Source organism: Pomacea canaliculata, linkage group LG6 (genome assembly GCF_003073045.1).
Source record: "Pomacea canaliculata isolate SZHN2017 linkage group LG6, ASM307304v1, whole genome shotgun sequence".
Lineage (NCBI taxonomy): Eukaryota > Metazoa > Mollusca > Gastropoda > Architaenioglossa > Ampullariidae > Pomacea > Pomacea canaliculata.
Window position 1 is genome coordinate 14,303,698 of NC_037595.1, and position 210,234 is coordinate 14,513,931.

The following is a 210,234-nucleotide window of genomic DNA, read 5'->3' on the forward strand; positions in this document are numbered from 1 at the left end:
TGAAGTTACTTGTGTATGTAGTTAATGTCGACAACCCCACCCAGCACTCAAGCAAGAGGTAGGTACACTCAAACATATTATTTACTTGTGGTAATATTTTATTGGATTTTATTGAGAAGATGGAGAACTTCACCTCGTCTGTCAGGATTTTATTTCCTCGTTTGGACCTGACGGGAAAGTCGAGGTGCAGCATTGTAGACACCTCAAGTGTAACATTGTAATAAGTCCAGTGTACTTAGCAATGAACTATAGACAGGGATGACAAGTTTATAGCAGAAGTTTATAGTCTATAAATAGAAGTGTGACATTATAGATTAGTCGGGACAATCGAGAACAGGCGACACTAACAGAATTTCCCACTCTCTCTCTCACACACACTTACGCACACACACAGCACATTTAAATCCACTCCTTCACTTACAATTTACAACACACGGGCAATCACTCTCCTGAACCTCCACAGTTTTCGAGAAACGAGCTCTCATGAGAGTTGTATAAATAGCGCTCAGTCCGTCCCCGGTCACAGAGACACCAACTGTCATCACCAGCTGACCTTCCACACATCAACAAGAATCAAGATGAAAGCTGTTCTTGCCTGTCTCTTAGTCTGCTGCTGTAGCCTGCCTCTCCGCCACGCGACTAATGTGACAGCGAGTATGTATCCACAGTCAGATCACATATCATTCACCTACAGTGTCGTTACAAAAGTAAAGTAGGCGTGGCTAGCTTTACAAACTGTACCCGGAGGGACTTTAATAATTGGAAAAATAGTGTTCACGACAAAATATATATATAATGCTTGTGAGTAATTAAAAACCATAAAATCTGACATTATTGATTGATTGCCTTTTTTGAGATTGCAGTTGCAATCAGAGTTGTTTATTTGATATTCAAAAGGTGAATAAGTCTGGAGTTTCCTAGTTGAGGTTTTCATGTTCCAGCCTTGCCGCACAGCAGCCAGCCAGCCTTTCGCCAAGATGTAAGAATATTTCTTTTCATTGGAATAATTTCTAACTACACAACGATCTTATTAATCTCATCGCTTTCCATATTTATGACCGCTGGTCTTTATATGGTTGTCATCATAGCCAGTGGTAATCTGTAAATGATGTGCTGTCATCATACTCATCTGTGAATCAGCTACATAACTAAGTGCTCTCTTCATTCAAATGCAAGTGAGATTTACCCATGTGATCAAGGAGAATATTAGTTATAGTATTGTTTCACGACAGGTAACATGTCTTTAAAAACCAATAAAGCAAGCTAGAGACCTGTGCGTTAAAGCAAACCAAAATCATGCTCTGACATGTTTGTTATCTTCTCTTCAAAAGGCGAGACAGGAGAATTTTCTGCCTCTCCAAACACAAACGGCGCGATGTACAACCCCGAGTACCAGGAGAAGCGAGACTACGTGTCCATACTGTTCAAACAATCATTCTACTCCCTACCCTGGGTGTCAGTCAGCTTCTCGTCACTCGATGTTGACCGCTCGGAGAACATGCGCGTGCACGTGATCACCACCAACGTCGGGCTGCACGGCTTCACGGCCTTACGTCAACCAGTGGTCCGGCGCCGTCGTGCACCTGGCCAAGGTGTCGTGGATCGCCTGCGACCTCTGAGTGTCGCAAGGCCCGTGTATAGAGCACGGTAACTCTCGACAGTTTCAACGATCTCGACCCTCGTCAATCACCATTGACATTCTAATAATTGTCTCACTAATTGTATTACATACAAAAGACACTAATTATAAATCATCAAGAGCTCGAGGGGGAAGAAATGAAAAACAAAAATTAACCATGATGAGTTATGTAAATAAAACAACAATAATGCTATTGAATGTTTGTGTACTAACACATTTACTTATTTGTATCTGCTTTTTCGTAAGACAAGTGCAAGCGCAGTGTTCAGTTTTATTTAATTTTTCAAGAAATCGGGGATGATTAACATTTCAAAAGATAATCTCCTCTCCAGATAATCCAGCCTCCATAGTCTTAATGAGTTTGAGACTTGAAGAGATTACTTTTCTGTGATCAGATAGAAATGATCTGTCTCCGTGTCTGTCTACAAGAATGATGCCGCCGCACAGATTCCTGGGAGGTAACTGTCTAAATCCCTTCGCCGAACTGTCGTTAACTCCCTTTACAAAATAATAAATTGGAAGTGCTATATGGCGAATCCAGTCTTTCATGCCAAAGAAATGGGCAGTTGTTGGTTGTTTTTTTTTCTTCCTACTGTCCTCCGTGTAAGCAAAGGGTTTCTTCTTCTAGTGTAATATCGTGTAATGCCGGAGGCTGATTTCTGTCACCAAATAATTTTCTGGTTTCTGGGTCTGTTTGCGTGTTCAAAAGCCTGCAGCCCTCAGATGGATCTCTCAAAAAGACAATCTTACAAATAAAGACAATCTCACAAATAAAGACAATCTTACAAAAAAAGACAATCTCACAAATAAAGACAACCTCACAAACACACGGTCTCTCTTACACTGTGTGTGGTGTGTATGCAAGCGCGCGTGCGTGTGAGTGACTGAATGGAAACAAAAAGTTAAACGAATTTCAAGAAACAAGTTGTTTAATTGCCTAGCAAGCACCCACATGTTAAAATTAGCATGAAACAAACAATAACAACCATGGAAGACAATCAAATATAACGGCCGCATACTTATGTATCGTGATTGTATCGTGTCAGTATCGATATTCTGTATCAATACTTCTTAGTGTCACAATCAAAAGGTCTTGAAGCTTCTTTTTATTCCGAATTCGCAGATTTATGTGCTGACGATATTTTTTCTTAAAAAGTTTTTTTTTTTAATGAAAAAAAAACAGATTGTAAAAGTCCTGCGGCCTGTTTTATCCCTTCCTTAAACTCACTAAGTGTGATCACCAGCCAGCATCGTATTCAACATCGATAATGTCGCCAGTGACGACTAATCCTTTCCCATCAATGATGATTTTATCTACAGCTGCCTGATGAAGAGAAGAACAAATTTCGGGCACTGGGTGACAAACAGATGAGAGGAGGAGTGACAGGTGAGGCATAAACAGAGGAGAAAATCGGAACAACAGGTGTGACAGGTGACACAGCATCTCACCTCGTGACAAGTCAGAAGCAGTAAGAGTTTACCTCGCCTAGGAAGAAGCACACTAAGAAGCGGAGGACATCTTTGGGGACTATGTCTCTAGGTCTCATGTAGACAATCACACGGTTGCTTACACTCAGGGTAGTCCCGGCGGCGTGCTCTCTAGATACCACGGAGGTCGCGGTGGCACCGCTGCTCTCTTGGAAACCAGACATCACCATGGTGATATTACATGTAACACGTTTACCGAGTGGAGGCTGGCAGTTTGCAACGTCTGCGGTGTTCAGCTCATGAACCTAATGAAAACAAACCACCTACCTATTTGTGACGACCGCCCCTGTACTAGCTTCTTTGAGAGCAGCTTCAATTTTCCCAGGTGAGTATTTAGAATTTAGTGACCAGCAGCCACGTGCTTTCAGTTACCTGCCCGCTTTGGTCATGTGACCAGCAGAACGCCCCACAAAACATCTTTGATGATGGCAGGCAGAGAAATAATAAGATGACGGCGGAGCAAAGGTCACTGTAGAAACTCTGTCAGCAGCTGCTTACCTGCTGTACATAACGGATTGCTAGGTCCGAAACTAAGCTAAGACCACGTCTCCATGTAGATATGTCAGTGTGTTTTATATATATATACCTTGCTATTTATAAACTTTGCACCTTTGTGTGTAAAAAAATAAAGCTTCATAAGACAGATTTGTTTTGTAAACAACAAATTCAAGTTCTCCTGTTCATGCTGATACTCAATGACTCATCGCATGTGATGCAGCTGCAGGCTTTCTCTTCGTCCGCGTTTTGTGATGACTGCAGCTCCTCCAGCTGTTCACAAGACTTCTGACTGAACATTGTCTACAATAAAACATTATCAAGCTGTCAGCAGCACACGCAACTGTAGACTCGTTCAGCACTCGTGAACCGCCTCCAGAAAGACACAGCTGCACACAGCTGCACCCAGTTACAGCCCAGCGCTACAGTTCATACAGTGTTACAGCCCACACGTTACAAGACACACGACAGCTGCCCCCAGGCCAGGTAGTCTCTCTCGTGTCCCACGCTCCACTTCCACAGGCGCACGTTTCGTCTCAAAAGTTCTGCGTACGAGAAGTCTCCTCCACAGAGCTCGGCGTGTGTGAAGGCCAAAGATGTGATGGAGGTCGGAGACCCGGCAGCCATTTTGTTGGCATCTGGTGACGCGCAGGGCGATGTTACCTTCAGATCCAAGTCCGTGGCAGACCCGTACTGACTGTCAACTTCCTCTTCGTTAGAAATGTCATCTGCACCAACAGGGGAGACCATCTTTACTATTACTATAAGAGTTGAGAGAGAGAGATGAACTACATATTAACAGTGAAGCATGAAGTAGATACTAATTAATATAATTAATACTGGAACATTGCGCGGAGACTAAAGTAGTAAACAATGTTCAGAAAAATATTTATTATATTGCATTAGTAAGAGAAAATGGAGACTTGCCGATACTTGATGTGGAGGTGACCTGAGGCGAACGAAGGACCGTTACGCATTCGTTCAGATGCTGCTGCTGACACGGTAGCTTCCACTGACCTCCTACTTCCGCTTCTCGCAAAAACATCGGTCTGCGCATGCGCTGGGAACTGACCCGCTCGCGCTGCACGCGACGAGTCTCCGAGGCCTGACTTGCTGCAGCGCACGTGCTTCAGGCGGCGAATGTTCTGGCTGATGTGGAGGAGCTGCTTCAGAAGCTGGACATCTTGCTGCCGCATAGCCACCTACACACACACACACAAACAAACAAACACACACACAAACAAACACACACACACACACGTACGCACATTCAGACAGTCAACATGAATATCAAAAATCTGGGATTGCTCTTGTCCTGGGTAGTTATTAATTAATTTACACGTTCATCTGTAGTCTACTTGATGCATACACAAGACTATTGTCTCCACCTAACATTTTCTCGTCTGTCGTGCAACGAACTCCTTATCTGACGTCATACACTAACTACCGTTACTGACAAACTTGTCTGACCATGGATTGTGTGGTCATCACCCTCACCCTACACACGGAGCCAGCGTGCTCCCCCTACACACGTGACACTAGTATACAAACATCGCCTTACTGAAAATAGAGAGAAATATTTCAGGTTAATATAGTTCTTCTACCCAGTGACCTATGACCCCTCTCACACACACACACACGCTACCTGTCCTAGTCTCCATCACTATCTGTAGACGGCGCTGTCTACGCCAGGCTATCTCTATCTCAGATAGACTACTCAGAGATTATTCCCACTCAGCTGTTTAACTGTCGAGGGTCTCAACTCAGTTTTCACCGAGCAAAGTTCGCAAGGAGCGAAAGACAACTTTGTGCAACCTTCGCGCGGCATCCCAAGGGCTCAAACATTTGAGCAGATGACTGAGCACACATAACTGACACAAGCATCAGCTCCCATCCAGCGATTCCCGGTCCTTCCTATGCTTTGGCTATTCTCGTAGGATTCCCTGTTATTCGGTTTTCCCCACACACAGGGTAAACAGGAACAGTCACGAGCGTCACGCACTCAGGCGCCAGCGCGAGAAGGAAGTTCTCACGAGGCTTGACAAACAAACAATAAGCTTTTTGGTCTGGCAGTAAGTAGGTCAAATGCCATCGTTGACTTTGTGGATTAAACATTCCACTGTCTCTCAGGATCATAACAGAGAGAGAGAGACAGAGAGATTCTAATCAACACCTCACTCATTGCCATAGAAGGTACATTGCTCAATGTCATAGAAGTACCTCCCGCTACTAGACAGGTGAGTTTAATTCCCCGAGCATTCCCCGAGTATTCCCTTCTTGTTTACTATGTTTGTCTATCTGTGCATGCCTGAGTTTGAGAACGTAAGTGGATAGGGGTGTGTGTATGGGAATATGTGTGTGGGGTATAACGATATTTGAGTGTCTGTTGGTGGGTGTGTGTAAGGATGGAGGAGAAGCTTATGTGTATGTGTATGTGTGTATGTGTATGTTTATGGATGTGTGTCTGGGGGAGGTGTATGTGAGTATTTACGTATGTGGGTATGATGAGGGAGAGGGTGTGAAAGACTGATACTAGCTATTTCTCTCATCATCAGCTTGTCTGGAGCGCGAGGTGCGCACGCGCAGACTTCTCACCCCCTCCCCAAGGAATAAAATCACGTGACCGTCAGTCGCGCTATTTTTGTCTCTGACCGACAAACGTTTTTATGTTGATTTTGTATGCAGTCAACTCACCCACCACAATTTTTTTAAACATACATAAATGTACAAAAAATCTTGACAAATGAGGGGCGGGAATATTTCCTCGCCGGTGCACGCTCTCTTTTACTTTCAGCCATCCCATAATTTGTTACAGGAACAGCAATGCCGTGACAGACGACAACTGAAATAAAATGCGCCGTGGTCAGCTGAATCCTCGTCTCCGAGCCTCGCTTCTATCCTATTCTGTTGCTGAATAAGACAGACAGATGATTTGCATGTAGGTAACTTCACCTGTCGTTGCTTTCGTCACATGCTATGCGTTAAAACTCTGTCAAGGTCCGAGTCATTTAAATAATTTCTCTTGTATGTAAGTTGGTTGATGTAGCGGTCTGCATGGACGACAACTAGTGTTGGGCAAAAGAAAAAAAAAAAAAAATTTGCTGGTGGAGGAACAAAGAGTTGCGTGTTTTAACGACAATAAACATGGAGTGGGAACTGATGGCTCGTGCACTGCCCGACACAGCCACGGGCACGATGACGACTACAACAACGCCCGTCTGTTGTCGTGTCCACATTCTAGGATACAGTCGAGACCTCGACCATCCACGTCTGTCTGGAAACTTTGTGACAAGGGCATGGAGGAGATGCATTTAGTTTACTTTCACTGATAAATGTATCAAGTCTTGCCACTTCATTTCTGGCTTGTATATTTTTGGTGAAAAAAAAAAAAATTTGCTCAGACACATTTTTGTCCCATCATGCATTTTTAATTTTGAAGCCAAATTTATAAACCGTTGCTATGAGGACGAGAACAAAAACCGAAGCGTGGACATGGTATGAGAGAGTCGGCAGAGAAAATGTGTTATACTTATATACAAACATGAAATGCTAACACAAAGACATGCCATACTACAATCAGAATAATAAAATATTTATTTACAGAGCATCTTACACCACCATCAAGGATGGTTACATGAAGTCGCACGAGCACACACTGGTTAGTAGACAGAAAATGAGTCTCACAAATTCATTCATCGTCATTCACATCATAACTACTCTCTCTGTCTCTCTCTCTCACACACACACATCACTATGTTGAAGTAACCAAAACTTATATTTGACGCCCAGGTAGAGAACGAATAGACATTTGCTGCAGAAATATGGGGTCTGAAAGAAGACCAAAGAAAACTTCCCCCAGAATATTTCGAACAAGATGACTAGAAGGATAGATATCCCTTCCATATAACAATAGGTATAAAATGCATCAAATGCTGGTTGAAATCAGTTAAATTATCTGGGAACAGACTAAACAGACAGGCATACAAGATGTCCCGTGGACATAGTGAGAACGGCCAACACAACTGGATGTCTAATGAAACATTTGGAATTGTATGGCTACACCAGAGAACAGAGGACCAACAACCATATTTTTAGCAGAATTCAAGGACCGGCTTATATCATGTTTTTTTTTTTTAACGACATTCACTCTTAGAAAACGGTAGCAACTATTCCTGGTTCCAGCATTTAAAATGTATTTGAACCCGAAAAGTACCTTGGAACTGTCACCAATAGATGGCAGAGGACAGCAGGAGCTATTGAGACTGATAGAGTGAGTGGACAGCAACCAGAAAGATGGTTTGCAAGTAATGACCAATACGAGACCTGCCCATCATGTAAAAGTGATCAAGAAGACAAATATCACTTTCTATTTAAATGCCCAGTACCTGCAGATGTCATCTCATTTTTATCTCTCACCTGATGCCACCTTAGTTAATATCTTGTCTGGCAAAGGTGACAGCGATATTCAGCTAGCAGAATTTATAAGCAAAAGCCATTGAAAATTAGAAAAACAATAAGCAGATTACTTGTTTACACAAATAAAGTCACTGTGGGATTTCTGTTGGAGTGTATGGAGCAGCTGTTTATTTGTGTTTTCACGGCTAAAGCGTTCGTGGGACTGATGTTCCCGTCGGGGTCTGGACTGTTTGGCATTTCTCTGTTTTCACGATTGAAGTGTGTGGGGTGTGTGCGTGCATTTTATGCATTCAAGACTGAAAGTGTTTGAGCGGTGTGAAAACGGTGTATGGGATTTTGTCTTTTACATCTGCTGTGAGTGTGAAGTGTGTGATTTATGTGTTTTACGACTGAGATGTGTAGACTGTGTGTACTTTATGTGTTTTATATGCGTGCTCGTACTCTGTGTGTGTGTGTGAGAGAGAGAGAAACAAAGTGAGATTTATATTCTTCACTATTTAAGTGTGTGGACTTATTCCAGGTAGGAGTGTTAGCGGGCGTCCATTCACCCTAGTGTGTGGACTGTGTGTGGACTGTGTGTGGACTGTGTGTGGACTGTGTGTGGACTGTGTGTGGACTTCACATGCCACCGCACATTACAGTTTACAGCATTTTCCACTGTCCAGCTCAACAAGACCTGCACTTGTTGTGCCCTTCATCGGGTGAAGAGGTAAACTATCATCACCTAATTTTTTTTTAGGTCAATGGGGATGGAGGTGACCAGTTTTTGCGAGGTCGGTTCCTCTCTCTCTCGCTGCTTTTTATTTCTCCAACTCTTTATGAAGTCAGGTGCCCATTCCCGACAATACATCCGTATAATCAGGAGACACGCTGAAAACTCATCAATAACTTGGTATTTAGGATACACCACATCACACGTACAAACACATGGACCTGTAGGAGTCCATCATGGAAGTAAACACGAGAACCTGGCATCTAGCACTCGGCGCACAACTCATACAGACACTGGAACTGAAGGACGCCCTATGCACGAAAACACGATAATGAACACAACTTTATAACCTACACGTGGGCCAGACAGTTTACAGACTTACTTTAGGTGGCATGACAACCTGTTAGTTGACTGAAAGCCGAGTAATTAAACAGCATTAATTAATTAAGCAATCTGAACTCTGAATGACTGAACAGTGAGCTTCATGTATTTGCAATGTGTTTTCCGAGTTCACCAGCAGCCCTGTGCTTGTAGCCAAACAAGATGACAATTCAAATGAAGTCCTCATCTATTAGTTAAAACTGAAGTGGGATTCTCACTTACCAGTTCTGCTTTCAGAGTTTCGAGGGCTTTATCAATTCTTTCCGAGGCTGTCTCTTCGGAGCAAAGATCATCTCTGCTTCCCCCGGTGGTGGTGGTGGCATCTCTCGGGGGATGTGTCCATGTTGTGTCCTCTGGCTGGTCCATCACCACTGGTCACAGGGTACTGGTGGGGATAGAAGATAGGTATGTTGCTGTCGTCACTGCTGTGGACAGACTATGAGAGTGTCACTGTCTAGCAACAGCAGAATGATTGTGGACGGACGTGTCCGGACAGTTGTTGTCGGTGCTGCTGTCGGTAGATGCTGCTGTCACCGCTGCAGTGAGCAGACAGAGTGTTTCCCTGTCGTCTGCTTCCCTTAATGTATTCACACGCGGAAATCCACGCCAGCCACAGGTCGCCCTCCGGACTGGCCGCTGACCACTGACGTCACAGCTCGCTCCCTACCTGCGCAACACGCCGAGACTTGTGACGAGGTCCCAGCTCGCCAGGTGGATTATAAACACCCTGCCTGGCGACCCTCAACCGCCGCTGGTTTGATTTCCTGGCTGGTCGCACGAGCACTAGTTGACACTAGGAGAGGGAGAGGGGCGAGGAGGGAGAGGGTTAAAGGATCGCCTCGCCAAAAGTCATCAAATTTTTTTTTCCATTGCCCACGTATTGTTTACGTCAAAATGTCAACATGTCCCGGCGCCACTGCTTCACAGGAAGCGCTCTCTTCTGTCGGAAACAATGCGAAGAGAAAAAAGCACGCATGCACGCGCACGAAAAGCGACACAAAAGCGGCGCGGCGGCTGTCAATCCGTCTGGAGACCACACCGTCTTCACTGGTCCACAAACTCGGCCATGTCGCCAACACTTGCTGCATTATTCAAAACTGCCTCCCAGGATGACGAGAGCGGAGTGGAGAAGAACAAGGTGAGGAGGTGAGGGACGACAAGACTTGCTGGTGAGGCAGCAGCGCAGTCCTGCATGTCCCAGTGGCCACCGCGCGGCGACGCAGACCGTCGGTCTTGTTTCGCTTTCCGCTTACCGCGTGCCGCGCGCCGACGACTTTCGCTTTCCGCGTTTCGTTTACGCAGCTGCCGATCCAGTGGATGACGAGAGCAGCTGGTCGAACGATTTGCTCATCTGATCGCCAGATGGCGGCGATCCAAACGCCGGGGTGCGAGAAGAGAATGGTGATGGTGCGAGGGGAGGAGAGATGAGGGGGACGGGTATGTGGGTTGAAGACGAGAAAAAAAAAGAGCTAAACAAATAAAATTTGGCTCTTAAAAGTCTTTTTGTTTATTCCTTGCTGATTACGAAATAACCGTCGTCAGGGTACTCACCACTAGACTGTACAAGTCTACAAACAACCAGAGCAGGCCAAGAGAATGTATGTCGACGAAGAACAACATTGCAAAAGTCTTAAAAGGGAGACAACTTTTATTACAGCTGCCCTAACAATTAAAGATTAAGGCGCAGTCTCTCATCACCACCAAGAGCGATGACTGAGGACGGGATATCGTTAATGATAACACGCGGACCCGATTAAAAATCTGAATCAGCAGCAATAGCAGGGGGCGATAAGTCTGGGAGAGAGGAACACGTCGCAATGAGGTGCAGCGCCCTCTGTGTTTTATCAGCCAGACTAAGGTGGGTCGTCAGATAGCAGACATCGCTAATCCTCCTCAAGAACCGTGGACGTGCGGGTAGGCCGGGTGCCTAACTACGGGCACACGGTGACAAGGGTGGCCGCGGGAGGTTGGCCTGACAGCGGGTGCAGAGGGCGACCGGGTACTTCCCACAAGAAGGGGGATCAGTGTTATCTCAAGCTGTGTCACAACTGTTTGAGAAATCCCCCGCAGACTCGGTTCGCGTCTGTTTTGATGAAAATGCACTCAGACGCACTTGGGTGTATAGACAGGACATTAGGGGCTTGAGACAGGTTGCATTTGTATCCTTGGGGTGCACACAGGGGCATGACGGATATAAAGCGCGATATATCTACATCGTTGGAGGCAACACGTCCATGTCCTCAACCTTTGCTCTGGTCTTGATACCAACACCTGTCCGTGATGACCTTTGTCTCCGACATGATGTGAAAATACATCCGCGCTGACCACAGCTTTGGCGCGTGGCATGTAGACAAACATCAACATCAACATCAACATCAACAGCTGTGGTGTGTAGTTTTCGATGAGAAAAGGACCTCCTGGACTTAGGTACCAGCCATTAGTAGCCTGCATCAGGCAGTATCAGGCAGGACATCTAGTCCGAGACTAGACTACAAATACTGTGTCACTGGGACAAAGCCGCAAGAAACAGGAGTTTTCACAGGTGAAGTACGAATATAGGAAAGTTTTCACTGGTAAAGTATGAATATAGGAACACTCCCTCAACCCCTTGATCCCGCAGTGTTCTGTTAGTAACATGGCCCCTCTTTCATGCATTAAACCCAAGGCATAATTTGAAAGCAACTTTGAAACAATATTTGATATTTAAAGCGTGGAGTGACCCCACACAATCCTACATACTACACGGTTCTACACCACACAGATACCTCACACAATCCTACATACTACACCACACAGATACCTCACACAATCACACACATACACGACAACACCGACACTTTACAGATCGTTGTGGGTGTTGGTGGTCAAAGGATGGACGTGTGTAGATGGACTGCTGTCTGTCTGCCAAGACCAACGCTTAGCCTCTTGTGAAGTGATCCGCTGCTAGTCTCGGCGAGCCTAAACAAAGAATGTGACTAAACCGGAAGCTTTCTCGTCTAATGCCTCGTTTTAGCAGTTAACGGTAGAAAATCGTCTGCCAGCAGTCCAGTAATACAAGTTCGTGGTCAAAGTGTATTCACTTCAGCGTCCATTGTTTGCCTGACAGTCGGTAAGCTGTAGTCTAACTCTAGTTTCAAAAACACGGCCGTTTCGTGCAGGAAATGGAGTTTTACAGTCAGCCGGCGCCTGCACAGCACCCCCTGGTGACCAAGTGAAGATTTTGTCCATTTTCGTGTTTCGAGCTCTTTTTGAAATATTAAAGGCACCTGTCGAAAATTATGTGCTCTTCTAATTTTGTAAAAGAGACATTGACAGAGATGTTGAAGTGCTACTGGGATACGCCCGGAAGTCGCGTTTTCCCGGCGAATGTTTCAAACTGCAATGGTCTGGGACCTTCAGTATACTGAATACAACATACTTCATAACGCATACTATATGTTTCATACAAACATTGCATACTGCGTACAGCAGACTGGAGCATCTTCTGTTCCTCGAGCGCCAGGTGTGAGCGCGCACCTGAGCTCCGCCTGTCACCACGTGCGATATATGCGTTGACTCCCATCTACGTGTTTGTGCGACATCGGGAAGATGTTTGTTTGTTCGTCTCACACTACGAGCTCGAGTCCTGGAACTTTCAACATACTGGCGTTAGGTGACCCGTGACCCGGATGTACTCTAGTGGTCGAGTCTGAAAGTCTTTTGTGTCTTAAAACCTACACAAACCTCCACTCCGCCCAGGCGACCTCCCCCTCTCCCTCAGACCATAGAATACATGTATATGCGTTGATTGTTCGTCCGAGTGTCTGTGAGAAGTCGCGAAGATTCTGCATTGCCCCCGCGTGAATTACCTCCATTACCCATGGACTGGCGTCTGGGGTAGTCTTGTGTGACGTCATACGATGAAGGTCCACATCCGCCAATAACTGAAAGCTCCAACGACTTCAAACTTGAAAGTGAATATTGGTACAGCAGTGACCACACTATTTGAAACTTTCCTCAGACTGATCTAACATTGACAGTAAGTTTTTCTGAGGACAATATCGACATGAGTGACGAGCAGGTGACGTTTGCTACTTTGCATGTTTGAGTGAAACGCTGAACCCTCGCGTAAACAATCTTTTTTTTTACATGGTGCTCAACTGTGATTATCACGATGATGTATGTGGCCAATTTGGTCGTCAAAGCCATGACAGTTTCATTTAGCTCGGTGTCGAATGGCAACATCCAATCAGCATTGAGCAGTTCTCTCAGTGCCGTGCGCAAACCGGAAAAGGGGGTCGAGCGTATTTGCGTGACTCAGTTGATGGCATTGTTTCCCTGTCAGCCTCCACATGCCACACAATTTCAGCTTCATTGACACGGATAAAGAGCTGGTCGTAAGAACTGTAATAAAAGCATAATTTCTTATTTTTATTTATTTACTATTATTATTAAATTTCTATTTTTGATGGTTTGGTGATCCCATTTAAAGGCAGTAGGCAAAACATTTCACTACATACTTTTTTAAATCTCTGCAATGGTTCGTTCTTGTATATTATTATATATTGCATAGCTTTGTGAGTATTTATTAACGTATATCTTGGAACAGTGCTAATTTTCACACCTAAAAGCTCTTTCCAACGACTGTCCGATCAACCATTCCTGCAACTCGCTTCTTTTACTCTACTTTTCTTGAAGCCTGGCAAATAGGTTCGAGCTTACACTGTAAGCAGTTGTTTATCTCATCGCGGTAAACCTTGTATTCTTTCCCTTTCACACCCACGATGCAATATTAGGATCTCGGTGATTGAAAAGGAGTCATTTATCTATAAACCTGATACGAAATGTCGACCGCTGACCGTTTAGTCTGGCGTTAGCACGAAGTTCTTTCTTCGTATCGCTTGTATTCACAACTGTCGTCTTTCGACTCTTTAGATATTTATTATCGGGAAAGCCGATCACACTCATTTTTTTCCTGCCTTAAAAATTAACAAAAAAAAAAACTTACCGCAGAGACAGTTTCTATGATAAGAGGGCAATCACAGTCATCGCTTCCACTCATTTCCTTATGTTCGTGTGTCTCGGTAAAGGCAGCTGAGTGGCGAACCCTGACCCCTACTTCCGTTTTAGCCACCGACGAGTGTGTACTGGATAATTGACGAAAAGGACTGACTTACTGAGCCCTCGTTTGGCGTGTTGAATCCAAACTGATGTCTGAAGAGGAGATAATTGTACACGGTAGACCAGTATGTACTCGGGATGTAAAAGAAATGCGGCCTTATGTTCCTCAAGGGAGCAACAAGGAACAAACTATTCTAATGTAAAAACAAACCTGTATACTGTTCATCGTATATCCACCTCTAAATCGAAAAAAGTATGCTAATATACAAAGCTTTTCTAACTTCCAGTCATTTTTAAGAAATATATATATATAAATAGAAATATGTGTGACCTACAAAACTTGTCTTACTATATTTCAGTCATTTTGAAAATTAATGCATAAATAATATGAGTTTTGTCTTTACCTCCTTCGCCTGGTCTCTGAGAGAGCATTTCACGACTATTCAATGCTATTTTAGACAATAAGGAGGTGTCATGTGTTATTATGCAAGATATGTGTTTTTATTTTTGGTTACTTGCATATTGTTGTATGTGCGCGCGAGTGTGTGCTGTCATGCTCGCTGCGTGTATGTGAGAGTGAGAGAGAGAGTGAGAGAAATGGGGGAGGGAAAGAAAATATACATCGGCAGGTGGACAGGTGGACAGCTCACGTGTGTTATTTCTCTCTACAAAAGCATTTTGGCGAGCAGCTGCCCAGCTCAAGTATTTCGAAGGTGGCCGTGTCGCCCACAAAGTCGACCTTCCCTTTCTTGTCCTGCCGGCGGGTACGTGCTAGTCAGCCCCAGCCCTCCTCTGGCACACCCTCCACCTCGGGCCTCCCTCTTTCTAAATATGACTGTCGCATCGAAAATATTGACTGTGCTTTTGCAGCAGCCCCATCCAGAAACATGCCAGCACATTCAAGGTCGCGCCCAGGATGCGAAGGGCCGACAACTCGTCCGCTGCGGACTTTGCGCCTAAGCGCAGAGTTCTTTCCCTTGGCGCTCGCTGCGTGTTTTCTCCGCGAAACGCTGGTGGCTTGGCTGGAAGTCAAATGTGGTCAGCAAACTCTCCTTGACCGCGACATTGGGTTCGTAAAACAAATACCGGCAGGTGGCCAAGGAACTTTTTAGGTCTGCTGGCGAAGGTATTTTTGTCACAGGAAGACACAGCCAGTGAAGGAAATGTTTCGCCGCTTTCCTCGTCGTTAGGAACAACTGCACTCCGCCAAGGAACACACCTTCTCAAGGCTTGTGCTCTCACTCTCCCCCCGACCAGGTGTCCTAGTGGCTGCTTTTGCATGGTTCATACCAACAGGCGTTCACTGCACCAACGGCAGAGCCGAAGATGAAGCCCTGATCTGTGCAGTGAACAGTGTCAGCAGCACGTGCAGACTCACAAGTGGTGTTGGTAACAGATGTCCTGTCTGTTCTACAAGCCGCTCACAATAACCAGCTACCTAAACTGACAGGATCACTGAGAAATACCAATACAGTACTTCAGTGGATACCCTCACACTGTGGTATTGACTGACAGAATGGTAAAATTAGGAGCTAAAATCAGGCAGGACGAAAACAAAGTCAGACTAGGCAGAGATAAAGACCATCATCAAGTCTTTGCACAGACCACCCAAGCCACTAGACAGATACCAGGACAGGGCACGACAGACTAAAGCACCACCTTTACCGCAAGCTCCATCTGGTGGCATTCCCAATGTCCTCCTGTGGAGACGCGGAACAGCCCACAGAACAATTCCTACAGGAATGTAGGCTCCTCCAGAAACCGAGGGCGGAGGTCTGGTTGTCACCGATGTCCCTCGGTACCGAGCTCTACGGATCTATGGATGCTTTGCAGATGACTACGGTTTTATCTCGAAAGCTGGTCACACTTGGGTGTGACAATAAAAGCCAAACAAAAACTCCCCCTGCATCTTTCCTTCTTTGCAAACCCCGCTCTCTCTCTCTCTCCATCTGTGTGTGTGTTTATAAATGAGACTGATTACTGGTGGGCAGTGTTCTTGCGCCTCTTGTTACAAGAGAATAACTTTCACATTGCTTGCTGTGCGGGAGAAGGTATCTGTACCGCTGTAGACCTACAGCGATCTTGGTCAGGGACAGATAACTCCTTATAACACATTCTATTATGTGGGCCACCAACAACGAAATGTGGGCGCGAAATGACAAAATGTGCTACAGTATCTGCATTGTCCGTACAAACAATATTTTCTCCATAAAGAGAAATAATTGAGATTTCTCATACAAAAATACCAATATAATATAGATAGTATCATACATATTTTAGACTTGGTTGAATGTTACCAGAAGATTTCATTTTTGACCATTGGGATATATTTATATACTTCTGACAATATTCTATGCCATTTCCGCCCAAGCTTCCTCTTGGCAATAAGAAGTTGTGACACGCCATCCTATTCTCTGTCTGTCTCTCTCAGATTGTTCGAAGGTTTATCTTAACCTAGGGTAAATTCTTATTGCAACTCTGGTTCTGCTCATACTTGGTTTTAGTTCTACTTCACTGCTCTTTCACTAGCTCCATGTTCGAAGTTTCACGCTTCGTTTTCACGACCAAAATTTTCACTTAATTTTATCAAAGGTGAATTAAAACTTTCTTGTGGGAAACAAGAAAAAAAAACGAGTTGATGCTTGTTTTGCCTATGACAAGGAAAGAAGCTGACTCATTTCTACAGGGACACAATTTTCTTCTAAAGTAGCCGACACCTCTTTACCAGTATTTATCATCGTTACTACCAACGTGGCAGTCGCCTTCAGCACGGACGTGCATCATAAAACTGCGCGCTTCACCCGACTAGCGGCTCCTCCACGACTGCTTCTTCAAGCGACGTAACTCTTGTAGACAACGTCTTGTGTATTATTAATAGGTTGCGTCCCCTGAACGATCAAGAACAGCGATCATTATAATATCATTATAATGGAAGTTACTCTTTGCTGAGAACTTTTGGCTTAACATTTTGTAAGTCTGTAAAATTCACGTGTGTCAAATTAATATACGCATATTAATATTAATATGCTTAGAATATGCATACAGTACATATAGAATATAACGTGTCCTAACATTACAGTTCATATACACCACTACTCTAAACTGTTAACTACAGTATTATTACAGTTTACATTAAGTTTAGCGAGTGACACTTAACAGACAAGAGGAGATCTGAAGCTGAAAAAATAAAAAAATGACTGACAATAACAATAATAATAGAAACTGTAACACACACACACACACAAATCTTAGCTACGTACGGGAAAAGGGGGGGGATTGTGTTTTACGCCGTGTCAGCAGCTAAGGCTATATTACGGCAAGCAGCCAGCCCTGTAAACAGATGTCACGTGCAGAGAAAGATCAGCGTGCCCGAGACGAGAAATGAACTCAGGGCAGCCAACCTTCACTGTATTGGTGACAGGCGCTAACCGTTGCGCCACCGGACCGCTCTACGTACGGAAAAGAGCTGACCCCCGACATTCATTACTGTACCGTGGACAAGGCGAACCACTCAACATTCACTGCACTCACAGCCATTAGATGATAACACTCTTTACTTTCTGGGGTTTTTTTTTTCCTCATTACTATGCCTAGTTTGTATGTGTTGTAAAAATTACAAGTGATAATACTGTAATGCGGGCCGATAACCTAAGTAGTAATTTGTTATTCACACTCTCTAGCTCTTAATTTGTTGTTGAACTATGTAGTATATATTATAGTACCCATATAGAGGTACCTAACAGACAACAATACACCATATTATCGTACGATCTGTATATTACACATGTTGCAGTTTAGCTTTATGTACTGTTTTAGAAATGTGCAGCCATTGTGATGTCATCCTCCCTCCTGTTAGGGTCTAAACAATGAAATAGTCTTGTCTTGTTTTGTGATTACCTTCATTATCTATACTTTAATCATGGGGACAATGTTTTCTTCCTTTCAACTTTCCTTCTAACTTAAGAGCGTACTTAATGAGATCAACCTGACTCCTGTCTGCTGATGGGTGAAGTTCTTTTTTGTTTCAATTTTGTAGTGAGAAGTGCTCAAAGTGTAAAGGTTTTTGTCAGGGACAGCATGGACTTGACACGACTTGTCAAATGACATATTATTTACGTGTTTATTTAACTAATAATTATAATGTTCTTTCCTCGACATACCTGATAGCCGGCCGACTTTCATTATTTCCTGAGTGGGAAGTTAACATTAATTTTATTCCACATCGCTTTATCTCCAGCGCCGGGCATTGCAACAAGAACGAAGTACTCAACAAATGGGTTTGTTTTTTTTTTTAGTGAAGGGAAATTCCATGTTTTTTTATTTTTATTTATTTATTCTTGCAGGGTTTTCCGCTTAAGGAATAGACTGCTAAATGTGAAATATAGCTAAATCGTGAGAGGAAGCGGAAGAAAGGAAGAAGATAAATACGCACGCGCACATTTCCTCTCTTAGACACAACCACACACTCATACACACACACATACACTTTCGTTTTCTCTATCACACTCACTTACAGAGAGAGAGGTTGGACTAAATTGTGAACAAAAGTAAAGAAAAAGACAGTAACAAATAAAATTATAAAGAGTGACATGACGACATACAAAGCTCTTCTTGTTCTGCGTACACGTACCTGCACACAAACTGACAGAAGAAATTAAAATGACGGACGATGTTGTGGTCGGTAAACAACAAACCACTTCCTAGGTGCACGACCGCATTAGACTACTGCGCTTAAATCAAATGCAGGAAAGAAAAACTTCTGCAGTTAAAAAAAACATTCCAGTGTTCAGCGATCAGACTCTCCCATCCTCTGTCGTGCAGCTCCTCCTGATGGACCCCTTGAAAGGGAGACCATCGATCATGACGTGGACAGTAATTACCGCCCTTGATCAGGGTAAGGGGAGAGGGCGAGTGACGCGTGCAGCTTGGGCATGCTCTCTTCTCACCTTGACCTCACGCCCTCTCTGGCGCTGGCTGGGAGGCTGTCTGGCTGGCTGGGAGGCTGATGGCCTTCAGACTGAAGGTTAGCTTCGTGTCCAAGTGTCAGCGTGCGTCCGGTAAGAAGGACAGCAAATGTCTACATGTTGTTACATAGACTGGTTTGCTGCTGGAGTGACTGTGTGCTGGTTATACAGGACTGGTTCTCCTGGCAACTCATGGTGAACTAGCTACCAGACCAGTATTCGGCGTGAAAGCAGATATAATGCTATTAAACTCAAAATAATATTCTCCAAAAATTTAAAATAAGTGTTTTATGAATGTACGTAGATATACTTACGTTGTCTAATTATCATTAACGTACGTAGATATACTCACGTTGTCAAAACTTCAGCCAATGGGAGAGCTAGAATATATATATACTGTATATCAATTAAAGTGTCAGCTGGAATCCTATTTCTCAATCACGTGTCCTCGTGAACATCCGTGACGTCAACCGATGTTTGTAGATGTACAGCTGTAGTACGAACAAGAATGGTTGCAGAATTTTATCTTGATGTCTCTGCCCTGTCGTTTGAAAAATAATGAAGGTATAGTACACAGTCAATAATTAACTAGTTGCCGGTCCATGCCACCATGCCATTTTACAACCATACCACTAAGCTGATAAGTAAGTAAGGAAGCAAGTAAGCACTTGGGCATGCGTTCGTTTCTTCTTTTGTCATATTTTTTTTCTTGTGGCGAATGGAGGGTTGATGCTTGTAAATGTTTTCTCTCTGTTGTAAAAAAAAAAAAAAAAAAAAAAAAAACAATGGCTGGTTTTTTTCGTAATGCAATAATACAGTATCACTTCTTTTCTCTGCGATAAGTTGTCAGGTTCTTATGATACTAGGTCGCTTTATTGTCAGTTCGTACAGTTTAAAAAAATAGCCTTCGCTTTCACACCCAGTGTTGTGCGCAAAAATAATTCGTTCATTCCCAGCGCTAACAAGAAGAGAATAGTAATAATAATCATCATCATCATACGTCTTCCTTTTCTACATGCCCCGACAGCTCAGTGGATAGATGAACTGTGTCAGGAAGATGATTAGCAGACAGCAGACACTAGATTAATGAGTGACATATAGACAGAGGCACCGAGGGATTAAAAAAAAAAAACAAATGAGTAGATACTCACCCACGCCTGTGCACCAGAAAGTCTGTGCATCTGCACCAGACGATTGATGAGTTTGCAGGCTGACACCACGTGATGGATGTCGGCCAGTCAGGAAAGGGATTATGACGTCACTAAGCTCACACCGAGAGCACCCGGGAACGAGAGAAACTAATAAAAAAGGTATAAAACTAGCAGAAATGACAAATGTACATGAAAGTGTTGACCCGACTATTCCGTTTGAAATTCCCAAACTCTCTCGCGCGCGCATGTACACACACATATGAAGAGAGAAAGAAAACATAGAGGGCACTTGCACACGTGCAGAGAGAGAAAGAGAATGTGGGAAGAAAAAAGTTAAGTCAAGAGAGCAAAGCAAGTTCATCTAGTGCGATGCAATTAGAAACAGCTTGTCAAAAATAAAACTAATGTTCTCATCATTTGATTTACTTTACATAATCTTATTCTGCACGTGTGGATTATACGGCGACAAAATATATTTTCCCCACACACAATCTTCGTCCATTGGAATAAAATGGACAAGGACACCACAAGAAAGACACAAAGACACAAACATCGTCAGCAACATTTTAAATGCAGGTGCAGATCATCATGGCCACAATCATTTGTTCCACTAAAGCTGCGAAGAAAGACTAAACAGCATAAAAAATTGAAAGGGGGCAAAGTTCAAGTTATGAATCAAGCCCGTGTGGCCTACAGGTGAGAAACCTTACCTTCCCCGGGTTTGTATTAAGCTTGGGTTAGGGTTATGGTGTGGGCTAGGTCTGTGCTTAGCGTTGTGTTCACAGAAAAATTGTATTTGTATTTTAAAGTCAACACACTTACTAAGCCTTGTTTACTTGCTCGTTGGCTAATGATGTAATACATGATGTAATGATGTAATACATTATCGTGCTTTGATTAGCTCAAGCTTTGCTGTGAGACAAATAATTTCGCCTTCATTTGCGGTCGGGAAACACATTGTTCTGACTGTCTGATTGGCTGATGCCTTCTGACGGCATTGAAGGTTGGAAAATAATTCCGCCCGCGAGATCGCTGTCACGTGACTTCATGACGTCACACAGCGCCTGCAACTAGGAGTATATTCACGTCAAACGGTTGGTCATAAATATTGTGACACCGAGCTACATTCACTCACTTTCTGAGCTTGTGAAAGCTCTGTGACATGGGGTTAGCTGACATGACTTGTACCGGGTATTATATTTTTAATCATCAGTCATATTGTTTTATCTTCAGTCCAGCGCGGCATTAGCTGCATGTCACAACTCTAAACATTATTGTGTTCTTTTTATTGTGGGGAAACATACTTCACAAGAGAGAAGTGGGGGAGGGGGTGAACTTGTGAAACAGTGTGAGTCAGCGACAAAAAGAAAGATGAGAGAGAGAGGACAGGTGTGTCAGTGAGACTGTGAGTGAAAATGCGAGAGCGGGAACCTTACCATCTCCCTCCCATGCGAAGACACATTTTGGTCTTTCCCCAACTAAAAGGTGTCAAGGTAAATAACAGGAAACTGTCATGCGTGGCTGACTCCGTCCGTTACCTGTAGTTTCTTGATCCTGTTCCTCGGGTATCCACAGTTCCTACAGCATCACTCTCTCTATATATATATATGTAAACTTTACCAGAAGCCAGTAATCCAGCGGTCGACTGTTACGATCGTTGTCGATATTGTCATTGTTTATCCTGTGGACTCTTACCTTTAAAGAACATTTCACGAACTCTGTAGTAGAGGATTCATACGCAGGTAAAACTTTCTGTTTCCTCCCCTCAAAACACAAGTTGTTACTGTCTCATTACCTCCTCATACAAGAAAAAGCTAATTATATATATATCTTGAAATTGATTTTATAATTGGGACTAGGGATCATATCAGAAAGTAATCGCATGATTTAATGATTTTATTATAAAGAATGGTCTGTATAATTGTGACTACACCAATGGGAGAGTGTGTTTACGCACATCACAGCAGGTGCGCTCTGCGATACTCGTCTGCTCACCTGTACAATACCTTGTCATCGTTCGTCATCGCTCGACGAGCGACATCAGATGATCTCCGAAGAAGCCTCATATCAAACGTCTCCCCACATGCCAACGACATTTAACGGTTTTTCGGAGACATTTATGAGATAGGTGCACGGATAGTCACTTGTTAGAGTTTGAAGTTCCTCGTTTTCTGAATCTTACTTAGATACCTATAGATACTTAGAAGTTTGGAATCATGAAAGCAAGGACTCGAACTGATAGCCACGTTTTGCTATGTAGCAGAAAAAAATGAAACAAAAATTATTATAGACGTGTAAGATTTTAGAATACTAGATAGAGAGATGGACAGAGAGATGTAAACACGGCAAAGTTTTGTTTTCTTTCCTTGCCTACGCGACAGGCAAGAAATTATTTTCTGTCTCCAGTGTTGACACGAAAACAATACCACAGCACGTGCTGAGAGCTCTGACTGTCGTAACCTCGTTTAAAATAAAAAATCTTCATAAATTTAAAAGCTAGTGAGGTGTCAGCCGACAAAGTGACAGAGATGTGCATGTTGTTCTCGGTGGCTTGTCGACTGAAAGCTGTTTGTCGGTTTGCTTTTCAGCTCCAGGAACTGCACGACATTGATAATGAAGTGTCCTGGGTAACGAATTTTCAGTACAACAATTTTTTGTTAAGTCCTGGCAGGTCCCCAAGAGCTTAGAGGGACAACTTGCCTCCTGGCCAATGAACAGCACATCAGTTTGTCTCCTGGCCAGACTCTGCTCAGAAACATGATCCAAATCGACTCTGGACATTGAATTTTATGTACCTATTTTCTGTCAAGTCAGCCCTGGACTGTATGAGAAGCCTGCCTGTGGTTCTCCTCGCTTGTCTCGTCGCTGATAATCGACAGCTCGTCACCGAGTTGTTTATCTCCATGACGGCGATGACGAAGCGCACCTGACGCAGGTGCAGTTCACAAGATGTAGGCAGTTGCTCTTCCTGTCACTTCCTACCTTTGTCCTGCAATCATCTTTCTCGCCCCCGTTGCTGCTGGACCTGTGAACTGTTTGTCACGCTCTGCTGACAGCCAAAACATAAACACTCTCAGCTTCACATCAACCGCGCAAACACCCGTTACCTTCGCAACCGGATGTCAAAGGACTCAACCCCTGACCCCATGACTTCGCGCGCAGTATCCGCCTGACGACACCTGTCTCGTCGAATTCAAGCATTGCGGTTTGTTGTCGCTGTTGAACCCTATTTATTTATAAATTCGGCAATAAACACTCGACAAATAGCCGGTGTGCACCAAAATAAACTGAGTTACCTTTTTTTTCTTCTTCTTTTTTCTTTTCTTGTTTTACTGTTGGCAGCGCGGGGCGCTTTTATATTTCCGTCAAGTCAGTGGGTCATGAGCTTTTGGTGCATCAAACGAGCGTACACCTGCTTCCAACCCTGGAGGTTTAACCTTTGAGAAGAAGGCTTATGGGAAAGGACAACTCTTTGTAGATAACATCTTGAACACCAGCTCTTCACGTGGACTGAACCAGAAAGAAAGCCTCAGCATCGAGCGACATTGAGAGACTATGATGTTTGCTCGGCCTCCAAGTGAAAATAATTCCAACAGAAGTACAATCGAACCTCGCCATTCGAATGTACTTCATTTTGCAAAATAGTTTGAGTAGCGAGAGTCCGACTATCAATGACAACTAATTATTGTGATGGGAATAGTTCATATCTTCTACTACATTAGTATAATATAAAATGAACTTTTGCTTTATAATTAATCGCTGGAGGTGCGTTCTAAATTCTGTGAAACCATTTTTGGTAGCTGTTGCCAAAGGATGGAGAGCAAGCTTGCCTCTCTCTCACTTCACCAAACGTTCAGTCGGCCTTCAAATTATTTTTGTCCAGTCCACGACTGCATCAATTTCCGCACTCTGTCTTTTTCATCTATTCTCGGCTTGTTCTCTACCCTCATCCATTATCGGCCACCGGAGGCGTGACTTGTACACTTCACTCGACACGGTCATGCTCCAGCCGCACAGGTGAAAGGTACTGGCAGAGGGATGTCTACCTGTGTACCTTTGCCACGTGTTCAGAAAAAACTAACACCTGGAGCAAGGACACGCTCAGTGAACAGACTGCGACAGAGTTGCCAAGTACTAACAACTCACAACACTTTTCGACCAGAAGAAATGTTGCAATATTTTAAATATATTACCAAGGTGAGCCATAGAACTACATCCATCACCTGTTCAGAGAGATCTTCTTGGTCGTGATGCTGCTCATTATAAGTTCTCATTATTATTATCATCTCCACAAATTGTTTATTATTATTGAGGACACAAACAGATGGACAGACATCTTGATGTGTTCTAAGTTTAGAACAATGAGCTCCCTCTTTGTTTGTAATCTTTCAAACCTGCCTCCAGTGTTTCGTGGGAGAGCTAGCAGGTGTGGTGAGATGCCCGCCCATACGTCAGCCCGTACAACATCCACCACCGACCATCATTTGCATCGCTGTCAAGCCCTTGCTGGCTGTGGCTGCCATACAGTCCACTCCCTTGACAGCAGACACTATTTTACCCTCTTCGGAGTCATCAGGTGTGAATGGGTAGAAGAAGTAGTTCTGAGGACACCGTCTGTCTTATTGCGTCTCCGCCGTTTGGGAGGAAAGTAGCCGCTGACTGAAAGGAGACTTACTGTGGAGACTAATGTGGAAACATGTGGAAACTGAAGTGGGGATGTGTGGAGACATGTTCTTGAGACTTCTGTAAGGAGGATTTCGTGAGTTTTGTTTCGTTCAGGCTGATGGTATAACGGGAGTATGTTAGACACGGGCAGCTCACTAAACACCTTTGTCCGTGGTTAAGAGGAGCTAACTCTTGAAATATCATTAAGTAAGATTTCGTATTGCTGTGAAATGTTGCAAGATATGAAAGCTTCTGTGTTTCTTTACTAATTGTACAATGTACAGCTCACTTTTACTAATTACTTCCCGACTTATTTATCGATGGACTTGAGAGCGGACGCAGTGTGGGAATTGTTTGAAATGACCATGAACTCTTTGACTGGCGATGCAAAGGTGATTTCTACAGGACAGACGAGTACGAGATCTTTACTCGTACAGGGCAGACATGGCTGAGTGAGCAGATAGTCACTTGTTAGTCTGATGTCTTTGCCAGCCTCGAGAGAAACCTGTCGGGAGCTTGTCGGATGAGAAGCCGGATGTTCTGGGATTGTCTTCTCCCAACCCGTTAATGACGTTTGAGGACTTTCACTTTCCATATCTCCTTTCTTGATTAAAAAAAAAAAATAGCCATCAAGCTATATCACAGAGTAGAACTAAATTTATTTTGGACTGTCGCATTTAGTTCCACCGAGAATGCATAAACAGAGACTTTCTTTTTTTTTTTTTTTTTCTCGCCACTCTCACTCCTTCCCTTGCTGTGAGCGCGGTCAAAGTCCAACATTCTCCGTACTCGTAGTTTTCCAGAAAGCCGACGAAAGACCGATCCTGTGTTGACTGGACGGACGTCCCGCAAAGGGCGGACGTCACTCCCCACGTGACCAGGGCCGTTGGTACAAGACTGATGAGCAAATGGCGTCTACCTGTGCGCGATGCCCTCGGCGGAACGATGGAGCTGTGCTGTGCTGTGCTGGTGATGCTGCAAGTGCTGTGCGGCCCCTGCTGTCAGTCACATCACCTGTAGGATCGTCAGCAGATGACAGACACAGGCACAGCATCTACCGACACCTGATGTCATTAGAGACAGTGGACAATACGCGACACCCCGTGTCTGGAGTAAAACCGGTGAACCTTCCACGATCTTTTGCCCTCTGACTACAGTGAATAAATCTGGAGACTTAGACAAGCAAAGAGTTACTGACTGTTTATAAATCCAAATAAAACGCACTGCCATGTGTCACGCGCCGGTGGAGCACAGCAAGGTCACTAGACAAAGAGAATCGAGCACAGGTTGGCTCTGCCAGTCTGACAGTCTTTTTCCTTTTTCTTTCCGATAATGTAAAACAGTATATAAAATATATCCAAAGAACAAGCAGGATAGCATGCATGCTTAGAACGATCTATAAAACAGAAGTCTGGTGGCTAGCTCACCTTGAACACATCAAAGCCTCATTGGCCATGCTTTTGGGGTTTTTAATTACATATACATCTGTCACACCTATCTCCTAGAAATCTGACGGTCAGCGTGTTGTGTAGTCGATCTTATTATTATTGTGGTGCTGGTGGTGGTGGTGGTGGTGATGATGATGATGATGATGATGATGATGATGATGCCAGCGGTGGAGGTAATACTCGTACAGCCCTAATAGTAACAGCACTAGCAACAGATGCAGAACGGTAAACAGTTATAAATAGCAACAGATGTATAAATAGCAACAGATGTAGAGCGGTCAGCAAACCGTATCTATAAACAGAACAGCTGTAAACGATCTTCACGCTTGGCTTCACTGAGCAGACTGCACAGTTGAGGATAGAGGACGACATCAGTTCCTGTCTGTGACTTCCAGCTTTGTCTCACTACTTACTGAGCAGGAGATGCTGTGTACATAAATGGATCACGGCGCCATAGCCATTCATTTTCTGTCAGCGAGGGCTTTACTGAGTCGCCTCCATCTCCAGGCTGCTGACAACGGAGTAAAATTGAGGGCCCTGATCATGTGTCGTGTCATTAGTGTGCCATGTATTGTGTTACAGAACAGAGGTTAACGGTCTTAACAGCTGAAATTTTAAAGCATCATCCCACATGTCGGCGAGTATGTTATAGACACAGTTAAACATGAGACTTACAGACAGACAGACACACACACACATACAGACAGACACACAGACAGACATACAAGCAGATAGACACACAGGCAGACAAACAGACCTCATATATTAGCGAATATCGTTTGCTGGAATTACTGTGAACTGGATTAGTATATAAAGCTTTGTCCTGATCGTGTTAACTATAAAGTCAATATAAAGTCAATATAAAGTCAATATATTTCAATTGTTGACAACCCCATTCTAAACATTTTATTTACGACAACGTAGTTGCGTTCCTCGCTCCAAGCCGCTGATCCCCGAGGGTCTGGAGGTAAGTCCGTAATACCAGCCATTCACAACGGAAAGCTCCGACAGCGGGACGCGTTCACACAGCTGCAGACGATCATCTGATCGTCAACGACGACTCGGGGTTGGGGAGGGACACGTGCAGAAGCACGCGCTTAAACACACTTTCAGTCAACGTGCAAACACATGCACTATCCCTCCTCCTTGATGCATATTTCAGTGTTTGTTTTTCGAGAATATGATGTGGACGACGGTTCACAAGGTAACTGCTGTGAACGAGTGCTGGCGAGGAGAAAGTGCCAACTGCGTCATTGCACGTTAATGACGGGGTAACGTGAGCACCCGTCAGCCACGTGTCCTAATGACGGGCACATACCTGGGAGCGCATCAGGCGTGTAACGGTAACCGGACAGAACTGGACTAACTCTACCCGGAGACGATGGGCGGGTGGTCTGACTGCCATTCTTGCCTCACATCTCATTCCTTGAGACTCGTCTTCAGCTTCCTCTCGCTCGTCCTTTATGGGATAGAATCGTTCTTGCCACACCTGGAGCTAGCCCTCCCTTTCTTTCAGGTGAGCAAGTGTAGCATTGTGCTTGTTATTAAGCATGGAAACGGGCGAGAACCGTTCTCTTTTGACAACGACAGGAACGGGACTGTCTGGCAAAACTTCTCTCGTTTTATGTCTTCATGTCCACAGGTCGCTCCTAATATGGCGGTTAGTCTTATATTCAGAGCATCTGCTGACTCTAACATTGCTTTTTAATAGTTTTAATTCATTGTTCAATTTGCACTGCAGGCCGTAAAGTATAATTATTGGAAGGATTTGTCAAAAGTACCCGACAGAGACATACAGTTGCTGTTTCTGCTTCTTGCTATCATCAGAAGTTCTTTCTGTGATCTTGCTGTTGAGAGGAGAGTGGAGTTAATGAACTGTCCAGTTCTCGGTGTGAAAGGTTCTTGTCCTCCCTCAGTGCCCCCAGTGTAATCCTTGCTGAAAGCTTGTGAGTCTTGTCCTTGCTCCAAGCTTGAGAATTCCAAAGTGTCTAGTTCAGTACATGGTCACATAAGGCTTGGGGTAGATACATGGTGTACAGAAGGCTTTGAACCAAATGCATGATGTACTAAGGGGGTAGTTTACATGGTGTATTTAACTGTTTGTGTTGTACACGAGGTGTACTGAGGGTCTGTGATGTTGGTAAAGACGAGGTATGTCTGAAGGACATGCCGAGTATTTTCTGCGGTTCTTTCGTGCCGGACAGAGCGGTGAGCTGTGATAGGGATGAATACAGAACAGCGTTCAGGATCGAAAAAGAAGTCGCTAATGAGAGCAAAGTACTGGCGATGTACCCGGGCACTCGGGGCCATGTCAACATCATAATATTCACGCGCATCTCAGGTTAACATGGCGGTCATCTGGGGCCGGAGTCATGAAGCGAGGCAACGGAACGGAAGTCCTGTGACGTCAGTGGAAATGAGTGCAAATACACTTTTGGCGGACGCTGAAGCAGCGTCTGCTAACGGCAGTTGGTTGGTTGGGTGGGTGGATGGGTGGTTCTACCTTGAGGTGATTTTGCACTATGGGGGAAAGGAAGGAGGGAGGAAACTGGAGTACCTGGGGAAAAAACCCGATGTCCAGCCGTGTCACATATAAAGATATATCCCGAGATGAGATCTGAACCTCTCACCGCAGTTGTGACATGCGAGTGGTATAACCTCTACACTACCGGGCGCCCCTTCAGTCAACCGTACTTTGTCCTCTGACCTTTGTGCCCCGGATTGCAGTGTCGGCTAGCCATGGGTGCCAAAGCAGTTTCCGACCGGTGACGAGGGACCTGGTGCACAGTACAAACAAGTAGCGTTTTAGCTGGTTGCTAGGCGTCAGCCATCAAGTTAGCAGCTTGCCATGCACCGTGGCCCTGGCGTCTAACAAGTCACGTGACTCAGGCCCTGCCCTCAAGAGCCTGCAGGTCGCACGCGCTGCACGATGAAAGCAGCAACTGCAGCTTGTCGTCCTTGTGTTGTGTATGAGACGACTAGTGTTCACGCTGACCCAGTCATTACAAGGGGCAGGCTCGGCTGTATTATTGTCACTCGCAAAATTGTGCAATTATATTGTTTTATACAATTTTTTTAACTTAATATGATATATGGATAAAATTTTAAAAAGCAAGATTTAAACGTTCAAAAATAAGCCCCCTAACGGCTGAATTAGTTCTCACTCTTACTTTACTAGCTTTACTTCAGGGAAAAAACACAGTTGCCGGTTTGAAAACATCAACTCGCACAGCATGCAATCAAAAATAACTGTCCTCTCATTCTAGCAGCCTAGTGTTGCTTGGTCTGGAGGAGAGAGGTTCCTGACAGGTTCCACACTAGAGTGACTAGAGTGGACCCCTGGCCTGAGTCACGTGTACAAGCACGTGCTTGTCATTTGATGTGAATAATTCAGCTCGCGATACACACACTGGTATCAAGTTGATACACATCTCTCCTTGGCGATAATCGTTTGAGTCACCTCATCTGCACTCGGTTGATCTTAGTCTCCAGCATTGCACGCCTATCTCTATTGTTTACAGTTTTATTTACGTGTTTATGTTTACTCCTTGCACCTTTATTTTTCCGATGCAGTCCAAAGACCGTAGAATGTGTGTAAAGTGACAGAAAGAAACTGGTTATGTGGTTAAAAAATGTGTTTCTACTATTTACAGTCATTCTCTCTGAAGCTTCAAGCTTCAAGCTCTGACTCAAGCTTAGCTACCTTGTGTCTCAAGCATTTCAAGTCAACAAAAGTCTTGACTAGACACTGCAGTACCTACATTGCAGGTGAACAGAAAAACACATGTCTACAGGTAACCGAGTTACACGAAGATTCATTGAGAGCCGCTTAGTGTGGATTGAGAGGATTAGAGTTCGGTAAAAGCTTGTCGCAAAGGTGAGCGACACGCCTCCAGTCACATAAAAGATTAAAAGGATTAGAGGAGAAGCCGCCCGTGCTATAAATAGCCGCAAACTGAGATGCATTTCAGTCACGTGATGAGAAGCGCTGTAGAACAAAGCCTGTTTAATGAGACGTTACAAAGTGACGTAACGTGATCGTTGTAGAACACGAAGAGGAAGATGGAGGGGGACTTCCAGGACAAAAAGTTTATGATAAGCAACTCTGGGACCTGTGGTCTTGTCCTGCAGGAACGCCATGTTGGCTTCTGTGGGACCTTTGCTCTCAGAAATGATGGCTTGGCTTCATCATAACATTGTTTCCAGGGAAAATTATTTCTAAATAAAATTTTGTCAGTTAATCTACAAAGTTTCCAGTATTGAGGTTTCTAGCATGCTATTCATCTGACAGTGCAGTTGTTGACCAGGTGGGCACATGCGCACTGAAGGGGTTAATGATGTGAGCTAAGAGGAGGATGACAAACTGCATGTGCGCAGGCTGATGACATGGAGGGAGGGGAGGGAGGAAGCGTGCTCACATCCCCAAACAGCTTGTTTATTGGAGGATTAAGGACAAACAACCACCGCTTATAGCATCATGCCGCTAGGAGGCGACAGTACGTTGAATATTCATTGACGCCTGTTGCTCCCTGCCTTCCTCCCCAGACACCTCAGGTGTTTTGTTTCATTCATCATTTTGTCTTCGCCCGTCACGGTGTGAAAGGTACCTGCGATTTTTGCTCGGAAATAGGACATTTCTGTACATCTCTCCCAGGTAGGTGATGATAAATAAAAACTACTTTGATAAGTCTCGGATATGAGATGAGCGAGGTACGTCGGCGAATATCTTAAGCGTGCACACAGGTGTGTATGTGTGTGTGGACGTTTGTCTTCAATGTATGTATGTAAAAAACGTGTTTATACATTCACAGAATGTATAGTAGGGTATATCTGTAGATTCTTGCGTATGTGTGCGCACTCGTGCATGCAGAAAATCCATGCAAAAAAAAATTATCTAGTGTTATTTACTATTTTACGAAGTGAGTGGATAAACGTTGTCTGTCACCCTTCAGTCACTGATCACAGATTGTCATCTCTAGTCATCCGTGAAACGTAACATTGTCTGTAAAACAAAAAAAACTCAGCGGTGCATAAAGCATCTCCGACAATTCTTTCATTTTGACGGTTATACTTTAAACAACGAGGTTTTACCGGTGATTCAGTATTGTGACGTCACAGCACGCCCACACGACACTGAAGACCAACATTCCGCCGGGTGACGTCACAAGACGGATACCAGTGACGTCATAGTAAGGGACTCCTAGATTAACCGAAACATGTTTTTATATCCCCCATGTTGTTTACAACACTCAGTGTCACACTGTGCCTCGTCCAAAGAATTATCTTTTCTTGAAATTTAGCTTCAGCTGCATCTCACTGGTCTGTGACGTCTCTGAGATTTTTTTTTTTTTGAAACACACTATTCCAAGTGATGGTCTCAATACATGACAAAAATAATCTTGACCTTTGCTCTGTTCTGCTCATTTTTTGCTATCTAGGGTATGGTTAATGGGGTGGGTCCGCTGTCTTCCATGAATATGTTGTTTCTTGCCACCTGAGAGGCTGCTGCAGCTTTATTCACAAAACATGGTCACGTGGGAGGGGATGAGATGGGATGAGAGTACAATGAGGAGACGATTACCATGGTGACCATGGTGCTGAACGTTGAACACATAACCCTAAAGTAAAACAACAAATGTCGGCAAAACTTCATTGATGGTATTTTACCGCTCCAAGTCATGTTTAGTTCCGATGCAATTAGGTTAAGAATTTCTCGGCCATACATTTCCCTAAATTATTCAGCTCTTCTTTATTCTTGGACCGTTCATCACGACTGTAATTGACACCCGCTCGCACCGTTGTCAGGAGGTGGGCGCTGCTTGTTATTTATTTGTTTTCCACAACCTGTCTCCTCCATTTTTCTAGCAAGCATACCTTCGCGACCTGGTATGAGTAAGAAGTCCTCGTTACTCTGAGCTGTATTCTATTTGCGATACAAAATATTTGACCAGAAAATGTTGCTCTGTGTGTGGCCAACCACCGCAACCTTGTAAGGACATGACCATCCATACTCTGCCAACGAATAGATCAGGGAAATAAGAGGAGAAGAGATGGAGAGAATGGTAGAAATATGCCGGCCCCACACATTTCAAGTTGTAGTTCGGAACCCACCTCAGTTCAGAGGTCACGTCGGTGTCACGTGTCTGCGGATGTCTTTACGTGACATCAGGATGAAGAGCAGGAGCGGGGTGGAGGAGTCGGTAAACAAGTTTTGCTGTACGTCACCTGCAAGGCAGCTTATTCCTCCTCTTCTTCTCCTTCATCGTCACTTAGGCGTACAAACTTTGACCCTACTCGGGTCTTATGATGAGCGAACTTAAAAATGATCTTCAGTTTGCTGACACATTTAAGGGGAGAACATCGGTGTTTACGAGGAAACTTAAATCCACCAAGTACAAAATTTCTGGATTATCTTTAAACCCAGTAAATACTGACGGACTTACCAGCACGACCCCGATTTGTCGCATTTATGCCGGGCGTGTTTTATTTTCTGTCAAACTATAATTAGAACAACCCCAATGTATGTGTGTGTGATTTGAGTGAGTGTTTGAGTCTGTGACTCACTCCCCTAACCACTTCCTGTCGGTTTATCTTTCTATCCGTTCTCTCCATGTTCCAGACACTGAAGCAAAGATGACGGTTCCCAAGATCAAGGACTTCGTTGACAGCAACGCCAAAGAGTTTCTTTCTGTGTTTGAAGTCATGGCTCACTTCTCGGACGTGTCGGAAGGCGTTCTGGACGTCGGATCCAGCAGCAACGACACCATCAACAGCACGACCACGCCTTTGATGACGACGCTAGCGACGAACCCCGCCTGTCGCAAAAATGAAGCTTTTATGCAGGCTCTACCCTGGGTGCGCATCACCTTCGGGGTGCTGATGGTGCTGGAGAACACGCTCAGCCTGTGGGCGTTGTGGCACGTGCGACGTCTGCAGCGAGCCTTGCAGCGCTTCATGAGCTCCTTGTCGGTCGGGGAACTGCTGACCGGAATCTGGTGTTGCTATGGTTATGGCGCTGAGGTCATCACGGGGTCAGCGGAAGTGACATTCGAATGCCGCATGCGCTTCATCGGGATGACGTATTTGAACTTTGCCTCCATCCTCTCCATCGCCGCCATGTGCCTGGACCGAGCTCTGGCCTTGCAGTGTCCCCTCCGCTACGTGGAGCTGGTCACGCCACCCCGGGTGCGCCTGGTGCTTGCGGTGGTGTGGCTGCTGCCGCTGGCAGTGGTGCTGGCCGCGTATGTGGACGTGGAGGGTTCCTCCCTGGACTGCGACTTCGTGCACATCGCATCTCCCCGCACCTACGTGGTGCTGACGGTTGTTGCGCTTCTTCTTCATCGCTGTCATCATCTCCTCGCAGCTCTTCCTCTTCCGCGCGGCGCACTGCCACATCACCAAGATCTTCCCCACGCTCATCAACTCGCACGTGTCCACTCGCTACTTGCGCATGAACGTGCGCGCGGCGGTGACGACAGCGGTAGTGGTCATCCCCTTCTTGCTGCTGTACTCGCCCGTGGTGGGGGTGCAGGCGTCTGGCCGCCATCCCCGGCGATGAGGAGTGCATGAGTCAGGTGCTGGCCGCCACCTGGCTCTTCGCCTCCGCCCACGGCCTCTTCACACCTGTCATCTTCTGCTGGCGCTTCAAAGAGATCCGCGCCAACCTTCTCCGCCTCTTCTGCCGCTGCCGGCAGCCGGGACCGGAAGTCAACATCTACAACGTGCGCTCGAGCGTGTCGGCAGCGACTGGGAACCTGCTGTAGGCATGCGCACAGCTTAGTTTCCGCTGACCTCTCTGTTGAACGGGAGGTACAGACGTAAGATAAGAACATTACGAAAGAAACTTTGTTCAGACATTTTCTTACCTTCTAGAGACTCGTTAGACACGAGACGGTTAGTAGGAGCGAGACAGATGCAGTAAGTGTAAAACAACTGCCGTCCTGGCGTCAGACAATGATCCTTTCAGATGTAAACAATGATCCTTTAAGATGTAAACAATGATCCTTTCAGATGTAAACAGTGAGATTTTCAGGTGTAAACAGTGAGATTTGTGTAACTTCTCGTAGCCAGGCACATCCCGGCGCCCGCGGACCAAGACAATGGCCTGGTCAGTGAGAAAGACAGCTTGAAGAGGTCTGTGAAATACAGATGAAAGAAGCATCATAAGATAATGATACAGATGAAACATCATCTCCGTAATACAGACTCACCCTTCATCGCAGCAAATGTGTCACAAAACTAATGACTGGGGTGGAGAGAGACTACAAGTATTTATTGATAGAAGATCTCGATGAAGCTGACAGAAAATGTGAGAAGGTGTGACAGACTGTGTGCTACACACTGTAAACTAACAGAAAACCGTTTACAACAGAATATTATATTACACATCAGCTTTTACTGTCGTAAACTGTGTATGTCTGGACATGTGACTGTACCTACTGTGTATAAATTAACTGATAGAATATCACCAACGGCAAGTCCTTAGGTAACTCAGAAAATACGTGTTAATTGTAGTGTAAATCCACTGAGCAAGGCATCGCTACCTGTCTTTCTGATCTACCCTGCAAGAGCACCTGTCCACCCGGATGTTTTTCATTTTTTTTTTTCTTTGACGAAATGTCATTGTCGTTGTCGTCGTCTGTTTTACTTTTTGTATTCGCTTTAGGAATTTTTTGGAACTGTATATTTTATATGTATCTGTTCCCCCTTCTTCCTTCTGTGCACTGAGTTTTGCTCAGCACACACTTGATGTTGCTGTCTGTCACACATCCTAACGGTGAAGCAGACGGGTGCTTGTCTCCCTTTAGGTTACAAATGGACGCTCATCATTTCAGAGAATCTTTGATGTTGAGGTTTCTAGAAAACTTCTCGACAACCACATTTATTTTATTTCAATGTTTTTGTATTCGTTTTTTTTTTTATCCTTCTGAGATAACCGTGATGTGGTTTATTATTGCTTTATTCCTTTTTAATATTGTGAAGCAATCCTTTTGGTTGTCGTTACCAGCTGTCTATCAAACCCTGATAGACAGACAGTTGTGTCTAATCTACTAAATCATGTTCCTCACTGCCATCAACGAGAACCTGGGAAGTGAGCACGTGTTGTGTTTGTGGATTGTCTGAACTTGTGATATTAGTAACGAACGTTTTGTGATATCAGAGTTATCTGCCTTTTTGAAAATTGTGGATTACTTCCCCTTGTGATGCTTGTTGACAGTGTGTTTTCCTAGACAGCATGGCTTCACGATACATTCATGTTGTAGCTGGCTAAGCAAGGATATATGTCTCAGCATGCATATCTGTCATAAAATAACATAATTGTTCTTTCAGGTCACACTAGCCTGGACAGACACGACCTGTACTGTCACATAGTTAATGACCCCTGACCCTTGCACTCCCACGTTACATAGTACACTTCCATGTTACAGACACACACTTTACCTGGGTAACGCCGACTGAAGAGCAAGAAAGACATTTTCTCTCACTTAGCTGCATGCTCCAGTCCACAATCATGTTCTCGCTCTGTTAATATTGTCTGATGTATTGTTGTTGTTGTTGTTGTTGTTGTTGTTGTTGTTGTTGTTGTTGTTGTGTGACTCTGGCTGTGAGTGGGGCGAGTGCTGATTGTTCTGATTAAAGATTCAGAACCTTATGATGCTTTGTTACAGTTGTTGGAGGGATGTGTATGTCGAACAAACCGTGTGGCCGTCTGATGAAGAACAATTTCAATTGTGAAATATTTCGGAAATGCGGTTAAAAGCGTCATATGATTGAGAACGCGCACACGCGCACCTGCAGGAATAACGTACGTGCAGTCTGTGCGTGTGTACCTCGTTGTTTTAATGGGAAAGCTGTTGACTTTATTGGGAGCCCCCCTAGCAATTTTTATATCTTAGATTTTTTACCATCTACTTTTAGCTCTTATTTTATCCCTTTCATTCTAATGTCTCTGATACTCTGCAGTTCGTTTGGTATTGTTTGAAGTTGATTTATATTTTCTTCAGTTAGGTTTCCTTAATTGATACTGATGTTCTGTTTCTTCATCTTAAAAGAAGAATATGTTATAGTACCATCTCTAAACTGCTTTAGGATTTAAAAAAAAAAAAAAAATCGGTCACTAATATTAAAGAGTGTGTGTGTTCCTCCATCTCGTAACCAGCTAAGTGCTGATGAGACTGCTTAAGTTACAAACGTCTTACTTCTGCCACGATGGTTATTACACTGTTACATGTACAGCAATCATGCCATTTATTTCATATAGTCTGCCCTTTCACCTTTATAGTCATGCTGCTCCTCCTAAATAGAAATGCAGTGTGTGTTGGTTACTACGTTGGTGCCAGAGTAGATTAGTGTTGTGTAGAGTAGGTTATGATCAATATTTCGTAAATGTAATACGTGTCATCTTCATGCAATAGCACAAAGAAGTAGTGAAACTGAAATATTTATCAAAACATAAGCAATCGCTGTCATCCATTGCGAAACCGACAGTTGAGCGCTCACGTGAAACTATTCCACTCTCTCTCTCTCTCACACACACTTACACACAAACACGATGTAACGTCACAATGACCAGTATAACTGTCGCTAAACGCCCCATGGATGACCAGTCTTCGTGAACACATTGTAAGATGAAAAGAAACTGAGACAACAATGACTCCTCCTATTCTAGCAGTGAATCCTTTTCACTGAAGATTCAGCATTCAGATGAATACTGTATGTTGGGACCCGCAGGTGGAGGGTTGTACCTATGTGTCAAAAGAAACGACTCTAGCGGATCTTTGGATGACGTCATTGTCTTCGCCAACGGTCTCCTTCTCTGCCGAATTGTCCAAGGTGGGTCTGTGTCCAGGAGCACTCAGAGAAGTTCTTGTTGCTGCTCGTGCTATGGAATTAGACATGTAAGCGTTGGACATCCGCTTGTTGCCGGCGAGCTGAAGACTCGCCCTCAGTTTATCCCTGCGAACGGGGTCAACCACTACTTCTCGAAGCAACGTGACTCGTCTATATCTGTCGTCCACCTCTTCATGAAACACATTGTTGAACATCATGCACTTGAAGCAGATCATGGAATAGAAGTTTTTCTGTATTTCATGGTGACGGACAAAACAGATCGGGAACAGAACGACTCCGCTTAGCGTCCAGGTAATCTCAGACGTTTCCTCAAAATGATACCAGAAGGCCGTGACATGGTTGCTCAAGATCTTGTTCATGTTAGCCATGTTCCTCGGTATTGCAAAGACCAAGAAGAAGATCGAGTATATCAGGAGGGTATAAGAGGCAGCAGAAAAATGTTTATCTTGGAGCTCATAGTCGATGCAGTCTGGACTGACAGGACAAGACCCGCGGAAGTGACGCCACAAGCGGACGGAGCACAGAAAGATCATCATCAGGAACGCCATGCCCTGTATATACCCTCTTGCCTCTGCGGAATAGACAACGATTATCTCGCAATTGTGTCTTGCGATTTGTGTCGTGCCGAAGAAAAAGATGAGGAAGACGGTGATACCCGAAAATAGTTCATTGACTAGCGTGAGAATGAGAAAATATTTGGTGGAGACGAAGACGTACATGAAAGGGCGGCCTGGGAGCACCATCAAGATACTGCACGATAGCATCAACAGCACGTTCCACTGAGCCATGACCTTGAAGAACACTATGCTGATGACGCGGAAATGACAAAGATAGCCACTCTGTTGATGGCTGATGAGGCTGCTGAAGGCGTCATGGATGCGGAACAAACCAATCAGGATAAAGATGGCGGCGTGGAAGATGCAGATGTGGCACAAGGGCATGACGATCTGGCTGGGCTGCCACATGGTCACCACCACGCATATGTTGAGCATCAGCTGCAAGATGCCTAGCAGCAAGTGTGTGATGTCCACCATCATGAGCTGAGCATCGGTTGGGACATAATCAGAGTTGTTCATTGATATTGCTGCGAAGGATGTCTATCCCCCAACATATACATATATACACCAATTCGAATCGTGATGGAAGGTGTCTGATCAGATCAAGCTGAAGCACGATTTTTTTCTTTCTTATCTGGAAGTTCCACCTTCAGTTTCTTCTCTGTGACCCGGACGTTAATTACCCCGTGACGACTGATGCTGATAGAAGACCGTGATCACCGTGTGCAGCAACGAAAGCAGCCAATGGAAAGTGATGAATGCTGAGTGAGTGTCCTTATCCCAAGATCTCTGCTGACTTGTTCTTGGGAGGGAAATATGCGACGTCACGTGTTAGGTCATGGTTCATCCCTGAAGGTGATGGATTTGGGATGGAATGGTGGGGCTGTCGGAGCTTCGCCTGCGTGCACCGTGAGCGCGTGACAAACGCTCACTTGTCTCACCTTGTCCTCCCTGCCCATCGGAGTCTGCTGACGATATTAAAATAGAAACTTAATCAAATATCATAGCAAGCAGCAGAAAAATACATATTTACATTCATAATTGTAGGAAATAGTAGACCTGTGCGCGTCAGATAATTTAGAATTATTTAGTGACAGCCGCAGCACGGACCTGTCATGTCAGCCTGACGGGAGAGGAACTAGTTGGCAGCGTTGTCAAGGTAATTCACTAATAGTCCTGTGCAGTATCATCTCAACAAGTACCATTACACACACACACTCTCTACATTCGTTGTTAATATTATTATTTTATACTGAGCAACTGCACTCCGCTGTCATTCTACTCTTGAAAACATTGCCAAGCTCTCACCTTGTGTTGAGGAGTTGTCTACACGAGATCATTCTTGGTGAAAACATGTCTGGCGCTCTGCCACCAGTGACAATTGACGTCACAGTCAGTACATACTGACGTCATAATGTGCGTCACAAACGTGACACGTCAAAATATTACGTTTTGTTTTAATTAGCAAGTGTTATGACGAAGAAAGGTCAAAGCCATGGAGGTCGCAGGCATTGACAGGTCTGCTGCGTCTGGATTGGAGGAAAATACAGTCGGTTTGTTTGTTTGTTTGTTTGTTTGTTGTTTGTTTGTTTGTACGACTTGGATCAGGCGTAGCCTCAGAACTCTCTTGCTCTCGTGAGTGGTATTTTGTGGAACAAGAACAGTATACTTATCAAACACGAGTGTGAAAAGCCCAGGTGGAGTGTTGTGTTGTTGTCTTCCTCGAATATTTGTTTACTTGTACGCCACTCTGTTGCAATATATATATATTTAGAATCGAGAAAGCATCTCTTGGGTAGGGAGAACACTTAGAGGAGATGAGTATTCTCTCACAGAAACACACACATACGTGGGGTCGACGATATTCCTCAAAACATCACAAGACTACTTTTCATATAATGAATATTTATTTATATATATTATTGTAACAAGTGGTAATACAAAACATTACACATTTTAATGGAGGTAAGAATGGCAGTAAATATCGGTGATTGAGGCGGTCGTGCATAGTGTTCAGCAGAACTCACTATCCTCCGCACGTTTTGTTCAAACATTGATCACAAAATTCAATACATTTTGATTTTGCTGTTGGAATATTACATTTCCAAGAATCAGGGGAAAAAAAGTTTCTTGCGTAAACATCCTTTGCTACCCGTCGTCCTGAATCGATGCGTATAGCGTACCCTCTGTAAATACATCGCGATACGGTGTTGCTACAAGTATGATGGTTGTTTACTGTTGCTCTTACACTCGACTCCTCAACGCCCTATTTGTTGTCTGGTACCACCAAGCTGTACTAAAACTGACTTGTCATTTTGTGATTTAACCTAAACGCTTAGAGGTATGTTTGGCTAATGCTTTTAATTTTAACCAGTCTTTTTGTTTCGAAGCGAGATACTTTCATGCAAGCCCGCCCACCCTGCTACATGCTCACACACACTACGTTACCCACTCTACCCGCCCATCTACTCATGCCCACCCACTTTACAAACTCACCCCTTTTACATGTCCACACCGTCTACATGCCCACTCCTCTACATGCCAACCACGTCTACGTACGTATCTGTGTCTACGAATTGTGTGTGCCTATATTTATGTTACAGAGACAGTAATAGTAAGAAAGAGACGAATGCAAAGTGTAGCACATGTTACTGAAAATAACATTTCGACGTGTACCACATCCATATTTCCACGTGACCCTTTTTCAGAACAACGGGTGCTTCACAAAAACCTGCTTTGAAGACGTTGTAACGGCGGTCAGCGTTCGTCTGAATGCAAACCAACACACGTGTACAAGACAGACTGGTGACAAGACTTCAGACAGAAAGAATTGTGGCCTTACTCCCACCTACAGCCTGACAACTTTCACGGTGACATCTTTAATTAAAATATTCGCCATCATCTCCGCAGAATGAATTCGTCAGATGTCAGCAACGCCCCCTACATCTCCCCTCCTTGCTCACCACCAAGCAGTCTTGCTCGTACTGTATTCATATTGCATTGTCAAACAACTAAAAGCAACAGCAGCATGTCTGTGTGAACACAGACAACAATCATTGGCCGCTGAATACAAGTCCTGCACAATCCTACAAATAATGACAGCAGACACCTTGACAACGCTGCATGCTTGGTTAACAGAGACCCAGGTATTATTGTAATCAAACTGAAATAAAGTATAAGTCAAACATTCCAAGGTAAACAAGTTCGCAAACAGTCAGAGCAAGCAAGCTTTCCTCGCCTCCACGTCAGGCTCTCGTCTGTTTGAGATTCAAGGACCGAGGCAGGTGACTACAGGTGGCAGCTAACAGACTTCAGGTAGACATTAATATAGACTAACGGGCAAACAGATTTCAAGTAGACATACAGTAAGTTGGAATCTTTACACCAAGTGATTTGTCTGACAAAACATAGTTCCAGCTGTAAGTAGGTCATCAGTGAAAGGTCAAACGTTTATCTAATGATGCACGCGCACACACACACTCTGTCTCACACACACACACGTACGCACATTGCAAAGGCTTGCACTGTAGGGGAGATTATTTATAGGGGAGATAACTATTTTTACGAAATATTATTACAGGGAGGTTGCCATCGGTACAAGGGAGACTACCGAGCAAAAGGTCGAAAGAATGAAGGCTGTCGAGTAAGACACAGTGAGACACACACAGACAGACTGACAAACAGACAAACTGATATACGCATCAGCTTCAGAAAAAGCAAACGAGGATGGCGACCACCTGCACAGTACAGGTCATTGTACAGACCTCGACCGACAGCTTCAGAACAAGAAAGAGATATTTTTAACATTTGCAACTGTACATCAGTGACGAGATTACTTGAAACAACAAATACTATATAGAAGTCAACGTATCCCGCTCGACTGTACAGCATCAAAGAGGTTAATGACGATAATCAAAATAACACAATATCAACAATATCATTAACCTGGTAATTTAACATAGGAGTTTTCTTTTTTAAATTTCGTGAGTACAAAGAGTTGAAGTATTGGCAACAGTTTTAATCTAACTAAAAAACAAAAAAAAAACTAAAAAAACCACTTGAGAACCGATAACAGTTTGACATTTGACAAAAGCAGTTTGTCACGAGCGGCAAGTTGACCTCTCACCTTTATACCTGCAATGTATACACTTCCGATGGTTTACAACAGAAAAGGTGATAGTCAAGCCTAGAGGTTAGACCGTTAGAGGATGTATCATTGTCCCGTTGTCTGAACGCACAGTGTGTGGGTGACAGTAGACATCACACAGAAGTGGTGAGTACAGTCTTGTCATGTCACGTGTGTCACGTGTAAAACACTGCACACTCGTCTGACAGACACACAACTGTAACTTTATAGCGTGTAATGCACAATGTAATGCAACGTCCGTTTCCAGACTCAAAGTATTCTAGAGATTTTTTTTTCTAAAGGAAAAAATTTGACTCATCAAGAACTCCATCTTAATAAACTTTTTAGCACAAGAGGCAGAGATTAACAAAGATACATCCACAACCTCGATACTCATGTCTTATCTAGTCTTATACATCTCCGCAATCATATATTTTCCAAGTCTTATATCAAATTTTCTTTCTTATTACCAGGACAGTACTCACACTTTCATTTCAGTTTTAGAACGGACTTTTTTTCTTAAAAGCTTTGTTTACTGTAATCTTTTATTTACTCTTTTCGCCACATTCTACTATTTAAATATTTATGGAAAAAATGTTTGTTTTTGGACTATTTGTCTTATTCGTAATCTTTTTTCGGGGAATTCTTTTGTGAAAATGTGTCAGTTCAGGGTGTTCCTGAATAACATCGCCGATACTCGAGCTGTCATCGGGTGCGAAGACAACTTAGTGAAGGAGTTAAGTACACGCCGCGGTCGACATTCACCGACAAATGTCTGCGTGGATAAATAAAAATACTTCTGATAGCATGCATACACGCTGATGGACACGTATACATGAAAGAGATTAATATGTGGATAGTAGGGTTGATACTAAAGACTTTCCTAATACGAAACCGAAGCTTCCAAGAAAGTATCGGCCGCGTGATGTTCACATTGTTGTTCACAGTAACTGCCAGTAACTGCCAGAACGCGTTTTGTCTGAGTTCAGGAATTCTCCAGCACCTATCAGTAAAATCGAAGATTCTTGATGATCACCAGTTAGAAAATTAGAAAATGCGAGAGATGCTTTTTCCGGACTTTCAGACCTCATAAAGAAAATGATTGACAGGACAGTGAGGGTCAGTAGTTGGGGTGGGGTCAAGGGGTCAGGGGAAGGTTGGGGAAAGTCTATGTCGGTACATAAAGAACGCTGTCCATGAACCCAAGCATTGCACATTCTTGCTTATTACCTGATCGAGTTTCAGTAATTGCTTATAACAAATACTTGTAATTTATTGTTACATAAAATTAAGTACAATGTGAGTGCAGACTACACCACCTTCATTTGTATTTTCCAGCTCTTTCTTCCCATGCAAATAATACAGAATTCTACCGAGTTGTCAGTTATTTTGCAAAAAAAAAATTTGAACGCGGTTAATTAACCAAATACTTTAGCAATTAATTAACAATTAAGTACTCGAATAACATGTTTATCTTATAACAACAACTTATAACAATATCTTACTTCTCCGTCGGCAACAGTCACAGAGCCTTTCTACATTGCAGACCAAAAAGAACATAAAAATATAAATAAAATAAAATCACAAGTTCAATCATTAATGACCCGTTTCAAAAACAGATCTCTGCCCGTGAAATTAAAAAAATTCATCTTGGTTTCATCGACGAGCCAACAAAGGAAGCTCTCATCTTCACAGAGGCTAGTCTGTTGTTGTTTCTAAGATTCCAGAGAATGTTTACATGTAAACTTGAGTGTATAATAATAATCTTGAAATTAATACTCAGTATTTAGTCGACAACGGTAAGAATGACAGTCACATCATAGTATGAACGACAGTCTGAAATACTAAATACAACAATACTTCTAAAATTCAACAATACTTCTAAGTCAGACCCCATGGAAAGACAGCTGTAAAACTCAAAAACAGAAACAGCGCATTATTAATTAAAGATAATGTTAATCAAGACTGTACATTGTAAATTTGACTGGTGTGTACATGATTCAGAGATGAAAATTCAGCTATATGAAAAACTCTGTACAGTTCTTTTTACACTCAAGTAATACTGTTTATGTACATGATGTTGACAATGTAAACACTTCTCTAGCACGCAGTAGTTCGCTCCTGCTAATGAAGAAAAATTTGAGTAACGAAAAATATTGAAGATTGCCTTGAACATACATAATTACTACCAAAATGCAAACAGTTGACATCTTTGGTATAAATGTCGCCCAACACGCGGCGAGAACATATCGGGCGAATGAGCTCAGCTCAGCACCCGTGCAGCCTCCAACAGGTGTTTTGTTTGTTGTTTGTTGTTGTTGTTTCTTTCCCCGATGCCATACAAGCAGTCTGACGATTGAAGCGACATGAAGCAGGGTAGCGACCCCCAAGTAGGATGGCGAGTCAACAAGTGTGAGGACTCCAACAGTTCCAATATTCAAGCTGTCTTTAAATCTTGAGCAGGTCAGCATGGTCTGCCTGGGTTGACATGAGACAAGCTGTGATGCCCACACACCAACACACACACACACACACACACACACACACACACACACACACAGACATGACTTGAATGTCGTGGTTCCCCCTATCAGATGTCAGCACTCACCACCATCCCACAGCAGGGCAGTCACTGTCCGGCTGTGAGGTCAGTGAGGGGAGACACGGCGGTTACCTGGAAACACATTCTGGACAGTGATTTTTCAAAATCGTCCTTGTCCCACCCGATACCTGGCAGGTCAGGGTGCAGTGTCGCCTTGTCACCAAATAGCACATCTTCGGACTTTAATCACCAACACAGTCGCTGTGGTCCGACCGGAGCAGTATACCTGTCTGGAGAATGGACACCAGCGGGTCTAGTCTCCCTCTTCTTTTATGGACGCGCCTGTCGACGTGGAAACATTATCTGCACAAGTGAAATATGTATGTGAGCATGCACACAAAAACATTGACAAGTGCATGTAAAAAGTACACATGTAGAATACTTTAAGTCTAGATTGTGCTATCCCCATTTATTAAATTTAAAAAAGTCAAAATCCCCAAATTTTTGGTCGTTGGAGTGGGAGACAGAACTTTTCGTCAGGCCTTTTTATTACCTGCCAAACCTCTTGGGAGTCTATTCAACAACTGGAAAGGTGCGCTGCGACCTACGGGTATCGAACTCAAGAGCGCCCGACTCCTGGCCGCCAGAGTTCTAACCACCCGGCTACCTGTGTTGTAAGTCTCTAGCAGACCCTTGATTAGGCTGTTAATACATCTTAGACTGCTGTAACTGTACCTCTGTATAACATTACCTGTAAGTCGAGATTACACTGCTTGTAAGTCGATGTTAAGCTACTTTGAATCCAGATGACACTGCATGTAAGTCTACATTACAATGTAAAGTATACTGCTCTGTAACTACAGACTATACTGTCACAGCTACAAACATTTAAAAAGCTATAACTTATCACAGAGTCCCTCAAGACTCCAGGCCAGGAATGTTTCCCAGTGTTCAACTGTATCACAGCGACTGTTCACTCAGCTGCTATTCCTCTTTGAAGACTGAACAACAGCACGGAGAACTCGAGAAACCGATTTAATCAAGATACCTTGCTCTCCGTGCGAACAGTTGTTGATTTGAAGACAAGCAGAAACTTTGAAGTTGTATACGATGGTCTGAGGATTAGGGAGATAACAGGAGGGCAGCACGACACCACCTGCAACAAGGGGCGACAAGAGGAAAGGGACATAACTCCACAGCCACGTGGTCCACAGGTAAACTACTGATGGCTGAAGCACGCCAAGAATGCCAAGATTAACCGACAGCATTGTGTTACACCTGTCGCCATTTCCACAAATGAACCCAGTGAGTTGGGTGGGGAGGACATTGTCACCGGGGGACTACAGCTTCACCCTCCCAACGGTCAGGGACCCGCTACAGTAATTAATCTGTTCTCACTCAATGCGCAGTCGCTCGTTTCACGAGGATTCTAGAATGATCTCGTTGCATAAACAGCAAAAATAACCGGGGATTAAACTACAGTTTACTTGAAACGTGGATACATTTACTTAACTCTGCATTTTATTTTTAGCACTGGTGACACGTGTGATAGGAAGGGTGGCGTCATGGCGACAAAGGTGTGTCATGTGTGGTGCCTGTGTCTGGTGGTAGTGTCAGGTGTGGTGCCTGTGTGTGGTGGTAGTGTCATGTCATGTTGCTGTAAAACACAGAATGCAAACCCCTGTTCCCGTTGGAAGGTAAATGCTCATCATCTGTTACACCTGTCGGCCGAAGGCCAAGAAGGGACGGAACGTCAGCGCGTGGAGGTTGACGTTGTTTACAACAAACGTCAGATTAATCTGCCGTCGGAATTCTGGCCGTTACTCGCGTTACCATGCCTGCACGAGGTCTGCAGTTGATAGCACACGTTGAGATGTCAAAGGTCAGCACAGAGAACAATAAAGGCCGAGAATCACAGACATGAATTCCACTCAGTTCCCACAATGAACAAGTGGACTGGAGATGAAGATGGAGCAAGCTTCTCACGACTTTACAGTGAAAAGACAAACTAAATAAACACACTGAACCAGCTGAGCACAAAGAGTGCTTCAGGCGATTTCTCCGCGTTCACTATGAGAACGAGGCCAAAGTACAAAGTCACTCTCGGTTTGACTATGAACATGGAGACGACGCGAAATCTCGTGTTGACGGAGGTAAAGAAGCTAAAACTTAAGTGGAGATCGAGATCGAGGACCTTTGCCAAAAAAAAAAAAAAAACTAAGAAAATTTATTGCAAGTCTATTGTTGACTTTCAGAATTGTTTCGTGGTTACGGATGTTCAGCTGTTAAATGGTTTCCAAACCCTGACAACCTACAACATCGCGAGAGGCTGAGTTGGTCTCGACAACCAGGAGCAGTCCAGAGACAGACATCTCCATAGTATGACCGTTTCATTGACCTTCTCTTGCTTCCCCAAACACAATCTCGTATTCCACACTATGATCCCCAATCCTCTCTTCATCAGCTCACCATTTGATTCACACAGAGAGAAGCACTCAGTATGTAAACTCATAGTAAGCGCAGGGACAGCGGGATGGGAGAAAGCATTTGTCAACAGGATGTCTCCACCATGGATCTGTATCAGTTGTTTTTATGCTCAGAGAGAGAGGAAGGAATGGGTCAGTAGCCAAGCATGTAATATTTGTCTCACAGGTATGTGTTGTGACCGTGAAATGAGCGTTGGGCGACCCTGACCCTGCGCCCTCCGAGTGAAATGTGTATCACGAGAGTCTGGGCGTGCCCTGTGACCTATGCCCTGTGCCCTGTGTGCAAACTGTACATCCGTGCTGCGACTGTTATTTATTGCCCGGCTGCTAACCTCCTTCCTCGGCTTTGCGAGGTAATATTTTCACACTCACATTCCACCTGTTAATGCATTCGCTGAAAGTTAGCAACACCTGTGCCAAGCTGCTGTCCTCCTGATCTTCTAAAACAAACCTGAACACAAGCGGCTCTATACCCTAGGGTCTAGCCCTATCATTAACCTGCTCTTCGTTACACCATGCGGGACTGTCGACATGTACGTGACATTTTATTTTATTTTTTTATTTTATTTTATTTTTTTTTTTTTTGCCGAAGACGGCCTAAAGTCTGTTACTCACTGTTAGCCTCCAGACGTTCTGAAGCCTTGGTGTCGCCAAGCATGTCGGGAAGAAGACAGTACCCATGCAGCGAAACCCCATGTGGACTGGAGCTGGCGGCACTGGCGCCTTCGTCTGGCAAAGGTGAACCACTCACACCGCTGCACGTGCTGCCGACGTCACCGTTGCCTGGCAGCTCTCGCGTTTCTTCAGCCGTCCCACATGCTTGCCCACACGCCTGCCCACAGCACTCTGCCCCCGATGCCTGCCCACAGCTCTCTTGGATCGTCCCTGAGTCGTGAGCAGCATTGGTGTCCGAAGCCAGACAGGTAAGGGGCACCAATACCGTGTCCCCGTCATCCCTGTGATAGGTAGTGTCCCCCGACTGATGACTGTAAGAAAGCGTTTGAGAGAAAGTGCAATCAGTTGTAACGGATACACCATCCTTCTCCGTTTCTTTCTCTCCTTTCTCTGTATCTGATGTCTGCTCCACGATGTCACGGTCCTTACACGCCCTCGCTGATTCTGTCACCTCTACAGTGACCCCGGCGATTGATGAACCTGTGACGTCATCGCTATCAGAAGCGCCATGTGACCTCCCCTTCTCGTCTGCAGCGTCATCACTGTCGGAAGAGCCATCTGAGCTGTTCTCAACATCAACAGTCTTCTTATCCCTCAAGTGCTGAAATGATTCCACATCCTGCGCGCGCATCTTACTGCCGGTGACTTGTGCACCCGCCTCATCTGCAGGAATAACGTGAGAGTCATCTGCATCATTCCACGGGTGACTATCTGTGGGGACACAGAGCTCAGGCCCAGGGACCGCCCCTCAACGACGTACACTTCACGATAAGTGTCTCCCCCCTCAGCAGTGTCCTCAGCACCTTCAATGAGGTCGAGGTCACCCTCTTGTCCTGAGGTTGGTCGCCACTCGCCGTCGACCTCCTGTGATGACGTCACAACCACCTGTAGGGTGGACACGAAGAGTTCCCCAGAGAGCAAGTCCCCAGCATCACTACCGACAATGTCGTCACCGTCACTTGTAGTCGACCGCCTTCTCTCGCTTCCACTGCCAGACTTTTGCTCACCAGACCTTTCTTCATCCTCGGAGGTCGCGAGCTGCTCTAGCGGCATCGTTGGGAGGGTTTCGCGTGTCTCCTCCTGTCCATCCACAGCTTCACAAGCCGGGGACAGGGAGGCTGGATGATACTGGATGCTGGCGCCGCACGACGATCTGATGCTGAGCGAGGAGTTGTCGCGGTTGTCTGCACTGCTGACCGGCTCGCCAGGTCGTCGGGGGCGCTGTCTTCGTGAAGGTGGGGTGGTTGCCAGGGTGTCCACGCTGCGCGGTTTAGTCAGGTTCACGCGCTTCACCTCGGACATGCGCACTTCCCCTGTGATCCTCCTCAATATGGCCGTGCGAAGACGGGGACCTAACTCAATCTTCTTCAGAGGACTTCCGCTGGCTTCGCCAGTTTCCGGAGACCGCACAGCTTCCTTGGTGCGCGGAGAAAGCCGGATGTATGGTGTCCAGTCAGTCTCTCCCCACGAGGCGGATAGCGACTCAGAAACGTCTGACAGCGAGTCGTTAGGAATGTCCCTCACCTGATCCACCTTCGGAGTTTCTAGGGTGTCATCATCCGGGTATGGACTTTCGGGTAGATCTGGAGGACGACCGTCGGGTTTCTCATCTTTCCGTTTGGTTTGCAGAGACTCATCCACCTTGATGACAGAACTTTCGATAGAGGAGATGATGTCATCACCATGAAAACCTAATGACACGACCTTGTCACCTTCCTGCACTGCGCTGTTTGGACCAATGACAACCTCTGTCTGTCTCGTGACCTCCCCCTGTGGTGACCCCAGCTCGGCCACAATGGCGGGCGACACGTGTACGGCCTCCAACTTCACTGTCTGTGCCACTGTCAACGGTTCCTCTATAGGTTCTGTCGGTTCCTCCTTAAAATCAGAAGGTGGAGCGTGTGAAGACTTCACTGTCTGTGCCACAGTGAACGTTTCCTGGGCAACCTCATTGGGTTTACTGAAAATGGCGGATGATCGAAAGCGGGTGGATTCTTCTGCTGCTGTTAACGGTACAATCAGCTCATCGTCCACTTCTGTCTTTGGTTCTTCTATGATTTTGACCGTCACCTCTATTTCTGTCAGTTTACCCTTCTCTTTAGTTTTCTTTTCTTTGGCCTCTCTTTTCTTTTCTTCTTTCAGTCTTTTCTTTTCGTCCTTAGCCGCCTTAGCTCTGGCTTTCTCTTCCTTCTTCTTCAAGGCCTTCATTTCCTTTTCTCGCGCTCTGAGTTGAGCAGGAGACAGAGGTGTAGGAGTTGTTTCAGTTGTCTCACCCACGTGCTCTTTCATTTTCTGTGGTCCGATTTCTGGATGCGAACCGTGAAGTCCAACTGTTGCCTGCGGCAGGATGTTCTCTTGGACCTCCTGCAACTCTGTTGTTTGGCCTGGGGTGTCCACCTGGACATGAAATTTCATCGGTGATACCTCTGTTCGTAGTGAAGTATCTACAAGTTCTTTCTGTGAGGTTGTTGCTGTGTGTGGTACGATGTCTGCCTCTGACTTGTGCACTTCTCTTTTTTCTTCTAGAACGTCTAACCTCTGGGGCAGGTGAGTTTTCTCTACAGTTATCACAGTCACTTGCTTCACCTTTTGTTTGGCTTCACAGGTGACATCACACAACATCGTTTTCGCTTCTTCTTGATTGGTTTCACCAGCGACAGAGGGCAAAGAAATCTTCTGTTCTTCTTTAGTTTCCATAGCAATGTAACCAGAAGGCAAAGAAATCTGCTTTTCTTGTTTAGTTTCCATAGCAATGTAACCAGAAGGCAAAGAAATCTGCTTTTCTTGTTTAGTTTCTGTAGTAATAGAAGGCAAGGCAACCCTCGGTCCTTCCTGCTTAGCTTCACAAGCAACCAAAGGCAAGGAAATTCTTTGCTCTTCTTTTTCAGTTTCTATAGCAACAAAAGGTAAGGAAATCTTCCTCTCTTCTTCTTTAGTTTCCATAGCAACAAAAGGTAAGCTCACTTTCGGTTCCTCTTGTTTATGTTCACCACCGGCAAAAGGCAACGAAATTTTCTCATCTTCTTTAGTTTCCATAGTAATAAAAGGCAAGGTAACTCTCGGTCCTTCCTGTTTGGGTTCATCAACAACGAAAGGCAACGAAATTTTCTGCTTTTCATCTTTAGTTTCCGTAGCAACCAAAGAGAATGAAATCTGCTGCTCGTCTTCTTTAGTGTCCATATCAATAAAAGGCAAAGTTATCATTGGTTCTTCTTGTCGAGGTTCACGGGCAACCGAAGGCAAGGAAATCTTCTGGTGTCCTTTTTCAGTTTCCTTAGCAACAAAAGACAAAGGAACCTTCTGCTCTTCTGCTTTAGTTTCCATAGCAATGTAACCAGAAGGCAAAGAAATCTTCTGCTTTTCACCTTTAGTATCTATTGTAATAAATGGCAAGGTAATCCTCGGTCCTTCCTGTTTGGGTTCATCAACAACCAAAGGCAAGGAAACTTTATGCTCTTCTTTTTCAGTTTCCATAGCAACAGAAGGCAAGGTAACCATCGGTTCTTCTTTCTGATGGTCATCAACGACAAAAGGCAAGGCAAATGTTTCTCTAGTTTCGACAGCGATGAAAGGTAAGGTACCCATTGCTCCCGCTTTTTCAATTTCACCGGTGATAGAAGGCAAGGCAGCCTCTAGTTCCTCCACTTTAGTTTCACCGGCGATAAAAGGCAAAGTAAATGTCGGCCCTTGTTGCTTCTTACTTTCACCAGAGACCAAAAGAAAATCTGTATTCTGGTCTTTTTTCGTGTCGATGGAGACTAAAGGCAAGGTTATTATCTCCGAGTCTTGTTTAACTTCGTCAGCGATGAAAGGCAAGAACATGTTCTGCTCTTCTTTAGTTTCATCTGCGATGAAATGCGCTGTTATCTGCTGCTCTTCTTCTTTACTCTGGGCAGCGATAAAAGGCAGTGTCACCTGTTCTTTAATTTCGCCGGCGATGAAATGCGAGGAGATCTGCTCGTCTTTCATTTTGCCAGCTTTAGCTTCACCAGTGATGACAGGTAAGGTAACATTCTCCGGCACTTGCTGGGTGTCACTGTAAGACCAGGTGAGCTGTTCCTCGTCTTGTTTAGTTTCTACGCACCACGGAGAGGTGATAAACCCTCCTCTCTCTTGCCAGTCCTCGCCGTTTTCGTCTGTTTCGAAACCAACGACGACTTTCTCAATGTCTTCGTGATGCGATTTCCAGACACTGGCCTGCAAGCTTTGTTCATTGCCGTCCTTCGTGATTTATTTCTTTCATAGGAAATCCAAGAATTCCTTCGTACTTCAAACTCGGAGTTTTTCCCACATTCTCCTGGCTGACTTCAGTTTCTACAAGCAGTCCAGGAGCCGCAAGTCCCTGGCACTCAACGATCTCCACAGCACATGGCAGCTCTTGACCTCCTGATAGGTCAGCAAAGGTCTTATGTTCTTCATCTGTTGGTATCCTCACAGTCCGGACATCTGTCGGTGTTGGATGATCTCTGTCGGTGCCAGGCAGTGCTGGCGTGTCACGTGACAAGCTCGTCACAGACAGTTCTCCACCCGTGACACCCGTGGTCTCACCAGAAGCTTCTGTGTGTTGGCGGGTGTTGCTGTACTCACGGTCAGTCCACTGTCGGTGAGCTGACGGGTACTCACCACCACAACACTGTCTGACTTGCGTTTCTCGGCCTTTGCCTTCACAGTCCTTTCTTTCTTCTTTGGTGTTTTGCTCTTCTGGTGGTTGTCTTTCTTTTTCTTCACCTTGACATCCGCTTCGTGCTTACTTTTCTCCTTCTCATCTGAAAATAAGGACTTTCAAGTACAGAGGAGAGAATGTATAATAACTGCAGTATTGCTATTCTCCCTTCCTCTCCCCTCTCGCTCTTTTTCGCTTTCGCTCGCCATCACGGTCACTCATAAACATGTACACAGAGAGGAACATCTACACAGATAAACATGTACACAAAGAGGAACATCTACACAGATAAACATGTACACAAAGAGGAACATCTACACAGATAAACATGTACACAAAGAGGAACATCTACACAGATAAACATGTACACAGAGAGGAAACGTGTCTCGTGTCCATGTTTACACTAGGCAGTCACGTGTCAGCGCGCGCTGGTGTGACAAGCTGTGTAATCAGTCACCTGAGTGTCTGTGATGACATTGTAATCGAGAAATGCTTACAAACCTATCAGTAGAAACCAATAAATATTTACCGTTTGAAGACAGCGAAACTGTGTCAACTGTCTGGTCATGTTCTGTTTCTTCTGTTATATCATCTACACCTTGCTTGAAAATACCTGCAACAGGTATACAATAACATAACATATTACATACATTGTCATGGCGACACCTGTATGCTACCTGTGTAGCAGATGACAAACAGTTAATTTGTAGACCAGTTCGGGAAAATGTCTTAATGGAGCACACATGTGAAGTAGGCAGGTGAGGCCACACAGGTAATGTCACAGAAGCTGGTGTCAAGTCTGATGCTGATGAATGCCGGAAGTTACAGCTGCGTGCAAGCAAGTGTATTTTTGTAAAAGTATTTTGTCTTCTTCCTAACATTTTATGAATTGAAATTACTTTCTGATGGTGTAAATGTTTCGATGTTTTACTGCAAACACCTGTCTACCTGTCAAATGTACATCGTGTACCCACCATGAGAACGTCGGGTTTTGATGGTTCCATCCTCCTCGTCGCTGTCTGGTGCGCGGAGTGCTGGCGGGCATGAAATGGGCCGCACGCCGTTCGCTTCTTTGTTCAACTTCCGGCGGCGCTTGCCTGAGGCGTTCTTCTTCAGGCTGAAGCCGAAACGCTTTTTCTTTTCTTTCTTTTTATCTGGAAATATTTGATATATTTTGGGATATTATTTATTGTTTAAAAAAAATCATCATACTTCTGCGCTTGCAAAGGTGTAAATAAAATATGTAGTGCACGCAGAACGTGTGTGTTCTTGTAACATGGTCATGCTTATGTCCTGTTTGTACAGCAGGACCACTCACGTGCTCTTGTTCTCATGACATCATCACTCACACCTTGTGTTCTCGTGACCTGACCACTCACACCTCGTGACCTCAGTGACATGCCGCGCCTACCTGGTGACGAGGTGCTGCTGTCAGGTGTCGGAAGAGCAGCAGCATCTGCCCCGTTGCCTTCATCGTCTTTATGGACGGTAGCCACCAGCTTCACAGATCCTTTGTTATCTCTTCTGATGTCGCCGTTCTCCGCATCGTACACTGGCAGCTCACTGTCCCTCTGTCCGGGAGTGTACGACCCCCTTCTGGAAACACCTACACACACAAGAACACACACACTGTAACTCTCAGAATGCTTCGTGACATGTTACAACACTACAATCAGCAGCCACCTCCAGCCATCAAACTCATGTTTTACCCAAACATCCTCATCATTGTCTAGGATGAGCGAGTGAATCGACAACGAACTGCGGCCTGAGTTGGGCGGCAACTAGTTTTTATTTCTACTTCATCCGAGAGCGACAAAACAGTTTTAAGCCACAAATATTTGTTACATTTTCTGAAACAGATTGAAACATTAAATTAGAATAAAAAATATGTTTACCTTGACCCATGGTCTTTACCCTCAATTGGTGATGAGGCTAAGTCATAAAATCTGCAACAAAAAATATGTTTGATAAATCTCAGACATTTCGCCTGTTTCTTGTGTGGGAGATCACTACCTACTACATTAACATTCGTGACTCATTTCTGTCTTCTTTCCTTTGACTATAGTTTGGGTTTGGCGCCCACAGCACAAGGTAGCTTTACTCCAAGCTCTGAAGCCAGAACACCTACCCACGAGGTAGTGGAATACCTTGTGAAACCCACTTGTGCATCCACTGTAACAAACCTTAGCTCACTGGAATACACAGGCTGACGAGAGGGGGGGACAGGGTTGGTGTACCCGGGCCCGCGGCTGTCAAGGGGGCCGGCCTTGGTCAGTGGATTTTTTTCTTCTTCTCTTCTCCTTTCTTTTTCTTTAAGAAAGGTCTAAGGACAGAACACCCAAGCATTACACATGCAGAAGTTGAGTTTGAGTGTAGATTATTGAGATTCGAATTGAACATACATTATATACTGGAAAATAATTACGATTACAAGTACAAGGGCCCGGAGAGGTCTGTCCCGTGGCCCGGGCTGGCTCTCGGCGGCCCTGGGAATACACACTGACACACTGTGACACCCATTCACTGACACATTGTGACACCCATTCACTGACACACTGTGACACCCATTGACTGACACACTGACACCCATTAACAGACACACTGTGACACCCATTGACTGACACATTGTGACACCCATTAACAGACACACCGTGACACCCATTGACTGACACACTGTGACACCCATTGACTGACACACTGTGACACCCATTAACAGACACACTGTGACACCAATTGACTGACACATTGTGACACCCATTCACAGACACACTGTCACCTCCTGTCACTCAGGCATGTTGCAACGATGTGAATGGAGCAATCGTCAAATATTTGGTAGAATATATTCTTAGTGGTGTTCATGGTTGTGTGCTAAGAGATGTATTGTGTCTGTAACGAGTACAATGACTACGTCATACGTTGTAATAATAGTGTTACAATGCACAGCGCATGGTGTTACTATAAGTAGTACATACTCATGACAAGAACTCTCACACGCGAATGTCTACGTTAGGTAGTCACAATAGTCACATCGACTGTCAATGAAGACATTATAACCAAATGTAGGTTACAAGCCACAACGGCCATTGTCAGTAAGACACTCATCGAGTAGGTTATTGGGTTACGAAAGAGTCGTCAATAAAACATTCACACTTTGGCTCAGTGTAGGTTACTACCCACGAAGTAGTGTCACTAGAACATCTATATAGATATATCATGTTACAAATGTCGACTACAACCCATCTTGTCACTACAACATCCACCATGTTTCCACCTGTAGGATGGAAGCTATGACGCGACTCGGCACGTGTCACACTCCATCGTGTGCTTCACCTTTGTGTGATACTGTGGTGTGAACGGCAGGCAGGTAGGTATAGGCTCTCTTACCTCCGTGTCGCTGATGTCCTGGGCGCACCCCGCCACCTCATCATACCCGACCACCCGTGCGGCTCACGTACCCAAAGACATTTTCTCTACAGCCATCAGGAACAGCCGCAGGTGACGTGACACGCTGCTGTGACATCACACGACAAGGACGCGAACCTTTCTCACCGCTGGCTGCCACCCAGGGTAGTCGGCGCCTCTACTTACTGCTAACTGCTGCCACTTTTTATTTTTTTCACTTCCCCTTGGTTGATCTCATTGCTTTCTCCAGTCATCTACTACAAGCAGCTCCTCCCTACCCCTCAAGCCACCTGCCATCTGACCCACATATCTACTACCTTCCCACACTACCACACCTACCCGCCTCCTCCTGAAAGTACGCCGGGTACTTGCCCCACATGGACTCCAAGACTTGCACTAGCAGAGTACCAGCAGCTGACACGTGTATAACACTACAAACATCTGGCAGCTCTCAAGGCAATCAAAACCTTTCTTCACTGGCCACATCCTGGCTAGAGTCTGGCTTCAGGACACAGTCAATGTTATCCACCGTTTGACCACGTGACTGTCGCAGGAGACCAATGGTTTTGAGGCAAACGTTCAGAACACTGGAACTTGGAAAGTCCGCCCTCCCTGAATCCAGCTGTGGAAACTGTTGGAACAGATAAAGTCTTCCCAGTCATCCGCCTTTTTTTTCCGAGCACTGACTGACGCCGGTACCCGAAGCCCGTGTGTACCAGCTGACGGTGCCTCGTCCTCGGCAAACCCTTTGTTCGCTCTCACTGTGAAGTTTGAATGAGTCAGCCAAGCTTATCTTTCTGCTCTGTGGTCGTCACGGCTGGCCGACCATCCATTGATCACAGCCACAAGGTCAGCTCTGGCCGCCACACCCTTCCCCATCCACCCATGTCTAACCCAACCGTTCCTTTACCACAATTTCCACATCCTTACTTTTGCCTTCAACACAATCACTCGGGGGAGGTAGTGTTTGCCACCTTCTTTCATACACACCAACCACCACCACCACCACACCACCACCATCACCACGACCACCACCACCAACCCCTATTTCGCTTTTTTTTAAAAATCATCCTTTGACTGGCACTGTCGTTATCCGCTTCTCTCGTGTACACACAGCATCCCAAACTGCGCCAAATGACAGAAGAGTGCATCTGTTTATCTTCAGATATAAACTGAAACCGTACACCAGTGAAACTGAATAGTTATCCTCCCGAGAACAGGAGGACATTGTGAGCATGCAGTCCTGGCCCAGGGTGTACGGTGGCCCGACTGACAAGACAAACAGCGGGAGGTGCGCGTGGGTCGTGTTACTGCCTTCCCTTTAGAAACTCCGGCATCTACAAATACTTCCAGCCTACATTCCCTCAGGCCCCCAATTCACATGCAGACATTGTTATCGGTCCTCGGTGTTTACCAACTTAATATCTTCCATCTAGTCGTCGTTCCCGTATCGCCGCGTCTTCCAGGACGACAGTCAGAGCTTCTGGTCACTCGCACAGTGGTCTTTCCCTGGGTTCTACCTCGAACATCGTAGCAATGATTTTTGTTGTTGTTGTTGTTGTTGTTGTTGTTGTTGTTGTTGTTGTTTATTGTTGTTTGTATGCCGCTCATATTTAAGGTAACAAGCAGGAAGGAATGTGAACAAAAAATGTTCAAAGAATATATTCTTTCATTGACTTGGAATTGCACACGCTCCCAACACAATCCTCGCTTACCTGCTTCACAACCTTTGACCTCCCGACCCCCGGCACCCCCTGTCTTTCTCCTCCCCGTCGCCCCAGCTACACAGACGTGACGAGCACTCGAGCTGTCGAGTGATAAAAACATGACAGCTCGTATGATAACACGTGACAGCTCGTGCACCACATCCATCTGCGAATGCATCACACTTATCAACGGACTTCACAGAAACGGCCGATCGCGGGTCACATCACAGGACACCCGAGGTGCGGACTCCAGGGGTGGTGGTGGTGGGTGGCGGGGTGAGAGGTGAGGAAAGGTGGCTACGACATCACGCAGGTGACGTACATGCATCTGTAACGTGACGGCGAGCTAAAGAGTCAGCCATCTTGCGCGTGACGCCTGCGGTTGACAAGGCGGCCATTGTAGTGCACGTGACATTGTTTCCCCCACCCTGGTGCAGTGGGCGTGACGTACCCACATCGCCGGCAGCAAACACTCTGCCAGGTGGCGCATTTTTGCGGTGTTGAGTAGCTGTCAGTACCACTCACCCCCACCACTCGTTATCGTGTCATCGAGTGTTTACTGCGTGAAAACATTTACTGCCTGCGCAGTACACTGGCAGCTCAGGTGTGCCGCTCCCTGCCTGCACCCACTGCGGTAGTCACCTGAGGCCAGGGCCGCTAATCCCTCTCCAGGTGAGCAATCAAGGGAGAGAACAAGTGACGTCTCCTATATCTGGCAGACTCAGGACACGGTCTGTGGTGTTTCTCTCATGTCTGCCTCATAAACACACCAACGGACAATTTATGATTGTTTTGTTGTTTGTCTTCTGCTTCTGTACAGACAAGTTGCAGGAGGAGAGAACTCGTTGTTTACAACACAACTTTATATCACACCAAGCTAGATCGTGGTAAAACTGTGAACAGGTGTGAACGTTTGAAGGGGGGACAGGGAGGCAAAGAAGCAGACTAACCCTGAGTGGGACGAGCGATCCACGAGGGCTTGGAAGGAATTCTAAGAACTCGCGATAGGTTGTCGGTGGACATGGACAGACTGTTCTCACATTTCTTATTGTCTGGGATCGGCTTTCTCCACGGACGTGAGTGTAAATGAAGCTTCAGCTTTAAAACACTCGCCCGGTAGTCGACATATCAGAAGGAAGGGCATAGAAAGGTCAGTGCGAGACCGTGTTGCGACCTTTGTATTGGATGCTCGGGGTGTGGTGTTAACACCCTCTGTACCGCGCCATCTACAGTTTCTACCCGTGGCACCGCATGGCTGTACAGTGTGCTCATTCTCAACTGTCCCTAGCTACATTTGTTCACAACTAAAATATGATTGATTTACAATATATCTCTTCGTCGTCAGACGACAATCAAAATGAAAAAAGAAAAACAACCTTTCATCAGCTGTTTCTACGGGAGGTTGGCAGAGGCTTAGTATCCAGTGAACTCGGCAACCTTCGGGTGGCGAATGATGGCACAGGGATGCACGGTCTATGAAGGGTGCGTGCATTCAAGATGACATTTACCACACGCCACTCTATCGGCCAACTAATGTGCTTCATGGTCCAGTGGCTAAAAGCACTCGATGGTTGAGTTAACCCTTGAACCCTGCCAGCCTCAGCTTAATGTGGCTGTGAGCATGCAGTCAAGATGTTTACAAGTCGAGGCTCCACAAAAATATGTTGCTGCTCACTTTACTTCTTCCACCTGTTAAGGAATATTTCATATCCGGGGTAAACGGTTCAAACCTTCCAGGGAGAGCGGAGACACTCGTAGAACGAAGTCGGGAGGCAAAGCTCCAGAAACGTATTGACGAGGACGTGAAGTCAGCCAAGCGTAGCGGCGGTGATCACAGCGATAAGACCTGGGCACTGACTTGACAAACATCATCCCCCTCACACGCCGCTGACATACAGAAGACAGTTACAATATACCCTGACATCTACACGCCACTCTCAGGTAAAGTTCACTGAACGATGGAGAATGACGACAACCAACACGTGTATGACAGTTCACTGAATGATAAGGCAGGTACACGTCAACGACAACACACCCAGGGTACAGTCATGCATGATAAGACAAGACCTCGGCAAAACTTATGTCAAGCTCTTGCACAAAAAGCTTAACTAAATGTCAGTGAAACAAAATGTTGAAGTACAAAAAAACACAATTGCGCAAAACGTGATTTGTGAACATAAACAAACGTGATATATAAACATAAACAACCGTGATATATGAACATAAGGAACGTCAGCATGTAAACAACATCAGTAGCCCACAAAACTGTTGCAACTGTCGACATAAGAACATCCCACAAACTTGTCGCCATAAGAAAGCTGCGAATTAGCGACCCACCCATGAGGGTCTGGTTACTGTTTCTCTCATTTGTCTTGTCAGGTACTAATTTTTTCTAGAAACTCATCGATTGTCCCTCCACCACACACTCCCGACAAGACAGGGTCTCGACTCGCAGTAAGGACACGCATGCAGGTCACACTTCACTGACTACAGCAAAAGAAAGAAAGATGAAAACTGACACTTACCAAACGTTCTCAACACAAATTTCTCAGGTTCTGATTTCAGATTTCCTTAACAAAAAAAAAAAAAAGATTTTCCTTGTGCAACCATCACAAGCGTCGACAAAATCAAAGGAAGTGAAACTAGATGTTCAACGAGGAAGGTGCGAGAATAAAGTCAACACACCAAGGAAGAGTGTTTACAGAAGGAGGAGAGGTGAAGGGGGCTGGAGGCCTCCGCCTGTACTTTAGACATGACACTACAGTACCTCTTCCCGTCTGCCGCCCTCAAGCACTCGGCGCACCAAGTGAGGTTTCACTGTATAGTCAACGCTTCCTGTGCAGCGGCGACATGCATCACAAACACCACCACCACTCCGACAAGACGTGTGACTACGGGCTACTTCTCTGGCAAACACAGCTTCAGCACAGGATCCCACAACATAATGCGACACCGGAGACCTTTCACCTGTCCTGACATGTCAATACATAACAAAACAGTCTGTTCACAGAGGGTTGTACGTCAGCTCCTTCTTGTTCCGATAAACAAACAACGGTCTTATTATTACGGTGGGTGTTGGTTCTAATACCGGCGTCACCAGATGTATGGTGTTCGCTAAACTAGTTGGGTAGACTGCTGTCACGTGAGCTGAATGTGACTATTGTTTGTGGGTAAACTGAAGTACTGTATTGTTTATATAAACTAGTATCAAGAAGTGTTTCGTTGTTTACAAGTATGTCTGCCGCTGCACTGACGAGGGAAGAGCTGGTTCACAGGCTCTGTGCCACGTGATCAACCAGTTCCTCACGGTGGGTCGCTAGTCTCACCAAGCAACACTCAGCACGTACTCAGCACGTAGTCAGCACGTAGCACGTCCTTCTGACTGCCGTTGGTAGACGTCACAAGACCCTTCTCCCAGGTTAACACACTAGGAATCAAACCAGTGCAGAGCTGTCATTGCCGCTTTCTTACAAGTCACTTTCCTTGCTGCTTTGTTTGTTTTTAAGAACAATTATCTAATTTTTCTGATCATCCGAAAGTATGTTGTAAACAACTGAACCATGAACTAGTTTTTCTATTGGTTCAGCTTCTTATTTCATGTTCCGCAGTGCGCCCTCGTTAGTTCTCGTAAGTCCTGGCTTTGTTAGAGAGTAGACAGTATCATCCTCACACCCAGTGAGGTGTCGTGGCTCTGGTAGACAGCATCATCCTCACATCCAGTCAGCGAGTAAGGATTCATGGCTCTGAGCACTGGACGGGAAGACATTGTCTCGGGGTGTGTGGACGTGTCCCGCCAAGGGATCCGGTAACAGTAAGGAGGTCAACAATATGAAATACATGTACGGTAGTGGTACGTCAGCGTGCATTCGTGTGAGCCAGCGAGCTGTGCCAGCAAGTGAGCCAGAGAGTGAACCAGAGAACCAGTGTGCACAAAATGTGTCATTAACCTAGTTTTGAATTTTGAGTCCGGGTCAAGCGGCCTGAGGAACACGAAACCTGGCCACGTATGCAGGAAATAAAACAGACCTCACTGACACAGGAATGTCACCACTCCCTGCCACTGCCCACAGTGGGATGTCACAGTGAGTCGGGCACGTCTCCTTTTCTTACCCTGACATCCACGAGAGAGAAAACATGTCCTTGCATCCTACAGGAAACATCTGGATGCGATCTACAGTCGCACGTTCAGGAAACTTCCTCTTCCTCCTCCTCCTCTTCCTCCTCCGTTTGGAAATACCAAGTGAGGCCTTAACATTTCTAGGAGACACGATAAAGTTTCAAGAGGCTTTTAACAAATAATCTTGTTGACTATCGAGTACTGACAAAACCCTACAGCTGACCCAGCTGTGGAAACGGTATCTGACTGTAGGGAGGCAGCGAGGGAGGGGAGACAGACACAGCTGTCACAAGGGGAGGCAGGAACATCTCTTACACAGTTGGTCCCAAGATGCATGAGGGACGATGGCAGACACAGCTGTCACTAGGGTCACAACTGACACAAAGATGGCCACGAGATGAGCCTGGAGGTGTCACACAAAGAGACATGGACACAGCTGTCACGAGTGAAGACGGACGCAGCTGTCACGAGTCTGACCCCGAGATACGTCATCGCCTTGAGGTCCCAGCCTTTGACCTCCGTGTTGCCAGCTAAAACATTGTCACCGAGGTATGGAAGTGTGAGGCTCTCACCAATAACATGTCAGTGCCGACAGCTCACCTTTCCAAGGTGTCGAACATACACCTGACACCACACTTCACTTTCTTCTAGAACTCTCCAATCAAGTTCTTGTACGTCACTGCCATGATCATTGGTCAGAGACTAAGGTCACGGCAGGTCGACCACCGACAGCAAAAAAAAAAAAACGGTTACAAAGAATGGAACAGACGATGTGTCAAAGGCTCAGGACAATAATATTGTATTAATATCTATATATATATATCAGCTTCAGCAGCTACCGCCACAGCTTCCTGACCTGACAGGTGCATGAACTATGAACTCGCAGTGGTAGCCTCCTCACCGCCGACCTTGTGACACTGGTAATACCGGTAATACCAATGCGAGCCGGGTGCACTGGGTGTCCTGTACATGTCCCGAGTGTGGGGAAACAGGGAGGGACAGTGTCATGGACGACGGACCACAGAAGTCTTTATAAAATGTCACACACACGACCCCAAACTGCATGATGACATTTAACTCTAGGAATCTATTCCGGGTGTCATGGCAACTCTGTAACCTTGGAACAAAGTGTAATGAGATATGTGAAAAACTGTTTGTGAATAACCCTATAGCTTGGAATGACATTGCTTGTAGGATACCGAGACCAGGAGGTGTGGATGCTGACAGTGTTTTGATCCCAGTAACACCTGGCCTCGCAGGTGATGACACACGGTCCGCCAGGTACTCGCTGGGGACCACGTGATGACAGCTCTTGTCATCCACAGTCGTGCCTGCCTCTGGTGGTAGGAAATCTCTTGTTTTCTCGCCATGGGTCATGTGGTGGGGCGCTGAGTGATTGTGTCACCTCCCTGTTGTCATTGTCACTGGCAGTGGCCAGAGTCTGTCAGCTAACCCTGTGACACACACTAGGGCGGGGACAGACGTGCGGACAGACCCGTCACTAACTAGCTCAGACCTACAGCGAGGGACGAGGAGAACTACGAGAATGTTCATAGAACATGATAACAATAGGCAACGATGAGATGTGCGATGTGACACGTGACTGAGGACTGTACACAGCTGGACCTCCGCTACCATCGCCGCTCAGCATCCTTGAGCAGTATTGTGATAATACACGACAAATATGTAAAGCTATACTCATAGTCTATGCAAGAGAAAACAAGAACGAGACAACATACGACGGACAGAAGAGCAAGCAAACAATACATGAACGAAGGAAGGATAAACAACGGTAATGATGACGAATAAAAGACAAATATCAAAAATAAAGAGTATTATTGATATTCTTGAATAGTATTTTACGAATTTAAATTATTTAATTAATATAAGAAGACCTGGGAACAGTAAAATAATACAAACTAGAGTGATGTAAGAACATCTCAACATCAATGTGGTTTGCAAAGACAGAGAAAACAAAAGCGGGAGGACAAGATCGAGAACTGGGGAGGATTGGTGGTATATGCACCTTGCCTGGGGTAAATCAGGTTTTGAGGGACTGATAACGAAAATGACGACGACGATGATGATGATGATACGAAAATACACATTGAAGCTTAAACAGAATATTACACTCTGGTAACATGACAGCAACACCAGGTGAACACATTGCAGGAAAGCTGAGGTGAAATAAATGAAGATACTGTAAGACAGAGTTCACAGAGAGACTACATGGAGTGAACATCACAATGTCCAGAAGACTTCCATCGAAGACAAGACACACGCCACCAAGACACAGAGAGATACAAAGAGGACCAAGACGACAAACAGTATCACTTTGTTGGTACCACCCAGAGTATCACTTTCCCACCCAGACGCAGGAAAATGCAAATGGACCTCAAGAGATAATTTATTACCTTCCGAGAAATCAACCCAATATCAACGGATGACCAGGTGTGGGAAGAGGCAACAGCCTCGGACAAAGAGAAGAAGAGAAACTCGCCACTTTGCTAGTCTACGACCGGAAGTCCGCCTGGAGGAGACGTGAGACAGTTGTTGTTTGCTGGACTCAGTGTACATACATATATACATACACACAGTCGACTGGAAGTTTACGACAGCGCGAGGTTGGACTTACGGTTTGATGTCGTGAGAAAAGAACATTGGATTGTGAACTGTGAACACTGTGTGAGGCGAGCGACATCGAAGAAAGATATTAAAAAATAAAAAGTTCGGACCTTGCACACGATTACTGTATATGTACTGTTGTACTGCATCTTCCCTTTAAATTACATTCTGTTGTTAGATATGTATATGTATTTTATTGAATTTTGTGAATGAACATGTGTGAGTGTCGTAGCGAAGTGTGTTGAATGAAAGTCAGAAAACAGTTATCCATGGCTCGACCGAGCACTCAACCGTTACAATGACGTCAGCGCCTGAGTGGTCACCATCATCAACCTTCTTCCTCGTACGAGAGGAAAGTGACGTCACGATCCTAACGACAGTTTAAGCAAACACACCTGCCAGAAAAGCTGCTGACAGTCTACAGATTTGCAGGGTCAGAGGTTACAGGTGTGTCCAGACACAGAGATCACGGCGGAAATAAAAACGAAAACTTGTTTTCGTCGACGGATATCAAAGAAAAAGATAATGCGAGCAGAGTGTTGATGGAAGATACGATGATAGAGGGTAGAGGTGTGTACTCGACAACAAGGGGAAGAATGTATAAAGTTACTTACATGTTTCCGTGGGAATACGAGGTTGTGGTGGTGGTGTGGCACCAGTAAACCACTCGCGGCTGCTAGTTGCCTGGCACTGCTGTCTGTCCCACGCACAGTCGGTCCACTGATTCACAAGATGGTTGCGGTTGTCGGCGATGGCAGTCGACACCAGATGTCACTACCAGCAAACGAGCAAGGTATGGACAGTGACAGCAACAGGTGTGGTCGCGATCATTCAGACACGACTGGCACCGTCCTGTCAAGTCTCGGGTGGATGACACCGGCCGATGCTTCCTCACCTGTGTCTGTCTCACCTGGCGCGTGCAGCAGGCGTGGTGTCGGTCGTGTCGCTCCGTCTGCAGAACAAACTCAACTCGTGTCTTGAAGCCCAGGCTGTAGGCGCTGTCAGGACTCGCAGTGATTCATTTCAAACATTTTTGCGCATCAGAGAATAACAGAGAGAGAGGGACGGGAGAAAAAAAAGTCCATCTGTCAAGCACAGTTTGCCCCACGAGGGACCCCAGTACAGAGCGTCGTGTGTCGTGTCCCGCCCTTTTTGCTTGTGTCTCTAACCCCTCCCCCCGGCTTATCTACCCCTGTACCGACATCTCCTCCCTCCCCCTCGGCATTGTCGACCTGACTTGCAATGAGCCCCACAGCGCCCGCTCGCATGAATTAAGGACAAAAATGCGGGCTGGAATGCGGGCAATGTCGCGCCGCTCGCAGTCGCTGTCGTCGGTCACGTGTTACGAGCAACACGGGTGTGGGGAGCGCTGCCGGCCTGGCTGGCTGGCTGGGAGGTTCACGGGTAGAGTAGCGGGACCGGTGTGATGAATGAAGCGGTGACGCGGGTGGATGAGTGGTTCAGGGTGAGAGAGGTGGGGGGGAGTTCGATTTTTTTTTTTTTTTTTTGAACGGGTGTCCCGAGGAAGTCAGGGAAGAGTGGGGATGGAGGAATCTCATAATCAGACACCGTAACACCGCACCCGCAGCGCAGCATGACGGGAATGTCAATGCCACTGACACTAGCAGCGCTTATGTCTGTGTCTGTGGCCATCTTCGCACTAAAATAGCTCAAAAAAAACCTCGGGTGGTTCACCGACTCACGAACGAGGGTCGAAACTAGAGCCACAATCTTTCTGAACCAAACTTCTATGACACGAGATTTCTCTCAGACGCCCATTCAAAGGTGTTCGCGACAACTACTGCCAAGGACTGAAATCGTCAACACCATGCTGGTCAAAGTCGGGTGCACGTGTCAGCAAGTCTGGGTATCCTTGCTGGTGGACCAATATGAGACCCTATCATCGTCAGGAGGATGTTCGTCCACATTCTTGCAACCCGACCCTGTTGGCTGTACACCGATACACGATTGAGAAGCAACTCGAACCACGATGACCGCTGGCTGTATCCATGGTGTCTGCACACGGAACTGGATTAAGTTTTGACAGAAATAGTCCACTTCCTTCATCCGTTTGTTACATATTCAACTAATGTATGCTCAATGCTCAACTCACAAGCACGGGTAGAAAGCCGTTTCAGTCCTACTGTAGCAATGTCAGATACGGAACGGTGAATCCAAGCTTTCGAGAACAAACACCTTGAGGAGGATGCTCTGGCTGTCGACCAAAGGGTAGCTACTCTCGCAGGACACCAAGAACACCTGGCAACAGTCCAAATGTGACCTGTCATAACAGTCGAAAATTGTCCTTCGGGGTATCTTGGAGGGAGGTCAAAGCAGAGGTGGTCAGAGGAAAAATTGTTCTAACAAGCGTGGATGACTGGGTGGGCGGTTCCATGGAGAACCTAATGACCATCGCTGAAGACAGATCAGAGTAGCGGGCCTTGTCAGCCGCTGCGTCTATTTAGTTGTCCTCCCTGACGACTACTTCCGGTGGACCAGTATTACATTTCGTAAAGAATGAAGAAAGACATTGGAAAATGTATCTCTCGTCACCGTGTCCAAGCGGAGCAACAAAAAAGTGCAGTTAACACGTACAGTACTGTGCTAATATTTTTATAATATTGTGATTATCTCAGAGTTGAGCTCCACTTGCTCTGAAAGAAGTTCGTCTTGTGGGCATCATGGCAGCTAGGTTTCTACAGCAAAGAAACATTTCTTATAGGACATATCCCCCAGGGTATCATCAAGGTCGCCATCAAGTACAGTTCTTGTTTTGTCCTGGAGGAGGAGTGGGGTGTGATTGGTGTTTTACTCTGAGTCAGCAACTAAGGCAGCCAGCCCTTCAACAGATGTCACGTGCAGACAATGAACAGTGTGCCCGAGATGAGAGGTGAACCCAGGACAGCCGACCCTCACTGTATTAGTTTTTTCGTCAGACCATTGTTTAGTTTTTGGCAGTTGCACAGTCTCAGACAAGAATATTATGACAGTGTTAACAACATGGTCAACAGGCTTAGACCATGAGCCCAACAAGCTTCCAGAGTCCAGACTATCAAAGTGCTCGTGGCCCGCTAGGTCAGGTTGAAGAGGTCAGACCTCGTGTGGCCCACTTTGTACAGGTGAAAGCCGGTGGTCACGCATGGCTAACGGTGCGAACGTGACCCGTGGAAGAGGTGGTGTGTCCTCTCACTGGGAGACAGGGAGGGACAAAGGGGTGTGTAGGGGGTAGCACCATGCTGAGTGTCAGAGGGACAAGGGTTCGAGCGCTGGTCACGTGACTTCAGTCTGATTGGCTGCGACCGCCACCCGCCCGATGCTGACAGGCTGTCACTGTTTGATCGCATAAAGAAAATTTATTGTATTTTAGACAAGAACCTTGCTTAGTTTTAATGCTCTCCCTTTCATCGTCAAAACGAGGCTTCCACTAAAAGTGCTCGTCACCTCCAGAGAACAACGTTCACCGCAGCGAGAAAAACATTTCTTTAAACAAAACATTTGTTTCTTTCTCTATTTATTCTCTAAGACAGACGAAACATGTAAGTGTGTGTATTGTCCTATAATTAAAATGTATCAATAATATTTGCAGTAATGTACCGAGATAACTAACCCCCCAGTGTGCCACAGTGTTGGAGCCAGATTTTCACTCCCATCCTTCTTTCTGTCCTTATTTTGTGACACTATACGACTTTCCTAAAGTCCTTCTGAAAATTTTGATTGCACCGAGGTACGGAGTGGAAACTGTTGGAAGACAAACATTTAAACGAGTAAACTGCTGACATTTTCATGCCTTTTCTTTTCTTTCCGACTGTCAGTTGGTGAAGATTATTACAGCCTTTTAGTATTGTGGAGTTTATGACTGGCAAGGAATGCATTAAAAAGTAATGGAATTCATCGCAAACCCTTCCTAATTCATCTTAGAGGCTAGCCATTCGTCTAGCGATAACACTTGAGTAAGTAATGTGTCGTTGTGAAGGTTTCTAAAGTTTGTGCTTCACAAGCGACTGGTGTTTGTGAAGATGTGGTAACCCTGGCAACCTACAGACAGACCGATGCAGTAGCCCCCGAAACCTCTTTTTTTACCCTTTCACTTCAGAGAGACAGAGATGTGACGACGACAGTCTCGCACATTGTCGAGGGCCGAGAGGTGAGCTGGGAGTAGGATGTCAGCTTCCTGAAGTAAGATATTTAAATTGTAGATGCAGGTATTTAGGTTAAGGTTAAGGAGAGGTCGTTTATGTTTATTTGTTTGTAGTAGAATCAATAAAGTGATGTTGTGTTATGAATTCTGCTCTTGTGTTATTTCTCCGCTGCTGTCTTCTCGCTCTCTGTCTTTGTAACATAGGCACGTGACTCCCAACCACCTCTACCTCATCGCCAGCTCACAGATTCCAGGAACTTCATGAGCTGACATAGTCTGCAGTCAACGACTGCAGGTTATTTTTATGTGTTGTTATATCGTTGCTGTTGTTGTTGTTGCAGCACAGGGTTGGAATTGGAACAGGCTGACCTCATATTCCCACAACGTGGCTCAGATTGCAGTTAAGTGCAAAGTACGTCTCGGACCCTTAGGTGAACCATTGTTGTGTGTATAAACTGTATATAATCCCTTTAATACATTTGTTCTTATCTCTATATTTTGTTTATATATATTTACGTATCGTCACTCATTGTGCGGATGCACCTTTTTGAATGTCGCAATGAAGTGTTGAATGTTCAGTTATCCATTGTGAGACAGTGTTACAAGTGGTGAGCCTGCCTGTACAGGTGTATACGTCACAACACGTCACACCTGGTGGTCCGTTACACTTAGCTAGTCTACACTTGATGCATGGAGGACAGTAACTGCAGTAAAGCTTACAGTGAGTCGAAGTATCTCCAAAACTACTCAAACGACTTCGTAAACTTATTTTTGAACAGTTTTCAGTCGGCAAGTCTTTGTCACTTCAGTGTCCAAGCTTAAAGTCACAGCAAACCTAATCATGATTGTAGCGGTAGCACCGAGGTTCCCCTTCAGCAACAGTGACTTAGCGACCGGAGGCTACCTGTCTTCCACGCACGTGTTGATGGCGCCACCCACCTGACAGCTCAACGAGATACGAGTGATTCTAAATAAAGAAACAATATGACGCAGAGCAAATAGCGACATGGCTAATAAACTCCACAAAATTTGACAGGGTAATTTGAGAGACTGGGGGTGGAATACCACCCGGTTGATGTCCGATACCCCGGCTACACATAGTATTTTCTGCGTCGACTTGAGGCTGACAGACGTCCGTCCACACGACACGATAACAACCATGATGCATCTCATCTTCACACCTTTTCCTCGTCACGTCTTCTGAACCGTGACACCTGTGAGTTAATAACCCCACGAGGGATTTAAGACCACATTAAAATTACTTATGAAGTGCTTGCCTGACCGACCATGAAACAACAGAATGTTGTCTGAACATAACAGTCAGCGGCGCTCAAGTCAAACTCACGCCTCGTTCTCCAGACCCGCACATGCGCACTCGCTCTCTACCGCGATATGGTTTATGACTTCCGCCTACCCACCCACCCCCAATTTCTACCAGTTCCTCGCAGATTTTACTACCACAAGAGGCCGGGAGTGGAGGGGGTGAGAAGAGGGGTCCACATTGTCATCGACCTTGACTTGGTGTGCAACAGTGCAAGGATGGGGGGTGAGGGGTCAGGGGGATGTGTGTGGTGGGGGAGGCAACGGTTTCTCAGAGGGTGTGGTGGATAATGCATGATAATGGTGGATAATACACCATGCAGCAAAGTCTCCGACATTGTCGACCGAGAGCAACGCAGACGTGAGTGAACTCCAGAGGAAGAGAAGCCAGCAAAGGTAGGTCACGTGCATCGTCGTGTCTTTTATGTGCAGGTGAATAATAAAAGCCACGCTGTCTCTTCCCTGCAGGTGATACTCGCAGTGTCTCTAAAGGCCATCTCACACGAGCGTCAGCGACATGCTGCTGACACCTGTTGGGCGTCAGTCTGGTGTGCGATGTCGTAAGCGCTGACTATTGTCTTATCAGGTGTGCAGGTATATGTGCAGTGTACAGAAGGTGGCACCACTAGACTCTCAGCAAGACACGCTCCACCGCAGTGTCAGACGGTCGTGGAGGGTCAAGTCAGTGAACCTTGACGGGAAGATGTGACGTCATGATGTGGCTCGTGCTTTTGTCTCCAAGCGCCGTTACATAGAGCAAAGAAAAATATTCTTAACCCGACTTCTACCCACAACCGGCAACAAATGCTAACCACGCAGCGGCAGGTTAAGATTAAAGTTATAAAATAAAAACTGCTCCACAATGGGTATCGAACGCCTGTGCTCTAAACACTCGACTATCCGTTACCTTCTGCTAGCTGTGCTGCACACGCTAGTGAGTGGTTAGCTGCAGACACAAAGCTGCTAATTGCTGCACACAGCTGACCTCATTACTGTGTGGGACGAAATTCCCTCTCCCATTGCTCAACATGATTATTCACATAGAAGCGCGGGTCAAAGTTTATACGACAGGTGAAAAGGTGTTCACAGCAGGTATCTAGCAAGTGCAGATCAGGGGAGGGGAGGGGAGGGGAGGGTCCATGACAGGCAGACGTGGCACGTGATTAGGATTCCTTTTCACGAGGAAACAAGGACGAACCCAAGGTAGACTTATCAAAGCTACACTCAAGCACGGGTGGCCGTACAAAATGTCTCGCAAGTCCTCCGTTCACCTGGAATTCTGTGAAGTTCGCCATTAAATAAAATATTGTCAAACAGGACTGATCATGTCTGTGTAGTCACGAAGTCGACCACCAGTAAAAAGGAAACGACTGAAACTAATGATGCAACAGTAACGAGATACGACTGAAACAATGATACAGTCAAGATCCTCCCTCCACGAAGGGAGGAGAGGCGTGGGTATCTCGCCGTTACACAGTGCCACTACACAGCACATCGCCAGCAAACATCTTGTTTATCTTCAGGTCAACCTTCATTTCACTTGACACTTGCCATAAATTTGCTGTACAGCAGCTAAGATGCCTGACATACAAACAACCAACAAGACTTCGAGGACTCCGGAGTAAAAAGATAAATTTCATTCCATTGCTCACTCACATCTGTCCTTAACTTCCCGTCAAAATATTTTATTTCCACAGTACTGTGAACATCAACCACCAAAGCCATATCAGTTATAAACAATAATCTTATTTGATTGCTGTGTGTTTATTTTACCGAAAACAAAGGAAAGTCCAGGCCGCCACACTCGACACTCGGTGCTGCTACGAGCCGCAAGGTGGGAGTGTGGTGGGAGGCACCTGAGACGAGACAGGTAAGCAACACCACCACCTGTGGCCAAGGTATGCGTGGCAGGTAACTCAAGAGGTGCGAGGATCAACGGAGGGTATTGGGGTACTCAAGGTTTTGTGTTTATTACAACCGCTGGACTATTTTTACAGAATATCAACGCAATTAAGTGCAAATATGAGTACGATGAAAGGACTGATTTACAAGTGTAATGAAATCTCACCTGTAAATAACCGCATATTGGAATTTACAAGTTTAGCTTCACGAGTCGGTGAACTCACAAAGTCTGGGGCTGACTAGAACACTTTACATACCTCAGCTCCCTCAAAAACAGTGGACTTGTTAGAAACGTTTGCGTACATATATGTAGATATTACTATGTGGGTGTTTGTATTAGTATGTCGGTATGTGTCCACGTGTTTGTCACCATGTGTGCAAGTGTTTGCGAGTGTGTATAAGTGTGCACGTGTTTGTCACACGGATATGTGAACACTTGATTGCGACTGTGTGCGACCGTGTTTGCGATTTGTGTATACAGGTGTTTGTCGATGTTTATGTATTTATTGTGTGTGTGCGTGCATGCAGGTGTCTGCCAGTCTGATCTAAACAATCCCAAGGTGTTTAATTATATATATGCACAGAATTCATGCCACAACAACTGAATGCCGCTGACCCAGGCCGACTTGTTTACCTGTTGCTCACCTGATATTCCAAAAACTGTGGCCGCGAAATGAAATGTGCGAAGGCATGTCACGTGTCCTCACTTCGTTAACAAGAGGCAAGTAGGTGTAGTACATGCTGGTGTAGCACCGACTGGTGTAGTCGCAGAGACCTCACCTGATGAGTGACATCGCGATCACCCAAACGTATGATCACGTGATACTAGGTGGGACATGGCTTCTTGTCATCAGGACAGCGAAGATGGTCATTAAGGTCCAAGGTGTCGCTCGCGATTCGTGTTTCTGTCTGAATGTGACACTCAGTCACAGGGCTGCGACTCCAGGTGTTCCGGTGTCACCCCACTGATCATCACCTCCCTCAGTCCCGCTGGCAGGTGAAGGCAGTTTCCAAACCAACTCCATCCTGCCAAGCCATGTGACTAGCTAACCCACTGATAATCGCATGTATCACACACTCTGCATTACCTACTAACACCTAGTTGTACATGTACACTACTCTCTCAACACTCTTCGTCTGTGACAACGCGTCCCTTGGGTTCGACATCCTGCCTAGCAACACATAATATATATCTTCTAGTAGTTAATCATTCGAGAGAACACATCGTTTAATTAGCGCTTGTTATATACCTACTCTAGCAACACAGACTGCCGAACACACTTGGTCCCAGACTGAAGGTGTGTGGGTCTCGTGTACTTCCATTGGCCCCCGTACGTCTTCAGCATCATCTGCTGCTAGGGACAAAATGTCTGTCATTCTGTGTGTGTGTGTGAACAGGAATCAGCCAAATCCGGACCACACCTGTAGGTGTCATCTCGCTTGCCAGGTCCACTTATTACCTGATCCCATCTTTCCATTTAATTACACTTCACTGCCCGAGTGATCTTAGCTGTTTGTGTGTGCGCGTGCACTCATCTAGTCGTCGAGGGGACTGACCCATTGCCCAGGGTAACCATATGGTGTAACTACACTTCTTTGAGTACTTACAAAATCCGTTATGACAAGGCAGGTGGAGTAATTACGCCGCCATTAGGTGTCTTAATGGAGTGTTATAGATTCAGTGTTCTGTGTTACTTAAGAAACGTACAAACATGGGTTAAGTAAATCCTAACAGTTATGTTTGCCTGTCTCGCCAGAAAGAATCCATCGCGCAGTATCTGAGTGTAATTAGTCCTGGAGGGATTATAACGAGGTACTCGTGACGTCATCAAACGGTCGCACAACGTCCGTGCGCATACCTACACGCACGTGCGCCACCCCACCTCCCACAAAAAATTGTATGTGCGAGCGCGTGCGGATTTTATTCAAAATGCAAGATTTTTTATTTTACTTTTTTTAACTCTCTAAGGAGTGTCAAGACATTCAACATTTAATGTAAAGCCTGTATAGCAAAATTCTGTCTGTAACATATAGTATATACATATATACACATACTTCTGTGCGGCTTCTAAAGTTACACGTGTACAGCCCACAACAGAAGTCAGTATGAAATGTATCTGGGGAAACAAAAGAATGTGCCGCAGACCTGCCGCGGGAAGACACGCGACTTTAGCATCCGACTGCGATGAATGGGAGGAGGGAAGGAGACGGCCATAGTTGGTGGGGAGGGGAGAGGAGGAGCCGTACCCCTCGCGCCCCCTCCCTGTCCACTAATAAACCTGTCGTGACGACAGCCAGAGCGCGGCAAATGGACCTAGCATACCAGAGCAGGCAGAGAGCATCCCTCACCTGCCTGCCACACATTCTTCACGCTTTGCTGTAGCCGCCATCTCCACGCACGTCACACTTCTCCTCCCTGACTAATGACGCCGCCGGGTGGAGGGCTGCTTGGCTGTGATGTCGCCTGCTTCACGACCCGAGGGCCATCTGGCAATGCCACCTCGACGACAACAGACCCTGTAGTGGCCTCCCCCTGCCTGGGTGCTGACGACACCTGTTTACCCGTCTTCGTTGAGCAAGGTGGCTTGGGGACATGACCACAGTTCAATAAGTTTATCTCATGTTAGCGACATACTGCATGCCTTCCTGTGTCGAGAGACAGCAACTGGTGCTAATGTCCTTCTACATCATGAGGATGGTGGTGGTGGTGGTCCTGATAATTTTAGCAGAGCTGTTTAATATTGTCCCTTAGCACTTTGTGGGTGAGGAACGGTGGCTTGAGTCTCAAAAGCACTGGTGTTGCACTTTTCCAGAATGATCCATACAATTGGGGTGGGGGAACTGGTTTTGAAATAGATCACCAGTCAGATGACTCCCACACCAGAGAGAATTCGTCCATCTTTGTTGAGCGATTGTCATGGTTACATCATGCAATCATACTCCATTCCTTGCAGGTGAGAATTGCACATCGCACTGATCTGATCATGACCCCCATCTGTACATTAAGTAGGTCCGTGCATCTCGCAGGTTTGTGCTCAAATGGAGAATTATGCACCATCGTCGTCTGTTCGCTGTACACAGCCGCTAGATACAAAAAGAAGCGGGAAGTTTTTATTACTCTCTTTACCCTCCCAGCCATGCGGTCTATTGTTTTACATCGAACAATAAATGGAAGCCCGCTGCCAAGGGAGAATCACAAAATGACGGTGAGATCCCCCTGCCAAGTGTTACAACAACTCGGAGATGACGGGTGTGGAGACCTGCTGACACCCACTCAGACGCTAGGTCAGGTGCTTGAGGTTCTTTACGGCATTTCACCTCGAGGTGAGAAAGTGTGACCTTAGTCTATGTTGACCTTACTGTACTTATCTATACTCCCTTCTGGACGTCAACGGTCCTCGCTCCTTCACGTCGCACTCGTCCCAGGACTGCACGAGCAATTGCTGCTCACAACACAGGAATGTTATTGTGTTCAACAGACTGGAGCATCCGCACTTGTTCTTTGTCATCTCGGGCTGTCACGTCAGACCGTTACACTTCATCGAAACGGCCAAAAAAAAAAAAAGACTCCCAGGTCATATCATAACAACATCCAACAATATGAACTAATAAAAGAGGGAAATGTAGTCTGTTTCAAATGTGTGCGGTGCATCCTACAGGCCATTTAAAGAGAGGTTGTGAGTTCAGCTAAAACCTTTAACCTGATGACAAGGTCGCCGAAAGCCAGCGCGGTCCCCTGGGGCAGATGACCTCTCCGGGCCCCTTGTAATTGTAATGACAAATTATTTTCCCAGTATATAATAATATGTTTACAACTGGATTGTCAATATCTACATTTCATTCAGTAACGGAACAGAGACTGCGAACATTAGGACAAATGCACTAGGATCTACATCACTATTTGAGCATACAGTTGTTTACACGTGAGTGGTTAGTAAATGAGGAAAAATGCGGACACTGTCTTTATATCTTTCTCATGCTAACCTCCTCTTTATCCTCCTCCTCCTCTAATCTTCCCGTGAAACCACCATGATAAATCTATAAACCTATCTGAAGGACAGCAGTTTTTAAAAATGTTTTTGCAATAATGGTTGCGATAGTATTACAGGCCAATATGGCATCACTGATTTACCGTGTACACTAATGTAGTTGATTGTTTGGTTATGGAGAAATTGGAAGAAAAGTTTCACCATGTCTTTAAGTAACTACGAAAATAGAAACCTTTGACCTCTCGCTTGGAGGCTGCAGCGCCAGGGGCGGGCCGCGAATTTATTTTTCCTAAAACAAAGTTATGTAGGGGAGCTTACCCGAGCCTTGTGATTGGCCGCTTGCTCATGTGACTTAATCTCCAACCCACATGGCTTTGTATACACACACACGTCACGTGGCCTTCTTTTCCGGTTGTCGTCTGCTCGATGCGAAGACTCCACATACATAACTGTGGATGTTTCTGTGTGGAAATGTCAGTTAACTACACAGTTACGCAACACAATCCTTGCTAGCTTGGCTGCTTGACTAACTGTGATTTTTTTTTCATCAGCCTAAATAAGGACGTGAAATCTCTGCAATTTAGCTGTGAGGAGGTTTAACTGGCTCTTTAATTGTTAGATGCCTGAGGTCTTTTTTTTTCACCTGGAGCATAAAATGTAGTTTATCTTTCTGTTAATTAAAAAAATGGCAAGTTTCTTCGAGAAAAGAAACAAAATTTGCATCCAAATATCTGCATTATTTAACGTGTGATTCAAGAGTTTTTTTTTTTTTAATTTACAGAAGTAATAAAGTTGTTCTCAACCATGTGTACTGTAATACTCTGCCTTGTGACAGTGTCACAAAAGTGTATGCAGCGACATGGGGGAGGGAAGGAGGATGGAGAGAATATCAGTATCGAGTAGCACCAGTATGAATGGACTATAGATAATGCCTTCCCTGGTAGATTGGGTCGTCAGCACAGTCAGTGACATTAGACACATTTTATGTACATTATGTATTAAAATGAAATAAAAGATAGCAACTGCATACAACCACGGACGTGTGTAGTTATACAGAAGACAGCTCTTGTCATCATTAAGATAGGTTACGAGGCAGGAAGGTTATAACAAAAATTACACATAGCATACGAACATAGACTGCCATCCAATGAAACATTTTATTGGAACTTACATTAGACTTCAAATATTACTTATTATTTTGTCATTTTCGGTTGTTGGAGTACAAATCCATGTCAAATTAAATAACTGGCAACTGTCTGAAACACGAGTTGACTAGTTTTTAATTTCTTGAAGGGAAACAATTCATAGTAAAACAATCTCCTAAGAAGACAACAGTTGCTTCCCTTCTCACACTATCCAGTTCACATTTCAGTGTGCGAAACACACGCTTTAGCTGTAAAGATGATTACCGATGAGACCATCGAAACGATGGCCGTTCTGACCTTGCATATAACTGACATAAAACTGTCACTAGAGGAGTTTCTGTAAAATCTTGCTTGTATTAAAAGGTCTAAGGCGAAAAAGTAATGGACAAGGCACACATATATGCATCTTCAGCCTGTGAAAGTTTATACATGTACACACAGATATCAAACGCAATGACAAGAAAGTGCGAGAGATAGTTTCGGCGCTCGTTGTGCAGTTTTGCTCTCAAGGGACTTCGCTAAGGTCACGCCCTGGTGCACACGCCAGCCCACGCGCCGTGCAGCGTCTAGCGCCACTGAGCCAGTGAGTGTCACTCACCGCACTCTAGCTGCTACCAAGTAAAAATATACTCAAATCGGAGCGATTAGCAACAGCACTAAGGATGCCGTGTATTACAGACTTTATTGTACATACAGATACAAGCTTTAATATTAAAAGCAATGACAAGGAGGTGCAAAGAGTGGATGCGGTGTTTGCCACACTGTCTCATCCTCAAAAATCCAATCCACTGCTGTCCGATAATTCGATGCACTGATATAATCTTGATATAGTCGTCAAAATTAAAAGTAAGTTTAGTATTAAATTAAGTTTTTTTTTTCTTCTTTGCAAAGCAGATCGTTGACCAGCCAAACTGTGAGCTTAGATTTCTATATACATGCCACATAAAATTGCATAAAAATTCTACTAAGCAGAGGTGTAAAACTCACGAGTAGACAGTGGAGGTAGAAATAAGTTCTAATCTTTGAAGATTTCCTTTCCGCCACGACGCCAACAGGTCAGAATAATTATAGCATGCATTTCGTGTTGAAGAGGATGTAGCCGTAGGCGAGACCGATCAGCACTTGGGAAGAGGCGACACAAAAATGAGTTTAAAACTGTCAAATATGACAGTGACATATAACTGACCTATCGGTCACCTGTAAACTGTTCAGCAGTGTTGGGTCTTGTGTGCCGGAAGAGTGAAGTAGTGCAATGATATTTGTCACGAAAACTTTTAGGAAGAGATACAATCGACAATAAGTCATGTACGTAAATAAAATGCTGCTTCTAACGACCATTGACTTGATTCGCATGCTGTGGTGCATTTAGTCTGTATTGCTTGGACATTCAGGCCAGCTCGTCCTAATTACAGACGTATTATGAAGTCCCTACCTAGAATGCTGGGGAGAACGTGTTTGAGCAGCACTTATCTCTTCTCCCTTGATGTCTTTCCTTTCCCAATGTTGAAGGAGCCAAGTGCCCATTCAATAGCTGGTGTCAAAATTGAAAGTACGCTGCACCATAGGAGTATCGAACCGATAGCACGCCTTTGCCTCGGATGCTATAACTCCAGAAGGGCTTATGGACTGTTTGGTTTCTCTCTTTCGCTGTGTGCGTAATTTTGTTTTTTAACAGATCTTAGAGCCAATAAATCTCTGCATACGGACATCAACACATAGACACGCGCCTGCAGTAACGCGTCACTTGACAGAGATAAGTTTCGAGAAATGCTATTTCGTCGTCGTGTGAGCATCATTGAGTGTATATGCATGTGGTCCATCATTGACCAAATAATTGACCGTTGACCGAAAAATCATAGAGTGTACATATGAGGGGAAGAGAGATATATTAGATAACGGCTGACCCACAAAAAGTTAAAACTAAATAACGATCGAAAAACCAGAAGCTTTAATTTTTTTCAAAGAGAGTCGATTGATCAGCGTTCACCTTTCGCTGCCCGTCTCTGTTCGAGCAGGCGATGCCGATGTTCTTTTGGTTACTTCAACACGTAACTCATCAAGACAGGCATTCTATCTACATCACTGTCCACTGGCTGTTATCTTTCACTTATCATTACTGGGGAATTGGAACCACACGGGCCCAACTGAAGGGGGCTGCCCAAAACTGGGTCCGCTGGCGAGGTGTTGTTTCGGCCCAAAGAAGCAACAAGGAATAAACTAACTAAAACTATCATTATTGGTCTGCACAGAGAGTGCTATCTATCCTGCTAATGATAAGCGTTATAATTTCAGTTTCCATAATTATTATATAAGAAACGTAAAGGAATTATAAAAGTGGGGAAAAAAACTACGACCAGCCTATACTCGCAGGAAAGGTGAAAAGGTGAAGATATCGTTTTTATGAGAATTTACTATGGCCTCAATGTAAATACGAAACGGCCGGCTAACACAAAACACATTAAATATTTTTTCCTTCGATTTTTATCACCTTTCCCCTCTCCTACCCTCTAAGGTAGGTAACACCCAACGCTGCAGGCTGTCTTTTTAAAGTCGCCTCCCTTGGTGTCCGATGACGTCAATTGGCATGTGTAGATGGGGCGAGGCCTCGCGGACAACTTGGCTTGAATGTATGTAGGAGCGGAGGTGTCGTTGATGTTAGGATACTGGAGTTAAGCACTAGGTTTTATTTCTGCCTAAATAACACAAGGACTAAATTGATTACTTGCGAGGAGTTTAGCTCACAGAATGTATATACACTCAGCTGTAACTTTGCTATAAAGCGCACAAATAAGCAGACGATCGAAATACACTACAGGAACTCTGAGGGGATGCTGAGCTACTTCTCGCGATGTTTTGTGGACATAAAGTCTCTTTAATCGTGTAGAAGTATTTGTGGTTGTGTCGGTGGCATTGATGGCGGTGTGCAGGCGGGAGTTCGCTTTCGAAGGGATACCAATTTTTCTTTTGGTGAGTACATAGATGGTCGTGTAAATAGAGTTGTGTATGTGTGTGACTGAGACTTGGAATATTGTGGAATCTAAATCATCCTGTCCGGAATCTGTTTATCAGTAGAGGTAGGGAAGTGGGGATTGAGGGAAAGAGTTGGTATAAATGTATATGGTTTACAGAAGATCAATCGCAGAAAAAGGAGACATCTCCTGGCCCGATCAAGATGCAAATTCATAAGATTAACATTAACAGATTTATGGCATTAGTCATTTAATACTATATTATTCACAAACAAGCTACAAGTCTTCAAGTATAAACCTTTACTGTTTCATACTGTTCATAAAGGTAAAAAAGACGCATTGCAAAATTAGCTTTTGTCCTCTTAGAACTAATTAGAGCTAGACCCTGCTAAAGTAATATAGCTGGTTGCATTTATTGGCAGCATATGTTTTTACATTCACATTAATACCCTGGTATACATGAATTTCAAGCATCTCCAAAAACTCAGAAAAGCCTGTTAATTGTTCAGAGTTTATGATTTTGCACACATGATCAGTTTATTTTCTCATGGTAAACTGATGATGATGATACAATATCTGTCCATAAAATTATAACTGTATACTAACTATAACTGTATCTTCTTATATCTTGTATCTTCAGTCATGGAATTAAGAATAATATTGAGCAAATGAGTGAATGTATGCATGGATGGATGTTATTTTGAATCCTGGCAAATTTTGTAGCTGTATCTGTTGTAGTTTAAAAGATACAGGTGTTTTTGGCAACAGTATATTTCATTTTTTCCCACAAATTAAACCATTGTCAAACTTTGGGGCTAGAGATATTGAAAAAAAAATTGGACACTAGTCCACCTGGAAGAAAACTGAGTACAAAGTCTTTGCTTCTTTCTCTAGATTTTATCATTTTTGGAGAGGTAATAGTGCATTACTCTGTTTTTTAAGCCCTCAGATATGTTGTTGTAGTGAATTCACATAGGCAGCATTTTTTTTTTTTTAACAATTTGGGGTTATCTTGGAAAGTATTTAAGATAAACTAATACTCCTGAGCTGTTGATTCTGTTTGTCTGAACTAGGAGCAACTTATAGGTGCAAAATAATAATATGTCATTGTTTACTTGTCATAAAAATGGCAAGCTTTCAAAGTTTGGAAACAAATTTTCAAAATTTGATAAAAACACAGCTTTGCACCTTTAGTGTATCTCTGCTTCTAGCAAAGATAGAAACATGATACTTATTTCTTGTGTGACTCAGAACTGAGTGTTTGAAGGAACCAGAAATACTTATTCTTTGTGGGCTCAAAAAGTTTGTGGTGTAAACAGAATGTGTAGAATCTGAGTCTATGAGAATACTTATACAGTAGAAAACTAGTAGACCCCCTAAACTTTCAGTTGCTGGAAATTTGGGGTGTTAAAGATCACACTTTTCTACTTTTCTCTTGCTATATTGCCTTTTCTAACCTGCTATAGAGTCAGGTACCCATTCCTGACAGCTGGGTAAACTGGAGTCAGTTTGCTGAGTCTCATTGGTGTTGAACAGATACACCTCTTGGTTTAGATGTGAGTGCTCAGCTGTGTCCGCTTCCCAACTTCTTTAAGAAGCAATGCTTATTTATTTGATAAAATGCAGGCACATGTGCATGTGGGGGCATGCATACATATACATTATACGCACACAAAGTTTTCTCATTTTCATGTGTTTCTCAATCTGCCTGCTCCATCACTTTCTCATCTCTTCCTCATCTCCCTTTCCTTTGACAAGTCTTAATCTTGTGTAATTTATCCTTCCTGTTTCCACAAATACCTGAGCCTTAAACACAGGTATGGCATTTTTGACAAGCTCTATCAACACTGAAACCTAGACAGTAAAGTACACAACCTTCTTCAAACTGCACAGATACATAGTTCCAAGCTAAACATACCCTTTGCCCCAGATCTTTGTAGGCTTATCCAGGCTTGTGCACAAACCTGTCTCTTTTACAGCCTCTCTGATGTCCAGGTGTTTTTTAAGCACTTTCATATTGGTGTTTTCGTGTAAAAAAACAGTTTGACCAGTAATACAAATAACACCTGCATAATGATCTATCCTTTGTTTCTGATGTGTTTTATAAGTTCAGTCTTGGTTCCATGTGTTTGGGGAAAAAAATCAAAAATTTTGTGCAACAATTTGAAATGAACAGCGTATTTAATAGTGTATTCCAGAAATAGTGTTACCAATACTGTGCTGTGCATCCATATAAATTGTTGTCACCATGACATTGACGCAAAAGACTGTTTAATCATTATTTATTAATTTGTGTTATTACAAGTCAGAAACTATGACGACTGTGCAGACCCAGAAACAAATCTGCCCTTACTTCCATAAACCTGGTGCATTGATGTACTTTTACAGATGACTACCTAGCATGGCCCCCAATAGTGTTGGACAAAACATGCAGAGAATGATCAGTACAGGTCAATCAGAACTAATGAGTATTTCTGCCTAAAATAGAAAGGGAAAGCCTGGTGTTTCTGTGACCTATCGAAAAAAAAGGATAGCTACTTCTATGCTTTGTGTCTACTATCACTTCCTGTACTTTTGGTGCCCTTAGTGTTACATTTCATCAACCAGCCAATTAAAGTTGACTTACTCCAATATGGTGTCACTGGGCATGACAAGGAAATGCTGATAGTTTGGAACCCTGGGGCATTATCATTAAGGTGTGGGGATGTGCCTTCCTTGCCTTGTGGGATAGGCATTGCTTTGCTGATTGATTACAGGTACCTTCAAATGGCCTTTGGTCGGGGTGTGTTACAGCAGTAGATCTATCTATATGGTTTTAAAGACTGTCATGCTTCAAACAGGATGAAGATGATTTTGAGCCATGCCTGACTGAACTACAGGAATTGGACATTCAGAACATGTACAATGTAAATGTACAATGAGGATGGGAAAGAAGATTGTTAATGAGGACATAGAAGGTTTACTTAACTAGTTAACTGTATAAGTTTCATCCTGCTTGACTGTTGCAAGACATGGACACAGCTTTCTGACACAGGAAAAGAATCCAGGCATTTATTATAGCTCAAAGCATGCCAGCTGCTTGAAGAAATAGCTCCATATTTTCTATCTTTAATGTGTGGAACATGGCCATCTGCCCTGGTGGGCTTCCAAGAACTTGCAAAAATAAAACTGTGCTAGCTTGCATTGTTTGGCAATGTGACCCAGCACAGCACATGTTAAGATATTGTAGAGCACTAAAGATAAGGACATGAAGATTCTGCTCCTGTTTCTTCTCTGAGGATATCCTGTCCATGTATTGGATATGACTCAGTACCAATTCATCCAGCCTGTGTGTGTGTAAAAGGTATATTTTTTGGAGCATGTAGGCAGGCATGTGTATGATGCCAGTTTTTGTCATTCCAAAACAAAATCCTTGATCTACTGAATACAGTAATTTTTTCTATCAGCTTTTCTATAGACGTAATGTCTGATATATTATTAATAGTAACATTGGCAGACAAACAATTTCCTAAAAAGAATTAATAAAGATGTTTTGTATTTATGTTGTATTTGTAGCTTTTTGCCTTATTTTGATAGTTTAATAAAGATTATTGCTTCTAATTTATAGTCAAATTTTTATTACAATTTGAATTAATAATATCATTATTAGAGTACTAAAGTGAGGGTGGGAGATAGGAAAAAAGTCATATTACTCATCCCAGTTTTTTAAAAAAAAAAGACTCACTGCTTTTACTATGGACAGATAACAAGTTATCTAGATTTACTTCTCAGCTTTTTCATTTTTCTTGTGACCATCACTTCCTAGAAGATGTTTAATGTAGCACTATAGTACCATGTGAAAGGGCTAGATACATTTGTTAAGATAGTATGAAGTTTATGTTTTTGTCATTGCTATCACAGGCTTTTTACATTATGAAGTTCATGTTTATTTATTACAGTCACATGTACTTGCTAACTGTTACATGTTACATATTTGGTAGAAACTTCATGTTTAGTTATTACAAAAAGAGACTTATTTTGTGCTTTCCTTTACATCACTGTTGGTTTAGCTGTTGATGACATTTACTCTCTCTGTTAAATCTTTAATAGATTTACATATTGGTATATCTAAGTGTCCAAAGGCATGCTTTTGATACCAGTAGTGCAGAAAACTTACCCTAGTTGACTCAGGTGCCAGGAATGGATAACTAACTCCATAGAGGGTTGAGGAAGTTAAGGCAGGGATAGAGAGGTGATGGACACTGCGCTTACTAAAGCTGGCCCCCAGAAAAGTGAGGTCTAACACCTTACTCCCCAAATGACCCTAAGAGGTCAGAGTATGGCCTTTATAGCTTTATATCTAGATGTGCAGTAATAAATTGGAGTTGCTTGTTTTAAGTTTAAACTGTGATGTTTTTTTCAGGTAATTGCATCTCTGGTAACATGTCAGGCTCAGAATCTTACCTCTAACAACGCTACACTGACATCCACAGAGTCTTCTATAACACTGGAATGGACAGTGGACAGCAAAGCTAAAACATACCAGCTTACCTGGCATAGGAATCTGGGCATTTTCTTCTTTGATGAGCTTTTTGTGGGACCTTTCAATGACTCCGTCTGAGATTTACAACTCCACCAAATCTGCAGCCTGGAGCCATCTACACTTTCCTCATTTTCAAAAATGGAAATACAACTGAACATTTAATCTTTCAGAAGGATGTTGCAACAGGTAGAAGAAAAATAAATATGAAAATATTTTACTAACATGCTTCATGACATTTTAAATACTGACTTGCCACATCGATAAACAATTGTTTGTATTTCCTGCCAAGTGTGTGTGAGAGAGAGGTGGGGTGGGGGATTTTTTTTCTATCCTTCTCTTTCATTTTCTGATATTATTATTTAATCGAATTGCACATGTGCGTTCCATGGTCACCTTATGCCATGGCTTCATAAATATCTGCATGTAACTGCCCATAGCTCAAATAAACATTATATTTGTTTAACTTTCACAGTTTTGAATTTCATGATTTTCTGCCGGGTAAAATTTTTTTTTTTTTTTTTTTTTTTGCCATGCATGTTTGAATGAACTTTAAAGGTTAAAATACAACTTAATAATTTTGCAGTGCCTTTGCCCCCAGACAATGTAACTGTTACAAACCGTACACAAATTCTGTTATGTTGTCCTTGGGAACGTGGTTACAACAGTTCAACATCGGTATACTATGAAGTGAGTTTCTATGAAGAGAGACCTTTTGTTAGTTTAGGAAGATGACCACAATGAATGTAGCAAGATTAACAATTTCAGAATGTCTGTCAGCAAATCAAGGTGTCAATACAAACTTCTAAGATACTCCTTAAAAACTTTGCATATCCCTTCTGGCTGTTGAGGCATGTTAATGATTGTGATAACAGTGGTAAGGTTTCATTGTCCAAGACCCGTTTGTTATTGTGTGATACATTGACTTTGTAGAGAAATTCTAATTTTGAAATATGCAAAGTGGTAAATAGAATAGAATGTATAGTTACAGAAATTAAACAGTAAATTGATTGAATTAACAGTACATGTGACAAAACATTTTTAGCATAACCCTGCTTAGTTTTGAATAAGAAATGATCATCAGTCCTATATACAAAGAAAACAAACTGGGGAGTAAGCTTGATATACACAGTGGAAGATTTTCTTGAAATTGAATGGGAACATTACTGTCATTCATAGAGACAAAGAGACAGCAGATGTAAGAGATTTGATGTTAAGTATAAATTTAAACAATTCATTTTTTGTAACAACTGCCATAGGCTACCATAATACCATGTGCAATATTCTCTCTCTCATATTAGAGGCTTATTTGAGCAGAAATAAGATGTCGATGTTAGAATCAAGTCACTGAAGTTAAAGAGTTCGTTTGGTTCTCGTCCTTGATTCTTGTATATGTCTAATTGGTTTAACCATTTAACCTGTGTTTTCTGTTGACTTACACCAGAATTGATGTTATAATGCTAAACCAATGTGGACATAAAAACGATTGTAGAAATGATGGATCTTAAATTTTAATGTTATGGTAGATCCAGTATTCGGAAAACAGTTTCTCACAAAAAGTGGTCAGCAACTCCTCAAATCCTGTTTACAACCTAACTGGCCTCTTACCAGGCCACACTTACGGCGTCACACTCTTTGCTGTGATATGGGACAAACGCAGCAATGCTTCAAGAGTGATTACTGCTGTTACACGTGAGTTCTTATAGTCATGTCTTATGTTTTTTGCTTTTGCTAGGTTAGGAAGAAAGGAAAAGAATACAAGCAACAAAACTATTTTTGGTGGATAAAGGATATTTTATCAACAAGTTTATAAATGTAATTCTTTGTCAGAACATTGTAATGCTAGATTTACAAAAATATTAACAGAGCAGTAAATATTGAGTTAAAAAACATGTGAAAAATATGATGGTGCCAAGTTGCTTTTAATCAAAGGGAATTTTAGAAGCTAAGATCTTTATAAAGAGTTTTCAAAATCAAAGTGGTATGTATTGGAATCCATAATCAATTTGAAAGCTGTTTCAAGCAGGAAACAATTTGCTAATAATAGAAATATGCATATAAAATTGTTAAAAACCTTGATAGAAAATTACTTGTGTGTCTGGTGGTCACTGTCTTGCAATAAAAAAGAGACAATTGTAAGAACAAAAGTTTTTTTTTTTTTTTTTTGTTCAGTGCCTTCTGCACCAGTGAAACTGTCAGCAAAGGCTCTTAACACCACAGCTCTTCAGGTCACGTGGGAGGCTGCACCCAGCAGCTTACAGGTATTGTTGCTATGTGGTGAATTGAGCATGATAAGCTTCAGCTTTGTATGTTCATGAATAAATCTCAAAATAAATAGTCAGTTGTAGCCTTGGAATTAAAGATGCTCTGTGTTTGAATACTTGCCTTTTCTGCTAATATGCACTGAACATATTTTGTTGTCATAATTTAGAGAAATATCTTTGTATATTTGTTGTAAAGTTTTGGCTACATGGGAACATTGCTGGACAACAAATCATCCTCCCTGGAATCAAATTTAACATTGTTTCCATGAAAGCTTATCAGCACCTGTTCCTGCAAATTTTGGTGCCAGGGGCCCTATACTTGAATCATTTATCACATCCTGACTAAGAGCATTGTAACATTCAATCTGTTAGTGTGGTTCAGTGTGTTCTCCATCAAACTAAAACTTATTTAATGAGGTGGTCAAGATTGCTAGCAAGATTATTGGCTTTCCACAAAGACCATTATGTAATCTATACACCAAGCCTGTGAGTTTACAAGCTGTCTGCATTATCACAGCCCCCTCTCACCTGCTACATCACCATTTCCCAATGCATTTGGTAAAAAAGGTTTTATTCATGTACTTCTTTTTTTGCTTTTTTAAATTTTATTGTTTTTTTCAGAGTTCCTTTAGTGTGTCATATGCTAGTGATATTACTGTGAACACAGCAAGCTGCACTGCTTCACCATGTAATTTCATTGTCTCTGGAGAACCTGGTCAGCTGTACATGATCAATGTATATGCAGTGCAGCAAAATTTTCGCAGTAGTCCTGCACAAGTTCAACGAAACACAGGTGCAGTATCTGTACACCAATGTGTGCATGACATAAAAGTTTGTAAGCATTTGTTCTCAGAGTCATTTACAAGAAATAAAGCAATTTGGCTTGCAAAAGGCAAGCATTCAGAAGTTTTCCATTTAGGAATTTTTCTTTCTTTTTTTTTTTTTTTTTGCTAGACTGCAAGTATTTTAGCAGTTTTAACACAGTTCTTAGATTCAGGAGAGAATTTTTAGGGGTATGTTTTTCAGAAGATTTTGGATTTTAGTATAATTTGTAGACGATTGTCAGACTTGAAAGGGTGAGAGTCTTTAATGAGAGCAGAATTTTATGGTCAGTTGATGTGGATATAACAGCTGTCAAAACCTGTTCCTGTATTTTTCACCAGCGCCTTCTTCTCCTTTAAATTTGAATGGTGTACAAGGAGTCTGCAGTCTACAGTTGAAGTGGCAGATGCCTGCTGGAAGTCTGTACTCTAGCTTTCGCCTATATATCACATATGTTACTGAACAACATGAGATGTCAGTCAACATAAGCCGCATTAATAGCACAACAGCCTATAGTTACAATGCCAGTGGACTAATAGGAGGAGTGGGCTACCTTGTCAAGGTACACTCTGTAACAGCTACTGAAGAGAGCATGAGTGGTGCAACAGAGTTATTCTACACCTGTAAGTTCAACCTTTATTTTCTGTTATTTCAGGTTTGTAAGGCTTAACACTTTAGTTTCTGCAAATTTGAAAGTTAGACTACATCTCATTTACATTTGACATAGCAGTTAACTATATTATTTTCTGTAATAAAAGGTAGTAAGTTTTACACTACAGACGTAAATGTGAAGTAGCTTGTTGTTTTATGTTCGGTTTTTGCTTTTTTCAGTTCTTGAAAAATGACTTTGATTTGCATTGTACTTCAGTTGGCTTTAGAAAGTTTACAGGCAAAGAGTGTCAAACGTTATGGTCATAAACCTTAGTTTATAATGGTAATGCAATTTTATCTTTATTGATAATAAAACAGATGTAAATGTCAATTCATCAACAGTGCCTGAACCTGTTAGTGGTCTGTTTGGTGAAGCACTGAACACCACTGCTCTTGGGCTGTCATGGCAAACTCCTCAGAAGTCTGTCTACAATAATCTGCAGCTCAACCTAAGTTCATCAGTAGGAGATGAGAGGATTTTTAACTTATCCAAAGATCAGTCTTCTTTAAATGTGAGTGGTCTAGCTCCAGGTGTGGAGTACACAGTGCAGATGATAGTTGTGGCATTGCGTGTTCACAGCACGCCTACCAGTGGCAGTTCCGAACAAGTAAGTTTAAGAGGATTTCCTTGTGTTCATTTTATGCTCTGGTATGTGGTACCAGTTTTTCTTCTCTCTTTCTTCTCCATTATGTCTAATGTACTTATCCTTAGGTTTAGCTGGAGGGGTTCTTATTCTTGTGTTGGTTGCTGGTTATCACCTCCCTCCCTCGTGAATGGGATTCAGCACTGAGTACACATTTCTAATCAAAATAGCAGGAAATTTTACAAAGTAGAATAAATTTCAGAAGGTTAGAAATGTCCTTATGCCACCCTGTTCTCCCCACAAGAGCTAGATCTTACCCCACAAGAGCTAGATCTTAGTGTAAATGTCTTTACTAGTTAAGGATAGTGTGGGTGTGTTTATTTATCACTTAAGATGGCTTTTTGACACATGTTCATGGTTCCACAGAACCAGATACACCTCAGTTTGTCACCATAGAAACCAAGGAAGATACAGTAATGGCTACAGTGAATGTTTCTGGGAATGGCATGTATGACAGCATTCAGGCAGAACTGTTAGAGACCAAAGAAATGTAAGATTAAAAATAAATGTCAACTAATACAAATGACCAATTCTTGTCTAGCCTTATATCAGTACATAAATATCAAATTTGAGAAAGAAATAAGTGCTTTTCTTCATACGGAGCTCAAAGATTTTGAAAAGTTATTGTTTCTACCTACTTTTATCGTCATGTGCTGATCACCTTATAGAGGACTTAGGAACTTACAATGTCTTTTTCATGGCAGGGTTAATGCAAACTCTAATAGCACTCCATTGATCATAGAGCTGTTGTTTTTTTAATTAGCAGATTTATTATATATCTTAAAATTGTTTCATCTTATGAAAAAATCATATATCATAAAATGTGTTTTTTTAACCATTTTATTTTACTTTGTTCTGACCTGTGCAATGCAGGAAGACAGCGAACACTAAAGGAGAAGTGACCTTCAGCAGATTGGTGCCTGGCATGCAATATACCCTTCTTGCTTTTACAAAAAGTGGCAACCAAAACAGCTCTTCATTACAGCATATCTTCTTCACAAGTACGCTAGAGCAAAGCTTTTTATACTAGTTTAAAAAAAAAACGGTCACAAATGTAGACATTTTACAAATTATTTCATTTTTTTTATTTGTTAAAGAGATCTTTGGAAACAAATGGATCAAGACAGATTGAGCACTTCATCAAAGCAAGCCATGCTTTTATTCTTGTTTAAGTGTTAATGCTTTGACAAAGTTTTACAAGCAGTTGGAAGTAAGCTGAATCATGAATATTCTTAAAATAATTTCTTTTTTACCCACATAATATTTGTGCAATTAATTTTATGATGTTTATTATGTAAGGTAATAAATATGCAGTGTTATCTTCCTGGTAGAATCCATAGTACCTGTTGCTTAAAAATCCTAATGTGCATTTTGCTGCAGAACCGCGGTCACCACGCAGTCTTAGTGTGGTGGTTGTAAGCTCAAGGGTGCTGAACATAAGTTGGGAGGCACCTGATGTTGGGGGTGTTGACAACTACACTGTCACCCTCACACCATCACATGGCACGGAAACACCAAGAGTGCATGTGGTCGTAGGTCTCACCTATTCTTTTGACAAGGCTTTTCCTGGAGAGACCTACAACGTATCTGTGACTGCTAACAAGGGATCAGAAACCAGCATAGCTGTTACTGGACAGAACACAACAAGTGAGCAACTGTTTTGAAGTTTAATAAAAGATAATTCATGATAATCCATACAAATGTGGAAGGGTGGGGGTGCAGTTGTACAGATGGTGTTTTAACAGGAGGAGAACTGATTAGTTTTCTTAAAATTTTGTTGTTATTTTCTTAGAAGCAAATTTCATTAAAAAAATTGCTGACAAAGTTATCATTTTTTTATGATTCATCGCACAACTCAAGCTAGATCACCTGTCTAATGTCCTTTCTGTTTGGCTTGTGTCCTTTTATCTCTTTATATGCACATTCATACATGTGCACATGAAGCAAGTCTTGAAGGGAAATTGTTGCTAATGTACTTAAAGAGGCAAGATGTACAGTGTCTGAAGCCTCATGTTTTCTCTTCGTGGCAGATGGTGGTAAGCAGATGAGTGGCATAAGCTTTGCTGCTCAGCAGGCATGTCATATTTAGATGTTTAGGTGATCATGGCTTAGAACTGGTAAAAAAAAAGCTGTTCATTATTATCAGTCACAGACAAAATAGCTTACAATTCACTCTTTAGTATTATTTGGTTTCAGTTAATCAAGTTAATCAATTAAGCATAAATGGTATTTTAAGAAACGATACATGCGAAGAACAGATAAGTCATATATTAATCATATAGTCAATTAAATATCTATTATTGCATGTGCATGTGTTTCTTATGTATTACTTGCATAACTTTCCTGAGGCAGCATGATGATCTGTGACTGCTTACTTTGAGTGCCTTTTTTTGAGGGAACCAGTGATGACTTGGGAATCATCATTCTTGATTTCTCTTCGAAGGCTAGAGCAGACAATATTTAGCTTACCCATCTGGATAGGTGAAGTTGGGTTTATTGTATGCTGGCATACTCATAGATATAATAAACAAAAGATTTACTATGACTTTTGTATGATTTTATCAGATACAACAAATGATGCTGCAAAGTGGGAAAAGAGATAACTTTGTTGGCTTTAATCTTTTTGAACTTCAACAAATGGGGTTTGTTGGCAAGGATGAGCCAGCAGTTGGCTCTGTTACAGCTAACACTTTATGTATGATGTTAACCACCACCTTAGATGGAATTCTTTTATTTTTGTGTTTTTTCAGCTCCTCTACCACTGACACATATACGTGTGTCACTAAGGAGCACAAGTTTTGTCACTGTCACCTGGGACGCTCCCAGTGGCTCAGTCTTTGATGGTTTTGCTTATGATTTTCCTCGCTTTAATGAGTCCTTGGTGAGACTACCACCTGTTCCATTGTCCAAGATGTTTGAGTCACTTTCAGCAGAGAGCAATTACACTGTGATCTTCTACGTCACAAGTAACAGTGCTGCTGGTCTTGTGCTCTACAGTCTGCCTACAGTTTTCACCTTCTCAACATGTGTGTTGTGGAGCCAGACTTTTTATTTTGACTTTTCTTTATTCAGAGATTTCATCCTTGATTGGGGCTTTGTGGAATTTCATTTTATCTTTTTTTTTGTGCATGATTTTTTTTTTCATTTTCATTTACTTTTAATTTCTTCACTCTTTCATTCTTTCATTAACATTTCATCTTCAGTACAAAAATAACATTTACAGTTTTTTTCTTGCTCTGTTGTTAAATAGTTTTATTTCAGTGTATGCGCAAATGCAGATTTATGAATTGGAAAACAGAGGAAAGGAGACAGGCAAAACTTTTGAAGTTTGATTTTTATCAAACATTTCATTTCATCCTTTTAGTTTTTTCTTTGTGGAGTATTTTTGAGACAGAAGTTTCTTGCAGTCTCATAATCATTTAATTGATAGTAAACCTGTTTACACTGTTTTATGAATGTTGGCACCATAAGACATGGATGAAGATTGTAAAAACCAATTTCTGTCTCACATCACTAATAATTACAGCTTAAACACTGTGAACTTTGAGAGATTAACAATTTTAACACACATATATGTCATTTCACACAAAAATTTTAACCACATCAATATAATTTATCATTCATAACACATAATCCCCAATCGTGTTAGGGTGAAAGAGAGCATGTCTTAAAAAATATATGATAATAACTTTGTTATTAAAAATTATAGTAATAACATTGTTTTTATAAAAATTTAATAACAACATTGTTTTATACCCTTTCCCCCAGGTTACTAGTTGGATTTCATTCTTTCCTTAGTTTTTATACTGTTTTTGTACATTGATTTTAATCTCAGAAAATGAAGAGCAAGGAAATAGTTGACAGACTCTTTGCATACTTTTTCCTATAAGCAGTTTCATTTCTCTGTGTTGCATGCCCAGTAAGTAGTAGTAGAGTATATAAACTCATTTAGCAGCATTAGGTATTAATCTATAACATCTCCTCTTGTTTTTTGTTTTCTTTTCATTATTCATTTTTGATGAAGAGATCTTGTGCAGCTTACTTCTGAAACCTGTTATTTTGTTTTAGATTAATATTATCGATGATGATCACATTATAAATCAGCAGTTACAGGCATAATTTATCTGGTGCTTGCCTGAAAAGTTTCATGTTATGACTAAATATTCGAATGTTAGATCTATAAAATGGTTTTTGCAATGAAATGTGAAATGAAAAATCAAATATATGTGAAGCATCAAAGGGACATGAGAACCCAACTTAAAGCTGCAGTAAGGACAGCTGACTGACTTAATTATATTACCATCTTCAAGCCATTCATTTATGATTTCAGACTGTGTTGTAGATTTAATTTTGATTCTATAGATGAATCTAGTTTTATAAATATTTTATTGTGGTTTAAAAATATTTATGACTTTACATAGTGCTAGTGCAGAAGTCTAGAGACTTGGGACATCATATTTTCCTTATTTTAACTGTCTGCACTAAAAAAAAAAGGTTTTAATGTGTGTGTAAATACATTTTGAGATTAGAGTTCATTAGTTAAAAAAGTAGTTATTGTTTTTGTGATACATGTGACATCTTTATCTCTACCAATCTCTGGCAGATCCAGAATCTGTTGCTGCTCTGCAGAAAGTTGAGGCTACTGCAGAGTCAATAACAGTCAACTGGACAGCACCCACATCAGGCAATTTCAGCAGCTACCAGCTGGGGATCAACCCTACTGATTCTCCTCAGTCTATAATACAAGTGCCGCTGTTAGTAAACACTGCTCACTGTAAAATATGTGTATATTGTTAAGATAGCAATAGAAATAGTTCAAGATTTTAGGGGATAGTTGGTTGGGGGGTAAAAGGGTCAATGATGACAAATTCTCAGAGACTAAGAAACTATCATTTGAATCTTTTTTTTTCCTTTAAAGATTTGATGAGAACATAAATAATATTGCAATATAAATAACTGGGAAAGAAGCATGTCCTTTATTCAAACTTCTGCCATATCAGCTATATGCTTGCACTTGCCCGAAGAGTGGTTAATTTGTGACATTGCACATAACTCCTTCAAAATGGATAAAATTGACATGATTGAACAGTAGTGGTGGAACAATTCAGTGTATTTATACCTGTTAACCTATAATAAAGACAACCATTGGTGAAAAAGCATTTTAAAAAGCATTTTTTCAATCATTTAAGTGATGTGATTTGCAAATTTTATAGTTTTTGTTTCTTGTACTAAATTTAAATAAATAATGGTATAGAATAAATATAAAAATAGCTTATGAGGCAGAAATTATTTTAGTTCCTTAAGTGAAGTATATCATAATGAAACAATCCCTGAAGAAGCTAATAGTTTCTTCCATCATATATATTCAGTTATTTTTGCACAGCATGATGTGTTTTGTAACACAACCCCCAGTTTGCATTACAGTCTGCCAACTGTAGGTGTAAATGTGAAGACATTTGCTTTTGTGGAAGTGAACTGCATAGAAGGAGTTTTGTGAGATAGCTGATCTTACAATGATTTCATTTTTTGCCCCAAAATATATTTAGATATTTAGGGCATAGACGTTTATGGTGTGGTCACTGTTGCAGGCATCGTACTCAGCACACATTTGAAGGTTTGAAGCCAGGCAAGAATTACACAGTTGCTATCAGAACTATTATTGGTCAAACCAACTTTGGTCAAATTGTTCGCCTACAAGCTGTGACCAGTAAGTGGTTGTTTTTTTTTTAATTAGTGCAGTAATTCAAGGGTGAAAGTAAAAAATTAAAAAGGTTGCTTTAAATGTTTGTACAATATTAATGATATCATTTGATACCATTGACTGGCAGTGGTCAAAGTCTTTTTCTCGGACCATATACATGAGTCATCATTTACAAGCAAAAAGACATATTTCAAGTGAAACCTTTCTCCATCATTGCACACAGTGAAGTAATAATACTACTACTACATACTGTAAAAATTGTAATACTTCATTGTATAATTAATTATATGCTTACTTGTACATTGTATTTAAAAAAGTATAAAACTAAAAATTGTGCTTATAATTAATTATTTCATTGATTTATTAATTAATTGTATGCTTATTGTAGTCCTTCAAAAGCGTACTGGTCACAGAATTGCTTAGTGTCTGTGTTGTATTGTTTCCCTGACAGCATCAAGCTCAGCGTACTTTGACTTAGACAATCAGCGTAACAATACTTTGTCACTCACGCACACACAGCACACACACAGAAAACACCTGCACAAAAATCAAATACATGCACACAGGAATGGAAAGTATGAAAAGAAAAGAGTATGCCACCAGCTACTTCCATTGTCAGTAATCAGTATCTTTATTGAAGTCATTCATGTGCTTATTTCTTCTCACAGAGCCACTACCAGTGATGGATCTGAAAGTAAATACAGTTAACTCACAGTCTTTGAATGTTCGGTGGGCTGTCAACGGAACAAGTGAACAGAACAGCTTTACAGTCAGTGTTGCTAATCTTGTAATTAATTCAATAAACTAGTGCATAGAAGTGTTTTCCCATTTCTTTAGAATTGTACGATTGCTTCCATAAATAGAGTTGTTTTCCTCATCCTGTTAAATTTTCTTACTTTAATTTCTTACATATAAAGATGACGTAATTGAAGTGGTTTCTTCTTGTTTTAATTGGTCTTATAGATTATTATAGAATGTTGGATAAGCAGCATTAATCCCATTTGTACAGGTGCTGCAGGAGAAAGATGGTGTCAGTAGAAGTATAAACATTAATGCCAGCAGTGGACAGATAGTATATGAAGTGCCATTGACTCAGCTGCTGGCTGGCTACACGTACAGTGTTACTGTCATTGCTTCTCGGACAATTGATACAGACCTAGAGGACAGCGAGGCAGTGGTCACAGAGGGTACCACAAGTGAGAAGATACAGAATTATTTATCTCAGTCATAACTATTGAAATGTCATTTTCATTAGAGTCTGAGTGTTTCCTGCTGTGTGTTGTGAATCCTTCCAAGAATTACTTAGTGTTTGTTATCCTGCGCCATACTCTTCACAGCACCCTCTTCCTCTTCACAGTTTGTTTTATCAGCATGGTTTTCTTCAGTTTTGTCTATGTATGGGTGTGTTGTTTGTATGCATGGTTGTGCATAAGATAACACTTTATTTATCCCAGAGGGCAGATAAGTGGTGCATTTGATGCTTTCCCTAAAAAGGTATGTTCTTGTGCACAATCTTGTATGTGTATGTATGTAAAACACGTTGAACCCAGCATTGGTGTTTGGAAAAGGCTATTTATAAATGCACATTATTATTATTGAAAGTGTTATCCACTGTACATGATTGCTAGTTGTATTTAGTTTTTGAAAACCTCTTTAAATAACTTAAAATCAGTTATAATTCACACTAATTTAAAACAAGCATTTCCTGAGCTAAAAGATGCTTTTTTACAGTGGAAATCATTTTAGAATGGATAATGAGTATGTTCTTTTACAACTGGGCATACAATATATTTGTGTAGTTTGCTTCAACCTATTAAATCAAGAACTTAAAATCCTTGGAAGTGGTGAAAGGAAGAGAACATAAGACTCTCTAAATAGTTCTTTTGAGTATCGTTTCTTTATGATGTCTATGACACCATCAATTGTACTATTTTGTTCTCACTCGAGTTCATCTTCATCCATGCACTTAGTTCATGTTTGCCTAGGTGTCATCTGTTTGCTGATGCTTGTCTTTCTTGTTGGTTTGTTTGCAGTATTTTGTGTTCTCACACTGGAAAATATGTGTAACCGAGTGGTAAGGTGGGGTTGTATGGTTGCAACAACAGTCCAACACTCAACCAAAAGGCAGGAACTTGTCAGCGGGTGTGCGAACCTTTATTACACGTGCTTGTACAATGGCCACGGCTGCTCGTATCGTCCAGCAGTCAGCGCTGTCTCTGTCTCCGTTCAGCGCACTACGTTCTTGTAGAACGGGCCCCCACAGACTTGCTACTGTAATGTGTTTGGGAAGAAAAGGCCCCGACTAAACATCTACCTCTAACTATATACTAAGCAGACACGTGACTACTCGTCACCTAATCTACCTGTGCCTGACGCTGTCGCTCTAATACTAAGGGAACCACTGCCTACCGCGCTATTCCCGTACCTACTACATCTGCCACCCCCGGCTTTAGTTCTCGCTCCCCTCCTAAGTCACGGCGCCCTGTCAAGTCGTAAAATCGGACAGAAAGGTTTCCCCCATGTCCGCTGTTACTGATCCCCGCCTACCTATAATTACCTGGCACGTCCGGCCTCTACATCCCGCCGACTCTTTCTCCAACAGCGTCCTCCGCTGATTGAGCTTTAGCTAACTATACTAGGGCTGATATACACGCTCGCCTAATATGCTTGCTACGGGGGGGGGGGGGGGCTCCAATATCGAAGTTCTAACTAACGCCTGGTATACCAGCAGCTGGTATTATTTACCTAACAGAGTATAGACTTGCCTTAAAACAAAATATCTGTACTCCAACTAACCACTGAATCTGACCGACTGAATTTAAGGCAGGCATTCCGTCAATCTGTCCCGTGTGTCATAGTCCGGTCATAATAACGTTTCGTAGGCGCAGCCGTGGCAAAGCGAAAAGAAAATGCACAAAAATAGCAATATAAACAAACTAATCAATGGTACAAAATATTACTGGTTATCTGCAGTGTCAATCATCGCCGTGAACTAAAATATGTCCATGGTATTCATGTGTCCCGGAGTAGCGTCACACGAAATAGTTTTCTCACACATACTGAGTTTATGCCTGTCTCGCAGCAAGCCGCTGCAATTTGCTTGTGCTCTGCAGGCACTGTCACTTCTGGAATCACAGTTACTGTCATATCTGGCACCACACAGGCACTGTCACTTCTGGAACCACAGGCATTGTCACATCTGACATCACACACACTGTCATTTCTGGAACCACAGGCACTGTCACTTTTGGTATCACTGTAGTTCTGGCTTGACGGGGTGGGACAGTAGTATCCCAAAACGTTGTTTCTTCGTCACTGTCGTATTCCTGACAGTTCTGTGTCTCCGGCAGTTGACTGTCCTCTAACTCCAGAGACGGCTTCGCTGCTTTGATGTCGTTACTGCGGGCACGTGCAGGGCCGTCAACAAGGGGCCTGACTTGTGTACACAGCACTGTCATTCACTGGCCGGCTGGTGATATTACAGGTACTCCGGCCAATCCGCTCATGGAATCTCTCCGTTGCAGTTCTGCTTGGCTCTGCGTCTTTGTGGTTGTCGCTGTTGTAGTTTGCACCGGCTTGTTTTGAAACTTTTCTCTTGAAATCGGCCGGCGATCACTGCCTCGGCATTTCACTCCTCCGATACCACAGACGAACGTGGCTTCAATGCCCTTTGATGACTGCCTGGGTTCAAATTCCACCAATTCACCTTTGCCGAGGCTGCGAAAGCCCGCCTTGTGAATAACTGAATGGTGGACAAAGACGTCTTGGCCGCCATTATCAGGTGTGATGAATCCCCATCCTCTTGCCACGTTGAACCACCTGCAGAAACCTCGCCTTCTGCCCCCTCCACCATCGCTGTCATGGGGAGGTTCTGACCGCTGGCCGCCCCGCTGTCTTGTCTGCTGTCGTCGCAAATATTTATGTTGTGATGACGATCAGCGCCTCGGAGGGGAAATCACTTTGTTGTGTCGTGTGAAGTCGGTGGCCGCCTCCATCTCCAGCTGTCTGACTCGTGCAGTCAGACGGTGTATCTCATCCTCCCTGTTATTACACATCTCCTCTCTCTCTCTACTCCGTCGGGCCGTCTTAAGGAGATGGCAAAAGAAGACCATGGTCGGCAGCTGTCTGGATGTCTCAACGTCGGACTGGCTGTGTTTAAGTCTTTCACAAAGCGTGTCGCCAGGTGTGTACTGGATATGGCGTCGCTCATCAGGCGATTTGCTTTCGCCTGTAAATTTCTCAGTGTCGCAGCATATTCGATGACGCCTCCTCACTCTGCTGTCGGCGGTTATAAAAACTGGCGATAATGTCTATAACATCTCTCCGCTCGCCGTATGCCTCTCTCAAAATATCCAAATCTTTTCTGGCGTGTTTATCATGTCATGAGGGAACATCAGAACTCGCCGTCTAGCAGGTCCTCCAGTGCGTTCAGAATATAAACACACGCGGCACTCTCAGGCATCGGGCTTAGGGCGAGAGCTATCTCCACTCTCTTTCAAAGTCGTCGACACTTGGCCCTCGGCAAACTTCTGAAGACGGACTAAATGACACGTTCGTACAGCCTCTGCTGTATTGTCACGTCCCTCTGCAGCATTGTGTCACCTGCTGACACATCTGCTCGCAGCGCCAAAGATGTAACCGAGTGGTAAGGTGGGGTTGTATGGTTGCAACAACAGTCCAACACTCAACCAAAAGGCAGGAACTTGTCAGCGGGTGTGGAACCTTTATTACACGTGCTTGTACAATGGCCACGGCTGCTCGTATCGTCAGCAGTCAGCGCTGTCTCTGTCTCGTTCAGCGCACTACGTTCTTGTAGAACGGGCCCCACAGACTTGCTACTGTAATGTGTTTTGGGAAGAAAAGGCCCCGACTAAACACTACCTCTAACTTATATACTAAGCAGACACGTGACTACTCGTCACCTAATCTACCTGTGCCTGACGCTGTCGCTCTAATACTAAGGGAACCACTGCCTACCGCGCTATTCCCGTACCTACTACATCTGCCACCCCCGGCTTTAGTTCTCGCTCCCCTCCTAAGTCACGGCGCCCTGTCAAGTCGTAAAATCGGACAGAAAGGTTTCCCCCACTGTCCGCTGTTACTGATCCCCGCCTACCTATAATTACCTGGCACGTCCGGCCCTCTACATCTGGTTTAAAGATTCTGTTATTATTACTTGCCAAGAAAAGATTGACATCACTGTACAGATTTGTGTACAGTATTAACTGTGTATTGAACTACTTTACTCCTGGCCAGTCAGAAGGGCCAGACTGTTGTTGTTAAACATTAATCCTTTTCCTTAAGTGAATGGCTGTGTTATGAGTACCAAACATTTTTGTATCTGTTTAGCCAACAGGGTTTTGCTAAACTTGTTTTCAGATCCACTGCCAGTGCGGAACCTAATAGTGACAGTCAGTAGTTCAATGATCACCGTGACTTGGGTACCTGGGATTAATAGCAGACAAGACATTTATACCATCAAGTATCGCCCGTTGTTAGAAAAGCCTGATGCTGTGTGGCTGGAACAAACAGCTGTAACCAATGCTACTCAATTCATTGCATTTCCTGGTGAAGAATACCAGCTGAGCGTTATTGCTAAAAGCAAGTTCTATTCCAGTGATCCGACCAATGCTTCAGTTATTGTTGGTGAGAGAGAGATTTAACTGCTTTATTTTTTTATCTCAAGCATTTATTTATATATTTATATGTGTGCATGGACATGTGCAAGTGTGTGTAAGTGGGTTTGTGTGTTGAGTATGTAATTTGTGTCTGTGTGTATTCATATTTCTCTGATGTACACATTCATTCAAATAAACTGTAATTAATCTTGTGATTGTTTAACAGTTCCCTTGAGCCATTATCATCCTTTTATTTATTCAGTTTCTCATGTTTCTACAGCACCTTTGGGTCCTGTGCTTTTATTAAAGAAAGAACAGACTACTACATCCAGCGTAACAGTCACCTGGAATTATGAGTCTTCGTTCACTTTCACCCAGATGTGGTCCCTGAGGTACTACAACACTAGCAGCAAATGGACATCTGACATGGTTAACATAACACGCTCTAATGCTACTACCTACAGCCATGTCCTTTCTGGCTTGATGCCAGGGGTTACATACACAGTGGAGCTTGTGGCTGTTGTAAAGGGGGTGACATCAACTCCAGTGCAGCTGAATGCTACAGCCAGTAAATACTTTTCAGTTTGTCAGTTTTTATTTGTATCTCGAACCAAGTATGCACATCTGTTATTTTTAAACAAGTACACTTTATTTTTGTAAATCACCAAAAAGTACATAATTGAAACCATTAAACAGGTCTAACATTACATATACAACAATATTATCAAAGTGTATTGAAGCTACCTTTTAAACACCTGAGCGCAAGATTTTGCTTGAGATGGATGAGTTTAGCTTATTAGGAATAATAATTCACAAGATTTGATTAACTCCTTTCTCTTCGTGGAATAGAACCTTCATGCACTAATATGAGATAAATCCTTCAAGCATTGACTTACACAAAAGGAGGTGTAATCCATCACACATCTCTCTCCAACACCAATGAGCAACAGTAATGAGCAATAAGTGGTGGAAGCATGTGCTAATTGAAGGCTTGTATTGTTCAGGAAAAAAAATACTGAATCATTGTGCTTGAGTCTTTTTCTTTGTTTCAGTTCATAATTTTCTTTTGTTTAAATTTTTTTCAGAGCCTGTAATCAACACAGTTATGAATGAAATCAAGAAATTCACAACACAGTCACAGTTCGCTGTCCAGTACACTGTAACTTACACTGATGTCTTTGACTTTTTTGAATTCACCCTCCAAAATGAAACAGATACATCTCTAGTTCAGAAGGACAAGCTGAATTCTAACCAAACTGCTGTTTTCTCTGGACTTCAGAGTGGAAGGGTATACACTGTTGAAGCTGTGACCATTAGCAGTAAGGTGCGCAGTGACCCGATATCAATGCAGATTGTTACAGGTGAGAAGAAACTATTGAATATAGTTATAGGAGTCCTACTATGTTAAATGGCTGTTTTGATCATTTCTGAACACATTGTGTAAAAAGTTGAGAAATAGGAAACTTTTGCTTTTTTCCCAGTTCCTGTGGAAGTGGAAGTGAGTTTTGAGAGTAAGGCTGAAACCATCAGCGTGCAGCTGGGCAAACAGAAGGACTTTGCCACTGGATACAGAGTCTTCTGCACCACACCTAGTACTTCCTCCTGTGGCAACTTTGACTGTGGACAGTACACAAAGAAGCATTCTTGTGAGAAACTTACAGGCATATACCAACTACAGTATCACTGTAGTGACTGAATCTCGCAATGGTGATGATATCAAGAGTGTGGAAGCATCGTATACTGTTCAGACACAAGAAGCAGGTGACTTATAGCTTGCTCTGTGGTTGCAAAAACCTGCATGTGTTTTCTGGCAATCATTTAGTTTAATTTTTTTTTTGGTACTCTTAACTTTGCAGGACTTACAAATTACCAACTTTGAAATTAGATAAGTAAGTGGTTGTGTTTCAGGCACTGAAGTTTACAGAATAATTTTGTCCATACCTGCTGTGTATAACTTGAATCACCTGAATAGTTCTTTAATGGTTTTTTTCATTTGAAACCTTTTCCTTTCACTTAAGCTAAATTAACTTTTCTTTCACGTTATTCAACTACCTTCTTCCTATTTTCTTTTAAACATGGCCACAGCATTCAAGCCTTTGTGTTTGCATTGGATTTGTATTACAATGCATTTACACTTACATAATTACAATTCTGCAGCATTTTTCATAATCTTTGCTATGGATAATAGTGGCTGGATTTAACATGATAGTCAATTACTTATTAAGTGCAGGCAGTTAGCTTTAACAGCCATTTTTACTTGTGAAGCCTTGGCATTATCTGGCACCATCAAACCTGACTTACTACTTTTTCTTCTAATGAATATATTTGACTATACTAGTAGCCTTCATAAGTATGAGTTCACATAAAAATATGATAACAATATCTTTCCGTACAATGTGAATTATATCCTATTTAAAATATGATAAATATTTGTGACTTTGTAAATGATTGTTATCTCTAGCTCCCTCAGCTGTGAACTCATTTAAAGCAGTGGAGAATGGGTTTCGGTCTGTGCTGTTGTCATGGATGCCACCTTCACATCTCAATGGACATCTGCGTCAGTATATTGTAGAATACAGTGGATCACATCCCTCTGGTGGACAGGTGTGTGAGCACATGAGTGCATGCCCATGTAGTCAGTCACTTTCATATTCATATATTTATCTGATGCCAAGAGCACTTGCATGTTTAGGAAAATGTTTTTTTTTCACTGGCTCCTTCACAGAAGTGACAAGTGATAATTGTTAACATACTGTGACATAATGAGTAAGAAATTCAGTACAATTTGGTCATACAAATGACTTGAATAAATAATTTGGTCCTATGCATGGCTATAACGATTAATTTTTGTTTAGGATTTGGGAAACAGTCAAGCTTTTCCTGAAACTTCAAGTTTTCTAAGTCTAGACAGTCTTAAAGCAGGGTACACCTATGTTTTCAAGGTAAGAAAAACAAATTGGCAGGTGATTAATTGCTGTTATTCTTAAAAAAATCTTGTCCAGACTGTTTGCTTGTGCAATGTGTGTTTACTGTGTACATGTATGGTTGCATGTTCAACCATGATAGAGGAGAGGGAAAGTTTTAGGACTGTATTGTTGGTGTTTCTGTTATTGTGGCCGGGGGCATTTATAAGATGGTGGCTGAACTTTTTCTAACAATAAATGGCTCTGTTGGTAATATTTGATGTTGATTGCTACTATAGCCCTTGGAGATCGATTTTGGGCCAGGATCAATTCAATGCTTGTTATTGGGACAATATGGTCAGTTATGGGGTTGATTCAGGTTGATTCAGGCAGGACTGGAGTGAGGTGGTTTGGGTCAAATGACCGGTGAAACAATGAACCAGCATTCTTTTTCAAAATTAACTTTAAATTATTTTATTGATTTCTGCAGGAAATTGTAGTAGAGATTAAACCATCAGCCAGAAACAGTGTATTTTAAAATGTACTTTTTTTTCAATACACAACATCAACCAAAAAAGTCATGACAGAGCACAAACTGTTGGTTGTAAGTTGGATTGAGGAGGTAGTCATTATACAGTTGACGTTTATATAGCAAAAATTTTGGGGGTCATAACTGAGAGGGAAGATCTTAATAAGGAGGTTTCACTGTACTCAGTATTTAAAGCTTGAGGCTGTTCTTAGACAACTCTGCTGTTTTTCTGATGCCCATCTCATAAGTATTCCTGTCACCAGAACAACAACACATGGTCACAGGATTTTTGGTTACTGTGCAGCAAAACAATGGAACTCTCTTCCTATCCATATCCACCACCTACCCACTATTGAATCTTTTAAACATGCACTGAAAATGAACCTCTTCTATAAACATCAATCCTAACAACAACCACACAATGCTAGTCCTTTTTCACACCCTTGCCCAAATTTTCGCTTAATGCTATGCTTCCCTGCTGATCGTCCTTTTATAAAATCACTATACTCTCAATCCTTGTTACTCTTTGCGGTTTCTGTATTTAGTTTTTATCATTGATACTGTTGTTTATTCTTCTGTCCTTCATGTGTTGTTTGCATGTTCTTTTGTCCCTCATATATTGTCCGTGTCTCATTCTTGTTCTTAAGCGCTAAGAACATGCTCTTTGGGAGTGTGAGAATGTTTGCATTTATTAGAGCTGATGCTCCTCTTGAAAGACATCGATTAGTGGAGAATAAAGTCATAAATATCTGTACATCAAGTATACATACAATGAGCTTTCAAACTAAAAGCGTACAGGAAGCCAGATGAGACAAAAGTTCAGTAATGTTGAGCGAAATTCAGTTTAGTGAAAACTAGCAAAGCATGTGAGATTGCATACACCTGGCATTTGTGTGCTTATGGGAGAATATGATATTGTGCATGTGCATAATTTTATCTGTGTCCAACTTTGTGTGCAGATACAGGCAGTAACTGTAGCTCCAAGTCCGTCTGTTGAAGTAAAACTAGAATTGTCTACAGATAGTAAGTACATTAAAGGCATCTGAGCATCCAGTTTTCTCCCCTATGATCACACCTTTTGTAAGACCATATAGCTTCACTATATAACTATATTATGCCTGACCAGTTAACCAGATGAGCATGATCCACACAATTTAAAAGGCATTCCTTTCAAGTATACCACAGATCTAAGAACATGAAAGATTTTTATTTCTTGTAGAAATCAAAGTGAAAGATGAAAATTGAACTGGAAGCGCATAAGAGAATGCTTGCATTCAAAGAAAAAAAAAAGAGAAGAGAGGAAGTAACCGAAGAATTACAGGAAATTACATGATTAATCCAAACATTAAAAAAAAATCATCTTTGCGACACAGAGCTTAAACTTCTTTCTCACCCTAACAGCCATGTATGAACCCCCAAAGAATTCTGCTGTCTCATCTCACCCTGACTGTCATGCAGTCCAGCAAATGTAGTTCACTGTATTGCTTTCATGTTGTCATTTTCTTACAGAGCCCTTGTTTAAAGCTGGAATGACAAGGGAGACTGGCAAACCTGTGCCGCCAGCAGAGGGTAGTGCCATGACAGAGAACACCATCTCTGTGCAGTTGAATAATGTCTTCTCCGATGACAATGGACCTGTTGTGGCATATGCAGTCATTGTGTCACTTGACAGCAGTCAGCAGGATAGTCGGCCTGTTTTGCCCAGTTGGAAGGATACTCAGGATGATTCTTCCCATGTAGTTTATCAGGTAGGTAGCTTCTCTTTAGTTTTCTTGCTGTATCCTGTTTTCTCTTGCTGTTTGGTTAATTAATTTGTTTTCTCTATAGCTTGTCAGATGTATGCTATGCTTTGGAGATATACTTGGCAACTCTGCTGTATTTCTGTCACTAAGTGAGCTACCATTTATAACAGATGTTTTTTGTTTTTTTTATTGCCAGGTCATAATGTTTACCTTTTTTTGCTCAAATTCTTATGCATCATCACTATTCCTTTATCAGTGGAAATACTGTTGTCATAAAAATAAGAGTTCAGGAAAGAATAATGTATTTTGTGTTGCTAGTGGAGTTTGTGATTGGGCTTTGTAAAGTTAGATGTGTTAGGCTGGAATGCAGCTAAGTCTTTGACCTGACAGAATGTTGTTTTTGGACTTTGGAAGTTGGAAGCCGCCAACAGATTGATACCACACAAAGACTATCTCTTTAGAAGTTGTGTTAGGACAGTTCAGCTTGTTTCCAAATGAAATTTAAGTGTAAAGGAAAAGGTTTGTAGCAGCACAGTGCGTTGTTCTCATCAGAACTATTTATGTTTCAGGCAACAAGTAACTGCTCTGATCTGTTCCACTCTCATTCTTCATGCGGAAAATCTTCATCTCGTCATGTGCGGGCAGTCTCTGATGTAGACTTTGTGGTTTTCACAGTGGGATCACAGTCAGCTGAAGAATGCAAAGCTTTAAAGTTTTGCAATGGTCCTCTTAAGGCAGGAACAGATTACTACATTAAACTAAGGGCATTTACTGCTGCTGGCTTTACAGACACAGCTTACTCTGCCAAAGTTAAGACAGGTAGGTATCCTATATTAGGGAGAGTATTTCCTGTTAAGACAGATAGCGATACATATATTATACAGGGTGGGCAAAGTATGGCCAGCGGGCCGGATACAGCCCATGGTCGTCTTTGGACTGCCCCATCTACCAAAATATGAAGTTGCTAGAGAGCCTTAGAGGAGGCTGCCTTCAAAGGAAAGGCATATATAATTGTGGAATATTCCTATGATGTTTTATGTTTTGGCAGATTACAAGTAGTTCTTGCTTCCATGCCTAGGTCTTCCTGGAAATTGCAGATTTAGTGTCAGTGATGTTGAATTTGTAGAATTTATACGTGTATGACTACCAATGAGGACTGGCTGACATAAACAAGAGGACTTGCCAATAAATTATTAGTCTAGTCATAAATGTCATCCTTTAAACTTGTTGTAAAGAAAAAATGCACATTGAAAACTCATCCTTTTTTAAAAACTGTTTTATTCAAACTTTTTATGTAGAATAGATTTTTTTTTAAAAGTTGCATGCATTTGGTAGAACATATTCTTGCCTCTTTGGTTTAAAAAATAATATAAATATTATATTAATATTTATCTCAACTTCTTTTGTTTTTCACTCTCAGTTGACTCTGCCAAGAGCTCTGCTGTAACAGTAGCAGTTGTAGTGGTGATCCTCATCCTCGTTACAGTAGTGGTTGCAGTGGTTGTCACATTTTTTGTTGTACGACACAAACGGCGCCCCAAGAAAGCCACCAAGTACAGACCAGCACATTCATCTCGGCCATTCTCAGAGGGAGCTAACCTTAAACGCTTTAGGTATCTGATTTTTTTTAGGGATCTACTCTAATAACAGATTTTGAAGAGAAAATAGCTGAGCTCAGATTTTCAGTTTCGCTTAGTTTTTGTTAATAATGAGCTGCAAATAAGTAAATTTGCAGTATTTCCTTAGACAAAAAGAAGGTGAGATCTCTTTCTGTATTTGTTTCAGTCGCCCAGTGAGGCTGGTAGATTTTCCAGAACATGTGCAAAGAATGGGAGCTGATTCAGACTTCAAGTATGCTGAGGAATATGAGGTTTGTAGCTGTGTCAACTTGGAAAACAAAAGTCGTTCTCATTGCATTGCTGATGAAGAAGCAAGAAAAGGCAGTTTGTGTTTTTATAATCAAAGCAAGTCAAGTAGAAACTTCATTAACAATGTAGTAATGCAGTGATTTATTACAGACCTGAGAAAATTGTGCTACACTTTCAATGATGAAGACTGACTCATTAAAAAATTAAATACTTTGGGCTAAGCTAGTGAAGAAGACAGTTGCTGTGGAAAAATGAGTACACTGGAACCAAGAAACAGGAGACATCAGCAGTATGTGTGTGGGGGGAAGGTTTTTTTTGGTGGTTGGGTAGGTAAACTGCATTCTTGTAACCTACACATCTTTTGGGGTTCTTTATAATGATTGCCTCCTGCCATGAATTCTTCATGCAGCTCTGCAGCTTATTAGCAAAAACATGCCATTAGTAGTAGACTGGTGTCTTGACACCAGTATACCAGTTGATGAACATATGTGCTTGTCTGCTGGGACTAGTGGTTGTGAGGAACAACTGGGTAGATGTAGCAACCAACAAGTCCACTTCTTTGCGTTTGCAAGCCCATTCTTCTTTCCAGCGTCAATCTCCCTCTATGACACAACAGCTTGCACTGCTTCCCTGTTGTCCAAAGTGGTTCTTGCTGTCCCATGAGAGTGTTCTATATGGTCATTGGTTGTGCATTCCATTCATGCTTTCTGGGTTAAGGAGTGGTTGAATATATGTACAAAACTTAGTGAGTTTTAATATTAATTTTTTTTCTTGTTTTGCAGGATCTCAAAGAAGTTGGACGAGACCAACCGTGCTATGCAGCAGAACTCCCTGCCAACCGCCCCAAGAACCGATTCACCAACATCCTGCCTTACGACCATTCGCGGGTCAAGTTGCTACCAACAGATGATGAGGAAGGAAGTGACTATATCAATGCCAATTATATGCCTGTTAGTACTAGCTCACGTAATCTCTGTTAGCTTTTTCACATAATGCCTTTGAGAATTAGCTCACGTAATGACTACGTTTGCTTTGCTTTTATACTTTTTTTTAATATTACAGAATGAGTGGGGGACATCAGTTGTGACTGTAGTAATGATGCTCGTTTGATGAATGTCAAGAATGTGGATTTAAACTGGTGAATATGAATCTTTGTATAGTGTTGTGGATGAAAGGTACTTAATATGAAACAAAACTCTCAACTTGCATGAACGCAATTGCAGGGCTACAATTCCAAGAGAGAATACATTGCGACACAAGGCCCACTGCCGGCCACTCGAGATGACTTCTGGCGTATGGTGTGGGAGCAGAACTCCTGTAACATCGTCATGTTGACACGCTGCATGGAGAAGGGAAGGGTGAGTCAGCCAACAACAGATTTATGTGTGAACATTTTTTTTATCTTTTTGTAAAGTATGTAAATAGAATCATTCATATATTTTAAGTTGCTAGATTTGTAAGTTTACAGCTCTGTCTTCTGTTTCATCAATTGATGGTATAACTATGTATTTCAGAGGACGTATCTAGGTTATTAAGAAGTCTTGATCACACTTTGTATTTTCTGGTTATTGAGAATTTAAGAGTGCCTTTTCTCATGCTTTTGAAGTTTAAAAATATTTTATCTTTTTTCTCCAGATACTGGGAGATTTACTGTAAAGTATATAAAGGCACACATAGTTTACCGTCTTTGTAAACTATTTAGTTTTATTAGTAGTATGCTGGGTTGCTTTGCATTTATTCTGGTCTAGGGAACTTTGAAGACAGTTGGATCTGTAACTTGTATCAGATTGTCATTTTTTTTTTCAAAGGAAAAGAGTGATCATTACTGGCCCACTGACTCCGAGCCAAAATATTATGGGGATCTGCAGGTGGTTGTGCTTCATGAAACACATTTACCAGACTGGACAATAACAGAGTTCAGAGTCTGTCATGTAAGTTTAATGCTTTGGGAATGTTACCTTGGCACATACATTGCTACTCTTGTGTGTAGGAAATTCGCTTTATTTTAGAGGTAGAAAATTGAGAAATGAATAGCCTGTGTAGTATCTATTTTAGAGTCTGCACTGGTCAGGAAAAACTTGAAAAGTATATACATTTTGTAAAATGATTTTCAGTCCCTGGAAAAGGAAATGAAGTTTCAAGAGAGTACTTTTAGACAAGGGATTTGGACTTAATAAAAATAATGTTTGATATTCTTTGAACTGGTATTAAAATGACTCTTTAGAATGGTAACAGTTGATAAGCTTTCAAATCAATCAGTTATAAGTTTTCTTCACCAACCGAGTTATAACTTTTGGGTTAGAATGAGGCACTAGTTTGATGAGGCACTATCATTTCCTACTGCAACTTGTTACACTCCTTGAAGATTGGGAAAAAGAATACAAGGGATGTCTTGAGTCTGCAGACTATTGGTAGTGATTAGGGTTGAAGGATGATGGTATGTCAATGAATAACAAGAAAGAAATCTGTGAATCTAATTTCATTTATGTCTTCTATTACTGTAAGATTATTTTTTCCACTGTCTGTTATATCAGACAGAAACAAAACAATGAAATTGACAAAATTGGCTTCAGAATTAGAAATCCTACTATAATTTCTGAAGAAGCACCAAAATCTCCTTGTTTTACTGAAATCATGGAAGACTGTGCAGATTGGAAGAACGAATTTTATCTTGGGTAAAGTCAGGGATTTGTTTCTCGGATAGCAGTAAAGACCATGCCTTCTCTTATCCATACCCTGAAGATGTTTGTTTACTTTGGTAAGCCATAAATATTAATTGTCTTACAGGGAGATAGCTGCAGACAGATTCGACATTTCCATTACAAAGCTTGGCCAGATTTTGGAGTGCCAAAGCATCATACTTCTCTAATACGATTTGTTCGTACTGTGAGAGACAAACTGATTAAGGATGGTGGCCCAATCGTAACTCATTGCAGGTAACAGCACTTTCTAGCTTTGTAACATTCTGTCCCATAAGTTCACAGAGTTTCTGAAGGAAAGATTTATTATTATTATTTTTTAACATGAAGTTTGTGGGTAGAGTACTGAACCCAGAAAAGGTGTGCCATTTTGACACCCAAGTGATGCAATGAAAATCCCTTGGTCAAGATACAGCTGTTGTGAGTGGGTATCAGACTCCATAGGTGGTTGGCGAAGGTAAGCCAGCAAGGGAGAGGAGATGTGCACCTCCCTCACAAACTGCTGATTCTGAGAAAAGTGGGTCTTTAACACTTTCCTCCCCAACAACTGATGGAGGTTAGATGATGACTTTTACCCACTCTTTTTTTTTTAATAACGTAGGACTCACGAAGTGCATAAAAGTATAACAATTTTTGTTCTTGAAAACAAAAGGTGTATGGTTGTGATATTACTGTAAATGTTGGTTTGACTTCTTTTGTTTTCCCAGTCTGTAATACAGTGTCAATCTAATTTTTAAAAAAAGTTTATCTTAGCATCATAATTATTATAACTTTTGTTTATTTTGACATCTTTGTGTAGGTATTTATCACCATGATTTGTTATAATTTTGTTGTTGTTGATTTGTTAGTGCGGGCGTTGGGAGATCAGGAACATTCATTGTTTTGGATCACGTCCTACAACTTATTAAAGAAAAAGAGGAAGTGGACATATTTAACATTGTTTACAATCTTCGGCGGGAGCGTGTCCTCATGGTGCAGACAGAGGTTAGTATTCAGTATAATTTTCCTGTAATGCATTGAATTCACATAATACATTGAATTTCTTCTTTTCCCAGGTGTGGAAGCTTTCTTGACATTCCATTTCTGCCCCTCTTATGTTTTCAGTACTCTGTGGTGGAAGATGAAATGCTTACTCAATAACTCTGTTTGATAGATAGATTCCAAGCATCTTAGCCATAGATCTTGAGTCAAATACTTGACGTATGTTTTCTTTGTAAATCCAAAACAAACTTTTGGAAAGGGGTTAATAGGTTCCTTTCATACAAATTTTATCAGGAAGGATTATGTAAGTGTTCAGTTTTTTTTTTCCTGAGAGATATAAATACTGCCCTAATGGAAAAGGTTTCATATTCACATCAAAGGTGTGCCTGTCATTAGCAGTAGGTTTTCTCACACCTTAGAACAAGAGGTGGGTAAAATTGTGATGACACGTCATGCCTTTTTTTTTTTAACAAGTGTTAATTGTGCTGACTTTTTTCTCCTACAGCCATTTAGGTCACGCCTTGAATCAGCGGAATACATGACTCTTGTAGGTCACACACATTGCAAAGGGTTACTTTTTTCTCTCTTTTTAACTTTCTTTTATTAAAGATTTGGTTGAAGGTGATTTCTTTGAGAAACTGTAGCTTAGAAACTTTTTGCCTAAAAGTAACTAAAAAAAAACTTTTTTTCTGTTGGTAATCTCCTCTCCCCCCCACACATAAGCATACAGACACACATGTACACTACTGATAATAGGCATATGATTTGCCTCTATGTGTAAATGCTACTGATGATTGGTATTCGTCATGTTGATTTTTTTAAAATGAGTATTAATGTGTATTATGTTTCATAAGTATTACTGATGGGCAGAGCATTTAATATGTGATGTGTTGCCAGTGATTGTCAGTTGACAGACAGATATATCTATAGATGGCATCTTTCTTCATTCAGAAAAGTTGATCTTTGACATTTTTTGTATCTTAAATATCTTTCTTATTTTAAATATCATCTGTATTTGATATGGTGTAATGGTTTTGTTACATTTGTATTTCGTTGTATTATAAGTCAATAGTCCTACTTGTCACTCTTTTCTTTGACTATGGTGGTTGGAAAATGTTGAGTCTTTCTTTAGTTTTAGTCAGTAAATTTTAAGCAAATGCTTTTTTTTTCTTGTTGGAGTCAGATATGTCTCTTATAATTAAGAATTTTTCTTCTTTTTTTGATAGTTGATGACATAATACTTTTTAGCTGTGCCCTGATTTTTTTTTTTAAGTTTAAAAAATGTTTCCCACTTTTATATGCTGGCAACAAGACAAGATTTGTGAGTTATCATTGACGTGATCTGTTGTAGCTGAAAATTTTTTTTCACAATTTTAGGAGACTAAAGAAACTACATTCGATCATGATTTTTTATCAGAGTAATAATTGCTGTATCCAGAGTTTTTAAGATAAACAGCTTTTTTGGCTGAGTTATCTGTGAAGCAATATGATGCTTATTTTTTATGCTTTCTAAATTTGACTCAAGATCTAAGTTGCAAAAGAGCTGCCTATTACATTCCACAATGACGTTACTATTTTTATAGGATTAAGGCTTAGACAGTGATTAGTACTTGTATTTTTAAAATGGCTTCAGTTAATAATCTGTTTTTAGTTTTTTTTTCTCACTAGCTAACTGGTTAAAACATTTTTTTGTTGGCAGAGAAAAAACTGTGTCTTGTCAATGTTGTAACCTCTCATAGGCAGGTACTTAATTCAGATTGATTCTGGGATAAGCGTAAGACATCAGGACTGTAAACTGTCTGCTGTGAAGTTTACTTGGCAATTCTTGGATAAACAAAAGTCTCAAAGGTTTAAATTGACTAAACTGTTTATGCTATGTTTTTTTCTTTTTTCCCCTACCAATACAGCAACAGTATAAGTTTATCCACGAATGCCTAGCATGTGTTTTGGAAGGACGTGAAGATGAGGCCATATACGCCAACATTGGACGAATAAACATTGGCTTTGAAGGTAACTTACTCCAAAGGCTTTGTGTGTGCTTGAAAGCCTGCTGTAGTGCTGGCATTTTGTTTGTTTGTTTTTTTTACTGTTGTTCACAACATGCAGAGCTCTGATTATGAGGTTGTGGTTCACACATGTGAAGAAGAAATTGATGTAAATGGGCAGTTTGATTTTAGAAGGCTTCTAAAGCACTCAATAGCATGCTTGATATTTATCAAACAGCAGTCTAGTATATTTAGATTGTGGTCAGAGGACTGCATTGTCTTCGTCATCAGGAGGTCCATTTATCTCATTGTCCAAGTGGGGCTAAAAATATTGCCTTTTGCTTGCTGAAGATCATTTGCAAGGAAACTTCAGTTTGCTAGTTTTTCTCGGCTGCCACTGTTGCTACCAAACATCTGCTATGATAATATTTTCTGATAATATTTCAAGAAGAAAAGTCTGAGGAAATTTTTCTTTGTGGTAATGATCGTTAGGGATCATACTGAATCATTAATGATCATCAAGGATCATTAGGGATCGTATCATTAGGAATCCACTCAGGGTGAGGCTACAACTGATTATTGCAAACCAGTTAAAGTTGCACTAGGAGACAAAATGCAAATTTATAGAGGTATCAGTGGAACTCTATTTGGTAATTATTATATAATTATAATTTTATTAATAAGAAGAAAAATGAACAGACATCAGCTTTGTGTCTATTCATTGAGCTATCTTTTGTTTCTATATCTGTTGCTGTCACCTTCACTAACATTATTCTGTTCCTCTGTCATTTGATCTGTGATATATTGTGGTGTCACTTTAAGTAGCTGGTGTGTGTGATACTTGAGGTGCTGTTGAAGATGTGAATGGTCTTTTGTATCTCAGTGCCAGGTTAAAGGAGATGGCCACAGACAGGAGTATTTTAACTTGTTTGTATTTTTGTTTGCATGCAAGAGAGGTATGGGAGTTAACTATTAATGTTTGAGTAAGGGAGCCATAAGGGGTTATTGTCAAAAGATCTGTCATTGTTTATGTTGTTCGGGGATGACACAAATTGCAAAGCATCTGATGTGTGATTTTGAGTGTGCATACTTTTGGGCTGCTTGTAAAACATTGAATGAAAGCTGGCATCTTGTCTTACTGAGCGACAGAAAATTTGCTGAGCTACGTCATAAACAGAACCAACTGTTAGACCTTGGCACACCATGCAGCTGGTGTTTGATGTAAGGGGAGGGTAGACATAATCATGGTGTACAGTGGCCCTGACTAGCATCATCATGGAGTCATGCGATCATAGACTTGTGACATCTGCCATAACTGTGTGCACTTGTGAGTACTTGTGTGTTACAGGTGACATGGAGAAAATGTCCTGGTCCTCTGATTTGCTCACAAGACCCTCTCTCCTCCTCCTTGGTAGTGTGATTCCTTTGTGATCTTTCATTTTAGCCCTTCATTCTGCCTGCCTATAGCAAGACACCTTGTTGGCTATAAAACACACATAGCATATTACAATAGAAGTGTTCAGAGACTAACTTGGCATAGAGAGTAAGCTTTGTGAGCTGCTTGATGTGTTGCTTTCACTTGCTCAATGGCAGCTACAATGCTTACATGAAGAGCAATGAGTAGTGGATTGATCCTTTGAGAGTGTGAGCTCGAAGTTTCAACAACAAGGGGCTGAATGAAGATTTTATTGTGGGCATGCACATTGTGTGTATATGTGTGCATGCATGTGGGCATACTGCTACAGTAGTTGTCAGTATTTAGAGGACAAAACAAGAGCAGCTTGATATTGTTAGAAATAAAGTGTCTAGAGCTTTTTTTTGCCGTCTCTATTTGTTTCTCTCCTGTTATCTATTTATCTTCTATTATCTATTTTATTTCCTTGCATACTTCTTTTTGCCTTTATCAATTGTGAAAATGTGTAAAAACAGTATGAAGGTAACCTAGCTTTTCTGTTCCTGTTTGCCTTATTTGGCATGTCTTTTGTGTCAGTTAAGTCAGCCTCAGTCCTGTTGGAAAACAAAATTGAGTGGACATTGACAAGACAGATTTCAGAATTTTGAAGCTTTGAGGTGACACTCAGGCTGCTGACAGAGATATTGTAGGTAGTTGTAATACAGAAGTTATTGGTCCCTGCTTCTATTCATTATTGTGTGTTAAATTTTTTTTAAATCCAGATATGTATAAGAGCAATCGTACTTTTGTGTCTAAAAGTATAATGGATTCTGCTGATGGTGAACAAGCTGGACTCATACGAAATTGATGTAACTTTTTTGTTTGAACATTTTCATCCTGTTTTGCATGTACCTAGGAAAACCCTTCTTGAACAAAACCAGTCGGCTTCTCAGTCCTGCAGAAGGTAAAGTCTGCCAATCTGTGACCCCACAGCCATTGTGGCATCTTTGTTCTGGTCATTGCTAATGTGACATCACTGTTCCAATCACTGCTGTTGTGACATCATTGTTCCGGTTGCTGCTGTTGTCACTTGAGCTGCTTCTCTCTGCTCACAGAGCTCGATGCACCATTGCTGTCCCCAGCTTTGGCAGGCTTCCTATTAATGAGACTTGTCACTTCTTTTTTTCCAGATAACTCCTTTGTATAGGCAGAGGGCTACTTCACTCACCATTCACTGTCACGGACGCTACTCTCCCAAGACCAACACACACACGACGTCCACACGCGTTCTTTCAACAACATGAAACAACGACCTGTCCATGGGCTTCTCATCTTTTACTGAATCACCTGCTGTCTACTTTTCTGTTCTTTTCTTCTTATCTGTTATCTGTTTTGTAAAGCTGGTTCTGGTCAGGTCACAATAACACAAATACTCTCACGAATCTCAGCACCAGGAATGTTCTTCCCCCACCCAGTCACTGAGAGGCAGGTGCGCTGTCACACTAGCAATTACACTAACACACCACTGTACATATTCTCATGGAGACATCAATGCTGGTAGACACTTCCAGACTATTTGGCCTGGACATTAGTAGAAACGTCAACAGAATATTTGACTCTTCGTACACACAACAAGGGAAGAAACTATAGGGCTCCCCGGATCAGTTCGAGCTAGCCAGCCCTCCCTTAGTTGACAGTCACCCCTGGGTGGGTCTGGTGTAGGTAGAAGGCTTTCTCAAGCCCTCCCATAGTTAGGGATCCGTCTCAGTGGGTCATCCTTAACTGTTCCTCCACATTAGTTCCTGTAACTTAATTACTAATGAGACTCTACCATCACTACTACTATTAGTCTCCCTTACATTAAACTCATAATGTGATTTCTTTTTTTTCAAGCGTTAAGATTTTTCATGAAACAGTTTCAGAATACTTTTGCCGTGAAATCAGAATTTACAATTCAGGACAATATTAAAACATTTGTTTACCTTCACTGGGCAAAGAACTAAATGCTCAGATTCTCCTGTCTGTATTTACATGTTTACAGGTATGACCAACCGTTTTGGCGGTTGCATTGGGAATCCCACGCACTGTTCACTAAGCAAAAAAACTCAAGGTGAACTCTTGTTACTAGTGTCATCAGTTATGCACAGGGTTACGAATTAGACCCTTTTTTCCATTCTCACTTAGTACAGACACACACTCTCGTGAGCTACGCTTACAAGGGAAATATGGCATTTCCCTGACATTCACCATCAGTCTGTTCATATCTTTGCATTGCCTAAGCCTTACTGATATTCAGTGTGTCGCTTATTGCTGAGAGAAACATGTAAAGTGACTCCTAGTGTCATCATCTTCTGGGTAGAACTAAAAAAGTTCATCACAAGTTAATGCTGCTTGACTCGAGGCTTGAACTTTGAAGCTGGATTAGAACTGGACTGAGCAGCTGTCACCTACTGAGGCGGGAAAAAGTATTTGTTTCTTATGGAGTGAGGTGTGTCTCATTGTTGTGTTGTGATGTATGTATAGCAAACAACTTAAACTGCTTTAGTTGTGGAGGAGTGGTATTGAGGGAGTATTTTGACGTGTGTAGTGCTTTCAGCAGAAACTGTTGAAGGTTAGTAATTGCTGATGCTTTGAATTTTCTTTGCCTGCTTGTGCACAACAGATTTATTGGATCACATTGGTGGTATCTACTTTTTCTCAGAGATCACTTGTGCAATGAAGGCTAAAACAATTCAAATTTGAAGAAGTGTAGACTTTATTTCAGAGAGAAAAAGAGAGGTAAAAAAAGAGGAATAGTAAGTTTATGATTTTATAGTCCCTTTGTAGCGTTGATTATAAGAACATTAGATAATTGCCATTTTAATGTATTTGTTATCTGAACTATGCTGTTTCAGTTGGTTCTCTAGTCTGTGTGTGACTGTGTTCACTGCGGATCATTGTTATCACATAGTTGCTTTCAGCGACGTTGCACATTCACTACTAGTGTCCTCTTTGCTTTCTCAGTTGTTTTACTTTATGTATTTTACACAACTATAATTTTCCTCATGTATATATTTTTAAGCATCTGAGAAAATGTATATATATAAGAATTTTGATATTGCAATATAGATGAAAACATTGGGATACATTAGAAATTACAAGATTACATTCTATCATTTACCTTCTCAGTTACCTGTAAAATTCTTTACTTTCTGTATAATAACTTTAAATTGTCATGCAGGGATCTTACACTAGGTGAGCTGTTTACATAGATATATGACAATGTTATCTGTTAGCAGCAAATAATCTGGTAACATATCAAGGGTGTGGTTAATCTATTTAAAATGCAGAGAGTTAATAGCATTATGTTAAGATACAGAAGACTGCCAAGAGAGACTGTTTGCAAGATACACTGGTGCGGTCACCATGTTAACAATTTTTGTTGATGCATAAACTGCTCTGTGAAGAGCATGTGTCAGAAATGAAAGATTTTTCCCAGACTAAGATTTGCTTGTTGCTGCCAGAGTCTATTAATTTTGGCTTGTTCATGTATGAGAGATGTTACATATAGGACTGCAATGGCGTTTGTAAGAAGAAGCAAAACCAAAAGCAATTCTAACAATTACTTTCTCACACTGTCAAAAGCAGGTTTCTGGGAGGTCTTTTTTTTGTTTGTTATATATATTTATTGTGAAATGTTGTCTATCTAGTTGTTGATGGGTTATAAGCTGTTATCAGCATAAGCAAATCATTATGTGCTGCAGTGCCATAAATCAATTCCACAGCCTGAAATTGTGAGAGAGATTAAGTTTTACACATTGAGGTGTGGATCTTTTTCACATGTTGCATTTTTGTTTTTTGTGTGCAGATGACGAAGGCATTAACGTGGAGGTTCCGACCTGAAGTTCCCAAGCAGCTGAAGATTGTTGTGATCTTTATGTCTGCAAGTGTTCTTCAGTCCTCTGAGTTGATTTTGAACTTAAAGATTTCAGTATTTGCTATGAAATGCAACCAAAATGTAATATTTAGAGATTCTTAAAAGTAAAATTGCCAGCAGTGTTAACAGTATAGGGAATATGAGTTGGATTTTTTGGAGCAAAGATAAATATTACCGTTTGTGACAGCACGTTGTTTTAGGTGTTGCTATGCTCTATAATTTGTCCAAAATCATAACAAAAATTGTTTCTGAGAACATATGGAGAGACTATTGGTCAGTGACCCCTTTGTGTGGTGTATGGCTGCATGCATAGATACTAAAACAAAGCATTTTGACAGATATGCTTTAACAGTAAATCCACTGGCTTTAAATTTATGATTTATAATTAACAGATTAATACATAATAGTAAACTACTAGTTACCATATTTTGAAGACAACTCAAACTTAGGAATCACGAATTGCAAGTTGAGGGCAGAAGCTAAAAATGTGAAAATGTTTGTGCTGGATAAATTATGGAATAAATGATAAAGAAAATCATATTCAATTGTAAATGAAAACTTTGCAGCACATACATTAGTTTTTTTAAAACCCAATGTTATCTTTAGTAGATGATTAAATGGTGAGAGACAAAGATTTCTATCTTTGAGACAGATCCAGCCATGTAATTGTGAGACTGTCAGACATCCATGTCTCAGAAAGTTTCTTCATGGAGATTTTACATAATCTATTTGAGGTCTTTTTTTTCTGCAAGTGATAGTGCAATCATTAATGTTCCAGGAATTGGCTTATCGAAAGATATTTGTTGATTTTATAAGCTGTTGGTATTGTGTTCATTGTTGTATGAGACTTGAAGAAAGTTTCCAGTCAGATCTTTTGCGCTGATGTACATTCGCTTTCTATTCAAGTTTTTGGTACCAGTGAAAATGTTTTTCAAGTTTATGTGCATATGCATGGAAATCATGTGAACATATAATTTCTGCTTGTGCCTTATGTACAACTGGGGACAGCAAGCTGTCAGTAGATTTTACAACCCATTTTTACCTCTTTATGATTTTGATGAAACTGTTGAAGAGTAGGTTTGTTTTGTACACTACCAAAGAACAGTGAAACATTCCTTTTAAAAGTTGACTTTTGCAATCGTTACTACACGCACAAACTTAATCTGAATGGTGTTATGTGGTGAAACACTGCACACGTGTTGTCAAGTGTTTGCACATTTGAATGCAAGTGTTTTCTCAAGTAACAGAAGGTGATTTGGGAATAGAACATATCAAAATATTTTGGATAAAGTACTTAATTTTTTTTAAGGCAAAGAAAGTCATTTTCATTTCAGTCATTTTTACTTTTTGATGACAGAACAGTTCATAGTATATTTTGTATATACCATAAAAGGTGGGCTTATTCATCTGACCAAGACAAATTTACAATGCAGACTTGTGGCATAAGTACACATAAAGTGCTTACCATCTTTAGTGTCACTGCCACATTTTATCTGTTTATTTCACCTGATCATAGTTGTGCTGTTTATGAGAGATAATCAAATTCGTAAAACCTCTGTGTGCATGAAGTGCAGGAACTCTAAAGCCAGTTGAAAACATTTTATATTAGAAAAATTGTGCATATACATGGCCAGACAGATTAATTCAGGGTGCATGAGAGTCTGCGCAATAACATGTCCAAGTAGGCTGTAAACACAAATTTCATTTTGTACTTAAAAATGTTGGTATTTGCTTTTTAAACTTTTTTCAAAGCACTAACACACAGTGTTAAAGCAAGTTGAAAAAATTTTCTATGAGAAAAATTGTGCATATACAGAGCCAGAAAAATTAATCCAAGGTGCATGAGGGTCTGCGCAATAACATGTTCAATGGGGTGTAAATACAAATTTCATTTTGTACTTAAAAATGTTGGTATTTGTTTCTTTTTTTAACACTGTACACATTTTTGAAAACCAAGAAGAATAGATTTCCACTGCTTGGCTTCAAGTTTACTGCTGAAACTCAAAAAAATTTAATAATAATGATAAAGTGAACCTATATAGTGCCATATCCCAGCCCTATGGGCAAGCTCATAGTGCTTTACAAAGAACAATGAACAAGTCTTTATTTATGAGGGTAACAAAATGAGCAAAAGTTATGCTTTTTTACGTATAGCCCTTGGACTAATTAGTAGAAATTAAAACATTACATTAATTCAAAACAAGGTAATAAAAACAGAGACATTGTGATGTGTACAAACATGACGGTTGATATCTGAATTGACAGTTTTTGTTTTATTATTAGCTAGAATACTATCAACAAATGTACGAGTTTGCTTTGTCAGTATGATTAAGCTGGGTAGGACACCTCTGTAGGTTGTCAAAGGGTTTGGAAAAGGTGTTGTAGGAGTTCCACTTTGAATTTTTACAGACTGGATACCATTGTTTGATGGGGCAGAAGGTTGTTCCAAAGAACACTGCCAGAATATTTTAGGTTCGTCTTGAATAGGCCAGTTTTCAGTATGGGGATATCTAGTTTGAGAGATCCTTTGATGCTTAGTACTGACATGCACAGGGCAATGAAAATATTGTGACAAGAATTTTGATGAACTCTAGTGGGGTTATTTCATTTTTTAAAGCATTCCATCTTGTGTCATCACTTTAAAAAGGTCACAGGTCAGATCTTTTGTTTGGTTCAGTAGTGATATGGCACATGTGAGTGAGAGAGGCCATCAATCAGCTCAACAGCATGAGTGACACACAGTTGATAGGTTCCAGAACATGACATACAGTTGATAGACTCCAGTACAAGTCTTCTGTCACTGCTTGTACTACCTGATTATAATCAAACTTTTTTTAGTAACTATTTTCAGACAATTGAAACAGTAAATAATGCTTCTCTGTATATTATATTTTGGCAATGCACTTTTTTGTGGATGGTGATGGTTGTTTAAAAGAGTCAAAACTTTGTATGTTTGCACCTGCTTTGATAGAAACTTGCTGGTTTCCCCATTACTAATCAACATATTTTAAAAGCATGGAAAAAATCAGCTGTCGGTTGTAAAATTTTCAATTTGATTCAGCTGGACTACGTAAAATGTATAAAATGTTTACAATTATGGAGAGTACTTTCAGAAAGAAATTTTTATGTGAATAATAGTGGATCATTTTTTTTGAAGGTTAAACATATCTCTTTACATTTTACATATTCATATATCATTTTCTATCAAATGCGAAACATACTTCAATGAAGTGCATGAAATGAATGCCTATGGTCTGGGGGTAAAAATGAACTTTGACAGATATTGTTAGTTCTGACATGACAAAAAAAAAAAAAAGACTTTATAACAAGAGATTTCAATGAAGATATTTGTTCTGAAATCTGAATTTTGGGAAAAAAAACTCGGCAGTGATAGAATGCTTTAATGAGCAGCATACTTTCAATAAGCCGCTGTTTAGGCTGGGATCATTTTTAGAGTCACCAGAAATTCATTTAGAAAGGCAGCAGTGTTTAAATGCTTGTGGCCAGTGTTTTGCTGGTACCAAATGTTAGAATGTTTCAGGACAATTGCTGCGTGTGACACTGTCTTACATTATCCATCCTCTTATTTCATCCTTCCTTTGTAAAAAGCCAGCAATTATTGGAGACAGCTTTTGCTGTCACAACTTCTGCTTATTTCTTAATCTTCTTTTTCCCCAATTGAAGCATAAAGCACCAACAAATCTTCTCCATCCATCTTGGTTATGAGTAAGACAGCCAACTTTGTTTCAGGCATTGCCCATCACTTGACCTTGACAATTCATTGCTACATACCCAGTGGCCTGACTGTCCCTGCCCTTGGTGGTGCACACCATAGGCAGCATGTGGATGCCTTGTTTTACTCATCTGCAGAATGTATCCCAGACCCTTTCATCACCTTTGTTCACCTCCTCTGTGGTGATGTTGATAACCATACATCTTCTCAGTTTTTCATTGGTAACTCACTGTTCCCAGGAAATCGGAAAGTTTGATGAAGGCCTTGTCCACTAAAGCCTTTGAGCTGGCTCTTGATCTTCTTGTTGGTTCTCCTGGTTTTTGAGGCATTTAGGAGAACTGAATGGATCTAGTGTAGATATTCAGTTTAATATTGGTCTTTAAGTGTGCTGATCTCCAGATATCCTGCAACCTGTTGAATACTTGTGATGTGAGACTAGCTCAAGTGGAGATTTCCTTTTGATATTGCTGTCAGCTGAGATGTAACTACCAAGACACTTTAAGTCCTGCTTTTCCATCCAACTGTACACCACATACTTTAATTTTTGCTTTGCTCTTGTTTTGACTTTCATCACAGTGGTCTTGTGAGAATGCATCTTGGGAGTCACTCTTTTTGCCACCTTGTTGACACAGTCTTCTTCTGGATGTCTTTTTCAACATGTGAAAGCAGAGTGATGTTGTCTGCAAAGTCAGTCTTCCAATAAGACAGTCTCCATTTAAACCCTCTTGGTCTTTTTCCAGCTGCTCTTTTTCGTCACCCAGTTGATAATGAGGAAGAGAATTGGCGAGATCATGCATCCCTGCCTGACTCCCATCCTCACATGGAACCACTCACTTTGCTGCTCATCATGATGCACACATTGTTGGTGTACATGAACACGTAAGCTTCTAGTCATGTAATAATTTCTAGCCGTCAATATTAGGGTGACAGTGAAGTCAGATGAATTTATTATTCTGTCTTAGTAAGCATGCCTAGAATTTTAGTAATCTGTTAACATTGTTATTATTTATTATTATTTTTTTATTTATTTTTTTGTTCCTAGTCATTCAGATGGCATGTTTGAATTTAAGAGATTATTTTGCTTATAAACGACAGTTTATTTTAAGTCATTTTTCACTTAGTCAACTTTTGGACAAACCATCACAGAAGTTTCTAGAAACAGTGTATATAAGGCTTTATTTTATATGGGGTAAATCTTATATATCACCCCATGCTTAAACAGGAAACAAAATTAAATAGGACATGGTTCCTTTGTACAGATCATCTTTAGGCCTTGTACCAAGAAAACACGTGAAGTAAGAATGTCTGGCTAAAATAGTAGATGGTCAGAGGGCATTAACACATAACAGCAGCCACTCTCTAACAGTATATATTACTAGTCAAAGTCATGAACTTCTGCAAAATGGGCATTTGAAATTTGTGATGAATCTCAGCTACTAAACGCAGTTACATATTTGAATTGTGCGACCGAGTGAGACAGAATTGACTTTTGTCCACATTTTTTTTCACTTGGGTCTCTTGTGAATAGGCATAAAGATTATGTCTTATAGATATGTAACAACTTCAAAGATCAATATAAAAACTTTTCTCAACCTGCATGTTCGTTTTTTGGTACTCTTACAAGACAGTATGAATGCTGTTAAAACAGCTAGAAATTTGACACAACTGTTGATATTACAGAATTTTGCATCAGTGAAGATCTTTATATCAAATTTTATTGTAGACTTGAACTTTGCAATATTTTTTGTTGTTGCATGTCTCCTTTTATTGATGATGCAACAGTTTCAGTGTTTTTGTATATGCTATCAATTTTAATAAATGCCATGATGGGTCATTTTTATGTGTTAATAAATCTGCTGAAAACATGATTATGTGTATGGATGTAATAAAGGCTTGTAACAAAGAAATGGAAAAATGGTTGCTAGACAAAGAGACTTCTAAAAAACACATCCTGCAGTATATGAATGGTAGTGAAATACAAGTTTCACTTAATTTCAAAAAATATTTTTTACACCATTGTATATTGGAAATTAATGGTTGTTAGTACTTAAAGGAAATGTGACTTGTACATAGGTGCACAGCATACAGTGAAGTACAGGGCAAGATATATTGCTTCAGATGAAGGATGAAGCCTTCGTGAAGAGCTTAGGATTCACTCAAGAATATTGTGATGTGTATTCTTTTGACTTATTTTGTACCATATGAGAGTTTACTTTTATATGTGCAAAGTTATTAAAGTAATAAAATATAAAACACAAAAATGTTGAATTGCTATCTTGTTTAGCTGAAGGAGGTCTTTTGTTTGTTTGATCTTAAGACATTGTGTGTTTCAGTTAAGCAAATAATTATTAAGGGCCCAGAGGACTCCTACAAACCATATGGCGAGTTACGAGTCACGAGTCATTTCAAGTAAATTACTGACATGACTATATACAGCATCTTGGAGAATTTCTACGGAGCCTCAGTGAGGATAAGATAAGAGAATGTCGGTGGAGAAGTCCTGTAGTAGTAGTGACGTGTCCCTTTAGGGATAGCTATAAGGGTTTTAAAAATTAGTTTTTTTTCTCCAATCGGGCGCCTTCTCATTGGACAATGTCTGATCCATTTCGGAACACAGAAGGCCTCAAAGACCCTTTATAGATGGGAGGGAACGCTTCAAAGTTTCGGTGCACAGATCCCTCAGCTCTTCTTGACATGAAAAAAAGTGTCGAAGGTGGAAGCTTAAGCAGCCATCCAGCGCAGGGCGGTCTGGTGGAATATATATTAGTGGCTCTTAATGCTGATGCTTGCCGTCGCGTAGTGCGTGGCTTTACAGGAGCAGCTTCAATCCATGCTTCTATTATGATAGACAAGTTACAGCTGTTTGTCAGTTTGTCTACTATGATCAGCTATACAAGTTCAGCGCCATCCGTCACATTCTGTCTACGCGCGCTACCAACACTTTTGTCTGTGCGTTTGTTTTATCCAGACTTGATTACTGCAACTCGATCCTTAATTTGCTTGACGGCTGCAGAAAGTACACGTCTGCTCAGGGCCGCCGAGAGCCAGCCCGGGCCCCGGGACAGACGAACTCTCCGGGCCCCTTGTACTTGTAATCGTAAATTATTTTCCCAGTATATAATGTATGTTTACAATTGGAATCTCAATATCTACACTTCATTCAGTAACGAAATATAGACTGCAAACAGTAGGACAAGTGCACTAGGATCTACATCACTACTTGAATATAAAGTTGTTTACATGCGAGTGGTTAGTAAATGAGGACAAATGATGTTAAAAGATCAGACTTGTAGCACCCCGCTCCACAGACCCCCCCCCCTTTTAGTAAGGACTGTTACGTCAGCAGCGATGTCAAAACCTCGACAGATTAGAACAACGGGTAGACGTATCACATCGCCTTTTGTTCTAAGTGCTGCGCTTTTGTACTAAGCTCACTGACGTGCAAGGAAATGTTCTCTATGTAAGTGATTTATACTTCTACATGTAAAGAGGAAGAACCGAAGAAGTAAATGCCTAAACAAGTCTTCATCGAGTGTCATTAATAACCTCATTAAAAAAGTGTTTGCTGCGACGAACAGCAGAGCACATCAGTTATCATGTTTATCAACTTACATAACAAACACGCAGCACCTATCGAAAGTCCCTTCCTATATTATTCCTTTAGCAAAACCGCACGCGCGCGCGCACACATACACACACAATAACTACACACACGCATGCTGTTACACGTAAACACATATCTGAACTGAACTGTCGCCTTCAGACTCTTTAAAGCAGAAATTTTGAATTCATCCAACTTTTTACGAAGCATTAACTCGGTCGACTTCAAACCCCATCAGTCACTAGCCGTTAAAATACGTGTTGAGTTTTAGAAGACAAAGCAACTGTTTTAAAGACTAGTTAGCTAGTAAGTGTTAATACTTTTAATATTTAAGGAGATTAGAATGTTTTGTAAAAATGACAGAAAAATAGAAATGTTTAGCATATTTTAGCTGAAAGGTAATAGTTCATAGAACAAAGTTATACAGTACTAATATTGTCATTTACCTGCTGACTAAAAACTTTATGAGCTTTTCTCACAAACTTCATTATTGTCAGTCAATTTGAGACGCTAGTCACTCTCATTGACACTGATGTTCCTGCCTTGTCAAAATGCTATTTGCCAATAAACTCGATTACTATACTGTGGTAGTGTGCGACATCGCAGTTAGTGGGGATGGAACATAGCACGCACACAGGGAGGGTGGAGGCTGGCAATGTGGGGGTGGTGGTCGCTGGCCGGGTGACAGCCACGTGACAGAGGAAGGTGTGAGGGGTCGACTAGCGACAGGATGCAGTGCGCGGATGTGGATGGATACGCCTAATCAACCATCCAAACAAAGTTATGCAGAGGGCAACCCAGAATCACGAGGTCAGAAGAGTTGGAGGACTTACGGATACATGTATCACCATCTTCAGTGTACCCTGCGCAGCAAACATTCTTCCTGCGATAGGCGAGCTCCGTGACCACTTTGTACGTTGACCTCAGCTCTGTTCTGTAAGCAGCAAATGTTGTTTAACTCTTGTTTAAGATAAATGCATACGAAAAAATAGAAAGACGAGACAAAAATGGCGTATCATACGACTACTTCTAAGATGTTAATCTTTTCCTATTCCTTTGGCTAAGGAGCATACACATATTTTAGTTACAGAAGTCTTACAAAACAAGTGCGAGCATGACAACTGTGAAATTATAGGTCACGAATCACATTCGCATACACAAACGCATACATTCACATTCACACTTACCACCAGACCTTCCTATATGCACCAGGCCCTCACTCAGACCAGGCCCTCCCTTTTCGTATACTTGAAGGAAACGAGGTACCCCTAAGCTTCTAATGCCAAAGCGAAGAAAGTGATGAATCAAATTTTTTCTCAAAGTTTTTGCACCATGCCCTCCCTTTGCACCAGACCCTCCCATCTACGTGGAACTTTTTTGTTTAAAAAAAAAGTTTTGCACCAGGCCCTCCCTTTGCACCAGACCCTCCTCTTTGCACCAGACCCTCCCATCAACGTGGAACTTTTTTTAGTCTTCTAATGCCAAGCGAAGAAACTGATGAATCAAATTTTTTTTGTTTGCACCAGACCCTCCTCTCTGCACCAGACCCTCCCATCGACCTGGAACTTTTGTTAAAAAAAAGTTTTGCACTAGGCCCTCCCCCGGGTTTGTTTGCTTTTGTTTTGTTTTTGTTTGTTTTTTTTGAAAATGGTTAGGGTTAGAGTGTTCTGCAATTCACATTAATTCACGTAACTGGCTGCGTTCTTCATCGACGTGCGAGTCGAGTGATCCCACCGCCTACAGTTGTTTCATTTCTTTTCATCTGCTTTGCAACGATATTTGAAAGGTTTCAACAAAATGCGAAATGAATGAAAAAAAATTGTAAAGCTAGGGAACAGCCACGCGAGAATGTGCCTCTCTTTACACTTTCGCCGATGCCACCCCCGAGGCGAGAGTCCGGGGCGTCACTGAGAGCCTGACTCGGCAAAAGCTTTCCCTCCGGTTTGATAGACTTTTTCAGACTCTCGACGTGGAGGCCAGCTACCCCTCACTAAACCGTTCACTCGGTAGTAGTGACAGGCGGTGTGTAGAAAGGGCATCGACGTAATTACTGGGGAATTCTCGTTGATAAGAAGAATTCAAGCCCCCAATCCCTATCACAAAGGACGTTCAAGGGTTCGCACTGTTTTCAAAGCATGGTCACATTCACCTTGATTCCTTCTAAAGGCAGCCTGACCTGTTATTGCTCAATCTCTTGTGGCTAAACGCCACTTCTCCCTCTAAGAAGTTAGCACCGATGCGTGAAGAATCGGTGAACTATTTAACAGGCTAGAGTCTCGCCCGTTATCGGAATTAATCAGACAAATCGCTCCACCACCTAAGAACGGCCATGCGCCACCACCCACCGAATCAAGAAAAAGATATCAATCTGTCAATGCTTACAGTGTGCGGACTGGGTGTGTTTTACCGTGTTGAATCAAATTAAGCCGCAGGCTCACTCCTGGTGGTGACCTTCCGTCAATTCCTTTAAGTTTCAGCTTTGCAATCATACTTCCCCTGGAACCCGAAAAGTTTGGTTTCAGAGTCGATGAAGCGACACTTGCACAACGCTAGTTGGCATCGTTTATGGTCAGAACAATGACAGTATTTAATCGTCTTCGAACCTCTGACTAGTTCTTGAGTAATGAAAATATGCTTGGCAAATGCTTTCGCAGTTGTTCGTCTTGCGAAGACGACCCTGCGAAGAGCCGCGCACGTTCAGGCTTCGCGCAGTGAGCGTCGCGAGACGGACCGCACGACCATGCCTGAGATGCAACTACGAGCTTTTTAAGCGCAACGACTTTAATATACGCTATTGGAGCTGAAATTACCACGGCTGCTGGCACCAGACTTGCCCTCCAATAGATCCTCGTTAAAGGGTTTAAAGTGTACTCATTCCAATTGCGGAGCCTCAAACGAGTTCCGTATTGCTATTTTTCGTCACTACCTCCCCTAGCCGGGAGTGGGTAAGTTGCGCGCCTGGCGCCTTCCTTGGATGTGGTATCCGTTTCTCATGCTCCCTCTCCGGAATCACACCCTGATTCCCCGTTACGCGTTGTCAACATGGTATGTCTATCACGTACCATCGACAGTTGATAACGCAGACATTTGAAAGATGCCTCGCCGGCTCGAGGCCATGCGATCGGCACAAAGTTATCCAGAGTCATTAAAGGGACGGGGCGAGACCCCGACTGATTTGAACTAATAAAAGCGCTCTTTCCCGGCTTTGACGGGTCGGAGTTGGTTTGCATGTATTAGCTCTAGAATTGCCACAGTTATCCAAGTAGAAATGGATCATCTAAGGAACCTCGACTGATTTCATGAGCTATTCGCGGTTTCACCGTACGAGGCATGGCTTAATCTTTGAGAACAAGCATATGACTACTGGTAGGATCAACCAGAATGCTGTTGGGTGTACACGTAACCGACTCCCACGAAGCAGTCGCCGCTGGAGCGCGGGTCCTGCGTTCGCGGGTGCTTTTCGCTCTTGCAACCGAATCATCGGTTCAAATTTTCAACGTGCGGAGCGTTCACCCGATCGACACGGGCGCGCTCTTTCACTCGAGACACAGTCAAGCGTTATTCGTTACGCAGACGCGGCTGGCCGAAAGGAGCACGACGAACCCCTCTCTCTGCTCAACCAGCCCACGCCTGAGCCGTGGGAAACGCGACAGCGAAAGCCGCGCGAATCGCCACCAAGCCAACCCGTACCACACCTTCTTCGGTCCGCTTCGAAACCGGCTCGCAGCAGGAAGGGACACAGACAACGATCACTTTCGACCGAGGGCGTCGCACGCCGAGCGAGCGCTCATTTGCCGATGCAAAATCGAAAACTGGGTGAGCACTACATGGCTAATAGTAATCTTTCTCTATTGCCATGTTCACTTTCTCGCGCCTTTCGGCACACCTGCTCCCCATATATATAGCGCCGATTTTGCCCTTCCCTGCCTTGTGCCACGCCTCCCCTTGCACCAGGCCCTCCGCACCAGACCCTCCACACCAGACCCTCCGCACCAGACCCTCCGCACCAGACCCTCCTGTTCGGTAAACTTGAAGGAAACGAGGTTCCCCTAAGCTTCCAGTACCAAAATGAAGTTACTAATGACTAGAAGTGTGTTTTCAATGTGTTGCACCAGACCCTCCGCTCGAACGAACATTTTACAAGTTTGGCACCATGCCCTCCGCACCAGACCCTCCGCGAGACACAGTCAAGCGTTATTCGATGCGCCGACGCCGCTGGCCGAAAGGAGCCACGACGAACCTCTCTCTGCTCAACCAGCGCGCGCCTGAGCCGTGAGAAACTCGGCAGCGAAAGCCGCGAATCACCACCAAGCCAACCTGTAACAGACCTTCTTCGGTCCGCTTCGAAACCGGCTCGCCAGATGACGGGACGCAGACAACGATCGCTTTCGACCGAGGGCTTCGCACGCCGAGCGAGCGCTCATTTGCAGATGAAAAATACAAAACTGGGTGAGCATTTCATATATAGAAACCTTTATAGCCACGGTCCCTTTCGCGCACCTTTCAGGACGCCTGCTTCCCATGTATATAGCGCCGACCTTAACCATACCTGCCTTGTGCCACGCCTCCCATTGCACCAGGCCCTCCGGGCACCTGACCCTCCCTAGGCACCTGACCCTCGCTAGGCACCAGGCCCTCCGGGCACCTGACCCTCCTAGGCACCAGACCCTCCGGGCACCTGACCTCCCTAGGCACCAGGCCCTCCGGGCACCTGACCCTAACTCGACCGGCACCAGACCCTCCTATTGAACTGAAACTTCCAAGATGATGGGTGAATTCTCATTTGGTACGGTTATCGGGCTGGGTATTGTTGTGATCGGTTTTTGTCGGTGTACAGAGACACAACGTTGTTCGGAATGCGATCAACCGGCGAAAGGAGAAAGCGTTGCTGCTATGGACAACATTTGTTCAATTTTTTCCCTATTACTTTCCTTTTTTTTTTAAACCAGGCCCTCACGCACCAGACCCTCCTCTTCGCACCAGACCCTCCTCTGCACCAGACCCTCCTGTATGCACCAGACCCTCCCATAGCACCAGGCCCTCCATTTTAGTATACTTGAAGGAATCGAGGTACCCTAAATTTCTAATACCAAAGCGAAGTTAATGACGAGTAAAGTTTTTTCAAAGTCTTTGACCAGACCCTCCTATCTGCACCAGACCCTCCCATCGAACTATAATATTTTCAAAAGTTTTGCACCAGGCCCTCCCCCTGGGTTTTTTTGAAGAAAAAAAAAGAAAAAAGCGAAGTAGTAAAGAGAGAGAAATTGGTGTGCTGCTTTACCGGTGCACCCGGTAGCTGCATCACCACCTTTCCCCCTTTGTACTGAGGAGGGGGACTCGAGCCCATCGTCGGAGATGCGTCCGTCTGCGAATGCGGACAAATCTCCTGGTCCAAGGCTCAGTCTCAATAGATCGCAGTGAGGTGGCTGCTCTACTAAGTACGACACCCCGACCGAGAACTAGGTCGTCTACGAATGATTTGGCATCTCCACGTCGCATGGGGTGAAAATCGTCCTGGTCCCGCCGCGCACTGCTCGGCGCGAGCGGCTGATGACCCCTTCCTGTGGCTTCACCACGCGCGGCTGTGACACCGCGGCGTGTATCGCAGCGGCACTGAAAGTATCGTTACATATTCGGGCGGGATTCTGACTTAGAGGCGTTCAGTCATAATCCCTCAGATGGTAGCCTCGCACCATTGACTTATCAGCCAAGCACATAAACCTTTCGGGACGCCTGCTCCCCATGTATATAGCGCCAACCCTAACCATCCCTGCCTTGTGCCACGCCCCCTCCAAATTTCTAACCGGGCGCGAGCCGTTCAGGCCCTCCCTAGGCACCAGACCCTCCGAATCCCTTCAGCCGTTGCCGGTGTACAGCGCTGCGAGAGACCGTTGTGAGTCTTTTTCCGATTTTTGCCCATCGTTTGAGAAAAGACACTAGGCCTACAGCAAGCGATGCTCGTTAACAACGATTCCATTTGAATTCCCTGGGGAAATTATTATCCATTTTATTTCTATTGATTTTTTGGTCAAAACAAGACTTGCATGACCATGAGAAATTAGAGAGAGGATAAAATATGTTACTTTTGTTTCAATTTTTTTCTACACTTGTATTGCTTTATTTTGCTTCAGTGCTGAAAGAAAGTGCACATCAAGATGGTGAACATGGTGGCTTAGAAGATTTATTTTCCAATGATCAGCGAAACCAAACCATTTGACTGGACTAAACAGAGATGGAAAAATGCAAGACTGGGATAGCAGACTTCTCGATTCATTTCAAAACTGACACCATTGCTCTATTGATGACAGACAGGTGTATGTTGAAGATGACGTGTTTAATTAAGATGAGGCTGAACCTTACACAGTACTTGTCTCATACATTCATACATCGCAAGTCTGTTACATGCCACACACCATAATTCTTACACAGGAACGCGTTATGGTACCCACACGTCACAAGTCGCACGCGTTATGTTACAGGACCACACGTCACAAGTCACATGCGTTATGGTACAGGACCACACGTCACAAGTCGCACGCGTTATGTTACAGGACCCACACGTCACAAGTCACATGCGTTATGGTACAGGACCCACACGTCACAAGTCGCACGCGTTATGTTACAGGACCCACACGTCACATGTCACATGCGTTATGTTACAGGTCCCACACGTCACAAGTCGCACGCGTTTTGTTACAGGTCCCACACGTCACAAGTCACATGAATTATGGTACAGGACCCACACGTCACATGTCACATGCGTTATGGTACAGGACCCACACGTCACATGTCACATGCGTTATGTTACAGGTCCCACACGTCACCCAGGCCACACGTCATCATACTCACACGTGTTGTTCTTTTGCTCACCTTCATCTCCTACATCGCGGAGGAAAATGCCAACACCACGTGTTAGTGCAGACTTCGTGCGCGTGCTGAGTCAGAACAGTTTTGTACATCAGGTACCTGTGAGAGTTTAGAAAAAACAGTTACACACAAATACTTAGACACAACTCACGTGCCTGTGTGCGCCAGGTATTCGGTGGGAGTTTAAAGAAGCCGTTACACAGAACAACAGACTGGGACATCTAATCTAAAAATGTTATTTCCCACGAAGGCACATTTCACAAAATACCATTTGCTTTATTATATTACAGTTTGACTATCATGCACTCGACTAAACCTTTAGGCTAGGGCAACGGCCGTGAGATATGTATGTGTAAACCTTGACATAAACTGTGTATTAAAATATCAAGAAAAATATTTCAGAAGCGAGTAGAATGAAAGGAGGCAAGAAATCTGAATTTTTTTTTAAATATCAAATTTATCACGAAATTTGACAAGAGCTTTCATTAGGCCACGTGCGTTTGAAATGCTGACAATAAAAGACATCTGGATACTTACGACTCCTGTACAGTGCACTCAGTACCAGTCACATTGCCTGAGGTCACACCTTGCACCACGTGGAAAATAAGAAAACAGACCAGAAATCCCAATGGAGCAGGACACTTCAGCTTCGTGTTCATTTTCTGACCCTGCAATAATACTGTACTTTATTTCGTCTTCCTGTAAACAGTAATATTCCTGGGATGATAGATTATCCCTATATTATCTACCTTGATGGGTGTTAGTTCCTTTGTGCACTATTCTACAGTAGCTGCATGCAACAAAAGAGACTGCTCATGTAAATGACACTGAAGACGATGTTACACTAGATTTTACTTCCAAGAAGTACAGTATTCCATGGAGAGCCAACTGTCAGCCTGTTATTTTAGACTGTAAGCAGGCCGCCGAGAGCCACCCGGGCCGCGGGACAGACCTCTCCGGGCCCTTGTACTTGTAATCGTAAATTATTTTCCCAGTATATAATGTATGTTTACAATTCGAATCTCAATATCTACACTCAAACTCAACTTCTGCATGTGTAATGCTTGGTGTTCTGTCCTTAGACCTTTCTTTAAAGAAAAAGAAAAGTAGAAGAAGAAAAAAAAATCCACTGACCAAGGCCGGGCCCCCTTGACAGCCGCGGGCCCGGGTACACCAGACCCTGTCCCCCCTCTCTCGTCAGGCCTGCGTCTGCTGCACGTCTGATTAACATTAATAACCAGGTTTATAAACACGATCTGTCCATTATTGCTTGTTAATCAAAATTGTGATGAAGATAAAACATATATATTTATTGTAGCGGGAGCGCTACTTAGGCCTAGTCACTCCACCCCACATCCCCTTCCACCCCACGCGTGGTCGTATATAATTAAGATTGAAATCAAACATGACTTCCTTAAGAGTGGGATTTTGCCTACGTGGTCCTCCTCTCTGAGCGAAGTATTTATGACAGATTTTAAACCTCATCAATCTACAGTGGAAGTGTGCACTGCTTGTGTATCAGCCATGCTGACAGCAAGGACCGTACATAAATACAATACAAACTCAATGGCGTGGCCCTGATGGTACCTTTAGCAGACGACACTACCTAACGATTCCATTGGACCATGAATTTGTATTACACGTCTGTGATTGGACGATTTTGACCTCGACCTTTATATAACACGCAAGGTTTAGGTACAAAAACTTTGTATGTGCCGGTAGCTGTCTTAGAATCCTGCAATGACTTCTGGCTTCCGAACCTTTGGCGTTGTTGTTGTTGGTATTGGAACAGCAGGGCGGGTGCGTTTAAGAGATTTACAAGAATGCGGCTCTACCATTAGTTTGGAACTGAAAGGGTTTGTCTCCAGGTACTCGTGCCTCGTTTGAATCACTTACGTAACGTGTATAACACTCGACTACTGTAGACTCGAATGGTGTCTGTTATTCGATGCTAAATAGTACAATAACTTGATTCAGTGCTGTTGGCAATAAATGTCTTAATAAAAAAAATGTGAAGTTGAGGAGGGGAGAGGAAATGTGGTAGACATAAGGGTCGATCGAAAAACCCACAAACGACGGCCGTCTGTTGGATGTATTGCTTGGAACTGCATTTGCTGTAGACGCGTATGCCTTCTTGATATGTTTGATCACGGACGTATAAATTAGTTCGTGGTTTAATATTTTGGCTGCGGATTAGGGTTCGTGGATCGAGTATGTAGACGCAACCCTTTGGCGTGGAGTGTACCGTCTGCTACAGTCATTTAATTTGTTTTGTGGACACTGTATTTTGACCACACCAGCTTTGAAGGATATGACGCTATATAAGCAAACTTTTATTTGTTTATTTTTTTATTTTGATGACAGACTGAAACAGAACAAGACAAGTTTGGCATATTCACAGAACATTTGTCTTTGTATTTTATATATTCATTTCAGTTTTTTCTTTTCATAAGAATGTTTACCTCATTCTATAAGCATGCTTTCTCAATGGTTAAAATTGACTTATAGTTGTTGACATCCAAAACTTTGTATTTTGTTTTTTCATAAAGGCATGAAAGCGAAATTCCTGGTGTGACTAAGTTGTCCTATGAAGAATGTTTGGCCAGATCTGACATCCATGCTGTAATAATCTGCACCGAGCCGCACACCCATGAGAACCTTATAAGGCAGGTTTTAAAATCTCCTATAGGACTCTGGTATCTGCAAAAGATAAAATGTCCTGTAAATGATAGTGTATTAATTAGATATTTCTTACTTTTGAAGTTTGAATGTACAAGAGCCCTACCATTGCTGGCCATTACAAATACGGTTGACCAGAAAGGGGTGTGGTTACGGAAACTATCGTCACATCATCTGCTTCATCCAGTCACTTCCCTAATCCTCAACTTAAATCACACAACTTTACAAGACTCAAGCATAATTATAACTGATGCAAAAAATCTAAAATATCCTTATCACCTGGTTTATTCATTATAAGCCAGTTCATTAGCATACTACAACTCCATGCCCTACTCCCTTTTGTTTAGTCAGTTTGGTTTCATTTCCCTCTATTCAGTGGTATTTGACCTGGTACCACTCTTCAAGCATCTGATTTCCGTAACTCACCTTTATGTAATGTCTTCACATGTGGCTGCTCTTAATGAACAGCAGTCATGAAGGACTAGAGTCATGAAGCTCTATAAGCGAGTCTGATTAGATAGCTTCTGTCACATTGCCCATTTGTGTAATGTGTATAACAGGGCTTTTACACCATTATCTGGGAAAGGTGAGTCTACACTAATCACAGTCTGTCATATTAAGGAAATGACAGTCTCGTTAACATCTAACAATATTTCACCTGTCACAAAGATCAGGTTTTAAAATACACTAAAAATATTAACCTTCTTTTTTTTCTTTTTGAATCTTTAGACAAGCACTCTACAGCAACAAACATGTCCTGGTTGAATACCCTGTTGCCTTGTCATCACAGATAGCTCAAGACTTGTATCAGCAAGCAAACCGTAAAGGTAACTTATTGTACTTTGTTCAGTGCATGTAACATAAATAGTTAATTTTTCTAATGGATAAATGTTGATATTTTGTGATAATCACAGGTTTAGCTTTGATACTTTGTCTTCATCAGATCTCTTCCATTGCCTTGTGGACTACCTGTGAGTTTATTTTATAATCCCAAAACTGTAATGGTTTTTTTTTCCTTTAAAAAGGCCCAATGTCTTGAGCTTTCATCGTTTTTCAGTGTTACAAGTTTTGTTACCCTGCAGGGCTGATTGTGCAGCTGCAGTAGCATAATAGAGAATTAATTCGTAGATGGTGCATTGAGAGCTTCGTGTAGTTTTGTTTGCATCCATCTTTAGTCCTTTTGTCCAGTAGCTTGGTCTGCTTCACTTCTGCATCAAATATTTTGTTTTACATCGGTTGTTTTCCCTTCAGTACTTTAACTGATTTGTCAGTGTGGCAAAGCTGCCCATTCCTCCTTGTTTACTCTGAATTGTGACCAGCAACACATCACACAGACAACACTGATAGAATTGATAAAAATTAAAAAAGCCCAGTATTTTGTATCAGTGTTTATAGACTGCTGATTTGATCATAGCAATGTATATGATAATTTGTACTACAATGTCAGGTCTTGTACTTCATGAAGAAATATCAGACTTCTGACAGAGAGTCACAAGTCATTGAAAGAAATGGCAACAGCAGAACAGCTGAAATGTGCAAGGAGCAATTTAACAGGTGAGAGTCACAACAAAACATGTTACCCAGAATATATATATATGTGTGACCTCTTCTAAAAAGCAGAATCAAGTGCAGTAGCTGGAGAATTGCTGCTGTGGGACTTGGGAGATTTTTATTGTCATCCAAACTCTCTTAACTGCTGCATTAAAAATATGTCTGGACTGTAGGAGAGTAATGTGACAAGTTGAAAGTCACTCTGCTGCTGACATCATTTTTTAATGAAATATCTATTAATTTTAAAAGAAACACTGCTTCATTGCACTATTTTTTTTTTTATTAAGATGGTGAGTACTGTGAGGGATATTCACTTTTTGCTCTAGTCTTGACATAGAATATGCAGCAGTGAGTTTTGAGATACAGAACATGATGATGTGGAAGGTTTTGTGTAATTTCCTGTGTATAATCATATGTTTTGTGTAGCTCTGTTATTGTACTACTTTTGATTATGACATCATGACTGTTGATTATCTGATAAATCAACATTATTCTGATCTCTTTTCTTCATTTATTATTCGTAGGCAACTACAATGGATGGGTGGAGAAACTACCACTGGAGGGCAAGCCTCTCATAAGTAGCGTCTCTGCTATTCAGGCCTTTTATGATATATTTGGAGACATGAAAGCTGTGGGGTCCACTTTGGATATATTAGATGATGGCTTCCAGTTCACAGGAAAATTTGTCACCACAGATGGTGAAAAGTATGTACTTTATATCCCCCAAAAAGCTTATATGTCTGCTTTATTATTTTCTGTAGTCTTTGTACGCTGATTGTTGATGTCAAAGCACTCATTGGCTTCTTTTGCTACCAATCCAGTAGTCTTTATTCTGTTCCCACTGCCACAGTTTGATAGAAGCATTGGTGTTGCAACTTTCATTTGCTGCTAAACTTTAAGAATATTAAAGTAACGGTTGGTAACTGGGGAACAAAAGAAATCATACATGCATTTGACATAACCCTAGTGTGTTTCGTATTTGACATTGCATACTTATGTGTTTATTAATATGATATTAAGCAACAGTTCACTTACTTAAGCTTTGTTTGGTTTCATATAAAAGAGATTATAAAAGTGAATTAATATTTATGAAATTATGAAAAATGGTCTTATCAATGTTGATTACTTACCAAGTTTGATACCAGATCTAAAAAGTTTCTCTTATTTACAGAGAAGTGAGTGTCTCGGGATCACGTTACAAACAAAAGACGCCTCGGCAGTCTCATGTCTATGTGGAATTTGAAAGTGGACGAGTGTTTGACTCAAGTGTTGACAAGCCATCAGCTACCTCAAGCACAAACAAATCTGGTAGGGCTAGTCTAAGATTTTTGAAAATATGTCAGATTACTTTCTTATAAAGGCCTATAAACAATGAAAAATACTCAGTAATTTTCTAATATAATCAAGTGTCTTTCTCTTCTTTTTTTTTGTGTTTATTTTTTCTTACCTTATTAAATAAATCTAAAGTGTATGTATCTTTAGAAGGATCATAATAGAAAAAGTCTTTAATCATCATTGTTTGGTTCGTACCAAAAATATTAAGCATGTTATTTATTGACATTTTAAAAGATGATAGTCATGAATCATGGTGTCTGCTGATTAGATACATCTGCTTGTTATTAACAAGGATGTTTGTGTTTTTGTGCATTTCTTGTTTACTGCTTAGCAAGCCATGTAAAAATGCTGAAAATCTTTTTTAATCTGTTGTAACAATTGTTCCTTAATCTCAGCAGGTTTGTTTATGCAAGATCTGAAATTGTTTGCTGCTGAGCTGTGTGGTGAACATGAAACAGGGGACAGAAGTGCCATGTCCATCAGATGTCTGGAACTTGCAGAGCAAGCTGATGCCTTTATTAAAGTATCAGCATAAATTAGTTTTTTTATGCAGGAAATCCGTATTATTTATTTAAAAAATTAATAAAAATGTTCGTCAGGCTCTTTTGAAAAGTTTCTAATCACTATGGGATAAAATGCTGCCTATGCTTCTCAGAGGAGCAACAAGGAATAAACTATGGGATAAAATACAAGCCCATTTGTACAAAAATCATGTCTGATATTAGAAAAAATCTATACATGTTTCTGTGAAGTGTTAGAAAATTACTTTTTATATTTGATAATGTTTATTCTTTGCTAATAATTTAAATTAAATTACATGAAATATTTGACTATAATAACTCCTACCAGGGCTTCTGCTTACGCAAAAAATTGCGTACAGTACGCATTAAAAGTTTGGGGAACCCCTTCAATTTTCGTCAATGGGGTCCCCTTCAAATTTGGGCGAAGAACAGGGACCCCTTAAAAATCTGAAGAAGGGGTCCCTGGGACTCCAAAGAATTTAGCCTTAGCAGAAGCCCTGCCTACTATTTACACAAGAACATAGTCTGGGTTTTGCACTTTAAAATTACCCTTACAAGTGCAATGAGCGGTTGTCATTATTTAATGAAATAGATGTCCCCAAAGAAAAGCAAATGATAAAGAGCAATGAATCCACACACTCGAAGCAATGTGCTTCAGAAGACAATACGTGTGCATGTGGTAAGCCTTTTAAACTAGCACAAAGGCACAGATGTGCAATCTCGGACAATAAATCCTTGTTCACAATAAGCCCGTCTGTTTACTGAAAGGAGATGAGATGGCATGGGTTCACCTTGGCTTACTACACTCTGTCAGATTGCTCCTCTACGACTGATCTTTTTGTTTTCATGTTTGTAGGTTTCACCTTGAAACAATGGTGATATTTTTTTATTTGTGTAGAACACATTAAATCCACTCTGAAGAGAGAAATGCAGTATATATATATATACTTGTTCTTTATTTTTATTTAACAGGTTGTATGGATATAGTGTGTTTGCTGTTTCTTGCCAGTGCTCATTAGCAATCTAAAGTTTCACTTTCCTTGTTTAGTATTTTTTTTCTTTGTATCAAAACTGTGAGATTGAAGTAGTAAAACAATGAAGTTAGAAATCCTGGATTGTGGTAGCAACTTGTAGTGACTTTTAAAGTCATCATTGGAGGGGCTATGTGATATTTCATTTTTTATAAATTAATAAACACCATACTCATTGTACTTTCAATATAGTGTTTATGCTTTTGAATCTTGCTTCATAGCAGCTCACCCTTTCTCAGAAGATCGTAGCTAGCTACTATAATTTTTCCTTGTGGTCTGTAAAATTTCAGTCACACAATGTGTTCATAGAAAAGAAATGCATCTTCAGACCTAACTGAAATGTCTAGAGAATTGATAAACAGTACCCTGTAAAATGCAAAAATGAAGATCAGCAGGGAAAGCGAAAATGGGGGAAAGGGTGTAAAAAAAAAAAAAACCCTAGACGATGATGTTTGAACAGTTTCTGAAAAGAAAAAAATGCCGTTTCTGAACATTTGAAGGTTACGATCGAATAACACATACAGAGAGAACAGCAATCAGCTGTAGTGTGTCGATTCACGAAGATTGACAAACATGCTAGTAAGAGGAAAGAGCAGAACTCGAGTGACGTCAATTATGTCAAGCCTGTGACGTTGACATTTTAATACGTCATTGCTCAGTCGTGCACAGACAACGGAAGCAGTTTGGTGATGACAGTGTACAGAAATCATCCCCACTTAAAATACTTACCTCGCCAGTCATTTTGCGGCTGCCTGCCACAAACTGGATTCTTACCCATCAAGGTGAGTGCAGGGTGTTCAGCATATTTCTTAAATGAAGAGATGTGAGGTTGGCATAGGAGTCTTTTTTTTTTTTTTTTTTTTTTTTGCAAATCTAGTTTACTAGGTCTGTAGCCAGGGAAAAGTACAGACAATATGTAAAATCAACAGTATAAATGCAATTTTTCATACTACGTGATGACATTGTTAGTGTATTTTTTAAAATTAAAATAGATACAACCTAGCATAGTATTAGAAGATTGTCTGGCGGGTTATCATGTCTCCCAATCAGCAGGGTAGCGGATTAAACAAAAAATTGAGCTATGGTAACAAATGAAGCGGGTTAAAATAAAGATGCTTCAAAGCAAAATGCACCAAATAAACATAGTCGACGGTCTTCCCGTACTCTTGTGCAAAATTTGGTCATGATGAGACAAACCAGTAGAGGTTCGTACGTGCGCGTGTGTGAGAGAGAGCGAGAACTGAACCATTGATCACAAAAAGCGCCGTGTGATTAACGTTTCAGCGTAAAGGAGACCATGAGCAAAGTGGCGACGTTGTCGCGTGTTGGGTCCTCACCCAGTGACGTCCTGCAGGACAGTGTGGTTCAACAGGCACAGCTGAAGTTCCTGTCCTGCGTCGATCTCAATGAACGTGTGTCACACTACTGTCAGCGGCTGGCAGCTCTCGGAGCCTTTTGGCGGCAGATCACTGCACTCGGGATGGCCCAGGTTCAAGATCGGTGAATCATTTGTGTGGATGGATGATAAAATGATGTTTTAAATATCCATTTTTCCTCTATAGTGATAAGTACTTGACGAAGAGGTGAAGCTCTGTACCTTGGTGGCTTTAGTGCACACGACTCTAAAACTCACTGGAGGCCCGCTCGCAATTGTTTTTCCTGCACAGGTCTTTACAAAAGAATGAACTTCGGGCCTGTTTGGTAAGTTCCAGCAGATTCCAAACGCGTCAAGTGAGGTCCACTCAATTCCTTCAGATGTCGCCAGTAAATTTGTAAGCAACGAAATGATTCGGGAAAACGACAGTCTAGCATTTTCGTAGTAACATTAGAAATCCTGTTATGTAAGAAATTCATAGAAAACAAGTTAAAAGGAGATTATGCTGAGATTACAAATGTTAATTGTCTTGCAACGAATTAACACTAAAACGATGTAAATATTGTTAACTGCTTACTATTCTAAAAGCCCAACAGTAAGTGGCAAAAGAGAAATCGGAAACCTCCAGGTACTACCATAATGATGTCGGTGAAAAGCTCAGAATGTACTATTTTCTTGTACCAAACAAAATCTTAAAGCTCAAATAGCAGCGTCAGTTCATGCGCTCAACGATTTAGATATTGTTAATCTAACTTTGAAATCTGCATGAGACACAACATGGACTTGATGCCAATTCACCAAACTCTTAATTAATTGAATTGCTTTCATAAAACTTTTTGCCGCGAAGCTTTGAAACGAGGCTGGTCGTCTTCTACAGTTCTACGTCGTTTGATTGGCGAAGAAAGCGGAAATGGCACAATGTTGTCAATGGGCCCCAGATTCATTCCTTCCCTAAAGATACTTGCAGGAAAACTCCCAAAGACTATGCCCATCCAGTAGAAATGGATAACTGATTTATGAGGTAAGATAAATTATAAATAAAGTCGGCAGAAGGAGAATTTTGAGCTGCTTGACACAGTGAACCACTTATACTGCGACCACCAGACTGAGATTCTTTACTTTTTCTCTTAATATTGAATGAGCACCCAGAAATGAGATGCTTTTAAAAGTGAAATAGTTCATAATAATTTCTAAGTCAGATCCCACGTGCTGACCAGGGTCAAGTGGTCAAACGGGTGGAGATATTACTTTGTACGCTGGACCGGGTGGCCCGCCAGCTGTTAGAACGATCGGCTCAAGTGGAATCTAAGAGGCAGGCCGTTCAGCAGCTTATTGACAATATAGGTGAGACCACGGTCTTCGAAAGCACACACGCCTAATGCAAGCATATAATTATTGATAGGCCCAACACTACTTAACCTATATGTGGATAATAGACACACGGGTAACTGTATCCTGCCGTCGACTGTACAATAGGGGATTGGCTGTCAACAGCCAAAAATAAGTCATTTGTGTGACAATCACGAGAACCAAGTTACTATTTATTGTCGCTTTAGATCTATCGACAAGCTACTGCTTTATATATTAATATATAAAGAAGACGAAAGTACGTTTTTCATGTCTTTTCGCATCCAAATTTCTTGCTTACCGTTTGTTGTTTTAATATCATTTAGACCACAGATTACAACGGATGAATGTGAAGTAATATGAGCAAGTGTTCTCTAAACACATTGTATAATGTATAATTGTATAATGTTAACTCATGACACGTTTAAAGTCCTCTCTTCTTTGTTCTTTAAAGCAAAGTGTAACGACAAAGTGACTGATGACTGACACAAGGCACAGATCGTGTTCATGGTAAAGATCTGCGTGTCTGTGTGTGTGTACAGCCGTGTCTGAGCACGCAGTGGAGGCGCGGGCCCTGGAGCTGGCGGAGGACGTGCTGGAATGCGAGTACCGCGAGCGTCAGCAGGCTATGCACGTCATGGCTGTACACTCCCTGCAGCAGGAACAAGGTCAGCTGCCTCCCTCCTCCCGTCACATCTTCCCACTTTGACATCACATCTACCTGCACACCACAGTTTCTAGACGACCTTCTGCTGAAAAAACATCAACAGGAACAAATTTCTCTTATGATGTTGAAATGGTCTTGATGCCAAAAAGACTCAAGTCTCTGTCAGCTGCTCATCGGCTTCTGCCAGCTTGGGGCCATTGTTAAAAAGTAGAAGTAACGTTACCCAAGGGTAGACTGGAACCGTTATGAAGTCCTGTATTAAAAACCAGGCGCAGAAGAAAGTTGATAATCTAAAGGTCCCTGCCTTGGGTATAGGTTACAGCTATAGATAGGTACTGCAGGGCTTCTGCTAAGGCTAAATTCTTTGGAGTCCCAGGGACCCCTTCTTCAGATTTTTAAGGGGTCCCTGTTCTTCGCCCGAATTTGAAGGGGACCCCATTGACGAAAATTGAAGGGGTCCTCCGAACTTTTAATGCGTACTGTACGCAATTTTTTGCGTAAGCAGAAGCCCTGGTTACGGAAGTGTCTCTGGCTCATATCTACGACCTCAACAAACACCGATGTCCCACAGTTTATATTCTAATATTGTCTAGCTATTAGTGCTGTGTTTATGGGTGTTTGTTGTTAAATCTTCGGGAGGAAATAAAGGGGCCGTTAAAACAGAGCGTAGACATTGCGACTGTTAGTAACTGGTTACCTGTCTCACAGGTGAGCTGGAGAAGCTGCTAGTGCCCCAAGTCAAGGTACTGAGAGAGACGATGGACCAACTGGAAGAAAAGGAAGAGCGCCTCAGGCGCGTGCAGGTATCTTTGTTACTGTTGTCAGAATGCTGTGCTCTAGCCGTGCTTTAAAGGTACTCATGTGCCGACATTTAAATTGTCCAAAGACAAAGAAACATCCGAGTTTTAGGCCACTAGTTTCAGTCTGGACGTTATTTCATATCACCTGCAGCTTTCACTTTATTCATTTCTTTTACAATTTTTTACTGTTCATAAGCTTGATTAGGTCTCAGCACGACACTAATGTGGTAGAGCGTTATGCTGCTACAACAAACAGAACTTTGACTGTTACGGGTATTTTATTAAGCTGTGATGGACTCTTACATACACGACACTGTTACAAACCTGGACCATTACAAACGACGATGGCTGTTACAGATGTTGTACTATGCCGTGAAAGAGCACTGTAAACAAGATCTGACTGTGCTGGAACAACAGGCCCGAGACTCGCTGCAAGAAGCTTCTGCATGGAAGGAATGCAGGACATGTGGTATTAAAGTTAATACCTATCTCAGTCTCTTCTTTTTTTTTTTCTCTCTCTCTCTCTTGCTTTCCTTGAAATACCGGTAAATAATGGTGAAAGGGAATGTTCAGTTGGATATTTTACTTCTCCCTCCCCACACACACACACTTGTGCAAGGGCAGAGTGAATGTGTCATTCCTTCACGATCCATTTGTGAGGGGGCTTTCATCATCCTGGTCATCTTGCAGACATCGCGCAGAAGTTGGAGATGATGAATGTGGACAGCATGCGACAGCACAAAGCTGAGCGGGAGGTGACGGTTCTGCGAAACCAGGTAAGGACATCCCGACCTGCAACTGCCGTTGTTGCCGAACTGATCTTGAGAGAACGATGATAAAAAAAAAAAAAAATAAAGGACTTTAATGGCTGTGATGTGTGATGTAATTTAGAAACGACAGCTTTCGACTATTTAAACGTTAAATATGCAGCTAATCTACATGTGTCATTAAGATCTAAAAAGAACCTGGTCACGCCTCCGGTTCTGATGATAGCTTTTTGATTTTATCTTCTCTTTGAAAAAACGATTTAAGAAAACAACGCCCGTGCTGGTTCTGGCCTTTGTAAACGGCACTTTTCGTATCGTTAAGCCTCGATTGATTCTTTCCTAAGGTTTTTTACTCTTGAGTTTCGGGAAATGGCAAGTTCCCTCCTGAACGGCAACAGAAACGGCCCTCAATTATCGGCTGATTGTGGCCCTCCTGCTACCAGTTGCGGCCCTCAAACACTTGTTCTTCTGTCGCCAGTTGCACCACTTGCAGAAGTGGGGCGGGGAGGCGCTGCAGACCAAGTTGCTGCAGTGCTCTCGTTCCCGTCTGATAAAGCAGCGCATCAGCGAGCTGCAGAGGCTGTTGTCTTCGCCAGACCAGGTCGTCCCTCCAGACAGCGAACTGCAGGGCTTCCAGGACCCCTTCCCAGCCTCCGACATCTTCGTCAACGACAACCAGCGGACCACGGATTTTCTACTGGCCGACGGCGCTCCCAGCCTCACCGCCAATCAGGTATATGGTCGGAAGCGAAAGTAGCGGGTGTGCAGTGACGAGGCCTTGGACATCTAACACTTTTATTCATTTGTTCAGTACAATTTCTTTTGGAAAAGGTTTCTAAATTAGTCTCACGTGTACATCGTCGATTATGGCTTTATAGGACCTTTTCTCACGGAGCGTGATTATCTCGCTTTCACTTGGCAAGCACTTTCGGCTTTGCTCCAGGATTGCTCATATAGCTGCTAGCATTTTTATTTTCCTTCAGAATATAAACTTTTGTGCCAGCGATGTGGCGCGTGAGACAACCACCGCTGCACTAAAGCTCAAGTTTGACGTTATGGCAACAGGTGGAAGAGTACCTGAGCAGAGAGTTTGGTTTCGTGGTACGCGGCGACTTCCTCATGTTCTGTCGACTAAAGGAGGAGCTGGGCAATGCTGGTCTGGCTTACCTGGCACACAAGGTGCGCGACGCTAGCAGTCTTCGTAAGGACGCCCTTGATCCATGTCAGGTAGTCAGACATTGTCGTTTGATCTTCCTGCTTTATTCTAACCGTGTGTTGCTATGGAAACATGAGCTGCTCGCTAATAATAATAAATGCACATTTTTAAAGCGCATAATAACACTCCTAAGTAGCATGATCTTAGCGCCTAAGAATAACGAGGCATGGAGAGCATACGAAGGACAGGAAAACAAATAACACATGAACTAAGAAAGAATTAACAACAGTACTAATGATGAATAACAACAATTACAGAAAGCGCAGTTTTACATGAATGTGGTGGCTTAACCAACCAGACATGTACATTACACACAAAAAAATGTAGCTTTATATGCAAATCAAGGTTGAAAAATCACCACAATGAACGAGTAAGCCTTTCTGTCTTTTAATATCAACAAAAATATTAGATATCTAGGTAAGGAAGAGTAAATCGTTTAACTGAAATTCATTAATGGTTACTAACAAACCGAACCAGCAAAACAACGTTCAAGTGCTAATCAGGGGCCTCGACAAACGTAGGCAGTGGTTGCTTATGGGAATTACTGAACACACGACAGGTATAAACTAATATTCATGTTTATATACATTCTCTTAACACGTGTCAGAGGCACAAAAGTCTGTGGGAAACTTTTGATAAAACCTTTTGTTATAAAAGTTTTTCCAGCTGGATGTTTTGTTTCCAGCTGTATGAATTCATGCGTGTTAAGGACGTAGGCGAGATCAGTGCATTTTGTAACTAAATGAATACTGGGGTGTCCATTGGTCTCACCACAAAACTACTATATGCAGACGAGGGTTTTCGCCGATCCTACGGAGTTGCGGCGGATACTTCACGTGTTGCAAGACATCGCCTTTCAGTTTCGCGAAAACAACAGTCTGACGGAGAGCGTGCTGGACAAATGGAACATCTTCCTACGCGACAACCTCATCTCCACCGACCCTCAGCAGCGCTGCAGCGCCACCCCAGTCAAGCGCGGCAAGGGTAAGAAAAGCCGCGCCAAACACTCGCCCACCAGCACCCAATCCACCACCCCGCCAGGTAGCAAGGACAACGTGAGCTCACGCTCATCCATCTCTCGCCTCAAGCGGGCCTTTGGCATCACTCACAAGAAGAGCCAGCATGCCCAGACGGCCTGAGGGGGTTGCACCGGTCTGCCTTCTTATCCCTCGCAGTCAGCTTACTGCCTAGGTCTTCACACTCCTTTATGTGCTTCTTCTAAATTCCATGCGTCGTATATAAGCACTTGAAGTTATTGGTGTTTGTCAACATTATTGTTAGTTTTCTTTGGCTGAGTAAACTCAGTATGTTTCAAGATTAATTGTTTGTAATGTTTTGAATATCTACAGCATGCAATTGAAAGCACATATAGAGAGTGGTTACCACCTCTTTCACTGCCTGTGCATGCCACTCAAAATAACCCCTGGCGGACAAAAGGCTATATCAGAGACAGCTCAAGATCATATTTGTAAGATGCTTGATTCTTCCAAAAGTCTTGTAGTGTCGTATGATATAACGGCACAGCTCTCAAAGTCTGGGATGTCCCAGAAACAATCTGCAACAACCATAATTATATTCAGTTACACTAGTACCCTAACAATCTGTACAGCTTGTGCATTTTATTACCACTGACTCAAAACTAATAAACTAGTGAATAGGGACTGAAATGAAAATGACAGCAAACAGCAAACTGGCTAGAAAAATTCAAAATGATGAGCCACACAGATGAGTCTTTTGAACTAGAATTAGCATGCATAACAGCAACAGCCACACAGTCTGTGAACCAAAATTAGCATGTAGCAACAGACAGCAAATCTTCCTGTCTCATGAACTCAGTTTCCTAATTCTTTATCTGCACCATTAGACATTTTTGATAATCACATTCCCCCCTATTTATGCCAAATGACCAAGATGCTCACACAACAGAAAAAAAATAATTGTGTAAAATTCAAGAGACCTGTACAGCGACATAGTCCCCAGGTTTGACAGGATGGAGATCTTGTGCTTCTTTGCTAGAAGGAAGCTCAGCATTGGGAAAGATTACTCTTGTGTTGGCTTCATTCCTGCCTGCAATGTCTTGGGGTGATCTCTTGCTATTCTGTACTCAAAAATATAGTTCTTATTCACCTATAATCAATAATGGACCGCAAAACAGGGAACCTTTCTCACCAAGTAGCAACTGAGATGATGACTCTTTTGTAAAATGTAACACAGCTTACTTTGATAACTTTTCAACAAGCCTTTGCATAACAACTATCATAATAATAAAACTAGTTTAAACTTTTGTTGTTCTTGGATAAAACTAATTTGAATGTAAAAGATGATAAATATGTGCTGGTCACATTCCCTCTCTTGTAATAGAATAAATATAGAAAAAGAAAGATAAGAACTTATTAGAAATCAAAGCAAGAGTCATTAAACCACCTAGTCTCACACACAGCAATTCAATGAATGTAAAATGTTGTGCATTGGCTCACCCCTTCCACAAGAACCAGCTGTTTGCTTCCAATCTGAGAAATATTGACCTTCTCAGACTCAACTCTGAATACTGAAGCAATCTCTTTGTGCCGTTTCTGCTTCACATCAGCTGGAACATCATCAATCAAGCGGTGGAATGCTCTTGTTTTCTACACAATAGTGGAAAAAAACCCAACACACAAAGCAGTTATATATCATTCAAGGTCAACAGCAATGCAGACTATAAACTTTTGCAGTCATATTCACCAAGGCCACAAGTTTTCATTTATTTTTAAATATTTCACTGCAGAAAGCCCTTACAGCTGATATTTTACTGACTAATTGCGGGTGGAAGGAATCCGACAATAGTTTGCAATGATACCATTATTCTACAATTAATGCAGTTAGTTTAGTAATTTCCTAGCTCTGATAGCACACACAATGAATAACAATGAAAACATAATTTAATAGTCTACTTTCCAAGACATATTTTGATTATCTAAACCTGCCTTAAAAAAAAAACTTCACAAGTAAAAAACAGCAAGCTTTACTATTGGCAATTGGTGTTTTACGCTGAGCCAGCAACTAAAGGTGCAGACACACAAGAAACCAAAAACAGGTTGGCAAACTGTTTTTTGATTACAGGGGTTTGCTAAGCCCCCTTGCCAACTGTTTCACAAACCAGTTTTTGGGATTGCTAGTCACACAACAAACATTCAAGTACACTGCTTCGAAAACTCTGAGCACGACAGTAGCCAATGACAGAGTTCATCTGATCTGCTCGTGTTAATTTATGTGTGTGTATATATCTCTCAAATCAATGATGTAAAGCAAATATCTGGTGCATAATTGTTTTAAGCACTTATAACTGACCTCCATAGTGTGGGTTTTCGATTTATCTTCTGCTATGGCTGTATTTGTATGCTAAGAATTGATTAATTTATTGTGTAATTCTAGCAATGACTGCAAACAAGAGCCAAACAGGTTTGCTGAACCATACAGTTTGCAGAGTAGGAAAAACATGACTGTTTTGGAAAAGTTTTGTGTTTTGGCTTTTCATGGGTCTGTCGCTTAAGGCTATATCACAGCAAGGCAGCCAGCCCTGTATCAAGCATTAGCAAATTCCCTTCCCCAAGAAACAAAATGGTTAAGATGGAGTACCTGCCGCATACTATATGGGAAACAGAAGGCAAAGTTGTATTTGACATGACGGATGAGTGACAGAGTGTCTTGATGGTCCTCGTCTGTTTCCCCACAAAAGCCAGCAATAAAATCACTAGACAAGGCAACATCTGAGGACAAGTGGAAGGAGAGAAAACAAATTTTGAAATATTCAACAACAAAAAAAATACAGAATGACTTTAATTGTGTATATGCTATAGAGCTTTTTGCAAGCCAGACCTGACCAATGCACATAAAATACTATGTCCTTGAAGTATCTTTCTCAGTGGAACTGTATTTCCTGATGCTTTCATGTGTATCAAATGAAAATATTACCTGAAATAATACTGCGAATGTGGTGCACAAGATCAACGTAGGCTGAACATGTGTAGCCCCGTCCCATTGATGCTAAAACCCTGTCACTGCCACTCTGTGCTGGGAGATGAAGCTGTTTGCAGATGTTGGGCCGTTCCTGGATCAGTCTTAATACCTGGCACAAAACATTAGTCATCATGCTAGAGAAAACCTTTGTTAACACTGCTTATCAACATTAGACCATAGAACTGATGACATTCATAGGATTCTTCTCATTTTTCCAGATATACCATGTTCTTTTAACACAAAGCAGTCGTCTCCCTCTTAGACATAGATATGGTCATAAAAATAGGACAGGCTGGCATTCTGACTACATATTTTTTAAATAAGATTTAACTACATTTGAAACAGATGAAGTCTTTCATGATAATTTTTTTTTAATCTGAAGTTTATGCCATTCTAGAATCCCAGTTTATATCTTTTGCAGTCTCATTACTAGAAAGATTTGCACAAAGTGATTTTTGTCTCTTCTTTTATGGATTTTTGAAGGTGCTGAAAATTAATATTCTTAAACCAAGAGATATTGAAGCATGAAACACACACAAAAAAAAACCTCACTTAAATTTTAAACTAAAAAATCATGCTAAATTAATAAAGCTCTCAAGAACAAAACAGTCCAACATTTTTTTATTATATACACTGTCTCTCTTTTTTTTTTCTTGTTACCTCATCAGGAAAGTCCTTAGGGTGAGGAGATGTGAAACGAATGCGCATTTCTGGATCGATGAGGGAAACTTTATCTAGTAGATCAGCAAATCGCCTTCCCCCCTTGCGTGGTTTATAAACTGTTTTAAAGCCACTACATGGGGCAGACACTGAATCAAGATCAACACCACCCAAATGATGATCTTCTGACATATCCCGGTAACTGTTGACATTCTGTCCAAGCAGTGTTACCTCTTTGATTCCCTATATGATAAATATATCAGAAAGGACAACATTGTAATCAGAAGAGAGCATCTAGAAAAACATCACACAGGATTGACACTTCACATTGCAACTTCTAATATTCAAAACTCAATCATACCTTTCCCTCATTTCTTCATCTCTGCTCTCCACCTGGAAAGGGTGCTTATGCATGCAAACTCTGTTTGTCTTTACATTTACAAATAACAGATTTCTACAAATTTTATGATATTTGATCTGCTGAGGAATCCCATAAATCATTCCCCTTACAAGTTTTGATTCCAATAAATCTTAACTCAAAGTAATGTATCCAAATACAAGTGAAAGCTGAAAGGGTCTAACCTCATCAGAGAGAGCCCTGATTTCATTTAATATGGACCCCATGGGGCGACTTCTCTCTCGACCACGTGTGAAAGGCACAATGCAGTATGTGCACATGTTGTCACATCCTCGCATTATAGAGCTGTGTCCCAAGCCAGAAAAATACTTTTATTAGATGCATACAAGTTGTGTACAAGTTTATTAAAATAAGCAAAGTAATTTAAAAAGAGATAAACTTGTCTGATCACAAATTATGTTTAACCAATTTAGTTAATTATGCTTTGCTAAAACAACTAAACATTATTACTACTGCTACTACTATTTTCACACAACTTGCAAATAGCTTCATAAATCATGAATAAAATTAATTTTGTAAATGTGGAGGAAAGAAATTTAAATGTCACCTTTAATAGCCAATACACAAGCAAGAAATACATTAAAACAAAAGATATAAAAGTGTAATAGCCATTGTTGTAATGTGCAATAGCCTTGCTAGAAAAAGTTTCTGGCATTCCAAAACTGCTTTCATATAACTTACACAAAAGCAGAAGTGTTACTAGTATCATAACGAACTGGAACTACGTCTGCATAAGTTTCTTCCAACGACAGTTGCACATTAACTGGAAATAGAAGCATTATTAATGTTACTGTGGTTGTACATACCTGGATCCACAGAGAGAAAAAAAAGTATTATGATAAATGCCCTGGTTGTTTCCAATGGATAAGAATGTACTGATTTCATTTTTAAGCTTTGCTTCTCAACAAATGCTGAAAAAGAATGTCTTCTACATCTTTTCTTAATAGCAGACTTTTCTTCTTCCTCTCCACCTCCCTTTCTCTCATGGTTTCTAAAGGTATTGATATGCTTTAAATGAGCTATTATTATTTAAAACAACGGAATAAGGATCATTTACTATCTGACAACTACAGCGCCGAAATAAACATTACCCCACTTTTTGTATCAAATGCTTTACCCTCAACCAGTCTAAAAAATTAACATAAAAATGAAATTTTCCTGTACACAGACAAAAGGGCTGCTCACAAACAGACACTAATAATGTTACTAAAAAATTTACAATTTATAGTTTGATTCAAGCAACCGCTCAATGCCTTCTACCTGCAGCATGGCCACTTGATGCAGCACTAGCTAGAAGATGAGGAAGGTCACGATAGGCATCTGGTCCACACACCACATCTATCATTTTGTCTCGTTCAACAATTTCTTGCTTCAGTCTCTCTGCCATACATCCTGTTAATAAATATATGAAAATAAAAATATAATGCATTCTCTTAAAGACCAAAGTGAACGGTTTGTGTTGTTTGCAGATATCGATGGGTATAGTCAATATAAACCTAACTTGTAAATTTCAGCCTCCAAAACCCATCCTTTAATTAATTATCCACTACCATTTACACCTGGATCAACGAGTGAGCTACGTCATATTGGTACACCATTCACAACATTGTCTGAAGTCAACACCAAACAGAGAGAGAGAATGTGTGGCAGTTTGAATTATTCGGACATTGAAAGTCTGCATTTCTTGTGGTTCTGAAAAACTGCTACTTAAGCACAAGAAATGCAGACTTTCAATGTCTGAATAACCCAAACTGTCGCTCTGACTGGTGCTGACAGTTGGCAATGTTGTGAATGGTGTACCAACGTGACATAGTACACTGTTAGCAGTGTTCGTTGATCACAGGTGTGAATTGCATGCTATGATAATTAACAGATGGTTTTCGGAAGCTGAAATTTACAGGTTAGGTTTATATCGCCTATATTTACAGACATCTGCAAAACATGCAAACCATTCAGGTTGAACTTTAAAAAGGACAAATTAATCTTGCTACCAGGCAGCCAAACATTAGCTCACCACTGTTCCAGGTGTATCATTTACACAGTCAATATGTGTATTTTCTTTGGATGTGTTAGTATATAGTAAGTGTACTTTGACAGTGACACCAACTTTCAATTATTTTATAACATATATGAATACACAATTTCATACAAATTAAGAGTAAGAAAAATAACTGCTGCGTCTATCCCATAACAAAAATCATAGAAGGCAATGTTCATCCATCACACAGTCAAAATAAAAATGACAAAACTTTCAGTAATAATTTACCAAGTAACCCAATAGTCACAGGATGTCGTCCCCGAACTCTATGCCTCTTTTTAAGAGTTTTGAAAAACTCAAGTTGGCTCCACACCTTTCCTTCTGCACCTTCTCTTATTGCACATGTCATTAGAAGAATCACATCTGCCTGACATACAATAAAACCTCATTTACAATTAAAAGATACTTATTTTCTTCTATGACCTTACTGGCCTAAGTTTATTGCAAAACTACTATTGCGATGCCAGAATGCAGTTTTTCAATGTGATTATTTACATAATAAATACAAATGATATGTGCAAGTAAGAAAGTGATGACAACTGGTATTATGTATTTCATTAAAGTATCATCATCGAAACCATCTAATTAAATAATGTATGATAGAGAAGATACTGTAATTATATACCTATATAAATTTCAGAACAGCTTTCTAAAAGTGCTATAGTAGGAAAGATTGAATTTATGAAACCGTTAACTCTCCACTTGACTGTCATTGTGATGTGATGCTGCATAAAATAAATGAGCAAACAGACATTAAACACTAAAAGTTGAACAGTAAAATTTAAAAGAGGGTCCTAATAATGATATTGACATATCACCTCTGTGACATCACTTGTCCTGTCATAGCCATTCTTCTTTAAGATGCTCCAGGCTATTTCAGTGTCGCTGACATTCATCTGGCATCCATAAGTTTGGAAATAAACTGAAATGGTGGAGATAGATCAGATAATGCCATTTAACTAAATGATCATAAAGATCTTCCCTAAGGTAATAAGAACTAAAAATCAAAGCGCAACACAGTACATTAAAAAATGCTTTCACCCTGAATATGTTTACATATTTATTGACCGAGGTAGTATAGAAACAAACCTTTCTTCCCAATGCCACTTAAAGATCGGTGCTGAATATAAGGTACAGAACAACCTAAATCGCTGCCTATGGCTTGTGTTGTCTGTGGCATAAAATCAGACAATGTAGGGCTTGTCTCTGATATTGTTAACGATATTTTCTTTTTGTTAACATCTGAAGTAGAATTTGAAGTACACACTTTTCTCGCAGGTTTATCTGACCGAGGATTTGTACTTGTAGTTGCAGTACCAGCATGTACAAATCTTCTTACTCGTAAACATTCCCTGTTGCTTCGTACGCTAGTGTTTACTCCAACGATTGGTCGTATAATGCATTTAGATATATCTTGATACTTTGCGTTGAAATAGCGATTAAACTGCACTGACAATCCCACGAAAGACATAATTTTGTCTCCCATCCTTCCGCAGAATATCTTTTCCATAGACATGCTGCGTCTGCGATCCTTTCGTCCGACTCTAGGTCAAGAGTCAAGGTCGCGAATAATAAAAAGTTTAATGCAATGTTATTGTTCATGTATTATATTATTATGAATATATACTTAAATTAATTAGTAAAATATTAAGCTTTATATTATTTATAGTTTTAAAAGAAAGGATTCGACAATTACTCTGAAATTTGTTTCGCTGTTGGTAATGAAGGATTTTTAAACACAAGATGGCTGCTCCCAGTTGATGCAACATGGGGAAATACCGCAAGTTGAAGTGTGCCAGTGACTTTTTGTATGCTGAGTTTGTAGAAACGTTCCTTTGATAGATTTCATATTGGTATACTAAATGAAGGTAAATATTTTTAAAAAGACCATCGTTTACGTAGCTGCAGTCAGTACTAAAGTATCCCAGGCTGATTTTGCTTATCGACTTCGAGCGATGGCGATACCCACTATCTTCTCTGTTCCCTTACGATGTGAGCTCAAGAAACTTTGTGTCAAGGACGAAGAAGGTACTGGAAAGTTGGGTTATTTATATAAATATTCCCATTTTAATAGTGATTTATATATGTGCTTTTTGTATTGCAGTATTAAAGAATGGTCTTTTGAAGATGGGGGAGGTGTGTGCATGCATGAGCCTTTGTGTGCATGCGTGTGTGACGGAAAGAGAAAGAAAAGAACTCATTTTTTTCTGGTCTAAAACGTAAAATTTTCTCCCTCTAGATTATTATTGTAGAATTATTTTTTACAATATTTGTAATCTATCGCACCTTGATCTCTGTCTTCAGCTTTAGCACATGCTGTACACAGTGCTGCTTCTAGTTTGAAGAAAGGACATGTAATAGCAGTCCCAACAGACACTGTCTATGGTATTGCAGGCCTTGCACAAAATAGTGAAGCTGTCAACAGACTTTATAGCATCAAAAATAGGAACTGTTCTAAGCCTATTGCTATCAGTGTTGGGGATATTGATGACTTGTACAGGTGAACATTTATACCTTTTTAAAGATTTATTTTCTGTTGTCCCTGTCCAGCCTTTTTTAAAACTTGTTATCTCTTATGTTTTGTAGATATGGCTTTTAAAATTGTAAATTATGTAAAAACTACGATATATCATTTTGTCGTGTGTTGAAAGAACGTGCATTTGTCTGATGCGAGTGTGTGACACATACTATATTCATTCAAGTACTCCTTTCTCATATTTAAATATTACAAATCAGAGTATCACCAGTGTTCAAAGCAGTTTTCAAATTTTGATCTTGTGAGAGTGATGTGTAAGCAAATTATTTTTGTATTGGTTTCTTGCTATTATTGAAAAAAGTTTGGTATTTGTTGCAGGTGGAGTAAAGTGGTTGTGCCAAAACAAATTTTAGAGGATCTTCTTCCTGGACCTGTCACTGTGGTCTTTGAGCGTAGTCCTGAACTGAACCCTTTGCTCAATCCCAACACACATTTGGTGGGCATACGCATTCCAGACCATGCCTTTATTAGGAATTTGTCTCGGGCCTGTGGAAGTCCCATTGCTCTGACAAGCGCTAATAAAAGCTCAGATCAAAGTACTCTTTCATTAGATGTAAGTATCTTAAGGATTAAAGGAAAGTTTGTTTGATTGGCACTGCCTTATTTGTTGCTTTTATTAACGCAAGCATCAAAATCCACAGATTTGTTCATGTGGATGCCATCAAGAAACTGAATATGAATGATGGAAAAAACAGATCCTTGATTCTGCAGATGAACTGAAATGTGTGCCATCCTCTGCTACTTTAACTTTCTCTGGGGTTAACATCTTTATTTCCTAGACCATCTGGAACCTTGGCTTGCTGCTGTTATCAATGCATCATTATCTCTTGAATATCACATCAATAAAGTCTGTGTGTCTGTTGTCCTTGAGCTTCATATAGTCAATCACATCTGATTCTCTACCAAAAAATTAATGTCAGCTTTTATGTTGTCCCAACTGGATTACTGCAACTTTCTGTTCCTTGATCTCCCTAAATGCCTACTTGAAAGCTTCAAAGGACTCAGAATAATCCCACTGCTATTGTCTTCCATAGGCAAACTGCAGATCATGCTACACCCCTCTGCAAGCTTCACTAGTTGCATTGATCACAACATTGGCACACTGTGCTACCATTATCTTCTCGACTTCCCTCATCATATGTGTCACCATATGGACACCATACCACCTGAGTCTGCTTGTGTTGCCCTCTGTTTGCCAAGCAGTACAGAGAAGAAATTCAGTGGATGCTTCTTTTCCTGTTCAGGCCTGTTTGGAATTCTCTGCCCCTTTCTCTTCAAAGTATCTGTGTGCGAAGCTTTCAGATTTAGCCTCAAAGCATCTATTTAAGAAATATCTTGCATGAGGTTAAAATTATTGCAATGTTTTTCACCCAGAAAAATTAAGCTGTCAAAATTTTGTTCATCTGTTTTGTGTGCAGGAATTCAAATCACTGTGGCCGCAACTAGACATGCTCGTAGATGGTGGAGCACTTAATGATACAGATAAGGCACGACTGGGGTCTACTGTTGTTGATCTTTCAGAAGCTGGTAAATTCTGTATCATCCGTGAGGGCAGGTAAGCCATACATACACATTTTTGTAGGAATACTTTTTGTACCACTTGCAAATTCATAGTGAAAATGGTTTTCTGGTCAGCAGAACATGTATAGACATGGTTGCACAAATAAAGAATGACCAACAGAAAAGGAAACTTAGTAAAATTAATATCCTGAAAACCTAACGCGAATGTGAATTAAATAGAAATAGCTACTGCTAGAGAGATAGAAAAAAATAACTGTCTTAAAATTGAGATAGAAAAAAATAACTGTCTTAAAATTATGATGCTTATTGAAAAGCCTTTTTTTTTTCACCTTGACAGTGCCTACAAGAAGACTTCTGAAATCCTGAAGGTTAAACACAAGTTGCAAGAAATTGTTACATCAGCATGAACAAAATCTGTCAAAACTGAATTTGACGTTCTACAAACATTTTATTTTATTAAAATTTCTCTTTACTTCTACTTTTTTTCTCAATCTCTCCTTTGTATTTGTTGCCTCTCCACTGTGTGTTTCAGTTGTGTGCTCTGGATTATTGTAGGTATTGTTTCTAAGTTTGATAAACTGCTGGCCAGTTTAAGACAAGGATGTGCAGTGGCAGTCCTAAGAGACTCTGACACGAGAGGCACAAAACAAGTTACAGCTTTCCATAAAGTTAGTTTTATGAACTTTCTTATGATGGGGCCAACATTGTTACTATATCCATTCTTTACCCCTTCTAGCATTGGGCATAATGCAGGATTTGTGATGTTGTAGACAGCTGAATACTGCAGAAAAATTGCAGAAGCAGCTGTTCAGAGGTCAAGGATACATTAGTTTCACTGAGGGCATTAGAACAGATCAGCACAAAAACAAAACCCCTTCAAACAACCAAAACAAAAATACATATCTCCACAGCTGTAAGGCAATTTGAAAGCAACTCAAATGCGTTTTACTACAGCTTGTCTCAGGTAAAGTGAATAATTGGGTGAAATGCTTGTTGAGTTCTGTTTTATGAATGGGTTGAAACGATATTGATGGTTGGTTGATGCATTGTCATGAAGAAAAATGTGTCACTGTTTCACTATTTTATTGGCTGAGTTTTGGATTTCTGTTTCAGTTCGTCCCCATGTTTTCATGACAAGTTAAACTGTATGGCTCAAGAAAAAAGAAATCTAATTTTTTTTTTATGATTATTGCAACACTGGTTTTATGGATTGTACATAGTTGAACAATACTGTATCTTTTACACATGCACAACATTGCAGGAATTTGGGTACTACACAGATTCATTTCATTGAGAACAAGAATTTGAACCTTGCAGCCTTGGAATTGTTTTAGTTGTTGGGTATGTACATACTATTGAGAAAATAAATGAATTGCATAAAGATTAAATGGTTTGTGCAATAACACTAATAATTTCATAGTTTTTTGTTTTCTTTTAGTTTTATTTTATAGACAGGCGAAAGTGTGAATGAGGATGAGTAGTTGTGGTCCTGTAATACCAAAAAACTCTAAGATCTTATCCTGGTCCAGCATATAAAGATTGCAACCTTAACAAGAATAAAACCTGATAAATTTTATTAGTTCTTGTGGAACATTATACCCATGAAACCCAATGATCTGTGAAAATGGCAAAAGTGTGACACACATTTGGCCGTTATTAGGCCACTGATCTGCCTGCCTGTCTTGCCGCTTAGGGGAGGGGAGCTTATTCTACAATGACTGGCAAATGTGTTACCATAAACTTCGCATGAGAAGAAGCTAGGCTACTGTGGGTGTGGACAAACTGTGCTTAAGATAACACTCTGGCTACAGTAGGTTTTTCCTGCATTCTTCCTCACAGTCACAGCAAAGCACCTTCACACGTTTGTTTTCAGTTTAGGATGTTCAGGTTGTGATTTCTAGCATGTGATAACAGCAAATGGCCATTGTGCAGGTCCACACATTTTGCAGAAGTGTCCTGAAGCATAGAAATGTTCGTAGATGACTAACTGTACAAATAATATATGACTGGATTATGAAAACAGCAGAGTACGTTATTTTCATGTCTTATTGCTGACAAAATGGCCTGTTTGTAAACAAAACTGTTTCCATGACATGGAACCTGAGTACACCAGCAGAACGATGCATGCTTTGTTCCCACAGTTAATCAGAAGGCGGGTAGCTGCTGCAGGCCAGAATGAACAAAAGTGGCCAGCATCCCGTAAGCTGGGTATAATGGCAACTCTTAAAAGAACTTTTAAAAAATTCGTTTCATCCTGCAAGGACTGCTAATTAACAAGAAGCTTTGAAAGAGTAACAAACACAGAAGTGACTCCATGCCCTCCTTACGACAGCAACTCTTCAAGCAAATGTCGGTTCCACTGAGTGGCGATAATCTGTAGTGGGGTCCTGTCCTGGAGACAGTTAATATCACAACGGCTAACGAGCTAGTGCTGTCAGTGCAAACAGTGCATGCCAGTCCTGTCTCTAGGTCACACTGATGTCAAAGCCGCGGAGAAAGTGCTGTGGAGATGGTCGGCAGAGGTTTGTGCAGGTCGCGCACTGGCGTGCTGGGGGTGGACAGAGCGACGGTCGCGGGACGGAAGTCCGGTGTTGTTGTTGTTGTCAGCCTCTCCACCGTGATGCTCTCAGGACTGGGATCCCCGTTGACTCTGTGTGTCAGAACATCCACGTGCACAAGACCGTCGTGACGCGAGCGCTTGGTCAAACGTCGTCTGACCAGCTGGATGGCAGGTCGCTTGGTGATCTCGTCCTTGTCGTCGACTACCTTGACGTCACACGCCACGTGACCCAGTTTGGCAGCAGCGGTACCAGATATCCGGGTACCGTATAACTGACCCTCTGCGCGTTTCTCTGCCAGGGGTCGCGAGAAGTGACCTGCACCCCCAGCCTGGGGTAAATTTTTACTAGCGGAGGTGAGGTCACGGGTGGCGGTGCCTGCGGGATAGGTTGCTCGCAGCACCTTGGTGCTGTCACGGGTGGGCCCCACCGCAGATGCGTCTGAAAATCCCGCTGAGCGAGCTGTGAAGTACCGCAGTCTGTCTGCAACACTTCGAAACGCGGTGCCTTGTGTCACTCCCCCTCTCCCCCCATCGTCCCCTGCTGTCGGGACCAGGACCGCACGACCCTTGCTTTTGCGTCGGTCCGTTGCTTGCTGGGCGGGTGTCTGATGGGATGTCGTTGGCGAAACTCCTGTCGTTGTGACGAGTTTACCTGTGGACAGAGGTGTGGTCCTGTGTCTTGGGGTTGGAGTGACACCAAGCCCAGCTCTCTGCTGCGGCAGCATCCTCACCGCCACCATAGCGGGGGAGATGAGTCGAGGAATCGGGGAGGAAGAGAAGTGTGATGGCTGTTGCTGCGGTTGAGATAATGAAAAGGATCGTGTCTTAGATCGTTGCAGAATTTCCTCCCTTTTCTCGACCGTTTGGAGATCTGCGGAACAACGAGTAAACAAGACCAGGGATTATATTGAATATACTAATTCGAACTAACTTTTGATCAATAAATTCTAATTCCACACACACACACACAGACACTCAGACACCCAGCTGTCAGAAAACAGAAATATCAGCCACTAGGAAAAAACAAGCATTCACGTGATAAGCTACACAACAAATAAGTCGTCACAAACAACATGATGTGTTATATTTGTTGTGGAGAGATAAAGTAAAGAGTGTGATGTAGCTAACCTTGAGTACTGTACTTTTGCGACGACAACATCGTCTTCTCTTTAACGACTGGCGACTCGTGCTGAGGTGTGCTAGCAGCACCAAGAGATGGCCGCAGTTTGTCTGATTTTCTGCTCACCAGGTGTGCGTCACCAGACTTCCCCGCCTCGTCTCCCGGGGCGTCCGAACCCTCCGCTCGGCAAGTTTTGCTTCTGGAGACATTGTGGTGAACCATCCGCGGCTGGGCCTCCTGAACCTGCAGGACAGAGGTCAGAGGTCAGCAGGTGAAGACATGTAGCAACGCTGGGAAAATATTGTCACTTAGGCATGCACTGTGAACAATGCTACATGCAGATAAAATAGGAGAGAAGCAATTTTAGAGTTGACGAGTTTCCACTGTTGACTATGGAGTCTCTCCGACCAGACTATAATTATCTGTAGTAAACTCCTATGTAATCCAAGCCCTTTTAGCGAAATGTAAAATCAATAATAATAACGGGGAAAAAAAAACATCAAAAAAGATAGAGAAACTTTTATGAAGCTAATAATTAAACAAGCGAGAAGTCGCTAATTTTTTTTCCGATGTGTTAGTCCCGATAATAAAATTAAAAAAGTTGTATGCATTTCGTGCGAGGTGGCAGCCGACAGCCATGTCACCTGTAGATGCAGGGAGATCCTGGGCTGCTGCACGTGCTTGTCGTCAGCCCCTGTTGCCTTGTCTCCCTGCTCGTGCTCGGCCCGGTGACGATGCAGCTTCCGGGCGTACAGGTGATAGGTGGCGCATGCGCCGCTGGGCACGTTGCCTATGACAAAGCGAATGACCTCGCTCATGCGGTATCCGAGGTTGTCGCTCATGTGCTTGAGGATGTCCACATCCAGGTCGCTTGCCTTCAGCTTGTTAGGGAAGGGCTGGCGCTCCACAGGCTTATTAGACCCTGTTAGTAAGATAAACTATGTTAGTAGACTAGCAGCTAGCAGCACACACAACTATGCCTTCACTCACAACTCACAACTATGCCTTCACTCAAGCCACCAGGACATGATGGCGTGATAAGGACGAGATGCAAGTATCTCGCCTGGTTGACATAAATGTGAATGCAGACACTAAACATTTTTAATATTTCTTGTTTTCCCGTCGTTAGCAAAGCAAGGCTCTGCATACTAGAACCTGTCTGGAAGGTAAACCTGCGTTTATTGTTTAGTCCTTTTACCTTTATACATCAGCTGTTTGTTGGTGTCTTAAGAGCACTTACATAGAGGTATAACTAGGTGATGTTGATGGTGATATAATTAGGAAGTATAACTAGGTGATGCTGAGAGGCATTTTTACCCGTACCTTCCGAAAGCCAAGGGTGACGAAAAGCTTCAGAGACGGTGAGTCGTTTATCAGGGTCTGCTGTCAGGAACTTCTTAAGAATGTCTTTGCCCTCTGAAACAGTCCTACAAAGTTGGTCATTTGTCTTCCCACCAACATCTCTTTACGATGGCAGGAGTTGGGGGGGGGAGTAATCGTACAGGAAAAGAATACAGTTAAAAATTGTACATATATAGATAGGTAATATAGATGATAAAAATACAGACATCCACTAACCTCTTGACAAAGTGTCCGGAATAGCATTCATCTGGCCACTGACCATCTTGTTGTACAATGTCTTTATGTTAAACGGGTTCACAGTAAAGGGCAGACTACCCGTCAGCATGGCATACATGTTGACGCCTCTGCAATCACACATTCATTTCTTATTCTCCTTCTTCCTTTCCTCTTTGTCTTTCTTTTTCTTTCTTATTTCATTCTTTCTTTTTTCATTCTATTTCTATTTAATTCCATCCATCCGTTCCTCCTCCGTTTGCCTTGTGGCTTGCATATTGTTTGAAGACCTGTCCTGTGACTACACGCAGTTCCTTCCCTAAAGAATCCAGCAGCTGGTCAGAGGCACTGGAACAGCTCTCAGCACACAGCCATAAACCACCTGCTAAACATGTTTATAGCCACGTGGGTCGTTAAGACGAGTGTTCTACGTGGAATGAGTTTGCCATAATGCTACATTCTGTCTGCAACGATAAACGTTTGACATAATACCGGCCACAGTCACCAAGCCAACATGGGCCAGTAATGGAAACGACTTCTCCGACACGAGAGCGATAATTCCACCCTTGTGAAGCTAACCAAGCCGAACAACGGCAATTTCCGAACGGTTCACCGCCACTTTCAAGTCATTATGGCGCTTGCATTTTTTTTTTTATGCCATATTAGTGGCACAGAGACAGGTACACTCTACCCTATATGGACTAGGCGCTAGGCAATGCACTAGTTTGTTTGTATTTTACGCCGTGCCAGCAGCTAAGACTGTATCACGGAGGCTATACACTAACACTGGACACTAGAGCAAGACAGAACAAGGTATTAAGTCAGTTGTGATGTACCCTGCTTGTCAAACAGACTCACTTTTAATAAACTTTTGAGTCACCCTTTGTCGAGAACATTCTCAACTTGACAAAAAAAGACTTCACTGCCTTGCACTACTCCAACCGACCATTATCAACGATTTATAACTGAGAATTCGTAAGGAGATCAATATGGCTGTGGCTTTGTAAAGTTCTAGGGAAGCCAGAGCCCAGCCCTCATCTTCTGCCTTTTACCTGTACAGTCCCTGATAATCAGGCTCCAGCAATTCTTGGTAAACTGAGGAAAGTGAGTGTGTGTGTGTGTGTGTTTGTGATCATGTGTTCATTCTCTGTTTTTATCATTATAGTAGCGACGCATGTATGTATATATACCTGTTACAGCAGTAACACGTGTGTATACATATATCGGTAACATATCTGCATTTATTATGTACCTATGATAACGATGACAGATGCACGTGTCTATTACAGCGTTAACATGCAAGCATTGACCTATTACAGTAACCTGCGTGTACCTATTGTAGCGGGGACACAAGTGTGTATCTACTATAGCGGTAGCATCTCATGTTCGCGTGTAGTTATTATAGTGGTAACAAATATGTATGTACCTATGATAACGAAGATATATATATATACTTACGACAGCGATGACACACGTGTGTACGTCTGTACCTATGATAGCGATGACACATGCATATGTGTACCTACGATAGTGATGACACGTGTATGTATTTTTATACCTATCACAGTGATGACATATGTGTACGACAGGTATGTGTGATGGGTGGGGTGGGGGATACTCACATGCTCCACACATCTACCTCCAGGCCGTACTTGCGATGATTGAGGAGCTCGGGGGCGGCGTAGGCTGGACTGCCGCACTGGGTCACCAGGTACTCCTGTGCCCTCGGCAACCCCTCCGTCGTGCTGCTCACTTTGATGCTGTTGCTCAGACCGAAGTCTGCACGTGTAGATGTGAACACAACTCACAGGCAAGTTTGAACGCGCGAGAAACGAAGAGAAGAAAGAAATAGAGGAAGTTTGCATGATCCTTATGAATTCTGAGACTTTCTTCTAGTTTCCATCTTAAGCAGCAACAAAAGTCTTAATATGTACATAAATAACTGATGTTGACTATTTCGATGTGATTTCTCAGCAAAGAATAATGCTTACCAATTATTTTGATATCACTGTTGTGATCAAGTAAGAGATTCTCTATTTTCAAGTCCCTGAAACCAGAAGCAAAGTAAAGTGTGAAAGTGGGTCGAGAAAGACCATCATGGTGTCACAAAGATTTACAAAGAGAAGATAGAAATCGCATACAATAGGTCATAGGTCAGCTGTGTACTGGCTGCCGTGGTAACGATATGTACTCATCCGCTAGTCAGGAGGAACAATCGTTGGCTCGGGGCGACAAGAAGCGGATGACTGCATCACAAACATTAACAATGACACTACGACCATTGACAGCACTGTCACACAATGGCCACAATTGGTCAGAATTGGGACTGTGTAGGAGTCAGTCTGGTATAGCAGGTATAAAAATGTTGTTATTGTTGATTGTTGCTGTACTGTATGGGTTTAATCCTTGCTTCTTTATAGAGCTGCTTCTAATTGCCCGCTGAGATGAAAGTCTGGAAAACAAGTGCGACATGTTACGTGTTGTATGGGTAAAGTCAATGGAGGACTTACAAACATCGGTAAACGTCTAGTAATTGCGATACAAACATTGATGAAAGGGCAAGGATTCCGCACATCGGCAAAAGTCGAAGGGTCATCGTGCAAATATCAGCAAAAGTCATCGGCTGAAGTCTAGAAGACAAGCTAGACCAAGTGTAAACTTGTGGTTCGCATCCTACTGTAGGGATGACACGTGGATTATGCTCACCCGCTAAGAGAACTAGAGCATATGATGAATGAGCGACTATTTATTTCCCAGTGTCAAAGGGGGAGGAATTAACACTTTACGTCGGACAATATGTCTGAAAAATATTATCATTGTCAGTTAAACTGTTACTAACGTCTACCATTATGTTTACGACTGGCATCTTCTTAGCTCTCTCTCTCACACACACACGCACACAAGCACGTGTGAAGAAAGCCCACTAGGTTCTTGTTTGTGTCGGTTTGTCAACAATCTGCTCCACACCGCTAGTGCACTTGTTGGGTTGGTGACAGCCGTTGATAACGAACTGTGACGTCATCGATGGTAATATAACGCCGTTGAGAGTAGCTTTTGTTGTCATTTTCCCACCTAAAATCGACAACCGATCCTTGGATGGCATGAGTTCGATTTGTCAGCCTCACACCTCACTACACATGAGTGGAACTAAAAATCTATTCCGCCATAAAATAAATATACACTGCTATCAGTCACGAGATCGATATCACACGGTACAATAGGCAGCTTGGATACAGGCGCCAAAACACAATCATCGTTGGAAACCAAGGCAACGATTCCATTCAGGGATGTAAAGAGGGTAATGGATTTTTTTTTTTTAATTGTAGAACAATGCGCGTCACTGTCGACTCGCCAAGACTGCCTGCAGTCACTAGTGTGTGAATCGTCATACGAGTCATTGTCGTCACATTCTGACGTCACACCGCAGGCCGTGCATGTTGACGTCATTCACCATCAGACTGGGCAGGTGACGTCACGCGTTGGTGTTGTGCGCCTCAAAATCAAAAATCAAAATCAAAACAGACTTTATTGTCTGCCCAGGAGGACAGAAATTTGTCTTTGCTCACATACACATACAGACATTTAACACACAGTTAGGAGTAAAAGTGAGGAGTAAAATAGTGTTGATTGCACCAGTCCATCAAGGCAGTGTATGTTTATCCTAACAACAAACCTTGGGTGACCAAGGGCCTAAAAGCACTGCTGAACAAAAAGAAACATTTGTTCATCACGGGCAGAAGCCCACGACAGAAGATTAGTACATAGAGAGGACCATGATGCTATCCGTTGGGTGGACAGAGGCTCTACGAGCATACTAGTTAGACGAGCATACTAGTTAGAACCGCTTTCAGTAGTTTGCCGGTGGACCAACGAGTGTCGACGAGATTGAAACAGAGGTCGAGTTAGCTCTCGCCATAAACCCGATGTGTCAGAATGCGGCTCGTGGTTACATCTTGAGCTCGCTGGAGGGACCTGCCAGACGTCGAGTTATGATGCTTCCGCATGACGCAAGAGATACGCCGAGAAAGATCTTGGGTGTCCTAGTGGAGGCGTACGGCGAACGGAAAGATGTCGACATCAGTGCCACAGCAACGTGATGAGGTGGTCGACGAATACGCCGCGAAGCTCCAGAATTAAGCAGGCGAGGTAGAAGGCGGCGCAGAGCGTCGAAGTGGGGCGATGACACCATCTCGGAGGACTGCAGCCCGACCGGTCAGGGAAAGTGACTGCCCCCGTCGTCCGTAACAGGATGACAGGGAAATAAAGTGTAGCTGGCCTGACTGGAAAGTGTCCGACGGCGGAGGTTGTCATTTATGGCAGTTGAGTGATGGCGTTGCTCGACACCGGCAGTGAGGTAACGACGGTCACTGACGAGTGGGCACGAGGGCACATACAGGACTTACAGCTAAAACAAACTCAGGAGTGGCGGTGGTGGACATGTTTACGGCCAGCGTCTGAGGACGTTCCTATCCTGGTGGTCAAGGACCTGGTCGATGTGGTCACAAGTGAGCGCAGGAGGCGCGTGTCGCTTCTACTAGGGAAGAACGTCCTTGATCAGATAATGGACTCTACCGCAGATGTGCTTACACTGACTTGCTTGTAGAAAATGACTTTACGGTAGGGAACATGATTTCAGTCGACAGATTCCAGCGAATAAAGCTGTGCTATATATAGCCACAGGAACACTGTCGACGATAAAACACGAGAAGCAAGCAAGTGATGAAACTGAAACTCTTGCAGACATGTTGTCAAAAATTCCAGGGTGACTGTGTGCGTAAACAACTGTGACAAATAAATGACAAGTGACAACGACCGGGCAAGACGTTTAACAGCAAACAATATATAAATGAATATAAAAATAAAGGGCATTGAGCGGTTACCAGGAAAGGTATACCCTACCTGTGAATGATACCCAAGCGGTGCAAGTAGTCCACGGCAGAGACGATTTGGCGGATGAATTTCTTCACCTCGCGCTCCTCCAGGCGCTTGTGCCTGGCGATGTGCTCCATGAGGTCGCCGCCGGCACAGCGCTCCGTCACCAGGTAGTAGCTGTGCTCCGTCTCCAGCACCTCCAGCAGCTGCACGACGTTGGGGTGCCTCACCTGCTGCAGCAGCCGACCCTCGCGCCTCAGATTCTTGCGCACATACGGGTCAGTCTTGGCTCGCTTCTTGTCGATCACCTTCACGGCAACCTGCACGAATGAACGGATGCATCACTATGATGGTTTTTTCTTTCCTCCAGTTTGGAGAGCAAACAGCAATTGGTTAGAACAAGATCATCCGTATCTGTATCGTAAAAAGGATGAAATCAGTCTGCTCTAACCTTTTCACCTGTGGGCAGGTGCAAGGCCTCTTTGACCTTCGCAAATGAACCTTCCCCGAGGGTGCGGCCCAGCAGGTATGTCCCGACTCGCTTGGTGTGCGAAAACGCGCGTACAGCTTGGCGAGGTACTTCAGTCACCCCGATGGGCAGATGGTCCGTCTGGAACATGGAACCACCTACCCCGGGTGGGGCTTCCACCGACCCGCCGGGGCCCTTCATGATGACGTCAAGGCCTCAGCTCCAGGTACCGCGCGGACAGGTGCCTGAAAACACAGAAACAGCACTGACTCCTGAACGTGCAGAGGGAGCAGAGACAGGGAGAGAGGGAAGAACAGAGAGACAGACACGGAAAGTCTGGAAAGAACGACTGTGGGAGGATTTTTTTTTCATGTGCGCATTTCAAACTAACATTGGTACACAACAGGTAACTGTAAGGTCGACTGTGACGCTCTGCTATGTTGGCTACTGACTGGGTGACAGTAGGAGCACTCAGCAGTCGTACAGCAATTGTTTGTTCTGTTATTTCCTCCACGAGTGTCTCATGCTCAGTCACCAAGAAGCGTCCCTGTATGACCGAGTGTAAAGCGTGTCTGTCAGCGTGCTCGCCTATTTTAGGACAGTTCGACTGTTACTTTTGACAAACGATGTGACGTCACCCAGTGGAGTTTTGTGTGCACCCTGCCGTTTGGGGGTGGGTGTGAGGTGAGGGTGTGAGAAGGGAAAAGCCATGTTCACTGTCAATCACAAGTGAGTGAAAGGCGGGGGCATGAACTGAACGGTAGCCTGCTATTTCTGTGACATTCTTCACCTTCTTACACCTTCTTTGTTCCCGCCGTGTGTGTGTGTGATGTCAGATCTTTTGTTGTCAGCTCGCGTGGTTCTCAGGTATTGTACAGCAGAAACAAATCTTGATCATGGCCGATCAGGTGACAAGTTCACAAGAACAGATGTTTTCTTCTCGACTTCTTGCGCCTGAAGACCCTCAGGGCCCACAGAACATACTGACACACGTCGAGCTTGTACAGATTGATGCGCATGCAGGGGCACGCGCACACACACTCACGTGTGTATAGCTATACTAAAGAATAATAACATACTTTTATTTAGGGCACAGAGACAATGGCAGTTTTCACCAGGCATGAACACACACGGTTTTAGTTTTGAGCTGGAGTAACCCACTACTTGTGGATTTGTTGTCTTGGTTACAGGTAATCTTAATAAGGCTAACAAGCAGAGTTCATGGTTAGGAGGCTGCTGTACCTTGTGCTATGGAATAATGAGCTCAAATTGTAATAAATATACATAAATATACGGCAAACTGTGACATCATGTACCATTGGTATGATGACCAGATCTTCCTGTTTGTTTTCATGCGCGCTTTTGTCTCTCATCACTGGATAAGCTGTGTGACAGTCTGTGTGTTTGGATGGACGACTGGATACACTATGTGTATGTGTTTGGATGACGACTGGAAATGGAGAAATAATAACATTACCATGATTTCTCAACAGAACTTCTTTCATTAAATGTTACAACTTCATATCAAGAGATTTTTATTACATTGCTCTCTGGACAAAACTAACATCGCATTACTAACGGGGGAGAACTGCTAACATTAGTGTTTCTCATCCTAACATCTATTACCGTCTGCTTGTTTGTAGTCTTTTGTATTCACCACACTGAGCTCGCATCCCCACAGAGATTGTGTGTTACAAACTCAGATTGTAACTGACCCAACTACTCTCAGTGCATCATTAAAATGACAGTGCTGAATCAAACAAAATTACTTACAATTCACATTAATGAGGATGAACATCGCTTTCGTTAACTCTTGGCAGTTCTTCGGAATAGATGAAAGAAGTAACGACTGTTATGACCGACTCGCGAAGTCGAACTTGTCGCAAACAATACAAAGTACATAATGTTAACTGAATCACTGCACGATGGTCAACGGCTGCCTGCTGTTAGTCCTCCTGTGCTCCAGTCATCCTTCTCTTGTCATCATTAACACGCAGCGACACTGATTATGATTGACGAGTGGAGCTGTTACCACATCCACAGCACTCGTCTGTTAGCCGCTGATGTCGTCCTCACAGAACGAAAGTCGCACCATCATCACCAGACTGCGACTGCACTTGGACAAGAGAGAGTTGTAACACAAGGGGACTATACACTGGACCGGATGTACACTCTGCTGGTACTTTGTTACAGATGTTAGGCAGGGAACAGAGGAAGTCACTAACTTGGACTGACTTGCTAGATGGCAACGGTTCCTCACTTGCTTCCTCCTCCTTTAATCCCGCTACAGGGTGGTGCCGGTGTTGCTGTCAAGACTCTCGCACTGCATCACGACTGTCTCTTGGAGGGATGACGCTTTCTTGTTGTCTGACCCTTCCATGGAGGCGAGGCTAACAAGAACCACCTTGTCCACAAACAAACACGTACATTTACTGGCCACACACGCAGTTTACTGACCAAACATGGACTCACGGAGCGAGCGGCCGCTTCATCTAACATCACACGCCAACTGTCCACGCATCGGTCGCTATACTTGTGTCGGGCGACAGTCGTGACCATGGCCCCAGTCTTGCCGCCACGTGTGTCGTCACAGCATGGCCAGTGGCCAGCAAGGGCAGGGCTGAAGGGTTAATTAGAGGGTGGACACTGCAGCTGCTCAAACTGTCACACGCCGCAGTGTGTACAGTGAACGGCAAAGTGGACAGTGGCCGCGCCTTGCCTCAGCGCCACAAGGCGGGGACCCGGAGACAGGCCGCACGACTTGGGCAGCACAAACAGCATGGAGTGACGTCACTTTCTGTCATAACGGCCGTTGTCCAGTAAACATCCCTGATAAAGTGACGTCACTGTATATCACGATAGTAATTTTCCATACAAACAGCACAGAGTGACGTAGCAGTCTATTACAATGGCTATCAGCTGAAAAGCAGCACGAAGTGACGTCACAATCTTCCTAATAACTATTTCCTTTAAACAAACAGCATGCTATGTCATGGCTATTCCCAACTGCAGATAGCCAGAATGGCGGCGCTGTTTTTCCGGATGTAAAGACACCTGCACGGTGAGTCCAGCCGCCGCTCGGGTTGTTTCTGGGTGAGTGACACTCGCAGACATTTGCAGTGACGCAACCAAGGCAACATTACTCCATTTGTCTCAAATCCTACGAACACTAGCTTCTTTTAGCCCGAGTCGACAATTTCATTCCCGTCCTTGCATGTGGGGTATGGGGGGTGTAGTTGTTGGGGTGGGGTGGGGCTGAATAATGTAGCTGTTGTCTAGCCTGATCACCACACGCAGCAAGTCCAGTGCTTGCTGGCGGCGGACCCGCCTACCTGTGCTAACAGCGCCAGCAAGCAGGTGGGACCCTGCTATCGACTTCGTTTAGCGTCGCTCTGCTCCTTGTCTCTGCGAAAACCTGGAGGAATCCTGGCCTGGAGCCAGCGCCTCATCACCTGCCTGCTGTCGCCCTCGCAGGTGGCTGCTGCGGGAACGAGTCCGGCTTGTAGCGACGAAATGCCAGACTACTCATTGTGAGTGTATGTTGAGTGTATGTGATGAGAGTGAGTGGATGGTCAGTGTGATATCAGTGTAGACACCCCCGGTCTGACGGTTTCTGTATGGTGACGTCAGATGACCATGGCAGACTGGCTATGACGTATGTGTGACCTCCCCTCTCGCCGGCTGCCAGCTGTCCTTATTTGTTCTTGCCTGATGTTTGCTTTCGCCTCTAGCAGACATAAACTACAGAGAAAAAAAAATCAACAGCATCAAAGGGAGTTAATTGCTACTCTGGACTCTGCCCACAGGCGCTCACCTGCGTAACTCCAGAGTCAGAAACAAGACCTGCGTCATCAGGCTACCTATCGCGTCACGTGACCTGCTACCTGCAAACTTGTGATCATCAGCTTGGTGAGACATCGATCTCGGAGGGAGGGTGCGTGGTGGTGATGGGGTAGGGATGGGAGTGAAAGACTTAACAGGGATACCTAGCGCCACCAGCGGCTGCCAGGGTCAGGTTCCGGAAGAATCTAGGAAACAAAATCCATTATGCATGGTGAACCACTCTTATAATCACGGCGAGGAAATGCCAAGGGTTTTAACCCATGTAAGCCCGCCTCCAGCACTCCGTGATGCTGACTGAGCAGTTCTGTCCTAAGCTAACCCCAGAATAACTCAGAACAAGGTAGTCCAGCTTGACAGTGGCTCAGGACGATGGTAGATAGTAGTCACCATAGCACTACATAGCCTACCGCTGCTAAAAATAAACCCTATCCCCATACTCTACCTCTACCCCAGTGTAATAAATCTCAGACCAGACAGTAGCCACGTTCACCATTATCTCCTTGTTACCACAGACCTCTTGTGTTTACTGTTGACAGTACTCCAGCCCGTGAAGCATGGTCCCACAAGACTTTGAATGAAATGAAATTTTATTTCTAAAAAGCGAGTTTATGAGTAATTAAGATTATAAAATGTCGAAGAAGTGCAAAAGGACCACGGAATATAATTTTGGAATTCTCAGACCGAAACGCACAAGCGAGACGAAAAAAAGTGTGAAGTCAAAGGCGGTGATTGGGGGAGATTTAAGGCATAAAGCAAAGTGGTTCACTGTCTCTAACATCACATTTGGAAGTAGACCGCAACTCTCTTCCTTTGCCCCCTCTATCATTTCCTGATACACATGACACTATTCGGCTTTGTGGGCAGTAGGAGGGTTGTATGTGGGCAGTAGGTGGGCTGGGTGTTCCCGGCCACTAACCAGCCTCGTTCTCGTCTAAAGCCAAGCGCACTGACCACCAGGGTACAGAACCCAGCAAATGCATGTCTCGTCCTGTAGATGCTCAAGTCGTTGCCTGGCTGTTCATGGCATCTGTACCTGACTGCCAGACTCGAGAGGTGAGGTGCTCTTAATCAACGGGATGCAGGTTAATTAATATTGGATGTTATGTAGGACAGTAGCAGGAAGAAAGGTGTGAGGGGCCAGTGCCGACAGACCCTGGCAACATTTGTGTTATTTGGTGGCCGTGTTATCGGGTATATTTACATGCTATTTGGAGGCTATACCATTGGGTATTTATTTGTTATTTCGAAGGAGTGGTGCCACCCCTACCGTAAAAAGAAGGCCCAAGCTATTTTTCAGTTTCCGCGCACAAATTCTAAGTAAAAGGTGCTTGGTATGAATGGGAAGCACGAGGTGGGTATGTCACTCCAGGCACAAACAAGTCTGCTGGCAATGAGAGTACTGCAGGTCGGGGGGAACACAGCCCCCTTGTTGAGACTGACAGCGTGCGGTGAGTCGCTGTGACAAGACCTGCACACACTCTCTTTGATGACGACACTAGTGGCCACAGTATGTGTGGCAGACACAAAGCCGACCGCCGCCAGAGCAGGTCTTACTGTCACCTGCAGGCCTTGTCGAGATTCACCTCGTGACGAGACAAACACTCGCAGCTCCGTGCAGAGGCTAAACTTTGAGCTGAGATCGCGACACTGGCCGCCATTCCGACACAATCGACTTTATTTGTAGCCAACTACTCAATAGACTCATGGAGTGTATGAAGGGGCGGCGCCCTACTGCCAATACCTTGGCCTATACGTCACATTGCACGTTACACACATTGGCAAGAGAGGCTGCATACTATAATATTTTATATTATAATAATCATATCTTCTAAAGAGGTGAGACAAGCAAGAAGCTGTAACCTTTCATTCCCAGCATACCACATCACACAATATACCCAAAGGTGAAGTATCCTCCAAACGCTGCAAATGTGACGTACGAACAGATCACAGCTGCTTGAAAGAATGTGTCCACACCTGTAAGTGCTGACGTCATCACCGCCAGCAGCAAGCTTCCACTGGAGGGATGGGGAGGGTGAGATGAGAAAGGGGGGGTTGGAAACAGAAAGCAGCACTCATCTGCACGCTTCAATGGCGCTGCACAGCTCCGTGACGTCACGATCGATGGGCGGAGGGCGGTGCCACACGCTGGGGTGCGGGGGAGGTAAGATAAATGTATGCTGTCATTGCGGTAGCATCTCGTCACAGCCAATCGATACTCAGGTGGGTCGAACAGGTACCACAGCTCACCTATGTGTCCGCCCGAGGGCCAAGTAAACACGTCACTAATTACGGGAAGTTCTGCCCGAGCGCAGTTTGTAGATTCATCCTGTCCAAGCAGTAAGAACCGCGTCATAGCTGAGGATCCGTCTTGGACTGAAATCGGTTGAGGAGGATCAGTGCCCGACATCGATCCCAGTTTTGTTCTAAACTAGCAGGAGGGGCTCTCAGAACCTTGGTTCGAACATAGGTCATTGCTAGGTTCTGTGCTGAAAATGGCTGAAGTAATTTCCATGACCGCTTGGTAATTGATCTTCCAATTGATCGGATGACCTTTCGTATGTAATACCTCTTGAGATTTTTTGTTGAACGAATCTCGGTTAAACTAGCGCTGAAAAGTAGTTCAAGGCTTATAAGACTGTGCAAATGTATTTCTGAAAATATGCCAATCTACAGTAACCTAAATATACACTGTAGACTATGTAAATAATAATAATAATAATAATAATAATAATAATAATAATAATAATAATAATAATAATAATAATAATAATAATAATAAATAATAATAATAATAATAATATAATAATAATAATATAATAATCATCATCATCATCATCATCATCATCTGAAATTCATGGAGTAGTAAAGCCCTAATGTTCATCCCGAGCTTTGTGGCTGCTGATTTTCTTTAACCACTCGTCAGCAGAAAGGCGGAACAAAATCATCTACAACATTATTTGCGCGTGTGGCAAATCAGCTTTCTAGTTTTGTGCAAATGAAGAAACGGAATACTGATCACAGATCAACACAACACCAGTTTGTTGTTGACTGGCTATCAATTGAACAACAAAGCCTTTAATTCCCCAATCAAATTTGTGTGTGTGTTTTGGCTTCTTATTTTTGTGTGAGCTTTGTTATTATTATTTGTATTGCTGTAACATAAAGTGGAATAAATAAAACCAAGAAGGTTGGCTCAGTAAGAACAACTTTGTACTGATACCAGGTTTGCTTTGAGTAACCATATGCACGGTATACATATGAGTGCGTGAGCGTGAGCGGAGATGTTTGTTTGTTTGTTTGTGCAGGCACGCTTGACTCGTCTTTACCTCTGTGTCGCTGATGTTCTGTGTTCGACGTCGGTACAACACCAGTGACCTGCATGCAACGCCCACGACGACTACACACATCACAGCACTCGACTGCACGTCCAGGTGAAGCGGCCACAAACCTGTCACGTGCACAAGAACCTCGGAACTGTCACCTCAGCTCATGTTGAAGGGGATCAGTCACAACTCTGACTGTCACACTCGGAGGGAACTGCCACCTCGGCTCCTGTTGACGGGGATCAGTCACAACTCTGTCACACTCCGAGTGGATCGTACTCCAGGACAAAAATGTAAATCGTTGGCGATTCTCACCCGAGTCCAAATAACCACACTGGCCCGACTCCTCCTAGTAACGCCCACTTGAAGCACTGTAGCAAGGCCAGGATTTAGAGAGGAAGAGTGTGTGGATTCTAAAGACCTTAAAGGAAGTTGTCGACAAAAGCAGACAGCATGTATGTGCAGCTAGACGATCACTAGGGGGGCTTAACTCATAAGTCGCTGTTAAGGAAACGTGTGAATGTGGGGAACCAGCGTGCGACAGCTTATCTCCTCTCACCCTCAGTAAAACGGTTGTGGGTTCTACTGTGTGTCACGTGAGCTACAGCGATTGCCGTTAGTCTTGTTTCCAAATAATACAGGGTATGATAGAGGTACCCCAAGACCAGAAGTGCTACAAAAACCCGTAGCATTACCTCCCTTGGACAAATAAAAAAAAGAAGAAAATCGTGAATAAATTAAACAATGTGGTAGCCCAATGCCAAGAATCGAACTATAGTTGATTTTTTCTAGTTCATGACTCAGATTTGACAGAAACCTGATATATATATATACCATTTGATTGATTCGCAACTGTAGCATAATGTTAAACATGGACCTCAGCCTGACGGGTCTTTATTATTATGTCCTGCAGGCCACGGAGACCCTGACAGACAGGAAATTACGTCACACAAACAAAAAGAGGCAACAAACACAGACATAGAGAGAGATGTTTGTAAGGTTTCACCACTTACCAGACAGAGAAGCTGTCGGAGCTAGAAATTCGCACAGCGCCATCGCCGCAGCATTTTGCTGACACCGGAGTCAGGGCGGAGACAAGTTGTGGGACCATTGCTGTGTCAAGAGGCGCCACTACGACAACAACACTCAACACACAGCCGCAGCCTGTCGCTGACAACCCCCCGTGTCCTCCCCACTCAGCGGGGTCCTAGCAGCAGACAGGGGGCTGGGTGTGTGGCCATTGTACCCCCGGTGTAAACACACGGTGCGCATGCCACCGGTTGTACCCAGCGTTGCTGTCAACAACACTTTCTCTGCTTGTGTTTACTTAGAGGTCATCTGCCGAGCGCCAGAATGGGGGGTCAATTAAGTGGTAGTGCACACAACAGCAATGTATTACTACTGTGTCATGTCAGACAAACAGTCGCGAGTATTAAAGAAGATTTGCTGTCTGGATAGTCTCCACCCTCGGGTGGGCTGACGACTGTACGACATTCTGAGGAGTCGCAGAGGTAAGGACGGGCCGCTGCAGCAAGTCATACTAATAAAGCCAACAACGTTTGTTAGAGAAAGATTTTCTAAGTTTACGAGGTTTGGGAAGGTGTGATTTCCAGGTGGTCTTTAGCTTGCAGTCTCCTCACATCCAAAGTTCGGTGTCTGTCTGTCCATCACAGTGTAATCGCTCCTCTGTGATTACATTCGTGTGATCTCACCTGTCCGATCATATCCGTGAGATCTTGTTCGTATAAATCGTCCCCCCGCAGCAACCGGCGGTGTAGGTTGGAGTAACTGAGCTTCTACCTGCCAGGTAATCGCGGTCACAGGGGGAGGCGGGGCGCACTGCTCCACTCACAACGGCGGCAGTAGCGGTGCCAGTGGTGTACAAACCAAGACAAGGCGAGACACAGAGATATCACAACTCAAATTCCCTTTCATAGCAAGTGTAAAGAACTTTGACTGAAGCCTAACGAGCAATCAGTCAACCAGAACTGTCCGTTGGATCAACGTTGTCACGCCATTAAGAACCATCGCCGCACAGAGAAACAGTCCTTTCAGCATGAAGAGTATGTTGTAAACAAGAACTTACAAGTCATCAAGAACAGTTATGTCCACAAACATCACGTGTACTTCTCTGACGTGTCTTTCTACCAACCGTGTATATATGTAAATGTTGTCTGTCCACAAACACAATGATGTGGCTCTCATGTCACGTGGCCAACGCTCCATACACAACATTCTGTTGCCATGGTTGCCCCTCCCACAGCGCCCGTGTCAATGGCTGCATTACAGGAGGATCTGCTCTAGAGGACCTGCTCTTAGGTCTGAATTGTTTGTGTGCTTGGACACTCCGCTTTTCCTCCTGCTGGTCACAAGCACCAGGGTGCCAAAGGTAGATGGAACAGACATGTTTCTCTGATACACTTCTGACAGGGCGTTGTCAAGGACCGCAGGACTCATTTATTTTGTGGTATTTAGAGGCCGTTAGATAAAAAGAATTTGAACTCCTGGCGCGAGAGCAAATAATGTGATTTTGACCAACCGCAGATGACTGATTACATTAAATACCGTTACGTCCTCACCCCTCCTTCCCTCTGCACAGACACTCCACTCGTGCTCCAACACACACACGGCGAGAAACAACCAAAAAACCCCAAACAACAAACAAACAAACAAACAAACAAACAAACAAACAAACACAAACTGAACGAATTAAACAATGAACAGTTTGTGTGGAAAAGAATATCATGAACCTCCAATCACGATAGGCCCGAAGCATAGAAAACCATTCAAGAGACCATCGGCCAAATATAAAAGAGAAAACAGTTCAATTGACACAACACCGGGGTTCCCCCAGGAGAAAGCGCGGTCACGGTACAGAGCCAACGGACATGATGCAGCCTCTCATCCATGGATTGCCTGGTGCCACAGCTTCTGTTGGTCCATGTAACTGTGTCGTGGGGCACAGCTGCCCCTGAGAGTAGGTCAAGGGGATCCAAGCGTGACATGTCTGTACTGGTGAGTGGTTGTACTACTCGTGCCCTATCAGCAGCCACGTGGTCTAAATGTAGCCCCTCTGCCCTCCCGTGGTGTCCTCACTAGTCTGAGGTAATGACTAACCCCTGTAAGTAGAGCAGTTGTGTAGACATTTTCTATCTTATCTCTACATCTGCTTCACTCACACTCACTCCAGACCATCTTCAAAGAAAAGAGCATTTGTCGGTGCGCCCTGTAAGTGCACACCACGGTGAAGCCAGGTCGGCGGACAGCACCACGTGACATCTTGGAATGAGGCGAGATGGTTCGTGCCTTGCCTGTCTGACTACAAGGATGGAGGTAGACGAACTGTGATGTGCATAGACCCTCAGTCCTTAAACACCCCAGTGCCATCACTCTCATCACCTCAGTGTCATTACTAGCGATGACAGTGTCATCACTCTAATCACCTCAGTGTCATCACTCTGTAGTCATCACTGAGTGTTCTAATCACTCACGTGACGCGCCAAAAGCCTCTGACCAGCTCGAGGACTAGGCAAGCTTGTAAAGTGATAATAACAATAAGAACAGCGCTCAGTCTGCCATGTCGAATCAAACTAATTAGTCAAGACTGAAGAAGGTGATGTAATACTTGAAAACATTCAGACCACAGAGCGTGACACATGCGTGTGCACGAAAGGTCGAGTGCTGCAGTTATCTCAGCATAATACGACAGTGATTATTGGTTAGAAGCTGCTGTTAACTGTCACAAGAGTAAAGATTGGTGGAGACCCTTACATAATATTGCAACATCTTTGTTCACAGTGTTACAGTGTCTTTCCAGTGTACTGTACAGAGCTACTGCTGAGTGCCAGACTACTAGCAGCAGCACTGTGAGACTACCAGGCTACAGGAGTACTGTCCGAGTACCAGGCTACAGGAGTACTGTCGAGAGTAGTATGTGACTACTGGCTGAACATAAGGCTAGAGGCAGGGTAGACTGCAAGAAGTTTATCTTTGTACCAGACCCCTTTCATTACTTCGCAGTAAGTGTCTTTCTATGTCATCTTTACTCAGTCATCTCCTGCAAATCTTCCCTCCCTTCCGGAACATTCTTGAACACTTTGCCTGCCTCATCACGCGAGCTAATTATAGTCAATTATCTCCCCTACCCATTCTCTCCCTTCTCTTACCGCATCTCCTTTTTTTGTCTGTCTTCACGCCCGGACGCTTTTCAGTCTGTCAGTCTGTCAGTCGATCTGTTTGTGTGATTTACATTCCTGTCTACATTAGGCTGCTGACTGTGGCTACTGCATGGTGAGTCCAACGTTGTTTTAACGTCTCACAAGCGGAACAGACGACAGGGTCACCAGGTGCTCTTGGACATTGAACCTTCAAGATGCAGTGGCTTCTGGCTGCTACACTGGCTCTGGTAGCGGCCATACTTGCATGGTCAGTGACCAACATTGCTTCCAGATCGGATGAAATGACTCCTCTGACCACGAGAGTGAACACCACTTACGACTACGTCGTAGGTAAGAGACGTGTGCCATTGGTAGCTGGCTACTGTACTGCTACGACTGTAGCTTCTGATGGAAACCCGTTGGTGTTTCTTGTGACTGATGATGAAGCTGCCAGTTGCGTCACTTAAAACGGTCAGTGACGTCAACACGACGGATGCAAACCGAGACTTGGCAGGCCGAGACTGACGAGAAGTCAAGACTATAGTTCAAGACCTCCAGAAGGAGACGTTTATTGACTCGAGTTCTTGATGATGAAATTTGATAAAAACATTGGCTGTTAGGCTGTAGCAGGTGCCAGCTTTGGTCATTGGAAAATGTATTTTGTGATAAAGTATTCAGTGACATGTCTGTGACAAACATATGCAATCGTCAGTTATGTAATGTAATTAAATGTAATTGCTAAAGGTGTTTGTGTGTCGAAACTAATATCTACTGGTGTTTGTGATGGAAGTAACTTCTAGTGGCACTTGTACTGCCATAATTAACTTCTAGCGACGTTTGTGTTTTAGTGACTGAGATAAGGTGTTTCAGTGGGCGGGGGCACGGCAGGCTGCGTGCTGGCCGCGAGGTTGTCCGAGGACAGTGACGTCACGGTACTGCTGCTGGAGGCGGGGCCAGACGACAGGGGGCTGGCCAGCGTGTACACCCCCGCGCTGGTGGGCACGATGTACCACTCACACCTGGACTGGGACTACTACACGGTGCCTCAGCTGCACTCCCACGCCGGCTATAAAGATAAGGTCGAGGGTCATAACCTCTCTACTTTCATTTGCAGCCAGACTTACTAGCGTATCAGTCTTCAGGTTATATCCGTCTTGTCTTTTCTTCAGTGACTTCACCTGAACTTTCTAAGCCAGCAAAACTCAGTTTTTTTCTCTCTTTCACATCCGTGCATGCATGCATGAGTGTGCGTGCGTTTGTGTGTGTGCACGTGCATCAAAGTTAGGACGCTGAAGACTTCCTGTCCATACCGTGTTAACACGTGTTGTCCGAGGTTTCACGTGCTCGCGGTATTATCTCGTGTGACATCGTCATCTTGCGCGTGCAGGCATGCGTGACGTAATTACCGCACAAAAACTGTTCAAACAGTTTAAGAGGCGAGGTGTCTGATTGTGGTCAGATGAGGACGGTAACAACACAGCTCCTCACCTCCCACAATCGATTGCTGTCTGGTAGAAAAGCTTCTGGCCCCGGGGGCGCATGCTGGGAGGAAGTTCCAACCTCAACACCATGATCTACCTGCGCGGCAGTCACCATGACTACGATCGATGGGCGGAGCTGGGTAACGAAGGGTGGAGCTACTCAGACGTCCTGCCGTACTTCCGGAAGTCGGAGGACAACCAGAACATGGACTACGTACAAGGCGGTCAGTAGAGGGCGCTCACACGCCCACCGTCGGGCTCCTCTGGCCCTGAATTTATGTTGTTTCTAGAAATGGTCCCAGGCCAGTCTCCTGTCTTCGTCGAGTGTTCTCCCTTAAAACACACATGCGCACACACAAACACATGCACACATTACAATGTTTATAGGCATGAAGACAGGGCTATGTATCAATAATTTCACATGTTACTATACCGTCACCATGTTGCTGTTTCCTTGCACCAAACCACTGGCATTGCTACAGGCCAGGTTCTACTCACCGTTCAACTGTATATTCTCCAGGTTACCACGGACAGGGAGGAGAGGTCAAAGTGGACTCGAGCAACACGCTGCCCCTGACTGACCTTTGGTTGAAAGCCGGCACACAGATGGGCATGGACATCATTGACCCCAACGCTGTCCATAAAGAAGGCAGTTTTTAATTCGAAAATATCCCAGATAACTATAAGATATTCCAGATAAATACAACATATCCCAGATAACTACAACATATCTCAGATAGCTACAACATATCCCAGATAACTACAACATATCCCAGATAACTATAAAATATTCCACATAACCATGAATTCAAGAGTCATACTTCCTTGAGTATATCGTAAGAACGTATTTCAAAGAGCGGTCGACAAACTTGCGAGAGACAGGCGAAATAGAGGTAGCGCTAAATGGAAAATTATAATTATTATAATTATTATATTTATTATTAACAGGTGTGTTTCAAACTCAGGGTACATTTTACAAGGGCGAGCGTTGGGGTATGTCACGTGCTTTCATCCATCCCGCTCTGACGCGCCCCAACCTCCATGTCCTCGTCAACGCTCATGCTACGAGGGTGAGGCTGATTAACGGTGTATTGCTTCTCCTCTGTGCTCGGATAAAATGTGTTACCTTGTGTTCCGATAAAAAAAAAAAATTATATTTGTGTTTGTATAAAATGTGTCAACTTCTCCTCAGGTAAGATGTTTTACTTTGTGTTCGAGTAAAATGTGTCTCGTTGTGTTCGGCCAAACTGAAAAGCTCCACCTGTCAGTAATTAAGACTACCTGATACAAACATTTGCAGCTGAGTTGGTTAGGTAACTGACTGATGTTCTATGACCTAGGTTGTCAAAACTAGTTTTTGTTTATGGGTAGCCCACCTTGTACAAGAAACCATACTTGTTGGCAGGTGGTTATCGAGCACCAGCGAGCTGTTGGGGTGGAGTTCGTCCGAAATAGCCGACGGTTCACCGTGCAAGTGTCAAAGGAGGTAATCGTGTCAGCAGGAAGCATCGGGTCTCCACAGCTGCTGCTGCTGTCGGGAATCGGACCTCGTCAGCATCTCCAAGACTTGCACGTGAGTCTTGTGACAGAACCGCATGTGAGTGTTGTGACAGACCTCCGCGTGTTGACGGAAGTCAGTGGCTGAACGAGTGGAAGGTGACAGACCGCGTGCAGGATGAAAGGAATCAGATTGTGTGACTTACATTGTAAGCGTGGTGTGAATAGTACATGCGCGTGACTGGCGTGTAAGTCCCTCACGTGACTGTCAAGTCCTCTGTCACAGATCCCGGTGGTGGCGGACTTGCCTGTGGGCGACAATCTTCACGACCACATGGTCTACGATTTCCAGGTGGGCTTGCAGGAGCCGGTGTCAGTCTCCTCAAGGGAACTACAGTCTCCTTGGACGCGTCTGCAATACCAACTTTTCAGAACAGGTGTCACTCCTGTGTTACGTCACTCCTAGCTTTTGTCTTCTTTACACTCCCACATGGTGAATACAGCACGCTTGAGACACGTCACACGTCACACGTCACACGCACAGAGCACACAAGCTTAGTGAACTCCGTCGACACAAGCACGACATTCACGGTACATACAGAGGTCCTCCTTTCCATGTCAAGATGCCCTGTGGGAGGATTTTTTCCCTAACGTTTACATTTTGAGGATGTTCTCAGGTCACCTGTCGTCACCTCTGTCACACGAGGTGAACCTGTTGGTCTGTACAGACCAGGACAGTCGCCGCCTGCAGTGGCCTGATGTGCAGTTGATGCTGCTGGGCCGCAACTTCGACACTAACAAGCTTCGTGTATACGGCTACTCGCAAGAGGTGTGTTTATGCGCGTGCGTGTGTGTTTGTGTGTGTATGTGTACTTCTTACTGAGCGTTCTGTATGTGTGTGTGTGTGTGTACGTGAGCTAAACTTCTTACTCAACGTTCTGTTTGTGTGCGCGCGTGCTACAGTCACTGCAGGAGGCAGCTCGGCGTGACACCTTCCAGCACGCCATCACCTGTCTGGCCACCCTGTTACGACCGGTCAGTCGCGGCACTCTCAGACTGGCCACGTCTGATCCCTTCACCTACCCACTCATCGACCCGCAGTACCTGCAGTACCCGGAAGACGTGGACGTTCTTGTTCGAGGTGACGTGTCCACACGATGTGACGTCTAGTCGATGACTCACCATTATTAAATCTCGTACATACGCACACACATCAAACGCGCAGTTATTCACGTACATGTACGCACACAGCACGTGCACGACATACACATGGAAAGAAAAATCTCAGCAATGGAATCCAGAATTGTATTTTCACAACCTTGAGAGTGTGTGACCGTCACCGGCAGGTATCCGGGAGTGTCAGCGCTTGATGCGGACCCCCGCCATGCAGGGTGTAGGAGCCAAGCCGTCCGACAGTCCTTCTCGTTTCTGCAGTCACCATGGATACGACTCTGACGAGTACTGGCGCTGCATGGTCAGACGAAACGCGCAGACCGTCTACCACCCGGTGGGCACCTGCAGCATGGGGCCACCCGGCCATCCCAAGGCCGTCGTGGATCCGCAGCTAAGGTAAGTAACTGTCAACTGGTATTTACAGGGTAAAGGTAGAGGAAAGGTTGGTATGCATCATCGTTGCCTGGAAAAGTACTTTAAGCTAGTGTACCCTGACGTTGCAGGATACAGGATGTGAAGACTGTCGATAAAGGGTACATAGAGTGGAGGGATTTATTTACCCTGTCGTTGCCAGATGTGGAGGAGGTAATGTCTGCTGTCATTGGAGGCTTCATAGCATGAAGGTCTTACTGTACTCGGTAATTTCAGGATACATGGTGGGAGTGATGTACCCTGTCTTTGCAGGGTACAAGGCGTAAAGGGTCTTCGGGTGGCCGACGCCTCAGTGATGCCGGTCATCGTGTCTAGCAACACCAACGCTGCGGTCATCATGATCGGCGAGCACGCGGCCGACCTCATCCGCTCCCACAGGCGACAGACGACCGTCACCTCGCCCACTGACGACTGACACAGAGCTGGTGCCAGACTTGGCCATGGAAAACTTCTTTATGGACAGCGAGACAACGTGTGCTCTCCGTTCTTTCACAGCAGCTTAGAGCAAGAATCGCCAAGGATGAAGGGAGCTCGAGAGGGGAGGGCACAAAACAAAAACAGGAAAATTAAGTCACGCTACTTGCGATTTCAACCCCAAAGAAAAAGATTAATGTGCAGCAATTACTCTTTTTATTAAAAAATTGTGCATTGTTTTATTATTTTAACTGTTTGATGCGTTGAATTTTCTTTCGTGCTCCTTGTCACAATACTCCCAGCATTCAAACAACACAGACTGTCCTGAGAAGCGACGCGAAACAGAAGACATTTACTGGGGAAGGGAAGGAAGTCCTGCAGGAAAAAAAGGAAGGGAAGTAAATCTTGTTGTAATGAAGCGGTGCTATAACTCTAAGATTCTGCGGTTTTTTTGAAAAGCTTTATGGAAAAGAAAAGAAAAATATTGCAGTTATGGTGTAGTATTGCAGCTTTCTTCAAGGCAAAAAGTCTTGCGGTCGTATGGAGTTTTTCTGCTGTCGGAGAGATTCTTTTACAACGTATCAGAGTTAAGCCAATACTTTTCATTTCTTTGTTTGTTGTTGTTTTTTTACCATTGACTATTTTATTATTTCAAATATTAACAATATAAATGTAGTATCAAACACTAACATAATGTAGTATCACAAAGTACCACTGACCGTACACAGCAAGAACAGATGTAATACATTACATTATTTTGTTTTCGTTTGTTATTCAGCTAAAACAAGAATTTCGTCTGTCACAGTCATTTTTAAGAAGACCATCAAGCATCAGGTGCAGGCTCTCAGTCAAACACTCCCTCTTCTCTCAATTTGATGCCTTGTGCATATACACAACGCTCTACATCTCTAAATTCTATTAATGTTCGATTTTATTTTATAGTATTATGCTGTACAACAGTTAGTGTTGACGTTGTCACGTGGTCACTGGGTGCTGTTGACAGTCACTTCATATACACTTCGCACTGTGTGGCGTTGACAGTTATTTCATGCACATATCGCCGAGGTTGGCGGATTGGCGAAACTTGACAAAAATTGCCATGACATCAGCTTCTACCAGACCTGTGACATGAATATCTCAGGTTACTGCCAGCACAGCGAGACAAACAAACAAAATGTTTTTGTCAGATGTCGAGCGATAGGAAATTTCGTTATAGGACAAAATATGCGCTCGTAATACATGAACTGTGACACAAACTACTTGCTAATTTGTAAAAGCACACTTTTGCATAATTAAATTATCAAGCATGCAAGCTGGAGCCTTTCCTTGTTGTAACATTTTTGATTTGTAGGTAGCGACACTCGATCAAAGTCTTCAAACACACAAGCACACAAACACTGCTTTCTTAAATGTCCTAAGAAAATCGTGTATGTTGTTAAATGGTCTGTTGATCTCACAGGCATGCAGGCAAGTAATTTTATTTCGCATGTCATACTCTGAGGCCAGTGCCTCCTTTGGATCACTTCACAGCGGCACAGTCGTTAGAAGTCTGTTTATTTGGTGTTACATGTTACATGGTGTTACAAATGTTATACTCAAAAGACTCCTGTGACTTACCACTATCTAGGATCACGTGTGTCTGGGGGCTGTACAGGAAAGCTGGGAAGTAGTTCTTGATAGCCCACGAACAGACATCTGTCATCTGATCAATGACCACGAACCATCCGGAGTCTCCAGGGCATTCGTTATAGACGTGGTTGATGTAGAAGCGTCTATGATATGCGGATGGTGAATCTCTGACAGTAAATCCCAAACACAAAAATTTTAACTAATTTCATCCAAAAGGTTCAGTTTACTGTACATTTTCCCTGATCCGTCTTATAGTGTTAGGTTAAGCAGAGATTAATAATCGGTCAGTTTAAGAAGACGACTATCTACACAGGGTTATGGACCAATGAGTAGGGGCGATGTAGAAACAGCAGTAGTAACTATTAGTGAAGGAATAATGATGGTACATTGAGTACAGGAAAAGTGACACCGTATGAAAAGAACAGGACTAACAAATATCATAGCTGGTAGTGTAATAAAGCTTATTATCGCAGTCAAGTTTTCAGTGTTTTGCATCGTCGATATTCTAAATAGTAATAGATAAGATCTGTGATAAAAAATCATCCACCCTTCAATGCTGAAAGAGTTGACGGTGGCTGCTGTTGTGAGATCGTCCCACGAAGACTCAACTACCCGATCCAGCGAGAACCACGACATGTAGGTACTGCCGGTTCCTCTGAACGTCACGTGCGCCTTTTCAACACCGTGATCGTACACCACCAGTCGCACCTGCAATCGCAAATAAACATTTCTGGGGCTAGAGAAACGTGCTAGTGCATTCACCACGCCCCTCACCTGCAGCTTACATGTTAACAAATAGAATATTTGTAGTTGACCAGACAGTCTCTCACATAACACATCTAGACCGATGCTCATATTGTTACATGTATTTTGAAAATGACACCTGGTCTATGGCTGCTGACGGCCAGGTGTCCAGCAGACGACTGCGGTAGTGTCTGTCACAGGGCAGGGAGCTGTTTACTGAGGTGCAGCCACACGGTAAAGCCAGTCTGGTCACAGGGTCGTCGTCATGACGTCCAACGGCTGTCCAGGTGTCGTAGACAGGTTTGCCGATGCCTCGCGTGGCCCGGAATGCTAATACCCAGTCCCCGTACCAGATGAAATCTGAGGCAGAAGCCAAAGGTCAGGGGTAAAACATTGTAAAGGTCTGATTGTGGGTCCTGCACTAATATGCACTCATACAGAATTCGCCCACACACCTAATTACAACACACTCACTCAGAAGGAATTAAAGAATACAATTAAACAACACATATAGGTATATCTACAAAAATATTATACATTTAGGGTAAGATGAAATCATACAACTTATTACCGTTCTCACAATAATCCAATGTTCACAATGGTTATACAATAACCCACAGTTCACTGTTCACCATTTAAAGTTCTCAAGATGAGCAGTAACATTTGATTGACCCATTTTATGAAAAATAATAAGAACTAATGAACTAAACCAGATGAAACCCTAGTAAAATTTAGACTTTTAGAAAAGAACTTGACGGACAGATGAAACTGAAATGCGCTGTTGTGGCTTTGAGACATTTAATTATTTGTACAGACGCATTGTAATGAGCTTTACATAAGCTAGTCGTATTCAGTCAAAACATTTCAATCGGAATACGTCGAAGAAAAGCCTGTTAACACCTACAACTTTTCCAAGATTTGAAGGTAGATCGTGTTTTTTAAGGTTTTATAATAACATTTATCGCCTTCTTGATGGAGCGAGCTAGACAGAAGATGTGTGTGCGTATTGACCAGGATTATAATAACCTTTCTGAACAAGCAGTATCAAATGTGAAACCAAGTGCTCAGCGAAAATCACTGGAAATACAGCATAAAGTATCACAAAAACATGTTCTAGCGGTACTGTGTGACGAAGAGGGACAAGAAATATTATACAAAATTTTTTTCTCCTCGTTACACCTGGAATTGTCAAAAAGCAGAGTGACGAAGTGACGGCAGAGAGCGAAGATATAGAGGGACTGCACTCCTTCTTTGTCCGTACTTGTGAAGAAAAGTTATGTCCCTTCGAAACGTGATACTACCAGAGTGCAGCCTCTCTATGTCTACCCTTTCTGGTGACGGTATATCTTAACATAGTGTCGTCTGCATGAACTGACCGAAAAAAAACAACCCAAAGTAATCCTTCATATTATATACTCTCATTGAGGAATTATCTATTGTTTAAAATTAAACTAAACCATTCATAGAGAAAAAATGTTGCACTCGTGTTGACCCTTTAAATTCATCTTTTTTGCTATACTGTAAATATTACTATCGTATATTTAATTTTAATAAGGATTGTACAAATTATTTGCTGAACTAGTTACGCGAGATTGATTTTTTCAATGGTAACTATAACAGATCAGTTAACGAGAAACATCGATGTTGTAATGTCAGTCAATTGTTTCAAGTTCTCCATGTATATCCGCTATATTCACATACAAATACACAAGAAAATTTTTTGGATCGTAGTTGTTCCCCTTTTTTTTTAATTTTTTTTTTCGAACATTTAAAATTTCGTCATTGAATACAGAAATACAAAGAGCTTTACCCGATAACTGAAAGTTGGACCTGGGTTGTCAATAAAAAAGTGAAGACAATTCCCTCCGCCCTTTTATTCTTGTTAAACTCTGTGTTGCTTAAAATTCACTTGAGTTTTGGCTACAGAACTGATCAATGAAGTGCCATGACTTATGAGCTAGGCGTTAGGAACTTTTCTCTAAAAAAGACAAAGTGGGAGAGTCAGTATAGGCTCTTTGTTTAATTTAAATTAGGATACTGGTGTTCTGTGAAAGACGACATGTAATGATACCACGAGAGCACGAGATATTGAGTAATTAAACCAAAGCTGAGTTTAATTAGCATTCTGCAATGGTCGAACGAGTGTAGGTTACTGCGAGTAGGAGTTGGGTCTTGGTGCACAACACACATACCCGACAACGCCGTCGACTTCAGGGTCGTTAGGTCACTTCGGTCTCTTGACAGCTTCTCCGTGTCTGTAAATTAATTACCCAGCAGTCAGTTTGGTTTGAAAACTACATCTGACCGATAATTTGGTCTATCAACACAATATTATCTTCTAGTAAGATCATAAATACCAAATTTAAAGCATTCAGTAACAAGCTTGAGGGTCCTTATATAGTAGTATGGAACATAGCACGCATACACACGCATACACACGCACACAGTGTGTAGCAAGACCGTTGAGCGAGACTCCACGTTGAAGCGAGGTGTGCGCATGCGTAGCTACCATTTCCTCCACACGAAAATGTCTGCTAATCAATCGAGACTCGATTTTGTCATAGCTAGCACTACCGAGTGGCGTTGGGGTAAAACGATTCAGAATCCAGGAAAGTGTTGTGTTTTGTTCTTGAGGAAAGATTGGGCGATCAACAACGTCTACCCTGCTACACTTACATTACTGAACTTTTCCGCAGTCGCCACATCCACTTTTTCACTCACTCACACTTACAGAGACTTGGCATGATCAAAGGCAAGATCCGTATTTACTTGCTGCCAGGGCGGCTTCGGCCGCCTGTAGTCTGCTGTTGAGCTGCTCGATGGCAGTTATCACTCTCTGCAGTGTCTCGTCGTGGGTGTTGTCGACAAGAAATGCTTCAGCCGCCATCAGCATCAACAGCGATGTGGTCACGTGTTTGGCCATGTACGTCATCTACAAATCACGTGACATTACATCAGCTACATTTTGTGTACTTAGTAACGAAGCAGTTATGAAACTTGTAGTGTCTGCACTGCTTTGTTTCCCATTGTCATGGGAGGGATCCGGGGTCGCAACGGTTAGCGTCTGCCACTAATACAGCGAGGACTGACGGTTCGGATACTGTCTCAGGCACGCTCTTTTATTGTTTTATTTTTCTCTGACGAGGCATCTGTTTACAGGGCTGGCTGCCATGCCGTGATATGACCTTAGTTGCTGGCTCGGTGTAAAACACCAATTCTCTCCCCCACCCATTGTAATGAATTTTGTCGTAATTATTCAACTTAAGCTGTGTGTACTGCTTTCTTTCCCACTGTAATACATACTGTCGTAATTTCAAAAAATCTACTTACCATTCGATCGAGAGAGAGAGTTCTTCTGGAAATATATGGACGATTGCAAGTTTTTCTGAAAGATTTCTGAAGTCAATGACTCAATTCTTTAGCAACGAAGCAGTTATGAAGCTTGTACCTTATCAGATATGAACATCAACTGACAGGTTCACATAGGTCGCAAATACATGGAAGGTCGTCTTTGCTGGCTCTATCAGTGATTAAAGGTATAGCAGCTGCGTTGTTTACTTCTGCGCCCTTACTTTTATCTAGTTCGTAGTTTGCTTATCTATTTATTATTGTTTTGTCTCCAGAAAGTCATACCACGTGGTTGAATGTCCTCTTCTCATTTTTTAATTTTATTTGCGTTGCAAAATTTAATAACATTTAATAATAATGATTTAATAATAGTTCCTCATTATATCAATATGATCCCATAACACTTTAGCTTGAGTTTTAATCCTATAATAATAATAATCTTCTTCTTTTTCATCGTCATTAATTAGAAGAAAGGAAGGATCACAATTAAGGTACCGCTGACAGGGTATCGCAAAAGAAATACTGATTTGTTGTTGTTGTTTGTTTGTTTGTTTGTTTGTTTGTTTTCTTAAGTTACTAGGCTAAAACAGAGAAATTTCATCGACTTTCCCCGTTGAGGTTAAGAACAGTCTAACAACACGCTCTCAGACAGTCAAACTCTCTCTTCTAATTTCTATTTATAGCTTGTGCCTATTATGTCCGCCGTGCACAACACTGTAAATCTCTCAGTTCTTGAAATGTTTTAATTTTCAACCTTGGATTCAGTTTTTTCTAATTTAAAACAATTTCTTGGTGGAGGTGTCACGTTTGCAACAAGTTAGCACTTTATTACTCTGCACACTTCAAACTGTGGCGTTGACAGTTATCTCATGCACACATCGCCGAGGTTGGCGGATTGGCGAAACTTGACAAAAACTGCCATGACATCACCTTCTGCCAGATCTGCGACAAAACATTTCAGGTTACTACCAACAGAATGAGAGAAACAGACATTTTAAGAGAAATGTGATCGGACGAATCAACATAAGTATTTCGTCTTATGACAAATCATACACTCGTAATAATTTGTTGTGTCTAGACTAACAGATTACTTGCCGATTTGTTTGAATATATTGTTGCATTTATTGGCTCCAGATTCAAGCATGCAAGCTGTAGAATATTACTAGGTTCTGAAATACTCATTCACTGGCAGGACAACCAAGTAGTATAGGAATGTGCTATCCCTCCCACAAGATGTACGAGGACAATACGATGATTCGGCGCTATATCCTACTCAGCCGGTCAAATTTTAATTCGGTGGAAATCCTTTTAACTACAGACAGGTATGTAGCTCTTGATCTGAGGTAATACAGTTTCAGCAGCAGTTAAACGATTCCGTTTCTTACCTGTTGTTCCTAGAGGTTTATCTTGGGATCAAATCACTCCACGTCAACATAATCGTTAGACACCTGTGGTGTAAGTCACTTTAAAAGTCTGAGACGATATTCACCTGTGACCTACCATTATCTAGTATCAGGTGCCCACTGGGGCTGTACATAAAAGATGGAAAGTAGTTCTTTTTTTCCCATGTGCAGCCAGCCGTCATTTGATCATTCACCACGAACCACCCGAAGTCTTTTGGGCAATCCCCGTAGGCGTGGCTGATGAAAAAGCGTCTGCGTAAGTTGGAATGCACGTCCCTGGAAAGAAGCATTCAAGTTTAAATGTCAATCAGTACTTCAATTATTTAGTCAGCGGACAAGGACATAGAATTTCAAGTAGACGCAGACAAAATATACAGCAGTCATGACAGCACCACCTCCAGCAGAAGAGCATCACCATGGGTATATGTACAAGACAGAGGTGATGTAATCGACTTATGTATATAGTCGAGCTGTCTGCAGATCGATGCAGTGTCCTCAATTTTATGAAAGGAAAAGATAAATCTGTGGAGAAATAATTTAATCTATTTACCCTTCAATGCTGAGGTGCTATTCATAAATAAAATTTGAGATTAAATGTCAAGCAACAAAAGTCATTTACCCTTGAATAGAAAAGTAGTTGACAGTTGCTTTTGCTGTGAGGTCTTCCCACGAAGAATCAACTACCCGATCCAGAGAGAACCACGACATGTAGGTACTGTCGGTTCCTCTGAACGTCACGTGAGCCTTTTCAACACCGTGACTGTACACCACCAATCTCACCTGGTGGTTTCATTAATTGTAGTCCAGAATTATAAAAACAATTTCAAACAAACAAACAAAAAAATGTGCATTTTCTAGTGCCTTCCTTCCTCTCCGGGAATGTCAAGTCAACAAAGTTGGGTCAATAGTCATGCGTAGTCACACGAAAAACGAGCTTTTTACTCAGAATTTATTCAATCAAAATTGAAGCCTTCTCTCTCTCACTCGACTATTTTTTTTTCTTTCTCTTCTGGTCTATAGCTGTACTAAAACACTATGTATACCAGACCCAGTGTATTGCTATCCTGCATGCATACCTGGTCTATAGATGATGACGGCCACGTGTCCAGCAGACGACTGCGGTAGTGTCTGTCACAGGGCAGCGAGCCGTCAACAGAGGTACAGCCACACGGTAAGGATATCCTGGTCACAGGGTCGTCGTCATGGTGTCCAACGGCCGTCCAGGTGTCGTAGACAGGTTTGCCGATACCTCGCGTGGCTCTGAACGCTAATACCCAGTCTCCGTACCAGATGAAGTCTGAGGCAGAGGCCAAAGGTCAGGAACATGACACTCTAGTTGTCAGACTTTAGGGTCATTGTGGTCAGAAATGTCTCTAAGTCATATACGTAACTGTCGAACTTTGTGGTCAAACACACCTAATAATCTTAATTATCATTAGAACCCTTTCAGCTCTTTTTTTTTTTCATCCGGGACTTTTTACGGGACGCGCCGTTGTCCTGTGGTTGTTGCCCTTCACTTGGAAGCAGAAGGTCGCCGGTCGTAGGCTCACTCAACAGTTCAAAGCAAAACTATAACTATATTGGTATTTTATTATTTTGTTAATTAGGTTGGGCATTCTGCTAATGTCAACCAATATGTAGTAATAAAACGAGACAAAGATGGATTAATTAAGATTATAGTATAGTTTAAAAGAGCGACACCTATTGTCGAACGATCAAGAGCATAACGTGTATCGTGAGTGCACCAACCACAACACACCTACCCGATACTGCACGTGACTTCAGGGACGTCAGGTCATTTCTGTCTGTGGACAGCTTTATGGTGTCTGCAAAACAGTTACCCGACATCAATGTTATATATATATTTTTTAAAAACCCAGAAAAGTAAGAGATCACTACGATTGCTTTTCTTTCAAATTCATAAATACACAGTAGAAGCTATTTATGAATGTTTTGTTCGATAAAAGATTTCTTTCTTTCTCTCTCTCTCTCTCACACACACTATCGCATCACATCACATACACAAAGAAGTTTCAGTAATCACGGGTAATTTATTGTTGCATCTTACTTGCTGCCAAAGCCTTTTCAGCAGCATGAAGGCGTGACGTCACTTCCTGTAGCCTGCTGTTGAGCTCCTCGATGGCAGTCAGTGCTGCCTGCAGTGTCTCGTCGTGATTGTCGTCGACGAGAAAAGCTTCAGCCGCCATCAGCATCAGCAGCAACATCCACACGGACCTGGTCACGTGCCTCATTCTACAAATCACGTGAGCGTCTTGTTATTTTGATGTCACTGTACAACACACATCTGTGGTATCTATGAACCCTTGTGTGTACATCTAGTTGTATGTGTATGTGACCCCGTCTTGAATCACCGTCACTTGAATCTTACGGAAAATGGGGAAACAGTTTGTACATTCTTGTTTTCGCCAGACGCTTGCTGTCATCTTCCAGTTCCCCTCCGTCATTCACTTCTTTACAGTCGTTATCGTCACCCTAGGAGACAGTCTACAGCGCCGATCATGCTTCACAAAAGTCACGGTGACATTAGATATAAGTATTAAAGATAGGATATTTTTATATTAGACAAAGTCCAACTGGCTTGTAGGTATATCTGCCCCCAGAGAGGTTACTAGACCAGGAGCAGACGTTTCATGCAAGTTAAAGTCCAGCCAGATGGCACTGGTCACTTTTTCTCATGACTCAGGCTTCTTGGCTGTATGTATTTGTAGTAAATTTTTGTTTTGGAAATAAACATTGTTAACGCCTGTCTAATTTATGTTGTGAATCATTCTCAGTGTGTTATTTCGTGATTCAAATGAATTGTCAATAACAAATAATTAATTACATGCACGCTCAGATTAATTCACTGATGTTATCCGAGTTTATACTATTTGTGTTTCCCTTTTACACCCCACTTATACTCTGAGCAGTAAAAAAAACCTCTTACATGTCTGTCGAAGAAGAAGTCCTTTCAAAGTTAGAGATGTATGCGCTGGCACGAAAGATTTCTGACTTCACGATTCAAGTTTTGAAATATATGTTGGTCCTTATCAGATAAGATAAGGTGACCAGACGTCCCGCTTTTGACCTCGTGTCCCGCCTGCTCATCGGGCGGGACGCCCAATGTCCCGCTTTCTGGCATTCTGGCAAGTCCATCAAATGTCCCGGATGTCTTTAAAAATCACTTTTTTCGGCGTTCTTTGACGGTGACGACACCATCATCGGCACGTGTCCCGCTTTCGCCCCCGAAACGTCTGGTCACCTTAGATAAAAACAAGGAACAAGATTGCAAATTTATATTGAGACAGTTATGTTAGCAGAAAATTTTTGCTGGTTTTTCACTATTTAACTGACCTTTGTTGTATATGTCTTCTCAAAAAAACCGTTTGTGCCTTTACTTTCTTCTTACGGGTATTGTTTTTACTATTTACTTTGATGTACCAGTCACGGAACAATACTTCACTTTTTGCTAGAGACTGACTTTAAAAAAGCATTGAATGTTACTGTATTATTATTATGTTGTTATGTGTGTTTTTAAACATGATATAAAGACACTTATTCACATTATTTTCTGTAAATACATATGCAACAGGTTGAGCCCCCGATTCCGCTTAGACCACCTACTGATGTACACATACGCACACGCTGGATAATTTAAAACGTCCTGACTGGACACCACACAGAAATGTTCTGCAGGCTTGTTTCTTGGCTTAAACACAAAAACATGTACGACAACACAACATTAAAGTAATTACACGTACATACAGTCACTACTCATATAGTCGTTGTACACACTCTCGTAAAGTCATCACACACTCACTACACACTCCCACACAGTCATCACACCTTTTTTCTTACATCTCGACTGCATTTTTGTTATCATTACAGGATGTTCTAGATTTATACATTCTTTGAATATTTTATTTATTTTCATTTAGGAATGTGTTTCGACTACAACGGTTCAAAACGATGTCGCTGTGACTTCGTGTTTACCTGTAGGTGTGTGTTGTTTGTCACAGTCGCTTACCTCCTTCTCAAGGGCAGCTACTCTGACAAACGTGTACGAGGGAGGGGAAGGGGCAGTTACCCATCAAACCCGTGACGTCAAAGTGAGAATGACGCTGTGTGAGTGCGTAATAGATTGGAAGAGTGTCGTCTGCAGCGAGTGAGAAAAATCATGAACCGATAAAAATAGAAGCATGGCCGTGTCGTCTGCGTCAGTAGTAGGAGTGTTCTTTCGTGGATTTTCGTGGACTTTCGTGGATGTTTTTCATTTAAAAAAAAAAGATTTTTATTTGTTCATGTAAAGTTTGTTGAAGAAGTGGGACACCTTTCATGGTCTGAGCAAGTGATAAACTCTGGGCAGTCTGGTCAGTACTCGCTTATGTCGGCGCTATATCAGGTACAGTTCATACGACACGGACCACCCTACATACGTTCACAACAATCAGTGTTTTTCACAACTATGACAATTTAATGAGACTCGCAGTCTAGGCGTAAATACAATGGCATCTGGTGGGGAATCTTTTTGCTCTTTTCCACAACTGGCGAGCTCACTTGTCTGCTGTACCGAGGATGGCATTTACACTGTGAGTGTTCACAAATAATTCATGCACACTTCGCACTGTGCAATGTTGATAATCACTTCATGCACACTTCTCCAAGGTCGGCGATTTGGCGAAATTTGACAAAAACTGCCATGACGTCAGCTTCTATCAGACCTGCTACAAAACATTTCGACTATTTACTGTCATCATAAAGTCACGTGACAGAAAGAAGAGAGAGAAAGAGAGAGAGGAGAAAATTATTCTGTCATATTTTAAAAATTCACAAAATGTTTTGCATTGAATTTTGACTTCCTTTTTAAACCAGCTCAAGAAAATCTAATATAAAGCCATCAACACACATGAGAGCATCCACCTGCAGTAAGTCAGCACTTGGCGAATGAAAAACCGAAACTTAGCCGCTCAAGATGAAGTCGATTCCTGGTTGTTTTGAAGTGTGGCTTTTAATGAAAATAACCGACTTCTGACTGACTTCACCACATGCAGAGCGGAAAAGATGGCTCGGTAAAGACAAAGATAAAGATAATGCTTCGGCAACACGAGGCTTACTTTCGTCTGTGACCACACGCCGCTGGGGGTCGTACAGGATGGACGGGAAGTGACCCTTCGTGCCCCAAGAGCAGTCATCGGTCTCTCGGTCAACGACCACAAGCCATCCGGAATCTCCTGCGCACGTGTTGTACTCGTGGTTGATGAAGAAGCGTCGGAGCATCGTGCTAGTGGCATGTCTTTAATAATAATAATAATAATAATAATAATAATAATAATAATAATAATAATAATAATAATAATAATAATAACAACAACAAGAAAAAGAAGAAAAAAAAACAACAACCATCATCATCATCGTCGTCGTCTTAAAGTAAGTAAATAATTAATTACAACTATAATACTACTTATTACTACCACCACTAGCTTACACATATACCTAAAATGATTACATCATTCAGGAGAAGACTACTGCTCTGTTGAGAAAATGAACATATATATATATTGTCCCTAGAGTGAACATCTCTTGTAACTTTGTAGACATCCTTGGGAGCTAAACTGAATACACATAATTCATTAGCAAGAATTAAACATTCCTCAACTATTCCCAACCCCATCCCACACCTACTCACACTCATTCCCCATCTTACATGTTCCTCGTGCCACAAGATCTGTGTTGGGTGGCAAGTGCTTGTCAACAAGAGATACAGATGCTGACTTTGTGCCTACCTTTCTTGCAAGCTCAAACAAAAGTCGTTTCTTTGTCTTTTGTAGCCTTAGTAGTCATCACTGAAACTATGATTTTTTTTTAAATGATCAAGTATTAAACATTTTAATTCATCTACCCGTCAATGCTGAAGTAGTTGACGGAGGCTGCTGGTGTGAGATCGTCCCACGAAGACTCAACTACCCGATCCAGCGAGAACCACGACATGTTGGTACTACCGGTTCCTCTGAACGTCACGTGCGCCTTTTCAACACCGCGATCGTACACCACCAGTTTCACCTGTAAATCAGGTTCAACGGTCAATCTAGGCCATTCCCACACAGCCTCATCTTCCCCCATCGTGCTCCACGTATCACTCCATTGTTTGTACCGTGTTTACTTAAAATAAAAGCGACACTTCTGTCAGGCCTCTCCAATTCTTAAAACAATTCAATCTGTTCCAGGTTCTATGAGCACGTTATTTTCTATTTTCGTGAATACTTTTTTTAATAGTGCGTCCAGTCTCTCTGTGGTCATGCGTTATCCATGGTTAAGATATCTGTGTGTGCGTGCGCGCTCTCTCTCCGTAGCCTGGTAATATGAAGCGCGGAGAGCATGACCACTTGTTGGGATTTTGCGCTATGCAGCATGATCAGGGTTTCTGCTAAGGCTAAATTCTTTGGGGTCCCAGGGACCCCTTCTTCAGATTTTTAAGGGGTCCCTGTTCTTCGCCCAACTTTGAATGGGACCCCATCGACGAAAATTGAAGGGGTCCTCCGAACTTTTAATGCGTACTGTACGCAATTTTTTGCGTAAGCAGAAGCCCTGATGATGTTAATGATTATGAAGAAGAAAATGGCAAATACTTAACATAATGTCTTGGAGCATAAGGCCAATCTAAGAAGGAGAAAGTCTTCAGGCCATGAATCATTAAAAGCTATCACACAATCAAACCGTCGCTCTATGGAGATATTTGAATATAGCTATCCTGCGTATATCTGGCCTTTAGTTGTTCTGTATGCATACCCTGTCTACTGTTATCCTGCATGGATACCCTGTCTATTGTTATCCTGTATTCATACCTGGTCTATAGACAATGACGGCCAGGTGTCCAGAATACGACTGCGGTAGTGTCTGTCACAGGGCAGGGACCCGTTAACAGAGGTACAGCCACACGGTAACGTTAGCCTGGTAATGGGATCGTCGTCATGACGACCGGCGGCTGTCCAGGTGTCGTAGACAGACTTCTCTATACCTTGGGCTGCCCGAAACACTAGCACCCAGTCGTCGTACCAGATGAAATCTGTGAGGCGGAATTCAAAGGTCGGGTGCACGACCCTAGTTGTCAGATTTAATTTGTTCAGAAATAACTATTCGGCAGAAAATACATACATAAATAAAGAAAATCAAAAGGAGCTCGTGCAACGCGTCTAACAGGAGCGATTTTTGAAACATGTTTCTTTAATTTATATCTTCAGGACAGTTTTAGAAAAATGGTGTGTCACTAGCTCCCTCTTTATTTACAGCAGTTTTAGTTCAAAAAGAATTACCATTATGGTGTGGACTGTTTTTCTATAAAACTGATAATCTAAAAAGCATTTACCTGAGAAAGCACGTGATTGCAGCGACGTTATTGATGTCTGCGCCGTGGACAGCTTCTCCGTGTCTGTGAAGCAATGACTCAACATCAGTGTCATGTCATTAAAGACAAAGAAAGCACTTTCTTTTAGCTAATCAGCCTGTAAATGTGTCAAACTGTCAACAAGATTGTTTTCATGTTGAGTATTGTCAATGTCCAGATCGCGAAGTGCTTTAAAACTTCTTTTTATTATTTAAAAGAATAGCAAAGTGGTGTCGTCGCGGTGTCTTTAGAGGCTACTCCACGCTTTTTGTGTCTCACCAGGTCATTTCAACAGTTTCAGAAACCCTGCCGCCATTGAGTGTGTCTGAAGTATCTTTTCAATGTTTTCTAAAACTCGATTGAATGTCAGCAACATTCGTACTTACAAGCTTTCAAAGCAGCTTCGGAAGCCTGAAGGCGTGACGTCACATCCTGTAGTCGGCTGTTCAGCTGTTCGATGGCATTCAGTGCTACCTGCAGTGACTCATCGTGAGTGTCGTCAACAAGGAAAGATTCAGCCGCCATCAGCATCAGGAACGACATCACCACGTGCCTGGTCATGTCCGCCATCCTAGTGACAGGCCTAGAGTTGATGATGGTGAGCAACTTCTAGCTATGAAAAAGATGTTTGTTCGACATAAAGTTATTTTTCATAAAATAAAAAAAAAATGTTATCATATGGGGCACATGTGATATTACGCATAACACCCCATAAAAGAGGAAAGAGAGAAGGAAACTATTGACATGTCATCAGTACATCCATGCTGCCACTTATACCACGATAAATGCTACCAAAGAACAGGTACTTACAGGGCCCAAGAACTCTTGCAGGCTGGGTCACGTGTCGGACGAGAAAAAAGAGAGCTTAAGAGATGCTGGATGTGTATGCAGCTTGCCCTGTGATACCTGGGACTAACTATAAGCTCTGCAGACAAGGTTTGAAACTTATACCATATATACTCTTGAACATATCAGTTGGCTCTTATCTCAGCAGCACAGTAACTGGCTCGGGGGCAAAGAAGTCTTAAAAGGTGACATCTATACTTGGACTGGTTTACTAGTGGGAATTCTTCCAGCGGTCATCATAGTTGTACAGAGGAAATAGTTCCTCGTCATCAACGTCACCGGCTGTTATTTCAATCATCCACTGCCTCCTCCTCCTCCTCCATCTTAACACCCTCCAACCCTATGAAAATTGCCTTGGAATTTTGTTGTCAAGTACCAGAAGCAAAGTCTTGTGCTGAAGAAGTATTTGTATAAGTGAGCACATGCAAAGTCTGCAATATATATCCGTAGCAAAGCTTGAAAAACTGTTTATATAAAGATAACAAAATTGGCTATATAAAAATAGGATATGAGACCAAAATTGATGAAATATAAAAGAAATGATTGTATAAAATGCATTTACGAGAAGTCAAATGTTTTTATTATGTGTCGCAATTAGATGTTTTGTTATGAGCAGTGTTTTGTTCAAGTTTTAGTTTAGGGCTAGTTCATAAGTTTTAGTTCGTGCTCGCCAGTTAGTTAATCCTATGGAAAATGTATGGCCTCACAATTAACTTCCAGCTTTCAATGTTTTCTTTCCGTCATTTTTTCAAACCAGGCTGGCATTTCCAGGTTCAAAAAGTTCTTTATTTCATGTTTATAAAGCAGACCATCGCGTGAAACTGCGCACACTGATTATGTTCATAGTAATTAACCCTCTAAGACAGGCTTTAAATTACTCAAGACCCAGGGACACAGGTCTCTTTGCCTTCACAACATCATCAAACGAGTCTTCTGTTCACTGCTATCAGCTTGAACATCTACAACTTTAGCTCTTGCTATGGAAATACTTAACTCATATAGAACTTGATCATCACCTTCTCCCCATTACTCAACACCATTCGCACCTTGCATGTCCTACCGTCCATCCCTCGCCACAGAGCTTAGATAAGATCAGGTAAGATAACACTTTATTTATCCCAGAGGGCAAGTAGATGCAGGTAAACAACAAAACAATAATACCACAACACATTCATATCCTCCCACCAAATAGACTCTCAGACAACCATGGTCAGGTTTACATTTATTCGTACGCAGTAGAGTTCAGAAGTCGCACAGAGAAACAAGAAAGGACAGCCTCGGTCTGTTGGTCTTGTGTGCATGTACACAGAATCAGATGGAAGCTGATGAAATTCTCTTTGTTACTGTTTCAAATGTTACAAAACTCATGTGTTCAGTACCTAGAGGAGATTGTTTTCCGTTGCTGTTTATCGCTGACTGCTTGGGACTTGTTTTTAACTATTGTTTGAGTGAATTGTATATTTTACCTACCACTCCATGTCACACGAATTAATTAGTGGGAACATTTGTCTCCTTAATAGTGCATGCACTGTGCTCGAATGTATGTTTGGGACCATATCACTTGAAACAGTCCATTTTTGTTGGCTTACCTGTTGTCTCTATATCGCTCTGTCTTTCTCTGCCTCTCTGTCTCTACTTTCTACAGCCCGCAGCAACCAGTCATTGGTTTTACCTGTTATTTCCATGACTTATGTCTACTGTTTGATTGGCTTCAGGTATGCCTAAGCTAGATCATTAATTTTCTTTTGCAAACTGTAACTGTTTATATATATATGTTGTCAGCATTGTATCTTTAATATTCAAGAGAATTCACTTTTGGGTAGATGTATGTTTGACCTTTGCATGCCGTTCCTATTGTTTACCTCATTTTATTCAACTGTATTATACTTTAGCAAGTTACTTTTTTTGTTAGACTGTAAATGTAAATGTCGCTCGTGTAAAATGTTTGCCTCCCTTTAGCCATGGGCACTGAGTAAATAATTGTCAAGTGAGTCTCGCTTGTAGCCAGGTGTTGAGGAACACGTCCACTCGTCCACAGACAACAACAGACTCTGTTCTCATGCGCAGTATTCTCACACACCACCATCACTACATCTTTTGTCAACACAAAACAAAGTTCAGCCTTGTAATCGCTCGTTAAACATTGCTTCTAACCTGCCGTGTGGTATTTGTAAAATGTAAGACACACATGCGGCCACGTGACTAAAAACTTACGAAAAAACCCCAACCACAAGACGAGTGAATTTTCTCCAGTTGGAACCGTCTAGTAAATGACAGCACTCACCCTGACAGTTTGAAGTCGATGCTGACATTGCCATACAATATAGAGTATCCACATAAATAGCCATTCATCCATCTGTCCTGCCGGTCTGTTGGTCAACCACTGTGTAAATTATTTAATGTAAACAAGTGTCTACGAAACTCAAAACAATGTGAGGAAGAAAAGAAAAGGTCATTTGATACTTGATTAAATAATTTGTTTCTATGTCTGGACGCATGCATACATTCATGAATATATAAACACAACTATTTTGTTAGCATTATGTTCCAATATTCTTTTAGTAAAGTGTCAGTTATTAAATATTTTATATATTTTGACATATGCTTGGAGGATTATTATTATTATTCTTACAGCGTCTATAGCCGTACAGTCTTATCCCACTACCAATGACAAGTTGTGAAGGAGCTTTACAAACATAGGCAGACCTTAAGGTGCACGATCATTAGCAGACACTAGGTTTCAAGTGTCTCTCTCTCTCTCACAAACACACACATCCTTCTGATGGTCAGCCGTGAACAGGTGTTATAACCAGAGAGACTAAGTTGTCACTATGACAGGTGTGCCACCAATTGCCCTCCACAGGTGTTGAGGACTTTCAGTTGATGACGACCTGACCCGTTACTAATTACTTGTGATCATCTGCCAAATGCTGGAATTTGGTTGAGAGTAAGACTGCGCAGGAAACTACATCACAAAAGTGGAAACAACATTTGCTAGAGTAGTCGGACATGTCAGAACATGGTTGTCTCTGCAGCCCTGAACTGAACCTTGTTTTCACCTATATAGATGCCCTCTCCTGTTCTGTTGATTTTATAGATATTCTTGTTCCTGAAAATAGAATTGTACAGATACAGAATAGAAAGTAGTCTGATACAGCTTACTTCTTATCTTTATAATATGTAATACTTGTGCTTTTGTTTTTTGAAAAAGAATGTCCTCTTATCTTCATTCTAAATTGATTCTACAGAAAAAAAAACAAACTAGAAAGAGATTGCTAAATTCAGTGCAGTCGCCGTCATAAATAGGTCTTTAGGAACTGGCAAGGCGATTCATTTTATAAATCAGTTCTTTTAAAATTAATCCCACATGCATAATTACACATGTGTATGTCTAATAGTTCATGCGAATAAACTCTTTTAATGATATGTCTAAGAACAATGATATGATGTATGTCTGGGCCCAGAAGAGGCAGTCTACCAGGGGTGTGACAGACGCTGCTGACGTACGTTGAAATGTTTTGTCTGTGACCACATAATGTTGCACGTGCATACACGAACAAGTGGGACCACAACTACTCACGATGCCGGTGCCTTCTGGGCGCTGTCGTGGACCTCGGGCGTTGCCGTCTTGACGCAGGCTGTGATGCGCTGGCGGATAGGTGGAGGAGGTGAAGATGTAGATGACGGGGTTGAGGAGGCACGATGTCTTGGCCAGCAAGTTGGGTAACGTCTGCAGAACCCACAGGGGCGTGGCGCCCCCTAGCGTCGTCCACAGGCCCCACCCAGCGCTATCACCAGGCGACCAGACAACACGAAGGTGGCCACCATAGCCATGGTGATCTGGCGACCAAATGGCAGTCTTAGTATAACGTCTCTTCGTCAATGTGAAAAACACTTGTTACTTACATTTACTTTGCAAGCATCGGTCATTTTTTTTCTGCAGCTGAGTGGACACAACAAACATTTTGTATCCTAAAGATATTATCTGAGTAGATCCGCCATTGCCAACCTGTATGGTCCTAGAATTCATTAGTAGGCCTCCTGACTCTAACGAACATGAATGCTGCTCATTTCCTCACAGATCTTTCACACAAATAAACAAATGTAGAAAGGGAGCAATGTATTTCAGAAATTATTTACCCATGTGGACCTTGCCCTCAGCGGCCATCTTGTGGATGGTTTCAAGCCTTCAGGTTGAGGATGATGACGCAATGGCTGGCAGCCTGTGATGGTGCGCTGCAGTCCTCTTGAGGCGCCTGACCATGCAGAAGTAGCAGTACACCATGATGCACACGGTGCTGACTAACAGTTAGCGTATGCAGAAGACCATGCAGTAAACGATGTAGTGCGCCACGATGTAGTCGTTAATGGAGAGGCGGGTTTCCCGGTCCTGTCGATGGAACACCCCGTCCCCCACCGCTCGTACGATAGTAACGTCCCCCCCGGCCAGTGGGGGAACCGTTGATGGGACTAAAGTTCCAGCTCCAACATGACTCCCCAATGATCCTCCTTTTGGTCGTCTCCCGCTCTGGTTCAGCGCCGATGGTCTGTCAGTTATGACAAGAATTACTCACCTATGTTGTGAGGGTAGATGTACAAAAGAAAATGTTTGAGAAAGGTGGATTCGCTTTATAAATAAACATCCTACCCGACCAAAAATAATCACGAGAATACGACCCCTAATATTTATAGTTTCAGCTTTTCCTCTTGCAGACAATGCTATATTTGATCAGGCGAATTTTCGCTAGTTGTGACTAGTGAGGGAGATGTTCCGGCATGTTGATAAGGCGGAAGTTTGTACTCCTGAAACATCAGTGAGAAGCGACCCATCGTCCCAGTGACAGACAGGCTCATTCTCGAGAAGTAACATGACTTAAGAGCTTAACTCTCAGAATTACTACTGAGGTTTACATGACGTTTAGGTCCCGCCACGTGCAGATATTATCCACTCGACTACAGACTCACAGTAAGACACAGACCGACATCAGAAAAACCAGGCGCTCAGACCATACATACACTAGGTACATAATTAGGTCAATGGTAGGGAACAGGAACAAAGCTCTATGAAGAAAGAAGGTAGAGCATGAACAGTGTGTTAGAATCGAACCACTCGCACTGTCACAGCCACAAGGACATTAAGCACACACTGACTCACTGTGGTGAGGCTCTGCAGAGGGCCACGTAGCGGGTGTAGAGTACCGCTTGATGCAGTCCATGGTGTACCATGGAGTCAATGCCAGAGTGAAGTTGCTGTGAAGCCCTGTATCTTGCAGACGACGGTACCCCAGATCCAGCGCTGGGCGAAGCTAGAGATGGTGGTGAACGGTAGCCAAGGAACGCAGTGGCCCTAAGTCGGCAACAGCCAGGTTGAGAAGTCATAGCAGGTTGTGCGGTTTCTGCCTTAGTTTTCTTGTTTCTCATAAACATGATGAGTGTGGCGGAGTTGCACCCTGTAGCACTCAGGCCTGCGGGCATTGAAATTGGCGGGCTTATGTTTTCATCTCTTCAAACGCTTTCAGAATAAAGAATTTTACAATTTTAAACAAACCCATTCAAATTTAAAACAACCTTTCACATCTTTTCAAGTCTTACAAGTTTTTGGAAACACAAAACATGAATGCATCTAGCTGGACAGATCGTCGATCAGAGAAGAACTTTATTTAACTGTTTCAAATCATTATTGGTGAATGTGCAACAAATTAGTTATCCTGTTTGCAAACATAATGTTCCAAACACTAAAATATTAATTTACTTTAATCTATAATTAAGTGTTTTAAGGTAAAGCAAGCGATTGGTGGACTGTTGAATGTTTGAGTCTATACATTGAATTCTAGAACATTCTTGGCAGCGTTTTCTGGCGCCATGGTTATTTTAAGAAGGAAATCATGAAGTAGTCAACTAAAATATTGCGACGGTTAACATGAATAATCAGTCTAGCCACTGTGTACCTACTAGGTGTTTACTAGGTCCCTGAAGGTTTGGTTAATATTAACTTAGATGTCACTGCTGAGTGTTATTATAAGTTCAGGAATACGAGATGAAGACACCTGCACTCAAAACACTGTACCACTAAACACAAATGTCGCATTAAGCTGATGTTTTGTTAAAATGAAGGAGGTAGACCCCGATCTGACCCCAATCTGACCCCTCTGGCTGGCGCCGCGCTGGTCACGAGGCTCGGGTGAGATATCGGGTGCGTGAGCGTGACTCACTGTAATGCGCTTTGAAACGACACAAGCAGGGATTAGGACGATGAATTGCGAGGCTGATGACCACATCAGACCCAGAACCAGGACAACTTGAAGCACGCACGCACGCACAGAGTGGCTGTTGCAGGTGTCACTGTGTTCTCACTGTTCTCTGTATCTTGTGTCCTCGTCCTAGTGTACTACATTCGTTTGATGTAACATTTAGTTGGGGAGAGCGATGAGTGATGTCTCTACCTTAGTTCTGCTGAGCACAATGTTACATTTGATAAGGTGAAGACAAGCTCAGACTAATGTGTTTGGCTAAAACTGATGAAGTCAGTCCCTCTCTCTACCTTCCACTCTGGAGAGAAGGAACTACCTCACCTGTGACTGTGAGAAAGATGCCGATGGCCAGGTAGCCTCCGGCACTCAACGGCTTGAGGTTGTGCTGCAGGACAGTCTCCTGCCAGTCGTTGACATCCGTCATGTTCTCTGTCATACCTCAACAGCCCCTTTACCTCTTCCTGAAAAGAAAAAAGTGGTGCTACTGCATCTACAAGCATCCCAGTCCTACCCCTTGTTTCTGCCGCACTCCCGATCAGACGACCAGTAAACAAATTGTCGGGTTGTGTCACACCTTCTGTGTCAATCGTCCAAACTGTCTTTGGCTCACCCACATCTGTCATTCAAACAAAAGCTGGGATCAACCCCCCCAACTATCTGCTGTGGCCAAAATACCGCTTGAGACGATGTGGCCTATTTTATGGTAGTCAGGAGATGACATCTTCCACCTGTCCTCTGACTGATCAGATCAGGTGACAAATCTTATTTATGGAAAGCCGATTTCAGAAAAGAACCTTTAACCACGTGGTACGTTGTCATGGTTCAGTGTATCGTGCTGCGGATAGAGCGTGTAATAGTGATTATTTTAATATTGAATGATGCCAATAAATTAACATTAATAATTATATTCTTTGCTAAACACACACGAGGACATGCTCTCTCTCTCTCTCTCACACGCACACACGAAATAAATGTCATGGGGAGCTAGGTAAGTAAGACATGGTGTTACATTTTATGAGTATACATTCATGTTGGAAGTGAAAGTTTTTTCACATCTTTTGACTAATTTTCTGACTACCTGCTGCCATCTCAGAAGTTCCAACGGTCGTAACTATTCTCTTCATCTATGACGAAGTAGTGACAGGAGCAGCAGAGCGAAGAGAAACAGAAAAACAGACAAAGCTGTCCAAACCACTTACCTCTTAAAAAAAAGAAAACGATTCACGGTGACTGCAGCGGCAACAGCAACACCAACAGCAGCAGCAGCACCTGACAGTGATGACAAGACCGATGAAGGCGGGACTCGGGGGCAGACAGCACCAGAAACAGCGAGTCACCAGATCCCTCCGCCCTCCTCATCCTCTCACCCCACTCTCATCGTTGACCACCCCACCCTCTGCCGTGACAGTCTGTGATGAAGCCGAGCACCTGGCGATGCCCCAGCTTGTGGAGATGGCATCCAAGACCTCGCGAGACTTGGAGCAAGACGCCGGCAGACACAGGTGACAGCGTGCGGACTCAGGTGTTGCAGCAGACAACTGGTCAGTGTCCCCGGGCACCGAGAGAGCACAGACTGGCCAATCAGCGTGGGAAATCTTGGCTTGTACTTTGTATTTGTTGGTGTCACCAAGTCTACCTGTTGTCAGGTAATGTGCCGGGTACACTAACGGAGCTTTGTTCCTCCCCAATATGGCTGTGCGGACACACTGTGGTCAACACTGTCTTTCACCTCGCAAATGGTCGCTTGATTACTTAATTTTCATTAACCTGCTATCAAAGTATTGTCTTCTTCAATAATTGTCTTGAATGGTCTTCTTCACCTCTCACTCACTCAGCAACAAACTCCGCAGAAATGAAAGGAAAGTCAGCGGGGGTTGTTGGGGTTTTTTTTTTCTCAAAAATATTCCGTTGGTAAGAAGGTGTCTGTACAGACTACTGTTTATTTACACATTGTTTCCCAGGATAAAGTCGACCATTCCTCTCCAGGATAATAAAGCATGGCTGACTTTCTGTGTCCTCACTTGCACGTGCACACACACACACACACACAGACACGAGACATCCCCATACTCACCAGGAAGGAAATATAAACTGATGCTTGTGAAGCCGGCTGAAGCTGTAAATTGAGCTTTTGTCTGAACACATGGCTTCACAGAGATGAGGTGGAGAGGATCAGGTGAGCATGCCTGAGGTCTTACATCTCCCAAACACTAATTAACTACCCGCTAAATAATAAAGCTAAAACTACATCCGGTCATCGACCTTATGTCGTCTACAAGCCTCTTTTACTAGGAAGGTTCGTACTTTTCTCTGTCCGCATGATCTTTCTCCCTCTGTCCATCCCTTGTGTGTGTGTGTGTGTTGTTTTTAGAGAGAGAGATGAGGGAAAAGTGAAGACGCGAGGGCGAAAATGTGGGCGACAGGTGAGGATGAGAAGCCGAGGTGTTAACAAGCTGCAGTTGCTGACCTGGAAATAAACTACTTTCGTTTTTACATTAAAATTTCTTTTACAAATATATAGACATCAATCACTTTCTTTTTTTGCTGGCATTTAATTTGTTTCGGCACAAGTAATTGAGAATCATCTCTGACAAGTGACAAGCCTGATGAAATACACTCTGAGGTCACTGCTTGGCCACAGACACGTGACCTCTCTCCGCTAGTCTGCTCCAGTCAGAAGGACGAGTGAAGCTGCATCAGCAAAGACTGTGGAAAAAAAAACTAACAGCACTTCACTAATGATTGGTGATTGATAAGGACAGAACTCGGAGAACAAAGACGACAAATATGTGCTCTCCATCACGAAGTGCTAGGACACCTTGTGAAGAACAGATTCTGTGACTGACCTCTGACACGAGATTTTATGTCTTTTTTGTTTTGGGAGTCTTTGTCTGTTTGCTCGTTTTGAAGAATTTAAGATTAAATTGTCCGTGTTCTTGAGTCCCTGCCAAGCTTCTCGGATGTTACCTGTACCAAACTGAGACTCGATTCTATTTTAGTCTTATATCTCACTATGGCTCTATGAACCAGTTTCTTGTCATAGGCAGAACCCGTGAAGAACACATAAAAAGAAGTCAAGTGTGAGGGGATCCTGAGGGTTGATGGAAACGAGGCTGCGCCACACAGGCTGAGTTGCTTTGTTTTCCAGAGATTTTTTCCCTTGTTCTTGTTATTTGGTTCCTCTTTGTTTTTCTTTATTTGATTTTATTCTTCGTTTAGTACGGTTGCTTATTCCTTTATAGCTCATATATTATGTGTTTGTGTTCCTGTCCCTCGTATGCTGTCCACGTCTAGCTCGTGTTCTTAAGCGCTAAGAGCACCTCCGTGGGAGTGTGAGAATGCGCTTTACAAATGTTGCATTTATTATTATTATTATCCTGATTATCGGGACATGTGACATACTGGTCGTAGGTCTTATGAACCGATCTTAGGTCACAATAATTGAAATCTCCTAAGATACATTTTATGCTCTATTTCCATAAATTTTCGATGAGCGGTCAGGTTAACCTTTCAGAAAAGTCGAAGGACTTCTGACAAAATAGCGCCGTGAAACTTTATTGGCTCTATCACATTGAAAATACAGTTTATGGTGTACATGAAAAAAGTCACATAACTTTTAAAACTGAAGATATGACAAACAGTGTCAACATCAATTTCATTTTCAGTGTCAGTGGTATTGTCACTGTCAGTGTTATGCCCAGCAGCAAAACAGTGGACAGGGTGAACAACAAATATTGTGTTTATTTTTACATTTATAAATGAAAACAAAAGTGCAAGGTAATAGTTCAAAATAAAAACTCCTAATCAGAAACTATGAAAAAAAAATTGTTTGCATTCAATGCTCCTGCACATTTTCAAAAGTGTAGATCATCAACGAGGAATGTTTAATTTTTATTCTTTCACTGAGACGAAGTTTAAAGTTCCCTTCATAGAGGGATATCTAATAATTAATTCTAATCAAATCAGAAACACCTCACAAATACAAAGAAGTGAACTGTGTGATCAAGAAAAGGATGAAGAACTGGCTCGAGAACCAATGTCGGGACATAGGACACGAGGGGACAGCAAGAAGGCCTACCAGCACAAGACATCAGTCATCGAGAACAGCAATGGCCACCTTCGCACAGAAAGCATTGCTGTACTCAACCGATGGACTGAATACTACAAAGACTTGAACAGCTTCCAGGGGAGGACAGACGCCAATATCCTTCAAAACAACCAGACTAGAAACGGTGAACCCGCAGACCTACAAGCCCTGCGAGAAGAGGTCGAAAGAGCTGTACACAGTCTGAAGGTGTCCGTCAAGGATGTCCCCTCTCACCGGTGCTTGGTGAACATCATGCTCGAACTCCGCCACAACCATCACACTTCCATTTCCTTCGGCGGACGGCCGATCTGCAACCTACGACACAGACCTGTTAGCAGGAACTAGCAAAGAACTGCAAGACCTTACCAAGAGACTGACGGACAGTTCAAATGCTTATGGAATGCAGACCAGCACTCAAAAGAACAAAATGATGACCAATGGCAACAACAAAGTAGACAAATATATGAACGAGGTAAAGCTCACTGATGTTTTATTCCAATCCAGGAACGAAGGTCGGAGCATCTGGCCCTGCAAACAGGTGCCACATGCGGAGAGTAAGCAGCGTGCCCAAGGCAAGATACGAACTCAGGACACCTGACTCTCCCTGACCACAACAAGAGAGCGACAGATTTGATCCCCTGTAGTAGATACTCAGTAGGTACACATTAAAATAAAGTTTCTTTCTTAGCGTCACTTTCAGCATTGACTAGTTACAATTCAGAATGAATAATACTGTTGTTGCTAAGCAACAACAACAACTCTTCAGTACTCAATAAAACACAGAATATGTTGCTCCTGTTGCGGGGATAGGAACTGCTGGCAAGAGGTTTAAGAACAAAGTGGTCATCTTTATGGCCAGTGTGAACACGAAAGAAATTCAGTTCTCTAAACATGGCGGAGTCCTAATCCTCTGTGGAGGTGCACAGGCTACATTTGTAGGATAAGTATCAGTGCAGTATACACAACATAATGAATCACAGACACAGTCTGTACCATCAAGTGTGGACGACAAGGCCGGCCACACAGACCTTCCTGGCGCAGCCATCGAGTCCAGCACCAG

The 210,234-nt window shown here is 42.5% G+C and overlaps 16 protein-coding genes and 2 long non-coding RNA genes across 40 annotated transcripts; 8 read left to right on the forward strand and 10 right to left on the reverse strand.

Moving 5' to 3' along the window:
* Window positions 1–2,566: 2,566 nt before the first annotated feature.
* Window positions 2,567–10,433, reverse strand: LOC112567168. The gene is made up of 3 exons (XM_025243743.1): window positions 9,354–10,433; window positions 4,550–4,824; window positions 2,567–4,350 (listed from the first exon to the last, which is right to left on the reverse strand). Exons 1-3 carry the CDS (start codon window positions 9,495–9,497, stop codon window positions 4,347–4,349), a joined length of 423 nt encoding a protein of 140 aa, XP_025099528.1. The 5' UTR covers window positions 9,498–10,433; the 3' UTR covers window positions 2,567–4,346.
* A 14,094-nt stretch (window positions 10,434–24,527) lies between these two features.
* On the forward strand, window positions 24,528–36,569 carry LOC112566892. 5 transcript variants are annotated; one of them, XM_025243312.1, is made up of 2 exons: window positions 24,528–25,105; window positions 33,079–36,569. In XM_025243312.1, exon 2 carries the CDS (start codon window positions 33,093–33,095, stop codon window positions 34,026–34,028), a length of 936 nt encoding a protein of 311 aa, XP_025099097.1. In that variant the 5' UTR covers window positions 24,528–25,105; window positions 33,079–33,092; the 3' UTR covers window positions 34,029–36,569. The 5 variants fall into 5 exon arrangements, with proteins under 5 accessions (XP_025099097.1, XP_025099098.1, XP_025099096.1 ...); XM_025243313.1 differs by having other exon boundaries at window positions 24,528–25,091; XM_025243311.1 differs by lacking the exon at window positions 24,528–25,105 and adding an exon at window positions 27,655–27,975.
* A 318-nt stretch (window positions 36,570–36,887) lies between these two features.
* Window positions 36,888–39,264, reverse strand: LOC112566891. Of its 2 annotated transcripts, none has more exons than XM_025243308.1 (2): window positions 39,176–39,264; window positions 36,888–38,832 (listed from the first exon to the last, which is right to left on the reverse strand). In XM_025243308.1, the coding sequence occupies exon 2, from the start codon at window positions 38,384–38,386 to the stop codon at window positions 37,205–37,207; it is 1,182 nt and encodes a 393-aa protein (XP_025099093.1). In that variant the 5' UTR covers window positions 38,387–38,832; window positions 39,176–39,264; the 3' UTR covers window positions 36,888–37,204. The 2 variants fall into 2 exon arrangements, with proteins under 2 accessions (XP_025099093.1, XP_025099094.1); XM_025243309.1 differs by having other exon boundaries at window positions 36,888–38,835; window positions 39,176–39,262.
* A 5,359-nt stretch (window positions 39,265–44,623) lies between these two features.
* LOC112566154 (titin homolog) lies at window positions 44,624–51,698 on the reverse strand. Its single transcript, XM_025242138.1, has 2 exons — window positions 47,637–51,698; window positions 44,624–44,898 (listed from the first exon to the last, which is right to left on the reverse strand). Exon 1 carries the CDS (start codon window positions 51,663–51,665, stop codon window positions 48,291–48,293), a length of 3,375 nt encoding a protein of 1,124 aa, XP_025097923.1. The 5' UTR covers window positions 51,666–51,698; the 3' UTR covers window positions 44,624–44,898; window positions 47,637–48,290.
* A 478-nt stretch (window positions 51,699–52,176) lies between these two features.
* LOC112566155 lies at window positions 52,177–65,438 on the reverse strand. Of its 3 annotated transcripts, none has more exons than XM_025242139.1 (6): window positions 64,824–65,438; window positions 54,255–54,305; window positions 53,771–53,965; window positions 53,334–53,513; window positions 52,889–52,972; window positions 52,177–52,462 (listed from the first exon to the last, which is right to left on the reverse strand). In XM_025242139.1, exons 2-6 carry the CDS (start codon window positions 54,262–54,264, stop codon window positions 52,206–52,208), a joined length of 726 nt encoding a protein of 241 aa, XP_025097924.1. In that variant the 5' UTR covers window positions 54,265–54,305; window positions 64,824–65,438; the 3' UTR covers window positions 52,177–52,205. The 3 variants fall into 3 exon arrangements, with proteins under 3 accessions (XP_025097924.1, XP_025097925.1, XP_025097927.1); XM_025242140.1 differs by lacking the exon at window positions 64,824–65,438 and adding an exon at window positions 59,993–60,036; XM_025242142.1 differs by lacking the exon at window positions 64,824–65,438 and adding an exon at window positions 55,744–56,061.
* Window positions 65,439–79,277: 13,839 nt separating this feature from the next.
* Window positions 79,278–87,130, forward strand: LOC112566193. Its single transcript, XR_003099537.1, has 6 exons — window positions 79,278–79,670; window positions 84,075–84,380; window positions 84,778–84,881; window positions 85,718–85,883; window positions 86,364–86,452; window positions 87,077–87,130. It is a non-coding gene; the product is annotated as an uncharacterized LOC112566193 (long non-coding RNA).
* A 1,269-nt stretch (window positions 87,131–88,399) lies between these two features.
* Window positions 88,400–123,901, forward strand: LOC112566143 (tyrosine-protein phosphatase 10D-like). Its single transcript, XM_025242117.1, has 28 exons — window positions 88,400–88,536; window positions 88,939–89,062; window positions 89,446–89,573; window positions 89,953–90,219; window positions 91,323–91,598; window positions 93,176–93,326; window positions 94,161–94,279; window positions 94,942–95,042; window positions 95,283–95,469; window positions 99,653–99,919; window positions 100,172–100,459; window positions 100,977–101,252; window positions 101,373–101,576; window positions 102,353–102,495; window positions 102,747–102,833; window positions 104,283–104,346; window positions 104,833–105,071; window positions 105,635–105,884; window positions 106,486–106,678; window positions 106,851–106,935; window positions 107,716–107,883; window positions 108,157–108,291; window positions 108,742–108,864; window positions 109,721–109,869; window positions 110,481–110,616; window positions 112,521–112,623; window positions 113,947–114,009; window positions 117,839–123,901. Exons 2-28 carry the CDS (start codon window positions 88,989–88,991, stop codon window positions 117,871–117,873), a joined length of 4,311 nt encoding a protein of 1,436 aa, XP_025097902.1. The 5' UTR covers window positions 88,400–88,536; window positions 88,939–88,988; the 3' UTR covers window positions 117,874–123,901.
* A 2,216-nt stretch (window positions 123,902–126,117) lies between these two features.
* Window positions 126,118–132,705, reverse strand: LOC112566556. Its single transcript, XR_003099634.1, has 3 exons — window positions 132,646–132,705; window positions 132,112–132,207; window positions 126,118–126,175 (listed from the first exon to the last, which is right to left on the reverse strand). It is a non-coding gene; the product is annotated as an uncharacterized LOC112566556 (long non-coding RNA).
* A 1,070-nt stretch (window positions 132,706–133,775) lies between these two features.
* Window positions 133,776–138,520, forward strand: LOC112567259 (biliverdin reductase A-like). Its single transcript, XM_025243880.1, has 7 exons — window positions 133,776–133,976; window positions 134,658–134,774; window positions 135,517–135,614; window positions 136,235–136,341; window positions 136,863–137,043; window positions 137,510–137,646; window positions 138,069–138,520. Exons 1-4 carry the CDS (start codon window positions 133,849–133,851, stop codon window positions 136,267–136,269), a joined length of 378 nt encoding a protein of 125 aa, XP_025099665.1. The 5' UTR covers window positions 133,776–133,848; the 3' UTR covers window positions 136,270–136,341; window positions 136,863–137,043; window positions 137,510–137,646; window positions 138,069–138,520.
* On the forward strand, window positions 136,296–138,208 carry LOC112566144. The gene is made up of 4 exons (XM_025242119.1): window positions 136,296–136,341; window positions 136,863–137,043; window positions 137,510–137,646; window positions 138,072–138,208. The coding sequence occupies exons 1-4, from the start codon at window positions 136,296–136,298 to the stop codon at window positions 138,206–138,208; spliced, it is 501 nt and encodes a 166-aa protein (XP_025097904.1).
* Window positions 138,521–139,777: 1,257 nt separating the features above from the next.
* On the forward strand, window positions 139,778–146,712 carry LOC112566766. Of its 5 annotated transcripts, none has more exons than XM_025243111.1 (10): window positions 139,778–140,007; window positions 140,510–140,725; window positions 141,796–141,944; window positions 142,490–142,615; window positions 143,323–143,417; window positions 143,772–143,883; window positions 144,105–144,190; window positions 144,660–144,914; window positions 145,165–145,408; window positions 146,189–146,321. In XM_025243111.1, exons 2-9 carry the CDS (start codon window positions 140,523–140,525, stop codon window positions 145,372–145,374), a joined length of 1,236 nt encoding a protein of 411 aa, XP_025098896.1. In that variant the 5' UTR covers window positions 139,778–140,007; window positions 140,510–140,522; the 3' UTR covers window positions 145,375–145,408; window positions 146,189–146,321. The 5 variants fall into 5 exon arrangements, with proteins under 5 accessions (XP_025098896.1, XP_025098891.1, XP_025098894.1 ...); XM_025243106.1 differs by having other exon boundaries at window positions 139,803–140,007; window positions 145,247–145,408; window positions 146,189–146,712; XM_025243109.1 differs by having other exon boundaries at window positions 139,805–140,007; window positions 140,510–140,714; window positions 141,818–141,944; window positions 145,247–145,408; window positions 146,189–146,712.
* A 93-nt stretch (window positions 146,713–146,805) lies between these two features.
* Window positions 146,806–154,065, reverse strand: LOC112566765 (CDK5 regulatory subunit-associated protein 1-like). The gene is made up of 12 exons (XM_025243105.1): window positions 153,602–154,065; window positions 153,331–153,434; window positions 152,741–152,879; window positions 151,735–151,866; window positions 151,156–151,237; window positions 150,639–150,759; window positions 150,057–150,299; window positions 149,352–149,505; window positions 149,016–149,146; window positions 147,875–148,024; window positions 147,355–147,495; window positions 146,806–146,952 (listed from the first exon to the last, which is right to left on the reverse strand). Exons 1-12 carry the CDS (start codon window positions 154,026–154,028, stop codon window positions 146,836–146,838), a joined length of 1,941 nt encoding a protein of 646 aa, XP_025098890.1. The 5' UTR covers window positions 154,029–154,065; the 3' UTR covers window positions 146,806–146,835.
* Window positions 154,066–154,244: 179 nt separating this feature from the next.
* On the forward strand, window positions 154,245–157,981 carry LOC112566699 (yrdC domain-containing protein, mitochondrial-like). Of its 2 annotated transcripts, XM_025243026.1 has the most exons (5): window positions 154,245–154,540; window positions 154,817–155,012; window positions 155,367–155,601; window positions 156,467–156,603; window positions 156,907–157,981. In XM_025243026.1, exons 1-5 carry the CDS (start codon window positions 154,375–154,377, stop codon window positions 156,974–156,976), a joined length of 804 nt encoding a protein of 267 aa, XP_025098811.1. In that variant the 5' UTR covers window positions 154,245–154,374; the 3' UTR covers window positions 156,977–157,981. The 2 variants fall into 2 exon arrangements, with proteins under 2 accessions (XP_025098811.1, XP_025098810.1); XM_025243025.1 differs by lacking the exons at window positions 156,467–156,603; window positions 156,907–157,981 and adding an exon at window positions 156,083–156,441.
* A 145-nt stretch (window positions 157,982–158,126) lies between these two features.
* On the reverse strand, window positions 158,127–175,733 carry LOC112566698 (hormonally up-regulated neu tumor-associated kinase homolog A-like). 5 transcript variants are annotated; one of them, XM_025243022.1, is made up of 11 exons: window positions 175,345–175,733; window positions 174,335–174,560; window positions 167,148–167,410; window positions 166,724–167,016; window positions 163,816–163,871; window positions 163,447–163,603; window positions 161,828–161,955; window positions 161,573–161,665; window positions 160,894–161,174; window positions 160,258–160,492; window positions 158,127–160,000 (listed from the first exon to the last, which is right to left on the reverse strand). In XM_025243022.1, the coding sequence occupies exons 3-11, from the start codon at window positions 167,364–167,366 to the stop codon at window positions 159,051–159,053; spliced, it is 2,412 nt and encodes an 803-aa protein (XP_025098807.1). In that variant the 5' UTR covers window positions 167,367–167,410; window positions 174,335–174,560; window positions 175,345–175,733; the 3' UTR covers window positions 158,127–159,050. The 5 variants fall into 5 exon arrangements, with proteins under 5 accessions (XP_025098807.1, XP_025098805.1, XP_025098809.1 ...); XM_025243020.1 differs by lacking the exon at window positions 174,335–174,560; XM_025243024.1 differs by lacking the exon at window positions 174,335–174,560 and having other exon boundaries at window positions 160,894–161,171; window positions 175,345–175,729.
* Window positions 175,734–178,136: 2,403 nt separating this feature from the next.
* On the forward strand, window positions 178,137–183,730 carry LOC112566857 (glucose dehydrogenase [FAD, quinone]-like). Of its 2 annotated transcripts, XM_025243258.1 has the most exons (12): window positions 178,137–178,350; window positions 178,598–178,839; window positions 179,359–179,567; window positions 180,004–180,193; window positions 180,490–180,618; window positions 180,918–181,039; window positions 181,375–181,542; window positions 181,753–181,903; window positions 182,144–182,295; window positions 182,430–182,607; window positions 182,813–183,035; window positions 183,324–183,730. In XM_025243258.1, exons 2-12 carry the CDS (start codon window positions 178,704–178,706, stop codon window positions 183,484–183,486), a joined length of 1,821 nt encoding a protein of 606 aa, XP_025099043.1. In that variant the 5' UTR covers window positions 178,137–178,350; window positions 178,598–178,703; the 3' UTR covers window positions 183,487–183,730. The 2 variants fall into 2 exon arrangements, with proteins under 2 accessions (XP_025099043.1, XP_025099044.1); XM_025243259.1 differs by lacking the exon at window positions 178,598–178,839.
* A 668-nt stretch (window positions 183,731–184,398) lies between these two features.
* LOC112566858 lies at window positions 184,399–189,397 on the reverse strand. Of its 3 annotated transcripts, none has more exons than XM_025243260.1 (7): window positions 189,307–189,397; window positions 188,628–188,790; window positions 188,051–188,113; window positions 185,998–186,218; window positions 185,662–185,822; window positions 185,103–185,281; window positions 184,399–184,606 (listed from the first exon to the last, which is right to left on the reverse strand). In XM_025243260.1, exons 1-7 carry the CDS (start codon window positions 189,322–189,324, stop codon window positions 184,527–184,529), a joined length of 885 nt encoding a protein of 294 aa, XP_025099045.1. In that variant the 5' UTR covers window positions 189,325–189,397; the 3' UTR covers window positions 184,399–184,526. The 3 variants fall into 3 exon arrangements, with proteins under 3 accessions (XP_025099045.1, XP_025099047.1, XP_025099048.1); XM_025243262.1 differs by having other exon boundaries at window positions 189,189–189,322; XM_025243263.1 differs by having other exon boundaries at window positions 188,590–188,790; window positions 189,189–189,322.
* A 534-nt stretch (window positions 189,398–189,931) lies between these two features.
* Window positions 189,932–193,665, reverse strand: LOC112566859. 2 transcript variants are annotated; one of them, XM_025243264.1, is made up of 8 exons: window positions 193,557–193,665; window positions 192,678–192,862; window positions 192,369–192,435; window positions 192,100–192,158; window positions 191,686–191,906; window positions 191,229–191,389; window positions 190,707–190,885; window positions 189,932–190,148 (listed from the first exon to the last, which is right to left on the reverse strand). In XM_025243264.1, the coding sequence occupies exons 2-8, from the start codon at window positions 192,859–192,861 to the stop codon at window positions 190,069–190,071; spliced, it is 951 nt and encodes a 316-aa protein (XP_025099049.1). In that variant the 5' UTR covers window position 192,862; window positions 193,557–193,665; the 3' UTR covers window positions 189,932–190,068. The 2 variants fall into 2 exon arrangements, with proteins under 2 accessions (XP_025099049.1, XP_025099050.1); XM_025243265.1 differs by lacking the exon at window positions 192,100–192,158 and having other exon boundaries at window positions 192,373–192,435.
* A 1,395-nt stretch (window positions 193,666–195,060) lies between these two features.
* Window positions 195,061–198,951, reverse strand: LOC112567338. Of its 3 annotated transcripts, none has more exons than XM_025244003.1 (7): window positions 198,801–198,951; window positions 198,377–198,603; window positions 197,973–198,035; window positions 197,452–197,672; window positions 196,509–196,669; window positions 195,724–195,902; window positions 195,061–195,330 (listed from the first exon to the last, which is right to left on the reverse strand). In XM_025244003.1, exons 2-7 carry the CDS (start codon window positions 198,558–198,560, stop codon window positions 195,251–195,253), a joined length of 888 nt encoding a protein of 295 aa, XP_025099788.1. In that variant the 5' UTR covers window positions 198,561–198,603; window positions 198,801–198,951; the 3' UTR covers window positions 195,061–195,250. The 3 variants fall into 3 exon arrangements, with proteins under 3 accessions (XP_025099788.1, XP_025099786.1, XP_025099787.1); XM_025244001.1 differs by having other exon boundaries at window positions 195,061–195,333; XM_025244002.1 differs by having other exon boundaries at window positions 195,061–195,333; window positions 198,377–198,561; window positions 198,801–198,926.
* Window positions 198,952–210,234: the final 11,283 nt, after the last annotated feature.

What these genes read in the sequence shown, in the direction of transcription:
- LOC112567168 (XM_025243743.1), bottom strand. Translation starts at nt 9,497, where the DNA reads ATGGACCAGCCAGAGGACACAACATGGACACATCCCCCGAGAGATGCC. An exon ending in AAACTCTGAAAGCAGAACTG is followed by an intron (nt 4,825 to 9,353) that starts GTAAGTGAGAAT and finishes GTGTGTGTGTAG; the next exon opens with GTGGCTATGCGGCAGCAAGA.
- LOC112566892 (XM_025243310.1), top strand. Translation starts at nt 32,510, where the DNA reads ATGGAGAGAATGGTAGAAATATGCCGGCCCCACACATTTCAAGTTGTA. An exon ending in GTCGGTAAACAAGTTTTGCT is followed by an intron (nt 32,676 to 33,078) that starts GTACGTCACCTG and finishes TCCATGTTCCAG; the next exon opens with ACACTGAAGCAAAGATGACG.
- LOC112566891 (XM_025243308.1), bottom strand. Translation starts at nt 38,386, where the DNA reads ATGAACAACTCTGATTATGTCCCAACCGATGCTCAGCTCATGATGGTG.
- LOC112566154 (XM_025242138.1), bottom strand. Translation starts at nt 51,665, where the DNA reads ATGAAAGACGAGCAGATCTCCTCGCATTTCATCGCCGGCGAAATTAAA.
- LOC112566155 (XM_025242139.1), bottom strand. An exon ending in CAGCAGCACCTCGTCACCAG is followed by an intron (nt 53,514 to 53,770) that starts GTAGGCGCGGCA and finishes AAATATTTCCAG; the next exon opens with ATAAAAAGAAAGAAAAGAAA. An exon ending in AGTTTCGCTGTCTTCAAACG is followed by an intron (nt 52,463 to 52,888) that starts GTAAATATTTAT and finishes CCTTATTTTCAG; the next exon opens with ATGAGAAGGAGAAAAGTAAG.
- LOC112566143 (XM_025242117.1), top strand. Translation starts at nt 88,989, where the DNA reads ATGGCTACAGTGAATGTTTCTGGGAATGGCATGTATGACAGCATTCAG. An exon ending in ACAGCATATCTTCTTCACAA is followed by an intron (nt 89,574 to 89,952) that starts GTACGCTAGAGC and finishes ATTTTGCTGCAG; the next exon opens with AACCGCGGTCACCACGCAGT. An exon ending in CAATGCTTCAGTTATTGTTG is followed by an intron (nt 99,920 to 100,171) that starts GTGAGAGAGAGA and finishes ATGTTTCTACAG; the next exon opens with CACCTTTGGGTCCTGTGCTT.
- LOC112567259 (XM_025243880.1), top strand. Translation starts at nt 133,849, where the DNA reads ATGACTTCTGGCTTCCGAACCTTTGGCGTTGTTGTTGTTGGTATTGGA. An exon ending in CTGAAAGGGTTTGTCTCCAG is followed by an intron (nt 133,977 to 134,657) that starts GTACTCGTGCCT and finishes TTTTTCATAAAG; the next exon opens with GCATGAAAGCGAAATTCCTG. An exon ending in ACCCATGAGAACCTTATAAG is followed by an intron (nt 134,775 to 135,516) that starts GCAGGTTTTAAA and finishes TTGAATCTTTAG; the next exon opens with ACAAGCACTCTACAGCAACA.
- LOC112566144 (XM_025242119.1), top strand. Translation starts at nt 136,296, where the DNA reads ATGGCAACAGCAGAACAGCTGAAATGTGCAAGGAGCAATTTAACAG. An exon ending in TGCAAGGAGCAATTTAACAG is followed by an intron (nt 136,342 to 136,862) that starts GTGAGAGTCACA and finishes TATTATTCGTAG; the next exon opens with GCAACTACAATGGATGGGTG. An exon ending in CTCAAGCACAAACAAATCTG is followed by an intron (nt 137,647 to 138,071) that starts GTAGGGCTAGTC and finishes TAATCTCAGCAG; the next exon opens with GTTTGTTTATGCAAGATCTG.
- LOC112566766 (XM_025243106.1), top strand. Translation starts at nt 140,523, where the DNA reads ATGAGCAAAGTGGCGACGTTGTCGCGTGTTGGGTCCTCACCCAGTGAC. An exon ending in ATGGCCCAGGTTCAAGATCG is followed by an intron (nt 140,726 to 141,795) that starts GTGAATCATTTG and finishes ATAATTTCTAAG; the next exon opens with TCAGATCCCACGTGCTGACC. An exon ending in TGACGGTTCTGCGAAACCAG is followed by an intron (nt 144,191 to 144,659) that starts GTAAGGACATCC and finishes TTCTGTCGCCAG; the next exon opens with TTGCACCACTTGCAGAAGTG.
- LOC112566765 (XM_025243105.1), bottom strand. Translation starts at nt 154,028, where the DNA reads ATGTCTATGGAAAAGATATTCTGCGGAAGGATGGGAGACAAAATTATG. An exon ending in AAGTGGCATTGGGAAGAAAG is followed by an intron (nt 153,435 to 153,601) that starts GTTTGTTTCTAT and finishes CCACCATTTCAG; the next exon opens with TTTATTTCCAAACTTATGGA. An exon ending in GGGACTATGTCGCTGTACAG is followed by an intron (nt 146,953 to 147,354) that starts GTCTCTTGAATT and finishes TGGTTGTTGCAG; the next exon opens with ATTGTTTCTGGGACATCCCA.
- LOC112566699 (XM_025243025.1), top strand. Translation starts at nt 154,375, where the DNA reads ATGAAGGTAAATATTTTTAAAAAGACCATCGTTTACGTAGCTGCAGTC. An exon ending in GATATTGATGACTTGTACAG is followed by an intron (nt 155,013 to 155,366) that starts GTGAACATTTAT and finishes TATTTGTTGCAG; the next exon opens with GTGGAGTAAAGTGGTTGTGC. An exon ending in AAAGTACTCTTTCATTAGAT is followed by an intron (nt 155,602 to 156,082) that starts GTAAGTATCTTA and finishes TGTCTTCCATAG; the next exon opens with GCAAACTGCAGATCATGCTA.
- LOC112566698 (XM_025243020.1), bottom strand. Translation starts at nt 167,366, where the DNA reads ATGAAGGGCCCCGGCGGGTCGGTGGAAGCCCCACCCGGGGTAGGTGGT. An exon ending in CGCTTGGGTATCATTCACAG is followed by an intron (nt 163,872 to 166,723) that starts GTAGGGTATACC and finishes TTCTGGTTTCAG; the next exon opens with GGACTTGAAAATAGAGAATC. An exon ending in GCAAAAGTACAGTACTCAAG is followed by an intron (nt 160,001 to 160,257) that starts GTTAGCTACATC and finishes GTTGTTCCGCAG; the next exon opens with ATCTCCAAACGGTCGAGAAA.
- LOC112566857 (XM_025243258.1), top strand. Translation starts at nt 178,704, where the DNA reads ATGCAGTGGCTTCTGGCTGCTACACTGGCTCTGGTAGCGGCCATACTT. An exon ending in CAACGCTGTCCATAAAGAAG is followed by an intron (nt 180,619 to 180,917) that starts GCAGTTTTTAAT and finishes TATTATTAACAG; the next exon opens with GTGTGTTTCAAACTCAGGGT. An exon ending in ATACCAACTTTTCAGAACAG is followed by an intron (nt 181,904 to 182,143) that starts GTGTCACTCCTG and finishes GGATGTTCTCAG; the next exon opens with GTCACCTGTCGTCACCTCTG.
- LOC112566858 (XM_025243260.1), bottom strand. An exon ending in AACTCTTTCAGCATTGAAGG is followed by an intron (nt 185,282 to 185,661) that starts GTGGATGATTTT and finishes ATTTACTGTCAG; the next exon opens with AGATTCACCATCCGCATATC. An exon ending in ACACGTGATCCTAGATAGTG is followed by an intron (nt 184,607 to 185,102) that starts GTAAGTCACAGG and finishes TTCATGTCACAG; the next exon opens with GTCTGGTAGAAGCTGATGTC.
- LOC112566859 (XM_025243264.1), bottom strand. Translation starts at nt 192,861, where the DNA reads ATGAGGCACGTGACCAGGTCCGTGTGGATGTTGCTGCTGATGCTGATG. An exon ending in TCACGTGCAGTATCGGGTAG is followed by an intron (nt 192,159 to 192,368) that starts GTGTGTTGTGGT and finishes TGAACTGTTGAG; the next exon opens with TGAGCCTACGACCGGCGACC. An exon ending in GCAACAACCACAGGACAACG is followed by an intron (nt 191,907 to 192,099) that starts GCGCGTCCCGTA and finishes CCTCTGCCTCAG; the next exon opens with ACTTCATCTGGTACGGAGAC.
- LOC112567338 (XM_025244001.1), bottom strand. Translation starts at nt 198,560, where the DNA reads ATGGCGGACATGACCAGGCACGTGGTGATGTCGTTCCTGATGCTGATG. An exon ending in GCAATCACGTGCTTTCTCAG is followed by an intron (nt 197,673 to 197,972) that starts GTAAATGCTTTT and finishes TCCGCCTCACAG; the next exon opens with ATTTCATCTGGTACGACGAC. An exon ending in GCGTGTGGTCACAGACGAAA is followed by an intron (nt 195,334 to 195,723) that starts GTAAGCCTCGTG and finishes AATGTTTTGTAG; the next exon opens with CAGGTCTGATAGAAGCTGAC.